The following is a 288,358-nucleotide window of genomic DNA, read 5'->3' on the forward strand; positions in this document are numbered from 1 at the left end:
TCCACAGCTTGTCGCTCTCTCACTCCACAATGCCAGGATCTCCCAGCCTCAGGAGGCAGGAACTGATCCTGTTCCCCTCAGCCCTTGGTTGGCTGAGGCTGCTCCAGGCAGGAGCTGCTCAGTCCCAAATATTTTGTCCCAGTGGGAATTCCTTCCCCTCCACCCCCTGCATTTACACAAACACAACCCGAGCACAGAACAGAGGGGGACTTAAAATCAGTGTAAGTTTACAGAGTCCAAACTGTTTAAAGTTAAAGTTTATTTGTATTCTTTGTAGGAATATCAATAAAAGTCCTCAAATGTATCTATATCTGTACATATTACAAGAACCTTCAAAAATTATTCACAGAACAAAAATAAATCTTCTTTAGAACAAACCCAGGCAATGAAATGCAGAAATGGATCTCAGAGACCAAACAGTCCAGTGCTACAAGCATAAAAATACGGCTTGAAAAACAAGTTTATTCCTTTTTAAAGGTGTACTTTGTTGAAATAAAAAATAAATTATTTAGAGCTATCACTGTAGAACAGTTCTGTGTAGTAACACTCTTATTAAGGCCCTTGAGACAGAAAAATCTATTTTTGCAGGTAGGATTCCTGGCAGGCATGATCTGTAAGGACATGCTCACTCTCCTGGGGGTTAACTTACTGTGGAGAAGGAAACATTTAAAAACATCACCCTAAATTTAACTCTTTTTCCTCTGGCAGACCATGCCCACCACTGATGGAAATGCACATCATGGTTCAACTGGGACAGGAATTGTTCTCCAGGAACAACAGAGACATTTTTGCAGAACACAAGCAGAATTCATCCACACAAGTAAGTATTGCTGACACATTCCATGGACATGGCTGTAAAATTCATGGACTTCCAAGTTAAAAGCTGGTGGGTTTATGCAAGCATCAGAACATGAAATGAATATATCATGGGGGAAAAACTCACAGCCAAACCAAAGCAATTACATTATTGCAAAATCAACTCCATTTCTTTGATGATTTATTAGATGGATAAATAATTTATTAGTGATTACACCTCATATTCTCTAACTAGAAAATACACACATCCCTTTCCACACTGCTGTAGATTCCCTGCCTGAGTTATGCCACTGGAGAGGAATGTGGCAAAATGTGTAGCTGTATGGATCTGTGCTTTTGTAAAAAGCTGCCCATTTTGGATAGACCAGGGAAGTAACAGGTGGTAATTCCTAGATATGAAACCTATTTCCCCTAAAAAAAAGGCCTGAATTCCTACAGTTGCAAAGAACAGGGATTTACAGGATGCTGCCTAGGCCGTGCTCCCTCTATCCTCTCAGAGCCAGTCCCTGCTCACCTCACACCCTGCAGACACCACACACAACCTGCCAAGGGGCCACACACAAGAGGCTGCTCCATCTCCCTGCCCTGCTGTGCTGGCTTCAGGCTTTTCCTGAGCACTCAGGAAGCCCAGGTGGCTTTGGGGTTTGGAGAGAACCCTCCTAGAACGTGGCCAGCACAGACTGAGACACCAAGATGGGGTGACTCTCCTGTTCAGTCTGAGGAACATGAGTATTCCTCCTCAAGGCTATCCAATTTTTCCTGCACTACTTCATCTGTTCCCCAGTGAGAGCAGCAGCTCCTTGCACAGCATTAGACACAGCCATCAGCCTTTGCTCAGAGTGTGAACACAAAGCCAGCTCCCCATCACACCTTGCACCATTTACTCCCTCAGAGCCCACTGGCCACGAGTCTAAACCCAAACGTGATCAGGCCCAGGCAGGGCTCCTGCTCCTGAACAGAGCATGGATTTTATCAGTCTGGATAAAATGGAAACTGGCATTTTCACATATTGTCAGCTTAAGGCGGCTGAAAGTTTTCTGGAAGGCTGCTTGGTAACAAACTAGGAGAGACAGCTGCCTGCAGGACTCAGGAGCAGTGTTTTGTGCTGCAGCAGATCATTTCCAGTCTAGCAGCACTGACTCTGCAACCTTCACCCCTTGGTGGCAGAGCTGGAAGAGCACGCCTGGCACCTGAGGGGAGAAACTGGAAAAGCAGAGAAACAACCAACCTAGCAATAAGCTCTGAGACCACAGAGAGGGGTCAGGCTCTGAGAGAGCCACTGCTTCTTCCTACAAGCATCCTACGAGCTTGAGAAACACACAGGAGAAGATACAGTGTTGGAATGATGCACTACCCAAGATCTCACCAATACTGGGGCAGGGATTAATTCCCCTCTAAAAATCCAGGTTGAAATGCTGCCTCTACTGCAGAAACCAAAGTGTACACCTCAGCATCAAACCACACAGGTCAGCCAGTGACCTCTGACATTACCAGAGCACTGGGGAGCTCTGGGGAAAGGTGTTTCCCAAAATAATGCTGGAATAACTCTCCTAGAACAACACATCTGCTTCTGCCTCGTTCTGTCAGTGCAGCCCCACGGGCGCTCACCCACACCTCGCTCACAGCACACCCACATCACCTGCACTGTGCCACAAGGGAGCAGTTCACATGCCCATCCCAAAAGGGATGGGAGCACGTTCCCCCATGCTACAGCTGTGCAATTACAGTACATGGCTACAGGGACATGCAGATCCCACAGAAAGAGACCACAAAAAGGGTTTGTGTAAAAGAGGCCCTCACGTGACAGCTCAACACAAACTGGAGAAGTTGCTACGGCTGCGATGCCTGAAGGGAGAAAGGAGAAACTCAAAGGCACAGTTTGAGGAATAAAATATCAGAGGTCAGCAAGGATCTGAGCTGGAAGACGGTTTGGAAAGTATGGAAAAGTAACCACTGCTGAGCCAATGCAGAGCACAACCCCAGGTGTTTCAGTGCCACCTACACCAAGTTGTGGCCGAGCAGCCAGAGCAGCTGTGATCCCAAAGAGCTGAGCATTAACCCCAAATCCCAGCTCACTGCTGTGCTCCAGAAGGCCTGGCTAGGATGGATGCACACACATCCTGCAGCACAGGAGTCTCTGCACTGATGCACAGAACACACAGGGGTGGTGATGGTGGCTTGAGCATCGTGACACCAGAGCACACACGCTGCTCTGCCACCTCCTGCATCAGCCACGGGGCTGGGGTGAATTCATTTCCAAAAACCAGGCAAACTTAGCAACAGACACCAGGTTTGGGTCTTGGTATTGCCAATAACTCATGTGCAGGGAACTGGCTTAGACAATCCTGGATTTTTCATGAGACAATCCCACACTGAGGCACCTCTCAAGGTTTTGTCTCAAATTGAAGTAAACTTTTCCAATTTCCACAGCACATGAGAATGGTTAATCACACTCGCTGTTATCAGTGTGTTTCTGTAATTAACAATTTCAATCAGTGCTGCAATACTTTCATTTACTGTGAGGGTTTGAGGGCTAGAAATGCACAGCAAAAGCTGAAAGTAAAAACTCACACTTGACTTCAGAATCTGAGATTAAAAAAAAACCAAACAACTCTCTCTCAGATTAAATATTGTGGCACTTGATGAAATCATGAGAATTGACAATACCAAGCCATTTAGTGTTCATCTGTTACAGATTGTGAGTGTCACTGTCTCCCAGGAGAAGGTCACTTTGGAGCAATATCCCATTCACACACAGTCTGGAATCATGCTTCTATGAAACACAGCTGAAAGAAACTGGAGACAAAAACTTAGTCAAAACTCCTGAAAAGAACTGCAGTGTACAGAACTCAAAAAAATCCCTTTAAATTATCCAGAGAAAGGAAAATTTCAGCAGGAATGGAAGATCTTTCAACAAAGGTGCAGAAAGCACCTTTCATTGGAACTACACTGGCTAAGCAAGTGGCTGAAATAGTGAAAATTAGCAAGCATTAAAATACAGAAATCCTCTAGAAAAAGGGACTTTTGCATATGGAATTTCCTGTGCTGGGCATGGGCACCCTTTGGTTAGCCCTTTCCCGAGAGGATTAACCTGTCTGTTCCTGATGGAGAGCAGAGAGGGAATTCAGGGTGCCTCTGCAGGGGGCGTACAGTAGGGATTGGCTAGAAATCGTTAAAAAAGTATTTACAGGTCTGTAAATCCTCCAAACAGAAGAAAATATAAAACTGCATCAGAACTGGGCTACAAAAGAAAGAATCCTACCACAAAAACCTGCAGATTCCCTCTGTCTGACAGGAAGCCTGACTGTGCAAATTCCAGGAATCCAGCTTGCTGCTGCCACTTTGTACCTTCTCCAGAAAGGCTGTTTTATGACAGAGCCCTATCGGAAGTAGGTACAGGACACAGCAAGAGCCAGTTCTCTTGCTAAAACATTTGCTATCAAGTTTGCATTCAGCTAAAGACCAGCTGGGGAAGAGGGGAATAAACCCAGCTGGTGAGTTTTCCTATGGAATTCATTTCACTCCATTCATGTCCTTTGATCAGCCAGTTGCTGCCTCGGGTCACCCACAACACACACGCACACACACCCCCCCTCTTCCTCCTCCCAGGACTGCAGTGCTTTCAACAAGAGAAAAACAACAACATCAACAATAACAACAACAACAACATAATTATAATAATAATAAAAAAAATAGCAATAATTAAAAAATCTACAGTATTCACTTCCTTTTGGTATATTACATTGGCATTTTCTGTACACAACCCATGAGTTCCCTCTATTTACACAGTGATCCACAAGGACTTATTCTGGGGAGCCTGGTTCTCCTGGCCCTGAGTGGGGAATTAAAGCCCACCCTTCAGAGTTGCTTTTCAATTTTATTGAATGTACAATACTATCTTAAAACAATTTAAAATACAATTTTAAAATACAACTCTAAAACAATTTTAGAACAGTCTTCAAACAATACAATCTTCAAACAATACAATTTTCCTTTTACAGAAGAACTATGTGCAACAATCAGTGACGGTGAGGGGTCTTGGCTCTGCTCCGTCTTGCTCTTCCACGGAGGTGGTTGGCAGCACCTGCAGAATTAGAAACTGCTGTTCTTAAATTCACCATTCTCCGTGATGGAAAGCTTGGGAGGGTTGCCATTCCGGACGTGCATGGTGTAGCGCTCCTTTACCTGCGTCAGGGCACTCATCAGGCGCGTGTTGGCCGAGTCCAGGAACACGATCCGCTTCTCCTGCAAAGACACCCCACAGCGTCAGCGCTGCCGCCCGCCCTGGCTGGGAGCAGCCTGGGCTCTGGCAGAGGCAGCTGGGCCAGCGCTCCCTGCCCACATGGGCTGTCTGCCTCTTTCTGTTTTCGGGGTGCCACGGGCTCCTCTGCGGCCGCTCCGGCCCTCCGGGGCTTTTTGTGCGACGAATCCGAGTTACAGCGGGGAATTGATCCAAGCTCCACCCAGCCAGGCAGGGTTTTGCCACAGGGGAGTGGGAGGGGGTCGGTGTTAATAACAATGGTAGCCAATTTCCATATTACATTTTAGAAGTATATTAGAAAAACAGAAACAGGCAGCAGAAAATAAAAGTGGTGTGGGGGGGGTTTCATCTGGCAGAGAAAAGTGCAGGTGGTATCTGCCGACCGTTGTCTCTTTGGATGGAGTGTGCTCAGAGTAAACTCATGGGATGCTTGAAATAAATAAATAAACAATAATAATAAAAAAAAAAGCAGATAATGGCAGCCTGCGGTGACGGTGCAACAGCAACACAGAGAAGCAGCAGCCAAAGCTAACGCTGAGGGTTACTGGAGGTGAGGGGGAGAGGGCACTGTGGGTGGAGGGGAGATGCCATTGACAGAACACAAAGAACAAACATGGAACACGCTGCTCCTAAACCCATTCCAGCTCGGGGGGCTCCTGGGCTCCTCGAATGCACGTGCCTGGTTGATTGTCCTTGCACAGAACGTGCCAGCCTCCACTCGGAGCAGACAGCTCAGGGATGTGTGCTGCTAAATTGACATAACCCATCACCAGACCCAGCCTGCTAACAGTGGGATACAGCACTGGAGGGGCAAGCCAAGGCATAATCAGAGATGACAATTTCCATCTTTCCCCCAAAAATAATAATAATGCAGCTGCAGAAAGCAGTGCTAGAGATAGCAGGAAGGTTACTGTGCTCTCCATGCCACCAGCCAATTGGCTTTTGTTCTTTGAGAAGGGAAAATGTCTAATTTGCTCAACCAAAACAAGTTGCATGTGGGAACTCTTCCCAGTCCAGCCCATTGAGAAACAAAATGGAGGGGAAAATGATGCACAGAAGGCATAAACATTAAGGAACAGTTCAGACACACTGCTCAGGAGACTCACGTGCCACCACAGCCCCTGGGGATTTGGATCCCAGCACATCAGTGCATGCTACAGCACTAATCAGCAATGTCTGCTTTTCTCAGTGGGCTCCCCCACAGGGCTGAGTGCTTGGGTGCAAAAACAAAACAGAATTTAAGTCCTGCTTCTGTTACAGCCCTGAACATGCTGAGCTCTGTGCAAAGCCAACAGAGGAGGAAGAGGCAAAAGGCACAAGGCCTGCTTTAGCCCTCATCCCAGTCCAGCTGATGGGAGCAGGGAGAACACAGAGCCAAGGAGTTACAGGCCTCTCCTCCCAGGCTGAAATGAGCCCTGCAGAACACAAGTGCCTCAGAAGGAATGTGCTCTTCAGCCAGGCAAAGCTCCTACTCCTCCAACTGTATTTCACCTGGAACATACAATTTTAAATGAAAATTTTCCTTCTGAAACTTTTCCAGAAAAATTTCTAAAAGATCTTTTCAAAGACTTGAGAATGAAGGGCTGGGTGTTTTTAGACACTGCTGAGCACTCACTGAGCCAGTCTGCAAAACAGCTGGAAATCCACACTTGGAAAATCAATCTGAAAAGCACAAGGTTGGTGAGTAGAGGCATCTTCTCACTGAAAGGAAAATTGGATCTACCAGGCACGTCTCTGTAACATGCTCAGGGCACAGGGAGCAGGAGGAGCTGGAATGGGTAGGAGGTCAGTGTGCTGGGCCAGGACTGGGTACTGCTCAGCTAGAGAACTGATTGGGTTTACTTGCCTGTTGGAATTATCTCATCCCCATTTATGACCTGTAATTTAACACAGCGGAGATGTCACTTGCAATAGCAACCGGGCCAGTTCTCTTTGCAGCTGCGCCGCTCCGAGGAGAGACTCTGGCCAGACCTATCCCTGCTCAGGCTCCAGAGCCAGAACAGCTCGTGTCTGTGTGCATGGGGGCAGTGCTGGGAGCTGCCCTGCACCCCTCACACCATCCCAGGCTGGTGTCCCTAAGCACAGGGTCCCAGGGCACTGCTGCTCCTGGCAGCCTTTAACTCTTCAGCCGGGTATGACGAGCCAGGTTCCAGCCCCACTCAGTGAAATCTCACACAAAAAAACCACCTTGCTTTTCTAGCCACTGAGAATCAGACTAAATAAAATCTTCCAAGCACGATTTCAAGGGATTGCTACAGAACCCAGCAGACACCTGGGCTCTCCTGGTGAGTCTGCTCTGAATCTTTCAGCAGTTTCCTCCTCTGCTCAGGTACTCAAGGAAGGACAGTGACAACTGCACTTCCCCCATGCACTGCCTGACAGTGAAGCAGTTGAGGTTTGCCAGTGACCTTGCTTGATCAAGAAAAAGAGAAATCATTAATGCTGCTGTTTTGCTCCTGTTTTTTCACTGGTTTCCACCACAGGTGATAAATGCTGCATCACTTGATGAAGTGTGACCGAGGACTATACTCTTCCAGCCCTGAGGGTCTGAAGGTCTCACAGGTCAGCAGTGGTGCCCTCTGCCAGCTGGTGACACTGGGATCACAATGGTCCATGCTCCACCTTGCTAGCCCATCACCAACACCAAGGCTGAGAGCCTCCTGGCACACACAGGTAACAGGCAAGTTTCTTACTCAGTCCCAATCTCTCCCCTCCAAAAATCACTTTGCATGTTTGCCCAGTTTCTTCTTGAGGCAGATGAAAAAGATATCCACCCATTTCAGAATCCAGGCTGCTGCCTGGATGAACTGCCATTCCATGTCTGTAACAGCAAGATGCCCTGACTGTGCCTAGCTCCAAAAAACACAGCTCTTTGCTGCTTTATATTTTCCCTACAGTTCCACAGGAGTTCAAGTACTTCTAATACCCCAGTGCCATGTTTAACCATGTTCAGCTGAGACTCCCACCACCATTCTTTGTGTAGGGAATAACTTAGGTTATTCCTGAAAAAATGATTAAAGAAGTTTCCATATGGAACTACTGAAAAGCCCAGAAGCAGGAAAGAGACCCTCCAAATGCAAATACCACAAATGTAAACATGGCAGGCAGATACAAACCAGTCCCAGGTTCTGTTGTGGGATCAGCACACACACAGAGGAAAAGCTGGAATGACCCCCAGGATACACCCACATGCACTTCCCACTGGGTTCCCCTCCCCACAGCTGCCCAGGGTGACCGAGGTGGGAGCTGCAGGTTTGTGGGAAATGGGCATTTCCCAGGACTGCTGGGGATGGCCAGTGGGTGAAATGCCACAAGTGACATTCCCAGGACAATGCTCCATTGCAGCATTCTCTTTCCTGGACTCCACTGTCCAAAGCCATGCTGTTGCTGGCACAGCTGAGATGCATGCACATGGCAGCTAAACTATGCTGGGGTGAGGCACAGCTTCCCACAGGTCCCAGGCCCACACTTGGAACAACATCTACACAATGCACTGCTAATCCTTTACTCCCTTGGGATCTCACAAAGCAGCAAAGGTTTTGGAGACGTGATCAGTCCTGGGATTTGTTGCCAGGCTGCCTCAAAGCCCAGGTCAGACAGAATTAAATAAAGCCCAAAGTTGTCTTCCAGAGGCAATAAGTGACCTGTGTCACACTGAGGGCTGATATGGCTTGGAAGTAGAGAACAGTGCTGGGGCAGGAGAGAGGGGCCAAGAACAGGTTCTACACACAGGTTCTGGGAGATCCCAAGCTCTTTACCTACCTGTGCATCAATGATTTTCTGCTTTGCATCAATGACTGCTTGCATCTCAGCATGATCCTTTTTCAGCTCCTCTTCAACAGCCATGAGTCTGATGAGCAAAGAGAGCGACAGATTAGGACAGTCTAATATTATTCCCAAGTGTTTCAGATACTCTGGCCTGTTCGTTTGACTTCTCTGCTTCTCCTGGCTCTCCAAGAGAAGAATTCTGCTGCTCTCAGGAAAGCTTATCTCTCCATATGACACTTCCAGTTGCCCAAACTTATTATTTTCAGAATGGACATTACCAAAAATGCCACTGCTCTGAAAAACTGTTCTCATGTACAGATTCCAAACAACAACAAAAATAAAGACCTAGACTCAGAGACCTAAGGTAAAAATTCCTAAGTATTTTCTTTTACCTTCCTGACAATCTCAGGCAAGTTTCCACGCTGCATCCCCATTTCTTCAGCTCTGAGGATGGAGTTGCACAGGGGAGCCGCTTGTCTCCTTTGGAAAACCCAGTCCTGAGCTTCCCAAAGCCTCACCTGCTGATGATACTTTTCATCTGGCTGTCCTTCTCCTCCTGCTGCCTGCGCAGCCTGTCCTCGCTGTCTTCCAGCCGGGATTTGTAGTCTGTGAGCAGCTTCTGCATCTGCTGCTCCTGCACCAGGAGCCGCCGCTCGTACTCCTCCAGCCGGCGGCTGGACACGCGCAGGCGCTCCTTCAGCTTGGCGATCTCCTGCTCGTACTGGCAGCCAGGGAGGCACCAGGGAATCAGGAGAAAAAAGAAGAGATCAGATCCTTATAATGCTCTGCTGGCTCTTTCAGGAGTGTTGTTGTTTGGGTTTTTTTTTTCAGGGAAAAATAAGCTGATGGAAGTAAAGGAAGTGAGAAGCAAACATAGGGGCGACCATAGAGAAGGAGCATCCAGCTGCTCCCACGCTGTGGGGTATCACTCTGCAGCACAATTCCAGCAGTCAGAGGGCTCTGACATGGCTCCTCAGCCCTGACTGATCACATCCTGCCTTACTTCAGACTCTAGCAGTTCTCAGGCAGATGTTGCTAACATCTGGAAATGGATATGCAACTGTAGAAATGGCCCAGGCTGCCCAAACTTACAAATCCAGAGCTGTGTAGGACCCAAATAACTCACTCTTCAGGACCTAATCAATCAGGGCAGGTCAGAGCAAACCAGTCACTGCAAACCAGAGCCTTACTTGGCTGAGCTTTTGTTCTTCTTGTCTCTCCGGGCAATCATTTCTGCAATAGTGCCATGAATCTCAATATATTGCTTTGTTTTGGGTTCATTCCCCTTTCCTAATAATCCTATGCTTCTGCTTCTTTGTCCACTAAACATTCTTCTCACTCCCTGCCTTCTCAAAATACCAGACCTCTTACACAACAACTCCATCCCCACAGCAACACATGACTGTGACTGTATTTGGAAAAATGGGATCTACTTCTGAAAAAACACACACTTTCAAAAACAGACCATGCAGATTTCTGTGCAGCTCAGAAACCTTGCAGTACCTGGGTGACAGGCATTTGCCTCAGGAGAAGCCCAAGATAAATCTGACTGCTGCTACTGATGAAAGCTGAGCTGCAGCCCTGCACAGTCCCTGTGCATGTCCTAAGCCATGCTCAGTGGGGTTAACAATCCTGATTTACTTCATTTACTGAGTTAGTGATCACTGATATAACCTGAGTGAGAATGTGTGATGCTGTGACAGCAGGCCCTGAAAATCCCTCTGAACTCGCTGTGGGGTGCACAGCACTCAGAATCAAATCTACCTTCTCAGCATGCTTGACTTCATCCAGGCTCTGAGTCGTGTCCTTCTTGGTGTCCTCGTACTGGCCGTTGTTGAACACCCACGCCGCCGTCCTCTCCACCGGGGACAGCGTGGCCGAGTCCACCGGTGACTGCACCTGGGGCAGAGACACCTGGGCGTTGGCATCCACCAGACAAAGTGCACACTAACCAGCTCTGACATCCAGCTCAGCTGGAGGAGAAAGGTACCCATGGATCTGGCAGCCTCAAAGGATCCCTGGAAGGTCTCCTGCAGGGATACTCCATCCTGCGTTGACTTTGGACCTCCAGCACCTACCTGAATCCTCTAAAACCAAACCCGCTTTGGAAATTTTTCTTCCTCTCCAAAGTGAGTTACTCTCTGAAAAAGTTCTTGTTTCCCAATCCTGTTCACATCCACTGCTTCCCTTTGCCACGCTGTCAGCAAGGCTTTCTCACCCTGCCACCTCTTGCACAGAGAACACACAGTGACAGAGCTCTGCTCGCAGCGTGCTCAGGTGAGACAGGTTGGGTTCCCTGAGTGCAGAGAAGCTCCAGGAGCAGCTTCCTCAGCCGGGCTGGGACAGACTGCAGTGGAGCCTGGGACTGTACAGTTGATGTGGCAGGGAGGTGTGGCATGATCCCAGCAGTGCCTGCCAGGTTTGGATGGTCCATTGCAGCGTAGCTGCCCTGCCAGGGCCAGCTGTGCTGATGGGGGGAAATGTCCAACCTCTCTGGAGGCTCTCTCTCCCCTCTTCAAGGGAATCCAAACAGGGAGCCAAGAAAAGAGACAAGAAACTCTCTGCCTGGCTGGGGAAAACATGGCTTGCTACAAATTCCAAGCAATTTTCACAGACAAAGACAAGTTTATAAGCGCAGGAATTAGCATAATGACTCCTGAAAGAGCAAATTGTCTTATGTTTTTGAGAAATGCAAAAGATCAACTTCTCCCCAGCTGCAGCTTCTTTTTGTGCCCAGGCAGCTCTTCAGCTCCCTGCCTGGCCCAGTGGTGCACCCAAGTGCACTGTGCTCCCTGGCTGGAGCTTGTCAAATCCCAGTCTCAGCCAGGAGCTCTCCATGGGGGAGGAAGAGCTTCTTTAGGAGCCAGGGATCATGTCACCCTCCTGCTGTGTTTCTCCTGCTCAGAAAGAAGCCTCAGCAGAAGTGTAAAGCCAAAGAAAAGGCATAGGAATTAAGCAAAAATCCCTGGATTTAGGCAAAGGCCTTTTGTGTAGAAGGAAGTCTTCACAACAAGAAAGTTAACAGCCCCTTAGGTATGGTGTGGTAGCCTGGCAAAGCTCATTAATTCAGATTTTTTTGATGGCATTTGCTGTCAGGCAGCCAGAACAAGGGAGACCATGGCCCATGCGTGGCTGTGAATGGCTGGAGAATGAGGAGCAGGATGGATGAACACTGTCACCAGCCACTGGAGCTGCAGGGGACTCAGACAGCAGAAAGGTGACTATAAACTACATCCCCAGCCCTGCACCAGACTGCTGAGCAGCAGCAAACCTGGCCAAAAAAGCTTCCAAGTGTAGGACAGAATATTTCCAGCAGCAAAATTGTGGAAGCTGTCAAGATCAAGTGGATGGCAAGTCACACATGCTAATGGGTCACAAGTTATTCTCCAATAAAGGGCAAAAAAAAAAGAATTAGCCTGCTAGGAGCATGTATTAATTCCCCTCTTTGCCTCTCTTCCAGAGGAACACACTGACATTTCTGTTCCCACCTACCTCCTAAATGGAAATGGAAGGCAACAAGTGACCTCTCCCAGCAAACAAAGGGCCCAGCTCTATATTCAGAAACAAATGGGACTTGTAGAGAACAGAGTCTAACAATTATAACGCCCACAAAACATGCCTAGAAAGAACATGCCCAGAAAGAACATGCCCAACTTCTCTTTTCTCTTTCTCTTTTTTAAACAAGAACAGAATTCCACAACAAGATTTGCAATTAAAAGGATGCAATGGAATTTGCCTTGAAAAAAATGTTGGCCACTCCATTTGGCACCATTCAAGACGTTGTTCATGGGTGTGGGGAAGGGGAGAACAAATTGATTTCTCTGAATAAAGCAGGAGCAAGCACTCTAATGAATCCAGTGGAAACAATTAGTACAGAAAGTACAGTGGGAAAACAAGTGGATGCACATCTCCTGCACATTTATCCTTTTTACTGGCCTAAAATGTGCTACCAGAACCACACAAGGTCTGGTTGTATTCCACAAAAAACCCCTCACCTAGCCATGCCCTATACCACACTGTAAAACACACACTGCAGGGAGTACAAACACACACACACTTCAAATAACAAACAATTACTTCTTTGGGTATCACTAACTTGGCATACTAAGCTTAGGCTTGTGATTCAGTGTTTCTGCTCTCATACTTCAATGCACTTGAGGTATTAAAGTAGTTTTGAAGCCCTGATTGTTCCTGGGTTCCCAGACATCACCCAGCTTTTCCTGTAACATTCAGGAGTTTGCCAAAAAAGCTCTGCTGTCAGGGAACACCAAGAAAACCTTGGGCACAGCAGAGGTTGTTCTGCCACCTTCACCTCACAGCCCAAAGCCTTCCCCCTGCAAGAGCTCTGACCTGCAGATCATGTTTTCCACCTTCACTGTAGCATTGAAATACTCACTTCTTCTGTAAAATTAAACTAATGTAGGAAAATATTTTCATACACAGCAAATCACAACAGGATTGTTATTATTTTTTTTTAAAGATCAAGGAATGATGGCTTTTTGACAGGAAAACCTTGATTTATAGTTGCCTATGAGCAACTGATAATGTGCATTAGGAGTTGGTAGATATAAGCATTCCTTTCCACAAAAAAATTTGCATTATTCATAGTTTGGGATGATTAATGAAAAAGCAGCAGTTTTCTGAGGAACAGCAAGAGATTGCTTCATCACGGTGAAATATGGATTTCTCCACACTTTAGACAACTGTGCTTATTTGTTATTTTGGCAGCAGTTATCCTGTGATGTTTTATCTTTGTTCATTTCCCTGTTTCGAGGCAGCTCTGCTTTTAAATTAGCACCACAGGGCAAACACAGTCTCACGTGGCGATCTGAACTACCACTACAAAGCTGCTCCTGGTTTTTTTTTCCTTTGTATTCAGGGAAATTTTCCAGCTCTGTTTCTTACAGCAGGTTTGCTGCCACCTTAGTAAATGGAAAACAGTTGTTTTTTTCTTCAGATTTAGTACAAAAGCATCCCAGTGGCACAGATAAGGTGGCTTGCCGAGCTTGTGAGAGCGACAAGCACGATTATTCCTTACACTTGCTGCTATTGGCCACCGGTGTAAGTGCTGCTATTATTGATTCAGCTTAGAGGTCCAGAAAGCTTTGGAGGCCAAGGGCTGAGCACCAAAGCAGAGGCCTGGAGGCAGGGCTGCCTTACCTGCTGTGTTTGCTGCCGCTGGATGGCGCGCACCTTGGGCACGGGGCTTTCCCTGGAGGACGAGGACTGGTGCCGGGAGCGGCTCCCGTTCTGCGCGGGCTCCGCGCCCGGGGCCCCCGAGGCCCCCGAGACGCTGCCGGTGCTGCGCAGGGAGGGGCTGTGCGTCAGCGTGTGCAGCGTCTTGGCCCTGGTGCCCAGCACGGCCTGCTCCATCTTGCGGATCTGCGCCTGGCTGCTGCTGTTCTGCCGCGGCAGCACCACGGGCACGTGCCGCTCGGGGCGCCGCGCCGAGTCCTCGCTCTGCGAGCTGCGCTTGGCCGACTCCTCCAGGCTGCTGTTGCTGCGCCCGCTGGGCTTGAAGTCCTCGCTGTTGCTGCGGCTGCGGGAGCTGGCCGTGCTCAGGTTCTCCGGGCTGGAGTCCACGGAGGCCTTGGCCGTGGGGGGGCTCGGGTTGTTCAGCTGGTACACCGGGTTTTGGAAGGAGAGGGGCCGCAGGCTGCCCTGCTGGTTCCAGGCCGGGTGCAGCGGCCTCCGCACCTGGGGAGCGCTCTGGGGCGTGCTCTGGGTGTCCCACAGCTGCTTGATGGTGGCCACCTGGGTGACGGAGAGCTGGCTGCCCGCCAGGCGCAAAGGCACGTCGTGCATCATGGAGGCGCTGTCGCTGTGAGCGGCGTGGGGGTCCTGCAGGTCCATCAGGGAGATGCTGCGGCCGTTGGGCAAGACACTTACCTTCTCGTCCTTCTCTGAGCAAGTCATGCTCTGCGTGGATGCCTGCTGAACCAGGAGTAAGGTCTTGCCCCTAAAATGTCCATCTACATTTTCCTGGGTTGGAGACTTCAACTTGTTTATGTCACTGTGGAGTGGAAAGGAATTTGGTTAATTTTTGAGCAGCCAAGACCCCGAGAGATCTGTCCCAGAGAAGTCTTTCTACCTCACTTAACCTCCCCCCACTGAAAGCTTCAAGGAGCCAGACTTCCTTTTATGAGCTCTTTGTGTGCAAGTCAGAACACACTCTTCCTTAATTACCGCTTATCTTGGAGAATGGTGTTTGATTCAAGAAGTCCTTCATCTTTATTTTTTTTTTTACAGGTGAAATCTAAACCATTCCCACTAAATCCTCCCCCCTTTAGTCACTTCTGTGTCTAGCAACACTTCAGATGCCATTTAACCCTTTGCCATTATGTAGCAAGAGATGGGACAAAAGGAAATCATCTCAAATTGTGCCAGGGATGGTTTAAATTGGATACCAGGAAACATTTCTTCACCCAAAGGATTATCAACACTGGCTCAGGCTGCCCAGACAGTGCTGGAGTCACCATCCTTGGAAGGTGTTAGGATGTGGCACACGAGGACATGGTTTAGTGGTGGCCTTGGCAGTGCAGGGCTAACGGTTGGACTCTATACTCTTAGAGGCTTTTCCAGCCTTAATGATTCTATGACTCTGTGTATTATGGAGGTCTTAAAATTCAGCAGGAGCTGTGTGAAAGCTCCTTCAGAGCTGGATGTAAGCTCAGGGGGCATGTGACAACCTGGCCCTTGTGCCTGACAGCACAGGTACTGCAGCAGCTGAGCCCTTTGGCAGCTCTGCCATGTCACAGCTCCAGATTAACAGCTGTTACAGTGTGAGAAATGCTGCACGGAGCACAGGAGGGACTAATTCTGACTACAGCTCAGTTTTTCCATTAGCAGCCTGATGGCCAGAAGGAAACACCATGGCTGACCGTGTACTCAGGCTGGCAGTAAATCACAGAACTGATTTTTTTATCAGCTCAAGTCATTGACTCCCAGAGATGTGGTTGAGTCCTGGCTAAGTCCAAAGCTCCTGGTGCCCAGTGGCACCTTGTGCACCTCTTACTGGGATGGTCCATTCCCCATAAGAGAGGCCCCATTCCCTAGCTCAGGTGATGAAGCCCCCAACCCTTGGAACCGCAGAATAGTTTTGCTGGAAGGAGACCTCGAGGATCATCTCACTCCCACTCCTCACAGCTTTACAACCCCCCAGCTGGGACGTACCCATCGCTGGGGTCCTCAGTTATCTTCTGAAGTCCCGAGGAGAGACTCCCAGCGACGTTGGGGCTGGAGCTGTGCTCCGTGAAACGCTTCAGCTGCTGCTGCGTGGGTGTGGGGCTGCTCATGGATTTTGTGATATCCGCAAGAATACGGGGGAGAGGTCCCAGTTTTGCCACGGTTGCCTGTAGGAAGGAATTTTCACCCTAATTGGATACAAGCACCACGACATCCGGCGGGTTTGTGATTTTTTGGTACCGATGCACAGAGGGATGGAGTGGAAGGAAGGAGGGTGGGTGGTTGTGTGCGGGTGTGCCAGGATCGGAATGCAGTGTTATGGAGCAGCGCAACGACGGCGACCAGATGGATGGAGGAGACGAAACGGGGTGCAGCAGACATTGAGGAAAGAAAAGGAAATAGAAAAGAAATTAGGATTGACCCCCAAAAAATAAAAATCATGCTCAATAAAACAAAACTACTGCCATTCCAATGCAAAACTATCATGCAAAGCACACTGGGTCCCGGGTGGGTGAGGTCAAAGTGAAAACTACGGCATCTGCTCATTGAAGGGCATTCAAAGGCTACAGATTCAGCTGGTGGGGGGGACTTTCCAGGCAAAGGGGGTCATGTGGTAAAGGAAATGCATGCCAACAGATGAGGGGGATCATGAGAGGATTGAGGGTGATGAGGAAAGGGAAGGTTTTCATTTCATAAGCCTTTCAGTTTTGGTATGCTGCATGGATGCCATCTCCTTCTGCACTGTTATCAACAATTAATTAAGCCATTCTTCCCTACCCAAACTTGAAAAATAACTGCATGAGAGCATCAGTGATCCTCATCCCATATCAGCATGGGGTGAAATGTGTGGCTCCAATTACAGGTTAGCTCAGTGCTGGCCAGGCTGAGGGTAAGAGCAGCTGGCCTTCAGCAAGGAAGGCTGCTCCTCCAGGCCCTGGCTGCTCACCCCTTTGGGCCACTGCTGGGAGATCAGCTACAGGGCATCTCCAGGCTCCTGGACTGCAGGAAGAAGGTGAAGGAGCTGCAGATTTATTAAAAAAATTAAAATTCTGCTACAAAACCAATGTTCTTCTCAAAGATACCCCTGTTTTCCCCATAAGCAGGTATTCAGCCAGTCTGGCTCCAGAGAAAGGTCTCTTTACAGACACTTTCATACAGCACTGTGGCTATTAAAATCTTCAAGGTGGCTCCTCTCCTTATTTCCCAGCCATTCCCTACAGTAAAGCCATAATGCATGTAACTTTACCCCTTAATTCTCTTTTTAGGAAACCACTGTACCAGCTCCCAAGGGCCTGCTAGGATAGATCTATACATCCAACCTACAGAAAGGGCCACGCAGATCCTTACATTTGGAATCTACACTGGATGAGGTAAATTGAAAACCAACATCATAACTTATTATCAAACTAAGATTAATATACAGACAGTGTTTTTGAGTCAAGGGCATTTCAATTTACTCTGACACAACAAACTCAGATTTTTGTTTTTTTCTTTTAAGTAATGTACAGTGAAAAAATAGATATACAACCAGTAACTACTTTGGCAAACCCTAATGCAATAAAAATTGAGTGCATTGTTATTCACCTTACTTCTCCAGTTTCAAAAGAAAGAATAACATACATGGAAAATGGACAAAATAATGCACCTCTAAAAATTGAAGTATGGAACAGTTCCAAGCACTTAAAAAAATAAAAATACTCAGTTCAGCTTTTCTGGGCCTTATCAACTACATTTGCTACCAAGATTTTAATGATCTTGGTTCCTGCAAACCCACATAGCCAAGGAAGATCAAAGCTCCTCCTTTCCTGCTTCTACAGCTAAAAGGAAGCAGTGCTCATTGCTGGTGGTGTCTGCTGGGATCAGAAAAACAGAATCTGGACCCTGCACAGGAGCCAGCACAGGGCACAGCAGAAAGCATCTTGCTCTGCTGCAGGATGGCACTGGGAGCAGATCCAGCCTCTGACATGGCATTCCTTGTGTGCCAAAATCAAAGGAAATGAGAGCATCTCAGCAGGCTTTGGATGGGGCTCTTGATGAGCACAGCTCCACAGGGCCAACTCATTCCTCCATCAGAACAGGGGAGGGCCTGCTGGGCAGCAAAGCACCTCCCTCAGCACCACCAGGCACAGCAACCTGGCCTTTTCCTGTCCAAAAGCCTCACTTATGAGACAGGATGGGCTGCCCAGGGATTTCAGGTCCACTTCCAAGCAATGCCCTCAGCACCTGACCTTCCCAAAGGCTCTGCAAAGTGCCTGCAGTGCTGCTGAAGCCCAACCACCTCACACACCCTGCTGCAGGGCCTGATCTGAAACCACAGATGGAGCAGCTGTGAAACAGCACCATCACACATTCCCCTCCTGCCTTCCCCTGGAACTCTCCAGTGTTTGCTGCTGCCATGGAACCATCCCTGTACTCTCCTTCCAGGGACTCCAAACAGCTTTACCTTATCAAGCTGGGACACAACCTCCCAGAGGAGGGAATGCAGCACCGAGAGCTCCTTGCCCAGGTCGATGTAGCCGTCGTATCCAGGCATGTTGGAGATGGTATCTGGGTTAGAGAGCTCCCTCAGAAAACGCTGCATTCCTCCCCACTCATGTTCCAAAAACTCGTTCATGAAGGCCATGTACTCTTCCTTAATACCAAACCTGCAGGAAAGGGAGGTGGGGGGAAACCCAGTCAATAACCTCCACACAATATACAGAGTACAAGTGCTTACAGACAATTACTTAAACACTTTACTTTAGACCTGCCTTTCTGAAGATTTGGAGTATCTTCCAAAAAATAAAAATTCAAAACCTGAAGATTTTGCAGTCTTGGAGGGAAAAAACAACAGGACAATTTAAGAGATTCACTGCTTTGTTGTACTTACTTAAATACTACTACCTCACTGTTTATATTACAAATCACACCTCTCCCTGCTCCCTCCCACACATACTCTTTCTCTTCTCCCATGTAGGAGATGTGCCATGCCCTTTGTATCATTCAACTGAGAACTCTGGAGGGAGAAAATCATGATTCTTGAAACAGCAAGGATCTTCTTTCCCTTTGAAACAGCATAGAAAATATGGTAGTGCATGACTCCTCTTGGTTTTATGGTGTGTCCCCTCCACAGAATCCAACACACTCCAGTCTGCACATAAGAAGAATTTATCTGAGGTGTCTCAAGCGCTCACATCCAAGTGAGAAGATTCCCCCTGTGCTAAACCTGGCTTCAGTCTGACATAGAACCAGCTGCCTGTGAGCACAGCCAGGAGTGGGGCACGCTGCAGGTTTTGGTTGCCCTGGCAGCACCTACTTGGCAAAGTTGGCGAGGTTCTGGATGACTTTGGCGATGAGGGTGAGCGTGCGGGAGGTTTGGTCATCGGGGTACTCCTGCATCAGGTTGAAGAGGCTGGGGGACATGATGGCAGGGCACAGGAAGCGCAGGAACAGCGAGGCGCTGATCAGGCGCTCGCTGATGTCCTGCTTGCCCCTGTTCAGGCACTGCTGCTTCCAGGATGCAAACACCTCCTTCAGCTCACGAGGGAACACACTGGAAAGCAAAAGAAAACCAAAAAAAAGAGAAATTAAATTGCGCTGGCAACGAGATGCAAGAAGTTGAGCTGGTGATCAGTCACTCGAAAACATCAGCTCTTTTTTACCTCCCCTTTTTTTCTCTTTCTCTCTAGGCTAGGTAATGTCATTAAGCCTCTATTCATAGATCCCCATTTAATCTGGTGGCACTTAAGTAGTCTTTAAAGCACCCCTTGTTCATCTGTGTTAAGTGAAGCCATTTCCAGACAGGCTGATTTGCAAGCTAGAACTACTTATCCATTGTTACCCTGGAGCAAACAGGGTATTAGAATACTGAAAACAAACGAGCCAAACGGAGCTCATCTCCATATCTGACAGTTTTACCTTGCTTGTTAGGCTCTCAATATTATGCCTTTGCTTCGTGCCAAAGCAAAGGCCCCTCTTCCTCCATTGCTACTCAGAAACAGAGATTAATAGAAATCTCCCTGACAGTGCTTCCTCTCTGTGAGTTCCTGTTCAATTCCACACATCTGAAGGGTCTAAAAGTCTTCTGTACACATCAGCTTTTTATGCCAAGTCCAAGCTAAGCTATTATCTCCTGACTTTATTCCCTCCTTATCCAGTCACTCTCAGCATGTGTTCCCTTGGCAGGGATTTGGGGAGGTGTGGTTTGTGGGTTGGACCCCTCAGTCTGGGCACAGGTTCACCTGCAGTCTGGAGTTACAGGCAGGAAGGCAGTGAGGAGAGGGCACAAAGGCAGCCTGGGAGGATGGAAGGGGCTGTGCTCCTTCCCTGTCCCACTGCTGCTCCCTCACCCTCAGAGGAGGAACAGGCCCCCCTGAGCAAACAGGGACAAAGGGAGGGAAGGAAGGGGCCTTACCAGTAAGAATTGATAATCTTGCAGAAGACCAGCTCACAACACATTTTCAGGTTGCACTGATGATCAGCTAATTCACTCTGTGAGCACCTGCTGGGATCTGCTTCACAGTTTTCATCTGACTCATACACAGCCTTGATAAACTCCCCTGGAAGAAGGGAAGAGAAGGAACCAGGGTAGTTACAAGAAAAGCCTACTTGACACACCTTTAAATCCTGCTTATGTCTTTCCCTGGCAACTGCCTGTCCTGCTCTGGGTGTCTGCAGCTCAGCCTCCAGACACCAGCTGTTGGGGACACAACTCCTCCCCGCCCTTCCCCAGCAGAGCACAGCCTGGGCTCTGATGCTGCAGCCTCCTGTGCCCGTGTGTCCCCAAGCACAGTGCAAAAACAGGATGGCTCTGCTTAGCAACCCTGCAGGCACTTCCCTTATGGCCTAGAGAGGAGGATTTGACTTGGTATTCAGTGTTACCAACTATGAAATTATCCACAGTCCTAGCAATGAAGCTGTGTGTTGTATGTCTTCATAATTTCCCCAGAAAATGCTCTGGCAATGATATTTATTTATATTATTGCTAAATCTGCCCTTTTTTTTAATTTTAAAAAGTGTCACCTTGCTCTTGAATAAGAGTAATAGCCAAGCCCTAGCTAGATGCTGCTAATTTGTCAACCTCTTAGATCAACACCTTACAGTGTTTTTATGGCCTGCATCTTTCGAGCTCCTTGGCATTTCTGTCACCCTTCCCTTTCAGCATCACAACAGAAACTGCTCACATATAAACCACATGAAGCTGCCTTTGTCTGACAGACTGGAACGAGCTACTCAGTGCTTTCCCTCCTCTGTATGCAGGCATTCCAAGTGATTTTTAAGCTGTTGGGTGTTCACTAGGAAAAACCCTTTATTCACTGGTTTAATGATTCAATGTCTTTCAAGTTCATCTCCTCAGATGATCTCACTGGCTCTGAGCTAACACAAGGCTTATTTGTGGAAAAGGGGTTTGTTTTTAGCCTTTGCTTTCCTAAAACCCCTTGAACACCTCTCAGCCCCTTCCCAAATCTCAGCTTGGTGTTGTTGCAAGCCAAGCAGGCACCACATTTTCTTAATTTTTGCTGAGGGCATCTAAATCTCTTACTTGCAAAACTGCTGGCATCACTTTAATTGAGCCAATTCTGTTTTAACTCTTGTTTACTGATAATATTATTTTATCCTTAAATATATTTGAAACTTATTCTTTGTGGCCCAAAAGACCCTGCTATAATCAGATATAAGATTCCCTTCCAGACATGTTACATTGCTAACACCAACCACAGTGCCATTAATCCTTTCAAAGAACAGGGCAGCTGAGTAAAATGACATTTAAAACCTGACAAAGAATTAGATGGGGATATTGTCATGAGCAAAGTTGCCCTGAGCTGCAGACAAGCTGGACAGCCTTGGGGGCATTTTCCATCTCTCCCGCCTGTGATTTACCATCTTATCACTCAGTGCTAAATGATGTATTAGCAGTCATTAATGTTAGAATATTTTATGCAATTACTGCACATTAAGGAGCTTGCAGTCAGCTGTAATGGAGTGGTTCCCCAGCTGATGTTCAGCCTGCTGGGAAGCACAGCACAAAGCAGCAGGCTGCTCGTTTCTCTGTACCAGGTGAGAGCCCACAACTGTGACTTACACTCAGTGGTCGCACCCAGGAGAATAAGACTACCAGAACAGGCTCATTACACTCCAGAAATGGCCAAACTGGATGCAATCCCAGTGACTGCAGTGACCCTTGGAGCACTAATTTAGCCAGCTATCTCCTTGATGCCCTGCCAGAGTCTGGGATTGCTGAGGACAAGCGAGACTGCTGGGAAAGCAAGCAACTTGGCTTTTTTTCCCCTTTTTGAGAAAGGATGTGGTTTGGGACTTGGCTTTGGCCTGATCTTGTTTCTCTTGTATCAATTTCCAAAGCTTTCTTCATCCCAGAAACAACAGGGGGTGGGTGGCTCATTGTGCAACTGTGGAGAAGGAAGATTTGTGTGGAGCTGCTGAAATCTGACTGTGGTGAGGCTGTGTGAGGCAGCCAGCTGGGTTTGGTGCCCTTTGCTGCTGACTTTGGGTGGCCAGGAATTCCCCAGGCACTGGGTTATGACTAGAGCAGAACCTCTTGGTGGAGGGGGGACAATAACAAAATTATCAGAGTCCACCCTGGCATGTAACAGTGGGCATGAGGACCCTGTGGGGAGGATGGAGCGGGAGATCCCAGGATGGCCAAGGAGTTTTAATGAGTCAGTGAATAAAGAGCAGGGATAAACACAGGCAAGAGGCTTCCCAGACAGGATGCATCCTGATCTCCTGTCCTGGGATGCTCAGCAGCCTTGCAGCCTCACTCCCTGGCCTTGTTTCTCCAAGGACTATGTGTCAAAACCCCTCTTTCAAGCCTATATCAGACAGAACAAGCACCATTGCTCACAAAGAAATTGCAGTGTTATACCTATTTAGCACACCAGAGACACAAAACAAAGTTACCCAGAAAAACAGAAGATGGCAACACAAACTTGAAAAGGGACTCAGCTACATCAAATCTTGCCTTGCATGGGTGCTTCTCCTGCAGGCACCAAAGAGCACCTTCTCCACGTGGAGGAAGGGCATGGAGAGCAGGACAGTGTGCTGTCTGTGTATGGGACACTCAGGCTGAGGCTGCTCCTTCCCATCCCACATTCCCAGCTGCAGCCACAGCTCAGGGTCAGCCCTTGCTGTGCAAACAGGGGGTTTCTTACCCAGTGCATCCTGGAGGTACTTCTGTCCTACCAGCTTGAGGTATTCCTCAATAGCTTTGGTAGCAAGTGTGTTCTCCCTGAAGATCAAGACATCGTGTTCTGCACAACGATCTACCTCAGCCATCACCAAGTCTGTCAAGAAGTCCTGAGGGAAAAAGGTCAAAGGGCAAAGGTGATTTGAACCAGCTCAGTTGTGCCAGGCTAACTGCAGAAGCCAAGAAGGAAGGATATTTCAGGATAATAAATGATTTCTCAGCCTGAGACAAGGGGTGCAGCTGCCACATGAAGTAAGGACTGAGGAAATAGCCAGGTCTCCTCTTGGGTTTATTATATTTGTAGAATGATATAGATCACAAATTATAAAGGATGAAGCAAAAGTCTCTAAAAAAAACCTGTGCAGCCAAGCCTGTGTTTCAGTTCAGCTCCAGAACAGAACCTCTCAGCGGCTTGTTTATCAGAGGCTTTGTCTGCTGACAGAAACTGTGCTATTATATTAATCCTTATCTTTATAAGCAACATTCCATAGAAACATGGATTTAAAAATCCAAATTAGAAGTGACACACAAGTTATTACAGCTTGATGATATTTGAATAAGAAGAATGGCTTAACAAATTAAATTCGCAAACCAAGACTGCTTTAGGATTTGGAAAAATAAAAGTTAACATTCAAATTGCTGGTTATCTACATGGCTTAACTTGAACTGTTTTAGATTGTCCAGGCAGGAACTGTCAGCAAGCCTTGATACAGAGAATAATCTCTTGATATAGGGTCTAATTCTACAGTAATACTTATTTCCTCAAGTGGTAACTTTATGGGAGTAAACAGCATTTAGCACTCTTGGATTTCAGTCCATTATAGTTGTTTCTTTTCAACAAAACCCACAAAAATTCTTTTCACCTGGCACAAACTGGGAACATCCAGCTGCATCCCCATCAGCAGAAGTATGAGCTGGAAACACCCTCTAAGGAGCTTTATGGCAGCCTGAGCCACCTGTGCCTCCCATAAATAGAGGTTCAGAACTTCACACAACAGGAATGCAAAGTTTTAACACTAATTTATCAACTTGTTGCAGCAGGCACTGCAGCAGTCCAGAGCCTGTTTTCCAGCAGGGTTTCAACACAATCTTAGCTACCAGCTTCTCTCATCAGATCACTTAAGGAACATGTTCCTGTCACACACAGTGTCACAGAACACCAGTTTTCAAGGGCTAAGCAGAAAAGCACCTTTTCTAGTTAGGAATAGTTAGGTGAGGCTGTCCCTTGGGTGTTGTCTGCAGCCATCCTTCTCCATCTCTATCCCTCTGATTTGTGCTTTGTTTGCTCTAGCTGGATGCACTGGCAGAAGGTGCCTCCAGTGTGGCCCTACTCACACAGCAGCAGCAGCCAGAGAGATCAATGCAGGCTAATGCTTCCAGAACTTCCCATGACCTGCAGGACACTTTCCCACAACCCATCTGAAGGAACCAGTGGGCACCCAGAGGTCCTAAGAGCATCCTTGGAACAGGTGGGACCACCATTAAGTCAGCACAAATCCCCCAAATGGCTGCTCAAACACTGACCAAATCAATGCTGCATTGATCTGCTGACTCAGCACCAGCACCCACTGCTCATTGTAGCCCAGGCTTATTTATAGAAGCACTTCTCCAGTTTACCAACCCCCTGTTCACTCCTCTCTTAACCTACATCCTGATTTTAGAAATGCAAGGGAACACTCAAAGGTAGGTGCTGATTTTCAGAATAACACCAAGTTACAGAGCCTTCCTGCTTACACTTCATACACAACACCCATTGTAAATCAAAGGTGACTTTGATGAAGGGGAGAGAATGATGAGGAGGACTCCATGGATATCAGAAGGCTAATTAATTACTTTATTATACTATACTATACACATTCCATCTAAACTGAATCTGCCAAGCACTCACTCTGCACACACTGCACAGAATCTCGTGACTGTCACCCAACTGTCCCAACACACACACACACACTTGCCCCTGACACGCCAAGGAAACAAAACATCCTCACTTTGGATAAACAATCTCCATATTGCATTCTACTTTGGCACAACACAGGCACAGCAAGTGATTTGAATTGTGTTTTCCCTTTCTCTGAGGTTCAGGAGCCACCTGTGCTTACCTTGGCTCTCCCAGTGCTCTGAAGGATGTGCACCAAGGCAGAAGCCATCTCCTCCTTGTTCTTGACGCTGATGACGGGTTCCAGCACGGAGCACAGCAGGGCGTAGTTGCTGGTGACATACTCCCCAAACTCCTTGTACTGCTCCATGGGCAGGATGGTGATGGTCTGGTAGCGGGATTTGATGCGGATGGAGGGCCCCCCTGCCTTGCCCTTGCTGGCTGTGGGGGTGCTCACTGGGTACCATTTCTCCACAAACTGCCGGCCGCTCACGCTGGCCGTGGGGATGTTGACCAGCCCCACGTAATTGTTCTTGTCCTTTTTCTTCTTCTTCTCCACGTCCTTGTAGATGTGAACAGTGATGCTCTGAATGTGTGGGAGGCTGTAGAACTCAAAGTGCTCCCCCCAGAAAATGTTGTCTGCTTTTGCTTTGCTGGTGGTGCGGGCAAAGAGGGTGTCATCAAGGCACAGCTCACAGAAGTATTTCTTCTTAGGGGTCAGATCCTTGGCCTCTATGATCCAGAGGCGAAGCACGTTTTCAGCTCGACGGCAATTGTCCTGTGCAGGAGAGAGAGATCAGTTCTGATTCCAAACCCCTAAAAGTTGAATATTTCATCTTCTGAAGCAGCAGCAAAGGTGCTGCCTTTTCTGTCTGAGGCAAGGACAGAGTCAGAACTCAGAATCAGACAGGCTGATCCAGAGAGAATTGGAATCTCTAGAAAAATGGACATTTTCTAAAACACAGGCAAAGGGCTGTCTTTTGTATGTCAAGAATGTTGGAATATTTTTCTTCTTCAAAAGCTGTATTTGAAATGCTTTAGAAAACAAACACTCCCAGAGCACTGTTAGTCTGTCCCTGGGAGTTAGGACTGCAGCTATGGAGTGACTTATCAGACATTTCCAGCTGATCTATAACTTGGTTCCCTGTCTCACTCCAGCTCCAATTGGTTTAATGTTGGGTTTTTTGGGTTCCTAGATTAAAACATGACCCTTATGAAGGCATGCCCCATCTTTCCCAGGTGCACGGCCTCAGGAATCCAGCCTGCATCCCAGGCTGGCACTGGGCAGGGATCAGGAACAGGCTGGTGTGTGTTTACTCATTAAAGGTCTGCCCTGCTGCACTCCTGGAATAGCACAGGGCAGCTTTAGACACATGGATGAGCAGACAGCTCCCCAGACTAAATTAATTGAGGATGCATCTGTGGGAAGCCCTGGTACACTGGACTAAAATCCAATCATCCCACCTCCATTCCCCCACTAATCTCATTTCTGCAGCTCCCATTACCTTCATCGGCTGCGATAGTCTGCGTATGTTTTCCATCCACCAGTCCCTCTCTGCTGCAGAGGAACAACTGAAGCATTTACTGCCCTTGGAGTAGGTTACCTGCAATGAATAAATGACAGACTGAGCTCAGGCAAGCCTAGGAGACATGGAAGAGGCTGCAAAAAGCAAGGAGGAAGATAAACAACGTTTGAGTAACAAAGTAAATATGAAAAAGGGAGGCAAAAATACAGCGGCCTAGGAGGCAGAGAGGATAAAAGGCCCACAAAATGCAGAGAGTAAAAGAAGTTTGAGGTTCTATAAAACTAGAGAAAGTAAAGAATTTATATAAAATTAAGAGCACCAGAGGCTCCTCTTAAAGACTTTTAAACAAAGCTTTAATCAGCCAGTTAATCTTTCTATTTTAAAAGAGTTGTTAATTGATCTGTGGCTATTAAAGCTTGCTGATTTCCCTGTGAAGGCCCAGGGGCACAGGATCTGGTTACCAACAGTGTAAAGACAGAACTGACAATGCATTAGCATAAGGCAAAACCCACTGGCCATAATGACTTCAGTAAATACAAAATATTTCCAGGGGTCCATATAGGCAGCAGCAGCCTAAACAAACTGAGGGAGCTGTGCTCTGCTCCAGCCCTGACAGCTCTGCTTTCCCACACCAGGGAACCGCCTCGTTCCTTCCCCTCTTACGTGGCCTGACAAGCCTCATTTACTCTTTCCATTCATTTGTGCTCACAATTACAAAGCAGTTTGAGGCAACAGCCTCAGAGCTAAGCTGCTGCCAGTGTTTTCCACCCAACTCCCCAAGCCCAAGCAAACTGCAAAGTGTTTCCAGCCAGAAGAACGAGGCTGAAGCAAACAGGAACAGTTCCTGGATGCATCATGAGGGACCAGAGCCTGACACGCTGATTTACTGCCAGAATTTTCCAGGTTGTAAACAGATCTTTGTTCCAGAAGTTCAGACACATCTGACTAATCCTGCTGAAGGCAGAGTGACCTGCCCCTGCCACGACAGGTGATGTGGCCTCAGCTGCATGCAGACACACAGGGCTGCACTGCTGGAGCTGTGATGGCAGGACTGAGCTCACACAGCCTGCAGCCTCTGCTGAAACAGCCAAGGGAGCTCTGGAGGCTGCTTCACAGAGCCATGGACACGTCCACAGCCACTGAGGCTTCTCCTCTGGCAACTTGAAGGCACTGAGCTAATGGAATGGGGCTCTGACTGGAAAACTCCTTTCTTGGGTACAGTCAATTTTCTAAATTCAATTTTAGGTGAATTTGGAGGGGTGAACACACAGCTAATGTACACACTATTGCATATCCATTGTTCTGTATGTATCAACCATACATTTGCATGCACACTACAAATACTTATCAAACTCAAGAGATTTTTCAATTAGAAAAAGACTTCTCTCTGTTTCAGTGACTGATGCCATTAGCCTCAAGGACTTCAAAAGTCATATGGAGGCTCAACAGCTCCCACCCAAACCTCAGCCTGGCAGTGGCTGCTGCTCTGTTTCCCAGTCCCCAGTCCTGGAGCAGCATTCCCCAAGGGTTCAGGGGGATGGCAGCTGCCTGTGTTGGAGCCTGTCCCTACCTCAAAGCAGAAGTCTCGTCCAAGGATGCTGTTGTGAAGTGGTTTGACAAAGACTGCTTCTTCTGCTGCAAAGTCCAGAGTCTCTATGGTGCTGGCTTGGTTCAGTAAAGACTCATGGGAACGGGACTCCTTCAGCTTGGGCAGCTCACGTGGTCTGGAGGACAAGGAGGAAAGGAAATGTCTTGGTTTTTCTCACAATTACCAAAAAGAGCTGGCAAGATGCCAGACAAAGCTGCAGCTTGTCTCGGTGCTTATTCAGAGCAACTTCCACAATTAGTCTGCAAACCTTATGAAAATAACATTAGGCCAGCAACCCCAGACTCCCAAGGCAATATCCAGCCTAGGAAGTTCATTCCCACTGACCTAGAAATTATAGCTGCCAAGCTGTCAGTGAAAGAACAGCAGCAAAAAATTCAGAAATTAACTGCTGAAATTTTTAAAAAGCCCCTATAGGTAGCTTAGGATGTAATAATGAAAATACTTGTTACTAGCTAGATTAGTAGACAGATGTTGTGTATTAGCAGCAAAGAGCACATGGATCCCTAAATCTGTAACCAATGCAGAATGAGGATTATTCATTAGAGCAGATGACCCTTCACAATATACTTGATTTTTCACATTCAAAGCCTTTACACTTAATATACAAATACACAAAACACACAAATTCCATCCCACTTCACGATTGCTCAAATCAGTCATTTTGCATTTTCCTTTTCAGCTGCTTCTTCCAGCTTGAATTTCCAATTTTTTTGATACTTTCTTTCTCTTTAACTTCTCACTAACACATACTGCTTCTCCTTCCCAGCTGATTGTCCTGTAAATCCCTGAGCTCCACCACAGCTGAAATCTCCCACATTCACAGCACTTTTTTATCAAGGCAGTTTTCTCTTTATCCCCACTTGAACACTTCTCAAAGGCATTTCCCTCCCTCCACTATGCCACAGCTTTTGACAATCAACAGTGACATTATCAAATGTGCTTTAACCCTTTCTGTGCTCTCCCAACATGATTTAATGCAATTTGTGCATAGTGGGGAGCTCTGCTGTCAAAACGTGCCCAGTTCAGAGGTGATGTGGCTTCTCCTTCTGCCTCCAACCTGCCCTAGAGGCTTCTGCAAGAGTCACAGAACACCTGAGGCACAGCTTGCAGCTCAAGGTAAACATCACATCCAGACACATCTTATTTTTCCTGTGACAGGAATTCAGTCAAGTCCTTCACAGCTGAGCAGCAAGGAGGAGGGCACAGAGTCCCAGCTTAGCAGAGAAGGAGCTGCTGGCCTGGCAGGTCTAGCTTTTGATAAGATACTGAAGTCTCTGTGCTCAGTGATCCCTGAAGGCGACTCCAGAAATGGGGCTGCCCATCCAGCAAGTGTGACTGGGCACAAGGAACAGATGTGGAAGCAGAGAGTATCAGCTCTCTACACATCACTCAGAGAAACAGAGCTCCTGTGTTCATCCTCACAGTGTTTCGTCTTTGATTCAGTCCCCAGTATCAAATGGAAATTGTTAAAAAATGTTATTTATAGAGGAAAGAAAAGCACAGCTACCTCCAACAGCTTCCCTAATTTTGAAAAGTAATTAGTTTCTCTACACTTCTCTCACATATACAAAAATAAAGTTCCTCACATTCTTTATCCTTAGCAAAATCAAACTCCTCCCACCTGTGAGCAATTCTATAGGGGAACTCAGAGGCAAAAAACCCCAAACATTTGGAAAAGGCATCCTAACAAAACCTTGGGTACCACAAAGGATCCAGGCAATGCAACAAGCAGAGCTCACCCAGCTGCTCTTTTGTATGGAATGAAATGCTGCAGGTATTGGAGCAGATTCACACACAATAAGATTTATTAAACAGTGAGGGAGAACTTTGTTCCCATTTCATACTCTGAATGACCTAAGTGCAGGCAGCAAAACCCTTTGATGGGAGGAATATTCCAAAGCCAGATTTCAGATGCAAACAGCAGCCCTGGCTGTGCTGTGCTTTGTTCTAACAGGTTCCAGCAGCAGCTGAACCAAGGCAAACCCAAACCTCAGCCATGTATAATTGAGCACTTGCTGCAGTTAAGGTTGGGCAAGTCTAAAATAAACACACCACAATACACCACTCTAATGTCATCTCTGCAAAATCCTCTCTAATTTTTCCTCTCAAGAAAGCACTGCTGAGGTCACTTGGCTTCTGTCCCTGCCTCAAACTGAGCAATTCCTGTCCTTACAAAGTCCTGGGAGCCTGCAGCCAGCGCCTGGTCAGTGAAGGAAAGCATGGAGTGAGCACAAAGAGGGGGAAGAGGAGGGAAAGAGAAATAATTACCAAAGAAAGGAGGGGGAAAAAATGAAAAAAAAGATATGTAGCAATTTCCAGTTAAGCAGAGGCTGCACTTGGAGCAAGACAAGGCAAGCAGACCTACACAAAACAACTGTAGAGCCACTTAGCAGAGCATCTCCAGATCATAGCGGTGCCTCATGCCACAGCCCTTCCTTCCCTCCAAACCTCCTGCTCCTGCCACATCTCACACAACAAATCCTGCCCAGAGAGGAAGAAAGGCACAAACAAATCCAACAGGAGCTCTTCCTCAAGCCTCAGGTTACAGATTTCAGAGGAACACCGTGCCAGGCAGATAGGCTGGGAGCAGGAGAGCAGCCAGAGGTACAGTGAGGAAAGCTCCCTCCTTGTCAGCTCTGCTCCCTCCCCACAGTGCCAGGAGAGGCCCCTGCCTGCTCCTGGGTTGCCAAGGCACAGCATCCCCTAAGGAGATTAGGGGGGGCTGGCAGCCAGCAGAGGCAGCTCTGCAGGCGTGGCTAAGGTGACCTTCCCAGACACAGAAGTTCCTCCTTGTCCTTTCCTGCAGCTTTGATGAGATCCAGACATTAAAGGACACGTGAGAGAGCAAGGAATCTTCCAGGAAAGCCTCCAAACAGCCTCTGGGAACAGGGCAGGGGCAAGGCAGGTACACACAGCAGATGCACTCCAAGCCTGCACATCCCATCTTGCAAAGTCACCTTTCAGGAGCATCTCTGCTGCTCCACTGCTCTTCTGACCAGTGGGCTGTGAGCACTGGGGACTGTTGCAGAGCAGCTGGAGCACTGCTGGTTCTGTTGACTCAGGGTCCTGTGGCAGACAAATGTCAGTCTGTTCCAGCAATCCTTTGAAGTTACCATATTTAAAACAGCTCAATAAAGCGATGAAGTGGCTTAGAACTGGCACTTTATCTTCCACAAACATCAGAACATCCTAAAGCTGTTGGTTAGATGCGACCACATGCATTTACAAACACAAGTGCATGCATTTGTGAGCACCATAGTATAGATTTCATCTATTGATAGATCTGCAAAGCAAATCTTTGACTTGTGCCTATATCAGCAACATCCCAATCAATACAGGCAATAATTATACAGAAATAATACTTCTCTGCTGCTTTAAAGCCTCATCTGATATGCTGAATCTGTAAAAAGGAAAGAAAATTGCTTGCTGGCTTCCTTTTGCCATAGATGCCACTAATTCATGTCCCAGTGTCCAGCAAAGGGGCTGGATTAACAGGGTCCTTCCTGTATTAGGTAGGAAGCTACTGGGAAAATGAGCATTGCTCAGACTCTGTCAGCAGAGAGGTAATCCCAGGGAAGCAGATTACTGTAAACAGGAAGATCACACATGCAAAAAGTGGGGGAAGGGTTGTTTGTACAAATCTGTTTCTGTTAAACAGCTCCATTAACAACACAAATCCTGTTTTAAATTACAACTAACCTCCCATGATCAACTTTTCATCCTGTTGCTTTTTCTATCTATGTCTGTAAACAACAGAGATTGCAAAGGAACTATATGGGAGTTCAAACAGTTATCAAGGCACCAAATAATTCTTATAAATTCTCCATAAATTCTTTCCCATAGGAAAAACAGACAGAGGAGGAGCATGTCAGGGAGCATTTTAAACTTCTCACCTCTTTTCACATGTTTTGGAGCACTGGTCTTCAGAGCTGCATCACTTCCTTGTAAATCAGAGCCCAGACAATGCCCTAAACCACTGACCTGGCAGCAGCATGCAACTGCCACTGAGAAAGAGCTCTCCAACCACCCCATCTTGCTGGCCCAGCCCCAAGCTGACCCTTTCTCCTTGCACACCATAATTCAGTAATTTTCCATGACAGGAAAATCTTGGTTGTAAGCCGGGAACTGGAAACCTCTGGCTTTCAGTGGCTGCCCATGGCACACAGCAGCCTATTAGCAAAGCCCTATTATATTCTACTGTCTGTAAGGCATGTAGAATAAAGGGTTAAAATCCTAATTGCTCTGGTTATGAAGCTCTCCTGCTGATTTTGACCTATTTAAAAGCCAACCTACAAGGCACAAAAGACTTCCAATTACCAAGCTTACCAGGGAGAGCTCTATGTTACTTGTAAAACAAGTCTGTGGACATCAATAATCCAAAAGATTTGGAAGAAAAAAAAGTTTAAAAATGAACTTTCCTTTACCAAACTGGTGTGAAAGGAAAGAGCTCAGCCCAAGCACCCAGCTACAGCCAAGTCTCCAAATTGCCTTACACCAAGCTGCTCGTCTGCATGCTTCAAATAATTCCAGCAATCCCCACGTGCTGGGAGGCACTCCCCAAGAGCAGAAAGTCGAATTCAGTACTCAGCCACTCTGCAAAGTCACAGGGGAGAGCCTGGACTGTAATGCAGAGAATTTTCTGCTGTTCTCCCAGCTCCCAGCCCCGTGGAACGGGACCCTACCGTCTCCAGCATCCCCTGCAATTCACCGGCTCTGCCCGTGCTGCAGCACCAGGATTTTCCCTGTCCAAATGCTCATTTTGTAGGCACCACACCCCTCTTCATTTTCCAACTGCCAATTATCTGAACATCCTATTACCTGGTCAACAATTCTACAAGTCTAACCAGTTTTATTATTAATTTCTGGTTTTTTTTGAAAAATCAGAAACTTAGGGTAACTTATTTATCTGCAAGTTACACTCAGGTGTGATTAAATGCTGGGTTTTTCTGAGTATATTATTCTAGTCTTCCACTGAGATTCTGGTCCTTTCTGGCAAGGTCCTACCCAAAGCCTCATTGTTTGAATCCTGGATTTGCAAAGCCCTTCCCTGCCTGCCTGCTCTCCCTGCAGATCACAGCTTGTCTAACAGACACCTCTCAGGGCTCAGCCAAGCAGGCTGCTGAATTTCACAGCAGGAGAGTTCTCCTCTCTCCTCTGGTCTCTGCTATTAACGTTTCCAATTGGTTTGTTTTGATGGACCAGAAATGCTTAATTGATGCAGTTTCATTTCCCTGCTAAACTCAAGGTGAATGCTCCATGGAGGAGCCTTTGCAGAGAAGCATCAGCCATTAGAAAATATCTATTTATAAAGGGGTCAAGTGAGCTTGCAGGTGGGAGAGAGTAGCCCAGCATTAAGAGGAAGGTCTGTGACAAATGCTGGGATCTTGTTAAGTTTTCAGTGAAAAACCAAACAATTGCTGAAAGAAATAAGTTCACCAAAGCAGGAGTGAGGCGTCCCTCCAGAAACAAACCACTCCTCCCTCTCCTCTCCCCACACTCCAGAGTGCTGATAGCTACAGATATGCTGAATGAATGCAAGCTGGGAGTGAGTCAAGCCTTAATAAGGCATTGTGTAACACAGATTTCCATCCTGACAGCTAAATCAGGGAGAAAATCCTCCACCCTTTTTTTCAAAAACCGGCGTTAAATTAGAGCGAACCTGAAAAACACGGTGGGTTTTGCTTCTATCATTTAGAGGAGCCCTGCTATTTTCTCACTGCAAAGAGGCAAGGAGGGAGGAACAGGAACTCACCCAAAGTAGAAGAAGCTGTGGCTGGAGGAGTGGTACCTTTTGACCATGAAGCCCAGAGCCATGGCTACCTGCTTCCCTGTGCCCCGCCGGAGCCCATTCCCAGCCCCGCTGCCTCTGGCTCATAATGCCAGAAATGACTTTTAGCAAAGCAGGAGGATTCCCACGTGGCAGTAAATCCCAACAGGGCAAAGCCCTCCCAGCTGTCTGCAGAGCTTTGCTGCAGTCACTGAGACCATATGCAGCCAGTCACAATCATCTTTGCTCCCTCTCTGTAAACAGAACTGCTGGTCCTCTTGGAGATACCCTCAAATTCCTGCCCACAAACTGGAAATATTCATTTGGTCTCTCCTTTCAAACAAGATTTTCCTTAAGTTTTTTCTCATGCCTTTTTTACATGTTTTATATATTATGGACACTGAGAAAGCATTACAGATGAATGTGTGAGTTGAAAAGCCCAAAGGAAGCAGGAGGAAACAGGCTGGAAAAGCTGTGAAAGATGCCACAGTGACACGGTGCCAGGTCCCCTCATGGTGAGAGCTGCTGGCAACCTGGTGAGATGCTGCACTGGCCACACATTAAAGAGCCTCATTCCCACCTGCTCTGGCTCACAAAGGAGCACAGCCTAGTCCTGCCACAGCAGTGGCTTGTAAAGACAACATATTCAAGTACAAAAATCCACCAGCAAACAACCTGAGCCTGAGAAACAGGAGGGATGTGAATTACAGACTGAGAGGTTATGGATTTATTCCTACAGGACACCTGGATGCTGATCCATGTTTCTAGAGGGGCACCAGAACTCTCTCCTCTCTCTACCCACTAACCCAGACACACTGAAATAAAGTTAAAAACCAGAAAAGGTACATTGGCCAATTGCTTTCTGCTGAAACAGAAAATCTGATTACAAAAAAATCTGCAACTCATCTCCATCCCTGCTCCCTACAGCATTCCTGACTCCCTTCTGTTTTAAATCAGCTCTGAACAGACAGCATCCATCCTCTGTCATCATCCAGCATGGCATGCAATGTTACAGTATCCCACATCTTGATGTGCACCAGGATAACCAATCTTCCTTAGTCCAGAATTTTAGAGGTATTTATCTGTAAAATCTCCACTTTCTTGACAGGTCCCAAACACCCCAAAAGCATGAAAAGGCAGTGTGACAGCAGCCTCTATTTCCTTCTAATCCATGCAGGGTTTTCATTTATAAAGCTGTATAATACTTTCTTTGAAGGCAGGGCTCTTGTGTTTGTCAGAGCAAGAAAAGGGAGATGCTATCACTCATCCTGGCCCTGAAAACCTGTGCAACACCATGACATCACCCAGAATCACCTGCCTGAAATGGGAAAGGGCTGACTCACCAGGGCAGGACAGCAAAGTTCTCACTGCTACAGACTGAGAGGCTCCAACAGAATGGGGGGGAACAGAAGGTGAGAGAGAGGCAATTCCTCCTCATGAATTCAGAGTCAGCTCTATGTTCAATAATGGCACCATGTGATCAAGTACCTGGATTTTATGCTTTTGTGCTTTCATGAATTTCCTGAATTTTTTTTGAATTTTCATCAAAGAAAATTCACATTTCATTTCAGTCTAGTTGAAATTTTGTGGAGGGAGGAAGTGGAAGGGAGTGGAGGGGGGTCTGCTTTTTAAGGGAAGGCAGCTTTGCTGTGTGTTACATCATATCTTAAACCAAAGATGTAGGAATTAATTATAGCTATTATTTATTAGCTTTCCCAGAGCAACAGTGCTTCCCTGACACTACAAAAGCAAGTATCCAGGAAAGACAACCAGATTATTTATGGCAAAGAAATCTTCACATTACAAAAATTCAAGCAAAGCTGCTTTCAAACAACGGTAAAAATAACAGGTACGTGATTGCCTGGTGGCATTATTCAAGAAGCTTATGCTCACTGAGTTGCTATTACAGCCACACTGCAACACTCTGAAAGTAGAGATTTATGGGAAAACTTGCATCAAAGCAGCCTGGCTGGACTACAGGAGCAAGGCCATCTAGATGGTTAGTCACATCTGGTAAGCAGCAGGCTTTTCTGTAACTCCTGATGTTAACAGACCTCCAACATCCACAGCCTTGCTATCTCTGTGATTTTATGGTCTGCCTTTCAGATGGAGAAGGCAGCACCATTGATTGAAGCAGCACAGCATGACAGGTACAACTAATGAATGCAGCCCAGCTAAAGGGGAAGGGAAAATGCACTGAACAATGTCAGATCACAGAAGCCTGCCGTGGCCTCGAGTACAGGCCAACTGATTTTTCACTCTATCTACTTCTCCTGCTGGGCTACTGTGGAATGTAACACAGAATATGTTTAATAAAAACAATCAAGGGACTTTGCAAACAGTTAGGAAATACTGTGTGTAAGAGCCTTTGCTTGCCTCATGTACAATCCAATCCCAGCCTGGTTCTCCAGGCAAAAGCAAAGATAAACCAAATGGAGCACTAAGATGGTCAGAAATTACTGAGTTTTCCAGTTTTCTGAAAAACTGATCATCTGTTCCTTGTGGTAACACTGCAATAACCAAAACACCAACACTGCAAGGGTCCTCAGGGTCTGAATTGCACTGCACATCTCTGGGCTGTGCCAGCACTGGTGGACCCGCCCTGCTCACACCAACAGAACTCCTCCTCTCACGGGCCTGCAGGCAAGCCCTGCATGCTGCAAGGCAAATTTCTCTCCAGCTGATCAATCCCATGGTTTTGTATCATAAGATTGGAAGTCTGCAGCTTATTTGAAACAGATGCAGGACAAGGTAGTGGAGTCCATCTGCTTAGCCTGAGCTTTTTGACAGCTGTGAGGAGCAGCAGTATCAGCAGTACACTGCACACTAAGCTTAAAAGTACAGAGGCAGCCCCACAAACCCCCCTCATGCCAGCTGGACAATAAATCCCCTTCCTTCCCTCCTCCCCTGGGTGCACCCACTGCTGGGTGCCAGCTCTGCCCCTTACCTGTCCTCAGAGTTGTTGGGGGAGGGCAGACGGAAGCTGATGTTCCTGTCCAGCTTGGACTGGCTCTTTGTCCTCTTGATGGACCCTTTCAGGCGCTTGCTGAAGAAGCCCTGCAGTGAGAAGGAGCAGAAGTGAAACAGGGAAACTGATGCCAGCCATGAACCACCCAGTGCTCTGTCACTGAGCCCAAACACAGAGGTTTGATGCCAGCCACAGGACAGGCTGGACTGGGATTGCTGGGAGCAGGAAGAAAGGCAGGGCTGGGTTGGCAGTGACAGTTCCAGGAGGGGAGAGCCTCAATTGCAATAATTAGCACTGCTCACATTACTGGGGCACTTCAGTGGATTCCAGCTATTATACAAGAGATCCTAACCCCACAATCATCATTTAAAAAGGAGAAATCTTCAATATCAGTATTTGTTCCTACTTCCCCTCTCTGTGCCATGTTTTTAATTCTTGGTGAGCTTCAAAGTACAGAGGTTCTTATATTATGAGCTTCTATTGAGCCCACAGTTGCAGCCAGGTTTGCCTTTTAAATTGAGATATAGCACATTAAATCTTTAGATAATTCATAATTTCAATAATCTGGCTAGCCAGAACAGAAAATTTCAAAGCATTTCCCACACCACTGGCTTCAGATATCAGTTATAGTATTAGTAAGAAGCAAAGCTCAATTCAAAAATCTGCTTAGGATCTAAAAATAAAGTAAATCTTCAAAGAATCTCTCTTCAAATTACAATTTTTCCCCCAACAATCACAGCCCAAAGGCATGCTAGTTGGAGAGAGCCTCAGGGATCATCTCCTGCTCAATGGGAATGTGCTGCCAACACTAGGTCAGCCTAATTCTGAGTTGGTCTAGCCAAGTACTGAAAACCTCTGGAGACAGAGGGAACAAAGGAAGGGGAATCTGCTTTCTGCATCTGAAGGCAGTGCTACATTTAAGACTGCCCTTCAGTTTTAGTTTCTGAGCCAGAGGCTCCTCAGGGGTGAAAGCTGCTACATTCTCCTGATAAAGTGGAAAAGAAAAAGCTTGATATTGAAATACAAAAAACAAAACAAAACAAAACAAAACCCCAAAAAACAAACCAACAAAAAACCTCAACCAGAAAGAAAAAACAAAAAAACCCCACAAAACAAAAACCACCCAAAAAACCCTCCAAACAATAAAACCAAACCCCACAAATATCCAATGTGCTGGGGGAAAGGTCCTGTCAAAAGGGCAGAGTGTTTTCAGCTGTGTGTGCTGCTCACTCTGCCCATGATGCTGCACTTCTCTTGGTCCTGGTATTGAAGAAGTGCCTTTGAAAAATCCCTGTAATCAATAGATGCTCCTGGGCTTCTCTTGGGGCAGTTGCTGGAATTCAAGTAGAGGATGTACAGCCCTTTCAAAGGCACTTTTGTATATTCTGACCTCTCAGCATAAAAGGTAACAAACCCAACCACAGGGATTCAGATCTGCTGGACCCTGGCTTCAGTCCAGTTCCTCCCAGTCTACTCCAGCTGCAAACATGAAATAACAAGGCTTTTTCACCTTAAGGGCAAATAAGACAAAGCTGACCCAATTCAGCAGGGGTCCAGAAGTATTTGTATTGAATAATTCCAAATCACACTCAGAGAAAGATGGTGAGCATTCATTTTTGTGTGCATGTACAGTTTTAAATTGGTACTGCTTTAACATGGAACATGCTCTTGGTTTAATTGAACATAATCTATACCCCAATGAAACAAATGTTCTATCTGGGGTTGAATAAGGCTAGCCAGAGTTGACTATACAAAAAAACCAAAATAAAATCAAAAAGGGTAAGAACATATTTAAAGACAACAACTTATTCAAACAAAGGGTGTGCTTATTGGTCATCCTCAAGAGTTGAAAACATTTTCGTATTTGTTCTGTGCTGGCAGTTCATGCAGGGCCAGTGCTTACAGATGGACAAACTGGGAGCAGCATGAAAAATTCACACGTGCCAGAACTGAGCAGAGTTTTTTGACTTCCATTTGCCAAAGGAAATGCTTTTAAATACCAAGTGCAGATAGAAAAAAAAATGTAGTGATGAAAAATAAACTTCTATTTGCAACAACACCACCTAACTAAAAGTTTTATTTCCTTTTACTCCTATAGACAAGAAATCCCTGCCAATGTTTACAAAGCAGCCTGCACCATTAAAAAGACAAAAACTGCTTTTCTTATGTCTAGCCATTTCTCCTAAATACTTATTTCAACACAAAACTGACTCTTGTTTGGCTCTTATATCTAAATGGAATGGAGTGTCTGAGCTTTAAGAATCATCATGGAGCTTCTTTAAAAACAGTGAGAATTTCACTGCTTAAACAAACACCCTCAGACAAAAAGATGTAAATTATTACCCAAACTGCCCAAATTGATGAGACTATGTTCTTAATAAAAAAAAAAAAAGTACAAAATATTTGGTAGGATAACTGGCCAGGATAAGAGTTGACAAGAGACAGATTTGAGGTTCACATTTAATGAGACGGTACAAGCTGCCTTCAGAGTCACAGGTTTAGGGGAACAAGGATGGAAAGAGAGATGGGGAGAGAGCAATGGTGCACAACCACACACACACAATCAGGAACAGGTCAGGGCTGGTTTGTCACCTCATCCAAAAGCATCAAACACTGGCCTAAGAAAACCCAATGATAACAACCTCTAAAAATAATTCAATCCCACTGAGAATTCTGTTCATCTCATTTGGAAGTGAAGCCACTCGACTCTCCCCCTCTGCCAAGAAACAATCTCCACAGGAGAAGGGATAATTCAGCAGGCTCTTGGAAACTTCCCCTCAAACTGCACAGGGAAAGCACAGAAACTCTCACCCCCAAGTATTTCCAACCCAGGGGTGGTGGCTGTTGAGGGCAGTTTAGGCTTTAGGAAAAGATGACTTTGTCCAAAGATGCCAACTGGCTCTTTGTCCTTAACCTGAGCAGGGCAGCACAGAACTGTCTGACAAATTCAAAGGCAGCCCAAGTATGAGCTACTCAACTCCTGGACTGCTGCTCCCTATGGACATGATGATTCTCCACTCCAGGGAGAGCAGCCCATGCATAATAAATAATGATTGTCCTGGCTGTTCTAAAGGGAAAGGTGAATTCAGCCATGAACAAATGAAATTGTGTATAACCAGAACACAGATCGGCCATCTATAAAAGGCAATGGTATCAGTGCAAGTTTCAAAGCACTAAAAGTGGGGTAAAATGGGCAACAAAAAAATTCCATCTTACACACAGTGCTGTTCCCTCCATTAGTTCTTTCTGGGGACAAACACACTGCATCTGAGCCTTGCAATGCTTCTTGAACATCTGTAATTCTTGATGAGGAGCACCAATGCATTATTAATAACACCAGGTGGGTAACTTCATTTACAGAGCCATGAGACTCATCTTCTCTGAGGGGAAGGGCTGGATGGGTACAAAGAGAACCCTCAAGTGGCAGTGGATGACAGCAGAACTGCCTCCCCACAAACGTGCCTGGTGAGGACATGAAGCGTTTTATTCCTTAAGCTGTTCACAAGCAGCTATCAAGGAAAAAAACAATGTCATAGCCAAGTGAAAACACTGTCCTGTGCCAGTAATGCTGTACAGCTATGGGAAGGCAAAGAAGCAGGGGAATATGGCCAGGTGGTAAAATGGAAAGATAAAACTAGAAGGATATTCCAGGAATGAGCAGCAAAATGCTGAAGTTTGCTATTCCTTGCAGAACAACAGCAGAAGGCAAATTTAACTATCAAGGAAGTGAAGTTTGCTTAAGAGCCCAGTAACACTCAGCATTAAAATATCAGCAGTGACTCCCTTTGCAAAGCCTCAGAACCACTCACACAGTAGAAAAGCAGCTGAAAACAAGCCTGGATACACTTTGGAGGTGATATCCAGAACAAGACAGGGACTTAAAACAGCCACGTTCCACCATCCAAAACCCTGGCACTATGTCACTGAAGAGGAGGTTTGTGCACAGGCACAGAACAATAAAAAGCATGTTTGAATGTCCAAACAGAGGATAAAGCCCAATAAAAGCAGAGTGGTGTTATGTAAATCTGCTGTAGCTTTCACTCTAATGCATCACTCTTCTGATTTTCTCATCTCAGCAAGAAAGCTGGAACAAAACAGAACTCCAGAAGTATAAACTGATTAAAGGCAACAAGAGGGGGATTTACAAATGATATATTTTAAAGACCAACTATTTATTTTAGGAACAAAGGCAAGACAGGATTATAGATGTATAAAACAAATAGAATGGAAATTATCTAAGCTCCTCATGCACCCTGTTACATAAGAAAACCAAAGGGCAATTTAACATGAGAGGCAGCACGTTTCAGATTGTCAGGAGACTTTTCCTAATGCTATCTATAAATGAGCCCATCCAATTCACCACCACAAGATATTATACAGACAAATTTTTTTTTTTCAGCAAGATTAAAAAAGGATTATGTGTTTATATAAGGAAGAATAACATATGTAGCTGCATTAGTCAGGTTTAAAAATAACAAGAGTGAGCAATAATCATGCTTCAGGACACAAGCTGATCAACAGCAAGGATCAGGAAAGATATTTTTCCCCTGATGGGACAGCACTGCAGATTTGGCCAGATAACAATTTCAACTTCCCAATGAAAGATGGTCTGCAGCCACAGGAGGGATGCAGAATAGGAGGAACAAGTTTAGGAACAGTAATAAGAAACCCAAGGAAATGCAGAGGATACTGTAACAAGGGTGCATGGATAATACACCTGTTAATAAAATGCATCCTAGGATTGCGTGCACTCTGCATGATGTGCAGCCAAAAGTCCTGCAGGAATCCAATTTCCAAGTCCCTGGGAATTACACTGAAAAATGCATGAGGAAGCAAGAGCTACCTGATAGCCAAGAGGGCCACAGCAGCTTTTCAGATCCCAGTTCAGCAAAGTGTTTAGCATGGACACAACTGGGAGCAGCACCTGGCTGCCCACAGCAGGGACAGCAGATGGAAGGAGCACCCTAAAAAGCCCCTCTCCAGGAATTAAGGAATAAAGGTAAAAAGTCTGTCTGGAGAACAACTAAACAACAGTGATAAAAAGTAACATGATAAGAAACAGGTCACCTGAGCCTGTCAGGAAGGGCAGGCAATGATTTCCTGACCCTGGCTCTTTCCCTGGCATGCAGCCCAACACTTCAGAACACCTTTTGATAACGCAGCACACATGCTAATTACAAAAAAAGTTATTAAAAATGAGCTTTGCTAAAGCTCGTAACATGAACCTGAGGAATGGCTGCAGGAATATCTAACAAGAGTAATTACAAAAAGTGATAAGGTATCAAGGCAGAAGGAAGGGTCCAATGGGATGTGGTGGGGATAGTGGCCTGACTGCTTCTGCTTAACATCCTTGTTAATCATCTGCAAGCAAAGTTAAACAGCACATTAATTACACTGAGCTATATTAAATTAGGAGGTGAAGCGAGGGCCAGGGAGGACAGAGAAATAACACAAAGGGTTAGGAGCAATTAGGAACTGGTAACACACATTCCTGTGAACTTCAGTACCAGAACTTGGAGAATCAATTGAAGGGAATTAAAAACACAAGAGCAAGAAAAGTGATAAAAGGGCCAGAAGGATTCATTTGCAGAGGATGCATTAATTAAACTTTGCATAACTTGACTAAGTCATGATTTGGAGGTGAAGAATAAAATGAGTTGGTGCATATTTAAATACTACTAAGCCAAGGACAACTGGAATGTGAGCAGTGTTTAAAGCTATGTACATTCATAGCTCCCCTACAGTAACTAAGGAATAAAAGGAATTGGATAAGGTCAGGTTTACACCAAACCAGAGAATAATGCTCATGCTGTTGAGGTCCACCAGACCTCAAGTGTCAGAGCCTGGAAATCCCCATTATTGATGCAACACTGAAGTTTGATATAATGAACAAATCTGCTGTGGCAGCAAGACACTGTGAAGGTTACAGAGCTTATAAGCAGCACTACTCCAGAATAAATACAGGGATGAAAGTGTGGTGAGCACCCTGGAGATAGTCAGTCACCTATTTATGCTTTCTGACACAGAATTCATGGAATAGCCAACATATCTAAGGCATCACAGCACAGACAATTGATAAAAACTGGAGAAGATTCAAACCTGTCACAGGAAGTAAAGAGTAGAAAGTGGAAGGAAAAATGTAAATTTCAATTGAGGGGACAGATTTGAGCACAGTGTTTTTCATGGGGGATGCTGTGGTGCCTCACACTGATGCAAATCAACAACTCCATCTCTGCATTGGTGCTGATGCAGAATTAAAAATGTGTATTTGTATGCCACAGGGTCACACAGGCAGCACAGCTCAGCCCTGTCCTACCCTGGCAGCACAGCAGGAGCAGAGCAGTGCTCTGGAGAAGCAACAATCTTGCTGACTGCATAAAAGATGAGGCTGGGCAGCCACGAGATCTCATCAAGCTTTGACCTTCACTGGGGCTGGCTGCATTGTCTTCTGTTCCATTTAGCAGTACTCTTAAAGAGCAAAGAGGCAGAAAGCACTTCTATAGATCCAATTATGCCCTCAGCCAGAAACAAACCAAGGAAGGCAATCTGCAAGTATCCTACATCAGGGTTCCTATAAAAATCATTGTATTTACTTCAAGGATTGTGCTCTGGCTTTCCTGTCTCATTCACACTTGTTCCTTTGCCTCTTTCTCATCTTTCTCTCCCCATTAGCCAGCAGACAGGGATGAATCATATTATTTGTAATAACAACTCTGAGCCAAAACTGGAGAGCGCAGCGCGAGTCTGAAGGGTGAGTTTAGAGATTCCTCTTCCTCTTGCAGGAGGATGAGGATGTGGACAGCCTCACATTTACCCAATTCCAACTGCAGAGCAGTAAGGGAATGTGCCAGGCTGCAGCAGTGCTGCTGGGGCTGCACAGTGGCCCAGCAGGGAAGGGGATGCAGGGAGAAGGAGGCACTGCCAGGACATGGTGTGTGTGGGAAGGGAAAGCTGCTCTCTCGCCCACCCATGCGTCACAGATCCCACTGGGAGCCAGCTCCCTCTGCCTCCCTGCTTGTTCAGTCAAATAAGATCCAGTATTAAAAATATTACTTCTCCTATATATGTATTTATAACAGCACACATCTGTCTGTATGTGAGTAGAGACATTTCTTCATCTCTGTTTTGCCACCTTTTGTGCCCTTCCCTTCTCTCGTGACATGCCTGGAAATTGTCAAACATCAATGTCCACAGCTGAACTTAGATGGAGACTAATGTTTCAAGTGCAGATAAGAAAATTTGAGGCAGTGGGGAAGAAAAAGAAAGGACAAGCACCAAGAGCTCTTCTCTCTGTCTGTGTTGTGCAGTGTCAGCATTTGCAGAATACCCTTTACTCCCCTTGGTGGGAGATAACCAGAACACATCATGGAATCAGAGAATGGTTTGGCTTGGGAGGGACCTTAAAGATCATCTCATTCCAACCCCCTGCCATGGGGGGTTTTCCACTAGCCCAGGTTGCTCAGAGCCCCATCCAGCCTGGCCTTGAACACTGCCAGGAATGGAGCACCCACAGGTTTTACTGGGCAGCCTGTGCCAGGGCCTCACCACCCTCACAACACATAGCACATGCTGGTCCATGTAGTGGTTCATCCTGAAATTCTGCTTTTCACACTCTAGTACATTTAAATATACATCTTTTCCTCCAGTGCCCATGCAGGAGGTAAAAAGGCAAATTTCCCAACCTTTACACATCAGCCCTTAAAAATAAATCCCTCATTGACCACCACCACTGAAGAGATGACTTAAAAAATGCATTGTCAAGGAAATGTTTGCTTAAAGGCAATTATGCTGTGATGAATCAAAATTCCAGATGCTAAAGCAATGCCAATTAGCAGCATTAAAAAAACAGATGCCTTGTTCTGAGTGAGTACCACTGCCTGTGCTTGAAAGGAAAAAACCTGCACAGAACATGCTGGAAGCCACTGTCCTATTGAGAAGACAGCTTTTAAATAGCTGCTCTGAGAGACAAACTTAAAAAGCTGTAAAAGCAACTTATTATGAAAGTCTCAGCATAATTTTCCATCAGGATGGAAGAAGGTTAAGCTGTCCCCTGCCTTAAGCTGCTTTCTGTTAGAAATCCAAGCAGTGAGTAGACAAGGTATGGCACAGAGTCAGGGCCAGGGGAAGAATCACTGAGACAGCACTATGCTGCAGCTGCCTGGAGCCCTCCAGCCTGCACTCTAGGTGACAAAGCCTGGAAAAACAAAAAAGCAAGTTCTTTTACTGTTAATCTCCTTTATATGCAGAATAAATCCCTGTCAACTAGGGACAACCTCATAGACACAAATTTGAAGCCATCTTTTGCATCCTTCACTTCTTTTGCATCCTTCACTTGCAGCTCTTCTCAGATCACTGATCCAAGACTGAGACTTTCAAGAGGTGCCCAAGTCACCTTTCCACCTTCTGAGAGCTGGGAAATTCTTACTATCAGTCAAAGGCAGGAACATGATTCCTCCCCATCTTCTCAGCCACCTATTAGGTGTGTGCCAATCTACCAAGTTAACAGTGGGTTTGATTTCAGCAGTTTTGGCTTGAGCTCATCTGTATTGTTAAGAAAGCTGACTTCTAATTGCAGCTTGTTCTTTTAAACAGCTCACAAGGTGCCATGCTTTAAAGCAGGGTGATCTCAGCCCCCATTTAGGAGTAACAGGGTATAAATGGGTTACTCAGAACAAAACCTCCAAAGCCAGAAGCCTTGTCCCCACCAGGAGGACAGGAGGGTGCATTATGCTCCTGGGTGTACAGGTGGTCAGGCAGACAAAGCAGCAGAATCCAGCTCCACGTGGCACAAATAGCTTCTAGCTCTCTGCTGGTTTGTGCCCAAGGAAAGCAGCCAGGTACTGCTTCCTGAGCCTATTTGCCAGAGTCCTAAAAGCACAACACACCACCAGGGGAAATGAGAAACATTCTGCAGGGTTCTTGTTTTGAGAGGGAACAGGAGCTAAGAAATATCAGAGAACTATTAGAGAAGAATTAGAGAGCCATTAAAACATTACTTAAGAGACAGGATCATCATTAAAAGGAATGGTACAAAAATGAGGAAAAAAAGGAGGCATATAAAATAAACAATACAGATAGTCATCAAACACTTCTGACACTTGTTAGACAAAGGCTACTACAAAACACATATACATCTAAAGGCTTGAGCTATTACTTATAGATGAAGGCAAAGAAAACAGAATTTCTTAAAAATGAAGGCATGGATAAGACTTTTGAAGGCTCTCAGAGTTCAGAAATCTTCCTGGAACTCTCTGAATCATAGACTCGGTATCCAAATCTCAGAACTTGACATAACAGAATATTCTTGTGTCAACTTCACATACAACTAGATCAAGGCCCCTTTTTCCCCAAGTACCATCCAGAAAACAGCTCTCTGAAGTGACAGAGGATTCTTCACAGAACACAGAATTGCTCAGGTGGGAAAGCACCTCTAGAGATTGTCTAGTCCCTTCCAATCTGCACTATTCTGTGACTCTGAAAAGAGCCCAAGTAAGGATACCCACTGCATTCACTGCTTCCTTGGTCTCTTTCTGCGTTCCAATATATCATGAATTCACAGGTTGCTTCAAACACCATGTATTCTATACACTCTGACCAACCTTAATACTTGAATAATTTAAATAAGTCTCATTAAATCTTTTGGCTGTTTTTTAATTTTATTTTTAAAATGACATGATGGAGGATTTATTCTGAAGTACAAAGATTGCTTGCCAAAAGTAAAGGAGAGCATGAAAACATTCACAATATTCAAGTTAGATATTTTAAAACATGAACAAATATTGTTGAAAATTACTGGGCACCTCATTTTAACTTGAAGCATTTGTCTTCAGTCTAATAATAGAAATGCCTTTTTGCTCCTGGACACACTGACCAAAGACTGCCCAAGCAAAACCCAGGCTGTAACTGAACCGCTCTCATGCAGACTCACAGCCAACCAAACTCAGGACAAACCCCAAAGAGCTAAAGAGGAATTAAAGCACCTGCAGAAATTTCATCAGCTTCTGAATAAACTATAAAATCATTTCCATTTTCTATGTACTTCACTGGCAAGAGGGAAAAATAACCAACCTAAAGGAACTTGTTTCCTTGTCAGGATTGAATATGGAATGCAATCCCTGGAGGCGACTTCAAAAGTATTTATATAGGTCGCTGCCTACATTAACACTGATGCTTCTCTATCTGCAAATTCACATCAAGGCAATGAAAAGGAGCAAGTTAGGGATACATCAGGAATCTTACTGATAATATATGATAGCAAAACCTCTTGGTCTACTGGCAATATTAACCAAATATCCCTCTGCCCCCAGGCTCCCCCAGCCTGGCTGTACACTGATATTTGAATGTCCTCCTCCCATGCAATGAGACAATGCCCCAGTGCAGGGCAGGCACACTTACTGGTACTCTGAAAGGAGAAGTGTTCGGGACATCCATGGAGTTGGTTTTCTCAGAGGTGCTGGTCCCCGAGATGCTCCGTCTGCGAGGAGATCTCTCTGCTGGGACCTCTGAGGGAGAGAAGAACAAGGTGGTGAAAGGGTGCCCGGGGGTGTGGAATAGTCAGGCTTTGTGCTCTCTAGGACAGGAGCCTCAGGAAAGTTTTGAGTGCATTACTAAGCTGCTGAATGAACCCACCTCTATTTACCTGTATCTTATTCCCTTGTTAACCTACAATGGCATTTTCACTGGCAGATTCAAGGTTCTGAATCTGATTTGACTGTGGAAGATTAAAATAAAAAGTGCTGGTAAAGATCAATACCTGGCCATACTTAATATTCTGTTACTGTTTGAGAGACAGTATTCAGAGAACTTAAATCTATTTTGTTTTAGAATTATTTTTTTAATGTAAGCAGTGCAGTAATTAAGAGAAAACTCTAACCAAGACCCAGGGAAGCTCAGTTTTAGTCCCAGCTGAATGCAATTCAGCAAAGGTCAAAGTTCGGTCCTGTATGATCCCACTACTTGCTCAAAGCATGCAACCAGCAGAAGACTTATAAGTGCCTGGTAATATGACATATATATCTCTGCAGATAAAAAAAAAATAGGTCAATTTCTCCTTGTTCTGGCTGTATGACCTTACTAAGACATGACTTTGGCATCTTAAATCCATGCAGACCGATCTGATGAGCACGAATATTCATAAAAGCTGCACTAGTCTTTGACTGTACAAATACTGGAATAACAGCATAACAAAGTACACACAGCATTAAAATCCTCTCCACAAACACACATCTATGCATTTTTATATAGAGCTAGATATGCATATGTATGCATAGAGATACCTTTATCACAAGTGCTGCCCATCTCCAGCTCAATTGCCAGACTTTAAAGAATCCAGCTTCACAAAACACCCCCCGACACGGGGAGGGAAAAAACCACTTCCTAGCAGAAAGTCCATTGTTATCTTCTGAACCTTAAAGAGCAGGAGCAAGCCGTGACTCCGGGCAGGGACATTCTGACTCCTGCCGTTGTCCTTTCAAGAGCCAGACGCTGCCTCAAGTTCCATTGGCGGCCCCGGAGGGATCGCGGCGCTCGGAGCGCCCTGGCTGCCTCCCTCCCTGGCGGGGAGCAGCGAGCGGAGCGGCAGCAGCAGCGCCCGGCACTGACTGCAGCTCCTCAATCAATCGCTCCGGCTGCACATCCTCATTAGTTACTTTCAGGCTATTAACAGCCGCCCAACTGCCGCCTTCCCTCCGCTGCCGAAATTTTCCCTGAGCATCCTGATCCACGGCAGCGAAAAGCAAGGTTTATGGGGAGAGACAGCCAGCTGGTGCCACGAGAGCGGCGTTCTCCTCCAAAGAGCCGGGGAAAAAAAAAGGAGAGAAGCTTTCTTCAGGGATAGCATTACTTGTGATGCCTTTGCACGCCGGATTTTGATTTCAGCAGAGTTATGATACGTCTCTCCCATGGATGCTTGGAGACTGACAAAATGGAGCACAGAGGAGGAGAGGCGAAGGAATCCGGACCCTGCAGTATTAGTGTCTCACTCGGCAGATATTTATCTTTTAACAAAAGCAAACTGCTGACATGGAGCCCCTCGCTGTTGGGGAAAGGAGTGCTAAGCGGGGGAGCAGCCTGGGGACCGGGCAGAGCCCAGCACACACAGGTGTGGTGTGGCACCGAGGCACAGCCGGCTGTGGGGCGCTGCCCCAGCCCTGCCCGCACCCACCGAGCCCATCCCGGCCCGCCAGAGCCAGCGGGAGCAGCAAGGAGAGAGAGATGCCCTGTGGGGAGAGCCCTCCTCCTCCTCCTCCTCCGGAGCAGCACCGGCTCTGCTACAGCATCACCTGCTCCAGAGCTGCGGGGTGAGTCCCCACCAGGGCACCCTTGGAGAACAAAGCACTTGGAGCAGGGCCAGTCCAGCCCAAGGTTTTCGAGTCCGTCAGTCCCAGCAGCTCAGGAGCCTTTGCAGTGCTGCCAGTTTTACCTGACTGTGCACTTTCCTATCACCAGCTGCCTCCCTGGCCTAGATGAAGGGAAACTTTATTTTCTGCAGCACCTGTAAGTACTGCTCTGCCCAGGATTTAAAGAATTGTCTCTGCCATTCCCATGTCCATGTAACAAAGGCAAACGGGATTGATGTATTATTCCATTGGAACGGGGCTAGAGTGAGCACCTTTGATCTCACTCTGACTAGGAAGCAGTAACGTAAGAGGTTTGGCTTCCTCCGCTCCTCACGAGCAGGAAATCACATCAAAGCTGCCCCGGTAATTTAAAACACTCTGTTAACTTTGCTGAGTCATAAATGGAAACACCAGCACTAATTCCTCACTATTTTCCACAACACGTTCTGCAGGAGGGGCACTTTGGGGAACAGCTTAACTTTAAACTGAATGGAGTTGAAAAGCTGCCACAAGGAATGTGCCTGGCTCCCCCACCTTCCCTCTCCTCCCCAACATCCCCCCAGCAGCAATCCAACTTTTCTGCAAATAAAATGTTGGCATTTCATCAGTAAAATGAGTTTCTTCTTTTCTCACACCATCACAGAAGTGTACCAAATGGGGAAGGGAAAATGAAATATTCACTAGGTGCCTGCAGTGAACTAAAAATAAAAACTACCTTTCCCTCTCTTCTCCTTCTAAAAAACAAGAGCAAATAGACACACTTAGTCCCTAGGAAAAGGAAGACCCAGATACAGCAAAATTGTCGGGATATATTAACTGTAAATCAAAAGCTGAAGCAACTTGCTATGACGCCTGTAGAACAGCATTTTTGCTGAGTCTTGAGAAAGAAATCTATACTGTCACCACCAGGCAAAAAATTAAGACGGTTCCCTCCCCTGCTCCACTAGTAATGCTTGAGGCTACTCTTGCATAATCTTCACCTGCTGCAAAAATCAATGCACCTCTCATCAGCTTAGTATTAAATTACAAGTGCTTTCTGCATTGCTCACTCTCAGCGAGCAAGCCTACAGACAGATCACATTGTTTATCCATCAAAACAACCTGAAAGCATTATCAGCCCATCTGTTTCTGGGAAGAAAAGGAAAAAAAAAAAAGGCAAAAGGGAAGAAAACCCACCTGACAGCTCCTCCCCATTTCAATCTTTAACAAAAAAATTGTAGAATCTTACAATGGTTTGGGATTGAACGGGCCTTAAAGATCATCCAGGCAGGGACACTTTCCACCATACCATCAAACAAATGAGTTGTAAACATCCCAATGGGTCACTTTTATCACCTGATATCTTGGTGATACCAGTAATACTTAGGGAAATAAGTATTTCTCCAAATAACTATTTACACATTACATAGCAACAGTCATTTCCTAATTAGCTGAGCCAATTACTGTGCAGTGGCAGATGCCTCTGAGGAGGGAACTGCCCAAGGATATAATGCAGGTAGGTCTCTTCTCCCATCCTGTTGAGCCACTCTCCACCCACAGCAACACCAAAGCTTGTTCTGTAGGCCAGGAGGAAGGTTTGTGTAAGCCAGGTGCCACTTACTACATGGAGCAGTGGTGAGGGTGCCCTCCTCTGAAGGGAACCTCTCTGCCACAGTGGGGTAGCCTCAGTGCCCTCTGGTCGCCACAGGGCTCTGGGGGCTCCCCTAAATTTCCTGTTGCTGGGCCCTGTGGCCACTTGGAACATTTGCTGTGGTGGAAATTTGTGTTTTCACTGTGAAGAGCTTTTTCTCCAGGTGGGAGAAGCAGACACTAAACAAACCCAGCTTTCTGGTTCAGCCACACCAGCTAGGAATTATTTGCAGATATAGAAGGAAGAACAAGAAGAGGAAGAAGTGTTTCAACAGCATTTTTCTGATGGGGATTACCTAGTGAAATAGGAAGCTTCATATAAAAGTAAATAAAAATGTTAATGTTTTATCTTGCAATAAGCATTCTCTCTCATTTTGCTCACTTGGGGAGAATTCAGACTTGGGCCCAATCCACAGATTATCATAAAAATTTCATTAAATGCCTGTACAAAACACCTAAGGTAAAAGAACACTCAAACCCCCTAATCTGTTTTAAGTCCTGAAGTCCAAGTTTGTATTCTGACTAAAATACATTATGCAAATCCTGCAAGGTATAACTTAAAGGAAAAAATGGAAATTTGCAGAGATAGCTTTTCCACATTTATCAAGGCAACCAGACAGGGAAAATAATCACAAGAAGATACATCAGAGTGAATGCAACCAAGTTTCAGGACACTGAAGTGCACAAAAGCTGCCAGGCCTGGAAAGGGAAATACAAAGGGAACCCTGCAAAGCTCACTGGCTGTAGAACTCCAGCATCAAACAACTGCTAGATACAAACTATGATCAAAAACTCTCCCAGTCCATTAGCAGGGGTTTGAAAAGAACTTACTGTGCTTCACTAGGGATTGAGTCGATCAGATAAGTCTTGGAAGATGACCCAGGTAACTATAAAAGATTTTTAATTTACAGACAGGCAATTCTGTTGGTGTTAGACACCTGCATTGTGCTGGCATATAAAAAAAGGTATAATTGAATCAGCACCCAGTATGGAAGGTGCATAAAAAGCAACCTAAATGACACAAAAAGTCACTTAAAAGATTCTTAAGTCATTGATTCCTAAATAACTTTACAGTCTGAAAGACAAGACCTAACATGTGAAGCAGGGGAACACTAGAGGAGACTGGAAGAAAAGGCACAGATATCACAGGAAAGAATAATTTGGGGGCTTCAAGTAAAAACTTCCACAATTTATTTTCCCTGAAAGTTTGGAGGAAACTGTAATGGCATTAAGTGCAACATTAGCTGTGCTTACACTGATGCATTCACTTTGAAGCAGAAGAACAAATCCTCCAGCTCTGCAAACCAAGTCAGAAATGAAGCAGATGCACATCCCTAAACTGCTCAACACATCCTCTGCCTGGCTGTACAAAATTTGGGATAGTTGCTCCTTTCTGACCTCCCCATGGAGCAGCCTCTGAAACCTCCCTTAATGGTTGACCTCACGCACAGCCAAACAAATTGCCAGCACAACAGCGCCAACACAAAAGCAGAGACAAGGAGCTGCTGCCCATGACCTGGAGATGCTGATGTCCTCGTTAGTTCCTAATGATCTTGGACTGCCCCTGCTAATTCAAATTACCTTGTGTTTGCTGCAGAGATTGCACACAGACAATTAACACGGATCAGCTGAGGCATGGTAACTTGTTCCTGCAGCCTAATTTGTTTAGAGGCTTATGACTTAAACACACATTAGTATGATATCAATATTTATTGTCCTCGTTATTAAACAACAGCCCTGAGCCACAGCTTTCCAAACCAATCTTTTCACTGTCTGTAAAAGGGCTGTGAATAGAGGCATTCTATTGCTATCCCAAAGCAATCCTTTGGGACAGCCCCGCTGGCTCTTGAACACACCAAAGCTCAACAGCTCCTGCCTGCTCCTCTCCATGGCCCAGAAAGATGCTCCCAGCCTCAGCACTTCTTGCTCTGTGGCAGGATTTTGTCCCTGAGCAGCAGGAATTATTGTTATGGACAGAGGAAAAGACACAATGCACTGCAGATATCCAAGAGGTGCCAGTGAACCCTAAACCCGGTCCCACAGTTATGACACCACTTGGGAATTTTTATTCTAAATGCATCTGCACATTTCTCTTAAGAAGAAAAACTTTGAGCAGTCTCCCCTGATTTATCTTGCTGCCATCACACAGTTCAGAAGTCAGGCAAGCTGACAGAAATGAGAGGAAGTGGACTGAGCCCAGTGATCAGCTTGTCAAAAGGCACAGAGAAGAAAACCAGAGCAGTAAATAATAATGTTTATCCAGTTCAGTTCATTGGCTGCAGGGCACATGCCCATTTACAAGGTAACCCTTGTGTGTTTGTAACTATTTCAAACATGCTGCAACCAAGTTTAATTAAAACTTGACACCACTTAAAAGCTCCTAAAAAGAAATAAGGTCAGGTAACAGAAACACCAAAGAAATTAAGCACCAAAGTGGTAAAGTTTCCCAGTCAAGTGTTAAAACCCCAAAAATGCAGTTTGTACCCTACCGTACCAAGGAACGAGAGAAGGCTTTTCTCATCTTCAGTGCTGCTATCCAGCCATTCAGCCACATGCCCAGGAGAAAGCAGACTTATTCTCCAGCCAGAAAACTTTTCCATACAGAACACAGTAAGTGATCGAAGCAGGGTAGGAAGGATGGGGAGGAGCTGATGGTCTTGGGGTTCCAGTACTCCAGTTACAGCCTACACTGGCAAACATGGGAGCCTGATCTGCCCTGCTCTCCCAACCCTACCTCTGCCACGGCAGGCATGGGTGGGAGCAGCTACTGGGATTTGTACCTGTCCCTTTGTGGCAGGTTTCAGTCCAAGCAGGAACAGAGAGAAGGCAAAAAAGGGAAGCAGGGGACACTGAGGTCTCCAAATCCAGAAGAGGCAGCAGGTTATGACAGAATCAACTTAAGTAAAAAGTAGAAACACATCAGTGCTGAAGAAGCTCAAATAAGTCAGCACAATAGCTCATCAGCTAAGTGCAATGTAGCCCTACCACTCCTCACAGTGTTGGCTTTGTTTGAAGGCTCAGGTATTGTGCTTTATGCTAGGGAAAAAAAAAAAAACAACCCAGCAAGCTCAGAGGCAATTTAAATCCCCTCCCCACTTGTAACGAGCCTGCATTCCCCTGTTTACAAGCCCCTTCCTGCTCCAGCTATTATCCCAGCATCCCAGCCTTCCTTGCAATGAATTTGCTCATGCAATGGCAGGTTGATCAATGTGTGAATAGGAAGCTCCCACCCCTCCCTCTCCCCTCCTCCTGCATGGCGGCGCATTGATCGGCAATAATGGAATCTGCTGCTGGCTGCCAACAGCAGCACCGACAGGGAACTGCTCCTCTTCCTCAGCACCACGACAGGGGGAATCCCTCCTCTTCCTCAGCCCCGAGCACAGCCACAGCCCTGCTGGACTCAGCCCCCGCTGCCACAGAGACAGGTAAGGACACAGCAGCAATCCTGGGGGCTCAAAGAAGCCAGCAGCACTGATGGGTGGTAATTTATCTAAAAAAAAATAAAAACCAAGCCATCAGCACTGATGGGTGTTATTTATCTAAAAAAAAAAAAAAAAAAAAAAAAAAAAAAAAAAAAAAACCAAAAAGAAGGTAAATGGGAAATAACTCTGCCCTGCCTGGACAGCGAGCTGGCTCTGCAGTGAAGCCTCGTTGCTGTGACTTTATGAGGGGTCACATTTAATGTGCAGGATTTACAGTGTAAGATTTATTCCACACAAAAGAGCGTTTTGCAGGTTTACACATGCACGAGCAGTGACGAATCCTGGTAAGTGAGGGACTCCTGGGCCCCACAAATCAAAATTGCCTTTGTCCTCAGGGGATGGGGCTGATGCTCTGATCAAACTGCACTCTTTAAAGAGACAGCTGCCTTTTGCTCACCAGTTTCTGAACCTGTCTTTATTTTAAATAATTCATACACTTGCCAGTCCCTATTACAAACAGGGGTATTTGCTGACCACTGACTAAAACCCAAGCTACACCAAAAAGCCATTAGATCAGCAAAGCAAAAAATTAGATACCAACTAACAAATGAATTGGGAAAAAAAAAAAAAAGAGCTATCAAGTCCCAGCAGGGAGGAAAATTCCAATTACTAAGACAAACTGTAGCAAGTATTGTTTGTGCAGGACAGATATTTTCATGAAACACCTGCCAAGCAGGGCAGATGCTCTACAGAATTCCCAGTTAATGAGGGAACATGGGACAGGCAGTCAGGAGCCAGGTACCCCCGCAGCATGCCAGACTGAGCAGAGCTGTCCTCCTGTTCCCACTGAACAAGTGCAGCTGTATCCCATGGCTGGGATGGAAACCCAGAAACATTTCCTACATCACATAAAATCCTGTGATAGACAGATTTCCCACCTGTGCAAAAAGAGCTGATTTATTTTTTTAATGAACTGTTCCAACAGATTTCCCTCTGTGTGTGGGAGGATCACATTTTGTCCAACTTCCACAAGTAGAACCTTTTCTTTAAGACTGTGCAAACTGATGATGTAAATCTACTTGCAATAAGAATGGAATTAAATAACTTTTCCAGAAAGGATTAGATAGTTATTTTGGTCTATCTGGTTGGTCAATATGAAATTAAAATTTCAACTCCTTTCTTATAGTTCCCTAATCAAATCCTATACTCACAATCACCTGGGTGTCTTTCCATTAAAAACTTGCAATATTAACTATCTTCTCTATAAATAAAAGGTTCTAGAGAAAACAGAGTTATGAGTATTGATTTCCTATGAACACTTACCAATTTTGTATCCTTTCTAGGAGTACAAATCACATACAGATCCTGTTTTCCTCCCTGGCTGCCTCATCTGGTGTAATAGTTTAGCTTTATTAATCCCTTCCAATATTTTAAAATGTTCATGATAGCAGGGGAAGTATATTGCATATCAAATAAGAAACTGGCTTATTGGAGTATTTTAAAACATGGGAAGATTAAAAAAAGCTTTGTTAAAAATAGAACTAGAACTGGCAAAGACTTCAGGCAGGAGGATGCAACTAGGAACTGAAAGGACAGTGAAGTTTTTCATAAGCACATTTTCCTGGGAGTTAACATTCCTGGGGAAACCCTGCATAAATGCATCCCTATTATTTATCTTCATTTTGTGAGGTTTAACAGGTCACACTAACATGCAGTGCAATACAACAGTCACCTGCCTGCAAGGGACTGTCAGGAGGTGGAGACTGACATCAGAACTAAAGCAAGAATTAAAAAGTCCTTGTAAGAGAGTAAGTCATGAACACAGTCCCCACAGAAATGCTGGGAATTTGAAGTGATAGAAAAGATGTATGAGAGACACCAGATCCATCTAACCTGACTTGAAACACCTTTAGAACATCCCCCAGTGACTTCATCCATTCCCTGAATTATCTCTGAACAAAGACCTGGTTCCAGAAAAAAGGATCCCCAGTTGTCAGCACCCTCACAAAGCCACAAAGAGCCTGTCTGATCCCCTGTAAGCTGTTCCAATGGTTAACTCCACTCTGCTTAGCAAATTGCTCCTTAGTTCCAAGACTGAATTTATCAGCCTCATCTCCCAACACTGGGCTCTGGCTGAGGTTTGTGTGCTTTGACAGACCATTATCAAACACTGGGATCAGAAGTGTCCTCTCTGCCTACATCCTTTGAACACTTAGTTTCAAACAATTCCTTCAAACATATCTTCAGACTCCTCTGGAGCATTGATTTTGATTTAAAAACCTTTGCTGTGCAAGAAAGCCAGAGCCAGCTCCACAGCTGCAGGAGGTGCTGCTCACAGCAGAACTTTTATTGTGAATACCTTCTTAAATCTGTCTTAAAGGAGGTCTTGTGCTCTAAAGCTTTCCAAAAACCATAAAAAAAGTCTTGTCCAAATTTTCCAGGACAGACAGATTGTAAGATAAAATGCAAATCAGCATGAGAAGACTATTCAAAATATGACTAACTTATTTTCATGCTGTGGGACCTACCTACACTGGGAGTTTGTTGAACCAATGCAAATCCAGATGCAAATGGCTCTATTGACCAGAGCAGAAGTATGGAAAATATTAAAATATAGAGAGACAGGAAGGGTCAGCAAAGCAGTATTAAAAAAACCAAACAAACAAACAAACAAAAAAAACCCCAATCAAAAAGCAGGGACAAGAAGCAGTTAATATCCATCTTGAGAGACTGCTTTCCAAAATTAGCACCAGTAGCTGCACAGAATAGCAGGTGAGAACATGAGAAAACCTGTTCAAAGTGTTTGGGTTTATCTCCCTCACCCCTGAGTTCTAAAAGCAGATGGGTTCTCAAGTCTGGAAATTAAAGCAAGACTTTTTGCTTTGGAGCATCTTACAAAAACCAATCATTTAAAACTTGTCTACATCCCTCCCTGGTAATTCCTGCATTACAGCCCCTGACTGAACTCTGCAGTTGTCACAAATGTCACTCTCCTGAAGTTATGAGTCTGGAACCTGTGAAGCTAAGCAGCTTTGCCATCCTGTGAATTTAAAAATTAGCAAATCAGCTGTCTTGATCAGTGAAACTACCCAGAAGCATAAGTCTCAGAGTTTTCCACGGGAATTTTTAGTAAGTGAGAATTCATAATATATGCAAATAATAGAGCAAAGATGCCTTGTGATGCAGATGCTTTGTAAGCACATAGTCAGTGTAGGATTATAAATCATAATGTATTAATGTTCTCTGCATGAGGCATTTTCAAGGGGAGGAAAAATGGGTCTTACATGTACTAGGGACAGGTGCTGACAGACTGACTGATGGATATTGCTTTAGGCAGGAGATGATGTCCTTACAGCAATATATGTTAGATATTGTACACCCAAGTCATTCTTAATAAAATGTCTTACAGATAATTTAGGAGGGAATAGAAACAATGAGTGTTTGTTTCTCCAACCTCTGGAACAATGTCATGTGTCAGGCAAAACTACTCACCTTCATTCCTGCCCATCAGGAAATAACAGGAGTTATCTGAGCACTTTGCCCCAGAAAAATGCAAAGCAGTACTAACTTTCCAGTCCTATTCTCAATCCCACAGCATGGAACAAGCAGCAGGCTTGAAAATAAGTTTCCCAGACACCTAAAAATGTCAGTTCTATATGCACAAGGCTCCATTTCCTTCATTAAATCATTTTAAGTGCCTATCTATAATGAAAGTAATTTTGCTTTGAGGAGCAGCATTACAATCTAACAGCCTCCTAACCAAGCTGTGATCTAGTTCAACAGGATCCCAGTGGACAAGGCTGAGTAACTCAGTCTGTATTAGGAAATCATGATGGGAGTATTCACAGTTATTTTGGAACATGGGTAACTTTTTTGGCTTAAGCTACCTGAGCAAAAGCAGTGTGTAGTGCTGTGACAGGATCCTGTGAACAAGCTACCAGCAGAATAACTCTGTTGCAGTGTAAATCAATAGCAGATTTATGTCAGACATGAGAAGATGTGGACAGCCCCACTGGAGCATGGCAAAGCACACAGAAAGCCCTTTTTAATCAGGAAAAAAATAAATGGATGGACACTCAAGTCTCTCTTCAAGCCAGTTCATTTATGGCGGAAAGTGAAACCCTGCTGATGAAGTGCCAGCCCACACATACACATTATAGCCCAGTGTTTTATCCTTTCAGATTGCTTAATGAAGTGATTTTAGCACAGTCACTGATCTCTACACTTACTCTCAACAGCTCTTAGCCAGCTGCAGATGACAACCTCTGCACACTGGTGTAATATTGTCACTTAGCTGGGTAATTGTCCTCCTCCCTTCCAGAGTGAGCACCACCAGCCTTCCCAGCCCAGCTGAGATCAGAGACTTTTACCAGTGCTTACTCAGGATGGGGGGCAGGAAAAAATAATTTCCTAAATAACAATTTCAGGAACACAGAGGAATCCAGGGGCAGTGAAAGCTGTGCCTGCTGACAGCCTGGAAATATAAATAGGGACAGAAAGGCTCAAAAGGAAGGTGAGATAAACAACAAACCTTGAACTTCTGTAGTATATAACAATACAGGTAATTCAGCTGGGCACAACTGTTGGATTTCCAGAACTTCACTGATGAACAACCATAAGGTATTTTTTCCCACTTCCACACCAACTTAATTACATTTTTGTACTCAAGCCAACTTCCCTGGTATCCTCAGAATAGCCAAGGGATTCAGCTAAGTTACACTTCTAGCAGGACTGCAAGTTTCTAAGTACCTATTAATGACCACTCCAAAAATATTAAGCTAATTTAATTCCAAATTAGGGCCAAGATGTTATTTACAGAGCCATCCACTCTGGAGTGCCTTTCCAGACTGTGAACCATATGCCTCATGTCAACAGAAATCTTGCATTAAAGTATGAATACACCCAGCTATATATATATAAATAGCAGAATGTAAAGGGTGCTTCATTTCTGATGCTGGCATTCACAAAATAACATTTTTCCCAGGAGCTTTTCTTCCTCACCTTGCAGGCCACAGAGTTTGCACAATTCATGTGTTCACAAGTGCTGTATTTTGTGAAAATAATTGATTAAGGCAGTTTTGTTGGCATGCTTCCACCATTCATGTTGGTCTCTACTATTATTTCCTGACTTTCTGTTTTTCCTTGGGCATAGAGGCTCAACCAGAGCTGGGAAACACCGAGGATAGATTTTTCTTATTTACACTCATTTGGATGACATCTCCAACAAGCAAACAAATGAAAGAACAAGTTAGTGAGGGCTGGGGTTTGGGTGTTGGCTGGTTTGGAGTCCTTCTATGACTTCATAGAATAACAGAACTAGAGTTTTGAGAAAAACACTTCACATGGCAGAGAACTAAATATGAGAGAGAAATAAGTATCTTATCATTCAGTCTGCACCATTCTGGTTCCATCAGAATGCCTGACACCCACACAGATGGCTTCCACTCACCATGACCAATGTGATGATCTACTGACCCTGACACTTAAGCTTCTGGCCAGATCACACAGGAACTGCCCAATCAACTAAAGCATTATTTACCCTCTTCCTCCAAGGTTTGGCTCCAGGTAACAGCCTCTCATAGCACTCCCACAACGAGTCCAACTTGTTGCTTTCAGCACAACCCAAATACCAGCGATTCCTGCAGAGCAGGGCTGAGGGTGCCGTGCCAGCAGGGAGCTTTACTCCACCCTCAGGTCACTGCTTGCTCCCTTTATGCATCAAGAAACCACAGCTTTGCCAACACCATCAGGTGGGAGCTGAACTCTCCATGACTGGCACAGACTAAAAAAGAAGTTACCTGCATTTTAAACACCACTTAAGGAGACAGAAAACCACCACCAAAAAGCTCTCAGTGTGCAGTGGCCCCAAAGCACCTGGCTGGCACTTCCCAGGCAGCAGAAAAGCAGGAGCATTCCAGAGAATGAGTGACTGTGACCAGCAGCATGATTCCCTACCCTTGCCCATGAATCATGGGCTCCCTCCCTCTCACCACTCAGTTCCACCTGTGTTTATAGGAAGACTATGCTAATCTCTGCCTAAGCACCAAAATACAGCAACTGCCAAAGCCCAAGGCCCTGCCAAACACTGGGGATTGGTGCAAGAAAGGCAACATATGGAGGGGATTTTTAATCTGTTCCCAAATTAGGGACCAGATTTGGTGGTGAAGGAAGGAAGCACAGCAAGGGAAGAGACTGCAGAGTTGAAGGAATTTTTACAAGGACATACCAAGTCCTCCATCTTGTGGACATGACCTTAATTTCTGACTGATGCAATATCTTAGAGCTTCCTCCTGGACACTCAGTATGGAGAAAATGCAGCTGACATTTTGGAGTGACCTTGGGACGTACTGGGCCAGGCTTTAAGGGCATGAATGCTGTGAAAGCTGGCATTAGAATTGTGCTTTCTTTTGTATAGTTGGCATTTTTCTGTAGCCATTACCCCTGGAACCAAACAGATGTGGAGCCAATTACAACATCTATTCTAGAGAATGGACCTGTCTGTAACAGTTTCAGTGAGACTGAGCGTGGAAATCTAACTGAAGCCTACTCAAAACGAATCAAAACAATTAGGAAAATGGATAAATAAATAGAAAGAAATGGTTTCAATCCTCTCTTTTAAAGCCAGATGTTGATTTTTCAATGCTTGTGGGTTGGTGGCACTTTTGAAGGTTGCCCAGAGACTCGATTCTAAGGAAACATTTTGGCAGAGCTGCTCCACTTCTCTGGCAGGTGTTCACATCACAACACTGCCCTCCTAAAGTCCCTGCTCATCACACTGCAGGTGCAGGAGAAGAAAAATGCAATATCACATGTTACCACAGCACAGACCCACAGCCCAAGGATCAGCACCGTTCTGCTAAGCAAGAATGCATCAGGAGCAATTTCTTCACTGAAACAGTGGTGAAGAACTGGAACAGGCTGCCCAGGGAAGTGGTGGAGTCACCTGGAAGTGTTAAAAAATGTGTGCATGTGGCCTTTAGGGACACTGTTTAGTGGTGGCCTTGGAGGTGCCAGGGTAACGGTTGGAGCTGATGATCCTGGAGATCATTTCCAGCCTTAATGGTTCTATGGTTCCACACAAACTCACCACAGCCATTTGTAGCTGCCACCACCTGCTCAGAGGAGCAGCCATTCCTCTGTAACCCAATTTTTACAGTCGTGTGTACCACAACAGTTTCACCATCATTTCCCTTTAAATCCATTTCCCATTAAATCTACACTCCTAGCCTGTAGACAATTTCACATGTGGATGTGCTGAAACCATGAGTTCTGCCTGTAGTTGCATTATTTACTTGCTGACTTCCTGTGCAGATTTCCCTCTCCCTTACCAGAAGCAGTCACCCATAGCTAAAGAAAATTAAATGGAAGGGAATCATTAGGTCTCCCTTCTGCCACTGGCCCAGTTTCAAATCCCACCATTATTCGCCCTCCTAAAAAACATTTGTGCTGTCTGATGCCAATTAGCCAAGAAATCTAGATAAAAGGAAGCTCTCCCTTTGTGGAGAATTGGACAAGCTACATACCTCTAGAGGCTGGAGAATGAATCTGTCTCTTGATGCCAACGAGCCATTTACAAATGCCATCCACACCCTGTAATTTGCTGCAGCCCCAAATTCTTTGACTTCCAATATTACACGTTACACTGACTCCCAGATATCAGAAAATGGCAATACAAGGCTCAGTGCAGCAGAATGTCCCTTCCTCCTGCTCATGCACAAATGAAGCTGATTTGTTCCCATGAGCTTTAAAGAGCCATGACAGATCTTTCTGACACAAGTCACCTCAAGTATTCATTGCAATTACACTTTTTTTCCCTCCCTGGAGATTTTAAAGAGAGAAAGAGTACCCACAGAGTATCAGATAAAGCTGGGCAACAACATGAAGAATCTGCAGGAATGTAAGTTGCTGCTCACATCTGCCTTCCACAGCTCCCCTGTATTGTACTCTTAATTCTCTACCCTATTAACATGTTAATCATATGAAAGAGCCCCAAAAAAGAGACAAGAAATTCTAAAGGCAACCTTGTGGTAACTACCCCAAAAATCACTTAAATGAAATTTGGAAGGAATAGGCATTGTGGTGCCTTGAACTTTTCTGAGCAGTTTGCCAAAAGTTTGCTTTCTCAAAGAATTGCAAGTTTGTCTGAAAAAAAGCTGAGGCAGAAGGTTTTCATTTTCTGATCATGTAATTCAAAAGCAGCTGCAGAACAAGCCCATTGGTTCAGGCTAACAAAAACAGTCTCTCCAAGTTAGTAAATTAGTATTCACCCTGTCTATGGATGAGGAGGAAAATGACTAAGGAGGAGGTCGTAATCAGCACCTATTAAAGGAGGTTTCCAAGGTAGAAAACATTTGACTCAGGAGATTCCATTCCCCGGTTCCTTAGACAGCATTTATTGGTTTTGTACCTACTGGAAATTGCTCAACCATATCAAAAGGCAGGAAACTTAAATGCTTTCTAGCTTGCTATCACTTAATATATTTTAGGACAAAAGCTGCTGGAAAAGCAAGCGGCATTGCTAAGGCAGTGTCCTTTACATTGAAAGGAAACCAAATCTTGTTTTTTATGTGCAACCTGTAGGATTCCCTGAACTGCTTTGATTTACCATCACTTTCTGGGGGACAGGAAGCAAGGTTGGCAACATCCTTCCTATGCTGGAAACATCTCATAATGCCTGCCACAAGGAAACTCTGACAAATATTCCTACAGGGTGCCCTTAAATGATGGCCTTATCTAGAAATCCAATGACATTTAAAAATGTACTACCTTAGGTAAAGTAAGGGCTTAGGTAAGGGCTTTCAGCGAGAGGGAGAAAAAGAAACCTTGTGATTTTAGTGGCAACAAAATAGATTTTAAGCAGTTTACAAAAACCTGTTCTTCATCTTTGCATCTACACGTTGTTCTAATACTAACACTTAATTTCTGTACCAGTGAACAGAAAAGTACCAACATAAACATCTCTTTAAAGGAATGTATCTCTTTAAAGACCTTTGCAGCAAGCTGAAACAACGAATAAAAGGAAAATGCATAAATGAATAGAAAATGCACAGACATCTAACAGGGACAAAACCCCGGCAAGTTTCTAGTCGCTTTGAGCCAAGTAATTTAAATCTCCAGCAGAACACCTCTGTGCCTCCCAGCCAACCCCGCCCTGCTGGGATCAGGGCAGGAATCACGGCAGGAATCGCGGCAGGGATATCGAGGCAGGGATATTGGGGCAGGGATATCGTGGCGGGAATCACGCAGGAATGTCTCAGCAGGGATAACGCAGCAGGAATATCGGGGCAGGAATATCGCGGCAGAAATCCGGCCGTGTCCGGAGGGATGTGTCTCACCTGTGCCCTGCATTCTCTGGGGATCCCCTCAGCTCCACCATGGTCCTGCCAGGATGCCGGGCGGGCGCAGCGGAGGCTCCGGCTCTGTTCCCCGCGCAGCCGGGGCCCAGCCCAGGCTCCCTACGGAGCTGCCCGGCCCGGGCTGGCCGAGGGCCGCCCCCCGAGAGCCGCCTGCCCTGCCAGCCCCGCGGGCGCTCCCCAAAAGCGGCGGCAGGAGCCAGCCCGGACGGGCACACGATCCATTCTCCCGTCCCAGGGAGCCGGGAGGCAGCGCAGGAACGCGGGGTGGGGTGGGAGGGGTGTGGGCAGCCGGAGACGCTCCTGGGAAAAGCCGCCTGAGAAAACTCAGGGATTGCGAGCAGCTGGCTCCCAGGCTAAAATCGGCGGCAGGGAAACTTAAGAGGGTATAGCTCACTGCAGACGATGCCCAGAGCGCAAGAAGCCGGTTTACATGAAAACATCTCAAGAGCTGGACCAGGAAATGTATCGGAATCTGCTTGGAAACTGCACTTCCTTTGAAGATGTTTCCCCACTTCAAATGCTTCTACAGCTTAGGAAATACACAGCACAAAAAAAGCCCCAAGAGCCACTTAAGCAAACAATAAACTTCCCTGCCTCCTCTTTGTTTTCTGCATTGCCTTTTATTTTTGTCCTTAAATTCAAAGATGTGTGACTTTGGGAGTGAAACGGCGAAGTCTGATACCAATTGCCTTTTCCTGAGCTCTGTTCTTTTTTATTTTATTTCACAAGTGCCGAGAGCTGAACTTCCAGGCATAGCATTTTTATTTATTTGTAGCTCTTTAAGGCACAGAAGCCAAACCCTACAGAGTTTGGTTGCTGCTGCCACCGCGTTGTGACACCCCAACAATAGAGAGTGTCATGTTTAAAAGCCCATTTTTAAAGTGCCCTCCAGCAGGTCCCACCTGCCAGCCAGGGGCACCAGAGCACACACACACAGAGGAAGAATGTGAAGTTGTTCAGCCTGTTGCTAAACAAAAATTACTCATCAAGAACTGAGGGGCTGCCTTTTGCTGTTGTCAAGAGCAAGTGTTCTGTTTATTTTTAATTTTCTTCATTTTTTATCTAATTTTCCCTTTTGATTGCAAGACCTCTGATTCACCCCTTTTTTTCCACTACCTTTTTTCTAGCAGGGTTACTTAGAACAGCTTCTGCACATTGTCTCAGGTAACAATTTCCCACACCCTCAGTGTCTCCCTTGGAAAAAACAGCTTTGGTCACCCTGCCTCCTGCCAAGGCTCAGGTGGAAAATCTGTGAAAAAAAACAAGCATAACCCTTGGGAAAAAAACTTACTGAATGTGTGATTAAACAATACTGACTCCAAAATAAATAATAAAAAATTGTTACTGCTCCATTGCCCTTTAAAACCATTCACTAAATTACACCCAGGGATCCTGCATCAAGAGTAGCACTGGAAGAGAAGAGAAGCTCCAAAAAAAAGGCATTGTCTCCCAAAAATAGCAGAGTAACATAATATACAGTCCTTCCAAAGCACAAATTAGTTTGACCTGCTGCTTGGAAATGCCAAATTACTGGAAGCAGCAGGGAAAGCTTGGGACCAGGTGGAGCTAGATTTTGTAGAAGGGCAGCAACAGCTCCTAAGGGCCCATGATCTCCTTTCTCCCAGGCACAGAGTCAGGAATGCTCAGTAATTACACAGCATCTCCACTCCAGAGCTGGGCACCAGCACCACAGAAAAGCATCACTCCAGAGGGTGGAGCAACAGCACACAATGCGTGTGCACCACAGGGCATGAGGGAAAAGATGGAAAAATTAAGGACTGGGACATGAAAGTTAGCTTGTGCATCTCTACAAAAGGTTCTTGTGCTTTTTTGGGCAAATAATGGATTTTTGTTATTATTATTATTATTATTATCATCATCATCATATTAATTATCATGATCATTACCACCATTATTATCACCATTATTATCATTATTATTATTATAATATTTATTTTTAATTGCTTAGTATTTTCATTTATTTATTCATCATTTGGATTTGTTCCCATGTTTCCCTTTTTTCTTTTTCCATCATTTAGGAATCCTCTGTTTTAAAATCAGGTTCTAACAGAAGGGTTAAAACTTCAGATTCATCTCTGAAATACAGCCATAATCTGCCTATTTCTCCCAAAGAAGTCATTTTTAGTGATGCAAGAAGGTTCCATCCTGGTAGCTATTTCTGTCAATCCTACAACTTGCTGTATGGGCCTCAAAAAAAGATTTCTGAAATGCTGAAGAATCTGTCTGACTCAAGCAAAGACATCTGCTGAAGACTTAGGTAGAAAGAGTGAATGGGGCAATTAACAAATAAATAAATTAGGGGTGGGAAAGACAGATTATTACAAGTACTTGGAATTAATCTAGAAATCTACCCAGATTCAGAAATTCAAAATGCAATTTGCAAAGTCTAGGGATAAAAGTTGTTTCCAAAAGACTGTGACATTGACTAAAAATTTTTAGAAACCCCTGATAATATTATATGACTTATGTTCAAATATCAGGACTTCTATGCTGCTGCTTTAGCTTGTCCATGCCACAGAACAGTGGAAAAGACCATTGGTGAGGAGGAAAAAGTGAAATGACTAAAGTTTTCAGTGGTCAGATCCTCACCTAAACTGCATCCAGCTCACTGAAAGGTCAAGGAAATATCTGCAGTTTCAACTGAGACAAAAAAATAAAGCAGAAAAATCCTTCACTGGGTGACGCACAACATCAAGCAGCCTCAAAAATAAAGAATTATTAGTCTGTAGCCAAAAGCACTTTACTGGACACTAATTGTACCTTAATGGGCACTAATCACTGCTCCAGCTCCAAGGCTGCTTTTGGGACTCCAGGATGAGCTTGCAGCACAGAGGTGCCTGCTGGAAGAGTTCCTGATGAACTCCAGTGGAGTTCAACAGCCCAATTTCCTCTTGGAGCAGTTCAATTTTCCTCTGTGCCTTTATTATTTCTCCTTTAAGTAAATTATCTCTCTCTACTGAGCTGCTCAAACGCTTTTTGCCCATTTTGCAGATAAAAATCACAGTTCTAATCCTTCCCTCCCCTTGTGCCTTTAAAGAGGGATCACTGACAAAGGGTGGCAGGTTAATAAAACCCCCAGTACACGCTTGGGTTGTGGCTCCACTCCTACTGTGAGAGCACTGGCTCCATCAAAGCCAGCACAGAGAGCAGCTCTGTTTTACACCCAAGCTCCTGGAACTCCAGGCTGCTGCTGGGGGTGATTTGGAACATCTCCCAGGTCAGACTCAGAGCCAGCCCATCACCACAACAAGGATGTGAGCAGGATTTCTCTGCATGGAGCCGAATCCATTCCCCCAGCAAGCAACAGCAGCAGCACCAAGGAGGGTGGGAGAGCAGGGAGAGAGGAACGTCACACCCTGCACAGCACAGACAGCTTTGTACACTGAATTTCAAACTAAATGCACCTAATCCAAGCTCATCAATACCTGCATTTTTGAGCATCAATTTATACTAAAGCAATAAAATGATCAACAGCTAATTCTGTAAACTAAAACCCAACTCTGAACCAGATCAGTATGTTTAAGCTTAGCTCAACAGTCCAAACTAACTCTAGACAAGACAAGGTAATTCAGGCAGTAGGAAGGAAGGCTAATTGTCCATTAAGTGTTAAGCCAGTTGTTACTGATGGAAAAAAGGTAAGTATACATGGTTGAGTGAAGTGTAATTACTTTTTGTCACAAGATAAACAACTAGAAAAGAGAAGCTACAAAATTGAACAATCCATGGTGAGTTCTTGTATGATTTAAGGTAGATTTCTCTAAAGAACTTCAAAAATATTTTTTATTGCTGTTCCTGAGGAAACAAAGGAAAATCACAGGGTCCTTCATTACAAACCAAGGTTTGGTTAGAACACAGGCAACAAATCTGCCCCAGATGGCCCAAGAGCCACCAGTTCTCAGAAATTACTACATTGCACAACATGCTCTCCTCACAGGGTGTTCTTTATACTCTCAACATAAAATTAAAAAATCACTAAAGTGATTTTTTTGTCTATGCTCTGGAAGCAGTGGGCAAGGATGTAATATACATTTCCAAGGGGAAAAAAAGCCCTAATGGATTATGTGTCAATATTAGAAAGCTGAGATTATGTGTTCTTACCCTTTATCTCTGCCCTAAAAAGGTTTAAGATCTAAACAGATAAAATTTGCTTCATGATGAAACTCAGCTTTCAGCACAGATGATCTATGTGCAGGGGAATAAAGTTTCAGCAGCATTCAGAACAAACCAAAATCCTTTGGCTTCACTTGTGTTATAGAAGAAGAAAGATAGCAGCTTGGCAATTTTCTGTATACAAATAACTCCAATTGCCCAGGGGAATGTCATTGAGATCCAGGCATCCTGTTTGTTACATCCAGCCTCCCTGGAGTCAGCTTTAATTTCAAGCAGAGTTGCCTAAACTCTCCATCCTTCCAAGGCAGGCAAATTGCACTGTACATTGTCCAAATTTCAGATCACTTCAGGGCTTTTCCCAAAGTTTCCTAACCTCTTTTGTGGATGCAAAAGATAGCAGGGCACTTTTCACACAGTAGATGTTTCCCTCTGTAGCCTGTAAAGATGTCCAAGATGTCCTGGATTTCACAGGAGGTTTTTTAAAAGGCAACTCATGGTTTGCATGCATTTGCATTTTGGGATAGACCATGATGGGTAAACAATACTATCTAAAGACTTAAAAGTTTTAGAATTTCAATTGATCTTGGCATAATTACGCTCCCTACTCCTCATACCCAAGTCCCAGCACTAAGAGATCATGACCCAAGGCAGCAGACAGTGGAGCAGGCAAAGGTTGTGGTTGTCAGCAAAGCCTTGTTTGTGTAATTACATCAGCCAAAGGCTTCAGATCCCAGCTTGCTAAAGGCTCCCACACACGGGTTCTGCAAACTCTGGGCTGAAGGGAAGCAGAGAATGGAAGCAGAAAATGCATGGGAGCACCTGCAGCCTGTGGAAACACAGAGTGGTGTCACATCCCCTGCTCCCTGTCCCACCTCACTCCAGCATCACTTGGCAGCTGCTGGGAGCACTGAAATTGAGCTTTGTGGTACAAAGCACAGGTCAAAAAGAAAAAGAAGATCCCCAACCACCCACTGAGGCCTGCTAAATGACATGATAAAGGGAACTGGCAGCAAGGCAGAAAGGAGGATGGGAGTCTCTCACAGGTACACACAAACAGGCTCGTGCAAGCCCAGCTTGGGCAAACCCAGAGAGCTGCAAACATGTCAAGTCAGCACATCTGAATCCATCTTCCTGCCAGAGATCCTGCCAAACACACCCCTCAGTGTGAGGGCTAAACCCAAGCCCTGTTTTGTATCCCTGCCATGCACAACAGTTGGCAGTAGATGGGGATTTTGCACATGGCAGCAGAATGAAAAAGCAGACAGGGCTACTGGGAAAATGACTGCACCAAGACACATCATAAATCCCTACAGATGAGATACAGGGAGCTGTGAAGTGCATTTTTTCATCCCTACGTCCCGACAGATATTCTTTGTAGGCCAAGCTGAGTGGTGGAGGGTGAAGGACACCCCTCTTGTTGGCACACAGTTTTCTCAGAAGTTACAGGGCTTCCATCATATCAAATTCCTGAATATCACCTAAATAAATTTTTGCTGAACTTAAAAACCTTTACTGAGTGTAAAAAGTGGTGCATTGCAGATTCTTCCATTGAGCAGGTCACAAACAATCCTTTTTGTTCCAAAACAAACTGTCTCCCTCTCCCCACCTCCAAAACTAGTAACCCTTTCCAGGTATTTATCTTAGCTGTTACTGCACAAGGATCTTAATTATGTGGTAAGCACAGAGTAAATCTATTTTTTCTTTCATCACAAATACTCATTCCAGCTGGAATATACAGAAAGCAAAGCTCAGCTTTGATAGTTTTAGTTGTAAACAGTTTTGTCTTAGAAAAAGAAGTTATTAAAATCACCCCAGGAATCTTTTTGGCTCTTTCCTGCTCTCTCCTGCCAGGTTTTTACCTGAAGGAAGAGCATGGGCTGGGTATTGGAGCAATCCTCCCCAGGCAGGAGGGCTCAGCAGAGACTTGCAGGAGCTGTTCTGAGGCACACAGCATGCAGCAGTGAAACCAGATGCTGCTTAACTCATCTTCTGATGCTCACTCCAATTCCAAAGCCTCTGGATTTTTAGAAGAGTAGAGAGGCAGGATTTCTGTCTGAGCCCAGCTAACTGCTCACCTGGTAGCAATGCAGTTTAGGCCTGGCATCAAAACACATCTGAGCTTCATTCTCAATGCTAGTGACTCAGGGTGAGGACAAAACCAAAATTTGCAAGGGGCATCTTCTCTTCTGACCTCCTTTCAGCAACCTTTTTTCAAGAGATGCATATTCAGACTGAGAATAAGCAGGGTTGTTTCAACAAGTGAAACAGCTTTTTTTTTTTTTTTTCTTCTTGGATGATTTCACCTCCAAATATAAAAATATTTATTTACATCACTACTAGCCTTTCCAAAAACTCTCACTGACTATGCTCTTTCCTGATACTTTAAAATTAAAAAAAAACCAGCAGCAACAAAACCAGACCTCAAAGCTTTTCCTCATTTTCAATTAATCCTGATATTTGCACATATGCAGGCAAAAAAGATCTCTTATTAATGCCACAAAGCTGCCAGAATCCAAACTTTTGCTGCGTAGCCTCCTCAACAACTCTCATTTAGAGTGAGCAGGTGGCAAGAAGGAAGCAGAGCAAGAGAGAAGACAATTATTTTGGGAAAGGAAGTGGTAACTGCTACTAGCCTGTCAAACAGCATGAATGGTGGAAATCTGAATCATGCTTTTACTGTATGAATGGGCTAATTCCAACACACTGCTATAAACAACGATCCTCTAAAAGGATGTAATCTCCCTAACAGGAAAAAATACACCTGTTAGAAAAAGAGCAGGATCTGAAGCAGAAATCAGGCAAAACAGAGATGGCCCAGCTTGAGTTCCTCTTCCTGTGACATTTAGGTGCTGGTCTCCAGGGTCTGCATCACACTTTGTGACAGAATTACCCCACTGCAAATAACACTTGAAAGAAGGTTAGGGGCTGTCAAGCTGGAGTTAGGAAGAAATTACAGCTCCATTTTTAGCTTTCTTGAATGGAGACTCCTCTGAGTAAGTGGTGCCAAGATGAAATCCTAGCAAGCAAATGACATACTTAGAGTGTGCCTGTTCACTCACAGAGGTATTACTACAATGATAGGGATTATGCACCAAGGAAATTTCAGGGCATATATTTAATGGACGGCTTGCTGACACAACTCAGTGTACAGTGTATCTTCCAGACAGGAATTAAAAATCTCAGCATTAGCAACAACCTCTCCCCTGCCTGCAAGCAGAGGGCAAGCTTCTAAGCTAGCTGCAGATGCTGAGTGCCTCTGGAGTTAGAGTTTTTAAATGATCTTATTAGTTTTCAGTGTTTAAACAAGTCACTTTCTATCTTGCGCTTCTCTCCCTGTGCTGCCCCTCTGGCCCTCGTTTGAGGGTGACCACAGTGGTTTGTGCTGCTCAGAAGGGATGGCTCAGCTGCTCCTCTGGCAGCTGCTGAACCATCACAAATTACAGCTTGCTGTACAAAGTATGTGGAAATTGGTGTCTATCTTAGTACAAGGGACTGTAACCACAGTGGTGCAGCAGCTGCCTCCCAAACAGCTGAGCCAACCCTGCAGCAAGGGGGAAAATGAAAGACACTGAGAGAATGACTTCAGCAGCCCTTGGGTGAAGCACACTTGACTGAGTGCTGAACTTTGGGGAGCTACACATTTCTTGCTTCCATTTCTCAGATGTAATGTGGGTAGTTTGTCTCCCACACACTTCCTAGGAATGGTGCCACACGGATGTGTGCATAATTCTGTAAAGAATGCCACAGAAATCTGCAGAATGGGTGCTACAGCTGATGATGCAAAGCCTTTGAATAACACACACAGTTCCACTTGCTCCATTAACAAAAAGATTCTCATAGAAGTATAACTTTCTCATATAACTTTATTGCTACCAATGAAAAAGAACCCCATCACCTTACAGCCCCTTTTACATTTTTAATAAATAAATCTATTAATTAGCAAATCACAAGAGAGCAAATGCCTTCACCTCTGCACTAGAGCCAATCCTAAGGACCTCTTCTGCAAGGAGTAATTTCAGATATCACTGTCAGATGCATGGCCTGCAGTTACCATGTTATCCACATGCTTCCCTGGGACAAGCTTGATATTCTTATCAGCTCTGCATAGCAATTTCTCTACCAGATACTGTAGCTGCCTCTGCTGTGCCTTTCAGCTTTTGGTGTCCATTCCAAAGCTATTTTAGTGCAGTTGTTATCTGTACTGCTTGTCATAGGTCCTGGCTGCCACCATCTGCTTCTTCCTCTGTATAAGGATGTGCAATGGTTCCCTCCACTAATGTGTCCTCTGGCTCAGCATCTTGACATAAAGCTATTCCCACTGCTTGCTACCAACCCACTTTTTTCATTAGCAGGAATTCTGTAATCATGACAAGAGACATTTTTAACCTGGATGTGAGAACAAGAGAAGTACCTAGGGCACTGCAATCTGAGATTATATATGACCTTCCTCCCACTCTCATCTACACTCACAGAAAGGACATTGCTCAATTTTTCCCATCCCATTGCATGCCCAGCTCCTTTACCCACACACTCTGTGACATCTGTATTCACTACAGCTGTAGCTCTCACATGTATCTTGTACTTTTAATATATTCTTGTCAGGCATATATCAAATAACACACTACAAGATGCCACTTGCATCTAAAAGTGAAGCCAGATACACAGCAAGGCAGATACCAAATAGCAGAGTCATCCATTCTCTATGGCCTTGAAGGAAAATAAAGAATGTTACAAGGTTTCATAGAAAAACACAACACAGGGGTTTCCAGCTATTGAGATGCTCAGAGAAGTCTAGAAAATCCACTCATTTTTGCACATGGTATAGATGAAGAAGGAATTTAAATCTTATATTTTTAAAGGTTTTTCTAGCTTATGAAGCTATAAAAAATATTCACTGCCTAGTGCAGACTGGCTGCAATTCTTTATTCCCCTCACTAGCCATATACCTAGAGTAAGTATTTTGCCTACAACACCATGTAAAGATGATTAATACCAGGTTTAGTTCCAAACAAGAATGAACATTCATTCATCTGGCAAAACAAAATGATCATTTAGAGGTGCATTTGAAACTCCACAAACAAATGCAATCAGGGCTCTTTTCATGTCACTCATCTCAAAGTATTTTGCAGTTTTTCCTCCTAAATCCCCAACATTGTCCTGTTTATTTTCAGACTTCCAATCTATAATTTAAGAAATAAAAAAAAAAAGAACCTTATCTGCCTTCCTCAAATAAGAAAGAGTTAAACAGTGCTATTGACAAGTACAAATAAATAAGCAATACAGTTCAATGTGTTAATTTACTATCTACATGGGTGGGATTTTCCTTTCTTGTATGCAATATACTTGCAAAATAAAATACTTAGTAAAAAAAAAAACCAACAGCTGAGGATGTGAAATGAAAAATACCTTATCTGCTCTTCAGCTTGGATAGCAGCTATCAAGGCTGCTTTACTATTTACAGATCCATGTTTATTCCTCATGCCTCACTCTCCCAGGAGTGACATTTTTCACAGCTGAACCAGGGAAGAACTGCTCCTGAGTCTCACCAGCCTGTGTGAAGGCAAGCTTCTTGCACAGGCTGGGAAAAGAAAGAAAGCTCATTTCAAGTGTGTGGTTGCTGCCTCTTCCTTCTTTTCTGGGAAGAGCTGGAATGGTGCTCTTTATGCAGCCACAGGTGGGGTGGAAAACAGGGGGAACTGGGCCAAACCTGGACTTGGGGAACCACTGCAACTTTGCCTGTCATTTTTAATATTTTTCTTATGCTTTGCCTAAACTTCAACATGTATAATTATAGCCAACAGCAGGCAGATGGCTGCTTCTTTTAGGAATGGCACCCTCAACAGGTAAGCTAGAGAAAAACCTGTTATTGGGTGCTTGTTGTGAAAACATGAAGCCAAGGAAATTCCAAAGGTGAGGCAAAACACAACCAGCTACCAGCTCTAAACCAGCAGGAACCACTTAGAGCCATCCACAAGAGCTGCATTCCTACTGACCTGCATCCAGCAGCTCTCACCTCTAAATCCGAGGGCTGCCTAGTGAGTTTAAAAACACAGCTACAAAGCTCCCTTTGGGCCAGCATCCCATAACCATCTATCTGATATCTGGATAAATCCTGGTGCTTGGCAGTCGCTTTGCTAGAGACATTTACACACAACGCCTGGGCTGTGCGACCTCCCCATCCTGCAGTGGTACCCGCCCGGCCAGGCTGCTGCGGCAGGAGCTGCCCTCTGAGAGCTCGCAGCTCCCCGATATATTTATTTTATTTCTCTCTCGTGGCTCTCTTACCTAGCTGGGCGGCCCCCTCTGCCGGGTACTCGGGGAACTGGCCCTCCGAGGGCACGCTGACCGTGCGGCGCAGGCAGCGCCCGCGGGAGGCATCCTGCGGCTCCGGGATCCCTTCTGCAGGCACCTGCGGGAAAACCGACAGCTGTTAGCTGGGCACCGGGACACCCCGTTCGTGTGCCATCTTGATAGGGGACTGTCACTGTCATATTTCCTGAAAAATCCTCTTCGCCCAGGATTTCTTCTCCTGGGAAGCTGAGAAGCCTCAGAGAAGAATAAGAGCAATAATTATTTGATTGCTTCTCCTGTGTTTTGCTGCTTTGGAAGGTGGTCTGGAGATTGTCTATCCAACAGGTGGTGGATTGGTTTCATGTGAATTGTTTTAACTTAATGACCAATCACTGTCCAGCTGTGTCAGGACTCTGGAAGCAGTCACGAGTTTTCATTATCATTCTTTTATAACCTTCTGTCTGTATCCTTTCTCTATTCTTTAGTATAGTTTTAGTACAGTATATAGAATCAAATTCTGAATTCCTCCTTCATCCTGGGAACCCCGAAAATACCACAGGGGACTTCATTTTCTCCTCATCTGCTAATGGCTCTCAGGCATAGTGTGCATTTGTGGCCTTAACACAAAATTCCAGAGGCTCCCCAGGAGAGTGCAGCAGCAGTGAAGGGCACGCTCAGCCCAGCATCCTCTGACCCCCAACTACTAAAGCACTCCTGCCTTTCTAAATTGCTTCCCCAGTGCCAGACCATGGCTGCTTCCAGAGGCTGCTGCTCAGATTGCTCCAGGCAAAACTTGGAGAAAACTTGTGCCAGCTACCTGGTGCACACAGGGGCTGCACAGGCACTCCCAGGGTTCAGAGAGCCTCACCACGAGCAGAACGCTCATGGCTACGGCCCAGCAGCTCCTGTCATGCTCAGGTGGTAACTGAGCTCAGGATTGGAGAACCACTGGTTCACCAGTTGGTGAATTTGTACTTCACCACCATTGGTGAATTTGTGGTTGCTCCAGGCCAGAGAGATCTGTAGCCACCTTCAGGCAACGGCACCGCTCGGTGCTGGCCACCACACCCTCTCTTGGTGGCCACCACACCTCCTGGTGCTTGTTTCCATGCCTGGAACTTGTGGCTGGGCAGGACTCTCCCCCCTGAACCTTCCACAGCTGGAAGGAACCTCAGGGATGAGGGAGATTCAGCACCCAGGGGCTGGAGCGAGGCACAAAACATCTCAGTGTACTTTTGAGTACAACTGCAGTACGTGTAGCATGGCAGCTTCTTTTCATGTGGCCACATAACACACAGCTGGCACCCAAAGAAATAGAAGCCCCTGTCCTATTTCCTGTGCTGCTTCTCCTTTCATATCTTCCATCAACTCTGAGAAATGAGTATTAATAGCAAACAAAAAGCTATCATTCATTTGCACTGAAGGTTGTAAAAGATCTCAGAGATACTGCATTTTTTTAGAAACAGGCTGGACACTACAATGGCTCTTAAAACTAGTTCTGGCATTTCCTGATTTTTTAAGCACTTAACATTCTCTTAAGGTCATTTTAAATGCTATTTATGACTATCCTGATTTATTTGTCTCCTTCAAACAGTGCCCATTTTTCAAAACAAGTTTCCCAAACCCCTGATGCTTATTCTGATATTATTGTGTTCTCTGGTGATTTTTACGGCTGTATAAACTCTTGTGCAAAAGCAGATTGGTAAGTTAAACAGAGACTAATTTTGTTAGTTTATGCCACATTTGTTCAATCAAATTCACATATTAAATTTTTGGTTCTCATCTGGAGGCTCCATTTAGTCTTATTCCCTTCTAAACACTCTCCTGATCCTCTGCCTCTCCTGATTTTCCTGGTTTTCTTTTGGGAGATGCTGCGAGCCAGATTTTCCTGAGGATCTTTTGGTGGGATGCTGAGAGCCAGATTTCCAGATCAGCTATTACCAGTTACACCCCACACCTGCTTCAGCAGCCCTTAAAGCCCTTCCACACTCCTGTCACAGTGAACTCCCTGCACTACACCCACCTGCTTCCTCTAGACCAATACAGCTACTGCAGCATTGATTTCCCCACTAAAGTAACTCAAAAAGATCCCCTTAAGTCAGACTTGAAAATGCTTTATTTAGTAAAACTTCTCCAAAACCATTGTCTCCATTTGTATTGACAAAAAGAACTAACTCCAAGACTGCAGGACCAGTATTTATTGCTTAGCATGAGACCAGCCTGCTCTAAAAAAAATATAGATTTGTGAACATGTAAAATGATCTTGCTCAGCAGCTCTGCATCCCTTGGGACTGGACACATTTTAAACAGTTCTATAAAATGTTCTGTGCTCAAACAATGGATTAATGGATGGAGAGACACCAAAACACAAGGAAGTGCACAAATAAATACCATGTGAAAACCAAGGCAGACATCTGCAACCTTCCCAACACTCCTGTAGCCCCCCCAGTCCAGCACGCAGTTGAGCAAAGGATTGAGGGAATGGCACAGCCTTGCAGAGTCAGGACTCTAATGGTGATTCAGTCTTTCAGCTCTTTATTTTTTCCCCATCCAGCTTTATCCTCTTCTTCCCCTGCTGAGACTTCACCACCCTGGGAATTATCTGACCCTGAGCTGACATGCTGAGGCTGCTGGTTCAGGACTGGGGTCTGAGCAGTGTTGAGTCTGTGATAAAAAGGTACACAGGGACAGTCCAGATGCTGATCATTTTAGCAATCCTTATTTTCATCACAGGTCACGTTTCCATGACAAATTTCACAATTTAATGAGGATGGGTTCAGAGCTCAGACTCTAAATCCATGAACAGCATCCCAGCTCACCTGCCACTGAACACACTTTTTAAGTATAAAAAGTCTGTATTGGGGATTTCCAGCAGTTTGTTGATGAGGGGACTTCAGAAGAAATAGGAGCAAGAGCTTTCCAACCATTTAATGTCTCTTAATGGCAAATTAAGATAGTCACTTTTAAAAAAAGCAGATGAAAAAAATAGATAAGATTTGTCCAGATTGGAATGAGTGGTTCAAGACAAACTTGAGAATTTGCAGACTCTTCTGATCTAACAGTCAGGAAGTTAGGAATCATGTCAAAACTAGTTAAATAATGCATTTTAACTTTTACCTTCCTTCAGAAAGTTAGAAGCTAGCTAAAATTTTGACATGGAAATCCACTTTAAAAATGACAGCAAACATTTCTCTGGGCTTTTGGAAATTAAATAATTAAATTTGCTTGGGAATTAAGGCAAATCTTACCTTATGGCTGGGTTCAGCCTTGACAAACTCTTATGTACAGGTGAAACATGTTTGCTCTAAGACCCTCAATGTGATAAGTCCTTTGAGGAAGGCAGTGAGATGTGGGAAGAGCTTCCCCATGGGCCCCATGCAGCAGTGTTTGCTCCCCTGGGATCACCACTGTCACACCACTACTGGTGTCAGTCACAGGAGATGGAAAGAAGGAAAACAACTCCCAGGTGTGCTGCTGCTGCTGGCCTCTGTCACCAGCACCAGTGAGCAGCAGATCTTGTCACAGTGCATGTAGGGCTTTGCTATCCTTTGCCCTTGGTTAAAATCACCTCTAAATCTGAGAAGAAAGATGAAATTTGGGTGCAGGGAGGGGAAAAAGAAGAGTCTAACACAGTGAAAAGTGTTGTTCATCTTCATTTCCAAGTGAACACAAAACAAGCATTCTGCAGGACTGCAGCCAAGCTGCTGACAAAGCCCAGCTGAAAAGCAGCCCAGAGCCAGGTGCAGCCATTTGTCACATGCCTCCAAGTGGAAGTGCTGTGCACAGGGTTGTATGTCTGAACCACTCTTCATGAACACTCATTCCCTTTCCCTGTTTCAAATGGCTCTGATTTTAGAGACATGCCTACTTGTCAGAGCCCAGGAAATTCCTCTGGCTGCCCTGGGGGACTCGAGCTCCTGCCCAGGGGGCTCAGCAACCCTGGCACAGAGCACAAGGCCCCTGTGCCTGTGATTTAGCCCTTGGAAAAAACAATTACCAACCTTATATGAAGAATTACAAGCCACAAAAGTTTAAGTAGAATGATAGTGAATTTATCACAGGGTGAAAAATAGATTTTTTGGGGTTTTTAGCATGGGTGTTCAGGGGGCAAGATGAAGGGATGTGGGCATGTTCTTTCTCCTTCTTCCTCTTGGCCTCCATCTTTTGCTGTGATGTTGGCAGTTACAGATTGGTTTAGAGTAGGAGCTCACTGTCTAACATAGCTGATAGGTATTGGAAAGTAATTGTAAATATTGTACACTTAGTTTTGAGTATAAAAAGATAACACAGCCCAGGGGCAGCCAGAGTGCCTCTGTCTGACCTGCTGAGCGCACCTTGGCTGGACAGGAGAAAAAATTTTATAGATAAGGAGCAATAAACAACCTTGAGACTGAGAGATGAAGAGCCCTGACTCCTTCTTCAACTGCTGGGCTGGAAAAAGAGACTTTTTAATGCATCTTGGGGTCGCCCTGAGAGCAGAGAACACAAGACCTACTGTGCCCTCCCAGACCCTCCCACCTGATGGAACAGGTTTCCCAGAGCAGAAAACATCTACACCTTTCTGACAGGGAAAACTCTTCCTTGTAGAAGAAATGCCTGATTTGTATGGGCATCAATCTAGGCCTGTTTTCCTTGTCTTGGAAAATGCTGCTAAATATTATCACACTGTGTAATAATTGCACACCTCCTGTCACTCAGGATTCCTTATTTGCTAACTCATCTCCCACATTCCTATAGGGATTCATTTTCTTTCTACGTACTTTTTAGGCATTGAACTCTTCCTTTCATTAATAATTTTCATTCTTCAGTCTCACCTATTCTCATTTTATAAAGTTGACAAGGTGTCAAGTAATTAATGTTTTTCTACACTACACAAGGTGATACTTCCAGATCATTTTTGTCTAAGTAATTACAGATATTTTTGGATCAAGTTGCACTTCAAAAGGCTTCTGATTTTCAACCTACTCTTGCACAGCACAGAATTTCTCTTGCATATATTTCATTCAAACTGCCTTGACAATAAATCCATAGTAGTGGGACACTATGAGAAATGAGTTTTCTCTATTACAATGTTTATTTCTGTAGCGTTCCCTTGGTCTTAAAAATCTGCTGTATTTTTAGCAGGACTAACTGAAAAAACCCCAAATTTAGCATTATAACTGAAACAGTGGAGAATTCTTCCATCTAGCTGTTTACATTTTGTATATATTTTTCACTTTCTGACTTGGACACACATACCTGCAGAAGGATTTTACAAAGCAGTATAAACACACATTTCTGTTCCCTTCCAGACTCACACAAGCCAAGCTTCTTGGATTTCATTCCATGAAGTAACAAAGCAGATGCACAGAGAATAAAATGAGAGGTTTCAGACTTACATCTTTCAAGTTATGCCAGCCTTGTGAGGTTGCAAGTGCTCCTGATGCCTAAAGTTTCAGCTTTCATATTTTCCAGATTCTGTTCTGCATTAATATAGAACTCTGAACTTCATATAAAAAGTCTTAGCAAGTTCTCTTCACAGTTTAGTTTGACAAAAAAATCCTTTTCCAGCCTCAGAACCAAGGACACCATTGCAGCTTCAGGCCCAAAAAGTTTAAAGAACAGAGAATTGAGGAGAGCAGACTGGGAGGATGGGACTGCATCACCTGGAGCTGGAATTGGACAGTTAACCCCAACGTGGAAATGGACCAAAACTTATAAAAGTGTGAAAACTCATGACCCATCTTGGGTGTAGCCTCAGCCAGGCTCTTGTGCTGCCCAAGGTGTATCCTGTGAAGGCCTTTTAATAAATCCCTACTTTATTCCATAACACAGCCTCTGTTCCAGGCAGCCTCTCAAGGCATCCATCACTCCCTACGGGCTGCAAGGGCGCTCTGATCTGGCCATCTCTTCCTTCTTCCCCCACTTGTGGGTGTCCCTCTGTCCTGAACATGGATTCTAGGATCCTCCTCAGCACTCCTAAGGAATTCTGACCTACTCACTCTATCAGTAATGACTGTGTTCAGAGCAGGAATCTCTCCTGCTCCTGTTTCCTATTGCCTGGTTTGAGTCAAAAAACAATTCCTCCAGCATTACCTTTCCAGTAATTTTACTCTGAACATAATCTTTTTTTTTTTTCTTAAAGTAACCTCCCTCTTCTTTGTTCACCTGGTCTTTGCTTAGGCTCCCTGCACCAGTGGTCCCACCCAGGATCCTTTCATGATTCCCCATACAGAGACTTTTCCATCATCATGCTCTTAACAAGCATCTCACCCCACTGCTGCCTTAGGCCTTTGTGCACTCCTGTTTCTAGATCATATTTCATGGAGCCTCTTTCAACTCTCAATGACTTGCCAAGAAAAATTTAACTGCATTGCCTGCCCTCCCCTTTCTCAGGAAGGCTGCAAAGGGATACTCCTAGTTCAGAAAAAATTAGAAGAAAATGTAAATCCAGAATATCAGCCCTGTGTCTCTCTCTCCTGACTGGCAGCTCTACATGTTGTGTGTTTCTGAAAGGGACTCAGAAGCCAGACTAAACCAACCTCTGATTTTCCTACTGAACATTCATAGCTCTGCAAGGAGTTCCCTTTTTCCTTTCATTTCACAGTAGCCACAAATTACTTGAAAATCAGAATGGCAAATCTGACTCCAGCTACAGGCTTCTGAAACAAATCCCATTATCAGCATGTGGAGTCACACCTGCACCAAAGGCATGTCTGCTTGGCCCATCTGCATGCAGCATTTCCCAAAATAAGCTATTTCTCATTGTGGTAGTGCAGGAAGATCCCTTTGAAAGAGCACTGCAAGAAGTTACACTTCTCCTTGCTTTTTTGGGGGTTATTGCTACACTTAAACCTCAGGCCCTCTATAGCCTATACTGAATTTCCTCAGCTTCTGACAAAAAACAAGGTATTTAACCACAGAATTTAATGTGACACATTGGACTTCCCACATTTACTCCTCAGGATCTAGTCAAAAGACTCATCTTACTCCCAGCAAAATGCTTTCAGCTGTCTGTGGTAGGGAAAATAAGAGCCCCTAAGTGCATGATTACCACCTTCAGGTAACTATCTGTGATATGAGCCAGTGTTGTTCCAATTACATTTCTTAATGAGATGCATCCTTTTGGTCCAGCCATGCTGGAACAGCACTGTTTTAGAAATGATTCTCACATCTCCTTAAGTTTCTTCAGTGAACACTTCAATTCCTCAGGTGTCAGTCCTGTCAGACTAGAAAAGGAATTACATAGTAAACAAATACCATTAAATGGGCCTTCCATTTTGCCTGCTTTTGATCACCTCTCCCACACATCAGCATTAATGCTGTTCCCTTCTAATAACTCAAGTCCTTCTCTAAACCACTTCCTCCCACTCTCCCTATGCAAGGCAATATTTCATTGCAAATAAACCTGAGCACAGCTGACTGATATTTTATTCCACACCAGAAACAGGTCTCACTGTCAGGCTGTAACAGCCATATACAGAAGCTTCAAAAGAATCAAGAAAAACCACAGAAACTGGGGTCATCACCAAATACAGGAAATTATGGCATTAGACTAAAACTCATGGATAAAAAGCCTTCATTTTTCCCTACCTTTATGCCTGCACTGCCATAGAGAGGCAGGTTTACAGAGCTGTGGTGGCTTTGACCACCATTAAAAGACAGTGGCAGACAAACACAGGCTGCAGAGCTCCAGGAGGGAGTTTCACTTTGGCTGCTGTCACCTCTTCTGTGCCACCAGCACCTGGGCCAGCTGGATTATAACTGTGTGCACCACTCCATTCATACACAGGAGAGCTTAGCTCCCCTTTCCATAGAATGGGAAGGGGCTGGAAGAGACCTTAAAGATCACCTGTCCCAACCCCTGCCATGGGCAGGGACACCTCCCACTAAACCAGGTTGCTCAAGGCCTTATCCAACTTGGCCTGGAACGCCTACAAGGATGAGGCATCCACAACCTCCCTGGGCAGCCTGTTCCAGTGTCTCACCACTCTGGCAGTAAAGAATTTCTTTTTAAATTCCCTTTTCCCCTTCACACATGTTTCAAAGGATTTGAGTGAAGTAAAGGAGAGATGAAGAAAGCTGCCTTCTCCTTTGACCAATAAAGGCTGATGCCTTCTGAAGGCTGACCTAGAACAGAGACTAGACAGAGCTAAAGAATAAAGTAGGGATTTATTAAGAGGCCTCAGTGGATCCACCTTGGGCAGCACAACCCAAACTGGCCACAAAATGCACAACCGGTCATGGGTCGTCCATTTAAACTTATAAAACTTTTATAAGTCCTGGTCCATTTGCATATTGGAGCTAATTGTCTATTTACAGCTTTAGCTCATGAAGTCTCATCCCTCTTGTTTTTCTCTCTTCAGCCCATGTTGTTTGTGCTCTTGGGCCTGAGATTTGGATCATTTGTCCTTGGTCCCCAGCTAGAGCAGGAATTGTTTTGTCTCCCTGCTCTGTGCACGGAGCTCACCATCCCCTCATAAGAAGCCCAGACCCACACACTAAAGCAGCACAGAATCTAAAAAATACAAAATCTAAACCCAGAGGCATCGTTTCTTCCCTATTCCCAAAGGGCAGATACATTCCCCCCCCATTCCCAAAGGGCACCAGTGTGATCTTGTCTCACCTCCTTCTCCCTGTTGAGCAGCACCAGCTGGCTGTCTGTCAGGATGCAGTATTTCCTCTCCCATGTTGTCATCTCGGTGTAGGGGGACTGGCCACAGGACAGTCGGTGGGTGGGTGGTCCTTTCACATCTGGGAACAGAAAACCACCCCTTGTTAGCACGTGGCATTAACACCTTCTTTGCTTTCACAGCTCTGCAGTGAGATCTGAACCAAACCTGCACTTTGTGCTGAGTGGGGCCTGTTTCAGCATTTTAAAAGGTGAAATGGGAATCCTGGGAGGCACCCACGTGCTACTAATATTTATTTACTTATAGTATGACTTACAAAAATAGCAATACCAGGGATGAATATGAATGTCTTTGTCAAAGGCTGAAATATATTGAAAAGACCAAGAGCTCTTATGAAAACTTAATCTTCCTTCCACTCCCCTCTCAAAACCATGGTTCAAAGGAGTACAGCTCCAAATGTACTCTAAATCTTAATAAAGTGGATTATTTGAGACTAAGGATAGAGAGATATAGGAAGGAAGACAGGGATCAAGGAAGGCAGGCTTGAACAAGGGAAGGAAAAATTCAAAGGGATGAACATTTAATTGAGAAGGGCTTACTGGCACCTTTTGGTGGGGAACCTACTTGATGAAATTGTGCATTTTCATTTAGCCACAGACACTAAATTCATACTTGAAAAGAACCCCAAACAACACCTCCAAACACGACAAATCAAACCATAATCCAAATAATTTGGTTCCCAGTCCTAATCTATTAAAATTTATTTTAAAATCTATTTCCTATAAATTGCTCTTGATTAAGCTACATATGATATTGTGCCTGTCACTACTAACAAAGTCCCTTCCAACCCAAACCCTTCTAGGATTCTGTGATTCATCTCTTTACAAAGTTTTGATATTACATTCTGATTGCTTGATAAGATTAAGTTTCATTTTCATCTCACACTCCAGTTCTACACAATTTACTTGCAATGATCTAAAAATCATCCATTCCCAAAGGATGTAGATCCCTCAAATCCCAAGGGTCTGAAACAGACACTACAAAAATCAAGGGAATTCCTGCACAGGAGTCCAGGACCTGCTTTAGCTGTTTCAGGAGCAAAGTGAGTGTTCAAACCCGAAATGTTTTGCAGCACTACCTGCCTTTTAGCACACCCAGCAGCACGCACAGAGATAATCAAGCTGCTTCTCGTAGCTTCTCCCCAGCGTCACCACTAGAGGCCAGCGAATCCTCAATCACCCAGCACCTTCCAGGGCCAGCCAGCCCAAAGGCCAGCGATAAACCTGCCCCCAACTCCTGCTTCTCTCCTTGCAGACCCTGCTCGTGCCCCCTCTTTATCAAAAACACTGCAGCATCTTCATGCTCTCTTCCTGCAGCTCTGCCTCTGCACTGCAAGGGATGTGTCAGGCTTGGGAGATGCCTTTTAGTGCCTTGTCCAACCTCACATTGCATCAGGATTTTCTGATCATTCAGCAAAGTGCTTGGAACAGGCAACCTCTGAGAAGGCTGCATGGCTCTTGCTGCTCTGAATAACAAAGAAGGGCAGCTTTGTGCCCTTAATGTCAGGTAAAATCATTCAGGGAAGAAGTTTGTGAGAGTGACAACAAATGCTGTGCGGCTCAAAATTGTCCAAAACTCTATTTAAGCATAAAGATAATGAAGAGAAACCACCATAAGCTCTGTGAAGCAAAAGTACATTTATGCAAACTCCTGGAGCACAACAGACTCTCCCACAAGTTCTGTATTAGTCCATTTTACAGACATGAACCCTCCAGGTAGACTTCTGGCATAACTGCAACTCACATTGATCATGGTGTCCAACCAAAAACCAAACCAGATGAAAAATAAAACCACTGCTCCTGCATTGACCTTGGCTTCCCAAGCAGCACATGAGCCCTATTCCTGCCTAAGCATGGCAAATCTGACAGAGAGTAGAGGAGAAGGATGAAGCCATGAGCTTGTGGTATAAGAGTGCAACAGAAATGGGAAGATGAGAGCTCTGGGGATCTGATCTCCTGGGTAAGAAAAGCATGAGATAAATCAGCAGGGGGAGAAAAGGATGAAGGAGTGTGTGCCCTGTCCTGCTGATGTGGGTGGGCTGCCAGTGAGAGTGCCTCCAGCTGCTGCACTGAGCCCTAACCAAGGAACTGCATTTGGAACTGCTGGTAAACTTTGTGATGGCAAAAGAAAACCCTCCTGGGCCATCAGCTCCAACGCAGAATCTACAGTCACGACTTGCCCAGCCCCAAAAGATCTTTGTGTTATAATTTCTTCTAACTACAGGCCTTGGCAGGATACCATCCAACAGATCCATGGGCTGCACAAAAGGAATTAAAGAACAGAACGACTTCTTCTACTGCAATAACAACTCCAGGACTTAACTGAGTCATCAGGCACTGTGAGCCAGCCATGGCTGTGTTGCCAAGTGGGTTGGCTACGTCAGAGCAGCTTTCCACAGGCTGCTGGCAGGCTGACATGCCATGCTGTGTCTGGAGCTGTCACTCACCCCTAGAGAACACCACAGTGGTGCCATTTTGTGTATGCACTGGGGTCCTTTTGAACACAAGTTGGGCACAGCCCAGCAGCCCTGCAAGCCTCTCTTCAGCAAGCTGGTTTTCCAGAGCATGGGACCCCATAACTCCAGTGTGATGCTGTGAGCACATTGCAAACTCCACAGGTGTGGAAGGATTTCTGCAGAGACAAGAAAGAGCCACAGGAAGGGAGCAGTGATGAGATAGTGCCCACAACAAGCTCCAGATGAACAACTGAAAACCAAGCAGGCTGTCTTTCCCTGCAGCCTGAACTACACCATGCAGGCTGTCTCTTTTAGAAGCTCTCACCTTTGGCTTTATTTCCAGAAAGCAGGTATTTTCATTGTCACTGATGTCACCCTATAAACTTCATTTCCCAGAAAACTCACAGCAACAAGGACCCCAGTGTAGCTTTGGTGCCTCAGTCCCACCTATTTAAATTATTTCTCAGCTCTCCCTCCTGCATGGCTGATATCTTTGGAGCCTCTCACAACAGCTGTGACTTCAACATTTATTCTGAAGTATGTTACCAGTTTAGACAGAAGACTCTTTGGGACTTTGCACAGTATCACATACACGCTTGGTCGCTCACAAACCCCGTTCTGCTTTCCGGTGCTCTTCATCTTCGGTTTTCATTTTACATTCTTGGCTCCAGCTTTTCACGTGCATGTAATAAAAACCCACCAACCTCTTCCACTAAAGCCCCATAAAACTAATTAAGCACCATGCTTTGAATCACTACAGAAGTGAATTGCAAAAAGTCCATGTGTAACGAGGAACACTGAAACTTTTGGGAAAGACTGCAGGTCAGGATTGTCCTTTTTACTCTCTGTCAGCTCACACAGCAAGGCTTGAGCTTTGGAGATGAATGATCACTCACTGATGAGTGCAATGATTACTCCTTCAGACAGGAGCTAGAGGAGAGATCAGGGAGGTGCATCTGAAAGCTCTGAGTTTGCAGATGTTACATGTGGGATGGGCTCATGCAGCCACACACCTAAATAGGCAAGTTCTGGTGACAGAAGATTTCTCTGGGTCTGATGCAATCCCTTCATTCTGCAGCACTACAATGAGGCATTCAAGTAAGCAGATCAGCAAGTCTACACATAGGATTAAAGGTCAGGCCTTATGTGCCTTCAAATGCTAATATCAGTTAAGTAACAGCTTGGAAAAAATCCCTTTCTTGGTACATCCCTGCCGCTGCCTCCCCTCCTGCCACATCCGACATCGCTCAAGACTGGAAACTGTGTTGTTTTTCCTCAGGGCTCTGAAATGCCACTAGCCATGATATAAATATCCACAAAGCTCCCTTTCTTTCAGTCAGATGACAACTTGTACCTTATTATTCTTGAAGTACAGGGCTTATTTTTAAAGAAGGGGAAAAATAGAGGGGCAGTGATTCCATAATCACATATCAACAACAGAAGTGTTGAGTGGTGCAGGGTGAGGAAAGGTGGAAAGCAGCAGCAGCCAGTGCCAAGCTAATCCCCACAGACAGGGAAAGACATCCCAGGAAAATGATGGCAGTTTAGTAGTATTCATGGAGCAGAGCCGTCCTATCAGATGGAAACATTTCTGAAAGCTTCCATTGCAAACACGCAACAATTATTTTCCTTAAAATTCCAAATGTGTTCACGAGTGGAGAATATTTTCCAAAAAGCAGGCAATGGGCAGAATCAGAAAATTATTTCCAAGAGATAATGGGTGCTTCAGTGTCATTTAGTCCCCAACAGCTCTCTTACAACCAGAAAAGCAGCATCTTCTCTCCTCAGAGCTAGTGAAAAGGACAGAATTACCAGAAACCAAGCCAACAGAACTACATTAAAGGCAAATTCATGCCTTCAGACTCTGCCAAAAAGCACTCTACTTACCATCAATAAAAACACAGAAATAACCCTCCAGCCCAGTGATGACAAGAGCACCCCTGGCAGGCCTCAGAGCTCCTTTTTCTGAACTGCACTATTCCTATGGTGAAATCAAGGGCTAACTGAAGTAGTTGCCAAATTTTCCTCCACTTTATTAGGGTCCATATTCTGTTCCCAGTATTTCCAGCAAGGAGCTGCCAAGCAGCTGAGTAACTAATGTAGTGGCCAAGTTTGTATGCTGGGAGGAATTTTTTTCCCCTGAAGAGAGATTAGTAGGAGCCCTAACACCTTTTGACAACAGGTCTGCTTGCCCAATGTCAATGTTTCCACAGTGTTTTATGTACTTACCATAGAGACAGGATGAGAGAAAAGCATTTTAGGTAAGTGCTGTCATCTGAGAGCTTGTCAGAACCCCAACCTACCCAGCTGTGCATGACCACACAGTCCAGTTTGAATAACCATCAGTTCCAACCCTGATAAAGCAGGTTGAAACAAGCCTTTTACTACTGACAGGAAACTTCAAAGATAAGTAAGAACTACAAGTCCTTCCACTGAACTTCCACCATCTCAAAGCTCATGAAGGGATTCAAGAGCAAGATGTGGCAGAAAAGGAAATACAGTGTCTCAACATGCTCCATTCCCTCAAACCTTGGAACAAGGCAGGATTTCTGCAAAAGGAGTCACTAATGGGAGTGAAAATGAGCAGCAACAGTGGCTCTGTGACACACAGCTGGGTGGGTATGTGCACCCAGTTCAGACAGCTGCTGAAGGTGAAGATCTGCACAGGCATTGGAGCAATCCTGGCCCAGCTGCCAGAGGGGCAACATCCCAACATCTGCACAGGGCAGAGGAGGAGAGAGGTCAGCCACTGAGAGGCTGCAAGGGAAAGCACAACCAAGGCAACTCCTATTCTCTCTCATGCTGCTATACAGAGCTCTTGTTTGCATTTCTTATTTCTCAAGCCAACTCCCAGACATGTGCAATGGTTTCTGATCCAACCCAGACCAGAACAGTGTAGACAGACACTATCAAAAACTGCTCAAAGAGAAGCTTATCACAATGCCCAAATTCACCTGGAAGAGGAAGGGACACTCCTCCTCCAAGTTTGTACAACCACCACACTGCCCCAACACAGAAAAGACAATACTTATGGTATAATATTAAGAAAATTCAGCACATACTGTGTGTGGAAATGCAGAGACTGCCATGCTACAGAGAAAACACGATGCTCTCAGGGTTGATTAATTTTCTCTGAATCACAACACACTTAGAAATATAACTAGCACACACTAGAAACAACACCACTGATTTTGCCATTTTGTTTCAAAGCACAATGTGGGCTCCCTTTCTAGGAAACCTGTCATAGCTACTCTGAGATCCAGCAGTGCTCACTTGCCCCTCTAAATCACTCTGTGGCACAGCTCCATTTCAGCTAAGAGGTGCCTACATTTTCGTGGTCAGCAACAGATCCCTGGTGCAGCAGGTGGCATTTTAAGTGTAGAAAGTGTGAGCAGATCCTTTGGGATGAGAGGCATGCCATTCATGTAGGATGTTATTACAGAGGTAAGTATCTGGTGTGAATTCTTCCCGTTACATATCATGGCCACACTCAACAAAGTTCAGTCCACATGTAATGAGCAGCTCTCAATTCAGCTGAATCCAGTTGCTCTCCTCCAGCAGCTGCAGGCAATGATAACCAAATTCTTAGATGGAAATTCAATATCCTGGGTAGGAGGTAGAGAAGGCTTAGTCAAACCATCAGGTTTCAGAGATCTCAGAAGCTCTCATGCCGACTGCTTACAGCCAAAACACTACCTGGAAAATCCATTCTGCACAGAATAAAGTCATAAAAGGTTTAAGTAGGTGAAAACAGTATTTTAGAAGTTGGCAGAAGCCATGACCAGTGCCACGGCTTTCTCAGATTCCAATGTATTTGGCACTGTAACACACACTCTTCACAAGATCTTTAATTTTTCTAGTATAGGCCAATCTTGCCAATCTAACCTATTAACTTTCCACTGCTCTTTTATTGAGTGGCAGTGATCAGACACAGCCTCAAGACTGGTTTTCCACTCTCCCAGTGAAGAATCTCATGAGCCACAGAGAGATTAAAGTAAAAACTGTTCAGTCAGGTGCAATTTTCATGTCCTATATCCTCAAAGAAATGTGACTCTGGCAATTTTCGTGCTTGTTGTGTGTGCTTCCATTTCCCTACCATCAGCATGTCAGCTCTGGGAGAAGGAATCTCTCAAAATTTAGAGATGGGAAGTCTGAAGGTGTCTGTTGTTCACTGCTTACAGGTGAGGTTTGAAGGATTTTCCCTTCCTCTGAATGAGGACAGTGTGTCTCTTCTGGCCTCAGCTAAAGGCATAGCTTTTCCCCAGCAGCTGCTGGGAAGCTTTGCTGAGATCTGTGATGGGCTGGGACAAGGGTCACCTTGCTGCTCAGAATTTCTCACATGCAGCAGTCTCACCTTGACACCAAGAGGACAGATTAACCTTTAAAACTCCAAGAGTGAGAATCAACATTTTGTCCACTACCAGAGCTGCCAGCCAGATTCTTGAATTTCTGCACTAAGAAAACATGTCAGGAGCAATTTTTAAGAGGGAAGGAATAAACCATCAGATGAGGGAATGCCTTAGCAGCCAAGGGCTGTCTCCTCTGCAACCAGCAGGAGACAAAATACAGAATGCTACTGTTCAACAAGCCTGGCATCTCCCAGCAGGATGGGATCTCTGGCTGACATCACTCCCACCCCTTCAATTCCTTCCCTAGGAGAGATCTGACTTGTTTGTGCAAGAGTCGGCCGGCGGCGAGCAAGGTACAGCAGCCTCCCTGCTGCAGCTGAGCTCCCAGACAGCTCTGCCAACTTCCCCTGGGCCCAAGTCCATACATCTGCCCTGTTCTTGCAACGTCACCACTGTGCCTATCTCCAGCTCAGGAGATTTCACACCAGGGCTGAGACTACGGCAGAGATCAGCCAAGATTTCCCTTCTCGCCTCCCTGTAACACACGCAATCCCAACCCCAAACCTTTCCCAAGGCCTGTGCTCACACATTTGCCACCCTGACATCTCCTCAAAGGCCTCAGTGTTCCCTGGTACCCAAGGGCTCTGCAGAAGCTCGAGAGCACAAATTCAGTTAGGCCACAACCGTGCGAGCAGTTGCACTGAGATTTTATTTTCAAAAGGAAAAATTATGGAGCTGTTCCAAAAAAGAAACCGCAAGTCTTAAAATCTTACGACTAGTTTAGTGAGCAGATGCTGAGTGTGCCAACAGTCTCAAGGTTTCTTGCAAAGTCCTAAAAAATGAGAGTTAAAGAGCTAATGGCAGAGACAAAAATTAGGCATAAAGCTCAGAGGGTAATTCTGACTAGAAAGCAGAAAGTTGCACCAGCTTGCTGTCATCGAGCAGCTTCTTTGAGCAAAAGGTGTGGGAGCTCTTAATAGCAGTTTAAAGCTACCAATTAGCTTGAGCACTACTGAGCTCCTCTAAGCTTCTTACTGGCTGCATAGCCGATTGCTAAATGTTAAACTTACAGAGGGTAACTGATCCTTGCCTTTCTCTCTGTCCCCGTCCTCCCGGGCTGAGCCCAGCCTGGTTCAAGGGACACAGTGTGCAAGATGTGCCTGTCAGGAGACATCAGCACCTTCTCAGATGGATCAGTGCCAGCAGCTTCCAATCAGGCAATCAGTGTGCAGTTGGTGGCTCAACAAGTGGAACCAGAAATCACAGCCCAGCCAAGGTGGGGACTGTACAAACCACGCAGGTGCGCCCCGCGCTCGGCCCGGCCTCCCCGCGCGCCCGCGAACAAGGGGCTCTTTGTGCAGCCTCGTAACTCTCATGACATCACCACAACAGAAGCTGCTGTCCCTGTAAAAAACCAATTTGGTTCCCAGGATAACTAAGATTTCAAGTAACCCGCAGTTGCTTGAAGTCATGGCTGTGACCCTTCCTTTCCTTCTTATTCAGGTCTCGTTCCCTGCCCAGGACCACTCATCTTTGCTCCTGAATATTAAGTACATTTTTCTCTCACAGTTAAATTCCCACTTGGCCTACAAAACACTTTGGAATCTCAAAACAGAAATGGTTATTACAAACCTGTAGAGAGGATTATAAAAGATTACATGCCCCTATTACATAGCTGCCAAGTTCTGAGAAGGTTCTCAAGTGACACTTCTCCCCAAAGCAAGGAGAGGCTTTCGTGAGAGGTTTAGAAAGCAGAAAATGGAGAATAGCAGAAAAGTTAATTATTCGTGGGAGGAAAAAAAGTCTGCAGTTTTTCCTCCTAATTTATGCATGGTCCTTTTCTTATCCAGCTCTATGCCCTTCACCTTGCTCTGTCCTCTGCAGTGCTTGCTCTCACCAACCCCTAATCTCCATCTCACAGCCTCTTCAGCACCAGGCATCCAGAGAGGGCTGTTCCCTCTTCATTCTTTATTTTTTGCAGCAGTGCAGGAAGAGGACAAAAGAAAAAATGTCCTGAACTTTAAAAGGACCTTGGTCCAAGGCAGCTGTGCAAAAAAAAAACCTCAACAAAACAATTTAAAAGCAAAAGCTGCTCAGTTCCTGCATAGATTTTTGGTGCACAGACACAAAAATGTACCAGTGTATTAGGGGTCAAAATTAAATGTGTGGCACAAGCAGTGCACAGAGCTTGGCAAAAGCACCAACAGCAAAGTTCACAGACCGCTTTACCCCCACCCTTGCCAAGAAGGCATAAGCCAGATGGCATTCATCTGTCACAGACCACTTTCAAAAGAGCACGACCCTTCTGCTTTCTCCTGTCAAGGAGGGAGGTATGGGAAGGGCAAAGGTGGGGAAGCATTTCTGCAGAGACAAGAAAGAGCCACAGGAAGGGAGCAGTGATGAGATAGTGCCCACAACAAGCTCCAGATGAACAGCTGAAAACCAAGCAGGCTGTCTTTCCTTGCAGCCTGAACTACACCATGCAGGCTGTCTCTTTTAGAAGCTTTCACCTTTGGCTTTATTTCCAGAAAGCAAGTATTTTCATTGTTGCTGATGTCACCCTATAAACTTTACTTCTCAGAGCAATGGCAGGATGGCTGAACTCCCCAGCTCTGAAAGAGAAAGACACCCTATACATTATCTCAAACCAACCCTCCCTGTGTGTGGTGGTGTTCATGACAAGAAAGAATAAGGGAGAAATAAAGAATGACATATTACAAAAAAAGCCTTGAAAATCTCACATGATGCTTTAAACACTTGCTCACCCTGCCACCACTGCACAGCCAGTTGCTGATGTACAATTTTAGCTATTTTCAGCCTGAATGTTTCTTGACTGTTTCTGGGTAGACACACAAGCTATTAGGTGCCTCTTTTGGGTTTGGGTTTTTTCTTGCCTCAACAGACTATGGGGAAAAGAGGACTTGTGAGCACTGCTGCTGTCTCATAGAGGGAAGTTTATTTCCCTTGTCAAAGGGAGACTTCACAGGACACTAAAATCTGCTGCAATAATGTGCATGGTTTTGCATATTTTGCAGGTCATTCAGGCATATAGGCTAAAGTTAGCTTTTGTATTTTAACCACTTGAAACAAATGACTAAGGGACCTCCTCAAGGGATTCAAATATCATGTACAAGAAGCCCTGCAGTACTCCCTTGCTATTTAGACAGACCAACTCTGCTTCCTTCTGGCATCTTCAAAATGTTTTCAGAAGAACCTGGAACCACCAGGTTATTACACATAAATTTGTTGATTTGACCTACTTAAAAGCAAAAGCACCAGAACACTCCTCATTAACATCTGAAAAGCCTTCCTGTATCTCAGTAAATCAGCACTAATATTCAAAAGATGGGACTTTTTTCATCATTTAATGATAATAACACAAAACTTTATAGAGGAAGGACACTGGATCTTATAAAAGTGCAATGGGGATCCTGAGCCATATTTACATTTATGCAAAGAGATGTCTTGTGGCAAATAACCTGAATCCCACATTTAATGCAGTATGGCAATGATCTGTAGTACCTCTTTCATCAGCTCTACCCTTTAACCTTCAGTTAGAGGTTATGTGAGGTTGGTTTCCCTGTGTAATTTAACCCAGCTACTGCACCTGGTTTAGGGAGGGAAACTGGCTTGGGGAGAAAAATCCCCTTTGGTTCAGCATAAGGAGGTCACCACCAAGATGGTCAAAGCAGGACACTGAGCTGCATCAGGGCTCAGGCTGGCATCAGGGCTCAGGAGCCTCCTGACTCAGAGTGCTTTGCTCTCCTCATTACCACACAGCATCAGGATTGGCAAACCAAGCTTCATTTTGTTCCAAAATTTCAGAATACAGAGGGTGATTTCTTTCTTCTTGCTTACTCTGCATGATATTGCCTGGAGAAGCTGTGTGGAAGTTTCAAAAACCAGGGACAGGGCTTGGAGCAATCCAGTCTAGAGGAAGATGTCCTTGCCCACAGCAGAAGGTTGGGACTGAAGGATCTTTAAGATCCCATCCACCCCCAACCACTGTGGGATTCTGTGCTGTGGGAAGCCAGCTGTGAAAGAAAGAGGCAACAAGGAAGAAGTGACAGTGCCAGGCAGAGAACTGCCAGTGCTGAGCTAACCCTGTGCCAGGGGAAGGACATTTCCTGCAGGCCAGCCTGTTTGGACATTTGTGCCATGCTGAGCTCCAGGTTCCTGAGGTACCACCTGAGCAGGTGGAGCAGGCTCCCCACGCTTTGGCAAACCCCAAGCAGAATGATTAATGCATCCTTTGAGCATGGGCTGGCTAATTAAAAGGATCTGGAGGCAGGGTGCAGCATTGCAGGTATTCTTCAGCTGGGTTTTCCCTCTACTCAATGTTTCCTTCTCCTTCCAGTAGCTCAGGCTGTGATGAACAAAGGCCACATCCTCGGCCAAACACTCACTGCCCTTGAGCCCTCACCTTCTCACTTTCTTCCTCCTTACTCCTGCTCTGTTCCTCAAAACTTGTAAAATATAAAGCTCATGAAGGCCAAACCTTTTGTTCTTCATTACACTGCTTTTTAGCTGATTTGTATTTTCAAGATGGATTTTTATACCTAAAAATTTATATTTTAAATTATATTTTAAATTTATATTAACATCTAATGCCTAAGCACCAACATGCACTTGTCCCCAAATGTCCTCCCTTCTGAATGCTTTGCAAACTGACAGCACAGAGCTCCCAGGGCAAACACAAACTCCCTTCTATCTGAAAGGTACTCCTCTCCAAAATCCTAGAAGGAGAACACATAAACTCAGCAGGGATAAATAATAACCAGTGGAGAGGAAATGTCTGTCCTACAGCAATGCTAAAGAGAAATTTATAGGTCACAACCTTGCAGAAACAGGCCTGGTAACATCTAATTAGCAGTCCTGCTGAGCAATTGCATCTCATAACAGTAAACCCAACCAGACTGAGGGAAAAGGAGAGGGGAATTTTTATAGAAACACAATAATTACAATATTTTGAAGAGATTTGCTTTATGTTGCTGTTTTGTGGGGATCCCCTTTCCAGTAGGAATAATCAACCCACACAAGTGATTTAATGAGTTATTACTGAATTGCATTTCACTCCTATTGGGAAACAATTTAGAAGGACAGCACGGATTTTTATTAATTATTTTATTTTTAAATTGAAATGCTAAGAATTCTGTTTGCTGCCAGAAGATGGGTGGAGGAGCAAGGAAAGTTCACATACCCAGGAGACTATTAACTAGAACCAACTTGGACAATGCATTTGAGAAGCATTTCCTTCCAGCTACTGTAGAGAGCTGTCCTTAACATGCCTTTACTTAAGCAGCCAACTTTCCACCACTGAGTACAATGAGATTTCAAAACACACAAGAAATCAGAGTATAAACAGACACAAACATCCCACTTAGTGACACAACAAAAGAAAATCCGGGGCAAAAAAGCTTCAGCTTCTCTATTTTGTGTCCTTCATAAAACAGCTTTTTAAACAAACTGCTCCTCTTTTTTTTTAATTCCCTTTTTCGCCTTTTTTTTTTTAGTGAAAGTATTAGCACAAAATACCTGGTTTAGCTGCCTAAGTAATGGTGCTCCTGAACAAAAAATTATTTCTGGGGGCTGAGGGATAAATCTCACCCAATATGGAATTGGAGGGATGGAGTTCCAGAGGAAACAAGCAGCCAACAAAGCAGGAGTGAGGCAGCAGAGCCAGCAGGAAGGAGTGGTGAACTGGGCAGAGCTGGTCCCTGCCAGCAGCACAAAGCAAGAACGTTGAAAATACGTATGAAGATCATGTCACAGAGAGCAGGAATGGCAAACAGATGAGGGGCAGCCCCAAAGAGTGAAAGACTAAGGAGCAACTCCCTTTCTTCAAGAGTTTTAGTTTGCCAGAGACAGATGGTGCTGCTTCCACATGGTTAGAGCTGGATGGTACCCTACCCCCCAACCCCTGATGGATGTCAAGCTTATTTTTGTAAATCTCTGGTGATAAAAACCATCCATGGCATCTTGCTCATTTCCCCCTCATTACTTTGCCAAAAACTTCCAGCTCTGCTTTCCTTGCCACATCTACAGACCAGTAGTATTTGTTCTGCTCTCAGTGACTAATGATGATTGTGCACATCCCTTGTCTTTGCAAAAGCCTTTTTTAACAATAGCACAAGAACTGAAAATGGTATACCTCAGTACCTGGGACCACTTTTGTTAGCCCTGAAGCAATCAGACACAATGATGAAAAGAAAAAAAAAAATCTATTTTTTTCCCCCAAACTCTCATGCGATTAAAATCCATTAAAATGCAAACAGACATGAATTTTATTTTACCCATCAGTGACCACACTTCACTATCCCTGGGCTATGGCTGTCTCTTTGTGAATTCCCTGCACGTAAGAGCAGCCAAGCTCTAGGTTTAGGAGCAATCAATCTAGCAAAGCTCACTAAATATATATGTGTGTGTATGTTTTATAATGATTTCCATTTTTCACGTTGATTTACATTGATCATTGGAAAGTACATTCAGCTTCATGTTTGCTTAGCTCTGAATAAACAAAGCGAAGGCTGTTGGGTATCCAAAGACAAATGAGACATTACAGATGTAGACAAAACCTATCATCACCCTGAAAGCATTTCTCTTTGAAATTATATAGCCATGCAGAAGTTATTCAGAGTGGAGATTGCTGTATGTGTTTTTAATTCAGGCTGGGCCTGTTGGGGGCAGGGAGGGAGAGTCTGATGAGTCTCTCTGCTGTCACTTTTCCTCTCCTGCATACCTGATCATTCAGAAATGTCTGATTCTAAGGATGTTTTTTCTTTCCCTTGTGTTCCCTAGTTTCCACTTCTCAGCATAGGTCTCCTTAGGTCCATATGTCTCAGTGCATTTACAACACACCCACCTGGATTTTCACCATTAAAATTACAATGAGCACATCAGCATCCATTTGAACATGCAATTCCACATCAAGCACAACCATGCAAATCCAGCACAGTTAGTGCCCAGCTGGCTTCACACTGCACAGGAGTATTTCTTTCTCATCTGCAGACCTTGTCCCCTCTTGCAGATAAACCCCCCCTGTTTCAGGGCTGTGCTGGAAATGATAGTTTCCACAGTAACAGTAGGAAGGTGTCACAAGTCTGGGTACATATGCTGCACAGCACAGCCAGGCTCCTGCATTTGGTGGCTGCTGGCTCTACAAGATGCTACATATGCACCCAATAAATTGCTTTGGTTCTGTGCAAACAGAAATTTTTCAATTAGTACGTTTGAGCCATTCATGTCTTTTGTCAAAGTAACTCAAAACTCCTGCTCAACACATATCAATCCCCCCAGAAAAAATAACAGTGCATTTTACAATTATATTTAAGGGCCTTCACTTCTCTTTATAGGCATGAAGCATTCACAGAAAGCTCAAAAGAAACTCCACAATGAAGAAGGGAAAATAGATTTCCTGGGAAGAATCCTTCCCCTTTTAGAGTATATCTAAGCAGGAACTAAGGAACTGCCATTATAATGAGCTCCTCAGGCAAGTTTGGTGGAGCCTCCTCCCTGCTGCTGTGGGTCCAGCAGCTGAAAATACCTTGTTAGCACAGCTAAGCAGTGAACACAGCAGCCACAGCAGTGTCTGTGTGATGAGGGGGACAACAGCATCAGCAGACATCATACCCCACAGCAGCCCCAGCTCCCCAGCCCTGGCCTGTGCTCAGCAGCACTTGGGTGTAGAAGGGCATCAGCCAGATTTTGGACGTTTCAGGATTTGTCTCTGCACTGCCAAGATGCAGAAAACTTTGTACCACTTTTTTCTGACATGTGTTGGTTTGCTCTTTCTTTAGTATTAATCACAGACTGATTGTGCTAAAGTACCACGGTGACTGCCCCAGACATTTTCTTGAGATTATGTAGTAACAATAAAAGATACAAAAAAGTTATACATAGAAAAGTTATACAAACCTCTTGATGCCCAACCCCACAAAGGCACAAGGTCTCACCTGCCAGGGTACTCAACACTCTCCTAGATGCCCTGTGCTGTCAACCAGCTCTTCTGGACTGAAAGGCTTTTACCAACACAGGTCAGCCCTAACACTGTTTTACCATAAAGAGCCAAATTATCACGACAGCTGCATATGCAAGTGGGGGTAGGAGTCACAGTTGGAAATAATGAAAACCAAAATCAAGACAATTGGTCTCTGCCACAACAGATTGAAAACTTATCCCTTCTTTCCCCACTCCTTTTCAAAACTTCATCCAAATTTCTGTAAGAGTCAGTCTCAGTATCATTTAAGTACTATGCCAATAAAGGAACAGGCTATCATACAAGACATCAGTGGCTTGAACCACACATTTTATCAGCTACAGGAGGGCTGACAGGAAACCTACAAATAAACCACAGGCAGCCAGAATCCTCCCCTTGCTGAGCACCACGCGCTCAGCCAGCCCAGCCTGCACAAGCAGCACCAGAGTACATCAGGCATGCAAGGATCCACTGCTTCACAAAGCTGGCAGAGGAAGTGGTGACTGAGAGAGGCTATTTATACAGGACACAGCCAAAATAGCCCATCAGTAATGTTAAAAAAAGCATGAGTGGGAGATAACTGATGGCAACTGGGAGCTGTTTGGATCTGTGTGTTCACCTTCTTCCCTTCACAGGCAGTTCTCAGGGCCACTGCCCGGATCTGTGCTGCCAACAAAGCCTCTTGTGTTACAAGTGCAGCCAGAACTAATAGGAGAGAAAAGGTAGATGGAGACACACTGCAAGAGTTTGGAGGTTTTTTTGTAGTACTGTGTCAAAACCTGCCAAACCTGCCTGCCAAAGCATCTGTGTCACTAAATGACTGCTAGAGGAAAACTGCTTTTAAGAGTATCTACATCAAAAGGGCTACTGGTTTTTCTATGAAAATGGGTTGTAAATTCATAGGTGTAAGTAGGAGAAAATCTACAGCAACTCATCTTAGGATGAGTGAGGTTGCAGCTAAAACTCTGACCATATTATCATCACAGAAATATCTGATAGTCTCAGAAGATTTTACTTGGGATCAGTCAGAATATGGGATGCAGGAAAGCTCCCAGGAAAGACAGTTTTATAGTTTTTAAAGTTTTATTTATATATGTAAAACATGCAAAAGCAGCTGAAGTCAGACATAAAAGGTCTGCTTACAACTTGCCATTGGACTTGCCAGAGTACTTTCTTGCACCTTTTAGAAAGAGGGATTTGCCTGTGGTAAGGAAGGGCTAAAAGAATAAGAGATCTTTTCACAATTAACAAATCTCAGGAACTAGAATTCAAACCTCAAACAACCACGTAATTCTGCTCCCCTAAGTCTCAAACCTACAGACGGCATCAATAGCAACGTGTGGTGACAGCTGACACAAATAAATGCATTTGACTGCAGCAGTGGCTTTGCTCACTCCTGTTCTCACACATCACTGTCACTCATCTGGCTCCTCTCTGCAGCAGTTTCCAGACAAGTGGTTTTTCATAGAACCATAGAACCCCAGAATGGTTTGGATTGAAAGGGACCTTAAAGATAATTTTGTTCCACCCCTGCCATGGACAGTGACACGTTTGACTGGACCAGGTTGCTCCAAGCCCTGATCTGGCCATGGAGGCTCCCAGGGATGGGGCACCCACAGCTTCTCTGGCCACCCTGTGCCAGAGCCTCACCACCCTCACAGGGAAGAGTCTCTTCTGAATATGGAAACCAAACCCACCCTCTTTCAGTTTAAAGCCTTAACCTCATATCCTATCACTACACATCCTTACTAAATTCCCATGTTTTGAGAAAGATCTTCTATACCAAATGCACAGATTAAAATGACCAGCTTATTCCCCACAAGACACAAAGACAGGGAAGGTCTACTCTCCAAAACATGAGCTTCTTTAAGAAGCTATTTTGGTAATTTTTTTCTATCACCTTCTCTGTAGGAAATATTTCTTAACTTCATATGAACAAGCGGTCCCGTAAGTTGTAAAAAGCTCCCTCGCCCACAGAAGAGCAGATGTTGAGCTTCAGCTCTTCTCAGAGAAAGAGGAAAGGAGAGACAGTTGGTTTCGATGCTAACATGTCAAGAGTTTCATGCATTAGCCTATTGTTTACATAAACAGCTTCCTTTAAACAAGTGATGTTTTACAGGATTATGAAGTATTTATTTCAGAAGAGTCTAAAGAGTCTCTTGAGTAACTGCACAGAGAAAGTATCACCACAGAAAGCATAAGGCTAAATGGTAACACAAGTTAATTAGTTAAAGCAGGCAATCAAGTAACTCTATAGCAAAGTAATGGGATAAATAAGTGCACAGAGATAATCTTGCACATGTTTACATCTAAAATGCCATTGCTTTGAGTCCTAAATCACATATTGTTAGCACTGCAAATCTGCACCATTCGTTATTTGGAAGAAAACCAAAGGCCTACAACCCAAATACTTTGCTCTGGGTTTGTTATTTTAAGGAAAAAAGAGTCAATGTGCCTCGGAAGCGCTCGCTGTGTGAGCACGCAGGCAATTCTCCTCTCGCGCCAAGCTCCATCACGGGCAGCGTCTGTGCAAATGCAAACCAGGGAGCTCTGCCTGGAGAAGTTCCCCTCTCACTGCAGGCCCCAAATGTGTGTGTGTCAGGAAGAGTTAAGGCTCCCATTTCCAGTGTCAAATAAGCTTAGCTGGAACTGAACCACTGGGTACACTTCCCTTTTCTGTAGCCTCTGGCAGCTGCGATTTAGGGCTGTCTTGAAGAAGAACACAGAATTTTGAGACGAGTCTAACACAGTTTCTTTCACACTTCCCAAGCCTGGGCTTGCTGACCCCTCAAGGGGATTGGCAAGGACCAGTCTGGGCCCCTCCTGGGCTGTGGGGAAGGTGCTGACATCCCTCAGACAGCCCTGGGCTGTGAGCATCTCCTGCTGCCCTCCAGGACATCCTTCCCTGTTGGGTCTCCCAGCCCAAGCTTCTCTTTCTGGAGACTCCACAGCTGGAACACAGAGCAGACTCCAAACCCGCCTGCTCCAGACACAGCTTCTCCTTTGGAAAGCAAAGACTGTTTTTCCTCCTCCAGCCACCTCTTTTCGACCCTGTCTGGCCTGTTATCAAAGGAAAAGCTTCTCCCACCAAAACCCCAGAGCTTTACTTCACTGGGAGTCCTTTCTCCTAATCTCCACACTTCCACTCTTTGGCTGCCTCTGAGAAAGCTGCATCTCTTCAAAGGCCTCTCTCCTTGCTGAGAAAACACAGGAGACAAGAAGTCTCCAGGACACGATTACCCTCTCCTCAGATAATTCCCATGCAATAATTTCTCATGATCAAGGTAATCACAGATAATATTCCTGCATGCTCCAGCTGTCAGACTGCTCTGCACAAGCAGCACAAAGTACAACATCCCAACAGTCCCACAGACAGAGAACACAAAGATGGCAAAAAGGAACATAACACCCTGCCAGTCACTTGCCATGATTTCATGAGTCAGAAAAGAGCTCCTACAAATATAAATATCCTCATTCATCCCACTGCATGTGAATTTTTGGATTCTGACAAAGTGGTGTGGGGATTAAATACATGAAAATCACAGGTCAATGCTGAAATGAGTGCAACTACTTGCATGGAGACACTGTCCGTTAAGTGGAATTAAAATCAGATCAGCATAATTTTATTGGCTTCAGATATTACAGTAATTATCTTGTGTTGGTTCATAAATATTCAGCTGTGCAGCATTAGCCTATAGCCCACATTAAATGTTACAATGCCTGGGATGAACCAGGCAGAAGGAAGTCGTGGGGAGGGATGTTTAAGCGATACTTTAAGCTGTCAAATGCCAGAAATGTTCCCTGTGCATCCCCAGATCCTTGTAATTTCAAATATACCATGTTAACACAACATTTACTACCCTGAGACCACACTACAGTTTAAAAAAGAGAGATCAGGCAGCAATGTGTTATTTTTGTATTTATAACTACACAATTATTTTCATATTTATAACTACAAAAAACGGCAGTTTAATATAACAAGGGATTTTGTACAAGCAGCTATCTTGAATCTACTCTGATAATTAAAAGTGCAGGAGTTTGAACATTAAGACTACACCTTTCCACAACAACATCAGGTTTCACAGCACAAGGCATTTGCACAGCACTTAAAGGAACACTTGAATAAGCTCAATTGTGTAAAACTTCCCTAATAAAAACCCCACCAAAAATAAACTACTTAAGAGCAAGAGAGATTTGGGAGTGGAGGAACATGAGTCAGTAGAAGGGCTTCTAAAATGAGAAAGTGGTTTTAAAAACATGAATACAAAAAAGCTGCTCCAATGAGTAATAAATACTAAATTCCTACTCAGGAAGAAACAGCTTTGTATTTTGGGAATTGCTGAAAGAAACTAAACAGGGAACTGCCTTGGTTTTGAGTTATAAATGGGAAAATACAAATCTCTAGGTAAGTTTATATGGAAATATGTATGAAATGTAATTTAATAAACCTACAGTGTAAAGATCTTAAAGAGGGCATAGAGTTCAAATTACTTTAGTGATTTATAAAAAAAAACCAAGCACTTCTGGAAAAGCAAGGATATGAAATATTCTCTTACTCAAGGCACAAAAAATCCTCTATAAAATGAATGAAAGCTTGAAATCAAAATTAAAAGACCAAAGAAACATATCTTTATCCAGGTGACAAAAGAGAAGGAAGGAATTCTGAAGAACTGTCTTTATAAAAACATTAACAAGAGAGTGATTGTGAAAACCAAACACACACTAAGTAAAAGAACCCAGTGTTTACCCTCACCCCCTCAAACCAAACCAGAGATACCCAGGGAAGATATAGGTAAGGCATTCTGCTGGAGGATTATTTTGTCATCAGTCTACAATTAAACACACACCACCCTGAGATCCCGATAAGCAACAGTGAAATAAATGTTATCTGAGAACTCTCTCACAAACCCATTCTCAAGAGTGTGAAAGGGTCACTGGTATTACTCAGAAATAATAAGAACAGGTGCAGCTGCTCACCCACAACCCTGCACCCAAGGCTTTGTCTGCATAGCTCCTTCCTTATCTTCTTCTTTCTACCCATATCATGGTATGTCCTCAATCAACAAGTTTATCAGAATGCCACTTCTCCTTCCTCAAGCTAACATATTTACTAGAAATTAATATGATATTAGATTTCTGAAGTAGTAAATTGCTGGATTAAGACTTTTCCTGACCCAGAGATAGGGAGGGATTTTAAAAAATTTTATTCTATTTTCAGTCTCATGAGAAGGGTGAGATGTTATAATTCATGCTATTACCATCAGAAGCCAGTTATTTCCTAATTACAATACACTAAAAGTGTTAAATAATAATAGTAAATAAATGTATTTATTTAGTAGTAATTAATAAATAATAATAATATACTTTTTATATATACACTTATAGATTACTGTATAGATATACTTATAGTTATATTATATATAAATATATATACTTATAGTAATATTACTATAATTAGTAATAATAAAAGTGAGTGTAAGGCCTTTTACCTTCAGGCTTTGCACACGCCAGGGGAAATGCTGATTCCAAATGCCTGGCTCAAGGATGGTTAGGAATCAGCAGATATGCACCAAAATCACTTCATTCCCACCCAAAGCCGGCCCAGGCTGCTCCTGGGAGGGCCCACACAGCACAGCAGGAGAGAGCTCTGCCATTCCTGCTGAATGCCCACTCCATCTGTGCCCTCCTCCCCACAGCCACCCTGCAGGGGGGTGCAGGATGTCTGCCATGCACTCTGGGGAGGCTCTGCATCCAGCCAAGGCTCGGGGCAGAGCCAAAGGACGCAGCTCTCCCGGGGTTCAGCATCCTTTCATCGCCTAAGAGGATGAGTGAGTCCATCCAGGAGGGATTTGCACAGCCAAGAACTGATGAAACAGTGTCTGAACATGCTTCCCAGACTGTGAGACCAACTGGAAAATATTTACCCAGATCTTGATTTTCTTTTCTTTTTAAATCCCACTTCCCTCTTCAAGCTGCCATAAAAACAACTGGTCCTCTTTTGGGAGTTAAGCATTTCCTGAAGAAGGGAACCATTCTGCCATTCTGGCACAGAGATGAAGCAAAACACAAGGAGCCAGGCAAGCATTAGAAAGAAGACAAACTTTTAAAAAAGTTGATAATCTCCAAGTATTTCAGAAGGAAGTGGAAATACTTTTAATTGAGTGAGGCTGTGGAAGTAGAGGACTTGGCTTTGTGGACAGAAGAGGGACAGAACGTGCACCCCTGGCTTCTCCTGGTCCAAGTCCAAAGTGTGCCTCTCCCACTGTGTATTTCACAACACAGAAAAGGTCTCTTGGCTTTCATTCATTGTGACAAGAATTTCTGTCCAAGCAGACATTTCCTGGGGCACTTTTGATCAAGCTTTTCAGTGTAAAGCTGTTTGCATACTTTGGAGAAACCCCATGTCTCTCCCCATCCTGTGGTTGGGTTGAGTGCCTGAGCACTTTACCACAGATCTCAGCTGCATGAGGATTACCAAGTTCTGCTTCTTGAGGAGAGGAAAACATCCCTTTTCTTGGATTTTTCCTTGAACAGTAAACAGGACTATAGGCATGGAAGGACAGCCTCTGCCCACCCAAGCACCAAAAGAGTCAGTGGACAACTCAGTGACCCCCACTGAATTAAACTGATGTGGTTTTTGGAAGAACACAAGATTTGATCCCTTCTGAGCATCTCGATTGTGTGTGAAGAATATGACATTTCTCTCACCCCTTTTATCTTCAAGCCACCTCCCACAGACCTCAGCTGTAAACCCAGGAGCTCACAAGTTTTACCACTGTTTTAGCAGATCTCAGCCTGCAGCCTTGCACAGGGCAGGAGCCTCTGCCCAGCAGCTCCAGCTAATTATGGCACAGACAGCACTTCTTCAAGGAAAATAAAACCAGGAGAGCAATTAGTTGTCCTCTGACTGTACAGCCCACACAGCTGCACCTCTTAGAGGGTGAACTAGTTCTGTTAAACACAAGCTGTCATCCACCTGAGGGATCAGAGATAGACTGTTTGTGATGGCAAAGGGTGAAAATAAACCCTATGGAGGTGTTTGTCCATCCCACCTAAAGCTCTGTTTTCCTGTGACGTGGCCTAAGCAGGACCTGGCTGTTGCAAGTGATTTTATGGGTGACTTCATCAAACTTATTTCCCCAAACACCTTCTCAGCTACAATTTCCTCCCTCGAGAGAGTTTGACTTTTAATCTAGAGACCCATTGTTTTTCTCTCAGTTCCTGAATTGTGACTCCCTTTGCAAAACCAGTTTTGGCAGGCTCAGACAGAGGTTTGGCCCATCCAAAAAGAGCCAAAAGGCCCTGTCACTGTCCCATAACTGACATGTAATATTTACCAAGTGGTGCCTTCTCACAAATAATCCTTTTCCTTTGTTTACTTTACACACTACTAAAAAACAAAGCATCCCAATAACACAGAGACTGGAAATAATTGTGAATTATGAGAGAACCATTTGGTATCAAAGAGCACCAGAACTGAGGAAAGAAGGATGCTCAGCCCTTCATACACTGTGGCATTTTGATCCAAATGCTCATATCACATTGAATACCTTCCCAGAAGGTCTCACCAACAGTGAGATCCTGCAGTAGAAACCTTTGCTCCTGATCTGAATAAATACAGAGGAAAAAAACCAACTAACTCCTTAATTAGAAGACTTCAACAGAAAAGAAAAAGAAGAAAAGTAGTTCTGTTACTTTCTTTTAATCCCCCCATGTGTTCCACACAATTCATTAAGCATCATCAAGCCAAATTTCTATGGAAAAAGGTCTTGGAGAAATGAACCAGTGACTGTAAATAAATAGGCTTGAACAGATATAGTCCTTCTTAGTTATTTCTTGGTTTGGGTCATTTGTTTTTGTTTTAAAGCAAGGTGGCAGCTTCCAATGGCAAACACAAGCCTGCCAGGGACATTTCACTGGGACTGAAAGACTGAACACTCCTGCAGACACAGTATATGCTTCTTTCACTACTACTACTGAATTTTTTGGAATACTGATGACTTGTCCAGCAGCCTCAACCATATCCAGATATTATCAGGTTTTTAATATGATAATCTGGAGGACTCTGGAAAGTGCTGAGGTTTTGGGAAGAAGGAAAGTTTAAATTTGTAATAAAACCCAAAATAAAGTTTGTGGATTTTTTTCCAGGCATCATCAGTAACTGGGTTCAAGCTGGATAGCCCACTAGAAAGTTTCAGAAAAGCCTGAGCAAAAAGGCAAGCTTATCCTCTTTTTCCCCCACCCTGCCTTAAGAGTGTTATCAGCAGGGCAGATTTAAATGAAATCTCAGACTGGCATCTTGCTGACCTCAATCCCAGCTGGCTAAACCCTTGCAACACGCCTGTCCTTGGCATCTACCAGAAAGTAGACACCAATCCAGCTGCTTGATTACGAAATGGAGAATCTGGTATGAGGAACTAGATCCACTCCAGTGTCTGGAGCTCTGTTTAAAAGACAGCTTAATTTCTCTCTCTCCCTGGTACTTCATTGATAGGAGCAGGCTTGATATCTCAATCAGGGCAGCACAACACCACAGAGGATACTGTGCCTGCAGGACTGCTTATACCACACACTTGAGAAGGAAATGCTTCTGCTACCAGCAGGTGATGCTTGTTTTAAAGAGACCTCAGTTTTAAAGCACACACTGAAACATCTCATACCACTTCCTTACCAGGAAAGGACCTTTTTTCAGTTGCTTTTTAAAAGTCAAGATAGAACATCAGAGCATCACTGTCATGTTAATAAAGACAAGTTATAAAACAGTTTAAACAACTATCGTGTGTCTCACTACAGTCAGCTGTTACACAAACAGAGCCAAACAAAAGTGAGCTCATTACCTGGACTCAAAACAATTGGATTGTTCTCTGTCTTCCCTTCAGTTATGGGCTCCCCTCTGCGACTCATGATCTTTGCCAAGCCACTGGAGAGGGAGGAGAAGATGCCCTGGATGAAGTAGCCCTGGGGCTCGGCCCCGCTGCCGTGGGGCTCGGACAGCGAGCGGCTGAAGGGAACCCGCACTGGCCTGCTCCTTCTTGGGAAGGGTGTCTCAGGTGGGTCCTCCTGGAGATTGGCAGCACTGGTAGCATCCATGCTTGCAGAACTTTTACCAAGACTTGGGTCACTGCATTCCCCTTTTAACCTGGAGGAGTCTGCTCTTCTGCTCGCCCTCCAGGGAGGCCAAGGGTGTGTTTGCCACCTGTATGCTCCAAGAGGTTTCTCTGAGTCAAAACTCATCTGTTTATTCAACTTCTTGCTTCTCATTCGGTGGTACCAGTGATAGTCCTTCAAGGCAGCTGTGCCAGCATCTTCTTCTGACAAAGATCTTCTGAAGGTCCTGGGAGAAAGACTATGATGCTTTTTGAAAGCGCTCATTTTCCACCCTTTGGATTCGACGCTTCACTTACATTCCTCGTTGCTTAGCAGTCACGTAGCTGTAGTTCCTCACTCACCATTTTACATCCCCAGTTACTTTGCTCATGGCTGGGAACTGCAGAACAGCAGAGGCTCTTTCTGAAGACCTTGAGCACCAATCCCAGAACCAGGTATTCCTACATCTCCACAAGGAGGACGTGCCCTCACCTGTAGCACACTGACTTTTAACAGCACACGAAGCTTTGCTGAGCTTGCTATCGCTTCCTGGGCTGTCACATTTCTGCACCAAGCTCTCAGGAAATGACTAAAAGAGCCCAGAAATGAAAACCCACAGCGCTGTTCTGTACCAATCACACTTCACTTTTTTCAGTCTACATTAAAGATTTGGTTAAAAAAAAAAAAGGAATGCAAAAGTACTTTGCTCTAGAGACCCGGCAACGTCTCAGAAAAGCACTGAAAATTTGCAGTACTCGACTAAGAGTCATGCATGTGTTCTTTGGTTAAGTAGCAAAGTATATTAATATATATAGTTAAGTATAAAGTTTCTCTTTACCACAGGTATGTTCTATCACTTAAGAGTACCTCAGAGCTGCCTTTTGGAGAAAGGTAATACAGACAGATTTATCAGAATCGAGACAGATTTATCAGAATTGTGCTGGAAGCACGAGACAGGAAAGCAAAGAGGAGGAATGGAGGAAGGAGAACAAACCCTGCAACTCAATGCAGTGAGAGTGTAAATACACTGAAGGGAAATAAGTAAAGAGGAGGAGAGAAGGGTGGGTGGGACTTCACCAAACACAGACCAAAGGGAAGGGTTTGAGGCATGGCAAACAGAACAGGGCAGCAGGAAGATAGTCCTTTTTCTCCTCCCCCTTTCTTCCCTTTTTAAACAGCAGAATAGGGGATTATTTTTTATAAATCTAAGTTGCAATAAATGAGATGGAAAAAATAGTCCTATCTGCCTAACCAAGAGGAAAAAACCCTCTTGCCTTCACTGCAATTTAAGAAACAGCTGAGCGTTCTAAAATCTCATAAAGAAAATATCCGCTGGTGAACGAAGAACACCCTTGCCAAGTTTTAGACCAGAACACTTAAATCTGAAGTCTACACAAATCCCTGAAAATAGGGGGTTTATAATGGAAATGCTGACACACCCTTGGCAATCAAGTAACAATGAAAACTACTCCTCTGGTTAAATAAAACAATAATCTGGTCTGGCAGACCAATAAAGCTTAACTGACCCACTATGGGATCTCTCCTTTAAGCTAGGCTGCATTCATCAGCCAAAGCACATTCCTGACAGCTGCAGATGCAAAATCTTCCTTACTTATGTGTGTATGTGGTACCACTGCTCCCTAGAACAGAGAGGTAGTTACCCTAAAACCTCCTTCAAATAAAAAAAATAATTACTCAGTAGTAAATTAGACTTTTCAATTATAAACGACCGAATCAACTATCTCAAAATGACCATGTTTAAGAAGTCACAACAAATAATCCCAGAATCAGAAACAGCTTGGACACTACAATGCAATTTCTGCATCAAATAATGATGCTGCCTCTTGTGCTTTGTCAACACCATGCTGCTCAGAATGTAAGTCTGGAATGACAAAATGTACCTGTACCACACCTCTGCTACAATCTCCATCCAGAGCAATAAAGTTACAAAGAAGCACAAGCAGTGAACACAGAGATACTCCTGTGAAAATGAGACACAGACTTCGCCAAAAAAAAGTTAGCTGACTTTTGTCTTCTGCTTCTTGATCCCAGGGGTTGCTGATCACCTTTGGTGGCAGCCCATCTGGCCCCATGGACCCACACAGGTTCTTCAAAGTAACTCCTGACTTGACCTTCATGCATTGCTGGTAGCTGTTCTCCTCCTTGATGCCTTTCACCAAGCACAGTGGCCACAGGTGTCCATGTTTCACAGAATGAGGCAAAACCAGAAGCACTGAGAACCCTAAAGGTTTTTGGGTCTGCTCTTACTGGGTCCCTCACCCCTTCCAGCAATGGGTTCTCCTTCTCCTTGCTGAGCCTTTTGCTGCTCATGTAGCAGCAGTGCTTTGGCCAAATGCTTTGAATGAGGCAGGCTGGTAAAGCAGGCTCTGTGGAACGTCAGGAGCACGAATAAATCCGACAGATGATGATGTGGTTGGCTCCAGTGGCACCAGCCATAATCAGCAGGGAAAGCTGAGAATGTGAGGCAGGTTTCTGGTCAGCTCTGCAGGCTGTGTTTGCACAAGTTTCCACGAACACACTGACATCTCCTTTGGGGCTGGGAGCACAGAAGGGCAGGAGAGGACAGAAAACACAGACAGGAGCTGAAGTTCTCCTGGAGTTGCTTGCTGTGGATTTCTAGTGTGCTTTGTAACCCCTGCTGAACTCTGCCAGGCTGGGCACCCACACAGACTCTTGAAACAGCCCTTGGAGAGCCCTTACCTGCCCTGTTGGAACACTTGGTACCCCTGAGGAATGACTCAGCTCAGATAAAATGACCCCAGCAGCACCAAAGCAGGGATTTAGCACAAGAGCACTCTGGACAGGACAGAACTTCAGGCAAGACACCAGTCTCTGCATGAGGACAGAGATCATCTCCAGGATTCTCCCCTCCTTTTCCACCACCATCCTGCGGACACCTGACTGTACAGAAAGATCCCTCCATCCCCTTCCCAATACAGCTGGCATTGCATTGACCACTGACTCACACAGACCACCCATTTCAGCAAGGGAACTCACAGAAAGATTACACACATCTCCAGTTCCAGCACAAAGCAATGTGCAAAACCAGTTACGGGTTAACTGCTACTCAAAGCTATTTTTATTGGTGTGGCCAGGGGTTGGACCACAGCTCTGCAGACCTAACAATACAGAGAAAGGCTTCAATAAGCACTCTACATGAAGCCCAAGAACATCAAAGTCACAATTTAGTTTAAGTTCAAATAATATTGAGAAGGCTTTTTATTTTTTTACTTCTGGTTTCACTTTTTATTTCATGTTACCACTGCTCAGAAGAACACATTGTGTGATCAAAGGAACGTTATCCTTGGCCTAGCTGAGGTTTCACAGTGTACTCTAGAGAGGGTAAAAGGGTCTTTCTGAAAGTGCTTCCAAAAAGGCAGACAAGATTTACATGTTTATTAACATAAAAACACTGATAGACAAGTTTGCTTAGTCTACCAATAAGACAATTCTTTAAAACAGCTAACTCAAAAATTTTAGCCTGGGCTTCGAGTCAAACTGATCTCTCCCTTCCTCACACACATCAGCAGCAGCAATGATGATGTTCAAAAAACCCCTTTGTCTACACTAAGTTAAAATTTGTCTCCAGTGGCTCCAGCATTTCTGGTGTCCACAGAACATGCAGTGAGTAATCCATAAGGCAGAACTTTCTCCTTGATCCCCAGCCCAGTCCTTCCAGAGCAGCAGCTTATCCTGGGAAGCATTTCCCAGTCTCAGTATCACAAAGAAATCAGCTTACAGCAGTGACTGCCACTGTATCAGTGATGTGAGATCCCAGCCATACTGAGCCTCCCACGCAGCTGTCAGCAGGTAAAATAATGTCAGGGGAAGAAATGGGTTTGTCAATTAAGTTGAGAAAATTTGAAATATTTTTACTCTTGTTTTTAATACCAACTGCCTACAAACGTGATCCTCCACCAGCATATTTTTCTCAGTTTTCTCTTTTTTTTGGTAGTGTTTGCAGTTCATTGTGCCAAATCATTCATTTAGCTTTTCAGAAAATTACTATTTTCTTCCTAACAATCCAGTCACTTAATCATCACATTTGACATGTTTAACAGCATTATATTTCACTACTCCTAGATATTGAAGTAATTTATGCACAAAATGCAGATTTGCTATGTTGGAATGTAACCGTATTTCAGCTTTAAGATTGTATTGGGAAAACAATCTTTCTTAACTTTATAACATTTCACAGAAAATATACACAAGCAGCCTTCCATTTGCACCGAGCATATGAAGATAAATCTTTGCCAAGGGCCTCCTGTGTGGGAATTCTACTCTCCATCATTCAGCTCTCCAGAAAAAACTACCCCGATCTAGTGCAAGGAGCTTCAGCAATTTCTCAGAGTATGTTGTTTAATAAATACTACCAGCCAATTAAAAAAGTAAAAAAGCAATGCCACAGAAAACCCAAGTGCACCATTGCCAAGCAGCTGGAAGGAGGAGAACCTGGCTCTGATGTTACAAATTAATATTTAATGCTTGCTTGCTCTCTGGAAGCTGTCTAGTGCTTGAGTAAAGGCACTACAAAGTGTAAAATTTGAGTTCATAGCTTATATTGTAAAAAAAAGGATGAACTGCAATCTCCCATGACTGAAATGCTCCATTCTGAATTAGTTTTGGACCAAACAAACTTACCAGCTTCTCGTTTTTTACCAAGACATGGAGGGGGAAACGGGAAAGAAGAGAGTTAAAAGAGAAAAAACAATAAAACCAAAATGCCACACAACCACCAACATCCATGATAAACCCTGAACATTTATTCACCACACTTGGGTTTCAACCAAGTCCTCTCTTTTAATTGAGAAAAATCAGCAGGCTAAGCAAATACCACTTCTGAAAAGATCCCAGCTTAAGTCCACACCAAGCAGCCATCACATGTACAAAAGTAAACCAAGTTGCACCCTGTATCCTCTCCAGAGGAACCAAAAGTAATACAGAGGGTCAGGGATCCTGGATCTAGCAGTCTAGCTCCCCTTAGCTCTTCTCCCATTTAAAACTAGCCCAGTGCATTGGAAACAGTTCATGGAGCAGTAATCAATATATAAAGCAGGAATGAACACTGAAGTTTCCTAATTGACCCAACTTGACATGTGGTTAAATAGCACAGAAGATGAAAGATTTTTCCTTCCCTTTAAATTAGAGACTTTTCAAAATATTAAGTTTTGTTTATGCAAGGCTAAGTAATTAATGACCTAACATCCCCTTCCCATCTCCTATCACCAAGATGCATCTGTTTCCCCCTGCAACATTTCCTGCAGGTGGATATGACTTTTCCTCAGCTCAGGGCAGGCCAGTGCACCTGACTTACTCCACCTCTTAATATTTAGTGCTAATTACTGTTTAGAAGTTACACAGAGGACAAATGAAACAGCACCTTAGAAATTGTGGCATTTGGGGTTAGAGTGACTGGAATTGGCATTGCTGGAAGTCAGAGATCCCTTCCTGAGCCCAGAGCAAAGCTGCCCCACGTGCCTCTCACAAGCCTGGAGCTGGCCAAGCCTTCAGTGACCAACTGCAAGCTCACCTGTCCCACATAAATCAAGATGTGCCGTTTCCACTATCACTGTGCTGAGCCTGAAGTGCCTCTGGGCAAGCTACATGGTGACACAAGAGCATTTAAATGCCACCTAAATGTTGGTGTCAAGGCAGGCTGTAACTGCTGTCCCTGCCCCATGACTCCAAGCCCAACCTGTCCCTACAGCTGCAGCAAGCCAGCCTGACCCAGCTCTGCTTTTGCCATGGTTTAGTTCCTGAAGGCAGGTACTGAAAACTCCTCAAGACACATGGGAAGTTCCACCTGAATATGAGGAAGAACTTCTTCGCTGTGCAGTGACCATGCACTGGAAGAGATTGTCCAGAGAGGTTGTGCAGTGTCCCTCACTGGAGATATCCCAGACCTGTCTGGATGCAATCCTCTGCTCTGGGATGACCATGCCTGAGCAGGAAGGCAGGATCAGATGACCCCCTGTGCCCCCTTCCCACCTGACTCATTCAGTGACTCTGTGATTTCTGCCCTCTGATTCCTTGGCAAAACCCCTACAATTTCTCTGCTGACACAAACTCCTCACGTGAAACTCTCCTGGTTTCATTTTTCCACGCTGTTCCCGTGATCTGCATGAGAAGCTGCTACAGCCCTGTCAACTGAGCAGAGCAGAGAGAGATAATAGAAATTTATGAGATGCTGGGCTTTGGATGGATGCCAGCAAACGTTAGCAAGAAAATCCCATTTCAATACATTGAAATAAACCTGGAGAGCGGCGATGCCAGGTTTTAATTTCACTAGCAATCTTCTGTTGTTGTTGTTGACGACCAAACACAGCTCGTGCCAAGTTTCAAGGGCCATAGAAATGTACACTTAAGAGCCAGCCAGACACAGGCAGTGGCTGAGCCCACACGCTGCTGCGAGCCACCCCAACCAGCCAAGGATTTCAGCAAATAAATAAATAAATGCATGGCCTGGAGGTAAACATGCCAGTAACTACTCCAGTGGAGGCACTCCCCTCTGAAATTTGGGGAGATTTAGGGATTTCTGTAAGGAAGGGGAGCCCTCAGCCCTGGCCTGGGACACACACAGGGAGCTCAGGCTGGTGGGAACCCTCTGGAGGCACAGATCAAGCAGAGCCCCAGGAGAAACACAGCTGCAGTGATCTACCCCACTGTCAACTTGTGCAACTCCACAAATAAATCAGTATGTTTATATAAATATATAAACATCAACTGCATAAAGAAAAAGCTCTTATGCCCAGCCTGACATCCATTTCTGTGTGATTACAGGTTGGGCTTTGTACCATCAGAAATATCATCCACAAGCTGCTCATTTCAGTTTGTAATAGCCTTGGTTTCCAGCAGGCTAAATTAACTTCCCATCACCCCTCTTCATTCCCAGCTGAAGTGTTTGGGATTTTTGTGGAGAGAGTGGGGGAAAAAATCATTACTGCTGCAATCTTGGAGCAAGGGTTTTACCAGCCAAACACAGTTTTACTGCTAGATGTGATCCCTGTGTTCATCAAGCCAATCACAGCCTAAGCTACTAGGGGAGGAAACACAGTTATAGTACATAGGCAACTTAATGGATAAACATCCCAAAAATGGTATTGGTAACTATGCCCAAGTAGCAGGTGCATTTATTTGAACTTTCCAGCCTTTATTTTATGTAACTAGAAAGGAACATATCCTCACTGCAGACTGCTGCAAAAATAAGACCTATCAACTCTCCACCAAGGATCTTAGGAGCTGAGTTTATAATTTCATTCTGGATATTTTTAAATCAGTTGCTGTAACTGTTATTTTATTCATAATTTATTTATTATCTTATTTTATCAATTTTTAGATAAACTATCTTTATATCAACAACTCCTTCACACAATACTAGCTTTGTAAATAAATTTTAAAATGTAAATATATTTTAAAAGCTTCTCAAACCCTGGAAATCCCACTGTAAGAGCCAACTGGCAGCAAAAGATAACCACCAGCTAATTGACAACACACTTCAAAATCACTGGAGAGTGTACTCTTACAGTGTATATAAACAAAGAACTTTAGCAACATGCATAATTAAATTCTTGCATTTATCATCCAAACACCATCAGTAATAGAAATACTCTGTCTGCTGTGATGACCTTTCAGACTGAATCCAGCCATGAGCCCAAAACTGTCAAGAGCACCACTAAGCCATGTCCCTAGATAGCAAAGCACAAGGAAGAATTTACAAATCCAGAATTATTTTAGGCTCTGGATTTAGGTAGGGAAATTCCTTGAGCTCGATGAGAAATATCGTTACACCCACCTTGCAGCCCCATCGGAATGTTGTGTTAATATCAGCAAATTAAAGTGCAACAACTGACAACAAATCAGTTATAGCTGGAATTTAGAATAAAACCTTCATCTAAATGGAGAAATAATCTCCAGAGAGGAAAGATTAAACATCCTGGTATCTCAAAATGCCAAAAGTCTGAAATGAAAACACATAGGAGCACTGGGAAAAGGGTCTGTGTAAAATTTCAGGTGCTGTAGCACTGCATTGGGAAAGTAGTAAAAGAAACAACCAAAAAAGAAATAAAAAAAGAGATGAGGGGCAGGGGAAAAAAAAGAGTATTTCTTAAATGTAAACGCCCTTCTGAGCAGCAGAGATTTCCCTCCACAGGTTGTCTGTCAGGAACAGCCTTGACTCAGGGCAGAAGCCACATGTCAGGGACAGTGATGAAGACGTAGCTGCTGCCAGGCCTGGAGGAGATTCCAGCCCTGCCAGCAGAGCCAAGGGATGAAGCAAGGTGACCTGCAGGCACCAAAACAGCACAGAGAGACAGAAAGGAGCACACCCTCTTTGGCTGAAGCTCTGTGCTTGCAATTTAAAGAATGATTAAAGATGCCCAGTGCAGGACATGGCTTGTGACACAGCGTGTGATCTCTGAGATGAACCTGTGTGTCCTGGGAATTTCAGTGCACAAAAAGAGTCTCTCCCAAAAAGGGAGAGATACAGGAGAATTTCAAGCTTTGAAGGGACAGGAAGGAGGGAGGAAGAGAAAGAAGATAGTTTCTCTTTCACAGACTATTCAAGGAACTAATTTGTGACACGTGCACACACTTCCTCACCACAGAACAAAACAAAGAAGTGGACATTGTGGAAAAGGATTTGCATGAAGCACCAGTGATGGCATCCCAGGCAGGGTCCCATGCCACCAGGGCCACCCCCAGCACTGCTGTGGGTGTCACATGGAGCCCCATCCTTCAGCAAGCCATGCACAAGCACTTCATCCCTTTTGTGTCTTCTCATTCATTATTATGGTACCAGAGATCACTTCTGCTTCAAGCTCAAAAATGACTGGTGTTGTTTCATTAGGTGTGAACCCCAGATGACTGGAACTGCCTCTCTCTGAGGTAATCCTTCCCAAATTGAGCAGAGTCCCATTTGTAAGTCTGTACAAGCAGGACTTTCAGTAGGCAGCCACTGTTTAGCAATCTCTTTTTAAAAAATACATTCTCTATTTTCATTGCAAAAAATATGAAATTTTTACCAAAAGGTTTAACAGAATCATGAAAAAGACAAAGGAAACAAACCCCCCAGACTGCATGCTCTTGATTAGAGCAGAATCCTATCCAGCTGACATTTCTGAAGTGCCTTTTTTTTGTTTTCTCACTTCATGGGTAAAAGGGAAAATGAGCTGATATTTGCTATTTTTACCTTAACCACACCAGCACTGTTAGTAACCCATGCTCCATCCTCACCAAGCAGCATGGAACTGCTGTGAACAATAAAGCCTGACTTTGAAATCGTACCTTGACGTCTCAAACCAACCTGCCAACAAGTCCAGAATATTTGCTCTAAATATAAAACACAAAGGCACTCTGGGTTTTATAAAGACACAAGCAAGCACTAGAATTAGACTAAATTGATGAGCATGTGTACTCCAATTCCAACAGACAGGACAGCACCCGTCTGGCTTCACTTAGGAACTTGTTATAATCTCTGCCTTATAAAAAGGTTTTTACACATATGAAACACTCATATACCAGTGAGACATAAAATCAGGATGTAATCAAATCTCCACAGTTTTATGTACAAATCCCTCGGGACTTTAAGCTGCAAAGCCAAACGTGAATAATTGCATCTATTTTCTAATAAAGACCATGTGCTCTGGGGCACAAGTACACAAGTTTTCAAGAGCTCTGCATAATATTTTTGGAGGTATTTCTACTTCAAATAAGCAATCCAGCTAAGCAGAGATAAACATGCACACGCATCCCTGACCTTGTTCAAACAATGCACCAATCGCTGTGATAAATCTGGTTGCCAAATCTAAATATAGACTTTCAGGAAAAAACAATGGAGTTTGGGCAGAAGAGGCCTTCTCCTATTTACTGTTTACCTAATTACCCAAATGAATGTGCAGTTTGGCCTCTGTCCCCTTTTGGAGAGTGGGAGCCAGGGGAGCTCTGGCTGTGACTGGAATCGCAGCGTGCTGCGGCACATTCGACGCTCCCAGTGCACTTGGTGCAATTTCAAAGCTTGTCTCACACTTTGGGTATGTGCACACTCTGCTCCCCCCAGACAGCCCCATGCCTGACACAAGGCAGATAGGCACTGCAGGGCTGACTCACTGCTACAGAAACAAGCTCTGAAAAAAATTTCTTAAGAAAAATCCCATTCAAAACCCACTCTTAAGTTTCCAACTTCGGGTGCCCAAGCAGGAAACGACGGGAGGTGGGAGCACAGGGCAAAAGGAGGAGGAGAAAGTTCTATTCAGGGTTGTATTTTTAGACTATTACTAATTTTGTTTTGTCACTGTGCTACAGAAGCTAAACCTGGGTGAATTAATGCAGCATTATCCTTTCTAATTTTTGCTCAGTCCAGGCTGCAGTCTAAACCTAATCTCCTTACATGGGACCTGGCAGGGCATTGCTCTCCCTGCCCTGCTGTGGCTCATAGCTTTCCACCAGATATTCCTGCCTGCAGCACACATCCAGCCATGTATTCCCTCTCTTCCCCAACGCATGTAAAAAACAAGGAGAATTCCCCCTTTTGTCTTTGGAAACAAAAATCTATGTACTGATGACGCCAAACCTGAAATCCTGATTTGTTGTGAAGTAGACCAAGATAATAGGATTTATAACCACAATGTATGGGAAGGAACACCACTGAAATGCTGTTCCTTCTTGCTAAAAATACATCTTAAAGTGTCTTTGCCCTTCTTGAATTATGGATATTTATAAGCCAAATTTTGTTGGGCAGGCTGAGGCTAGAGGAGAGAAATCTGTGCCCTCTATTCCCTGCTCTATTTTAGTCTGTAACAGTTATGCATCCCATTTATTCTTATTGTTTCAAAGCAAGTTAGTTTTAACTTCTATTTTTTTAACAAGCTGCTGTCCCCAGCTGTCATTATTAGGGTTATTGCCAACCTATTTTTTTATTTCCTTTCTCCACATTTGCACAGCACAGGCCCAACCCATTCGTGACTTCCCTCCCTAGATGCAAGTTGCCACACATAGATCAATTGCACAGAAATACAATGACTTACAGTAAAGAAATCATTGGGGAAAAAACAAACATATGGACCTCAACTTATTTATAAATATCTTCAAAAAGGAGCCTGGAAACATCCCATCCCAGGCTGGCAGTGCACAAGGCAGAAGTGGCAGGGAGTGGCAAGGGAAGAGGCAGACAGACAAGGATTTTATTTTTTGTCTTATTAAAGTTTTGTTTTATTCTTTCCAGAAAAACAAGAAAGGCCAGGAAATCCTCAGAATTTGGCATTCCCAACACCACCTCTTTAGATGAACACAAGGTCCTCACTTCCTGTTCCCTCCTCATTTCACAGCAAGTGAGGACAGAGCAGGACAATGCCAACGTCAGGAGCTGCCATCAAACAACTGCTCTACAAACAGAGAAGCCCTGTAAGCCAACCCTGGGCCAAATTTGGGTTATTTTGTTTATTTCTATTCCTGGATGCTAATGCATCCAGGTTTTTTTAACTATGAAAACATAGGTCTTAAGAGTCACTGAAGCTCCTCCTACACGTCTCATCTTTGGAACAAAGATTAACTGACCCAGCTTCCTACAAAAAAGTGTCTTCTCTGACCATCAGCAGCCAGAAGAATTTGGGGGTAAAGATGGTTAAACAGGAAGGAAAGAGGTACAAACCTGTAAACCAACCCTGTGCCAAACTGGAGTTATTCTATTTATTTCTATTCCAAACTAATGAATCCAGGTTTTTTTAACTATGAAAACACAGGTCAGGTCTCAAAAGTCACTAAAGCTCCTCCAACACTTCTCATCTCTGGAGCAAAGATTAACTGGCCTAGTTTCCTACAAAAAAAGTGTCTTCTCTGACCATCAGTAGTCAGAAGAATTTGGTGGTAGAGCTGGTTAAACAGGAAGGAAAGGAACAGATCCCAAAGCTCAGAATAACCCTCTCCCCACTGCTGCAGGGGAAAGGAGGGGACACAGGAGCCCATTTAATACTTCTCCTGCTCACACCAGGCATGGAAATGTAGAAAAGGTGATGGAACACATAAAAGTCTCTTTTCCAACCTGTGCCATAGGTACAGCTTTGGAGCAGCTGTGCCCTCCTGCATCTCAAGCACAGTGCCAGGTACAAACAGCTCCAGACTAAAAGGTGCTGGTGCTCAGGACTGACACAATTTTGGGACCCATGAGAAGCTGCTGTGGTTTCACCATCATGCAGCTGGCATGATGTCCAGCAACAGGGGCCAAAACTCACCTCCCTGTAAAACACACATTTAGGGACAACTGAAACCAAATCAAAATCAAGTTCTTCCTGTCTGAAAAGCTGTCAAGCATATCAAGTCCTTCTTTTACCTTCTTAACTGTCTAGAAAACTGACATAAGAAAGCTGATTATTACTCTGCAATAAACTGTAGTAGAAGACAAGAAAAATAAAAGGGCAAATCTGAGTTTATCTTCTTAAAATATAAACCCCTCAAGGAATACAATTTGCTGCAATTAAATACAAAAAGCCAATCCTCAAGATAAGCCCTAACAAATCACCTTGAGAATTTAATAAATTGTGGTTTGGTTTGGGGGATTTTTCAGTGCATCTGTTAATGCATTTACCTGGCCTGTCAAACATGTTCTGAAGTTCTCACACCAGATGAACACAGCAACCAGAGTAGAAAGTGAGTGTGGGACCACTGAGAGAATTGTTTCAATAAAGAGGGTTTGAATATTTAATTATTAAACTAGAAAGAAGTCTCAGGTTTCAGCTTGTATCATATAAAATTTCACTGAAGTTATATGCACAGAGAGAGATATTGGGAAGAAATCCTTCCCTGTGAGGGTGGGCAGGCCCGGGCACAGGGTGCCCAGAGAAGCTGGGCCTGCCCCAGGATCCTGGAAGTGTCCAAGGCCAGGCTGGACAGGGCTTGGAGAAACCTGGGATATTTAAGGTGTCCTGCACATAGCAGGGGGTGGAACAAGATAAGCTTCAAGGTCCTTCCAACCCAGCCCTTCTGGGATTCCATGATAAATCCATCCACCAGATGCAGCACCACCACCGTGGGAAGCTGCACATCTGCCATCTAACTTGTGGATTATTTTAACTCTCACAGATGAGCAAGAAATTACTGATACAGTAAATACACAGTTGCTTTTACACTTAAAAATTTTTAGTTGTTGATATGTAAAATAACTCTTATTCAGTCTTTATATCTAAAGAGATATCTTAACAAGCTCTCTTTTGAGTCTGCAATTCAAATCTTTCCTTTCTGGATCCTTAAAGATTAGATGCAGGCCATATTTCTGCTGCACAGAAGGCATGAGCTCCTCTTGCTCTATCTTGTATTTATTTTGTTCCCCATCATCCACAGATGATGTTCCCCAAGCAGCTGAGAAGTGGAATGCTCTGTTCCCAGAGCCAACACCATGAGTCAGTGTGTGCTCACTAGTCAGGGTACAAGATCTCCCAGCACTTTCCCCCAAATCCCAACCATTCTGCAAACTTCTATTGTGCCTAAATTAAACAGCTTTTGTTATCAAGTGAATAAAAATTCACATTTCCTGCCAAGCCACTAAGCCACATTTAAATGGCAGAATGTACACCCAATTTAGCATTTCTTAGTGGTTTAGGTGGAAATTCAGGTATGCAGGCAATGACTTTGCAAAGCTGCAATGGTCATCTCGACAGAAGGAGGACAACAAAGCCTGTGAAGTCCAGAGAGAATCAACACCTCAACATTTCCTGGATCTCAGAATGCAGGCAAAGGCCAGCAAATCCAAACCTCTCTGCTGCCACTGGGCTCCTGTACCCTGCAGGAGCTCTGGCTGTGGGCTGGCCTTGCAGGAGCACTTGGTTGTTCTGAGCTGTTTAAAACCTTTCACTTTGGTGCTTGTGGTTTTACAATTCCACAGTTTCAAGCAGCTCATCAAAGGAACCTGTAAGCAAAGGTGAGAGGACACAAACACTCTTAAACTGGCTTTGTTAACTAATCAGTCTGCAGTGGAATCTGAAGTCTGCAAGAAGATTTCCAGAAATAGTGCATGATTTATGCAGAGATGATTGCACATCAATTTCTTATTCAGAATCTTTGTCACATTCCCTGGGAAAAAAGTTGGGTTTATTTCTGTCCTCCATTCTTCTCCCCTACTGGGTTCTTTCAGTTACTTTTCCCACTTACTCTCCTCTGCTCTTCCCAGGCAACAAACTATCAAACACAGCCAATAAATGGATTAAATCCCACAAGCTTTCCTGCTGTAGTCATTGCACTTTTCACAGCTGAATAGTTCATATCCATTCAATTTCCATTTACAGGGTCTGATCACTGAATTGAACAGGAAAGTTCATCCACCTGCACCTCTCTGCTTTCAGCCTATTTTTGAAAGTCCTTCTTATAATCACAGCTCTAGACTATCAAATGAATCACAGTTCAACATATTCAATACTGCAAAAAATTTCTATTCCAACACCAACTTACATTTTCCCTTTTTAAAGCTGGCAATGAAAGAATATTAAAATAGAAGCTGCAGCTCTTCTATCATTAAGGCATCTAAATTTTGTACTACATAGATTTCGAGGGAACTTCTGAATGAACCAGAAGGTGGCAATTTCTGGGTAATCCCACCAAAGCCAGGAAAAGGCAGGGGGAAGGGGAATCACTGCTCTCACTCTCTTTTCCTATTATTAAATGCAATACAATTAAATGCAAGGGTTCCCTGTAAAATAACTGAAGCCAATCACCACAAACTACACTAGAGGGAAAATTAGGCAGAATTTATGCAGCAATACAGAAGAAAACAGTGACACAGAACACAATGTCTCACCAAAGGATGAATAAATGTGCATTTAAAGCTCAGAAACTTAGAGCCAGAAATAAGAAGCAAAACAAGGCAGAGAGAGGAAGGGCAAAGGAAGAGAAGGAAGAAACATGTGCTCATTATCTCAAGAGCTTAACTCCAGAGGTTCCAGGAGGAGTGAAGAAGCAGCAAAGAGATTCCAGGGCAGCAGCTTCTGACACAAACAGGTCTGATGCTGCCATTAGCTCTCCATACACATCTGAGGATTGATGTGCAGCTCTTGAAATCTGACAGGTAGAAAGCTGCAATTTAGCAGGAATAGTTATTTAAAGCACTTACTCAGGAAAAAGCTGGATTTAGCTCAAAGAAGAGGCCACTGCCTGTGACTGCCCCAAATACCTGGCCATGGCAAAAATTTCATACAGGGACTTTTAAGAGTTAAATCTACAGACACCATCATGAAATCAATGTTTGTATTTTTTCTGACTAGCCTAATTATAACTTTCAGCCCCAGAGTTACTTTCAGTATCCACAAAACTCAGTTTAAATTCACATTCACTCTTCCTACTACCTAAGCTATCATCTAATTTGTTATCTCCTCTCAAACTGGAAACCTCATTTTCAGAACTAATTCTCTTACTGTTACCTGATAACAGCCCTCAGGATTACAAATTTAATCACAATAATAACTGAATACACCGACAGGTGAACTCAAATACTTCCAGTGTTTACACCAGCAGCAATAATTAGTATTTGGCCATGTCAGAAAGTGACTGCAAATTTACCTCCACAAGGAGTGACTGGAACAATACAAGTAGCAGTCCCTTACTGAAGAGAAGATACAAGAAGAGGGAAAAGGTTACTTTTAATACAAGGTACCTACAATTTATTGCCAAAGTGATTTATTACTAATCCAACTTTCTTTTTAGAGGCTAAAACGTTTTCATTATTAAAAGAAAAATATATAGTAAGTTCCCAGCAAACAGAAATAGGAACTTGCTAAGATTTTTTACTTTACATGGCTCAATTTCCTCTCCCTCCTGCAATTATCTGTCTGCAGAGGAAATAGCACACAACATTCTGTGCCTGGCTAGGAGGTTCATAAGGACAAGGAATATACAAGGTAATACCATGTTATTTTTGAACAGATTCTTTTCTTTCTTGTTTTTGTTTTTAAAGAATATTAAAAGCCTTTCTGCAGACAGGATTCTGATGCTCCATGACAGAAGAATGCAGCACTGCTAAATGCAAAACAGATTTGGAATATTTCTGACACCTGTGCTGCACGACTGTCATTAGAGGAGATGCTTTTCTGGGTAAATATGTTCTATAACATGTTCACTTGAAGGGGCAGCATAAATGTCACTGCACTCAGGTGATTGCATCCATACTGAAACTCCCTTAGCCATGGGTCCTGACATCTCAGCTCTGGGGCTGCCACCCTTAAATCCACACTGCCCTACATAAAGGTCCCTGATTTATCATCCTCAGCACTCTCAGACAGAAAACACTCCTGATGCTTAAATAAAACTACCCAAGATCCCTGTTACTGCCATTATTTACCTGCCAACAGACAGAAATGTAAAGATGGTGCAACCATTAAAGCTGTTACTTTTCTGCTATTTGAGAGCTTTGATGTGACAACTTGAAAGTTCATTTACCAGCTCCTTGCATCCAGTGTCACCCTGCAGAGCCTCCAGGTGATGTGGCAGCATCAGCTGTGGGGATGCAGCTGAATCAGGGCTGTCACAGTTGGAAAACAAAGGATCCTGCTTAGCTAAGTCCTTTTCAACAAGTTTTTGCTGCTTTGCTGTTCTTTAATGTGTTGAGTTTTCATTCAGTTTGTATTTTTATATAAGAAAAACAATAATGTTCAAGAACAACCAATTTCAGTTGACTTAAAAGTCTCTTCAGCTAGGGCACAGCTCAAGCTTGTTTCAGTTTACCCCGAATCCAAACAAGGGTTTGCATCTTCTCTGCAGCTGCACACCAGCACACAGGCAAATTAAAGAGTATTTAAAAGTAGCAGGGATCTCAAGAGAGGAGAGATAAATCCAGCAACATTTGTTAGGCTGGCAAATTGCCATTTGCTGATTTTGACCATGACATTTTATAACCTTTTTGCTTTAAATAAAGATCAAAACCTTAGGATGTTCAGTTTCACCACCACTTCACGAAATGGTCTCAAGTTCTCTGCCTTAACCAACCTTAAAGATATTTATACATTAATAGGAGTCATTAAAAATATTTCATTATAATTAAATACTGCATTCTAAAGGGATCACTAAAAAAAAAACCTACTGTCTCAAAGTATGTGGAATATAAATCCTGCTGAAATAGTATCTGACCACATCTGTTCTTATACAAAAGTCCCCACTTAAAAGTCCCTTTTAAAGTCTGATATTTCATGTACTTCATTAATCCTGAAATCTCTGAAAGCTGCTGTAAGTTGTTAGTGGCTAATCAAATGCATAAATTGGGACCACACAAACCCATGATCGCTTTCAGATCTCCTGCAAGTAAATCTCTCCCTAACAACTAAGAATGAAAGAAAATATTATTTTTAATTACATGAGAAGCTCTAAAAAACGAAGAATGGTCATCAAAGACTCTACTTAAAGACAAAATCAACATCTTTTGCATCAGAATTTTTCTGTCAAAATAAAATGTAGCAACAGAATAAGGTGTAGATCTGTGTTTTTGCTGCTCCCCACACCATAAACACTGAAAAATAAATATTCTAAGTGTCATTTGTGCTTCTTTGTAATGTTTCCTTCCTGTGCCATTTCTTTTTCCATCTGACTGCTAATTGCAGTGGTCCTTTCATCCATGGGCTGGTATGGAGAGCTGGGCAGCAGGCTGGGATTACAAACCAGAACTGAGGTCCCAGCACTCAACCCCCTGCAAATGCAGAAACCAGGCTGGCTTCAAGCAGCAGCCTTCCCTGGGGCAGAATGAGTGCCTGGATTTGCACACCCTCTCCAAGTGCTTTTCAAGGGGTACACTTGCTCCAGGATCACATTTCCCTCACCTCAACCTCCCAGCATCCTCACCTTCCTAACATCCTGCAGGCATTTAAAAAACCCATTTAACACACCTCCCCACAGTGTAAACAGTGAGATTTAAGGGAAAAAGAACAGAACCAAAACAACACAGCTCTCCAGGGGTTCTGAAATCATGCTGAAAGTTATCAAAGCCAAGGCTATTTACATGTTGCCCTCTTGGCTGTGTTTCCCTCAACAAAGAATTGTGCTTTCAAACACTGATGGACTAAAACTTCTCTGAAGAAATGTACACAAGGTATGTACATAAAGTACACTTTACACAAAGTAAATGTAGTCTAGTCACTTAATACCTGCTAGACTTGCCTATAAAAAACCCCTCTATGTTAATTCTCAGACTGACCTTAAGTGAAATTTCAAGTAGAATAATTCCATTCTCCTTATCCCTGAAGCAAGTAAAAGGGGCCTAGAAGAAACCTGGAGAGGGACTTTTGACAAGGGCATGTAATGACAGGACAAGGGGGAATGGCTTCACATTGACAGAGGGCAGGGTCAGATATCGGGAAGAAATTCTGCCCTGTGAGGGTGCTGAGGCCCTGGCACAGGGTGCCCAGAGAAGCTGTGGCTGCTCCATCCCCAGAAGTGTTCAAGGACAGCTTGGAGGGGACTTGGAGCAGCCTGGGCTAGTGGAAGGTGTCCCTGCCCATGGCAGGGAGGTTGGAATGAGATAATCTTTAAGGTCCCTTCCAACCAAACTATTCCATGGTTCTATGACATTTATTTTCACTTGGCTTCTTTCTGTAAAGACTGGTTAATTTACCCAAAGCCCCAAGCTATTTATAGAGAGATCAAGGAGACCTCCTCTACAGTTTCCTGTATTTGTCACACAGCATCTGTCACAATGCATTCAAGGAGATTACTCTGATTCAAGTCATATTTCAAGGCAGAAAGCCATGGATTCTGAGAAGTCCTGAGTGAGTAGGGAGAGATCAGTAATTTTGGGCTAGAAGGGAATTGCATTTGTCAACAAGATCTCCTTCCCAGCAAAAGGCAACACAATACTTGGCACATCCAGTCGGTAACTTCTGCACAAGAGAAGTGCTTGTGCCTACACTGCCCCCTCCACACTCTCAGCTGCAGCCCTGGGAGAGATTGGCAGCAGCCAATAACTCATACTAAAGTACTGATTTCAAAGAGCAATTTTTCATTAAAATTCACACCCTGATAAAGTTGGCACTTGGATAAACTTTATCACATGTGGCTCAGGTGTGTCCTCCTATCCTTATCCCAGCCTGGGGCAAAGAAGTTGTCCTGCTTCATGAGGGCTGTTTCAGTCTTTGATAATTCACCTAATCAGTCCTAATTGTTCAGAGTCATTGATGAGCCTTCTGCCCTACTAAAGAGTCATTCTCTCAGCTATGGCACTGCAGAAATTGTTTCCTGCTGAGGCACTTTGGAATGTCTACTTTGCAGAACAGCAGCTGAAGAAAGGTGCTTGCACCAGAAAGCCACAAGGCTAATAAAATCAATTCTTGACATTTGAGACAGCCTCTTAAAAACAGTCACTGGGTATGCATATAATCACACTCCATAATTACACTAATTTGCACAATTAAGAGCTTGATAAACACCATAAATTTAAATGAAAAACCCCAGGCACAGGCTGGTGCTGCTACTGGAATATTTTAAAATCCAAAATATCCAACACCGCTGATGACAATTTCTGTCACAAGAGCACCTTACTGAAATCTAGAGAGCTACTTGCCACCAAATCAAAAGAATAGGGACAAAGCAATAAAATTGCTTCTTCTACAGCTCATCAGTGTTGTTTTCTTCTGAACCTCATCTTGTGGTGCAGTCACAACTGACACAACAATTTAAAAGCTCCTGAGATGCCTGTCTCCTGCAAGCTCCCCACTCCCTCCAAAACTTCCAAATTAGACAGAGTGCTGCTGTTAGAGAGCCAAGCTAAGGCAGAGATCCCAGGGCAGGGAACAGACTTTAAACAGAAACAGCCTTTAAACACACATTCACCTGGATAACCATCTTCTCCACGGACAATGCTGTGGCATTTTGTTGCCACCTCACACTGGAGGTGAGAGATGAAACAACAGCAATACCCAACAGCTCCTGCCACATTTCTCCTCCCAGGCACCCAAATCCCTTGAGCAGTTATCTTCCCCATCAGACAAGATGCTTCCCGCACTCACCGCTCCATGTCTTTGCCTGCATCAGCATCTTCCTCATCAGGCTTGCCATGCTGGAATTTTTACCCGTGCTGCCTAAACCTGCTCAGGCCCAAACCAGGTGGAAGAGGTAAGAAAAGGCACCTGCATCTTGAGCGTGCCGGCAGCGTGGCTTTCCCTGCAGAGCTGGCCAGCCCTGGAGCAGCAGGGCTGAGCACACGCGCGTGCACGCACACGCACAGGAAGCCTGGGACTGAATCAGGGCTCAGCTCGCTGATTTCCTTCTCCATGCTGCAGGGGCTGGGCTGTAAACAAGCACCGCACACGAGCCCAGCGAAGCCGAACAGTCCAGCAGTGAAGGACAAAAGAAGGGAGTGGCTCCAGCAAGGAATAACTATTTTAAATACACAAACATCTTCCCATCAGATTAAAAGTAGCTTTTAAATGAGGCAGATTCTGAAGCCATTGTTGTGACAGGGTAACACAAGACAAACAGGAGACGCTGCTTCCTCCTCTGGAGAGGTCTCCTGGATTGCTAGGACGGAGCGTCCCACAAGCGTTCCAAGCGCCTGGTCAGAAAGTGTCCGTGAAAAGAGTTCAGTCACTCCAGGGATAGAAGGCAAAGAAGGGGGAGGCAGATGTAGGAACAGGCTCCCAGAAGGGGTACCACCAGCTACAGCTGCTGCACCTTGAGCAGGAGCAATGGAGGAGCAGAGGAGGATGCTGAGCTTGTGTACAGGTCAGAGCATGTGGCTTTGGCCTCCAGCCTGCCCCACAAGCCAGCCCCCACCCCTGCTCCCCAGGAACAAGGTCAGCCTGGCAGAAATGAGAGTGTGTGCAGGGACTAGGCAGGAGTCAAACACATCCTCCCCAGCAGCATTTCAAGCACAGCCTGCTTGTGTTCTGGGAGATCCCCACCTCACCACACAGAGCCTTAGGCTCCTTCAGCTCCCAATGGCTCTTCCTCACCACTTTGTGCCATTTCCCTCACAGCATCTCCACATCTGAGCAAGCACAACACACACCAGCATACATCAAACCCTTTTGCACAGGTCCAGAGGGCTCTAACATTTGCTCCACTGCTGGCAAAAAAGCTCTGTTGATGGAGAAGAAAGCAGACAGGTCAAATTCTACTGACCCAAGATGCTCCAAAGGAAGATGTTGATTTCTTTGACAATTCCACTGGCTCCCCAGCAGGTCTGTGCACTTGGCAGGCATGATGAGCAAGGGCAGGCTGTGCCCATGAGAGAGACAGCAGCAGCCAGTTGTGTTCAGTGCTGCACTCACAGACTGTGACAAGCTGGGTGGCTCTGGACAGTGCCCTCCCTGGTGTGTGAAGGAACAGAGACACACACAAACTCTGCCCATTGGATCTCCAAAGCTGCATGTCTGCTGCCATCAGGGAAACCTGCCACATCCAGGCATCCTTGGAAGGAGAGAGGGAGGATGGACAGCAGAGCCTTGGTCCATCCCCGAGGGTCAGCCAGACAGAGACCATTCTCACCTTGGCTGGGACACAGACACAGCACCCTTCTGCTCACAGTAATGCAGTGCTGGGAAATGCCAGTGCAAAGTGGACCTCCCCCAGCCACCTGGGGTGGGAAAGGCTTTGCAGCACTGGAGACCCTTCCTGTCTCTGAAATCACACCAGAGTTACAGCAGGTCTTGCTCTGGAGCCTTCAGCAGGCAGTGTCCCCACTGAAAACACCACTGAAAAGGTGCCTGACCTCCATGAGGATTGTGGAGCCAAGGCACACTGTGGCTGGTGCAAAAGGCTGAGTGAGGAGAGCCAGGAGCTGGGCAAGCCTCAGCCTCAAGATGAGGAGAAGTGCCTGTCTGAAGGAGCTGCCTCCCTATGTGTTTTCAGATGTGCTTTTTATTTGTCCTTCTCTCAAAGACCACTTATCTCATAAAAGGCCTTTTTAACATCTAAACTAAAGCATTGAGAGATCTGCAACTATTCAAAGACCCTTTTTATTACCATCTTGCAAAGCTGGCTACTGAAGATCCCATCTTTTCTTACTCTCTTAATGAGGCAGCAGCATATTCTTCTCCCCTCCTCCTTTCACCTTCTTTCAAGAAATTAAATTCTTATAAAAGTACAATTAAATTGCTGATATTCTTAATGGTAACTGCGAGATCAAGGGGTTGGAGTAAAGAGTAACAGTGCTGCTCTCAAAACCAGAGAATTCAAATGAATCTTTCCAGGTACAGTGGAGAAGTGTCACAACAACCCTCCACACAAGAGAAGCACAGCTGCAGAGAGGCAAGGGAGCACAGGGCAAGCAGAGTGGAAGGAGAGGGAAAGCCCAGTGGCCTTTGGCTGAAGGGCTCCTCTCCCCATGCCACCATCCAAGTCTGAAAAGCAGCACTTCATTATGGAAGAACTGCACACAGTTTCAAACCTTCCTTTCCATTTCAGCAGGTAAAACTTGCTAGCACATGAGAGTTGGGCTGAGCAAGCATCCCTCCACCTTTGTTCCCTTCACTTGACTGGGTTTGGGTTGGAAGGGACCTTAAAGATCATCTCATTCCAAGGGACAGGGACACCTTCCACTAGGTCAGCTAGCTCCCATCTGGCACTGAACATTTCCAGGGATGGGGCAGCCACTTCTTCTCTGGGCACCCTGTGCCAGGGCCTCACCACCCTCACAGGGAAGAATTCCTTCCCAATATCCCATCTAACCCTGCCCTCTATCAGCCATTCCCCCTTGTCCTCCCTTTGTAAAATTCCCTCACAGCTCTCTTGAAGCCCTTTTAGGTACCAGAAGGTGCTGTAAGATCATCCTGGAACCCTTTCTACTCCAGGCTGTACAACCCCAACTCTGCCAGCCTTTCTCCACAGGAGAAGTGCTCCAGCCTTTTCTTCTCCAGATTATTTCCATGGCCCTTCTCTGGACTTGCACCAACAGGTCCTCATCCTTCTTATGAGAGAGAGGTTGGTGTAGTCCAACATGCCAGATAACTGCCTCAATACTTATTTTTATGTACACATCTACCAAAAGACATTCAGAATTTAATTCTTCAAGTGCAATGAAATCACTGCTACAGTACAAAACATAAATAATTTCTTTAATCAGCCAAAGTGGGCTTCACATTAACACCCTTATCTCTGCCAAGAACCAAAACAATTGCCACATAAAGATTAACAGGGTTCCTTGGCAGGGGGATGTGACTATCACAGGGAATCTCAGGAGATACTGCAGGACACTTCAGATCTGCACCAATGTACAGATCAGCTCCTTCAGGCAGCAGAGGCTCCTCAGCCTGGTTGTGGAGGGGTTCTGTGTAGTAAAAATAAAAAGCCCTGGGATGAGACCACTTGGGAGTAAAGGAGAGAAAACACTCTGAGGAATCAAAGCCCTTCATGCTTCAGAAAGGAAAATGTGGTAGCAGCTCTGCAGCTTCTCACACCCCCATAGGGAGAAGAAAAACTGTTTTGAATTTGTGATCCATTTAAGGTCACACATAAAATGAGTTTGGTCAGTTAAGCCCTTGAAGAGCTTTTCTGGGACAGACTAACATAGGAGATGACAACAGAAGAATGGAGAGCAGCACACAGGCTTCAGACCAGCAAGCCCTGCTCAAACTCTTCCACCCACTTCCCCAGTGCTTGGGGCATTCACCTGTTACACACCAACTGAACAGAACGTTCTGCACTTCACTGGTGCAAAGTCAATTACAGCTCCTCACCTGGCTCCAGAAGCACCAGGAATCATGCAATTTCCTGAGCTGAGCCCAGGCCTTCTTGGCAGCCAAGGCTTTCAAACAGGCTTCAAAGATTTAAACTTTAGACTAAAGCTTCACAAGCTGCAGTTCAAACCTGTGCATCTCCCCTTTGCTTCCCATGTGATTACAGAAAGTTGTAGTAAAAGCTTGTTCCAAACAGAACTATAAGACCAAATACATTTTTAATATTGCATATAAAAACATCAATTAGAATTTTTGCTTCAGTTACAAATATACTCAAAACCAGAAAAAATTATCACCTAGGGTAGAATCACAAGGTATATTTTAAGGTTGGAATCTCATATTTATGATACATGATCCTAGACCACAACAAAGAGGGTGCTGCAAATTCAGATCACATTTGTACTAAGGATGCACCAGCTCCTCTAATTTTACAGGCTTTACCAAAAAGGAAGGACATCCTCTCCCCACCCTTAGATACTGCTCCTTCTACAGACTCTACAAAAAAGAAGAAAAAAAAAACCCACCCAACAAGTTGACACCCAGCACAGTGAGCTGATGTTTGGCAGGCATTTGCCCTCTGATAAGCACAGAAATGCCTTCTGCTGGGCGTTTTCCCTGTTAACCTTCCCGAGCAAAAACATTAGTGCTGCAAGAAAACGGAACCCAATGCAGTAGGTAATGATACTAAATATAAGCATGAGTCAAATCACTTTGTTTCTCAGGCATCCAGCTCCACAAGTTGCTTCAGAACAGCAAAAATACAGTCCCTGTGCAGATCCTAGAAGAGCTGATCATTCCTCATTTTTATGGGATTTTTGGGGTTAAGCAGAATGTATTCCTAGAAATAGAGTTCCACAGAACTCTGTGAAACAGATGCCCTTCAGCAATTTTTTACAGCAGCTGCTACTATTAAAAACCCTCATCACCAGTGACCATCTAACAAAACATTCTTACAGCTGGCCTAAGAAAAATGAGAGAGAGCAGAAAGCACATGGTACAGGGGAGTGTCCAAGGCACTGCTGAGATTGGTTTCGGATTGCTCCTGCCAACAAAACCACAGAATCATAGCATGAACTGTTCAGGCAGCACAGATTAAACTGCCTTGGTGGCCATGCCATGAGTGAATCTGCTCCCCAACTCCTCCAGCCCCAGCAGAAAGGCAGGATATGTCCGAAGTGTTCAAGCCAAGTCTCAAGGCTGGCACAGTGACAGAAAGGCAGCAGGAGATGCTTCCCACCATGCAAGGGACAGTGGGAGGCTGCTTTTGAAACAGAAAAATACACACTTGTTAAAAAGAAGAGTTTAAATATCTAATGGACAAGTCAATGGAGGAAATCAATGGTGCAGTAATAGCTTCGATCATTCTCAAAGTATTTGCACAGTCTGCATTCAAAGATTCTCTTGGGGGAAAAAACAACCAAACAAAAAAACTCCAAAACATACCACAGATCAAAGTATTATTTCAAAAATTCATAAGTTAGTTATTTAAAGTCTACCTCTACAGATACTCACCAACTCCCTACCTCCCATTCCCACAAATTGCATCCAATCTGAAAAAGCCATTTAAGTGAACAACTCCACATTTTAAGCATCTCCAATACCATGTCTCTCTCTGTACATTAACTGGGAATTAAGTTAGGCAAGGAAAAGAACACAGACTACATGAGAGATCACTATAAATTTGTCTCCAGAGTAAGTCTTTATTTGAGAGCAGAAGTTTATTTATTTACTATGTTTAAACGCCAGTTGCAATTCCATGTCTCTGTTTTGCTTTAGCAAAATTTAAAACAGAGTGAAAATGATCAGGAACTGCAGGCAGCACTAGCACTGCTGTGACTGATAGAACAATCAGGCTTTATGGGCCACGGAGAGCAAGGATAGGGGGTGTGGGGAGAACGACATTCCCTTCCAGAAATAAATAATAAAATGCCATATTGTCTTCTTGAATCCAAGACATCAAAACCAAATGTCTCTAATAACTCTTGATAAGACAAAAAACCACCATAAAGAAATTACAAACATGGAGCCACCCTTTTTTGCAGCAGGAATTCTCTAAAATGCAGCTCACTACTAGATCCAAGTCTCTGCAATAATCAAAGTTTCCCAGGAGCTGCTCTGCAAGTTCTCAATGCAGGGCTGAGGTTCACCCTCCCCTCAACAATAACAAAATCCACCTTGGCTGTGGAGGTCTGAGCACATGCTACAGCCTTCACCAAGGTTGCCAAGAGCTTTTTAGCTCAACTTTGTCCAGCCTCAGTCTCCCTCCCTGACTCAGGTGTCCCCTTCTTCACAAGCATCCTCTGGAAGAAGTCCTGTCTCCCTGCAAGATGTTCTGCAAACATCTTACCCATGTTAGCAGAATTCATAGTGAAAAAGAAAAGAAGGAGAGAGGAGGACACAGAGATAAAGTCAGGTCCTTCCACAGAGGGATATGGGGGTGTCATGTCCTTAGGTGGGAAGGGACCTCAAAGCCCATCTCATTGCACCCCCTGCCACAGGCAGGGACACCTCCCACTGGCCCAGGTTGCTCCAAGCCCCCTCCAGCCTGGCCTTGGACACTTCCAGGGGCAGCCACAGCTTCTCTGGGCACCCTTTGCCAGGGCCTGCCCATCCTCATGGGGAAGAATTTCCTCTTAATGCACAATTTAAACCTACCCTCCTTCAGCCTAAAGCCATTCTCCCTTGTCCTATCAGCAGCTACAGGTGGTGGCAGAGCAAGACAGGCAGTCCATGACTGCCAGCAATTGTCTGTTCTACCTCCACACAAATCCTGCAAGGATAAGGCAAAAAATTCCCCCAAAATACAAGCTATACACATTGACAAGTATCTCTCACCTCTTGCACAATGAACAAATTAAGTTTCTTGGAGTTCATACAGCATTTTAAAGTGCACTCCAAAAAAAAAAAAAAAGTGAAGTTTCAGTTTCTGTCAAAGGGTTTTGATAAGGAAGAATTTGTAGATTGTTCTCTCTTCTCCCACTGCTCTCCCTCCCTTGGGACACAGGCAATTTTCTACATAAATGTGCAGGAAAGACATACTAAAGGCTGCTTTGAGCTGCAATTTGAGCCAGACAGAAAGAAAAAAAAAAAAGAAAAAAGACAAAAAGAAGAAAGAAAAAAAAAGACATGAAGCTAAATTCAGAAGCAGGGAAATCTGAACCAAAAGATGAAAAATAACTGCACAAGTGATGCCATTGCCAGTAAGGGGTAAAGGCTTTGTGGCTGAGCCACAGCAGCCAGTGCCAGCCTGGCAGATCTCAGCCACAAGGAGCTTTCAGCAGCTTAATTGCCTCCCTGAACTGGTGAGTGAATAACTCAGCATCCAGACAAACAGGAAATTCATTGGAAACTGAACAAGAGACAGCCAGTGGCTCATTCTGCAGGTTAATGTGCTTTTAAATGAAATGAAGTATAAAAAGATTACAGCTTCCTAATCAAACCACACTTTTTAAAGATCAAAGGGAAGGAAAAAAGGGGAAGTCAGGGAGGCTGAGGATGGGAAGCTAAAATAAGATGAAGTATCTACAACAGATTAAATGGGGCAAAACCAGAAGAAATATGCACTTGGATTAGTCTTTACCTACTCTCCTGGGTCCTCACACAGGACTTTGCAGTCCATCACCCATGTGAGCGAAGCTGGGAATGCAGATGGCATTTCTCTAGAAAAAAAATCCTGGGCTGCATATCAGAGACAAGTGCACTTCTATAACCCTGTGTTCAGCACAAGGAGGAAATGCTGTTTGCACCTGCAGAACATCCATCTCACTTCTGACCACTGTTACCACAGCACTGCTCCCAGTGTTTGCCACCAGCTCTGCTGGGAGGTGAGATAAATTATTTTCTTGTCAGCAGCAGTGCAAAGAAAAGCACATCAGATCTCAGCCTCTCTTGCACTTCTTGTTTTAGAGGAGGATTTCTAGCCAAACTATGCTAAAAAGACAAAAGAACAAATGTCTCCTCACAGTTTGCTTGCTGGTGCACCACAGAAAGAGTACATCATTCATTAGTATGCTAATAAATTTTCTGTTTCATTGCAGGATGCTGCCAAGTCAAAATAACAAAATACTGCTATTACTCTGTTAGGGAACTATCTTATCTTTGTAAGTAACAGAACATCCAGCTAACTGACCATAATTGCAGCTTGGGCTACTCTGCAAGGTACAAGAGACTCAAAGGGACCCATTTCCCTCATTCTCATTCACCTCCTGGTGCTATAAGATTTATTCATTGCAGCTCTATTGATAACTTGGCAGTCTGAGATTTATCATATTGGCACCTGCAATAAATATGAGAAAGATGCAGATATTCATCTTTAACTAAAGGTTTTCTTTACCAAGAAGGTCAGCCAACCAAAATGACCACTTTAAAAAACAAACAAATAAACAACAAACAAACCAACCCCCCACCTTTCTCTGGGACAGTGTTGGCACTGAGAGGTCACACTGCTTTCAGTGGGAGGTGATACTGCTTTAGGAATATTATGCAACCAATCCAGCACAACACAAACAGAACCAACTGTTCTGTCTGTGGACTTGTGGGAAAGCACAGTGCAGAGCCACCCTCCCACCTGGAGTGATCCTCCCAGCAGGAATTTATAATCTGAGAGGCCAGACTGCTGAGGTCCTGCTCAAAAACAGCAGAAGAAATTTGCTGATCTCTTCTTTTCTCCTCCTGGAATCTCCCTTTTCCCCACCACAGACCAGACATGCTTAATGGCTGTGACTGCACACAAGGTCCTACTTTTGCTGTTGGCAGACAGCTGCCAGAAACCTACTCTTAATCCCTAAACTTGGGCACATCAGTAAGGAAAACAGGAGCTCAGAACCACAGGAGAATCTTGTAATTTGCTCTCTGAAATAACCCAGAAAGCCCACTGCAATCCACGTGCAAAAGAATGTGTTTTCCCTCAAAAAAACCTCAGTCCCATGTCTTCGTGGGAATCACAAGTGCCCTTTTGATAACTCATGGATTTCCACGTTGGCTGGGTGAAAGTCTGAACAGGCAGCCTAGAGAAGCAATGGTTTTTCCTTTAGCAGAACACAAAGTTGCTTTCAATTGTTTTGCACAACTCTTCCTCATGGCCCTTGTATTTTAGTGTTGATGAGAGATAAAAAAAAAGCTACAAGATGTGATTTGCTTTTTTGGGTTACCATATCTTCACAATAGATTCCAGGTGAGTTGCTGAATGGTATTTGTGAATTTTCCCTCCTGTGTGCTGGCATTCCTGGGTTTTTTCAGAACTACAATTAGAGGACACCAAGCAGGAAAAAAATCTGCAGACCTTCATCTCTTTCCTTGCTTTCAAATGTTTGACTGGGGAGGAGGAAAGCATGAAGCAGCATTTATGAGATGCCAGTTTTACTGCAGAAATCAGGAATACCTTTAAGCATAAGCAGCAGCTGCCTTGTTTACTGGGGCAGAGTTGACCCAACCACTCCTTGCTGTCTTGTGAGTGGCACTGAGTCACCAGTCGGCTGCAGAACCTCAGCTGAGGGCTGTGCCAAAGCTGCTCAAGTTTTTCTAAGAGGGGGTAAGTCAGTCAGGCATTTGACAGCCTGCTGGACTGCAACCAGTGCAAGCAATAGGCAGACAAAAATGCAGCTCCCAAGAGAGAAGCTCTCCCCACCAGCACAGAATGGCTCTGGGATACCATTTTTGTGCAAGGCAAAAGGCACTCTGCACCCCAGAGCATGGATTCACATGCAAACTCACCACTGGCACGTCAGTAACTGCCTAGAATAATCTGTGCAAAATTGTTTTATGTAAAAGGACTCTCCCAAATAAAAGTACAAACATGGGATTTGAGAGAAGGGACTGTAGAGACTGTGCCCTTAGCATGCAGAGAAGAGAAGGCTTGGACTCTTTGGGGCAGTTCCTGCAAACCTCTCTAATTCTGCAACAACCTGAAAAAGAAAGCAGATAAAGATGTCCTAAAAAACATCCCTCTCAAAAGGATAAGAATTTTAATCTAAAAATGAGCAAGATGGCACTACTGCTGCACGTGGGGCAGCAGTAAGGAAGGGAAGGACACAAACAAAAGAGACAGGATGAGAAATACCATGAACTAGAGAAGAAGGAAATGAGAGAGGAGGAAGAAGAGAAATAATAAACCAGACTGGTTGTTTTGGGAGTGGAAGAAAAGATGAAATATAGGAAGTGTCATAATTAAAGTGCACATTATTGCTTCTTTCCTATAAAACCACAGGGGACAAGATCACACAGGTATTTTCCATCTCATCCAAGAAGCACACATCCCCCAGCTAGTGAGTGCCAGGTGTATTTTTCCTATGACTTGAGGAAACGCTTGTATTAAAATTAAAAAGAAAAGGGAATGCTCACTTAATCTGCTCTGCAACCTGAATCCCCACTTATAAATGGCAGGGGCTGGAGACAATGAGAAATTGCTAGATTACAGAGGCCTCTGCAATGCAGTGAGCAACAGCTGAGGGGTAAAGTTGGAACACCACCAGCGGGCTTCAGAATGCCAAATTAAGTTTGCTTGCACAGTTGTTGCTAATAAAAACCACAAAGCCTTTCTCCCTGTCTCTGCATCACCTCATTCATCCTGCTCCATAATGCTGAAACACAACTAAAATCAACAGGAGAGCTTCAGCAAAATAATCCTGTCTCTAACACCTTCCAGTATTCCCTGCAGCAAGGGAACAGAGGGGCTGCAAGGACAGGTATGGCTTCACTGAGGATCCAATGTAGCCATGATATTTCCTGAAAAATCCCTTTGCCAGGGTTTTTCTCCTGAGAAGCTGAGATGCCTTAGAGGAAAAGAAAAAGAATAATTATCTGCTGCTGTGGAATGCAACAGGTGCATCTTTGATTGGTCCATGTTGGTTGTTTCTAATGAATGGCGAATCACAGTCAGCTGGCTCAGACTCTGAGAGGCATGAGCTTTTGTTATCATTTCACTTCTTTCCTTGCTAGCCTTCTGATGAAATCCTTTCTTCTTTTCTTATAGTATAGTTTTAATATATAATTTTCTTTTAACATAATATATATCATAAAATAATAAATCAGCCTTCTGAAACATGGAGTCAAGATTCTCATCTCTTCCCTCATCCGGTGACCCCTGTGAACAGCACCACAATCCTTCACCATGGAAGAGAGGATCCCCCACGGTGGTGAAGCTCATGAGTGACACAGGTGGGAGTTGTCACTCCAAAGACAAAGCGTCCCAGCAGGAGAGGAATTTCCAAAAGTGCCATTTCAAGCCAGTGAAGTCACGACACACAATCACACAGACAAATATTTTCATACTATGTCACGGATAAGCAGAACTTGCGGATGTTTATTGAGAGGTCTGCTGGGAGCTACAAAATGATTTCTTCATTTTTTAAAGGCACAAACTCCTTACCAAGCAGGAAGGGCTGTCCTGCAACTCAGAGCAAATGGAAAGCAATAATGTGCACTGAGCTGCTGTGTCAGAGCTCAGTAATTACATGAAGGAGCTGATCTGTTAGCAGCCAGTCTAAATACAGCCCCTCAAGGGGCTCCAGCTCAATCACTGGCACTTTGAAAGGCACAGTGCTGCTCCAAGGGAGCTGCAGCAGCAGAAGGGAACACCAGACGTGTGCTTATCAGCAAAGAGGAATTACCTACTTATGGAATAATAAATTGTGCTATAAAAAAAAAATTAAAAGCCATCATGCTGCAAGGAACTTCATTTCACACAGGCCACATTTAGAAGCACATCAGTTAGCTCTAATTTGCCTTAATATAGCAGATTAGCAATAGAAATTCTCAGCTTGCCTCTAAAGTGAAGGGTTTCCCAGCTGCATTAGCACAGTGAAAATCACAGCACTGTGATTTTCCTAACAGTTTTATTGTTGGGAAAATGGTTTTGACTTTAGAAGGGAGCTTCTCCTGCAGTAAGGAAGATGTCTCAGGGAGTTATTCAGCCCAACAGCTCTTGGACACTCAACCCTACCAGCCTTCAGACAGGGGGAATAACTACAAGAGTACAATGCATTTTGCAGAGCAAACTGATCCTAAGAGCCCCAATAAAATTGTGCTGTAGCCAAGAGTCATCTTTCAAAGAAACACATGCTCCTGACTGCTTTCTTGTGTAAACAACACTGTAAAACAAGTATTTACTTTCACAGGTCAAGCTTACCAAAATTAATCTCATAAAATATGTGCATGTTTTCTACAAATTCTGATTATTTCTATTTTATCACAGTCCTACACTTAAAGACCACAATTCTGTAGAACAGAAAATATTTGGGGAAATACTTAACTTAGTTAAACAACATCAGATTCCTCTTTTTGCAAGTGGCCACTATAGATGTCATCAAATCCATGCATGGCTCTCAGGCCTGTTTAAACCCTCCCTCCATGGCACAATATATTGTTCTTCACAAAGAGGAGCCCTACTTGGATCCCAGACTTGTTAAAGATTGTTCTTTTTTTTTAAAGAAAAAAAGCAAATGCTCCTCCCTCACTCACCTCTCCCCATTACAACAAGGAGAAAGCACAGAGCACAAGCTGCTCTTTTTTTTTTCCTCTTCAATCTGTACTATATGCAACACACAGGAAAAGCCCATTAAAGGATGAAGATTATTTGCATGTAGCAGAGCCCAAAAAGTCAAGGAGAGACATGAGGAAGGCTGCCCAGTCAGATGTGGTGCTGCATTCCTTAGAAATACTATCATTTTATTACATTCCTCTTCAAGGAATTAGGCAAAGCTGCAGAACTTCTGAAGATGAATGAAAGGAAAAAGGGATAAAGAAATGAAGGCGTGGCAAACCCTAGTCAGAAACCAAAATCACAAAGACACTCTTGTAAATAAACATGCTTTGTTGCCTGCCTTTTATTTTGCATCTTTGACATACTTCTCTGCTTATATTCGAGCATATGTTTGTTTTTTCTTTAGGAAAAAAAAGAAAACTGCACACAGCTTGGATTGTGTCTGTGAAAGTGTAATTCTGTCTGAGCAGAGAACAGCCACAGGCCAAGTCAGCAACTTTCAACACAGCTGGCATCAGGGATTCCACAGACTATGGTCCTTTTGTTACCAGAGCTGAAGGATGTCAAATATTTTGCTCATTTGACTAGCACATGTTGCTCTATCCTGCTTGGATTTTAGGCAGTCTAAGCCTTCAGTCTGAAATAGAGAGGAAGTTTTTAAAATTTGTAATTTTATATTTTCAAGTGTGACTGAAGGATCAAACATTAGTCCACCACAATAAGCAAACTGAAATGGCTGCCCTTACAAGATGTTCATGAGGTCTGTAGTAAAGCAGGATACTTTAATTATAACTTTTGATCAGCCATTTTTATGAGGTTTTCTTCAACAGAAAAGTAGAGGAGATGGAAAAGCCATACAAGAATATGTTTGAAAGATCAGATATAAAAGGCATAGCAGCAGATCCTAAAGGGAAAACTTCTAATTGAGCAATGCTAAATGTAAATGAAAACAAAGTTGAAAGAAAAAGGTTGCTACACAGTGTCAAGTGTTACTTCATCAGTAAGAGACCTGCTGAAATGTCACACCTGGGGCTGTGCTCAGACCCCACAGTGCCACATGGCAGCAGGTGCTTGCAAAGGGAGAAACTCCTGCTCCTTTCTGCCTTTGTGTTTTCAGATGGAAAACCCACCCTAAAATCACTTCCTTGGTAATACACAGTGTCAGTTAGGGTTTGGAGTCAATATCTCAAACACAAAGACCACTCCTTGTGCTCCAGAGAACAGCAGTCTCCACAGGCAGTCACTTGGCACAAGGAGTCACCATCATCAATCACACTTTTATTACCCATGCTTTTCCCTTTATCTTCAGTTAGGCTGCACCACCATCCAGGCTTCTTTGGGACACTCACACTGCAAGATCCCAGGGACTCTCTTACAGTCTATTAGGCTTTTCTTCTGCAAAATACAATTCTGAAGCTTCCCACTAGTCATCCTTGGGCAAAATCCAGCTGTCTTGTTCAGTATCCAGCATCTCTCCAGGAGGAACACACACACACACCACACTTACACCAGAGACACTTCAGACCCCATGCATGGGCAAAAGTCACAAAACAGGACACAGGTGTGCATGAACATCCAGTCAGAAACCTTCTGGGACTGCTGCCAGTAAAGAAATCATCATGAGAACAGGTTTATTCAGCAAAAGAAATGATACCAGTTATGCAGGAGGCCTTCTTGTTCCTGCTTCCTAGTTATGCAGTAAATCTGGACTGGGTTTAAGGTACAAGGCTGACTCCTGCATGGCACTGCATTCATAAAATAGATAAGGAAAATTTCAGCTTACAAACTAAAAATGAAATTCAAGGCAGCTATAAGCATGAGTGTAAAACAATGGGGAGGTGGAAGAAAAAAGATAAGGACATTTCTCTGAGGCCAAGTATTGAGGCAGCTGTTGAGGGAGGTTCTCCTTCATGCAATCCCTCCTTGGTGCAGAGAAACACTTCTAAGTAAAGCCACCATTCACTAAAATTCTTCAATTAAATTGGAGCAGATACTTTCAAACAAGCTTCAAATTAGAAAATGGCCCTGAAGGCTCCTTGTAAAATTTATTTATTTAGGTAATCAATAAAATAATAAAGACTGGAGACAAAGGGGCAAGATCAGCACCAATATCCTACTTGAAAAAATAACTCCCACAGAAAAAGACACCCACAGTAAAAATAACTACCAAACCCCTCACTTCAGCCTTCAGAAGTCATCTTTCTGCTGCCCTGAAACAATAGGGCTGTGTGTGCTCTTTGTGAGATATTTTATTTCAGCCACCACACCCAGTTCTGGGAAGGGCAGGACGATAGCTGCTGATTTGTTTGCAAGATGGTGCAAGGTGAAGTCAAAGTTACTGTTCCTGTATCCTGTTCAATTTATTATTTTTTTAAATTTCACACTAGTAAATATGGAGACAAAATTCACTCTTATGCTAAAAGGAAAAGGGAGCACAGCTTCCACCACCTCACCAGCTCAGCCTTAATTGGCACAAGCTTCAAAGTAAGGAAAAATTCTTCCCTCCCTACATTTGAGCCTCAACCTCTGCAAAACCAACACCCTGCACAGAACTTTCTTCAGGAGGGAACAAGTCAAAAATCAGATTTGTTTTGCATATAATGCCCTGAGCTTATTTTCACTTATGACCTAGATAGACAAATTACACAAATCCAGACTAAATCAAAATAAACCAGCACATGCACTGGGGGGAGTGTGTGTCTAATGTTAAAGTTGTACATCACATGGTCCTTTATCCAGACTGGGGACCTGAAGAGGACAAGCAGAAACCTTTTTTAAAAGCCTGTTGTGTTAACCATCACCAAGCTGGCCACTTGGCTAAAACAATAAAAGGATTCCAGCCAAGTGAGCATTACTTCCTCTAGACTGTCTTTTAAAAATTAAACTCTGGAAAGACAACAACAGTCATGCTCAGAGCTAATTATAGCAGAAACGTTGCAGCAGCTAAAAATGCTAAAAAGAAGTGGTGGGAAAGGAAGGAAGGTAGCTTAAAGGGGAAAAAAATGCAGGGAATGGCAAACCTGTCATATGTGTGACACTTGGCCTTTGTGCAGTGCTCACAGAGAAAGGTAAAAGCTCATCAGGTCTGTGCACAACCAAAGTCCCAAACTCTGAGAAATTCAAAGACACAGAAGACCCAAAAATGCTGCAAGAAACCAAGAGATGTATGAGTAATGTGCAAATTAAGTGGAAAAATTAAGAAAGGATTCTCACCCTGGTTTTTATCCCAGCTGAGAGCACAGCTCAAAAAAACTATGCTGCTTCCATGCTCACACCCAACTCCCAAAGCCCAGCCTGGGCAGAGCACAGGTACAAGGCAGTTTTATTTTAGGCTGGTTTATTTCAGTGATTTTAGCAAGAGAACTGTAAGCCTGCAGAAATCCCAGAGCCATGGAGCCTCGTGAGGAGCAGCAGAGTGTGCTGCCAGCCTCCCAGAGCAGCTGATGAAGAATCTTGCTCTCATGTGTAATCTCCACTTGTGTTTTCTTGTCATATTATTTTCTTTCCAACCCTATAATCAAACATTTAGAAGCTACTTCGACAGCACACATACTACTTTGTCCTTCTATTCCTAAACTTTGGCTAGTAATCAGGTGACCCAAACAAGGGCAGACTACTCATTTGTTTGGGAGTGGCAAATCAATGAATGGAGGAAATTCACAACACCCTTTGCCCAGCACTAAACCAGGTTAGTAGAACCTTTCCTTCTGCCTGTGCCTCGGGGAATCACCTCCCCTTGGAATCAGCAAGGATGAGAGCAGTGAAATATCAAGGAGAAAATGAGAAGCCTCTGATTAATGAAGCTTTCCAACACAGCAGAGTATGTGCATAAACTGTGTTCCAACGCTGACCCACCAGAGGATCCAGCACAGGCTGCAGAGGGATCCACCAGCATGAAATGACTGTAGAAATTACTGTAGAAATGACTGATTCCTCCCTGCCCTCCCCCCAAAATCCTCCAATCATTAAGGCTGGAAAAAGAAGGCTATTTCTTTCTGCACATTCAAGTAGCTGTGAATTCATAACTTCTCAAACCCACACACACTAACAACTGTCCTCATTTAAAAGATTTCTCACAGTTGCTACAAGCCAGGAATAAAATAGATATGAAAGTACTGCAAAAGGCACTGGAACAAGAAAAAATGTCAGCAGAAAAGATACTGAAAAGAAAGAGAAAAGTTTTGATGCTTATTCATGCTAGTTATATGGCAGGATGATTTTCCCCAAATATCTGTAAAATCAGCTTGTAAAATTGGAAAATAAAATTTCACCATCTGTGAAATCAGCACAAATACCAGAGATTCTGATCTGAAACAAAGTTCAGCTCCATACTAGGTGGGTTAAAAAACCCAGTAGGTTTGGTTCACCAAGGATGCCTAATCAAATGGGACAGCACTCAAACAAATGTGCCTTAAGCTGCAACACATTATCATTCTTTATTCTGCATGGGGCAAAAATAATCCTTGAGGCTGGTCAGGAAAAGGAGCTGGGACAATGTTTGATCACAAAAATAAAATCCAAAATTTAAACAGAGCTGAAATTAAGAAAAAAAGTAACTTATAATCAGTTTTGACAGAGGGTTCCAGTCTCCTCTGGACCTGTAGGTCTCCCTTCTCTATATCTTGTCTCCACAGCAGGTGCACCAGGTAGGATATTGCTATAAGTCCATGATAAAATGCCATTTGTGCCTGCAAACACAAATATTCATCAATTCTGCCTGCAGATAAAACAATAAATGTTTGCTCCCACAAATGGAGGCGATGTTATTTAAACCATGATCTATTCCAGTAAATCCAAGCCAGATGGGGCAGGATTCAGGGATAACTGAACTTGCTGTGGTTCTGATAAGGGAATTAGAGTGACAGAAAGCCTCGTGCTGAGAAGTGTGGGATCTGGTAGATCTGCATTTGCTTCATGGAGATGAATGTCCCACAAATACACTGTTCAAGGTCAGTGAGCCAGAACAGTTTGGAGGTAATGGGTCCATCCTAAAGAGGGGACCCAAATTCCTGGGTAGCTGTTATACCAAGGAGCATCCACAGAGACTGGCAGGTCACTACAAACAAACCTGATGTAAGTTTTTGACAAATCCTATTTCTCTCTCTGTCTGGAAACACTAAGTAAAAGTTTGGGGGAAAGGGGGAAAGCAGGAGAGAAAACACATCTCTCAGATCATAAGAAATAGAGGGAAAGTATATTCAGTTAAATTTGAATAATATTTTTCTTTAGAAAATTAACAGTGATACAGTGTCTGTGATTTACTGATACCAAGTACACACAAAGTAACTTAAACTTTTCCATCTCATATAATCAAAATTCTGTTGAAACGAAGACAGGATTAAAATATACTGTACCTCCAGCTCCAACTTGGCTACAGCTTACTTAAACTGTTGGGGTTTTTTGAGCCAGCACAGAAAGAGTCAAAGGTGTTAACAGAAAAGTCAGACTAGTACTCTGACCAGGAAAGCCAAATTTATCCCCTCCAGCAAAGGCTGACAGAGCCATTACTCAGGCAAGGCTTCAGATAAGGCACCACTGGAGTGGAGTTCCAACATATGCAGGGGGTCCCTGCTCTTGGTTCATCTACCACAGCTGTTAGTACAGTGGGGGAAAGAGAAACAAAAGAATATAAAAGAAAAGAAGGCAAGCTTGCATGAACTATTTCTGCAAAAAAATAGATGCACACAGGCCACATTAAGATGATGTTAAAAACCTGGCATTTTTCTAATGCCAGTATTTCAAAGATGCTATCTGAAAGAAGGATCAGACTAAAAAGGCTGCAGGGCAAAACTGAAGACATGAAGAAACCAATCACATGTATATGAACTAAGGCAGCTGCCACAACTTACTTAAAATGTTTAATTGGACAGGTAAAACTAGGGTAAAATTTAAGTGCCCAGGTTCACTGAACAGAATCTGTACCATTTCAGGCATGAGAGATTCTGTGCATCTACTTTGTATCCTACTGTCAGTCTGCTTTCTAATTGTGTACCTTCAAACCCCAACTCTGCTGATAGCATCTTGCTGAACTTCTAACAGGGACTTTTATTTTTCCACTTGAGAAAAATCTTTTGAGTACAACAACAAAGCAATTCCTTTACACTCTCTATTTCTCACTTCAGCATCACCCTATGAACTTCAGCCTGCTGATAATATTAATATCAGTGTTACTACTAAAGGCTTAGAGCCTGCAAGAGGAAAGACAGCCCCTTTTTTTGGGCTTTGTTTGGACTAAATGAGGAAGAAGCTGAGATACTATAAGTTGAAACCAAGGACAGAAAAAGCACAGAACGAGTACATGTTGTATAGCTTAAAATAAGCAAAAAATATTACTTCCTCATGGTCAACCTTCAGATCCAAGGAGAAGGAGGAAAAAAAAAAAGTCTCATTCCAACAGGAAATGAAGGTCAAAACCACTGAAATCAACAACTTAACATTTGAGATGGGGAAAAATAAACATATTGTTATTGATGTTCAGAGGGACAGGGTCAACAGGCAGCAGCAGTTTCCTACACCACTTGTTAGAAACATGGCAAGTTTCAAAGGCCACCATATCTGCATGTATTTATGCCTTCACTGATTTTATACAGCAAAATTGCAACTAAACTAAAATGGAAAAACAATGAACAGCTCAAGCTTAGAAAAACAACCTTCTAAACCTGTTTTCATCACATCTCCTGATTTAATGGTTGGCGTGACATGTCAGAAGTAAACGAGCTTCATGTAATTATCATGTCTCCTGCTTGATCTCTGTCTTCCTCAAACACTTCTAAAAGAGCAAAAACATTGCTTAAAATACAAGTGCAAGGAGCATTTCATCTTTACAGCAAAACCTGTTTTTTCTGGTCTTATCATGAGAGGTGCTTTTACTCCTATCTTCCATCTTTACTACTTTTATCCACGCTGATGTTGAAACACTGTAAAAGTGTGCAGCAGGTCACAGGCTTAAGCACTGCTCTTTTCTTCCTCCTTTTTTCCAAAAGTTTCTTAGAAACCATTTCTTCCTGCAGCAATGAATCTGTTCCTCTGCACCAGACTGGAATTCCAAAGCCTCTTTGTTTACTCCCTCATTTGCACACAATTCCCAACCCCCTATTTTTAAAATAGTGCAGTTCTGAGAGTGTTCAATTTCTTAATAAGCTGTCACTGGAAAAGCCTCAAGACAACAATAATGCTGACACTTACCAGCAACCAGGTAGTTTCAAAATAGAAAAAGAATAAAATCAAACAATATCTAGACTTTGCTGTCTATCTCAGTACTAAAGAATGTAATCACTTCAAAAGTGTCATACATTTTATCCATGCTTTATTTCTGTTACAGAGGTTTTGATAGGAGGTTTTGACAATTATTACATTATTCTTATGCTGTTTTCTTAGCTCAGTAAATTTAGCTAGTGCATTTAATGCATCTTTAAAAACAGGTCTCCCACCCCCAAAGCCTAAACAGCAAAAAAGGGAGGTGAGGGGGAATCATATGCAGAAAAGGGATAGGTTAGAAAAAAGATAAGCTTTACACACTAGAATTGTTGATTATGCCACTATTTTGCAGGGAGATTTTATTTTGATTTCAAATGCTCACCTAACCTTCCCATACACAGCTTTCAGATCTAATAACTGGTGTGCTGCAATTCTTCTACTTGCTGACAATGAGCTTGGGAGAGTGAGAGACACAGAAAAAATGCTCATGGCACCAGGACAGATATTCAAAGCTACTGATGGGAAACAAACTAGGGAAGCAGGAGCTTTGGACAACATACAGAGCAGAAGATTGTCATAGAAACTGAGCCAGGACAGGTCTTGGATGCAAATGAGGGATCCCAGAGGATGTATGCTGTGACCATGCCCAGAGCAGTACAACACTTTTTGACATTTCTGCTGCCACCCCTGAGCTGTGAGTGAAGAAAAGCAATATCAGAATGCTGAGATGCAAGACTCACATTTATGTGGTGCAACAGCCTGAAACTCCACCAGCTTCAAGAAGCTGGCAGTAGTCCTGAGCTATAAAAGCATAGAATGGTTTGGGCTGGAAGGGACCTTGATGGTCACTTACAGCCCCTTGCTGTGGGCAGGGACACCTTCAAACACCCCAGGGGGCTCCAAGCCACGTCCAACCTGGCCTTGGAGCAGCCACAGCTTCCCTGGGCACCCTGTGCCAGGGCCTCCCCACCCTCACAGGGAAGAGTTTTTACTTTACATCTAATCTAAACCTACTCTTTCATTTTGAGCCTATTTCTCCTTTATCCTATCATTCCATGTTCTTGTAGTAAATAGTGTCTGTCCATCTGTCTCATGGGCTCCCTTCAGGCACTGAAGGCCACCATGAGGTCACCCCAAAGCCTTCTCTTCTCCAGGCTGAACAATCCCAATTCCCTCAGCCTTTCCTCAGAGCAGAGCTGCCCCATCCCCCTGATCATCCTGGTGCCTCCTCTGGATACTCCAAGCAGGCCCTTGTCCTTCTCCTGCTGGAACCCTACAGCAGAAGGCAGCTCTGCACAGATCCCTAATCCCAACAAACCCCTGCCATTTAACAGTGCTCTACTCCTACTTTCTAGATTCCCTCAGCCTCTCAGGCACAGCATGAGCAGAACACAAGGCTTTGGTTATTATTGTCAGCAAATAACACACATACCAAAGCAAACACTGCAGCACCAGCCTCCTTGTTCAAGGTGCTGGATGTTTGCTACAGCAAATTGTTTTCCAGACAACTAAAAGATTTAAATAGAATATGATGTGACTTCTTTGCATTGACTACTAAATAAAATTAGAAATTCAAAGTTCTCAAAAGTCCCCGAGTGTTTTCTGGGAACACCCCAAATGCACAGAGAGAAGCTGCTGAGGCAGCATAACCTGGAACATGAAATTAAAGTGGAAATACCTATAAGCATTCTTGTAAACAGATCATGCATGGCTGATTGGGATAAAGGCTGATGTGAAAGAGCAGATAACCTACTGAAATATTCAGCTGCTGAGGAGATGAGGGAAGGAAAGGCTATTAAAATGTTTATTATGGTAATCAGAGAAATTAATTTGAAAAAATCAGCTCCCACTATACAAGCCTCATAATGAGCTTATAGCCTAAACACTGATGTTTTGTCAGATTAAGCAGACTTTCTTCCTTTGTATTTTTTGATGTGATATAGCTACATGCTGGGTTTTTTCTTTAAAAGACATCTTCAGTATTCTATTACCAGAGAAATAGGGCTGAAAGACAGAAGTGTCAGCCTTTGAAAGGCAACAGGATTTAAAAATGAACTGAGGGGAAAAAACGTCCTGTTATCTGTTAATATGAGACCTTTTAAATTTTTTTTAAAGCAAGTTAATGTCATTTTACAGTTCAGAACTTGGGTTACAGAGATAACGGGATTTACATGATCATGACAATTTTTAAAATACCCCATCACTGTTACTAAATTTTACTTGTCCTGCAGACAAGTCAAAGCAATTTTCTACTTGTCAGAGATGATAAATCAGTTGTTGGGTGACACTGACAGGTGGATTTGTCAAATCTCCCATGAAGAGCTTTGGTCTCTGCTTTCAGGCTGCCTGTGAACCCCTGAGAGGGCAGTAACACAATTGATTAAGACAGATCAGGAAAAGTTTGGATTTTTAGGGCTGCTGCCCTTTTCCCCAGCTTCCCTGGCATTTTTCTTTCTGCTTTAGCATCCAAGTGGGTGCACAGCATCAAGCTGCTGCTGGGTTTTATTCTAGCACTTCACCCACAGAATTCCAGTTAAAAGTAGAACAGTTTAAAAAAAACCCTCCAAACCACACACTGCATCTGAAAATACATTATTTGGTTTAAAAATAACGATTTCTCTTCAAGACAAAGGCACACCTTCAGAAAGATAAGAATCAAACCCCATTTTTTCTCTTCATTTTGTTTGCTACTACATAAGTTACTCAAAAGAAACAACTGGTATTTGAGTGAGAGCAAAGAAGCTATGGCAAAGATGTGTGAATGGAAATTCATACCGTGTGTGTACCAGCCACAAAAAAAAAAAAAAAAAAAAAATCCACTTACTGAGAGTAAAGGTGGAAATGTTCTAGTGAAATACTTCATGTACTGACATTAAACAAGTTAGACAAGACAACTGAACAACTGAGCCAAGCTGCTCCCTTTTTAGCCCTTTCTTCACAAAATAAATGAGAGTGGTGTTAATATTCTGTCTGGGCTGCAAGTCTAAATTTTGCTTAGGAGCCATGGCAGGTGTAACAGAGAGACTAATTTGGAAAAATAACAAGCTACAGATAGTAGAAATCAGAAAATGCAGAATAAGAAATGTTCTTTCCTAGTACCCTTGGGAGTGACACCCTTGGGCACTGGGGTGATGCTCCAGTGCTCTGCAGAGACTTTCCTGATGCAAAGACCAGACAAATACAAGCAGCAGTTGACACTGGCCCAGCAGATAAGAAAAGATGGGAAGCCTCAAAGTGAAGCCCAGAGGTAGAATCTCAAATGGAAGGCTCCTCCCAGGCAAGGGAGTCTGTCCAGGAGCCATTGAGCCCCACCTCATCTTTCAGACCTTTCATACAGACCTTGGAGTTGGGTTTGACCTCTGGGACTTGCTGTGCTCCATCTCCAGGACACTGCAGTAATGGCTTCCCTGGCATGGCACAGAACTCTGCTGAGTTTGGCATGGAATTGCACTGCTCTGAAGTTCAGACAACCAGGAGATGGGATTTGCATCCTGCCATACAAAATGTGAGCTACTTCCCAACTAAAACAAGGCAACTCCCTACTCATGACCCTGTTCACTGAACACCTGAAAAAAATAAGGTTTTTAATTGCATTTTCTGTCGCCCAAAGAATTTGCAGGTTTCAGATGGAGCATTGGTTTTGCCCTGTCCTAGGATAACATTTGCACTGTCCTCTAGACATCCACATTCAATCCTCAAGATTAAGGACTTTTTTTATATCATTTTGACAGGAAGGTAGTTCCTCCTTATTCCTGAGATGTTGTAAAGCAGGTCTTCCTCCTGCATGTTATGCTCAGCATTACAGTAAGTGGGGAAAAGGCATTTCCAGCCACTGACAGAGGCTGAACAAACTGCCTGGCAGCAGCACTCAGCTCCCTGTATTCCCATTTATCCAGGGCTGAGTCAGAGCTGCCTCCCCCCACTGAAAGGAGGCAGTGTGGAAATGATGACAAACTGTTTCAGAGGCTACAAGATGAACTAAGACCTTTGGCATTAGTGTAATGCAGACACAACTCTAATTCCAATAAAGTCATTTATTGGAGCTGCTAAGTGCAGCTGTTCTGCCCTCACTGTACTACGAGCAGCAGGAGTGAAGCTGAGGGGTGAGGCAAAGAAACCAAGAGGGAAAATGAAATAAATCATTTGGAAAACAGCTGGACAGTAAAAAGGCCAGCCCTTAGGCTGGAGAGCTACTCTAGATTTACATTACCATTAAGATGAAACTAATTGCCATTTGGGTAAGCAAGCTGCATTTTAAAAGACATGTGTCTTTTAAAATTAATTTGCAGTTATTTCTAAAGATAAGCTGTAACTGGAATGATACTTTTGCCAGAGAATCCAGAGCAGAGTTGCTCAGTGTCTTTAGAGGAAAAAAGTTTATTCCTTGGAAGAGCTGTGATTCCCCATGAAAAATTTCTGAGGATTTCTTCCTTGCATGAATAATTTATGTGCTTTGGTAGTCATAGTATTAGAGAGACAATTATGAACAGGAGATAACTCTTCAATTTTAAAAGTTGTTACTAATTCAGGCTTCATTTGTACTACTGTGGAGGAAAGAAAATCATACTAACCACTCTCCTTCTTTCTGCTGTCACAGGAAAATTGCAAAGCACAGAGCCAGCCAATATCCCTTTTAATCCTAAACCAACAGCATTCAGACTGCAATATGAGTTTCAAGGAAAAAAAAGTGGAAAAAGCCACAGAGGAATAATACCCATGGTGGCTCATCAGAATATTAAGGAGATTGCAGATTGTCAAAGCTCTGGAATCAGATGCTGATAATTCAGAGCTCCTGCCCAGCTCAGTTTCCAAGCTACAAATCTATTCTGCATGTGTTGGGGAATAGATTTGCATTCATTGTTTCCTATATGCTGATGAAGGGAAAGATTAAAAAAAAACCCCAGGTATGAAACTCAGTAGCTATCCCTCATGGGCACCGATGTTTCACTTGCTTTGCTGGATATTTCAACCAGAGAAAAAGAACATCCTAAAAAGCCCCAAACCACTAACAGCTTTCACATGCCATGCCTCTGGACCAGCATGGCCTCTTGTACCAAGCTTGCTTCCAACAAAAACAGCACCACCCCGCCTGCACCCAGCCTCCTGCTGGCAGGAAACATGGACACAAGGATGGTGTACCCAGAAATGCACGGGGGCTCTCCAGCTGGCACCCCCACACTTGCTGAATTCTGCATTTTCTCCCCAATCACACGGAGCTCCTTTAACCTCAGAGCCCTGGTAACGCTCAGCACAATGCCAGAGGTTGCCTTTTGAGGCAAATTACTCCATTCAGCTGTATTTTTAGCCCCCAGATTCTTCCAGGACTCCATTTCCAAGCAAAACTCCACCTCCTGTTTACAGCAGCACAGGAGCCCACAGCGGGTTAGACACCAGGCAGCAAGGGAGGCAGGGAGGGCTCTGAATTACAGCAGTGGCTTCCAGAACATCCTTCTCCTCCTGTACTGGTGAACATCTCTTGTGGTTCAAGCTCTCCATTCACCTTCTGGTAAAGGTTTGCCTAAAAGGCTTAAGGGCACCCTGCACCCAACCCCAGATGAGCAAAGACAAGTTCAACTCCAGACCCCAATGGGAGCTCAATGTCACCTTGGTTGAAATTCCTTTGACATTGACACACACAAAAACAATTTCCCTCATGGCTTGAATTGCTGTTCCAAGCAAAAACTGTGTAGTTAAAATTAATAGCATGCTCATTTTATAACAGAGTCACACACACACAAAGCTGGCTAATCTTTGCTGCAAACCAAAAAGCCACCAAGGTTCCAGAAAAAGGACTGGAGTAGATTTTTCTTTTGGGTAACCCAAGTGAAATGGAGCAGGGAGAAAAGCAGCCAGTTTTAGGAGATGATGATTACAAATGCTGCATCAGCTCTGTGAAATTACAGGAGTGAATTATTTTTTTCCAATGAGGTATTAATCCCCCATAAGACTTAGCTAAATGTTACATATCTGCTGAAAACTGCACATCTGCATCACACTAACTGGTTTTGAAGTGTCCTCACAAAGAAGTAAACACACACCTCCTGCCCCAGATAAAAAGCAAAGGCACCACTAATTGAAGAGAGCTAGAACCTCAAACTGATTCACCACCAGTGGGAACTACAGAGAAAACCACAAGGAGCAGCACAGATGAAGAACAGCCCAGAATGAGTAAAAGGAATAAGAACTGGGATGTTGCTTCCTCCAGCTGTGTAAGTGCTTAAGTAACAAGCACATGACATACTGCAGGGCCCTGCAAGGACAAGAGGCCAACACAATGCCCCTAGAAGTCACAGGGCTGGCCTGTCCCATCATGAGTAATGAGAGCTCCAAGGAAACACAGGCATTTCCTTCCCTCATTCTCCGAACACCCAGCCCCAAGGTCTCAAAGTGGTCAGCAGCAACTCGGTAAGGAAAGCACCCAAAAGTCAATTACATCATCTGCCCTGGCTGTAAGCAGAAGGCCACTCAGGCTGGTCCAGTTTTCATAAACTGCCTAGTGAGCTTCCAGCATTTCTCATGGAAGGCACTTCCTTTTGAAAGGGAATGAAAAAAGCAACCTTCAAGCAGAGAAAGTAGGTCACAAAGAAGCCACATCAATAGAGTCTGGAAACAAAACAGGGAGGGATACTGTGTCAGCTACAGAATTGGGTGGTTCTTCTACAGGGAAATCAGAAGTACAGCTAGAACATCTCAACTGGTAACCTGATGAAAGAGATTAACTACACTCCAAGTGATACATTACAGCTTTTCTTCTAAGTCTCCTGCCAAGCCACTCTTAAGTTTTTAACTTAATTGCATGCTTTTTAGCCTGAACTCGTGATAACCCTTCTGAACTCCACCAGCAACAACAGCAGTCTTGACAGCAAAGATTTATGTTGCTGGGTATCAACCTCCCACCACCCCTCTGTCACCACAGCTTTCATGTGAGACTCATCCCAAAGCTTTTTAGAGCCATCCAGGTAGAGACTGAACTGCAAACAGATGTGGTGGTTATGTTTTACAGTTTTACATATGTCAACCAAGAGATCTCATGGCCTGGCCAGCAGATGCCAGTGGTAATCCTGCAAAGATGGCTGTAAAATCAGCCTGAACACACAGAAAACCAGGGCCCAGCAGTCCACTCTCACCTTTTTTTCTCCCAGAATTAAGTGAAACATTAAAGCTAATGCAACCTGTAATCAGAGCCAGTATTTCCTCAGCATGGAAGCAGCAGGCTGATTTAATTCCTGGCACCTTTTTACAGGAACACCTATGTGCTCAAAGGGAAGCCACCTTAACTCCTACCAGAGCACTTGCTGTGTCCCAGGCTGTCTGGCTTCCAACCCATTCTGAGAAGAGATCTGGACCACTGCAAAGAAAACAGTTACTGTCTTTTGATACTAACAGCTATTGCTCTTCAAATTATCCACAAAGAAAGGGATTATAATCTGCTTTTATAAAAACATGTAACTCTAAATATAAGACTAGTGAAAAAGCCTCCTTCTAGTTATGTACAATTCACCGTTGCTTACTGGCTCCCAAATGTAATAATTAGATATGACCAATATCAAATCACCATTTTATATATAAGCAGTAGGTTAAAGGTGCCAAGAGAGCCAGTAAACCCAAATTACCAAAAAGGCACAATTTGTACAAACAGGCCAAACACCCTGCTGAATTCAGGAGCCAGATAAATTTGAGACATGATGATTCAGGTGAATGCTGCTCTCACAGCAAACATATATTTATCATTGACAGCCATGCTGCATTTTCAGACAGTTTTGTATTTTCACCCTTTTCTGGTTTAACACAGAAAAAAGCAATGTATTCTGATAAAATAAAATAGCAGAAAGCAAGTTGTGCCAGAATTGCAAAGATTAATACCATTTCATACCACTTAGGTTTTCAACAATTACTACAGCATTCCTCTCAATTTTTTTTCCAGCAAAGTTTCAGACATATTTTGACTTTTAGAACATGCAAATTCTAGCATTGGTCTGGAATAAAAAAAATATTTACTTCCTTCTTATCATCCTTCCTTTTATCCTGTACATTCATCATTTCTGCAAACAGAGGCCATTTACTTCACATTCCTGACTTCCCTATTAGCAAGCCCCCCCAAAAAAAGAAAAAAAAAGAAATTAGAGCAGAAAATGCTTAACTTCTGTCTGTAAAGCTTGTCTAGGCTGATAAAAAATAAAAGAGGCTTTCCTCCTAATTTGATTTAATGGTTGTAATGATTTAATGACTATAAATTGAGAAATTAGCAACCACTGGCATCAAAATGAGGAGAGCTGAATTAGAAATGTCCAGTTCTGTAAGTACTGTCAGAGCAGTGTGAACTGAGGCCATGAACAACCACAGGAGCTTCTTTAAGCAGAGGAGTCACCAGCCAAGGGTATGTGGAAGCAAGCTGACATAAATATTTATGGCAAGACCATAAAACTTTTTTTGCTACTTCACTATATGGGATATAAAACTCATTATCCCTAGGGAGTTGAGGCTCTTTGAAAACTTCAGTGAGCAAGGCCTGAGCTAATGGAAGGAGTTAAGGAAGGACCCCATGAAATCTGTTCAACAGGGTAATTAATCACTCCACACCTCACTGACATCCTATGCAAGTGCTGCCAGAGAGTGAGAGAGAAAGGGACCCCATAAACCAGTGCCATTTAGAAGATAAATGTTCCCAAACCTGGTTTAGGAGGATGTTGGTTTCTTTCCTGACTTCTTATTTTCCAGGATACCTATCAACTACTCACCATTCTGGACAAAAAAAGATGGAAAATAATTACAGAAACACAGCTCAAAATAGGAAATACTTGGTATTATTTGACAAGGAAGTCTAATGATTTCCTAGCAAGTGTGAGCACATTGTGTTTTGCTGCGTGATGTACGTGTTCCAGTACATTTAAACAAGTAGGAAATGCAGCAGAGGCAGCAGCTTGTCTGTACAGCTTGAGGTATAACCTCATAATGTAAATAAACATCTTCTCAGGAAGCATTTTGTCTCCTCTTCTTTCCTAGAGCCTGCACTGCACTCCTCAGATAAAACACCTAACTAATATTGAAAACTACTATGGATCAGTGAAGGGCTGGCAAAGCCAACCAAACTTGTGTTATGCACTGGCACCTGGTCCCAAATGGCACAGGAAGGATGTTGGAGCTCAAAGGGGTTTAACCATTGTTCTATGATTTTCCAGCTTTGATCTGGGATGTGTTTGCTTCCCCCAGTCAGCAGTGAGGAGTTACCTACCTGAAATTAATGATTCAGGCACCAGCCAGCCCTGCTTACAAATTAGGGAAAGATAATGAGTGCTGGCTGTCCAACACCTTCATACCAGTGGTCCAGCCTGCTATCACTGTAAGGAGACAAATTTATTCCATTTTGAAGGCCAACAAAGCTTCACCTTTGGCTTCTTGCAGAGTAAGAAAAAAAAAAAAAAGAGGAACAAGTAGATGTAATCACCTGAATGGAAGTCTTCCCCTCTGAGGGCATCTTGCCCTGCTGACCTACAGATCTGACAGCTAACAGGGTGTTTGAGAGGATTATTAATAGTCACAGAGGTTCCAAGTAAAGCAGCAGGCTTAGAGGCACCCCAAACACAAGGCAGTGCAACCCAAGGCACGCAAGCAAAGCTCTGTAGGTGTCTCAGGAGATCTGGCTTTTGTTGCCAAGTTTCTTGGATGTCCTTGGACAAGTTATCTGACCTATTTGTGCCTCATCTCCTCACCTTCTCAGCTCAGAGCAGCCCTCTCAAATAAAACCATTAATGCTTTGGATGCACTCATACAGCAGGGCAATGAATGGTGCAAGTCAGTGAAACTGATCCTCCTTTAACCCTGATGGAATTGTTAATAAAGCAGTCACCATTTGTCAAGACAAAATGGAACAGAAAACTGAAGCAAAGCCATCGTTTAATTTCCAAATGAGATTCAAGGACTGCATTCAGCCCTCCCAGCCTCTGCTGCGTTGCACACATTTTCCTGGAAGCCTCATAGCACACACTGTGCTGAGTAGTGCAGCATCTGTCCCCTATCTCGTCGAGACCAGTATCAGAGCACTAAAGAGTCAGCTAAATGAGGGTGTGAATTACCTCCGCTTATCTCAAGCCAATCCACTGACTCAAGTAATGAGATCCTCAAAAAGCAAGCAGGTTTAAAAACCTCTGTCCTGCAGAAACCCCTCCAGAAGTGCCAAATCCACCTATATTTCCTCCAAGCCCTTCCTAGCAAAGGATGATGTACATCCCAAGAGGAGAAATGTAGTTACACTGTTGTATTCCATGTAGAACTTCAAGTTCCTCTGTGAGGGATGCCCCAAAAAAATGGATGTGTCATAAATTTCCAGGCTTCCCAGCTTACTCAGCCTAACCTGAAGACTGCTATTCCAGAGCTGGGGAACATCAGAGCTCTCTCAGGAGAGCATGGAGCTGTTGTTGGTGCAGTTTGGTTCACTGCCATCCAGTGCCTGTCCCACAGACCCCACCGCTTTAAGTGTCCTGCCTTTCCCCACACAAAACATCTCCTCCTGAAGCCCTAGGAAAAAAAAAACAAAAACCATCTCCTCCTGAAGCCCTAGAAGGTGGTAGTGGACATCCAGCATTTCTTACACATTATGTGGATACAATGGACACAAAATGCTTATTCCTAGGAAGTTTTGTCTCCTTGTTGGAAATTTCAAGTCAAAACCCAAGTAATGTTTCTCTTTTTCAATGCCCTGCCTCCCAGTACCTTGCTTCAAACCCCTGCTACCAGAGTTGGGAGTTTTCTCAGACTGACATTTCCCACACTCTTTTCATGCCATCCAGACTGAGAACAGGACCAAGGTGAAGAAGTTCTGCTGAATCTCTTGGACTGTTACTGTGAAAGCCTAAGGCTGGGAGGGATTAAGTCTGAGATCATTTTTAGTCACAGATTCCTCAACACTTCTTTTCCTCTCATCACAGCACCGATTTCCATTCCCACACCGCCTTGGAAGCTGGGACTGAATGCACACAATCCCCTCCCAGCTCCTGATACTGCACCGTGTAATCCTCCATCCACTTTCAAACACATTTGCCATTTTTCATGTTTGCTGTATCCTTTATTCTCTGGTCCTGGCTACAAATTCCGACAGACAAGCAAAGCAGCCTCTGTCTATACGGCACCAAGCACATCTACAGTGCAGCACTGTGTAAATAAAATGAATTATCTTAAGACAGAAAAAACCGGGGTATTTTCAATTAAACCATTAACAGCCAAGAATGCAGACGCAGCAATAGAAGAAGAGAAAAGGTGCCTGCAAGTTTTAATCAAGGCAGAAACTCACAGAGAAGCATATGCATTCTTATGCAAATCTGCACCAGACGCATCGCACATCTGCTGAAATGGGTGTCGTTTTCCCACAGTTTGCAGAATTAATGTGTTTAACTAAGTGCCTGCCAGTGCTTGCAGTGTAAGAGCTAATTTCTAATGGGGTATTCCCGGTTGGAAAAAAAAAATCCCTTTAGATAATAAAGGATCTAAATCCAGGACTTGGTTTTACATTTACTTAAGTGCAAAGACCCCTTCACCTCCAAGAGCTCCTTGCTTGCACTGCTCCAGCTTGCTTTACAATTAAAAATAATCCCGACTCTTGGAGAAGAGCCTTTCTACATTTCTGTGACCTTTGGAAACCCTATTAAAGAGAATTGACAAATGCTATTCCCTCTTGATCAATTTTATAAAGGTTTTCTGAGATAGGAGGGTGTCAAAACACACAAAGGGCTTTGAGAGAATTTTACAAACCAAAACATAGCAATATTTATTTTCACTTGGTTATTTTCCTTGCAGATACAATTTGTATTTCCATGATTACTATGTGTCTTCACAGAGGATTTTGAAAGAATTCAGATGAGATCTTAACTTCTGACCCTGAGGCTAAAAAGGCATATATGTCAGAAAATACCAAAGTCTCAGCTATTTTTTATGAAAATCTATAAATATTAGTTAAAAGGAATCCATGATCTCATAATAAGTCAACAGGTCACAGTTATGCTCTTCTTATCTTCCCTTTTTTTTCCCCTATTGTTTAAAAATAGGAAACAGCACCACATGAAAATGTTCAGCCAGAGATAAATCGTGTGACTGAAACACAGGAGTCAGGAAACCAGTGTTTTAAAATAATGTCATCCTCATTTTCCCCAGCATACTCTGGTATTGTTGATGCTTCCAAATATTTAAGTGACTTAATAAATTAGTAACCTAGGCAACCTTGCAACAACACAGCCAGCTGAAGGAGTCCAGCTAAAAACTCCCCCCCCAAAAAAAATTTAAAACTTCATTTATGTATAAATTCCTGTTAGTGTTCCTTAAAAAGAGGAAAGGCAAGCAGATTTAATGCCAAAGGGCTGATTATGCAATAAGATTTTGGAGTAAAGCAACCGAGGAGCAAACAGGCTGTGTCCAGCCCCCAGCTCCACTCCAAGTCACCTCTGTCACTGCACAGGAGAATGAGCAGAGAGGATCTGTAATTCACCCCCTGCACGCCTGTAAGAATTCCCTGGAGTCAAACAGGGCTGTTGGAGGAGCTGTCACAGAGCAGGCACGAGCAGATCACCTGGAAGAGCACTTCACTCATCTGATATTCCCTGCTGCTGGCCAGCAAGGGAAGGCAGCTTCTCTGCCCTGTTTTTCATCTGTAGCAAACGCAGTCACTTAAAACCTTGGTTTTGATTAAACTCTGCCTTTTACAATGGGGCTCCAACTAAAATTCATTGTTGCTTATCAACACAAGTAACAAAAGCTTTGTGCTGTCGGCATTCAACGTCTGTCCCTCACTGGGTACCTGAGGGCTGTGATAAGGTCAAACACCACCACAGCAGGCATTGTCCAAACACTCAGGAAATGACATTTCCCGCCCAACGAGGTTTATCTCCCAAGCCTGCTTTTGCACCAACTTTCTGGGGGAGTTAAAAATAAGCCTATTGATCAGAAGGGGAAAGAAACGCTGGTGAACACTGACCTCCTCTCCTTTCCAACACAAGAGTGGCTGCACAGATCCTGTGCAGCTCTCCAGCTCCTTTTCAGCTTTCCAGGGCTCTCTGCATCTTCACCTTATCTTCACCTTATTTCCTAAAAGCAAATGTTCTCCTGCAAGGAACTGGAGATCCATACCCACTCAAAGGCAGTGGGATACAAACCCCAGCCCAGCTCACATCTCAAGGAGGGAAAACCTTAGTGCCAGCCATCTCACCTAGCAGATTGCCTGGCTACGAGGGTTTTATTTGCTTTTTACATTAATTACACCGTTCCCACCTTCCCCTTGTCAGGCGGCCTCTGGAGTAGTTTGTAACTGAGCTGGCGGAGATGAGCGATGAGGTTTGGGAGAGGAGCGGACCGGATCCCCCCGCGTGCTCCGGGCACCCTCGCAGGTCCTGCAGCAGCGCAATGAAGATGCCGCCACCTGGTGGGACCTGCTCGGGCTCGGCCGGAGGCCGGGGGGCAGGCGGGACCCCGGGCAGGGAGGGTGGCAGCTCACACTCCCCATCCCCGCACGCACACCTCGGCAAAAGGCCGGCCAGCAGCATGAGCAGGGCTGGAGGGAAAGGATCTGCTGACAACAAGATGCTACTCGTTACCAAAGCCTGTTGGTACTCATCCAAAGAAGGATGCTTCAGAAATGGATAATCTTTGTGTTTTCAACTACAGCTACAAACAGTGGAATAAAACAAGAACATAAAAAGTAAAGGTAGATAGAAAAAGCTACTTTGACAGTCATAGCAAGGCAGGCTGTAAAGAACCAGAAACCCCCTCAGAACAGAGCTGAAATCATTGATACAAAAGAGCTGAGCAAGGCAGATGACAAACTGCTGGAGTAGATAGCTCACAGAAATTGGGCTATTGAACTGAATTTCACATGATCAGGAGATGCTTCTGCTCAGTGCCCAAGCCACAGCTATTTTTTCATCTCTGCATGACACCACGCACATTAGCATGGCTTCAGTCCTGAGCATGAGTCTGGTATTTTCTGAGAGCCAATACTTAAAAGCCTGGAACTCAGCTCTGAGGCAGCCAAGAGATGTTTCTGTCTGCTTGCACAGGGACTGGGGCTTTTTCTGGAGTTAGAAGCTCTGTCTGCAGATTGATATCCATGAAAAGGCATGGAGCCCTTCTAGCCTGTGCTTAGAGAGCCTTCTCCTCCTGCCAGCAGAAAGGGGGGCGAGGAGGGTCATTCCAGCAGTGAGGAATGTCTCCAGGCTGCCCACAGGATTAGAGGACAAGGTGATGAAAGAGTCCACATCCTATCTGCACTCGAGTTTGTACAACCACCATCAGCTTTTAGCACTGCTGCAAAAAGAGAAAGATATTTCCTAGTCCAGATAAGGCCCCAGAGCAACAATGTCTGTTTGCAGGATGAGCACTCAAGAACAGACTCTTCCCTGTGCTATTTTTTACATATTTCAGCAACTCTTCTTTTGCAGTTTTAGCACAGGAGCTTTTGCAGCGAGCTTAGAGCAGGCACATCATCAATGAATCAGACAACCCCATCACAGAAGTTTGCAACCTGTTTAGACACAAATTGTACATCAGGCAAAACCCAATCCTACCCCCATCACATGCAACATTTAACACCAATGCTGTGATGCTGGCTTTAAAATTCATTCCTGCAAAATCCATGGATGTTCAGTCAGCCACACCAGGCAATGTAATTGCTCTGTTTCCACAGTTAGCACTGAAAATGCTGTCTATTCAGTTATTGCCCTGCCTCCTCCTCACAAAACCTGTTTCAAAGAGCAGAGAAAAAGACCTTGAAACATGGGTGGATGCTTTCAAAAGTCAGTTATCACTTTTAGAGAGGGGAAAAAAGTAAAAAAATCAAAGCATTAATCCAGGCAAGACACCTCCCCCCTCCTAGCCGTTGCACACATGCCACGAGTCTGAATGGAAGCCGTCACCCAGAACACATGTCGATACATATTTTACAGAAACATTAGTTGTGTGTCAAAACCAGTTCTTGGAAACATCATCTAACAGCACTCACATGATTTGTGTTTCACGAGCAATTAAACCTATCACTCTGACAAGCAACTCTGCTGCTCCTGTCCACCGTTCAAACATCAGCTTAGAGGAAACTAATTATATTTCAAACTCCGTCCATGGGTAAGGAAACTGTATTTCCATGATAATGTCCTGGCTAATTCACTTAAGCAGAAGCTGCTGAACCTCCAGAGCACAGAATGAAACAGCCACCCTTGGAACTAGTGCAGCTAAGGCAGGAAATGCAAAAATAGCCAGACTGTGATTTAGATCTCGTAGTGAAGTCAGACAAGACCTCAGTGTCACACTGAAATCACATCCCAGACATTGTAAAGTCCTACTGTATTCACATCACTGTCATACTGCTGGCAAGCCACAGAACCCAGCAACGATGGGACTTCACTGCTAAACTCTTTTCTCTGTGCTAGCAGATGAAGTTTCACAGGCTCTGCAACCAGACCAGCTCTCCTCATGGTAGTAATTGCTTCTCTGGACAGAGACAAAGTGGATGGCACACAACTGCCAAGTAGAGATGCACAGAAATAAACAGCTGTCTGTCTTGAAGTGGCTGCTGAGCTCTTTTTCTTTAAAATACATGCTTCCACTACTAGGGACACTGTTCAGATAGTCACCTTTCATTTGGAGCAACAGCCCTACAAGGCAGTTCACATTCACAGAGACACGTGGAAATGAAATGCAGTGACATCAAAAGCTGCATTTCTCACCGAGCCAGAAAACGCTTCTCCACTTTTCATGTGCTCGATATTCCTTCCCTCCCCCAGCCATTCACGGTGAAATAATTAGTGTTAGTGTTCTCATTGTTTATCAGACAATACAGACAATAAGGCTAAGCTTTCTGCTCCTGTTTTCTTTCGCTATGCTGCTGTGGTTCCTCAAACAACTGTGCAAGGCTTTACTTTTAATCCTATGAATAACACTTGTCACTCATAGGTTTGTAACCCATATTTAGCTGTGCACAAACACACTGCACATGGCACAGTTTCAGCTTGATTCATTGTCTGCAAACTTCTCCAGATGTGCTCATGCAAGGAAAAAAAAAGGCTAATAAACAGGAGGAAACAAACAAATACCAGCTAATCCGATTGCAATTTCTTAGGGAAGGAGAGAAGACACTAGCACATCAGATTCTTTATGAGGGAGAGGGATAATGACTTGTTTTTAAACACAGACTAGGAATAATTAGTTATTGTCCTTGGGCTACAAGATGTGTTTTCATGTGCTTGAAGTGCATGGTGATTTTTATAGCCTGTGAGCTAGCTGGGCCCTGTCACAGTGGATTTTCCCCATTTATCTCCACGTTAACGTCAAACTACAAGCACATCACAACATATGACTTTATCAGCAAGCAATGTTCCTCACTGTGGCTAATTTTGAAACCACATTCCTGCTTCCACTCATGGAAGATACAACCTTGGGTAACAATCAGATAGGCTGGTGCCAGACATCCTCTCCTTAAGTACATTCTCATTTTACCTTTAGAAAGTGTTCTCAACAAACAAACAATCTGAAGACAAACGGCTTTCTTTGGAACTCCTCTCAACAACAGCAGCGAGATACTTTTGCATAAGGCTGCATTTTATAGTCCCAGCTCCAGGCTGGGATTAACAAAAGCAAGGTAAGCAAGAAGCAGCAGGCTAAACAGTGCAAACTACTAAAAATCCCAAACTTCTATTACAATTAATTCTGCTAAGTATAACTTCACTCATTGATGCACCAGACAGAAAGCAGACAGACAACCTCATCCCACTGCACCAGCTTTTCAAGCTTCCAAAATAAACACAAAGGTCTTTGAACAGACCATGCTCTCCAGAAAACCTGCAGCCTGATCTTCCTCATTTGATATGTGTGAAGGCTCAGGCTGGTGGTACTCACAATAATTACCTGCCATCAGCCAAGAAATGCAGCAGAGTTGTTGCAGATAACTTATTCATGTCATCGTTGTGTTTCAGGAATAACACAACCAGTAACAGATCGGTGACACGGGTAACAGAGAGCATTTGCTTCTAGTTTTACAGGTCAGGGAAAACCTGGAGAACCTCGTTGGGAACCAGGGCAGGGGAGGAAGAAGAAAGGGACAATCATCAGAGTAAAACATGTTAAAAAGTCCCAATAAAAAAGTGTTTTTACAGGTTCTCCATCATCATAGAAACCTGGAATGGTTTGGGTTGGGACCTTAAAGATGGTTTTGTTCCAACCTCCCTGCCATGGGCAGGAACATTTTCCATTAGACCAGGTTGGTCCCATCCAACCTGGCCTTGAACACTTTCAGGGAAGAGGCAACAATAATAATATCAGACAAAGGTAACATGTGCACACACCACAACCTTTTCGAGGCTGGACCATCAAATTTGTTACAGGAGGGAAAACAAAATAATGCCTGCAGTACTCTTCACTCTGAAACGTGGGAGTAATTATCCTCAGATTACCAAGACAAACAAGAGGGAGAGACAAGGAAAAGATAAAACAGAATTTCCACTATTTAGGTGCCGATCGAGAGATAAAATCCGACTGCACTTCAGCTGGGAGCCTAAACAAACCAGAGGCCCGACCACATAAATCAAGCTAATTTAAAAAGGTTACATACCAGGGAGAGTTTGACAAAGAAGGGGAAACAACCCCGCGTCCCGCGCTGCTGAGGACCCTAACATCCTTTTTATAAATTACAAAGGTGCCAATGTAACACAGACCAGTAAGTCTGAGGCGACGGGACCCACGGTCTCAGCACCTCGCGGGCCTTTTGCAGCTCATTAATACTAATTAGATCCGGGAGTGCTCAGCCCCGCCGGCACCGCATCCCGGGCACACATCCTGCGGCTCCGGGCACACAAAGCTCGGGACGCGGATCCCAGCACCGGAGCATCCCGCACCTCGGCGGCGGGGAAGGCGTGGCCGGGGCGAGCCCGGGGCTCCGGGAGCCCGGCGGGGAGGGGGAGGCAAGGAGCCGCGGGGAATTGGGAGCTTCGGCCGCGGGGAGAAGAAGAAAGGGAGAAAGAAGTTGGGGCCGGGAAGTTTTCCGCCGCTCCCCGCCCCGGCGCCCCTTACCGTAGACGCGGACCCAGCCCTGCTGCTGGCAGACCGACTCCCGCAGGACGCGGTCCAGCGCGCTGCCCGCCTCCAGCTCCTCCGAGCCCGGCTCCGGCTCCGCGAAGGGCTCTGCCGCCCATGCCGCCGGCTCCACCGCCGCTCCCGCGGCCGCCTCCATGCTGCCGTGGGGACGAGGAGGCGCCGCCACCGCCCGCGCTGCGCCCCGGCCCCGCTTCGCCTTAGTGCGGCTCCATCCCTCCCTCCTTTCCTCCCTCCCCCGGGCCGCCCCTGCCCGCCCTCCGCGTCAGCGCGGGCGGAGCCCCGCCGCCCCGCCCCGGGCCGGAGGGGAGGCGGGCGGTGGCGGGAGGCTCTGCCCCCGCTGACCCCGGAGCCGCCGGCAGCCCTTTCCCCGGCCCCCGCCTGCCCCTGAGGCCGCCTCGCTGCGCGGGGCTTCGTGTGGCAGCCCGGAGGAGACTCAAGATGGTTCCTCCTCTCAGCTCCACGGCGGCTCGGGAGAGGCGTCCCGTAGGAATACGAGTCGGGATGGTCCGGCCGGGGCCCATGCCCCTCACAGCGGCCCATGGCACAGCGGCCCGTCCCCATCACAGCGACCCATGCCCATCACAGCGGCCCGTGCCCCTCACAGCGGCCCATGGCTCTCACAGCGGCCCGTGCCCATCACAGCGGCTCATGGCTCTCACAGCAGCCCATGGCACAGCGGCCCATGCCCTCACAGTGGCCCTTGCCCTCACAGCAGCCCGTGCCCCGCACAGCGGTCCGTGCCCCTCACAGCGGCCCTTGCCCCTCCGTGCCCCTCACAGCGCCTCATGCCCCTCACAGCGCCTCATGCCCCTCACTGCAGCCTGGCCTGTTCTCCCAGTCACGCCAGGGTGATGGGTCAGTCTCAAACAGCCCCGGCTGTCGTGGGGATCCCCAGGCTCAGACCTGCACTCGCACGCCTGACCGAGACTGATAAATCTTTCATGCTCTCACACCGGCTGTTTCTCTCAGGTACATGAGGAGATGTGCAAGGAGGGCAGCTGGCTTGATGAAGTGCATTTCATTTAGGGGATTTGCGGGCTGGTTTGTCCTGAATGTGTATTTACTGACCTCCCCCAGTACATCGTGTTTCAGTTTTCTATTTCCCGTTTGTATTTTGGTGAATTTCGCAGTGCTTGAGGTACATGCTCTTTAGAAGTCTAGAGTAGAACAGCTGTGAATAAAGCATGCAGCCTGCAGTGTCTTTTAAATCATGGCATTATGACTTGAATTTTCAGGGAAGGTGGGCAGAGGGGTTCAGCTTGCTTTGGGTTCCATCCCTGTAATCTCTTGGACTGAGTCTGGCCTGTCCATGATCAATATGGACTGTGTGGGCTCACTCCAGCACCCAGATCCAGTGATCATCTCCACTAGCACAGGCTGTTTCCAAGGGCTCACCTCTGTACACAACTTAGAGGCACAAACAGTTTTTTTCAGCTCTTTATTGAAAGAGCAGTTGATTTAGTGTGGACCTGTAGCAGTTATGCTGCCATAAAGCTGCTTTAAAGTAGATAACAGTTCCCACACCTTCTAAACACACTTCTGTCATCTTGTTTTGTTTTGCAGCAGAGCAGAGCAAGCAGGTTTACATTGCAAGTTGTGGCTGAAGAACAGCAGCTTCACTTAGAAAGGAAGGACTGCAACTCTGTGAGCTCTGAAGCTTGACAGGTCCCAGTCCATTGCCTGAACATGAAGGTTTGTCTTAGGAGTTGCCAAAAGCTCCTCTTGGGAGTGAACAGTGCCCTCCTGAAACATGTGAGTTGCAGTACCCTCACACCACATAGTTGTGTCTGTCATGGAAGCTGCATTAAGTGTTTCAATGTAGGAAGAAAGTCCTGCCAGCCCCATGACTAATTGATGAAACCTCATTTCTGTGAGTTTCTGTCTCATGCTTGACTGAGAGCTTGACCTGAATCTTGCCCTACAATTGGGTTATTCTCTACCCAGCTGGAAGGGAGCAGGATGGGTGGGCATATGCACCCTGCTGCAATTTCCAGGCTGAGTTGGAAAATGAAGAAAGCTCCTTCTTCCAAATGTTAGGTTGTTTCCTGATTGGCAGAAATGGTGTACTCCAGTTTCCTACAGATTCATACCTGGCAGAGGGTGGATACCCTCAGTGAAGAGGCTTGTAGGATCTCACTGAGCCAAGATTAGCTCTTCTTGCACCTTTATCCCACTGTTTGTTTTGTTTAAAACAAACCAGTGAGTTCAGCACTTCCTGAGGTTGTAGGAGGTAAGAGACAGGACCAGGGGAAAGAAAGATCCAGTGAGTTTAATGGTGTCAGCCTCAATTCTCTGGGGGAAAAAAAGGGTCTTTAAAACTACCATTTTAACCAGGAAGAGTTAAACCAGGATGAAATCTGGTGAGGATTTGACTCTCCACCACTGTGACAGGTGTGATTCTGCACAGAAGCAGCACAACTGGGACATCCAGTAACATTTCCTTGCTCCTTCCCACCCTAAAACATGTTCTGCAGCGTGGTTTCCAAAGTTCTGGGAGTTGAGGGTGTGCAGGATACTCCTTCCAGAGCAGACATCTGCATAAATTGTCATAATAATACTGTAAAGCAGTAGGAAAAGCAGTTTTCCCTCCTACGTGCTCTCTACCCCTGCTCATTCCCAATGCTCCTGATAATATAAAATGCACATATTCTCCCTGCTTATAATTTAGTGGCCACAATCCAATAAACTCCTCAAAGTTTTCCCCTCCTGCTGTCCCCACAGCCCCCTTCTTGCCTCCAGCCTCCCAGAGACATCCCCATCCCTGGGCTCTTTCCCTGCTGCAGGAAACTCACACAAGCAGACACGGGGGGAAAGGGGGATGAAGCTGCTTTGAGAAGGAGAGGAGCTGGCCTGTAGTGAGGGAAGGATGTGGCTGCTAAGCTTCTGCCAAAAGTGGAGATTGAAAAAGCTGCCACACAATCCTGGGACAGCATTTACACAGGAGCAGTGCAAGGCAGCAGCAACTGGTTCCCATCAAGTGAGGACTGGTTGGATCTGCAAGTAAGATCAAGCCATCCCAACAGCAAGGTCTGGAAGGACTGGCTAGTGTGGTTTCTGAAATTCACATGGCACCAGAAGACAAAATCCATTCTGCAGCCTTTATTCGTGGGGTTCAGGGCAACATAAACAATAATAAAGAGCAGGATGACTAAAATAGGAAGGCTGGTTTTGCGGGCATGACAGGAGCAAAAATAGACATATTTTATAAATAAAGATGTCCTGGAAATCAGAGACTCCCAAGTTTCATGCTCACCAGTTCAGCTGTTCTGGCTGGGGGTCTTCTCCACCAGTAGTGCTCAGGGGATTTGTGAAGGCATAAATGAGCAGTAATATAAGCACATGCATGAAATTCCCTTCATGTAAACCAGCCCCATTAGTCGATGGCCTTGTGGATGTCATTTTAACCAACAGACTCCAGTTAAATTAGGGCTGGGGGGTTGCTCAGAATAGGTTAAATCCAAGTATTTGAAGAGAGCTGCACACGAATTTTCATTAATACTGCTGTATGTGTTGTTAAAGAACTCAAAGTACACCAGTGTGGCTTGAGAAAAGAAAGCTTTTGAGCTGACCTTCTTCCAGGAGAATGAATTAATGTCTTCAGAAGTGAACAAGTCTCACTTCAGTGATCTTATCTCAAAAAAAAAAAAAAAGGCAATAAGAAAATGAGAAGAGACACGGAGGAGGGAGGTAAGGACAGTGGAAGTGATGGGATAGATACCATATGAGGAGGTAAGACTAGAAAAACAAGGAGGCTCCAGTTTGGAAGAACAAAACCTTGGGGCAAATAAAGACAGAGAAGTCTGATGAGGTCAAGAGAGGTCTGGTATGGACCTGAAATTCTTTTTCCCTTTTCTTCACAACACAAGATCATGGAGAGAAATGTTCAGGAGCCAGGTCTCAAGCAGACAAAAGGAAGTACTTTTTCACACAACACATAATTACACTGTGGAACTTATTGCCACAGGATGTCATGGAGGCCAAAAGTATAAATGAATGAGGGAAAAAAAAAACAAAAGGGATTACACAAATTCATGCAACCTCCGGCTTAGGAAGTCCCTCAACTGCTGATTACCAGGAGCCAGGAGGAAATGCCGGAGGAAGGATCACTTTATACTCTCCCTCTTCCCATATCCCTTCCCAAGCATCTGCAGCTGGCCACAGCCAGGCCCTGCTTGTTGCCCAAGTGGACATTTATTCTGAGACAGCCTGACAATGTTTAGATCCTCCTGGGAACTCCCTTAGGGATGGAGCCTTAGGAACCAGAGGTGTCTCCTGCAGAGACACAGGACTGACCCCTCATTTTGTTACCTGCAGCCCAATGTGGTCCCAGTGAGGTCTGTGGTGGCCACTCTTTTCTGGTTTAGGCTGCTGTAATTGAGGCCAGATTGAGCCCTGGAACCTTCAGAGAGACTCTTCCGCTTTCCCTGCCCCTGGGATTAAGCACTGAAATCTCTCTGCTAAAACCCTCTTTGAACGGGGATGGCAGATAATGCACAAACTGATTAAAAAAAACCCCAGCACTGGGGAAAGTTAAATATTAAAGAGCCAAGGCCCAGTTTTAACTGCTGCTGCCGTCCCTCCTTCATCTCGTGCCAACTGCCTCCAGGATACATGTGCTGACACTGGCTTTCTACCTCACAAAAGCGGCCACAGCACGGGCTTTAAAACTCAGCCCATTAATACTGGGATAGGAAGCAGAAAAATAGAACAAAGGCAGTGAGGGACTCCCCTGGTTCCCACTGTGACCGTGCCCAATCCATCCCTGCAGCATCACAGGGCATGGTATCCCTACCCCAGTGAGGCATTCTGCCCCTCTGACTTCCCAACATTAGCTGATTGAAAATATTTTGCTGCCTGCTTTGCCCTGCTGTAACTAAACTATAATTTTCACTAGCAGAGAGGAGGGATTTGGGAGAAACATCTGGTCTCATTTCATCAGGATAACAGCTCTGTCTCTATTTATACCCACACTGGGATCGCTGTGCCTCTCAGCTGTTCTGCTCCTGACAGTCCCTTTCAAGCTGCCGTGTCCTGCTCTGTTGGGGCAGGCACCGGGTCGAGGCCAACCCTGCTGCCACGTGAAACAGGAACCAGGCCCAAAAATGTGAGCTTGTGAGAGCTTGTCCCCTCCACACCTGGGGCTTGCTGTCTGCCACGCTGGTGACAATGTGGCCTTGATGGATGGTCGCTCCTGTCCTTGTATCCTGCTGGGGAGAAAACAGGGAAAACCCATCTGACTAGACAGTTTGTTGAACTGGATGATCTTTAAGGTCCCTTCTGACCCAAACCATCCCTTAACTGGAAAATAATTTTCTTAGTAATCCCAGAGACTTTGTTGGTCAGGGATCAGGCCTGCAGTGATCAGCCTTATTGGTTTGAATACATCAACCTCAGTAGTCTGAAGTTTTCTCCGAAATCACAGTGAGGAAAGATCAGCCAGCTCTGGCTTTTCTGTAAGGTGTTAGCAAATGAACTGTGACCCTACAGAGGCACGGGAAGGTCGGGGACTCTGCTGGGGAAGGCAGCACGTCCTACTTAATTCACCACAGTGGGAAAAATCCACTCTGCTGCCTCCCCTCCAGTGCTCACAAGACATCACATCTCATCCAGCATGTTTAAAAAAACCCTCAAGTCAAATGGCCAAGTACCTGGAAAATTACCACGTAGCACGTTCAGCAGTGCAAGTCAGGGTCTGAAAGGAGCTCGTACCCTGAATGATGATGGGGTGTGGGTCAGCATTCATCATCTCAAGCAAGTCTATCCCACTGCCCTGCTTTTCCCTCAAACAGGCTGTGCCTCTGCTCCCATCCCAATCCCCTTACAGCCCCACGTGCCCCCAGCACACAGCTATTTTGGCATCACTCCCCCTCCTGTTTTCAGCAGCTCTGGAGTGTTCATTAATTATTTTCTTACACTCAGCTGCTAAAGGAGGAGCCGCTCGGAGACACAGGGGTTTTGTAACCCAAATGAGACCAGCGTTTTCAGATGCTCCTATTGATTGTACTAAGGTTGCAAAGTCCCTGGAGCAGGGTTGAATTTCACCCTGCATTTCTACCCTCTGATGTGATCCTGCCCCTTCAATATACTCCTTCAGAACGCTCTTCTCAGCTGTGACCTGAGGTTCAGTAGATCAATATTTGTTTACTCAGCTTGGGTCTAATTTTCATATGTGCTGGGTAATCCAAGTCCACCTGAAAGCAGCAGATAGGGCCACTCCTGCCTGTTGTGTGAATCAGGCTGAAATGTGGACCCTGCCTGAAACACCAGCCTTTTGGAGCAACTTGAGGCAGGAAATATGACTCAGTCTTGGGAGAACATCATCCAAATATAAACCCTGGTGATGCTGTGGACAGTTGGGCTGAGGGGTCACCAGCTGAACCCTTGTGAGCTCTTCACTTCCATGACTTTTCTGGCTGAGGAACATTTTTCTTCCTCATTTGAGTCACTCCTTTTGTGGCGCATTAAATATTTTTGCAAAATGTGTCAGAAGTGCACCAAACCAGCCATCTCTATGTAATTGCTGAGAAATGTTCTCTCAACCTAAGTAAAACTGTTCAGAGGAGGCTGAGGGAGCAACCTGAGATAACAGCACCTTATCCTTCCAACAGCATATTCTTAGGGTGAAATGTGCCTTCATCTCTACCCCTTTATAAAAAGCAAATGTGAAGGCATATGCAGCACTAAATGTAATTTTTTTTTCCCTCCTCATGGGATTCGGGGAGGAGGGAAATGAAGAAAGGCTGGTGCTGGCATAGAAAGGTCTGATTTTGGAACTTTGGAAACCAAGCTCAAGGAATGGATGGATGTGGCCATGCCAGGGTACCTGAAGTCTGATTAAAGGCTCTCACAAGTCAGCACAGAGCCCTTGTTAAAGAAGGTAGAGGTTCTTCTCTGTCTGCTGGAGCTGCTCAAATCCTATTCCATGACAACACATCCCTTCACCTTGCAGGTCAGGAATATCCAGACATAAAAAATCCTTCAGCCTGTCAAAAGCAGTCAGCTGGCTTTAAAGCCCAAATGACTTTTTCTTTTTTAAATTTCTCCTTTTAATAGTGGCTGCCTGTCTGCTGCTGCCCTGACTTTAAAACAAAATAACCAGCCTCCAGCAACCTTCAGAACAGATCTGTAAAACTCTCCAACTGACTGTAACAAGCAAAGGCAAGACTGTGACAAACCTGCCAGCTTTCTCTTCATGGGCTGGATCATCTTCAGGGAGCCCAGGACTGGCATTTAAAAATGCAGCCTTTGAACAGGTCCCTTTTTGGGGATAAAGCTGGTCCCCAGGACACTGGGGAGGTGATGGTAGCAAATGCTGTGATGAGTCAGTGCAGAAAAGGTCATGGGATGAACATGGGGTCAGTGAAAGGCTGCAGTTACTGGACTGTAACTCAGCCAGAGAGGTTTGGGGCTTGTCTTTGAACAAGAAATGAGGGTAGTAAGGAAGGAATCATGTGTTTGTCTCTGTTTGTCTTGTCAGGCTCCTGGTTTGGTGACTTGGCTTGAACTTTGAGCAAAGAGTAGTCACTGGATTTATCTCCATCTCTCGAATCGTGGGCTTCTTTTTCTGGGATTCCTGTATTACAAATGTAACCAACTTCCCTCTGCTGTATTTTTGTTCTCCCTTGCCCAGATAGATGGGTTCTCTTCCTTCACTATTGTGAGCAGAGGCAGATGCAAATAAACAGGCACTTGTGCTCTGCTGTGTGGTTACCTAGAGAGGCTGTTGTTTGCAAACAAAGGCTGTACCAGCACACAAATAACCTCACTTGGTGTAGCCTGGAGATGGCTCTTCATTACAAACACAGCCCTGGGGTTCTCCATGCTGCACTGCCACATTTACCACAGCATCATTCACCAAGCAGGAGTGATCAGGAGCACTGTGAGAAGCTGAGACTTCAGAAAAAAAGGAGGAGCAAACTCCTCCTCTCCCCTCCCAGAACGTATTGTTCGCTGAGATGTTTGAATAAATAAAGGAAAAACACTGCTCTGGAGCTTGTAACAGCTCACACACACACAAATACAACATCCAGCCTTCTCCTCTGTCTTGTGAGCAGACCCTGAGAGAGCTGATGCACATTCCCTTGCACCACAAACAGGAGCTTCTTCTGATTTTACAGGGCATGGATGGATGTCAGTTAGGGGGATTTCCTCCTGGACCACACAAAAGTGCTTGACTGGAGCTGCCAGCTCTCAAAGGAATTCCTGTGTCCCACTAGGAGGGCACCTGCAAAGATGCTGGGTTGGAGATGCATCCCTGCCACTCACCTGTAAACCTCCTGAGAGCAAAGCTTATCCCACAGGCCATGGTGGGTCTTGGTCCAGGAGCAGGCATCACTGTGACATGGATGAGATACTCAGTCCCTATTAAACACACAGAGATCATTAAAGCTTTCTGCTGATGCTTGTGGTTGTCAGGCCACCTTTAAAATAAGATGTAGGCACGCCAGAAGTGGGCTGCACAAACCAAAGCTGAGTCTCAGTGCAGGAATGGTGGAAAATGGCTGTGTGGTGCTGGTCACAGCAGCCCTGCAGCCCTAAGAGTGCAGTCAAGGTGTAGGGTTGTGAGGAGGAGATTTGGGACAGTGGTAGAGAGGCAGGCTGAAAATCACAGAAACATCTTGGCCACTTGAGAAGAAGCACCTGAACAGCTACACTTCCACTGAGCACCAAGATTTAAGCCCATGACAACAGCCACAATGAGAGCTGTGAGGTAGCTTTGTGTTTCTCAGTGTCCTGAGGAGAAGGTCTGGGCTCCCTTAGTTACCATGTGAACCTCAGGTCTCACTCCTCAGGCCTTCATTTTTCCTGCCAGGGTCTCTGCAAGGATTTTGATGCTCTGTCCCACTGGGTGAGAGAGTACCAACCGACCTGGGTATTTATTTTACCTCCAGGAGATACCTGCTGCTCATGCTGTGCCTACAGGGTGTTTGGGGCATCAGATATTCTACCCAAGTCATTTAAAATGCCCCAGGGAAAAAATACATCCATGCTTTTCCAGGAATAGAGCAGGCAGTTTGGAGCACAGGTGCCAGCAGTGCTATCCATACAGGAGGGGAGAGAGTCCTGAAGGTGTTGAGCAGCTTGGAGCAACACTCAGCTGCTGCAGCACAGGAGAAGGCCAGCAGCATAGGATGGTGCTCTGTTTACAGTCCCTATTCTTCCCTTAATTACAAGCTTCAGCAATGGCTAATAAAGATGATCCAAAACAAATAAATTGAGATGCTGCTGTAATTAAGTGGCTTTTGCTGCGTGCAGTGAGCCAGACCCATCTGTGTCGTAGTTCAGCAGAAGCCAGGAGGGTTCCACAAGGGATTCATTGCAATTGCATCTGAGCTGCTTCTAAGGTGGAGCTGACCATCCTGTTTGCTAAGAAACACCATTCTGTCCCCCAGACAGTGATCCTGGGCAGGGACACATCATTCACAGACATTCAAGCTGGTTGCATCTGCCTTCATGGCAGGTACATCCAGGTGAGACCTTCCTTGCATGTGGGAGGGAAGCTGGAAGCTGGTGGGAAGCAGCATTTGTTCCTCTGGGCAGAAAATCCCACAGGGATGACACTTGGTGCTCTGCCCCTGGTTTTTAATCAGGGCTGTACAGCAGAGACAAGGAGCAATTACTGCTGGCTCTGTGCTTATTTGATGGATGAAATGAGCTGACAGACTCCCTGTGGCAAAGAGCAGCAAAAGGCTTTTCAGGTTGTCCACTTGAGCTCCAGGTGAGGGCTGATGCCTGGCAAGGGCAGATGTGAAGGGCAGTGTACACAGAGCCCTGACTGCCCTGCAGATTGAATTGCAGGAGCCTGAGCTCCCAAAGCACAGCTAATGCTCCCACAAGCCTCCCCTGTCCAGATGTGCAGTGTCCACTCCTCTCTGCAGGTACAGTCCAAAATGTTTAGGGCTTCCTGTGCATGGGTGCAGATTTTAGCCTGAGAAATGCTGAGCATCTGGGAGCTGCATTGGGTATTTTTCCTCCCACTTCTGTATTTTCTATAGGAGTGTGGTCTCAGCACTTCTATAATCACAGCTGATATTTTAAAATTCACTTGTCCCAGAGAAGAGCCAGTTCATGGACCTTTTGCAGGATTTTAACCCAAGTTGTGCATGAGGTCTAGTAACAACCTGGTATGTCTAAAAATGGTCCCAGCACTCAGCCTGAGCCTGCTCCCCTTCTCTTTCACATCACCACAAGGCACCAGGGCTACTGGTCATGACCCCAGTAAGAGAGGCACTCTCTCCCTAAGCTACCAAAATCCCACCTACTGGAGCTAATCCTTGAAGGGAAAAGGGGATACACAGAAAATCTCACAGCCATTGTGTTACTGTGCATCCCACACTGTGGCACTAAGCACAGGGCACAGATCCTGCCTCTCCCTCCCATTTGCCCTTTAGAGCTCTTGCAGGATTTTATGAGAGGAGTTCACCTCTCTTCCTGATCCTGAGTGCCAGATAAAAGGGTGCTCACATGCAAACCTGCTGCTTCACTCCAGATAAAGAAGCACAGGTGGTGTGATCACTGCTGCCAGGCGGGAGCTGCCTCCAGAACAATCAGCCAGCCAGGTTTTCCCCACACCAGAACAATCAGCCAGCCAGGTTTGCCCCACACCTGGCAGGACACAGGCAGGGACAGCCACGCTGGCACTGCCACACCCAAACACCCAACCCCAGCCCTGGCTCTCTGTCAGGCAGCTGCTGTGTGGAGCACTAATGCTGGGTGGGCTCTGCTCTTCCTCTTAGGTCACAGCTGTAACAAACAGCCACACTGATTTCTCCACCCCCAAACTTTTTGTTTCATCCTCCCTCCCCCACATGCATTCCCATCTGCCTTCTGGACAGAGAGTTTTTATAGGATGTTTCAGCCCAAGAAGCAGATTGTTTTCTCTGAAAATAGATTTCTCCAAAAATCACGCGCAAGAGGCAGCGCAGCTTTGGGAGTGTGGGATCCCCCAGGGGAAGGGACAAAGCTGTGGTTAAACCTTGGGGTGGAGAGTCAGCAGATCAGGGTTCTCACCCCCTGGCTCTCTGAGCTCTGACTCAACCCATGGCCCCTGAATGTTTGGTTTCCCCTTTGGGAAAACCGGTGTGATGACACACTGTGATGGCAGCACACAGCCCTCTTTTACTGCTGGGAACCACAACAGGCTTCTGCAAAGGCACATTCTCTCAAAAAATATTTTAAAAATTAAAAATAAGCTTTTGGACACCAAAATGCTCCTCTGCAAAGTTTTCATCTGGTGTGGTTTACTGAAGCTACAAAGATCTGCTTAGATACTCTAAATATTTACCTGGCATTTTTATATTTGCCCAATACTGAAAGCAGCAGTCAGTGCTCAGTCCCCTGGGATGCACAGCTGTGCCCTGGGTGCTGTGCTGGGAGCAGGACTGTGAGGAGCTGCAGTGACCCTGTTGCTTCTCAAGTCCCCCCAGGCTGGGACAGGGCATCCTCTCTTTTTTCCCATTCTCTTTTCCCCATCGTTCATCTCTCCCCTTCAGCACCCTCTGGCTCCCCCAGCTGTGCCTGCACTCAGCCCCACTGCAGGGCTTCCTTTGCTTTCCCCCAAGCCCAGCACTGAAGATCTCTGCTCCCATACCAACATTTGGAGCACCCCAAAGATGCTCCTTGGCTTCATTTGTAAGAGCTTTATGAAACACTGCCCTGCCAAGAGCATGGTGGAGCCTTCCCTCTTGCAGGCTCTGGGACAGCCCTCCTGAACAGGAGATGCTCAAGGCTACCAAACTGGCAGAGCTTCTGGTCATGTGGAGTGTCTCATGCCCTGCTCTGCAGCCCCACAAAGTACAGGGATCACTCCAAGTCTTGTGTGGCACTTATGGGTCACTGAGGATAATCTAACACCCTTACACTGGGGAAGTAAATCAAGTCATGTTTCTCAAGGGGGCTTCTACCTGCCCTGCCTGTCTTTGCTGTTCCTCTGCTCCCCTCTTTCAGCCCCAGTCATCTCCCCCTCCACCACCCCCTTCCCTTTGGATCTCTCCTTGTCCCCTCTACAAACACTGACAGGGTAGTGGCCACCAGCTTCACACCCTGGGGAAAGCCCTGCTCTGGGAAATTGATTGTGCCTCCAGCCTCCAGCCCCCCTCTTCAAACCCTCTGCCCTGTCCCTTTGCCGTGAAAACCTCCTTAACATGAGAACCTGCTTATTTTTTATAGTATTTGGGCAACACCTTACAACAGCATAAGCCCTGTTTTCAAATCAGCCCCTTTAAATGCTGCATTAGTAAGCAAAATTCCCTCTCTTCCCTGAGACATCTCCAGGCTCTTTACCAAGAGGAAAAGAGTCTTTGGCTCGCTTTAAGAAGTGTGGACACTGAATTTACACAGGTGACTTGGCCAAGATCTTCCAGAGGAGGAGCAGCAGCACAGCTGAAAGTTATTTTAAGTCCCATCCCAGTGAACCTTGCTAAGAACAGGAATAAACAAAGTTACGTGAATGTTGCAAAAAGTGTACAAGATGGAGGAGAAGAGGAAGGTTAATCCAGGATGCAAGGCAGTGATGTTCAGAGCTCCCTCCTCTCCCACATGTCACTTCCAGTGTCTGCCAGCACATCCCAGACTACACCCCACCACAGTGGAGTGTTCAGGATCTACTTGCCTCATTTTTTGAAAAGCAACCTCATTTTTCCTAAATATTTCCACTAGGGAAAGGGCATGTCAAGCTTAAAATCCTCAAAGCCCCATGTACCTGCACCCAGGAGCTAAAATCCTCACAAGCCTCCTGCAATGATCAAAGACTAAAAGAAAAAACCATCCAAAACTGTCCTAGCACTGCTGCTCCTCAATGCTTGCTGCCCAATTCCCACCACCTCCCACGGGACAGCATCACCTGGATCAGGAAGATGATGCAGGAAATCTACCTGCACTAAGGATCTAAAATCCATGGAATTCTCCTGTAATGATCTACCCAGGAAGGTGGATCGTTCATTCAAAGGAAGAACGTGCCTTTCAGTGCCTGGGTAATGCTTGCATGGTCCTTCTCACACCAAGCTCTTCCTGCTGGGCCACCTCCTTTGGTTTTCCAGTCCAAGTGTCTCCTGTGTCTTGGTCACAATCCAAAGGGGTGAAAATGTCTCCCCTCCTCTGCAAAAGCACCCCGGTGTTCCCGAAGAGAGGAAATCCCTCTCCAGTGAAGCAGAGCTGTTGCTGGGCTGTTGCTGCCATCTTCTGTCCATCTGGCGTTTTGCTGCTCACAACTTCCCCAGCCTTTGGCCCGTGTCAAGGCAAAGGAGGTAAGGGAAATGCAGGGATACAAGGCTTTAGGAACGGGCTGGCGTTCCCTCATGGGTCAGAGAGGGTGGAGATCCAGCGGTGTGCCATGGGGGTGCCCCCTTCCAGCCTTGGCACCTTGAGGGTGCCGAGCTCTGCTGATGGAGATGGCACAGGCTCTGCCTGAGGAGCCACATGCAGGAGATGAAGGGGCTAAATACCCTCACTTAATGCAGTTGCTAAGTGGACTGTTACTAGACACAGCATGAGCTGTTCACGGTTCTTCCTGAAAACACAGGGAAATCAAATGTTTAATTCAGAGAGAACAGCAGGACTATGTGATTTGTCTCCTGACACCCATCCAATGAGGGATTTTTGGCAGGGAAGCAGAGAGAGTGGTGTGACTGCCACTAAAGCTGTGGCACCAGAGCGTGTCGTTGATCACAAGGTGAGGATACAGAGCCATTGTTTTCCAAAGACTTTTGTCCATTTGTTCAGGGCTTTAGTTCTGCCTGAACTGCTGCCTTGCAACCCTCAGATTACTTTTTTCCCCTTATCCCGTCATTTTTGGCAGAGAGTGATGCTTGGGGGAAGTTATCCTAACAGTGGGCTGTTAAAATATGTAATAAAACTACTTAATACCAAGTATTTTTAACAGGCTTAAGTACCAAGCCCCACCATGGGTTCAGCTCAACAGATCTCTGACCCCATAACATTTGGGATTACTTGTCACAGGGATTAATGTCACAGGTCTTTAGGCAGGTGCTGTAGCAGCTCCCTGGAGGTGTAGTATGAGGACATGGTGCAATTCCCAACCACTTGTGGCACAATTTCACTGGTTCTTGGCCACTGGACATGGACTTAATCAGTGTAAACAGCAGCAGCTGCTCAGGGGGCAGCACATGAAGCACAACCCTACACCTGGGTATTTCAGCTGTCAAAAATTTGCCCAAAAAGCTGGCATCTTGTCTCTTTGGCACCTATCTGTGTAAGCTGAGGTGATCATTTCAGGTTTGCACTTTGATTTAACCTCCCTCTAAGCAGGGGAAAGCATGCAGGCCCCAGGAGGTGAGGATTGCACAGGGTCCAGCTGGGATGCAGCCAGTGAGAGATTCAGTCAGATTCATTTCAACAGTCTGAAGGTGTCAGGGGCTGCAGGAAAGGCAACTCTTACAAACCAAACCTACACAGACACAGTGCAAACTTCAGAACTGTTCAGCACAAACTTTCTTACCCAGAATGTGACACTCCTGGTGAACCTGTTCAGTGCTGAAACACCACAGGCCATGTGCAGTGGTGAGTTAATTCCCCCTTCCCCTCAGTGGGAGCATCCTGAGCTGGCCCTGTCACAAAGCTGTCTCACCACAGAGCAGCTCAGGGTCCCCTGATGGGCTCCAGGGCAGCAGCTCTGGCTGTGAGCAGCAGTGTCTGTGCCCTCAGCCTCACCAGGGAGCTGCTGTGGGGGGGTCCAGCTCCTGCAGTATTCAGCAGCAGCTGCCAGCTGAAATGCCAACTTCTCCACTCCTCTGAAAGGTGGGAACATCCCGAGACAAAGCCATTGAAAGGACACAGTGTCCTGAGGTTCATACAGACAGACAGCAGCAGAGGAGGGGACAGGCTGCAGGAATCATTTCTATACCTTGATCCATGCCACCCTGTGGTATTTTTGGGGTCCCCTGCGGCAGGAAGGAAATGATGAATCTGACTCCATGTTCTTGGAAGGCTAATTTATTATTCTATTCTATTCTATTCTATTCTATTCTATTCTATTCTATTCTATTCTATTCATTATGCTACACTAAAATTATACTAAAGAATAGAGAAAGGATACTTACAGAAGGCTTAACAAGATACTAATTAAAACTTGTGACTGCTTCCGGAATCCTAACACAGCTGGACAGTGACTGGTCATTAAGTCAAAACAGTTCACATGAAACCAATCAACCACCTGTTGAATAAACAATCTCCAACCACATTCCAAAGCAGCAAAACACAGGAGAAGCAATCAGACAATTATTGTTTTCATTTTTTCTGAGACTTCTCAGCTTCCCAGGAGAAGAAATCCTGTTGAAGGGATTTTTCAGAAAATATGACAGTGACAGAGGCCATCAGTGGGGACAGAATCACAGAAAGGGTTGGGTTGAGAGGCACCTAAAAGCTCATCTCATTCCACTCTTTTTTTTTTCTTTTTCTTTCTTTTTTTTTTTTTTTTTTTTGTTTTGTTTTGTAGAAACAGAGTTTTGTGAGCATTTAGGCTCCTGGCAAAGGAACTCTGGAGTCCTGGTTCTCTAAGAAACAAAAATATTAAATCAAGAAATCCCATTTTCCCCTCATCCTTTTAAATCTTCTTTCACTGGGTTGGAGCCAGGGTGTCATTAACTCCTGGTTGGGTACTGCAAGGCCAGAATTGTGATGTGCTTAGTGGCAATGCCATAAAACCCCACTCATTCCTGTAACCAAAGGGCTTGTGTTCCTAAAGAATAATGTGTTGGGATAATGCCTTAGAAGTGGATTAGTGGATCCTGATGCTCCTTCATTTGCATTTTCCCCCTGGAGCATGTTTGAAGGTGTTCAAATAATTTTTTAAACTTATTCAATGGCATTTTAATCCTTAGGTAATGGCTGAGCTCCACAGAAATATTTACATAGCCACCATCCAGCACACTCAAGGATGTAGAGCAGAGGGATAGCCAGGAGCTGCTCTGGTCCTGCATTATTTCAACCTCAGGAGTGGAAAGCCCAGACTCAACTGCAGACTTCTTCACACACCCCATTCTGCCCCTTCCTTCCCTGCAAAGCCTGATGGCCATCTCCACAAACACCTCTGACTGAATTTGCAGCTAAATGAAGCCTTCAACCACCTGCTCCAGCACAGGGCCACAGCAAAGGCCACAGGTGTAAGCTGGCTCCTCACACTGCTTATCCAGCCCCATCACAAGGCTGGGGGCCACTTTTCCCCCCTGACAGCAGCCCAATTCTGTGCCTGGGCTGCAGTCAGAGCCTATGGCAGCAGAGCATCACAGCTCACTTCCAGCTGCTCCTTCCAGTTTCTGCTGTCAAAAAGCAGCTGAGGCTAATCAGAGTCCCACTGTTGCCCATTTGGGAGCCACTGCCATAGGGGGTGAGGCACAGGGTGCCCAGAGAAGCTGTGGCTGCCCCTGGATCCCTGGAAGTGTCCAAGGCCAGGTTGGATGGGGCTTGGAGCAGGCTGGGACAGTGGAAGGTGTCCCTGCCATGGCAGGGGGTGGGACAAGGTGAGCCTTAAGATCCCTTCTGAGCCCAACCACTCTGTGGTTGTGTGTCAGAGCAGTGTCCCATCAGCAGCTGCACAGAAAGGTCTGGGCTGAAATGAGGCCCAAAATCTGAAAGATGGCAGGGCACAGGTTTGTGTGCTTTGAGCAGGGAATGGAATCCATCCAGCCACCAGCAGTGAGCAGCAAGGAAGGGACGCTGCTCTCCTGCCCTCCCTGCACACAGCCTGCCACATTCCCAGGCATTTTTGCCTGGGGAGAGTGACTGTGCTCCTGACCCTGCATCAGCCCAGCCTGGTCCCAGGGGGGGCCATTACAGACTCTGTTACCTCTGAAAGAGCCACTGCTAACAAAGGGACCCTGAGATGCCGCTAACGAGCTGGCTGCTACTCTCTGAAGCTTAACGAGAGAAGCCTGAGCTACAAGGGGCTGTGGAGTCACAACAGTCAGAGCATTTCATCTGTCAATGCTTCAATTTGTCCGTGCTGTGCCCTGCTGTTCCTGCATCAGAGCAGCTCTGGCTCCATGAGCTGCTCCAGCACTGCCCGTGCTGCAATACCCCTCCCAGCTTCCTTCTGCAGCTCCAGTCCTGCTTGGCAGTGCCTTAGACCCTGGAGGAAGTTTTGCTAACTCCCATCCATCCTTTAAAAGCTTTGCAAATTCATCACATCATGCACAGCTTCTCATTGTGGAAGAAAAGAAGTGGGTGTTTAGCTTATTTCACTGGTAATAGCAGAAAATGGTCTATTGCAGCAAAGAATTTGTCCAAATAAGCTGTGAGCCATAGCCTTCCTGCAGATAAAATCCAGCTCATTTGAGTGCCCTGGAAGCACTCTACAGGTATCCACTATTGAAGCATCATTGTACTTTAGATAAATGTGCTGCTTAAAGATAGCTGTCAGCACAGGCTGCTGAATAATGCCTTCATTTTATACACTCAAATTGTTCCCCAAGTTACTGGCAACACCTAAAGTTGGTAGTCTGACAGCAGAAAAATAGCCAGCATGATGGTGGAAGAGCAGGACCCTGACCCTGTGGCACCCACTGAGCTTCCAGCAGTGTTAAAGGGCTTTAATAGGTTACACCCAAGTTACTGCATTTATTATTGTCAGCCATCACCCTTCCATCACTCTGCTGTGCTGGAGTCGTGTCTCTGCTGTGCTCAGGTCACACCCCTGGAGGTTCCACACTTCAGTTACACGCTGTACATACAGAAATCCTAAATAGGCAGATTTTAAGCCTACTTAATAGCATATATTCTTACATAGTATTAGAGTTACAACAAGTATTTATCACAGAGGGAAGAAATGCTGCTTCCTTCTGCCATTTTTTCTTTTGCTCTTCCTTTATTCACCTAAAAGAATCTTTAAGCCTTGAGAGAATACTACATGTTATAGCCTTACCTTTTCAAGGATAGAGAAGCATTTCTAAGGCTCCTATTCCTCTTTCACACATATTTATTTAAATTAAAGTTATAAGCACCTTTATTGGCTCATAACTCTCAATTATTTTTTTCAGGTTTTAGCCCCTACTTCTTCATCTGATGTATAACTTCAATAATCATTTCAGTTCAGCTCTTTCTTCAACAGCACAGCAGCCTTTAGCTGCTCTACCTCTCCTTAAGTGCCTCTGGTGCATCCCCACCCTTTGGCTGGGGCTCTAAATAAGCTCAGCCTGGGGGCTTTGCTGCTCTCTAAGCCTTGAGCAGTGCCACTAATCTCTAGCTCAGCAGTGAGCCTGGCCTCAGACCCTGCTGCTCTGGGCCTGGCCAAGCCTGTTTGTTTCCCCCAGCCTGGGGACAGACTGACCACCTGGAGCTGAGACCTGTTTGGTCCCTGCAGAGGTGCCTGATTCTCAGGGGGTGCTCAGCACTGTCTCCCCAGGCTCCAAGAGGAGGTAAAACCTTGGCTTCCTATTTTATATTCCAATGCCAGCAATTTATCACAATTTGTTGCTCTTGCTGAATATTTTCCACCATCCAGGTGGCTCCTGGGTGGCATCTTTCCTGCAGCAGAGCTGTTTGTCCCGCTGAGGGCAGCAGGGGCGGGGGTAGAGCTGGGTGGCTTTTGGGGGCACTCTCGGGGATCTGATGCTCCTGTTCCCCCACATCTGGATAGCAGGAGGCACCCTTGGGTCTGTTTCCCATTCGAGCTCCTGCAGCCGAGCCCTGGCACCCCAGTGGAGGCTCCTGAGTGCTGTGGGAAGGCTGTGCCCCCAGCCAGGCTTCCCTCAGCACATCAGGGGTGCAGCCAGCTCTGGGGGGCTGTTCCTGCCCGCTGAGCACTTTGTTACTGCTCCTCCTCCGCAGCTGCTCCTCAGCCTCACGCTGGGGTCGCTGAGCAATTTGGGAGAGGAGGGGGCATGGTTGGCCCGTGTGTTTCACACCCCTGCTAGGCAGAGTTAGCTGAGGGGGGAACATTGTGACTACCCACAGGGTGTTGGCTTTTTCAGCAACTGTGAAGGATTTCTTTAGTTCCTCAAAATGTCTGGAGTTTTAGTACTTACAATCAGCAAAAATTGGCATGGAATATCAACGGAGCACAGCTTTCAGAAACTCATTTTCTTTTTCCTTTCAAACTGACAATGGGATTTTAAGAAAAACTTTGAATAATGGATATACTTTTGAATAATGGATGTTTCACAGCCAAAGTCCCTTGACTTTTCTTTCTGTGCCTGAATGAGAAGCCTTTTAATTGCACAACACGTGGGGAGGAGGTACAAAACGCTTTGTGTCTTGTGCTGCTGATTAACTGATGCATACACTCCCATTAAACATTCAGAGAGGGCTAAGTGTATCCCAGCCTGAAGCTGTGTGCTATGCACGTTGGGTTTTTATCAGCTGAGACTCTGGCATGAGATGTTTTGTGATTTTCCTTGTCTCTGTCATGGCTGCTCATTATTTCCCCTCTTTTGTGTGTGTGTGTACTTTGGATCTTTTCTCTTTCTGGGGAGGCATTTTCTACCTGGAGAGCTTGTAGCTTGTGTTCTGAGCTTGTGCAATGGCTGTGAGGTCACCTTGTGAAGTGAAGAAGACTGCTGAGCTGAGAGTGTGGAATAAACCCTGTTTTCCAAAATAGCAGTGTGGGGGTTTTTTTCTTTTTATTTTGTTGGTTTGACTTTTTGGGCTTTTTCTTGCAAGAATTTTCCTGAGAAATGGTGAAAGAGGTTCCTGGTGCCTTTGCCAGGCTGGATGTTCTGTCATGGTGAGATGGAGAAGCTGCAGTGCATGGAGCAATTTGAGCCCCCTGGAAATTGCTAATGTGGGATGCAGGCAGGGGAATTAGCAGGAGCAGCAGTGGTCTGGGTCTTTGTTGCTCTCATTCCATCATGTTGCTGTCTGTCCCTGGAGCTGGCTCTTCTCCGAGTTAATTCAGCTTTCATGAAAGTTTAACTCTGCTGCAGAAGGGAAAGGACAAGTCACTGTGGCCCTGAAAAATGTAAAGGGTGGTTTGGGGTCAAGTTTTCTTGTCCTCAGTTTCCCCAGGTCTTGGTGCAGTGCCCAGCTCTTTGAGTGAGCCCACACAGGCTCAGCAGAGTGAAACCCTGCTGTGTTAGTACTTATCTAACTTCTGTTTGCACAAGAAAACCCCAACAAACCCCAAAACTTTAAACAATGACCCCATCAGCTTCCCAGTTTTCTTTCCAAGCCAAATTCAGGCTGAGGACCAAGCCTCAATGGATAGATGCTGCTGGAGCCTGGCTCTGTCCTGCTCCCAGCCCTCTGTGGCCTGGCTGGGAGGGACTTCAGCTCAGTTTATAGAGTGAAATCCTGACTTTGGACTGTTTAAACTCTTGGGATTACCCCACAGAAGGCCTACAGAGGCATCCTGGGGTGGCCCAGGGGGTCCTGTGGGCTCCCTGCTATCAGGATTTTCTCTTTCACTGAGGGGTTTTTGTGGTCCTTGCCTCTTCAAGCCATGGGAGGCTGCCAGCAGGGTTTCTGGCTTTAAACAGAGCTTATTCTCTCTCAATTTTGCAGCTTCTTGCTTCGAGTACAACTGCAATTTAGCTTTATTTCACAAAATCTGACATGACTTGAGACTGTGATTTACTGGCCTTGGAGGATATGGTGTATGTAACTGTGCAGGGCATAAGTGGCTTTTCATGGCAGAGGAGTCATAAATTGAGATGAGAAAAAACGAGGGAAATGGGTTAGTGTCCAACTTTACAAGGCAGCAGTAGGAACAGGACACAGGCAGGTGATCTGTAACTGTCACGGGGCTTTATTGGCCCTGATTGCCTGCAATAAAGCTCCTCGAGCAGGGTTCAGGTGTCTGGAGAGACACAAGATGGCAATGTTCTCAAAAGGACACCCTGCAGCTTCCCGGGGCTGAGGCTGTCCAGCTGATCAGCTTTCCCTGCTCTGGCACTTGTTGGGGACCTGGGGAAGGGTCTGTGGCTGGTCACCCCTCCATGGCCACCAGGAAAGGAGCTTGGGGGTGAGGGGGGGGATGTGAAAGTCTCTGGGGACACCAGCTCGATGAAGGCTGGTGTTGCCCTGGCCTCAATCCAGAGCTTGGCATCCCTGCCCTGCTTCTCCATGGCACACACACCAGGAGGTGTTGTGGCAGCAGTTGAGGCCACTGGGGTTTCTTCTTTTAACATCTGCATCCCCTCTTTGCCTTCTGTGCCCTCCACACCTTCCAACAGACCCAGATCCAGAAGGACATTTTGGACACAGAATAACAACCTTCTCTTGGCTTTTTTTTTTTTTTTTTTGGCTTGGTTTTACTTAATGCCACAAGAATATCTGCAGGATTTGTCCCACTTAAAAATTAATTTTCCCTGGTTGAGCAGGGGGTGGTGTGGGGTAGGTGGAAGAATTGCCACTGCTTTGTTGTTTGTTTTTTTTTTTTTTTTTTTTTTTTTTTTGCATTTGCCTGACAAATATTTCTGGGTCTCTTGGCATTATATGTTAATTTTCAGCTTAAAGGTTGTAAGGCATTGCAATGTGGCACGGGAAGGGGTGGTGTGACAGTCTCCAGGCTGCCTGTGCTCGTTTTATCCGCAAATGGCTGCATTTGCAATGTGTAATGATCTCTGTAAGGCAGTTAGAAGTGAGATAAACATCAATTTTATGGCTGGGAAAACATAAGGGGTGTTGCACAGGAAAACGAGAGGACCTGAATACTGAAAACTCTCCGGCCTCCTCACTCTCTGCTGTTGGGTTTGGCTCTTGTCTCTCCATGGATCCCTGTGCATCCCAATCCCTCCTGTGCTGGGTCCAGGCTGGTGAGGTGCTGCAAGCCAGGGATGCAGGAGCTGCACAGCCTCTCCTTTAAGGGTGGGGGATGCAGATAGCCAGGATTTGGTATTCCCAGCCAGGTGTTCTGGAGGGTTAGCTGAAGTGGGAATGAAGACCAAGATTAGGAAGTTTTTTAGGATTTGTTTTGTAACAGGAGCTCCCACACAAGGCTGAGGTCACGCTTCTGGGGCATCCAGACTGGGGACGTGTTTTGAGTTTCACAAATAACAAATAACAGCTTTTTGCAGCTCCATTTCTTCACCAGATACGATGCAGGGTACAAAATGCTTTTTCTAATATGCTGAATGCCTCTGGAACGCAATTAATATTCTTGCCTAAGTCTCCAAAAATTAACAGGCGTGTCTGGAAGCTGCTGAACGTGGCTCTGTGTGTGCAGGGGGGTGCTGGGGAGGGACAGCTCAGTCCATCCAAGCTGGAAACCACCTCACATGGGGAAGGAAGGTGCAAAACCATGGGTGGGAACTGGAGCTCCCAGAGTGGCTGCAGGAGAACAGGGAGAGTCCCCCCATGGGCAGATCACAGCCACAGGATGGTGCTGAGGCTTGTAGGTGGGAGCAGCTCCTTCCCTTTGAGCCTGACAGGGGTGATCAAGCTAATTATTAATTAGCTGCTGTTGAGACTGATTGGGGATGAGGGCTCTCCCCATGTGGTGCAGGTGCTCAGCCTGCCTGGGAACCTGAACCTGGGTGCTTTTTGTTTTCTTGCTCTGTGTGACATGGAATAGGCTGCCAAAAGCTGGCAGCATATTCAGGGCTGGTGTTTTTTGCTGTGTAGAATATTTAAAATGAGTTTTCACATCTTATGTAGCTCATCTGCTACTTGCATTTCTGCCCTGCATGATGCTCAAGACATCTCCAAACAAAAAAAACCGTTTGTTTACAAATATATTTTTCACATTTATAAGGGGCTGAAGCTCAGAGATTAACAAAGCTTCCTATCAATTCTGCTTTAAAAAAAAAAATAAACCTCATCTCAGAACCAAGTAGAAACAACATAAATCACCTCAAAATAGCTTCAGGTGCTGAAGCCACCTGAATTTCTTCTCTTGGGTTACAAAGGTTTCAGATGAGGTTGGGTTTTCTGTGGGGGACTGACCTGAGAGCCTGGGGCTGGCTGTGATCAGGGCCCCAAGGAGTTGCACACACCGAGGGCATGAAGAAAAATGTTTTCCACCTAATCTTGTTACTGTAACAACAGCAGTGAAATCTTTTAAAGCAGAAAAATGTGATGTTTTAACATGATAGCGGTGTCCCTTCAGCTCTGTGACAAATGCTATCTGCTGTCTGCATTGCAAGAGTCCTGTAAGCTTGATGGCAGTCCTAGGGCTCAGGCCTTCCATTTGCAAGGAAGCTATGACTCCTTTAAAATAGTCATTTTTTGGCTAGATGTGATGACATTGAAAGGTTATCCTTTTCTTCCCCTCTTTCTAGCTCATCTGAGCCTTTTTTCTCTGTTTTTTCTTCTGTCACTTTTCATTCCTCAGGTCCTTTCCTTGGCTCTATTTCCAGCACACTTTCCTGCTTTTGCCTTAAAGCTGGTGTTCTCCATCCATTTTAAACCACTTCTGCTCAAAGCTTTGTGTTGGTGGTAGAGTTTCTCACCTCTTCTTCCCCTAGCAAGAACAGGAATTGTTTCCACACATCTCAAACACAAGCATCACTAGCTGCAGCTGCTTTTATGCAAGACAAGCTCCCAAATCTTCCTTGTAATCCAAACCTCCCAGGTTAGGCTGGCAACAGCAGCCTGAGGATCACAGAGATGCAGTGGTTTGGGTTGGAAAGGATTTTTAAAGGTCATCCAGTCCAACTCCCCTTGCAGTGAGCAGGGACATCTTGAAGCAGATCAGCTTTCTCAGAGCCCCATGCAACCTGACATTCAACACTTCAGGGATCCAGGGGCAGCCACAGCTTCTGTGGGCAGCCTGTGCCAGGGGCTCACCACCCTCACTGTAAAAACTCCTTCCTTATATCTCATTTAAATTGACTCCCCTCTCCAGCATCTTTATGTGATGCTGATTGAGCCCTGCAGGCTCTCAGTATAGATTTGTGTTGTTGCTAGAAAAGAGATTGGAAACATCCAGCAATCACCTCTTGGCTAAAAAACCCCCTAAAATTATTAGCCAGAAACCAAGTGAAATTATGTTATTTATATTTATGAAATATCCTATCAATTTGTGTATTTTTAAAGTGTGACTCTCATAGTTCCTAGGGATTCTTTCTTGCTTCCCTTGAGCCCTGATCTGTCCATGACAGACCTTTTACTTCAAAACCTCCTGAAGTTTTGAAGGGCAGCTGTGAAAAGAAGAGGAGATGCTTAATTTCATTCTACTGCAGCAGCTCAGCAGCACAAAGACAGCTCTGCCCTGGTTTGTGTTTCTCCCAGTCGGGTTTCTGTATGGCTGAGTGCTAAGGATATTTTTTTACTTGAAATCTTGAATTCTGCAGAGACTGAGTGCTTATTTCTCAGGATCACCAGGGAAAATTTCTTACTCTCCCAGCAGGGTGGAAATTTCAAGGTCTGAAGCTGTAATATATGTAGTCTTTCAACATCATTAAAGGAGGGGTTTTCTGACAGTGCCACCATGATGCTAAGCAAACTCTCCTGCCTGTGAATCCCAAATCAGTCAGTGCTGTGATGGTCCAGTGGAGGCAATTTGGAGGCTTCAGGAATGGGGCAGAAGGTGAGGCATCACTAAACTGCTGGTAGATGATGGACCTTATATCTTGCTTTTAATGTGGTTTTCTATGACATAATTTGCCTTAATTTGCTCATTTTCTCAGTTTTTAAGGAGCCATGGGGAGTTCAGGATGGGGTGTCCAGGCAGGAATCTCTGGTCACTTAGAGAACAAGGCCATTATAGTGTTATAATGACTGAGATGAGGCAGTGCTGGGGTGGAGCCCAGCTCCATCCTGCCCAAATTCTGCCCTGGGCAGGACATGCTGGGATGGATTTTATTTGCTTGACTTGTGGCTGGGTCTGAATGAAACCAATCAGGTTTTTATTTATTTATTTATTTATTTATTTATTTATTCATTTATTGTTATTGTTATTATTTAGGAGATGAGAGGATGTATCAAGGAAGACACTTCATAGTATCCTGAAATGGTTGGGGTTGGAAGGGACCTTAAAGTCGATCTCATTCCACCCCCTGCCATGGGCAGGGACACCTTCCACTGTCCCAGGCTGCTCCAAGCCCCCTCCAAGCTGTCCTTGGACACTTCCAGGGATCCAGCTTCTCTGGGCACATTGTGCCAGGGCCTCTCCACCCTCACAGGGAAAAATTCCCTCCACACATCTAATCTAAATCTCTGCTCCTGCAGCTTAAAGCTGTTCACCTTTGTCCTTTCCCTATCAGCCCCTACTTACTTCACAGCATTAAAAAACTCCCCAGGAGAAACTTCTGGGTTTTTCTGGGCTCAGAGGGCTGCATGCTCCTTACCTGGGGTGGGAGGAGACCCAAGTGGTGGGAGAGGTGACCCTCAGGATGCAAGGAGCAGCAGGAATCCCCCGGGGAGCCGAGCGTGCGGCCGGCGCAGGGCGGAGGAGCAGGGGCTGCCCTTTGCCCCCTGGCCCATGTGGAAGTGGACTTTGGAAGTGGCAACAGGGAGCAGAGGAAGGGCCCTGACAGCCTCTGAGCAGGTGTGTGTGGCTGCTGAGGGGGGAGCACGGTGGTGGGAACCCCTGGCCAAAAACTGGGGTGGGCCCTCGGTGGGACTGGAATAGTGGGTGCCTGGATGTTTGTGGCTGGGGGCTGTTTAGGGCCAGGGTTTACCTGGATGTCACCTAGAGACCCACAAACTGAGCCACCTCTGTTCAGACCTGTGTGTTTTCCAGTTCTGAAATGACCCCAAAATGCCCTAAACTTTGAGGGGGAGGAGTGAGGAGGGGTTCAGACAGCATCTGGCCATCTCCCTGTGTTGGGGAGGCCTGGAGTGGTGGGGGCACTTGGGGAACTGATGCTGCAAGAGGAGACGTGGGGGGCTTGAGGGTGACATCCCCCTGGCAGCTGGGGCTTCACCCGTGTGCCACCCTGGGCTCTCCTCAGGATTTCCTCTTCTGCATGGCACTGCTGTAACCAAATCTGGTGCCCACTTGGAATTCTGAAAGGCAGGAGGAAATCCCTGTTCCCACCCCATCCCATCGCTCACAAGACCAAAGCTCCTTTTCTCCCTGCTTGCTCTTTTCTTTGAGCTAAACTCCTTGTCCTGCCCAAAGCTTTGCCCCCTTAGTGCATATCAGATGGGGTTTCACTGCCTGTCACAGAGGGGAGGGGGATTTCTCACCCTCACAGCTTGAGGGGGCTGTGAGTGCTGGTGCTTTGCAGCTGGGAGTGCAGGAGGATCCCACCTGGGTATAAGAGGGCTTTTTGAGGTAAGGACAAATTTTATAGCAGGGCCTGTAGCACTAAGGCAAGGGGTGATGGTTTTAAACTGAAAGAGGAGAGATTCAGGTCAGGTATTGGGAAGAAATTCTTTCCTGTGAGAGTGGTGAGGCCCTGGCACAGGTTGCCCAGAGAAACTCCTCATCTCTGGAAGTGCTCCACAACAGGTTGGATGGGGCTTTGGGCAATCTGGTCTAATGGAAGGTGTCCCTGCCCATGGCAGGGATTTGGAACTAGATGATTTTTAAGGTCACTTTCAACCCAAACCATCTTGAGACTCTTTTTCTGGGAAGAAATAGATTCATCATTTCATCCTGGTGTTTTAAGGGGAGCTTCAAGTTAAGGAAGATGTAGAGATGACTTTTCCTTGCCTCTGGGTGTTTTGGAAAGGATCCTGGGTTTCCAGGATGCTCCCCAAAAGCAGAGAGTAGCTGGCAATGGGTTTCAAAGGGGGCTTTGAGTGGGTTGAAAAGCTGCTGATCAAACACTCTGTGACATTTGCAGGCCACTAAAGCCATTTGGGGCTGAGGCCCCCCAGACCCAGAGAGGATTTGGCTGGCAAGCAGTGATGGAGCCCTGGGCCCCTGGCCACTCACCCCAGCCCCGGGAGAGGCCGGCAGCGCGGGGCTCGTGGGCAGAGGGGCTGCCCGGGCCCCCGGCCCCGCTGCGGCGGCACCTCCTGCAGGCAGGGCCGGCTCCCAGGCCCGGCTCCTGGCACGGGAGGCACGGCCCTGCTCTGCCCTGGGATGAGGGACAGCACCCCCACGGTGACAGCACCTACCGGCCGGCGTCCCGCGCTGACAGCACCTACCCCAGCCGGCCCCACGCCAGGTGAGAGCCCGTGGTCCCTCTCATGGAACCCTTCTCAAAATCAGAGCTGCCCATTGCACTGCTCACAGCTCCTGCCCTTGTGACTACAGAGGGGTCAGGAGGTGATGTCCAGCTATTCAAGCAGGCCCATGACTTCTATATTTAAGGCTGTATAGCATTTGCAGCTCTGATTTCTTCTTAAAACTGTGGCTTCTGTGGTTGGTGTTTGACAAGCTCAGCCTCAGCCCTGAGGTGCATTTTTGTTACAGATTTGATTAAATGCTGTTCCTTTTTCCTAAGTGCAAGGTGAACAATAAAAATACAAGTGGTAATATAGGAGCAAGAGGCAGCCTGCAAGCTCAGCTGCTGAAACAGTGAAGAGTGGACGGATAAAATGTGGGCTGGAGGATGTTCTCAGTGCTGAGAAAGAGCTTCCAGCAAATCTGGCTTGATTTGCCTGAGTTATTGCCCTCAGTGAGTTATGGAGTCGGTACGTGGGGGTTTGTGCTGAGGTCGTGTGATGCAGATGGGATATTAGGAAGTAAATTTTCTCTCTGAGGGTGGGGAGGCTCTGGCACAGGTTGCCCAGAGAAGCTGTGGCTGCTCTATCCCTGGAAGTGTTCAGGGCCAGGTTGGACAGGGCTTGGAGCAGCCTGGTCTAGTGGAAGGTGTCCCTGCCCGTAGCAGGGGTTGAAATGAGATGACCTTAAAGGTCCCTTGGAACCCAAACCATTCTTGGATTCTGTAAAACTGGGCATCACCTGAAACTGCAGGTTTCTTATAGCTGGTGGCAGCAAAGCATCCAAACCTCACCCTTCTCCTTCCAGATGTGATGCTGGACCAGTTCCTGGCCCTGCCAGAGCAGGGGACCTGGCTTTATTTCCACCCCCTTTGCTGCCTCAAAAGGTCCCAAGCAGGAGGGACCCTAGATGTGACCCTGGAACCCTTTCTCCCCCAGATCAGTGTGCTGTGTTGTTTTCCAGGCAGAGCTATGAAGATCCCCACTGGCAGTATCCTGCAGCTGGCAACAGGGATGGCTACTCCTACCAAAGCCACCAGTGGCAGCCAGTGGCATGGCAGGATGACAGAGGTATGGGCTCATCCTTTGGGCATGCAGGCAGCTTCAGAAGTGATGCTTTCCCCAGGATGGGTTCTTCTCCCAGGGCTTGCACACATCCAGGGCTCTCTCCTGCCCACTCTCCTGGGTGCTGGTGGATGCTCTGTGCAGCACTGGCTCCCTGTCTGCATTTAGGAAATGTGAGCAGGAGCTAGGTGCACCCAAGGGATGTTTGATCTTCATGACCATGGCTAAAAACCTGTATCATTCCTGGTTTGATAGTGCTGTGTGATCAGGATGGCCAGGGCCTCTTCTTTGCTGTTTCTGGACTAAACAGAAGAGGAGGGAGGAGAGAGGAAAGGACATCAGTGCTGTGCTGACAAATGTGCACAAGGCCTTGTTATCATATCTCCAATGTGTTGGGATCATTTGGAAGCAAACTGAGTGGGCATGGCAAATTGCCTTTCTCATGGATTGTCTTCTGCAACTTCACTGTTGCTCTGGAGGGGTGATGCTGACTCTTGATTCTCTCTAGACCTGAGGCAGGGAGAGTCTCATGGCAAGAGTTACCGGGACCAGCACTACTACAGGGGCTACCACCCCAACCTGGCCACGGGCCCCCCAGGGCACGACAGGTAAAGCTGGGGAGTCTGTGCAGCCCTGTGAAACCACCTGCTGCAAAATGAGTGGGTTTGTGGGTGCTTCAAGAATCTCAGGCCTTCAGTGTGTCCTCCCTTTGCTCCCACCTGCAGGACCTACAACTTCTATGAGCAGAGCTACACCTCGACAGCCAGGAGGGAAGGAGCCCTCAGCAGTGATTCAGGGGAGGCTGGTGGCTGGTCCAAAGAGGTAAACTCAAGATGGGCAGGGGTGGAGGACAAGAATGTCTCAGAGATTTGGGAACAATCCATGTGTCCCCCTCCAGCTGAGAAGAGGGCCCCTTTGCAATGTTGCACTCTGCCTGACAGTCCCTGGGGATTGTTGCAGCGGGTTTTTAGTGTTTGTGTTCTTTCCATCTGCTGGGCTGTCCCTCCCCCAGGGGCAGGGCTGTATGCTCAGCCCAGGAGCAGCACAGAAATCCAGGCTTAGTGGGATGTTCTGCAGTGGAGCTGGGCAAGGGTCTGGAGCACAAGGAGAGGCAGAGAGGACTGTGGGGGCTCAGCCTGGAGGAAAGGAGGCTCAGGGTGACCTTGTCACTCTCTACAACTCCCTGAAAGGAGGCTGTAGCAGGTGGGGATCAGGCTCCTCTCCCACAGAACAAGTGACAGAACACAAGGAAACAGCCTTAACTGGTGCCAGGGAAGGTTTAGGTTGGATACTAGGAAAAAATTTCTTCAACAAAAGGGTTGTCAAACCCTGGCATAGGCTGCCCAGGGATGTAGTAGAGGCACCATTCCTGGGAGAATTTTAAAGACATGTAGATGTGGCAGTTGGGGACATGGTTTAGTGGTGAACATGGCATTGCTAGATTAATGGTAGGACTCAGAGAGCTTTTCCAACCTTAATGATTCCATGATTTCACAGTTCTAGCCCTCTGAGGTAGCTGACAGCTGTGTGTCATTGTCAGCTCTGTCCACCAAGTCATGCTCCATTCACACTTTGTCCTGACTGCTGGGTTTTGCCAAGAGAAAATGAAAAGATCAAATCAAAGCTCCTCTGGTGATTTTGCTCCTGGGTGATGTGTTTTTGGGTTTCCAAGCCCCATCTCCTTGGCTGTGGTGGGGAGCTCATGTTAGGGCTAGGAAAGCTGTCAGACTACAGCTGTGGCTGATGTAAATTCCTTTTGTAAGCTGTGGGGTGAACCCAAGGTGGTGTAGGGTGTGAGCTGCTGGGGTGGGAATTGGCTGTGCTGTCCCTGCTGGGCACTTCCCTGCAGCAGCAGAGCCCCCCTCACTGCCTGGGGGCAGGAAATCAGCAGTGTCCCTAGTTTTTGAGCCAGGTTTGTGTGCTCTCCCACCCTTGCAGCCCAGCCTGCTCCTGCAGTACCAAGAGTCAGGACTCAGCTCCAGCAGCCATGAGCTCAGCCAGTACATCCGGGATGGTGCTGATGACTACAGCCCTGGAATGGGGTCCTGGAATATGGGACCAACAGGTGAGGTGGAATGGGGGGCTCTGACAAGGGGGAAGCAAGGGAATAAATGGCTGGTGTAGGATATTGGCTGTCTCTCAGCTGGGTCCTCTCCTGGAGGAGGTTGTGCAGGCACAAGGCATGGCTGGGGGGCTGCAGGGTGGGTGAATGGTCCAGGGGCTCTGCTTGGGTAGGTTTAGGAGCTGCTGTGCACATCTGCTGCTTTGGGGGACAATTCTTGCACAGAGGGGTCAGTGGAGGGCCACTCAGTTGGGGGACAAGTTTGGGACTGGTGAAGTTTGGGACTGGTGAAGCCCTCCACAGTGGATGTGGTGTGTGATCAGTGTGAGTGGCTCACAGTGGCCTGTGTGTCATTGCAGGGGAGCCCTCGGTGTCCACCCCACCCCCAGCAGTCCCCCTCAAGTTCCCACAGCTGCACACAGCTCTGTGCTTTGGAGCTGGGGGCCACCTGGTGCTGGTGTGTCCCCACCACCCTGCTGAGAGACAGCTGCCCCGTGTCGAGCTGCACAGCCTGGAGGTAGGACACAGCTGGCCCTCCAGGTCCCCTGTCCCCTCCTTGGAGTGGCTCCTGTCACCCTGAGGGATGCAGACATGGTTCAGAACCCCAGCAACCTCCTCAGCAGCCTTCCCATTCCTTGCTCCCATCTTCTGTCCATCCCACATGGACTTTTGAGTCTCCATCGTGCCAGCCTGTGTCTGGGTGGTGTTTTCAGCCTTCTGAAACCCTGGGTACCTGTGACCTGCTCACAGGGACCCCTTCTCATGGGGACAGATGTGGTTTGTTCCTCTCCAAAGGACAACTCCATTCATCTTCCCAAGGTGCTCCAATACAGGGGCCTTGTCCATGCCCTGAGTCTCCCACAGCATTCCTGTCTCCTGTTTTACCTCCAGAAGGAGGCAGATGCCATCTCAGCAGACATTTCTTTACTGGACCTTAGCACTGGAGTCCATGTGATAGCTCAGGCTCTGTGCTCTGTGGTTACCTGATGACAGCACAGGGTTCACTGGCACTGTTGGATCCTTTGCCAAGGCCCTGGCTTCCCAACAGCCCAGCTGGGGCTGGTCTGATTGCTGGAGGCCAGCTGCTGAATTTACTTTTGTTTTCCAGGCAATCCTTCATGGCACAGAAGAGCTGGAGGAGCTGCAAGCCTTCCCTGGGCCCCTGGCCAGGTATAGCAGCACAGGTCCAGGAGCTGTGTCCTCCTGGCTGTCTCCTTCATGAGGAGACGTGAGCTCCAGGCAGACTCAAAGGGTTCCTGTGGCTTTGAGTTATTCACAAAGGCCATGTCTAAGTTCAGGCTGGGAGCCCAGCCCCTTTGAAGCAGTCTGGCCTGGTTTGGGTTGTGGGATATGGTATTTTGAATATTCATAGGATGTGGGTTTAGTGTGGTTTGTACATCTGACCTTATTTTGTACTCATTTTGTCTCAGAAAAATGATTTTTTTTGGCTTCTTTGGACATCTGAAGCCCTGGGTCAACCTGTGGCTTAGCTTTTCCTAAAGTTTTTGTCCCATGAGATGGCTGAGCCACAGCAGGGTCAGACCCAGTATGTTCCTATATCCAGTATGAGCTGGGGTTGAATCAGGGGTGCTGCATCAGGTTGTCTCTATTTCTGGCCACTCCCAACCAAGGCAGGGAGAGAAAAGGAAAAAGTATTTACCAAGCAAAAGGGATGTGCATACACAGAAGCTGCAGGGAATATCTGGAGCTTCCCTTGTGAGCCCTCTTGAGACCCACCTGGAGTGCTGCAAACAGATCTGGGGCCACCAGCACAGGAAGGACATGGAACAAGTCCAGAGCAGGATAAAGGGACTGGAGAAACCTCCCTATGCAGACAGGCTGAGGAAGTTGAGGCTGGAGAAGAGAAGGTTGTGTGGAGACATGACAGCCCCTTCCAGTACCTGAAATGGCTACAAGGAAGCCAGAGAGGGTCTCATTGTCAGCAACTGTAGAGACAGGACAAAGGGCAGCAAGTGCAAATTGAAAAAGGGGAACTTTAGTTGGATATATGGAAAAAAAATCTTCCCTGTGAGGGTAGTAAGGCCTCAGGTTGCCCAGAGATGTGGTGGATGCTCTATCCCTGGAAGTGTTCAAGGCTAAATTGGACAGGGCTTGGTCTAGTGGAAGGTCCCATGGCAGGGGGGTTGGACTAGATGAGCTTTAAGCTCCCTTTCAACCCCCAGACCATTCTATGATTCTGGGTTACCATTTGTTCCAAAGGGTACATCAGGAATCTCCATATAATATGTTGGAATGATGAGTCAGGATCAACATCTCCACCTGCAGTTTCTCTCTCCTGTTTGATACACTCTTTCTTTCTAACTGCATGGTTATTTTATTGTATGGCAGCACTTCTGCCTGGCTTGCACATAGCTGAAGGGTTTCTGTGGTCACACAAGTGACCCTCCACTCTGCCTCCACAACAGATTGTGCCTGCTTCTGCAGCCTTGAACATCCATGGATGTAATGGCAGCACAGCAAATCCAAACTGTTTCTTTGCAGATGGATTGAGGAAAATATTATCAGGAGAGCAAAGAGTGGGTTTGAAGTGTACTTTGCATCCCTGAAATGCAGAGATCTGCTAGGAGTCACAATACATTTGAGTGTGTTTGAATTTAAAAGTAGTCATTGGTACTGGGGATCTTCTTTCCTCCAGCTCTTGCTTGGAATCTTTGGCATCTCCATCAGTGTACCTGGGGACTGAGCCTGAATGATGCCCTAGGTTGCTTTGCCTTGGGTTTCTTTGATGCTTCTTTCTGCTGCTGTAGGGAAGATCTGCACAAGGTGGATGTGATGACCTTTTGCCAGAAGAAGATAAACACAGGCTGTGACCTCTCAACACAGAGGGGCAGAGATTCCTCTCTCCTCTGGAAACTCCTGGTCCTCCTCTGCCGGCAGAATGGGGTAGGTATTCCATGGAAGAGAATGACTCTTTTGATCTTGGACATGAGACAAGTAGTATGTCCCTTAGGTGCCTCTTGATCCAGTTGCAGTTTTTGGGGGGAAGGGGTGTACCTTGGGAGGATGTGATTTTCATTCCTCAGTTTGATGCTGCCTGGATATTTGTAGCAAATCCTTCTCCGTGATTGCTTTTTGTCCTTGGGAACTGCCAACACCTCAGTGAAGGGGACTGGTGCCACCTTCATGGGGGAGCCAGCACTTACACTTAAAAGGGGGCTGTTCCCTTAATCCACTGAAATCCACCCAATCCAGTCTGCAGCTGCTTGTTGGAAGCAGGTCAGAGGGAGTGTTGTGAAGGTCTTGCTAATTGTGCTGAGTTCTTTTCCTTCCAACTCCCTGTGCTGGTGGCCAAAGTTGGTCTTGTTTGGGGCACGTGCTGGGGCAAGGATGCAGGTGTAAGAAGGGGGCAGACTGGAAGTGTCATCAGCCTTTGCTTATGGGGTTTCAGGTTTCTGTGGTTGAGATGACTCCTGAGGTGTTAGAAAGTCTTTTTTCTTAGCTCCATGACCAAAGAAGAAGTTGAGATTTGTCAGTTTTGCTTTTCAAGGTTGTTTATTTTCTCTTATTTGTTCCATTTTTTCTCTGACCTGCTGAGGTCTGTCCAGCAGGTCAGGTTGTGGCACAGCGACTGCCCTTGGGGTGGTGTTATCTTTTTATACTGCAAACTACGTGTACTTTATTTATAATAATTTTCCAACACCTATCACCTATGTTAGACAGTCTGTCTCTACTCTAAACCAATCCAAAAGTCACCATCCCAGCAGAAGATGGAGGACAAGAAGAAGAAGGATAGGACATGCTCAGATTCCCCCATCTTGCTTCTTGAACTCCCATTGTAAAATCCCAAAAATTCTACTTTTTCACCCTGTGACAAATTAACTATCATCCTGCTCAAACTCTTCTGGCTTCTAAATCTTCACACAAAGTTGGTAATTGTTTCCATGGGCTAAAATCGAAGGCACAGGTGTTTTTGACTCCATGCCAAGGTCTCTGAGCCCCTTGCCAGGGTCTGGAATCACCCAGGGCAGCCAGAGGAATGTCCTGGGTCCCGAGCCTGGGGCAGCCTCCAGGCGGCTCCTTCCTTCCCTTTGGCAGTCCATGGTGGGCTCGGACGCGGCGGAGCTGCTGATGCAGGACGGCAGGCGCCAGGACAGGTACAGGAGGCAGGAGCCTGCAGCCAACCTGCTGGGCATGGCCGACGACGAGTGGGCGCAGCGGCAGCCGCTGGACCTCATCACCGGGGAGCTCCCGCCCGTCGTGGAGACACAGGCACAGATCGTGGAGAAGTTCACCAAGCTCCTCTACTATGGCAGGAAGAAAGTAAGTGGTGAGTGGGATCCAGGATGTGAGGCTGGAGGTTTTGTTCTTCTTGGACCTGTTGGCCTTTTCTGGCAGGTTTTAAAGGGAAGGGTGGTCATGAAGTGGCTTGTGGCTGTGGGGTCAACCCTCCGAGCTGTTTTTGTACAATGGGGCTTATGGCAGTGATGTCCCACCACTGGGAACTGGGAGGGGAGACCCAAGTGAAGATGAGATGAAGAGGCTTTTACCAGCACTTCTACCACATTTAGTTTCATAGATCCCTAGAATGGTTTGCTTTGGAAGGGACCTTAAAGGTTGTCTTGTTCCAAACCCATTTGCAGCTATGTGATCTCACAGGATAGATACCTAAGGCACAAGGAGAAGAGAGAGGAGGGCTGCAGCTTGGATGCCCAGACTGGCATCCCACAGCTTTGAGAGCTAACGGGCAGCACACATCTTCAATTGCTTTGAAGGTCCAAGTTCTTGTAAATTTTTAGGGTAGAAAGACAAGGGGACACAGAAGATGCTAATTTGGAGGATGCTAATTGAAACCAGAACAGTACTGGTGCTCTTCTCTGAGCTGGGGGAGCAGAAGAGGGAGGAAGCAGAGTTGGTGCAAACCCTCTTTCTTCTCCCCCTCACCTGCAGGAGGCTCTGGTCTGGGCCATGAGAAACCAGCTGTGGGGCCATGCCCTGTTCCTCTCCAGCAAGATGGACCCTCGGACGTACAGCTGGGTCCTCACTGGGTAAGCTGCAGAAGCTCAAGCAGGGTTTGATGTTCCATGGCTGGCTTTCCAAGGCTGCTATCCCTTCAGTGCCCCCTGAATTGGAAAAGAGCATTGATTCCAGCTGGAGCCTTTCCAGAGGGGGCCAAGGGGACAGAGGACATCCATTCAAACAGGCCTGAGTCCTTCAGGCTTCCCAATGTACAGGAGAAACCAGGTGGGGGGCTGGAAAGCAGGAGGAAAGCCATTCTCTGGAGATGGAGGGTGCATTTATTCTGAGTCTCTGGCTTTGCCCATGCTCCCCTAGCAAAGACAGCCATGGGGTAGGGGGAGCTGAGCAATTTTCACTGTGATCCAGTCTAGTCCCAGCTGTTCATCCCACTTGTATGAGCATTTTCTGGTGGAATTTAATGTACTTAGTCTGGATTGGGTTGATCCCTTCAGGGAGAGTTAAGCAGAAATTTTCTGTCTTGTGGAACCCAAATCCTTTTAAGGAGGTTTTATGCAGCGTTGTCCTGGAGACCTGCCTTCTCTGAAGGTAATACAGATCATCACCCTCAGAGGCTGGTGATCCTCTCTGCCTCCTATTTACAAGGGCATGGAGTGAAAGGATAGGGAGGAACAGCTTCAGCTGAAGGAGGGTAGATTTAGATTAGATGTTAGAAAGAAATCCTTCCCTGTGAGGGTGGGCACAGGGTGTCCAGAGAAGCTGTGGCTGCCTCTGGATCCCTGGAAGTGTCCAAGGCCAGGTTGGACTGGGCTTGAAGCATCCTGGGATGGTGGAAGGTGTCCCTGCCTATGGAAAGAGGGTTGGACAAGAAGGTGCCTTCCAACTCAATCCCTTCTTGGATTCTCTGGGAAACCCCGCAGGACATCAGTTTCCTGGGGCATTTGGGCTGTGCTCTGGGAGGTGAGTGAAGGTCTGGGGTCCTGGGGTGCAGCCCTTCTCTGCTGTCTCCTCACAGGTTCACCAGCACACTGGCCACCAACGACCCACTGCAGACCCTCTTCCAGCTGATGTCAGGGAGGATCCCTCAGGCAGCTCTGGTCCGTGAGCAAGAGGCTGGCCCTGGCATGTGCTCCCCTGTGCTGTCACCTGCCTGTGACACCCACCTTTGGTGACCATCTCTGCTCACCTCTGCTGTCCTCCTGTCCCTCCAGTGCTGCGGGGATGCCACGTGGGGGGACTGGAGGCCCCACCTGGCTGTGATGCTGTCCAACAAGGCTGCAGACACGGAGCTGAACCACCGAGCCATTGTCACCATGGGGGACACTCTGGGTGAGCTGGGATCAGTGGGGGCAGCCACAACAGGAGTGGGTGGGCACTGCAGAGTCACCGTGCATGTCCACACTGAGATGGTTGTGCCTGCAACCCTGGAGCTGCAGTGCCTGTGAGGTGGAAGGGGTGAGGTGCCAATGGATCCTCAGGTGAATTGGGCCCAGGCACATCATTAGATGCTCTTGTGGAGACAGCTGGAGCAGTTGGCCCAGAGAAGTGTAGGTAACTGCAGGGACTGAGCCTTGCTCCCTGTGATGGGATTTTATGCACCCTGCAAGAGTTGGAGCTGGCCTTGCTCAGGCTCACCCAGCTCTACCATTGAACAGAAACCCCCTGAAACAAAAAGCAGCAACTGGAGAAAACAGACAAGCAACAGGGACAAGGGAGGGATCAGGGTCTGCATGGCCAGGAAAGTGAGGCAGTTTGGTTTGCATTTTATGGGTGAGCTTGAGGGCCTCCAAAGCAAAGCTGACCATGTGGTGATGTCTCAGACTAATTGTTTGTCTTTTTCCATGCAGCCAGCAAGGGAGCAGTGGAAGCAGCTCATTTCTGCTACCTGATGGCAGATGTTCCCTTTGGTTACTTTGGAGCAAAGGCAGATCGCATGGCCCTGCTGGGCAGCAGCCACCGGTGAGCAAGCACTGCAGGCTGGCATTCTTGCCAGAGTCACCTGCCCCACGTTTTCCCCATCCCTGGGCTCTCACTCTGATGCAGAAGCAATCCCTGGTCGGGGCTTTTCCCGCTGCTGATGTGCGCTCTGTGTGGGGCTGTTTGGGAGGAGCCCTGCTCCTGCCCGCTGAGCCCGCCCCCCTCCCCGCAGCCAGGCGTTCTCCCAGTTCGCCCGGACGGAGGCCATCCAGAGGATGGAAATCTTCGAGTACTGCCAGCAGCTGCGACAGCCCGAGTCCTTCCTGCTCCCCTTCCAGGTAGTGCATGTGCTCAACTGCATCTCGTGCAGAGCTCAGATTGCCCCAAAACATCTCCCTGAAGCCTGGAATTCAAGCTGTTCCTGAGGCTAGTCCCCTTACTGGGCTTTGGGAATGATGGGGAGGTTGCCTTGGCCAAGGGACTCATTCAGGGCAAGTTTTGGGGTGCACAGTGTGTCTGGTCAGTGCTTGCTCAGCTCTCATTGCCTTCCTGCTCTCTGGATAATAGCTGAGAATTTCCTATTGCAAAGCAGCACCCAGCTCTTGCTGCCTTGGGGTGGACACATCCCTGGAAGTGTCCAAGGCCAGGCTGGATGGAGCTTGGAGCAACCTGGTCCAGTGGGAGGTGTCCCTGGCCATGTCAGGGGGCTGGAACTAGATGAGCTCCGATGTCCCTTCCAACCCAAACCATTCTAGGATTCTATGAAGTTCAAGGAGAGGGGGGCTGGATGCCTCCATGGGGAGGGGTGGAAGTTGCCCAAAGTTGCAGGTGACCTCTGGGTGCAGGATCCAGGGCAGAGGATTCTATGAAGCTCCCTGGTTCAAGGAGAGGGGGCTGGACGCCTCCATGGGGATGGGTGGAAGCGACCTCTGGGTGCAGGATCCACGATTCTATGAAGTTCCCTGGCTCAAGGAGAGGGAGCTGGATGCTCCATGGGGATGGGTGGAAGTGACCTCTGGGTGCAGGATCCACGATTCTATGAAGTTCCCTGGCTCAAGGAGAGGGAGCTGGAGGCCTCCTTGGGGATGGATGGAAGTTGCAGGTGACCTCTGGGTGCGCGATCCAGGGCGCTCTGTGCCACGCTGGGGCGATGTGCCTGGCGCAGGGCACCCACAGCCCTGTCCATCTCCCTGCTCCCACCCCTGGCTGCTCTGCCTCCCTCCCCCAAGGTGTACAAGCTGCTCTACGCCTCCCGCCTGGCTGACCACGGGCTGCCAGCCCAGGCCCTGCAGTACTGCGAGCTCGTGGCCACCGCGCTCCTGCGCCGCGACCCCGCCGCGCACCCCGTCCTGGCACGGCAGGTGGTGAGGGTGAGTCTGCACCTCCTGCATCCCAACCTGGCTGTGATCCCTGCTCAGGAACTGCTGGGCTGGGAGGGGTTGGCAGCTCTGAGCAGCCTTCTGGGGTTTGCTGCCGAGTACAGCAAAGCCAGGGCTTCCACAGGGTTTCTAATCCCTGTGGATTTTGGGTAGAAAACAAAGGTGTCATGTTGACTGCCAAGTAGGAGCAGAGTTATTTGGAAACAAAGGAGGTTTTTAAGTCTGGTGGGGTTTTCTGAACTTCTAAATGTCACAGGCTTAAGAAGTGAAGTCTAAGTGCACATTTCCTCTCCAGCATATCTTCTACAACTCTCTTTACCTCCTGAGGATGTGTTCTGGGGTGACACTGAGAGGGAGCAAGGCCCAACGTGTAGCACCAAGTGCAGCCCCTCTACTTCCTGAGCAGGGGGGTGGGGTAGAGAGGGGCAAGTGTTCCAGGTCCCCTTGGGGCTTTCACAAGACCAGGGCAATGCTGAGGCTGCTTGTCACCTTCCTCCAGCCTTTAGGACCAGGTTGGATGGGGCTTTGAGCAACCTGGTCTAGTGGAAGGTGTCCCTGCAAATGGCAAGGGTATTGGAACAAGATGAGCTTTAAGGTCCCTTCCAACCCCAAACCATTCTGTGACTCTATGAAAGGCACTAAAGCTGTGGTGCTGTGAGGTGAGGGGCAGCAAGATGCCTGTCTGAAGTGGGTGCTGCTGAGTTCACCCAGAATTTGGCTGGCACTGCTTCCTCACCCCATCATTGAAGCCTATTTGCTGTCTAACAGCCTTTTAGCTCTGCCATTCTGCTGGGGATAATGCTTCTCCTGGGAGAAAACACTTTCATCTGGAAAACTGGTGCATTCGTAGATGCTCTTGTCTTTGATGTTCTAGACTGTGTTACAAATTATGATACACATTAGTGTTTGATTAAGACTTCCCCTCTTTTGAAGCTGAGGATGATACACAACCAGGTGCTGGTTCATTAATACTGGATCAAAGTGCACATAAGCTTTTGGATTAAACATTCTCCCCGTTTAGGAGTAATCATGTTTATAATTTCTTTTTTCCTGTGATTGATTCAGGATGAGCATAGGTGTGTTTGTAGAGAGATGGGACAGTGGGTAGAGCAGGTTCCTGGTTGGCTGCAGGTTACTTTGCTCTCCTGGCCAGTCCCAGTCCCAAGCTGGGGTCTGGTTGTGCAGGTCCTGCCTTGCTGTAAACTCCCAGACCTGGGAAGGGTGCTTTGTGCTGGTTTAGAGTTTGTGTTTTAAAAGCTCAGGAATAGAAAGAAATGGCTGCTAGCACTGGTGCAGGAAGGAACAGCTGAGTCCTGTGTGGCTGTGGAGGGTGGCTGAGCTGCACAGTCACCTCTGGGTGGCTTTTGGTGGCCCTCAAGGTGGCAGCCTTGTAGCAAAGCATTGAAGATAAGGCAGCATGAAGTAGCCAGAGGAAACTTGAGAAATCCCCAGGAATCCTAGAATGGTTTGGCTTGGAAGGGACCTCAGAGATCACCTAGTTCCAACTCCCCTGCCATGGGCGACACCTTCCACTAGATCAGGGGCTGATATCAGTGAGAGAAAATTCAGTAAAGATGTGGATGAAGAGCAGTACTTTGAGTGCCATCTCCCCTCACCCAGCTGTCTTAAAACTGGATCCTTGTCTAAACAACTCCTTCAGGCAGGGAATTAGCTCTGCAGGGAGCCCTGCATCCCACCTTGGACTCCTGGGTTGCCTTGGAAGAGCCTTTTGCTCTATTGATGGGAGCTGGAGCCCCAAGTCACCGAGATGGCTGCAGCCAGGGCAGCACAGACCCCTCTTCTGCAGGAGAAATTAAACACACAGCAGCAATACTGCAGAGAGGGACCTGGGGGAGATAGTGGAGCATGGAAAAAATACTGAGCAGCAGCATAACAGGATGCTGTTACAAAAGAAAAAAAACCCTCACCATGTTATAGTGTTATTCTGGGTTGTGAGAGTACAACTGTCATATCTGAGACAAGGAGGTGATAATCCCCCCGTGCTGGGGTCTCAGGGGTCTTGGCTGGGGCCTGTTTGGGCTGCTGCATGTGGAGACAGGGCTAAATTGGAGTGAGTGTGGGAGTGGAGAGCTGGGGTGATAAGAGATTGAGGGGAAAATGACCTCTGAAGAAGGCCTGAGGGTTATTTCTTCTAGGCAAGATATGGTGGGGGAGAAAGGGGTACGAGGGATGTGATAACAGCCCTCCAGCACACAGGAGGCTGCTCATGGGGGATGCTGGCTGGCTCCTCTCACAGCTTCCATGGGAGCAGGGATAGAGAGGCTTAATTTGCAGTAGGGAAGATTTCACTTAGATATTAAGAAAATACTCTTTAGCTGTAAGGACATCAAGCATCTGGACAAGCCTGGGAGGCTGTGGAATCTTCTCAGAGATTTGTAAATGCAGATCAGAAAAACACCAGCTCCCATCCATCCTCATGGGCTAGGTGAGGAGCTTCTGGGAGCTGGGCTCTTTCCAGGGCTTCTGGTGGGGTGTCCTGCAAACCTGCCAGTGCCCCAGGATGGCTGTTGGGGGGTGATTAAAGCCACTCATTTTCCTCAGGGGGGAAAGGGGATGGTGATATCTGCCTGTCTCTTTGATGCAAGGAGCACCTTTGACAGAGTATTTTGGCATCTCTGTGCCAGTGCTGAGCCAGCCCTGCTGAGACTGTGGGACATGGGATGGGCCAGCACCTCTGTGTGGGTGTGGGAGAGGGAATAAATCCTGCACGAGAGGCTGGTGTTATTTTAGCCCCATATTATGAGGTGATGCTGTTTTCCTGAGCCCCTGTGTGACAGATCCCTGTGGATCTGACCCCTGTGCTAATCCCTGCAGCTGGCTGAGAGGCTGAAGCTCTGTGACCCTCTGCTCCTGGAGATGCCAGAGCAGGAGCAGGCACTGGAGCCTGACTGGCTGGAGCAGCTCCGAGCCTGCTGCCAGGAGTGGGAGGTAAGGAGGGGCAGTGGGACAGCTGCTCTGTGCTGTGCTCTGTCTGCAGGAGCATCTCCTCCTCTTCCCTGAGCCCCAGGGGATGGAGGGTCAGAAGCTGCTGCTCTTCTCTGCCTGTGAGCTCTGAGATGTGGTCTCTGCTCTGGGACCTGCAGATTCAGAGGGAGCAAGGGGCTTGCAGTGCCTGAGGGCTGCAGAGCTTCCCACAGGGCAAAACTCTCTTTGATTTGGCTCAAGGAGGGCAGGCAGGGGCTGGTGGGGGAGTGATGGTCTCCCTTTGCAGGGAGGACATTGCAGAGCTCACTGGTGGGGTGTCAGCTTGTGGGTGTACTCTGGGGTCTTTTACCTATGGTCTGGTGCTTGGATTAATGCTCTTCCATTCAGATTTCACACCTGCTTTTTGGTTTTGTGGCCTTTTCCATCTTGTTTCCCCTCCTGCCTGCTCTCAGGGGTGCTGCAGCCCCTCTGAGCTGGTGTGGGTCTCTCCTGCAGCCTGGGGTGGGCTATGAGCCCCAGATCCACGAGCACTGTGCTTTCCTTTGCATTAGCTTTGTGATTGCCTTAGTTTTTGTCCTGTTCCACCCTTTTCCCTGTCCATTTTACCATGTTTCACCTCTGCAGGTGGAAGATGATCTTCCTCCAGAGGTGGCACCTGCTCAGCTGGAGCTGCCCTGTGCTGTTCTACCAACAGCAGGTAAATAAAAAAGCAGCAGGCTGTGGTCACCTCAGTGGGCTCTCCCTGCGTGGAACTGTGCTGCCATGGGCTGGGAAGCAGCTTCCCAGTCCCTGGAGTTTTTACCAGCAGCAACTCCTTGCCCCTTGCATTCCCCCAGAGCTCAAAGGCTGCTCCTGCCTGGATGCATCCCTCAGGCATGGGCTGCAAAGTGAGGGTTCTGTACAAAGTCTGAGTAATTGGGCCTAATTACCACAGCTTCGGGGTCCCTCTGGGTGCCGTGGGAGGAGAAGAGCAGCTGGGGGTGGGTGCTGGATGAGCCTCCCAGCTGAGCCTCAGGGGAGACAGCCCCATTCCCAGGCAGTCCTCTGAGGGTGCAAACTGGAGCTGAACTAAAGGGATTTCACACTTAGACAGCAAAGGATTCAGGAAGGAGCTCATCCTCCTCTGTGCCAGGCTGCAGGATGCCTGCTGCTGCAGAATCAGCGTTTCTCCTTCCCTGCTGCCTCTCTGATCCCTTTGCTTCACCCTTTGGTGACCCCAAGAGTCCAGAGACATCAAGAGGAGGGGCACAGCCATCCCCTGGTGCCAAGGGAAGAGCAGGGGGGCTTTTCTTTCCCAGCTGGACAGGCATCCATTGGGATGTCCCACTGAGGAGAAGTCAGGGGGAGGTGTTGCTTCACATCCAGCTCCACCAGCAGGATGCCCCTGCTCCTTGGATGTGCCTTTGACTGGGAGTGCTGGCACTGAAGTGTGGAGAGCAGAGGCTGGTGCAGACAGGATGAAACACAACTAATTCCTTCAAGCCGTTGCTTCCTATCAGCTTTCCCTGCTGCTGCCAAATTCCTTTTCAAAGAGCTCTCCCAGGCAGTAAAAAGGATCATCAATCCTGATTGCCTTCTGCTGCTATCAGGGCTCAGACTATGATCTTCCTTCCCTGGAAGGAAACTGCAAGTGTGATGATCCCATTGGCTTGGCTTCTCTGAGCAGCCAGGTCTGCTCCATGTGGTCTCCACAGCTCACCTTCCCTGTGCTTGGCCCTTTCCTTCATGGTGAAGGCCATCCAGAGCCACCACCTGAGGGACCTGCATGCAGAGAAGGCTGGCTTGGTGCTGAATCCATCCATCTTGGAAAGACAAAGCCCAAATCAGGTGCCAGGCTGGGATCCACGTGGTCCTCCCCGACTTGTTCCAGCTGAGCCTGCCAGGCAGCCTGAGTTTGAGCATCCATCCTCCTCCTTGTGGATCTTGAGCATCTCCAGGCCATGTGGGAGCAGCTCATGGGTGTGAAGCCAATCCTCAGTGGGCTGGAGGTGATGCTGGCAGCAAAGCAAAGGGTTTGATAGCATCAAGAGGTGCCCTAATCCTTCCCTGTGGGATCTGGGTCCTGCCTCCCAGCAATGGGAGAGGAGTTTCCCAGTGCCCAGTGTTTCTGGCAGGAGGCTGCTGAGCTGGAATGGGCAGGACACACACCTGGGGCCAATGTGTGTGTGAAATAAAACCAATCCTGCTCGCTCAACTTGCCTTTCAAACAAAAAAATCCCAACCCTGAATAAATCTGCCTAGAGCAAGGAACTCATCCGTGGGTGCTGCTGTGGAACGGGAATGAAAGCTACCTGCTGTATATTTCCTGCTCAGGGTGTGCAGCAGGAGTGGGGGAAAAGGCTGGAGACCTCAGCCTTCTTTGAGCTGCTGGTGTGTGCTGCCTGTGGGCCCTTTGCTTCCATAGCATTCCCCTTCTGAGTTCATTTGTAGCCTCAGGTACATTCCCAGCATTAAAAAATAATTCCCCCAGTCTTTCCAACCCCACCTTCCTTGAAACCTCTGGAAGGTTCCTTTTGCTGTGCTGTGTCCTAACTCCTCCCTTGCCTGGTCCCTGAAGCCTTTCCTCACTCCCCCAGCTCCTGCTGATGTTTAATGGAGAAGGGGAGAAATCTGTGCAACAGCCCGATAGAATTATAAACATTACAAAAATTGTAAACTCCTGAGGTGTGGGGTTTTTTTTGGCAGATGAAGAGCCTGGCAATGAGCTTCCCCAGAGTGAAAGCTACCAGTACGACCAGTGGTTTGAGCCTGTGCCATCCCAGGGACTGAGGCCCCAGGAGGACGTGTCCCCGAGGTCTCCAGCACCTGCTCAGGTGGTGGCATCTCCGCTGCCCAGCCTTGGGAGAGACCTGCAGCCCCCTGTGCTCAGCCAGGAGACACCTGCCCCTCTGGCAGGGGGTGGTGCTGAGCCCCCTCCACAGCCAGTGCTGCCAGCAGGTGAGTGCTGCAGCCTTGTTTCCCTGCAGAAACCACAGGATCCCAGGATGGTTTGTGTTGGGAAAGGATGGCAAAGGTCATCTGGTTCCAACCCGTGTGTTTGCAGGGGTCTTAGGGTGAGGGAAGAGATGAGAATGTTGACTCCATGTTTCAGAAGGCTGATTTATTATTTTATGATATATATTACATTAAAACTATACTAAAAGAATAGAAGAAAGGATTTCATCAGAAGGCTAGCTAAGAATAGAAAAAGAAAGAATGATAACAAAGGCTTGTGGCTGACTGAGACAGTCTGGACAGCTGGGCTGTGATTAGCCATGAATTAGAAACAGCCACGAGACCAATCACAGATGCACCTGTTGCATTCCCCAGCAGCAGATAACCATTGTTTACATTTTGTTTCTGAGGCCTCTCAGCTTCTCAGGAGAAAAAATCCTAAGGAAAGGATTTTTCAAAAAATATGGCTACAGGACACCTTCCACCCAGGGACACCTTCCACTAGACCAGGTCCCATTCCAGAGGTGGTGCAGCCACAGCTGCTCTGGGCAGCCTGTGCCAGGGCTTTCCCACCCTCACAGCAAGGAATTTCTTCCTTAAAAGTTGCCTTTGAGATGCACCAGTTCAGCCTCACCACTTACTCCCTGATGCTGGCAGGGACAGGGGCCAGAATGGCCTTTTGCATCTCTTGGGGGGACATCTTGGCCACCACATGGGTGGCTCTGCTCTGGAGAGGGCCATGGTAGAAGCTCTGGAAATAGCTCTGATGGATAAATCCATAGCTCCACAGATCAAACCTTGACTGTGTCCTTCCCTTTCCTCCACAGGAGAAGCTGAGGAGCCCTGGGGTGCCAGGCTGTCCCCTGTAGAGCAGGTGAGTCAGAGGAGCCAGAGAGACCATCCCACTGAGGGTCCTGGCTGGAGCTGGGGTGTGTTAGCCCATCCTTCCATGCACTGAATTCACATGGAATCTCCCCATCATGGTGCCAGCTGTTCCCTTGGGTGAAAGCTGTGCCCTGCTGTGTTAAGGGGTCCTTGGGGATGCTCCCCACTAATCTGGGTGAGCAGCAGTCCCAGGGGGGCTCTGACCATGCTCAGTGCAGCTCCTGTGGGAACAGCACGTGGCAGCTTCCATGTCTGATGGCAGGAGGAGTTACCAGCCAGGACTCGGACTCTCTCAGACACCTCCACTGTCTCGCTGGGGGACAGCCAGCCCTCCTTGGACAGCGCAGCTGAGGACACTGCTGAGGAGCAGGCAGAGGCCATGAAGCCAGAGGAGGACAAGGTGAGCATGCCAGAGCCACCATGAGCCTCATGCACCCAGCCCTGTCCCTGGAAAAATGGTGCCCACTCCCAGCAGGCACCTGGCATCCACTTATCCCTTTCCACTCTTTTCCTTCATTCCCCAGAGCTCTGGATTCAGGTGGTTTGGCTGGTTTCGGTCGAAACCCACCAAGGAAACTTCTCCCAAAGCTGAGTCCGACACAGGCTCAGACTCTCCCACATCAGGACCACAGGTAGGGGACAAAAAGCCATCCTGTCTCTGGTGACATGCAGGGTGCAGCTGTGAGAATGGGTGACACATCTCCCCATTTCTCCCTGTCCTCATGCAGGGGCCATGGCCATTCCATGTGGGGGGACATGGGGACTGGGAGCCCTTTTAGCCTGGAAGTGAATCCTTGAATAACAATAACTGTAAATTCATATAGCCTCTTTCATATATATGATATAAATTTATATAGCCTCCTTCAGCCATGAGGTCATCCATCCAAACTCTGCAGGGATCCCTCACCCTCCGCTGGAGCGGAACACAGCAGCTGTGAGCAGCAGTGCTCTGGCAGGGTTTGGGAGGTGCAGGGAAGGGAAAACCTCTTTAATTGGAAGTGCAGCAGCGAGGGGGAAGCAGCCATGCGTGGTCACCCCAGACCTAGCCAGCTCCTAAGGGCATCACATCCCTGATGGCTTGGAGCTTGGAGCGAGAACCTCCCCTGGAAATGTCTTCCTGGTAGAGAAGGATCTACAGTCCCAGAGCAAAAACACTTTGGGATATTCTTCTCAAACTAGCAGCAGATGAAGAACAGAAGGGGAGCCATGCACCTTGGCCCCTCACGCTGTACCCAGGCTTGGTGTCCAGCTCCTGCCTGATTTTAAACCCTCAGGCTGGTTTAGCTTTGTGCCCGAGTTGCTTGCCTGACCCTGTAGCCCCTCCTTATCTGGGTTTCCTGCAGCTCCTGGGGTACCTCTGCAGCAGGAGGGATGCAGGATGGGCACCCCAAAAGCCTGGTGTGATATCTGGTGCAGAGGTCTTCTCCCAGCTCAAGGAGCTTCTGCTCTAAATGGGTGGATGTGATTTCAGGAGCGAGCATCACCATCCCCACCCATTCCCCCTCTGGCAGCTGGAACAAACCCTTTGGCTCAGCCTCTCTCCAGAAATCCTGGTAAATACCTCACAGTTCCCCTCACCTCTCTCTCCCATCGCCCTTTAACAAGTTTCTCCTCCTTATTTTAAATTGGCTTTTGTTTTTGGTTGCTGGCCCTAGGAGGAATGGAGGGTGAAAGCACCTTTGCTGTTAGTTCAGTGTCTGCAGAGGTGAAAGGCTCATGGGATGGAAGGCAGTCATCAGGACAGCAGGTGAGGAGGGGAGGGAAGTGTACCTGTGTGTGATAGTGGCCAGGACGCCTCTCTGCTTGGGGTGTCTGATAAGTTTCTCTCTCTTTGGTCCCTCCAGGCTGTCTACCATGGACCTCTCCCACCAGTGGCTTCAGTTCCTCTCTTCAACCCTGCCCAGGTCGCTCAGGTGAGAGCATTTTTATGAGGGTGGTGCTGCATGACACCTGGGGTGGCTCCTGATTTTGGGGTGGGGCCAGATTTCAGGTGATCTGCTGTGGGCAAGGGGGTTTAGGTGATACCAGTTGTGGGAATAAGGGTTTTTTATAAGTAAATCAATGGTGGGAGGACAGCAATGGAAGGTTGTGATGAATGAGTGAAATGTAGGGAGGATGGTTGTGGTTGCATCCTGACGATGGCAAAGCAACATTTTGGGGTACAGCCCATTGCTCACGCCACCTCTCTTTCTGTTTCCCAGCTTCCTGCCCGACCCACCCAACCCAGGCTGCTTTCCCGGCATCGCTACCCCAACCCACTGTGAGGTGGTGGGTGGGGACAGCAGAGACCAATTACACAAAGTTTTTTTAACCAAAATGGTGTTTGTGGTTATTTTGGATGGAGTAGGAATGGTTGGGCTTGCTTGGTGGAGGGTGTTGTAAAATAAAGGGGAGGTTTCTGAGTTTAAAAGTCAGTAACTGGGGGGTGTGAGGCTGGTGAATAATCTGGTGATTCAGGGAGAACACGGGCCTCTACTTTTACAAAATTTAGGTGTGGTTTGAATACTTCATTGTTATCATCCCTTATGTGTGGTTCCTGAAGTCCACTCCAGTATTTCCTTTTACCTTTCTTTGCTAACATTTAGGTATTTACACATTGACATTTAAATGAAATCCCCTCTCCACTCACTCACCCCTTCCTCATAAGCGACATGCGCCTTAATCTTTGTTGCCCTCTGCTGGGCTCCAGGTTTGAGGGGTTGAAGTCAGGAATAAGTAGAGGGTAATAGAAGTCAGTAATAAGTAGGGTGGAACACTGAGCTGTGTGGGGAAGGAAAGGAGGGTGGGAGAGGGGAAAGGTAATGAGTGGTGGAAGGATGGCGAAAAAGTGAAAGTGAAAAAGGGTGTCCGGGGGAGAGTAGTCTGAATTGGGTTATGGGGCGCTGCCCCACCTCACCCATTGGACTCAGCGCGCCGGCCGTGAGTCTGTCTCAAAGCACCGCGGGGCCATGAGCATCCGCCGGGGCTCCCCGTGGAGGAACCGCCGCGGCTTCTCCTGCCCGGGCCGGCCCGCGCGGCGCCCCCCCTTGCTGGTGGCTCACCCGCCCGTCGCGGGCGGGGCCCTGCTGGGGCCGCGGGCGGCCCTTCCCTCAGACCTTCCCCGAGGCGGGGCGCGGGTGACGCGCACCCCGTGGGTGGCCTCGGCAGTGAGCTTCCCCCGGACGCTGATTCCCGCGCTTCCGCCACTATATAAAGGCTCACCGAACTGGCTGCTTCTAACTTAGGGTGAGACGCTGCTTTTACCGGCGTGCATTGCGGTTATATGCTGATCAAGAATCGCCCATTGGTCGGAAGGGGGCTGAGGGCGTGTCGCGGTGTGAGGGTTAAAGCGCAGGCTCATGGTGGGGGGGGTGAGGTGTCGCCTAAGGGGCTGCGCTGGGAGCCGCGGGCACGGGGACTGTGGGGCTGAAACCTGCACTTGAGGGGCTGTGTGGGGAGCTGCGGGGCTGAAACCTGCCCTTGACGGGCTCTGTGGGGAGCTGCGGGGCTGAAACCTGCCCTTGACGGGCTCTGTGGGGAGCTGCGGGGCTGAAACCTGCCCTTGACGGGCTCTGTGGGGAGCTGCGGGGCTGAAACCTGCACTTGAGGGGCTGTGTGGGGAGCTGCGGGCACGAACCTTTGGGGTGGGCTGTGGGGCTGAAACCTGTCCCTGACGGGCTGTGTGGGGAGCTGTGGCCACGAACCCGTGGGATGGACGTGGTTATGCCAGACCTAGCCAGCTCCTAAGGGCAGCTCTTTGGGGGGTCTGTACGTTGCTTTTGGGCCTAGCAGAGGCTTTTTACTGCCCTGCAGTCCTTTGAGTTGATTTTAAGGGGTGTAAGTCTGCAAATCTCCCACCTCAGGGCTTAGACATCCTGCTCTGGTCTGAACGTGGTCTATCCTGGTGCTCAGGCAATCGCTTTTTCAGAGGAAAATTATAAATACAAGGGACTTCTTGCTTGTGGAAGTTGCAGATGTGGCAAACAATTTTAGAAATAAATTCTGTGATTTTAGATTTGTTCCTCAGATTTTTGGTTTCTGCCTCTTCTACCCCATACACCTTGACCCTGGACTCTCACTGCAGGAACTGCATAAGGATTCAGAGCAAGACCTGGGGCTATCTCTGCCATTCAAGCACATATATAATAAATATTATTATTATCTTCTGCACTTCATCCCCCTGAAGTTGTAAGGAGTCAAAACTTTTCTGAAGTAGAGAATGCTGCAAAACCCTTAGACTCAGTGCACAGCCATGCACGTGGGGTACAGGAGGTTCTTTGCTTGCCTGTTGCTCTCTTGATACCATGTTTGGACATTTGGAGATCTAGGCTCACAGAAGAGTTTAGAGGCTGAATCAGCCTTACCAGGTGCACCTGAGTTGTGTATCAAAAGAGTCTCTGACATCTTCCACCCAAGGTTGTCTCATTTTTAGTGAGGGGTGATTTTCCATTAGCTACTTTCTTTATGTGGAAACATGGAGGTAGGGCAGCTGTCTGCTTGGATAAGAGGGCTGAAGGAGTTGGGGTTTTTTTCCTATGGGCCTTTTTCAGAGGTTGGGAATATCCCAAGGAACCTGGGTATGTGGAAAATTTGCCTGTGAGTTGGTTTCTTGTGGCCTCCCAGTGAACTTGAGGTAAACTGGGACTAAGACCTCCTTTTCCTTCTCCATCCTCCCCCGAGAGCAGTGGAAATGCATTAACATGATGCTAATTGTTAATGTGATGGATGGCAGCAATTAGGGTCTGTAATCCAGTCTCTGCACGTGGAGTGCTGTAGTACAGCCTGGGGAAGCTCTCTGCTAAACACCCTGAGCTGGGATGCAGCATTCCAGGAAGCCCTGGGGTGCTCCTAAATGCTCCTGCCCTTGGAGGGAGTTGTGTGTGTTCCCTGCAGTGGGATAACTATGCCTGAAACAGCAATTTAATTCAGATTTATGGCCCTGTTTTCGTGGGTTTTGCTTCTTCCACCAGCATCCCCCTGGTCAGGGTTTGCTGAGAGGAGGCACATTGCAGTTTGGGCATCTTTGTCCCTGATGCTTCCAGTCTCACGTGGGTCCCGCTGGGCATGGCAAGGCCATGCTCATTTAGAGCTGTTATTTATTAAAAGAAGTGCTGGGTGATGACCCTGTCTCTGTCCCTTCAGCTCCTGGTGACATCAGTGATGCAGCTGGTCCTACAAGGTCACTCTTGCCCTTTGTTTAATGATCTGCTGGTGCAAACGAGCTTCCAGTGCTCCCTGGAGTGTCACTGGGACATGAATATTGATGAAAGCTCGGTGGTCCTGGTGCTGTCACAGTGTGGAGGGCTCATTTGGAGCTGCCAGGCAGCGTGGGGAACTCTGTGATGGAGCGATAATAAAGTGGTGCTGAACTCTGCTCCGAGGTGCTGCTCAACACTTGGAACTTGCAGGCTCCTGGCACAGCAGGGAGAGGCTGGGCTGGTGTTTTCCAAAGCAGGGACACAGCACTGTGAGCATTAACAGGGGAGGGGTTTATCCCTGAAACATCCATGGGGGTGCCAAAGGTACAGGAGAGTTTGTTGGCTGCAGCTTCAGGTGGCAAATCATCCGGTTAATGGACCTAATATTTTCCTAACATAAATATTTTCCAAGATGGAACTAGCATAGGGGCAGATGCAATGTAACATCTCTTGAAATGGTCATTTTGGGCTATTGGTATGGAAATCACTATAAGAAATGGGATGTGGCTGTTATAGATATGCAAAGGAAGAGCATGATTTTAAATTTGCAGACTGCATTAGTCCAGGGAAGTCCCTTCCAGATTCTGCTATCCTGTGAAGAAAAGTCAAGGTGACAACTGAGTTATGGTAAACAAAACAGTTTTTTCTTTGAAAAAATGAGGTATTTTACATGCTGATTTCGAATAGATCATGCAATATGCTGTGCCTTTAAGAAGAGTGTATTTAATATATGTGCTTGAATGGCAGAGACAATCCCAGGTCTTGCTCTGAACCCTGATGTAGCTCCTGCAGTGAGAGTCCAGGGTCAAGGTGTATGGGGCAGAAGGTTGGTAACCTTTATTTTCCTAACTGTGGAGAAGGATCTGCTTCACTCTTGGTGTAATGCAGATCTGACCTGCTTTTGCTTAAAGCAGTATCTTCCCTTCCTGCCTCAGATCTGTTCTCTGTCTAGAGAGGTTGCAGGAGAGCCCTTCTGCAGGGATTTCTGCTGGGTTGAGGCCATAGGATGCTGGCAGTGTCTAGGTTTAGTAATGGACACTAAAAGATGCACATTCTCCCTCAAAACCTCCATGTAACAGTGCCTGTAGGAGCTGCCTCTTGATCAGGTTTTTGCACTGTGTTCTTTTGCTGTGCAGCCCCTTGCTACACTGAGGGACTGTCCCAAAAGCCTCTGATCAAACAGAGCATTGCCTTTCTTGCAGGTCCTGACAGATGTGGCAAAACTGAGCTCTTTTAGGTTTTTTTTTAAAGAAAAATGGATATTAGCTTGTGTGATCTCTAAGCCAATGGTGAGTGGCAGCTGTTGTGTCTTAGCAATGTGGAAAACCTGCTGTAGTAGAGAGACTACTGGCCTGCCTTTGGAAAGAGTGCACATGGCAACAGATACAGTTGGACTGGATTGTCTTAGAGGTCTTTTCCAACCTTTTCCAACCTTCCAACCTTAATGATTCATATTTCCTCATCTTTGCTAGGGCACATTGGACATCCTCAGCCCTCTAAGGATTTTAGGAAAGACTGTCCCATTAAATCCTTTCAGAGCTTGTGCCCGTGCACTGGTGTTTTGGAGCATAATCTGTGTGAGTAATAAGTAGGAGGGGCTGTGAACCCTGAGGGATCTGTGCCACTGCTCTTGGAGATATAGGGGTCTGAATAGTACCTTGAGGATGTGGATTATATTCATGCTGGGGGGACGGAAGCAAAAAAAAAAGAAAAAAAGAATTATTATGCTTTTGACAGCGTAGGGTAGGAGCATCACCTTTCCTGACATGTTTGTCTTGAGAGGAGATGGTATCCAGACGTAGGATGAAGAGAAGTTGCATGCTGTCTGGTGTTAATTACAAAGGGAAAACCACAGGAAAATCAAACGAAATTGAATCCCACTGCATTTGATATTCCCAGAGTTGAAGGCCTCAGTACGTCTCATTAGTTTAAAACCCCTGATGGAGAGAGCTCAGCTTCGAACGGGAAAATTGATATGACATTGAGACCTGGGAGAGGATTAGCTGCCTGCCTCAGAACTTGTCCAGAGGAGTCAAACATGCAAATGTTCCCAGAGAGCAGCTCCCTGCGAGAGGGATCCTGGATAATTAAGGCCCCTGGGACCACACAGTTGCAGTGAGGGAGGGATGAGGTCTGTGTGTCTGAAAAGTCCTTCCACTGCATTCTCTCTGTGGGGGAAATAATGCCTGGGCAGTACAGACAAGCCCAAAGCTTTGTGTGTGCTGACTGCTGGTCACAGAGATGCTCTGTTCCACCCCTCAGTGGGATTTGCAGGTGCTGGATTAGGATTGAACTATGTAGGGTACAGCATTGTTGGACTGATGAATTGCCTTATCTGGCAAAGATGTCTGTGGAAGGTGTGTGTCTGAGACATAAACCTGGGTTTGGCCCACTACGTGACTTGAGCTTTTGTGGCAAAGGGTTTGGTTCCATTTTGTGACCCTGCAGCAGTGCTGAAGGCCCAAACACACCACTGTCTTTAGTGGTATGAGAATCACAACACGGAGGCAATGTGTGTAGAAAGGTGTAACTGCTTTTCCAGGGCTCGAGCTGGTAGGAGGTGTTTGCTGGGAATGCAAGCCATGGGGTGTACTGTGCCTGTCAGTTTGTACCTGTGAGTCTCTGCTTTGGGCCCTGCTGGGTTCCCTGTTGTGATGAAGTGTTCTCTAACAGCTGTATGTGGAGAGAGGATATTTCCCATTTTCTCCTGCAAACCCCAGCCGTGCTGTGTGTACTCTTAGGCAAGGTGCTAATGATGAAGAATCCATGACTTGGTAGCACACCAGGGTTTTCAGCTTCTGAAAACAAAATGTGTTGGTGCACTGGCTGTGATCTCTGTGGCAGGTGGAGCTTGCACACCATACCAGCATCACTGTGCTCCTTGTGTACTCAGAGGGTTGTTTGTGGCTGGGACATTGCAGTCCTCAGGCAGGATTACTGGAGAAAGGCTGGCAGGACCCCCTTCTTCCAGCAGGCTGATGGAGGCTGTGGAAGCCTGCAGGAATCTGGCCATCAGCATGATGCCTCTTTGGGCAGAAACTCCTGTCCAAGTAGCCAGGAGGTGACAATCTGTGCATCCCTCTGGCACAGGCTTTCTCAGAGGGAAATCTTGTCTCTTGTTGAAGCAGTGACCTGAGGCAGGGATCCTCCTCACCCATCTTCTGCCTGTGCCTCTCTCTAGCCTGCTTAAAATAAACAGACCTTCAGATTCTCCACTGGAAGAGCAGCTCCAGGGAGGAGCCCCAGAGGAGAACACTTGTCCCAGCACAGGGCATCGCTCACGCTTGATGTTGCTGCTGGAGAAGATGTTGGCAAGAGCAAGGAGCTGTGCTTTATGTAACTTGGTGTCATAGATTCCAGCTGAGGGTAGCCTAGGTCAGGACTCACCAGCTTGGGAAAAGCAGCAACAAGGAGGCCTTGAGACGTGGATAAAATCACGCAAGAAGATGATTAGAAGGTAATTGTCTCCTGCAGGGTAAGAAAATAATGGACTTCAGGTTTAAATCAAACAGCTTTACATGCTGTCTGTGTGTGGGGAACTAATTCAGCCTTGGAAATGTGTTGTCCTGGGATGTTGTGGTGGCCAAAAAATATCACGAACCTTTAAAAGGGAACTTGGCAATTTCATGGCAGATAACTCTTGATGATGGGCCTAAACACAGCCCTGAAGCAATTTACAGCTTGGGAGTTTGTAAGTGCTGGGCTGCTAGGAGCTGGAGAATCATCCTGGGAAAACACCTCCACCTTCTCTTTGGTTCTTGCCATTAGCATCAAGCCCAGTTCCTGTGGGAGACAAGGCTGAGTTAGAGGGACCTGCAATCTCTTGGCTGATGGCTTTCATGAGCGGACAAAGGTGGGTGAGTGACCCTATCACACATCTTCTGAAGTGAGAGCCTCCTTTTTTGGGATCAAAGGGCCATTTTGGGTCTAGCACTGGTGCCACGTGTTCCTCAGCACAGGCAGATGCTCGAGTGGCTCCTGCGGTGCCCACGCCTGCCTGTGCAGGAGTGGAAGTTGTGTTTAGGGAGTTGCTTGGTGACAGTTCCTCTGAGAAGGTTTGGAGAACCAAACAGTTAAGTAGTTTTAATAAAAATGTATCAAAATTTGTAAACATATGTATCACATCTCTTTGATAATGAAGGAGCAGTTAATAAGTATTTGCAATCAATGTTCCTACCTGGAAGCTTTCTCTGAAAGCATTTCTGAGGCTGCTCAAACAACCCATTTATTTCTATCATTTTAACAACCTGTTTTCTCAAGGCAATTGAAATTACTTGCTCAAAGAGCTGTCTCCCCTCCTCTCCACCTACGACACGCTCTACTTTACAAAAGCCTTGGCTCAGGCTCTGCCTTCTGCCTGTTTCAGCTGGGGAAGATCCTGGAACTGGTGCTGGCTGGGATCCTGCTCTGCTGGAGGTGTTGGCAGGGCAGGTGGGCAGCTTTGGGTGACAGTGATAAGCTGGGCTGTAATCACTCACGTGGAGATCCCTACCTAAAAATCAGCTTATGGGGGAAGTCAGGAGCTGCCTTGATGCACAGCTTGGGTGTATGTGTGCTCTAGAAATACTTGCACTGGCTGGAGGAGCCTTGGTTTGGCAATGTGGGGAGCAGGGCACTTCTTCAGCTGTTCTTTAGAATAAAATGATGTGACATCCCACTGATGTGTTCTGAGGACTTGTAGTACATTTCTTAGTCCTCTGACCTCTGTGCCTGGTGCTTTCAGCATCTTGATGAGCTGTTTTTGTGATATATGAAAACCATATATCCTGGTTTTCCTCTGTCCAGGGCCCTACCTGCTGCTTCCAGCATGTGTGGGCATCATGTAGGTTTGAATGACTTCTTTGGGCTGTTGGATCAGTGTTTCTTCCTCTTCATAGCAGTGTGTGTGAGTGGGTGGCTGGCTCTCAAGCACTGATGGGCCTTCTTGAAAACTACAGGATTAGTTGGGCTTGGTGCAGGAGTAGTTTAGGTCTCCCAGCCTGGGCACAATAGGTCAGTGTTGAAAATGCCTGTTACAGAAGCAGCTTACTTTTGTCTAAGAAAAGGTGGCAGGTGATAAGTGAGAGCTTCAGCTTCCAGGGTTCTTCCCCACATACTTCTCGCAAGGATTTAATTTCTCAGGCTGTACTGGTGCTTTGCCTTTCCCTGGGAAATTGGGAACCATGTGGTTCTGACATTCTCTCGTTCCCTGGGCTTATTCCCTGCCCTGCTCTCTGGGGCTGTGTGAGGGCTCTGCTTTGTGAGATAACTGATAGGGCTGTCAGCCCCCATGTCCCCAGAACCTGAGAAGACAAATAGTCCAACATGTGTAGCCACCTTTGCAGGTCCTGGGGCCCCGGCAGGAGCCAGCAGGGTGACGGATGGGCTGACACAACTGGGTCAGCACCAATGTCAAAGGGGTGGAAGCTGTGCCTCCTTCTCCCCTCTGCTTGGCACCCCAGCGCCTCTGGGCCAGACAGTGGCCACTTATCACCCCTTCCTGCAGTGCCTGCTGTAAGCTGGCAGCACCAGAGCCTTGTCTGGAGGAAAGACGCGAGTCATGGTCCTAATGCTCTGCTGTGGAGCTGCCATCTGTCCTCTCCTTGGATGCCGCTGCCAGGGTAGCCTGGGAACATAACCCAGTGCTGAGGCTCTGTCAGGCAAACATCTGGTTAGACTGTGCTCTGTGCCTCTGCCTTCCCAGCACACCGTGGAGCTGTGTTCCCTCAAATTGGTGAGCTTCATGTACCTGCACATACAGATGTGGGTATGTATTCTTTTTTTTAGAATTCCAGCTCTGTGCTTTGCATCTTAATGCTGCTTTCTTTGCCCAGCCTCCTACAGCCTCTCCTCTGTCATCTGGAGCCAGCTTCTGTGCTGTGGGAAGGGTTGCTTGTTTGGAGAGGACCGTGCAGATAATCTCATGAGTTTCTCCCTTTATGGATGGGTGAGGAAAATTTGGCAAAGTGGCTGCAAGTGAATCTTGTGAGCGTTCTGGGGGGATGAGCTGAGAGCCCTGAGCCAGTCTCAGTGTGCAAAATCCATTAGCCACGAGCAGAGCTGCTTCTGGACTCGGCATTCAGTACCTGTTACGGCCTGAATTAGTCCCTAATTTCTGTCCCTTACAGTTAGAATTACTCAGACATTTCTTTTTGAGACGGGATATTGCTTCTGACTAAATACCCTAAAGCCATGGCTCTACTGACTATTAAATTGTTCTCAGGAATGCACTGATCCTCTTGTCTCCGGGTCAGTGTAGGCTGGTGCTGTCATCTGCATGCTGCTGTGGGGTTGGAAGAGGTGCTTTGCTTTGCTGTAGGCAAGCAAATGCTATGACACGTTGGAGGACTCGATGGCTGCAGGTTTAATAAGATCAATACTACCTCTGGAAAAGATTATATGGTATACTAGGCAGCAAATAGAGCACTTCTGCTGGATTTGGAACCGTTTATTGAGTCTAATAGGGGTGGTGAGGTAGAGGGGATACAGCTGGAGTGAATTGCACAGTCGCAGTAGCTGAGACTCCCACATTAAGGGTTTTGCAGTCTATTAAATAATGGAATTAAAATCAAAGTAAATGAGGAAGTTTTGTCCAAGAAGTCCTACCTGCAGCCATATCATCAGCCAAAGAACAGAGGAGAAACATGCTGCCCAGAAGACAAGTGCTTGCTCCTGTATCCATTGGCCTGCACCACCTCCCTGACGCCTTGAAAGATGTCAGGAAGAGGGGAGGGATGTCTGTCAGGCTCCTGTCAGGGTGGAAGCTTGGAGATCCTCCTCCTCCCACCCAGCAGGCTGTTGGCTCTTCCACCCACAGCTGGCAGGTCCAAAGTTGTTTTGTGCTGTGGAACATCACTTGTGCCACACTGTGTGCTCTACAGCCAGGGTTTATGCTGCTGCCTAACACAGCCCACCGTGGGCTGGCATGAGTTAAGGAGCAGCTTTGGGGAACTCTGTTGGGCTTGTCTGAGCTGCCCTTGTGCTGCCATCACCTCCTGCAGTGTGCCCTGCAATAATTAGCTGTAATCAGACATGAGCAATAGCCTGCCTGGTCACCCTCCCTGCTCCTGGGGAGCATGCCAGGGCACCCGACTCCTGTCATTTCTCTGGTGCTCTGTCCAGTCTCATTTGAAATGCCTTGCAGGATGAATTACAGTGCTCCAAGGGAATCTGCAAAGCAGGATCACAGGCCAATTGAATCCATCTGCAAAATGCGGGAGGATGATGGATCGCCCTATGGATGGATTCTGCTCACCCCTTAATATATTTTTTTAAATTTTATTTTAAAACTCTTGGTGAGAGTAAGAACAACAAATGCTTGAGGAACAAGGAGCTGGATCAGGCCATGCTGACTGAAGGTGGGTGATGCAGAAGGGAAGTAGGGAAGCAAGGAGAGATTCACGCTGTCTGCTGGCCAGTCTGGTCCCCCTGAAAGCAGGCTGATCTATGGGAGTGTTTCATGGCGTAAAATGTGCTGGGACAGGCTGGAATTACCACCCATGGGGAGGCTTTAGGGACAAATAACAACCTGCCCAAGCCAATCAAAGCAGTTTCTAGCAGGAGCTGGGCAGGTGCTGTGACCCATGTGGATGTTGCAGGTACCCCAGGGCACAAGGGCAGCTGAATGCAGCTCTCAGGATCTGATTTACAAATTCCTGGCTGGCTGGCCTGGGAATGTGGCCAAGGTCACCCATGTTGGCCCTGGTGTGGTTGGACTGCCAAGGAAGAAGCTAACCCCCCTGCCCTTTGGGTGGATTGAGGTTGGGCTGGTGTTACTGAGCTTCCTCCTCCTCCGGCTGGGATGCTCCAGCCATGGCCTGAGGGGGAAGGGAAATGAATTAAACCCATCTTCAGACACGTTTGTATTGATTCTGTCACTTTCTTGCTGCTTGCTGACAGGTGATGGATGGCTCATAATGCGACTGGCACAGTACATTACGTTTCCCATCCAGGGACTCCTAAATCATTTCAAATTTTCAAATTCCCTAATCAATATTTTATCAGTAGCAGAAGAAAGCGGAACAGACCCATTTCTCAAGAGGTAGAAGAATGAGTGTGTGTGGATGCGTGCCTGCACATACATAGGCATGGGAGTTTGGGTATTTATAATCACAACTAAGGCATCCTTAGTATAACAATTATATCTGCAACCTGAAAAATAAATACAGAAGTAGGACCAGGAGTGATGCTTACATTTAAGTGACTTCAGGATGAAGTAAATTAGAGATTTGGATTTCTGATAGGAACATGGAGGATTAATGCCATGTGGGCTTTGCACTCATTGCTCAGCTGGTCGCTCCATCCTTATGCAGGGTGCAGGGGGGTTGAGGCAGGTGCAAACATGCCTCGTTTTTTGGGGAAGGAAATTGGATTTTCAAGCACCTCTAATGCAGCAGGACTCAGATCTCTCACATGGCACTGAAGCAGAAATGGGGAAATATCCCTAGCAAGCCTGTCTGGAGCTGGCTTACGTGGCCTGGATGGTTGTTTGTCTGGCACTTTTACCCACCGTGGTGCTGCTTGCTTGGGACTGGGCTGGGCAGAGAAGCATCCTGTTGCTGCCATGGTGTGTTGGCTCCTGGGGCACTGGAAGAGTAGATGGGAATATGCCTGCAATGATATGTGCTTGAAATGGTCCTGAGCAAACAGGGTGTGCCTTTCTCTGCCAGTGCTGGCACTTCCTGCTGCACTAGGACGTGATTCAGGTGGGGCTGAGTGAGGACAGAGAAGGAGGAACTGGGGCATTTCAGAGGAGATGCAGGTGGACTCCATGATGTTAGAATACTGTGTGGAGTGGCTGGCTCCAAACTGAGTCCCAGATTCAGTGGCTTTCCATGTCTTCCACACTGGGCTTCCTTCACCAGTAGCTTCCCTCTCTTCGGAGGGAAGAGCCCAGGGAAGAAAGGAGCTGGTTCCCCCTGTTGCAGGAGTGTGGTCTGTGCAAAGTGGGGTTAGCACAGGGCTTTGCTCTTTCCCCTCCAAAAGATGATCCTGGTGAGACAGCTGGAGCATGACTGCTTTCCCCAAACCATTCCTGTGCTGGTGGTCCTTCCTTTGTGCTCCTTGCATGCCCTGACCTCACTGCTCAACAATCTTTCTCCATCCAATTACTCATTCTCTTAGACTCTTGTTTTTTATTCCCAGGCTGGATGTTTTCCAAGTAAAAGATTTATTCTTAAGCTATTTTTTCCTTCCCTGTGAAGAGAGCTTCCAAACAGCACAGATGTGAAGCTAAACATAACCTTCCTTGTTACTGTCACCTCTCCTCAGCGTTTGCCTGGCTGATCTGGTGTTGCTTTGCTTCCAAGTGTTGTTTCACAGCTCAGTTGTAGCTTGCTGCTGGAATACACAAGGCAGGCTTGCAGGGGGGAGCAGGGCTGCTGCTCTTGGGGGCACAAGGTGGAGCTCAAGGGTGGCACTCAGACCCACTCCTGGCCCTTTCCCAGGCTGGGTGGTGGTGTGGGCTGAATAACAGGAGAGCCAGGCTCTCCTTCTAGAGGTAGTTTAAAAAACTGGTTTTTACTCACAGAAGAAACTTCTGTGCCTTTCCATCCTGACCTCTCTGTGGTCTAGGGAAGACACACAATGCTCTTTCCCCAAGGCAAGAGTGGCCTCACCACCAGCAGGGAGGTCTCATGCTGCAGCACTTCTATGCCAGCGTTTTTTCTCTATGTTCAGGGTTTTCTGTGGGCTTGGTTTCAGAGGCTTGATGCCTGCTGTGCCCATGTGGAGGTGAAGTTTGCAGCTGTACCCTTGTCTCTCTGTTATCACATGCTCAGGGTTTGTCAGGGATGGGGGAGGCCTCTGCTTTGTGCTGTCCACACGGCTTCCTCTCCCGGAGGCACTGTGTGTAACAGGAACCTGGTTGAGCAGTGCAAAAAAATGTGTGGAAATAACTGATTTTCTTCTTCTGAAAGCCTGCACCTGATCTACAGGAGCAGGAATCCTTTTGAAGAGCTCCTGCATACTTCATGTGTACCTGAGGCAGATTGCAAGGCTGTTTTCCTTTTTCTTGGTTAAAGATAAGATTTAATTGAACCAGGGAGAAGTCAGTGTTTGCAGTGTCATTTACTGATCTGATGGCTGTTTGCAGTTGGGTCTGAAAGTGTCTGGAGGCAGAATTCCTTCAACAATGCTGCTCTGGGCAATGTGTCCATGATTCCTGGAGCACAGCAAGAGAGAGGAAAGAAGCTGAGGTGCCTCCCAGAGAGACAAAGTATTTGTCATGTAGCTGTCCCCAACCACTCTTCAAACAAACTTGGTCACCCACACTGCCTGCTGCTTTCCCTCTTTTAAGTACAACAGCAGGAATTGCCTTTTCCCTCCTGCTTTGGTGGCAACCTCCTCTTGTTCTGGTGCTTTTTGAGGACACAGCATGTGTTTCACTGTGAGCAGGACAAGAGACAGACCCAGACCTTTGCAACACACGTGTGAGTCCCTGTCAATGACTGCATTGGGCTGATAAACTCAGTCCTTCTGCACGAGGGGTGAAGCCCATTGTTTGTTTCCCTGGATGAGAGATGGTCTGAAAAACTCTACCTGAGAGAGAAATGGGCCCTTACCACCTGAAGAAGTTTGCTGTGTGTTGCAGTTCTCTTCTTTGTGGTTGCTGTGCCTGGGAAAGAGCAGAGAAACTGGGAAACTCTGCAAGCAGTATGAGGATTAGCTCAAACAGGAGGGGATGGGGTGAACTGGCTCCCCAAAGGCAGTGCTTTAACCCCCATTTGTCCTTAGGACCAGGAATGTGTTCAACCCTAAAGCTCCAGGATGCAGCTCCACCCTACATCTTAAGAGGTCTTTTCCAACCTAAATGATTCCATGATTCTGTATCTTACATGTTTTAAAATACACTTGGGTGTCCTGAAAGGATCTCAGGCTAGGAGCTGGGATTTATGTCCCTCAGGACAAAGAGCCTGTGGCAAGCAGATCTCAGCTTGGCTTGTCACCTCTCTCAGCTGGCAGTGCCAGGGTTTCCTGCCCTTTTCCTGCCTTTTTGACAGAGCTGGACATGGTGGCACAGCTGCTGTAAGAAGGAGCAGTTGCTTGGGCAAGGAGGAGGTGAGCTGAAGATACCTTGAGACTTCAGAGCTGTCACTTGCCAGCCTGACCAGAATACCATGCAGGAAAGTGAAATTTGGGTAACTTAGCAAAACAACACAAAGGCTCTGCGTGCTTTTCAAATGAGCTGTGGTGGCATGAAGGGGAAATGCCCAGCTGGTTTTAATATCCAGCTTAAGGGAAGTCCTTTTGTTCATTTAGTCTTGATTTAAAGTGGTCTGAGGAGGTGTAATCCTCTTGCCTCATCTGGGTCTAATCTAAGCTGGGTGCTGATAAGCGAAGAGCTGTTTTTCCCTGACAGCCACTTCTGCCAAGCCAGAAATAGCCTGCCCAAGTAAGCTCACCATAGCAGCATTTCTCATTCAAAAGTTAATAAGCTTTGAAATTGGATTTTAATCAACTAATCTTTGATCCTAGGCACTAGAGCTTGATTAGGAGTGTCCAGTAAACCAAGTTACATCTCTCTTCCCTGATGTTCCCCCCCCGCCCCCTCCCAGTCTAGCAAAGAAAAGGTTGAGAAATGTTTCAGCATTTGTGGACCTCTGCATTTTAGGGTTTGTGTTGTCCCTGTTCTTTTGATCTGATCCATTCCGTGAGTGAATAGAAAAACTGATTTCTGGTGGATATTTGCTCTTCCAAGGCTGTAAAAGTCTTTTATCAACTCCTTTTGGGAAAAGACCTCTTTTTTTTAACAAAGGTTTGGATTCAATCAGATGAGGTGGGATGAGGAATAGAAAATCTGCTGGGGCCCTAACCATATCCCTCTTATTTCCAGCATCAAAATAGAGTCCCATAAACTCTGCACACCACAGAATCATGAAATAGCTGAGGTTGAAGGGACCTCTGGCATTTTTTCAGGCTGCAGGGGAAATCATAGCTGGACTTCAGGGTTACACTTCTGCTCAAGGGATGGATTCAGTTCAGACCTCTCCAACCCACTCCCCCTCCCCATAAATCTGAGCAAACACTCCTGTCTCAATTTACCATCCAAACACTTTTCTCTTGGTCAGATAGAGGCTGTTTTTATTTTTTTTTAAAGCTATATTTAGATTTGGAGCAAGCTTCTGTTTCCTACAGAAACACTGGCTTAGTGAGCTCCCCAAGGAACACACAGTTCATCCCTGTGCTTGTGGAATGACCAAATCAAATGGGGGAGAGGATTTGTTTGGGCAGCAGAGTGAGCACACAGAGCTCACATGCTGTAGTCTTGTTATCTTGAGTCACCCCTGACACTGCCATGGTGCCAGGGTTGGGGTGGGCTGTCACTATAGGACACAGAACAACACGACACAAACTCACTGCTCTTTCTAAGGTAGAAAAGGGACTTTATTTTTCTGGCTCTAACATTTATAGATTTCTAAATGTGACAGTGGATTGGAGGGTGGAAGTGCCACCTCCCCAGTGACACTGGACAGACTAACAGTCTATCAAATTTCTCCTCCTCTACAAAAGGATGTAAAACACGAAGTTATTTACATAAAGTGTGTGAGAAAGTTCGTTACAAGAATGTAAACATCAGAGGGCTTAGAAAATCTCAAAAAATCAAGGTGGGCTCTCTGGGGGGGCACCTCTTTCCCTAACACCACACGCTTGGGGTGCTGGGAGAGTGGCACACAGGCCCTGGAGTGGGCTTGCCATGAGTGGTTTGGGTTTGATGGGACACTGGGGAGCTGGTCACGCTGGCTTCAAGCAGAGTCTCTGCTATCTGGTATTTCTCACTCTTCCAGAGGATGTTGTATTTCCCTTGCCCTGGGCTATGAGCATCTCCTGGACATTTATCTTCTTTCCTCTGAGGAAAGGCAGCCGAGGGAGTGTAATGATCCTTCCGAACACACTTTACAACCTAGAATATCTATTCCATATAAAACGACCCTAATGGCCAGCTTTTACTGTTTCCAGTGCTTTACAGGGATTTAAGCTCTGTGATGGTACTTGCCAGGAATATGGACTGTGGTGTGTCAGCTTTTGGGGGCTGTCCAGCCTGTGCTGGGCTGACAGGTAGCTTGAAGGGAAGCTGGTCTAGTGGGCAGGATTGGCTGAAACTGTTCAGAAAACAGTGTGCTTAGGGTGAGTCAGCTTCCTCTGGAGGTGATGCTTCCAGCCAGCCACAGCCACATGATGAATGAAAAGTGACATTAATCTACTAACCCTCAGGCCAATACAGTTAGCAGAGCTGACTGTACCAAGGGAGGGATGAAGTTAGCCTGGTTAGGATCCTCTGAGGCCTCTGGATTTTAGAGACCTTGGAGGGTGCTGATCCCCAGACATCCCCAAGCTGTGAGTGCAATTCAGAAACCCTCAGTGGGCTGATCCTTAGAAGGAGTCCAGAGCAGGTCTGATGCACCACAGAATGGCAGGTGGTGTCCCAGAAGCTTTTTCCAGGCCACACTGAAAATAGAGGAGGTCTTGCCTTGTGTAGCCCCAGCTGTGAAGAGATGATGGCCTTGTACAGGGAAATCTGCAGAGTATTTCAAGTTTTTCCTCATGTTTTCCATTCCTACTTGATATTTCTAGCTAGGGCTAGTTTTCTTCCTTTTAAGTTCAGATAAAGACCTGACCCCCAATAAACCTCAGTCCTTTCTTGGGCAACCAAAGACCAAACTGTTCTCACTCTGGTGGTATTTGGTGGTCAATTATTTTGTGAAACTTTTTGGAGTGAAGCTGCCCAATCCCATAACAGAGCAGCAAGTCTGGTGTAGCCAAACAGCATTGCAGGCCTCAACTTGTCCTCCAGGCTCCATGAAAAGTGAGAGCAAGCTGCCAGCAGCCATGGTGGATGTGAAGACCACATCCTCCTTGCTTTGGGATGTGTGAATGTTTTGACCTTCTTAGGGCTTCCCATTGCAATGTTTTAGGGCCTGATTTCTGGCAGGGCTCTGCATCTCCCAGCTTGTGTCCGGCTCTCTTGCCCAGCTGACCCCAAATCTGAGTATGAGATCAGGTCTGGGCACTTCTCCATGTGCTGTGGTGTATGTTTGTGTGGCTGAAGAGAACAGGCATAGCCCAAAACATCTAGGAGAGAGTAACTCATCCTATTCCTTCCTCCTGACCATCTTTTCAAGGTGATGCCTCCTTGTTGCTTCCAGCAAGCCACTGGAAGGGCTAAAATCTCTGGAGATGTCCCTTCTGGAGAGCCACCCAAGTTAGAGCCAGGTGGTGAGCTAAACATTTACATTTCAGATATTTTTTGATGGTGCCTAAATGGAAAGGCCGCATGTCCAGTGAGTTGTGCTTGTTTGGTTTTGTTTGGGTTTGGTTTTTCTTTTGGAAAAATGAAGGCTAAATGGATTATGTTGTGCAGGTAGAGGTAAGTAGCTCGTGGTCATGGAAGTTCAAGGTCTTGGAGACCTGCATGAGTTGAGAATTCAGGACAACCATTTTTGAGTCCATGTCCAGCTTGATTCAGAGCAATGTTGAGCTTTTTCCTTCTCTTAGGCTTGTGGCCTAAGAAACCTCTCATTTGATCTGTGCTTAAACTCACCTAACTTTATGGATCCATCTCCTTGATAAAGGTTGGAAATATTGAAATAGCACTTGTAACTGTCCTTTTCATGGCTGTGTTGTGTTGGGGCAGGTTTGGTTATGACTGAGGGAGCTAGTAGGAGGGTGCTATGGAAATTCAAGCCTGGGCAAGGAGAAGGAAGAGGAATGGAAATTTATTGGAAAGCCATTGCTGCAATGGGAGGGGAGGGTGTTTGCCTAGGAATGTTTTGAAGGACTGGTGCTCAGTGGGCTGACTGTGATGAACCACTTGGAAGATTTGATGGTGCTTAGAAGTTTAGATAGGGTGATAATGTCACCCACCAGTGACATTATTCTTTCCTTTTAATGAGGGCAGAGTTTGTATCCTTAAGGGGGAGGACCTGGACTTGTGTAGGGATGGTAGTGCCCAGCTCTCTCCCGGGCTGGCCTGGATGAACTACAGAATTTACTTGTCTGCCCTTCTCCCTATCCCAGCACACAGTGACCTCCAGCTCAGCCCAGGATCTGTGGCTCATCCCTTGAGAAGGACACAGTGAAATCTTGCCCAGGTGACAATCTCCAGGGAGTGCTTTGCAAAGACTTGCCAGAGCCGTGGCAACCACAGACTCACTTAAATTCCAACAGTGAGCTAGCTGGTGCCAGATCCCATTTGTATCACTGAGAAAAATGGTAAAATCATTGTTAGGTGTTCGCTAAAATACTCTAAATTTTACAGAACACGAGGCATGAGTCAGGCATTGAAGCCAGCTTCCAAAGGAGGGAGGGAGTGGCAAGAGGTAGCAGGAGTGCTTATGAAATATTTTGTTTCACTGGCAAGACGACAAGAAATAATTGGGCCTTAAATCAAGGAAATGGGAGAATAGGAACAGCAAATCAAGGGAAATGGTGGAAAATTAGGTCTTAGAGTAGAGAAATGTGTACACATGATCACCTGGTGGTTCTGGCAGAGATGTGTGCCCATAAATCTTCCCTTTTAACCTCTTCCCTGTTGCTTTATGGGGAATAGTGTCAGGCTTGCTGGCCCCATCCATCTTTTCTAGAGACTACTGGTTTTGGTTTCAGCTTGCTTGGTGGCCTGAATGTGCTTTAGAGCTGGAGAGGGAGCTCCCAGCCTGTCCGGGCTCCTTGGGGCAGCCTGGAGGCTGTGACCCCCAAGAGAAGATCCATCTTACATGTGGGATGGGGTTGGATGGTTGGGATGAGCCATGGAGGACTCTCTCCCGGAGCTGTGGTGTGTGGGTGCACAGTCAAAGATCTTAAAACACAGAACTCACAGATGTTAAAACCTAGAAGAGCAAGGTAACCTCACTGGAGACCCAGGCACCTCCCTCCTATTTAAACACAGGACATCTCAGCAGGTTCTTACAGCTGAAAATTCTGCTATTTAAAAAAAAAAAAAAAAAAAAAAGATAAAAAATTAAAAATCCCCTTTACACCTCCCTTAAGGTCCCAGGCTTATTTTTCTTATGAAAATAATGAAATGTAAAACTGAAGCTTCCCCTGTTTGCTTTGCGCCAGCCATCCCTCCCTTTGCACAGCGCTCATTAACTCCCCTAACGCTCGAGTCAGACGCGGCCTCTGGTTAAAAACAGCAACCGCCCTCGTGCCGCGCCTGCTTCCCAGGAGCTGACAGCCAGACAATAACACCAATGGGATCAGCCTCGTCAGGAGATGTCAGCCCCTCTGTGAAATTTACATAACTTGGGCTTGGAGTCGGTGGTGGCGGGGGGAGAGGAGGGAAGCGGATTGAAAAATAAATAATGTTGGAAAAAGAAGTGGAAAGAGGGAAGCTGCTGTTCGGGAGAGGCTGCTGGGGAAGCTGCCTCTTTGCATGTCCCTGCTGAGGGATCTTTTGGGCAGGTGGGAATTTCTGCTCCAGGATCACAGGTGGTGTGAGTTATGTGGCTGCATCAGTGGTTGGGCTTGATCTTGGAAGTGTTTTCCAGCCTTAATGATTCTCTGGTTTTCTCCAGCACAGCTTTTCTGATCCAGTCTGGTACCTGGGGTGAGAGTACTCAGCAAGAGCAGGGTGTTAAATTATTCTGTCAGAAACAAAAGTCTCTGCTGAACGTTGTTCTGAAATAGCCAGCCTGGGCCACATGGTTTGAGGAGCTCTATTAGTCAGATAAAAACATTGTCTTCTGCTATTTAGGCAGAACGGGGGTGTCCAGAAATGTCTCAACACAAAAGCTGCTCCTGCAAAGCCTTTAATCTGATTTTGTTTGGCTGCTGGAACATCCTGGTGGCACTCTGCTGTTGGCCCACCTTTGGCTGCTCTAGGGCAGCTGCCCAAGGAAGGCAAGGCCAAGCCCAGGGTGTAGGGACTGTTAGGGTGACACTGCTGATCCAATTCCTGCTTGAAATGGCTGCACACCCACGGACAGCCTTCCCCAGGGGGAAGGGGAGAAAGCCGTCACTCACTGGACATCCAATTTGGGCATCTGGGATGAGGCTCCTGAGCTACCTGGAGGAAGCTCCTTCACCTGAGGCTGTCAACATTGCCCAGTCTGGTGTTACATGGTCTTGGGGTTCAGTGCTTAATGCTGTTGTGGATCCCCTTTCAAGGCCTGGACGTTGGGGTTTTTGTTTTGTTTTTTTAGTTATCATCACTCCAAAGCGATGCAGAGGGAGTGAACATTTGTGCCAGCAGCAGCTGAGGGTATCAGCAGCTGTCTGGGGCCATTATGCAGAAGTTCAAGTCCTGGCCAGCGTGCTGAGTCCTAACAATCCCTGACTGCAGGCACATCTGAGACATGTCAGGCAAAATCTTATTCTTTATTAGTGTATGCTTTTTTGAATGTGGGAGATGCTGCTTGAAATGAGTGTCTGGGCACAACAGCATTGCTGTTCCTGCCTGCTTTTCCATCACCTCACTCTCTGTGCCTGTTTGTTTGCTATTGTGGCTGTACTATTTTATTCTGTCCCCCCTTGTTTCATCTGTGGCATAAGAAGTTTTTCAGCCCCCGAGTGCGCGGGAGCCTATTGTGCACGGAGAGCTGCAGCACAAAGGATTCCTGAGACAATCTTGTTCCCTCTCGGCAGCACAAGCTGCCCAGCCAGATTCACAAACACATCTGCAAGTCTTAAAAGGAGTTGTGCTCTGTTTGACTGCAGCTTAAAGCACGGGGAATAGGGGAGGGAGAGGCCTTTCAGGAGCCTGGTGGGTTTTATCAGCCCACTCATGGTCCTGTGGCACAGCTGCAGCCCAGCCCGTGCAGATGTTAGTGAATGCCCATGTTTGAGATGGAGATTTACTTTGCAGCTGGTCTGAAGATAAGCAGTGGACAAACTCTCCCCTTGGGAACCTCTGGTTTGTGGGGTATGGAGATACCCCCCCCAGGCAGGCTGCAATTTTAGCACCAGAATGGCTGCCTTGGTGCTGTGGGAATGCTCATTAGTCCTGATGTTCAGCAGGGCTCAAATGTGGGTGCAGACCTCCTCAGCTGCTCTCCTGCAGTGGCAGCTGTGAATGGCACTGTGCTGTAGGCATGGATCTACTTCCTCAGCAGCAGCTTTGTGTTTTCCAGGGCTCCCAGAGAATGTCTGTGCAGGGACACCAGAGCCCTATGTGTTGCCAGCCCTGGCACATGGTGGCTGTCAAGGGCAGTGAAGCACAAGAGATGAGTTCAGGAGACCTGGGTTCCTGCATTTCCCAGAGCTGTTCCAGGTAAGCCTGCTTGGTCTTGCCACTTGGCATAACCCCAGCTCCCATAGCAGCAATGGGAGAAGCTCTAAGCTTGGGTTCTGCAGGTCAGTTTAGTCACTGGTCTGTTTGACTACAGCTCTGGTCCAGCTGGGGCAAAATGTGGTTTTTCTGACTACAGAATAACAGGATGGTTGGGATTGGAAGGGGCCTTACAGATCTTCCCATTCCATGGGAATTCCAGTGAGTAATTGCCATTGCAAGGACACCTCCCACTAGACCAAATTGCTCTGAGTCCCATCCTGCCTTGCCTGGAACACTTCCAGGGATAGGGTAGCCACAGCTTTTCTGGGCAACCTGTGCCAGGACCTCACCACCCTCACAGGGAAGAATGTTTTGCAAATATCTAATCTAACCTCCTCTCTTTCAGTTTAGAGCCATTCTTCCTCTTCCTGTTGCTCCAGAACCTTGTCCAAAGTCCTTTTCCAGCTCTCTTGTAGCCTCTCTCAGCATGGGAAGGGGCTCTAAGGTTTCCCTGGAGCCTTTTCTTCTTCAGGCTGGACAGCTCCAACTCTCCCAACCTACCTCCATTGGAGAGGTGTTCATCCCTCTGAGCACCTTGGTGGCCTTCCTCTGGACTGGCTTCAAGAGGGTCACATAAACCTGTGGAAAACCAGGGAAACCCCTCATCTCTAGACCTGCACAGATGGGAGGGTTGGTTAAACCCATGCCACTAATCTTTCCTTGCTCCAGTCTTGTGAGACAAAAGTATTCCCAAGCCCATGGCTCAACCCTCAAGCTGAGACGTGCTCTGTGAAATGTCAGGATTCGGGTGACCTCTTTCATTTCACCTTGGATGCTGCTGCAGTTCAGTGCTGCACCGAAACAGGAGAAGAGGAGGTGTCCAAGCAAGTGGCAGGGACAAACAGCTTTAAAAAAGCCCTGCCTTTGCAGAGTGCTGTTTCTTTTAACCTTTAAAGACTCTGCCTTGCTTCTTTTCAAATCCTCCTGCTTTGATTTCCCGCTCACAGTGGTCTTTCTGGCAGCCCGTGGTAGAAAGGAGACACGGATGAGGGTTAAAGAACAGCTGCAGGAACATAATTAATGCTTTGCAACATTTCTGAAGGCCTTTAGCACCTTGCCGTGACCCAGCCTGTAACATCTGTGCGTTGGCAGCAGCCAGGCTGTAAAACTCCCCTCCTCCAAGTACTGCACAGAGCAACTGTGGCCCGCCCGAGGCATGCAATCAGGGCAAAAACGTAACAAATCAGTACAAAAGGCAGGCTGCCACACAGATGGCAGCTCCTTGGCTGCTGGGCTTGGCAGTGCTGAGGGGCCTCCAGCTGTTGATCCTTGTTAGGTGTCCAAGGGGGGAGGTGGAAGGATGCTGCTGTTGCAGAGATTTGATAGGAGAAATAGGACACGGCCAAGTGTGAGCATCCCTGCTCTGTCCTGTGTTGTCCCCACAGAATGGCTGTGGGCCAGAGGCAGAGCCCCAGCCCTGTCAGGGACATTGCCTGTGCAGCTGGCACCTACCCCAGGGATGCTGAGTGTGTCCCCATTTGGATGGTGTTTTATCAAGGTCTGTCTTTTGCAGCACTTTTCCCTTTATGTGGCTAAAGGGCACCTTCAGGGCTTGCCACCCTCATTTTTATGTGAGCTGTAACTCAGTACAAAGAAGACACACAAGTGACTTCTAACCCAATTCCCTAGGGTTCCAGCTGGCGTCCTCCTTTCTGTCCCAGACCCAAGGCACAGCTGGAGCTAACTTGGTGACCAAAGAGAAGATGAACAAAACCATTTTGGTTTTGAAGATTAACTTTTTTTTCTTCTTCCATATCTCCCTTTTCCTCCCTGTTTTGCTGCAGCCAGCCCTGCTGAGTTTCCAACCTTCAAAGCCCCTCGTATCCAGCTGGACAGGAGCGAGCTTGCCAAGGGGAACTGTTCATCCTTTGCTCTTTTTGGTTCTCTGAGAGGCCTGGGACTCTAGTGGATGACAAGCAGCCCTGACCTTCACCTGACTGGAGTTCCCAGCTGCTGCAGTGTTATTACAGCGTCTCTGCCTGACAAAAATTCAGCTTTGTTCCTTGTACCTGGAAATTTTATATGACAAATGTGTCTAATTTCTAATTCTAGCCTCCTTTAGGTGGACCAGAATGTCTGCTGCCTGGGAGAGGTTTGTTGATCCGAAAGGCTGGAAGGAAGCACTACATTTCTCTCCTTTGCCTCCTGTTAGAAATGTGCCAGAGACACTAATCCAGCATTTGAATTTCAGCCAGGTAGCTGGAAGGGATTGCATCTCCTCAGCACCTTCCTCTGATGGACTGCCCAGCTCTGCTTCTCGTCACGCTTCCCTGTGCTTCTCTTCCTTGGGGCAGGAGGGAGGTGTTGCTGCAGAGACCGACTTTCCTTAAAGAAATCTCTTGCTTCACAAGTCAGATGGGGATGTTTTGCTGCATCTCTGATGAATTTTTCTCCCTTTTGGAAGGAAAAGTGGCTGGGTTTGCAGCAGGCTCCCTCCTGGTAATAAAAATGATGGGATTACTTCAGGGACTTCAGTTGGGGCATTAGGCCTGAGTAACAGCATATCCTAACATCTCAGACATCTTTGTTTATGCAGCTTAAACAATGCCCGAGCCAGGACATCCCTGTGGGCCTGGTGAGCCCCATCAGCTCTGTGGGCACCAGGGCACCTTGGAGGCAGATCTCTGCTTTTGCAGCAGCTGTGGGTTTAACTCTGTGTCTGTAGCTACATGCCTATGCACTACTTTCCTTGGTGGGGAGGAATACAAATTACTGCCTCGCTGAGATGGCTTGGCTATGTTTAGATTTCTAGTGCTGGATTATTTTTCCTTTGGCTGGCATTCATAAGGAGGTACTGTGTGTTTTTTTCTTCCTGGTGTTAGTGCCCTAGGGTCCTAGTTCTTGACCATCTCCTTTTGCTGGATGCTGTGCAATCACCTCCTCACCCTGCAATCAGGGTGTTCTTTAAGGGAGCTGGAAGAAGCCATAGAGTATTATTTTCATTTGGGAATTGCAGCTGAAATAGAAACTGCCTTGCTCTGGTGGTCAGTCCAGGATCAGATGTGTCCAGCTGTGCTGGCTGGAAAATGGTAAGCAAGTTGCTGCATGAAGGAGAAAAAGGAGAGAGAATAATCATGGGGGAGCAAAAGCTGAAATGCTCTGAAGATCTGGTACCAACAGTCAGGAGTATGAGGGAACACTTTGGGCTCTGCAGCCACATCAGAGGCAAAAAGGAAATAAATGGCATGCCAGAGAGGAAAGGGCAGTGGATTAATAAGTTACACAAATAGGATTGCCATCACTCCTGCTCTTGGTTTTATTCCTCTCAGCTCCAAGACAGTGATTAAAAAAAAAAAAAATTAATGCCAAGACTGTGTGTGAAACATACATTAAATCCCAAGCATTTGGTTAGGAAGCTTCTTGTTTCTCTCAAGAATATTCTTTCTCTCTGTGCAAATGTATATGCTCTGGGCAAATCCCCTTAAAGTTACTCTGTGGTGAAGGCCCTTGAATACTGGTAGTTGAATGAGAGCATATTTCACTTTTGCACTGGAATTTCTAATTGTATGGGGAAAAACCTATGTTTCTACCAAATTCTCCTGAAGCAGGGAAGCGTTACGTTCTTCTGTTCTGCCTCTTATTAACAGAGCTTCTAGAGGTGCTGAGCTCCTGCAGTACCCAGTGACGTGAGCAGGGCAAAGCAACCTCGGAAACAAGATGTGAGAGCTCTCCAGAGAGAGCTTTCCTTGCAATCCCAGTGCATCCTGCAAGATCCCAGATGTGGGATGTGGTGCGTTTGCCTTAGGATTCTCACCTGCTTTATAGCCCTGTGTGCTGGGATACTCAAACCAGGGAATGATGGGACCTGATCTGAGCACTATTACTTTTGGGTGGTGGTTGTTTCCCTTTGATTGCTGGGCATAAATCTCCTGGGGGTTTGTCATAAACATGTCAGTGAGACCCTGGCTGTAGAGTCAGTGTCTGAGGCACTGCCTGTGTGTTTGTCCCCAGTCCTGTTGATGTGGCAGGGTGCAAAGGACCAGTTAATCAAAGTGCAGAAATTAGGTGCCACCTGGCCATTTCTCAGTTGTCACCTGGTGATCAGACAGAGCAGCTGCTCCAACAGCCCCAAGCACTCAGCCTGTGGTGTTTGACAGCGAATTAAACAGCAGGACCAAACTTTCTGCTCCTTTGCTCTTACAAATGGGGACTGAGTCCTCAAAGCAACCGTTCACCTGTGGAGGGGAGGAGGAAGAACGGGGATTGTAAAATAAAACAGACCGGTCAAGTAATTTAATTCTTAAATCTAGTCTCCCTTGGGCTAATCTACTCCAAGCCATTCTTTGCTCAGGTCAACTGCTTTTAATTAGCAAGCTTCATTGATCAGGGCAGGAGTGGGAGCTGGTGGGTTGCTGTCCAGGTCTTTTTAATTAGAAGCTTTTCTTGCTTGCTGGAGGAATGGTATTACCCAGAGAGGAACCTGGCAAGAAGGCCTGCAATTGTTTGAAGAAGGCTGACCTAGACTGCCTCCACGGCATCTCTCCTGGCAGTGTCAGGGGTTAGCAAGTTTTCAAGTGGAGAAAGAGGGAGGAAAAAGAACCAAGCCTGAAAGAAAGTTGTGGTAGCACTGGGACTTACTGCAGAGATATAGTTGCAGGCAGGAGTGTGGGAGTGTGTTTTTTGTCCTTCCTAGGGAAAAGCAGAAAAAACCAAAGGTCATTGCAGACACCTCGAGTTTCTCCAGCATCTTCAGTCTGCTTTCTGAAATGTTGCTGCCCAGCAACAGGAGCAGTGGAGCACCTTTGTGGGAAGGAGAGTGAAGAATTCTTGCTCCCTGCCTTGGGGAGGAATGCCCTGCAGTCCAACAAGGTAGAGGTTGCTAGCACAGTTTTCCCTCTCACAGTGGTTCTTTGGGGCACTAATAGTAGTGGGGTGGGGTTTTTTGCCCTTTTACAGTGGTTCTCTGGGGCATTAATAGTAGGGATGGGGCTCGCCATGTAACTGCAGCTTTGGGCAGGGGTGGTGATGCTGACTGGCTTCTCTAGCTCTTGTACCCTTCTTAAGGTACAAGACTGAAAGTGAACCCCTAAAATCTTCCATCTTCCTGAAGGATGACACTTTACTCCTCTTCCCTGTAAATGGAAAACAACTGATATTACCTGATTTTAATCCTTCTTTACTCCATTACCAGAAGTGGTAATTTCTATTAAGTGTAGATGCTCACACTTCAAGCATGTGAATGCACATTACCTCTGTGGTATGTGTCCTGAATTTTGGATTGATTCTGGCACAGGTGGTTGGCTGTGTGGTGACTGCAGGTGCAAATCTATGGGCTGTCATGATCTGGTTCCTGGGTGATAATGCTCTCAGCCTCTGGGCCTCTGCAATTCATGGTTAAGGAAAATACATCTAATATTAATTAATTAGCACAAATTTGCTATTTTATGTATTTGATCAACTCAGCCATTAAAATTCTGAAATGCAGTTAAATCAAACAGAAAGGAAGTGGCTTTGTATCAGACGACTGAATTAATATAATTATCTTATTGATTAAATCATCAAATCAACCTGCAGCTCCTTTATCTGCTTTCCTTGGCCATTTGGGAAAGCATCAGCTCTCAGTCCCTGAAGCCCCATTCTCAGTGCCAATGCCTGCCTTTGTATTCCAGTCAGAGAGCTGATCTGCAGGTGATCTCCAGCTGAATCTCCCCTGGAGAGCAAGGCTCTGATGTCCATTACAGCTGTCAACCAAAATTATATATATTTGGGCAAGAGGTGATCACTTGTATACCCTCTCTTGTGAATCACAGAATGGTTTGTGTTTCAAAGGACCTTAAATATCATCTAGTTTGTTGTTCCAGGGGTGGAAAGGCTGGTGAGCCATGACTTTTTTAGGGTTCTTTGTGCCATGGGAACACAGGTACTTGTCTTGCAGGCCAAGGGCTACTTCAGGGGCTGCTTTTGGAGCTGGGGAGGTGCCCTTGAAATGTCTTATCTGATACTTTGTGTGACTCTTTCTTGGAATGGGCTTCCTGTTCTTGCATCTTGAGGGACAAGTGCATGAGTGCAAAGGTATTGGTGTTATTATTAATAAATACTAACGTGGGCTAGCTTAGGGAGACCTCCCCACAGGACTGATGTTCTGCTGCAAGTAATTTTAGCCAGTGGGTATAGTTGCTCAGCTATTTAATGTATCACACTGGTTTCCTGGCTGGAGGTTGCTGTCTTAGTCCTGTCAACTACGAGACCTTGCTAATAGCCCTGATTCTTGGTGCCTCACCAGAAGTGTGAGAGGAAACAGCAATGTCATGAAGAAGTTATGTCAGGGAGAGCCTGGCAGCTGCAACTTGGAGCTGTAAAATGTGGGCTGAAATTTAAATGAGGGTCAGCTTCCCATTGGAGCAATCCAAGTTTTAACCAGGCAGCCAGCCAAGAGCTGGCAGTGATTAGTCAGAGCCATTATGATCTGTGAGCCCACTTCTGTTGACCCTGCAGGACTCCCAACTTGAAAACATTAAAAACTTGACACAATTTGGTCCTAAAATTATCATTGAGCCCCTCAAAGTTTTATCTTCCATAGACATGTGCAAGAGCCAGTCGCTGCCTCTGCAAGCAGATAAGTTTAAGTTGGTTTTAGGCTTTGAAGCAATGCTGGGCTTTGTGTAGGAGTTGGACAAAAGGTTAGGTCTTTTGAGAAAGTCCCTGCTTTGGGCTCCGTTTCCTAGTCCCAATCTGTGGCTGTCTCAGTGGTCCTGCAGCCACCTCACTGCTGATAAGCGATGCCATTTCATCCTGAATCATTCCAGCTGACAGCAGCGAGGATGACTCACGCACAGCGCTGTTGTTGGAGTGTGAGTTTAGCCTCCAGTTGTGCTCTGAGGAGAGAACAAGCAGGAAGGGCTCCCAAAGAGGCGCTGTTGTTCCTGCCAGCTCAGGGCTGCTGGCAGGGGGCTCAGGCACTGACAATATTGCTGGGCTCTCTGAAATTTCACTCCTGACACGCCTCAGTAGGGGGTGAAAGGGTAAAACAAAAAAAAAGGGGACACGATCCAGGTTTGGCTTTGTGCTGTGCTCAAACTTCTCCATGGTTCCTCCTTCTCCAGGAAACAGTCGCTCTGCAGGTGAGGCGTGAAATACATCCACTGAAGAAATTGAAAGAGACTGCCTCAGCAGGGGAGGGATTCGAATTCTGTCAGATTTGGGGGGGAGGTTTCCAGCCTTCCTTGGATGCAGATTTCCCAGGGGTGATGCTTTTTGTCCTGCATGTGATTTTTGCTTTTGGCAAGCTGCCCTTTGGCGCTGTGTGTTGCTTGAGATGAAAGGCTGGAGCGAAGCATGTTCTTAACACTTAGGAAACCAGCTGCGTTGTCAGATTCACCTTGAAATACTGATGAACAGCTTTGCAGGGGCCAGCCCTTGTGTTACCCTGCCTTGTCCAGGCTGCTGCCTTGGCTGGAATCCTTAGATCTGAGGAAGACCATGGCCTCCCTTTCTGGTGGAGACAGCAGCAGGAGAGATGAGTTGATTCAGGACACAAAGAAGGAATGGTTTGGTTCTAGCCTCTGATTCTGGAAGTCTGGTTCAGCCTTTGAGCTTGCACCCTGTGCTGATGTCCCCTCTGTGATAAGCCAGTCCTACCTGGGCTGTCCCTGAGCGACACCATTTGTCCTGTTCCCTCCTGGAGAGCTGTCACATTCACCCATCAGTGTCAACTGATGGGACCTTCCTCTTGTTGTCAGGATTTGCTTTCTTCTGATAATGTTGAGACATGGGAGCTTCACCTTGGAGAGGTACTTTCAAGTGGATGGGATTAATAATTTCTAGGTGGATGAAAATAGCTGAAGAAGCATCACTTGGAAGTGTGTGCAGGTCAGGCACTGAGAGCATCCTTGGCCTGACATTGAAGTCAACATTTCTGGCTGTGTACAGCAAAGTGATGATGGGTTGTTATTACAAGTATCTGCAGTGCAAGGGAGACCCCTCTGCTGGAGAAGGTCACTCTGTAGCAGGTGTGTGTGATTCTGATGGTGCCTGGTGTGATCCATACAGTCACTCTGGTGTCAGTGCTCTGATTTATAACCCTTACAGTGCCATGGTGCCTGCACTGCAGTGTCAGAAACCTCACCTCCCCTTCTCCAATGCCTGCTTGCTTTGTGCTGATAAATTTTAGGAGCAGCTCCTGTAGATTTGTGTAAGATCAGATGCCTTCTCTTCTTCCTCCTTCCTTCCAGTATGCCTGAACAGTGTGCATCTGACAGGTTGATGTGCCCCAGGAAGATCTGTCTGTTCCCGGTTGGACATCACAACCCTTTTCTCTCTTTGCTTCTCTCAACCAGTCAAGGTTTCTGACAGGGGAACGCTCTGACTGCTGGACCGTGCTGGTGTTTGAGCACCACTGGGCTATGCATGAGTTGCAGGTGGGAGGGTGCCCCAGGTGCTTGATGCCTTTGTTTTCCTTGCTTATCCAAGGAGGTGCCATGGGGGTTTGCTCCCCTTCCCCCTCTGTATTCCCTCACCTGAGAGTAGATGCTCCAGCACAGGATTGGTGTCAGTGCTGGCACAGCTCACGACACTGCACATGGTAGCAATTCCAAACTGTTCCAGCCCTGCAGCATCTCCCTCCTCTCCTCTTTCCCTTCCTTGCCCTCCTTGGACTGCCCACATGTCTGCATAGGGCCATGGCCATTCACCCTGTGGACAACTCTGAGTCTGGACTACTCCTTTTTGGCAGAACAACAATCTGTGCTTAGGTCAGCTGTAAATGTAATCGAGCGGCACTAAGGATTTAGAGCACCTTGTGGATAAAAATTGCCTTGGGCTGGACAGAAGAAACGCACATGGCATTCCCTTTCTCTCTTCCTGTGGCTGCTAAGGCTGTGGTTGTTTTTTTTCCTTTTGTCTCCCACTCCATGACATACAACGCAGATGTTGTTTGCATCTTGGTGTGTCTCAAAACACTATGAGGCTTCTTACTAGCAATGATGAATTCAGTGTACGCAGCATAGAGCTGTGATTTCCCTCAGGGTCCTTTGTAGTAATAATTTCTGTAAATAAAGGCTGGAATTGGGATCTCTGTTGTAATAGGATTTTATTTGTGCAAGGGCTGGTAGCCATGTCCCCCTGATGCTGCCCTGTATTAGGATTATGACAGCTTTGTGTGTGGGATGGGAAGGGTGGGCAGGCACAGAATACTCTTGAAGGGAGGGGGAGGAGTAGGATTCATCTGTGGGAAGTGCTGGGAAGTTTGTGGGCCAGAAACACAGTGCTTGAATTGCTGGATCTTACCAGACTGGCTTTTTGTAAAGACCCCATGGCCAGGGTAAAGTCTCCATCCTGCGTAAGGTGCCAAAGCCTGGGAGTCTTGGAGGAGAAGGAAGAACCAGAGAGGGTAAGGTCTGACAGGCTCCAGCAGCTCTTGCTGCTGCTGCTGTGGCTGCACTGATGTGTGGAGCAGAGCTGCAGCCTCTCAGTTTGTCTCTGGGCTCGCAGAACTGGCGGTTCCGTGAGCCGGTGGCGGCGGTGACCCGCATCCCGAGGCAGCTGCCTTTCCGAGAAGCTCACCTCCATAAAACACTCACCAGTGCTGAGAGGGCAGTTTGTCATCCCCCTGGAATGGAGAGTGCAAGGAAAGGGTGCCTTTAATTATGGCTGCTTGGGAGGGAGGCGAGCGAGGAGCGCGTGCGATCGCAAGCCTTGGGGGCTGCTAGATTTTCTTCTCACCTGTTCTGTCAGCAAGAGGCGCATGGGGGAAGCACATGCCTGTTCACACGTTCACTCTGCTACCCCTGCTGGGTGCAGTAACTCTTCCTGTGCTGCTGAAAGGATGCTGATGGAAACTTCTCTTCAGTGGGAGGACTGGTGGCTGTGCTGGAAGTGATGGGGGCTTTTGTGCCTGGGCTGCTGCAGCACTGCAGAGCATCGTTGCTGCAGGATCCTGAGCAGCTGTGGGCAAATGCAACATGCTTTGAACATACCTCAGACATGTTGGTTAATTAAGATTTCTATTCTTGTGCTGGCTGTATCTCCTCCTGAATTGGTCCTGTACCCAGGTTAGGTGGGCTCAGTACACCCAGTGATGTGAAGCTGAGCTGTAGCTCTACTGCACTATGGAGGTGAGAGGCTTTTCCTCAGGTAATGATGGCAAAGGATGCGTGCCAGGTTCTGTGTCAGCAGCACAGAGTTGTGCTGTTCTCAAAAATAACCAGGTGCCAGAATTGTTTGTCACGTGCAAAGGTGTGCTGGCGCTTCATCCCTCCCTGGCATCACCCAGAAGGCTCAAGTGAGTTCTGACAAAGCCTGCACACCATTCACAGTGTAATTAGCACCACAAGTCTTGCTAATTGCTGAGGGTTATTTCTTTTCCCCCTCCCTTTTTCCAGCGCAAAATTTTTCTTGTTATCTGGGGTTATCATCATGGTAGACAGTGTGCTAAGCCTGGATGCTCCTTCTGAGGGCTGGTGTCAGGAATAATTACTGCCATAGTAAGCTGATCAGCCCTTCCTTATTAGCTGCTGTTGTTGTTACTCGACATTGATTAGTAATTTGTAGCTGCCAGTGCTTCCCTCTGCCCTCAAAGCCCAGGGTTTGCTGGTGCTGTTCTGCCAAGGAAAAATGAATGTTTTCCCCCCTTGCCACCCCGGAGCCTGCCTGTCTAGTGTGTGGTTTTTAAATCTCCAGCTCATGGCTGGGAGAGCAGCAGCAGCCCTGTCTGAATGCTGACTTTGCAGGTGAAAATTGCTGAAGGTCCCAGCTGGCTGCACTGGTGAGTGACTCAGTGGTGGGACACTGTAGTTTTAGGCTGAGAGCTTTGCAGAGATGCCCTCAAGTCCTGCATCATCCTGCTGGTTGGAGAGGTCAGTGGAGGTGCCACCTGAAATATCAAATGGCTCCAGAGAGATCTGTGATGTTTGTAGGTGGCTGCTCACACGTGTTCATGTCTGAGCTGGTGAGCAGTGGTGAGGGCAGGTTTTGGAGGGGAATGAGGAGAAAACACACCTGCAGCCTCTATCCTGTTGTGAGCTGTTCAGTTTGTTCTGAAGTGAGGCCACTTAGCAACTTGAAAGTGCAAATGCTGGGAGAAGGGGAGCCTCCCAAGCAAGGCCTGGGGTCAGGGGTCCTTGCTCACAGTGCTGACTCTCTCTGTGGCTGGCTCTGTCTCTCATGTCTTTCAGCTGTTCCGTGCTAGCTCCGAGAGCCACGTGCCATCCCTTGTTTGTGTGACCTGCTGCTCTGTGGGCCAGCTGTGCCTGTCAAAGCAGGGTCAGGGAGCAGGAGGCAGGCCTGCAAGCCTTTGCTGGGATGGAGAGGGAACTTTGGGGAAAGGAATAAGGGAATGCAGGTGCCTTTTGTGTAATCTGTGTCTCTTGTGTCAGCATGTAGCCATCTCACATATTGTCTCAGGACCTCAGCAGCGAATCTTGTGAGCATTTTGGCTTGTCACCCTTGCAGAGTGACATCCCAGGAGATGCTCTCCCATGCAAACAGTAATCTACCCCGGGCAAGCCCTCTGTGGGGGGACGTGGAGGAAGGCTGGTGCTGGCCTGGAGCAGAGCAGTGCCCCATCCATCTCTGCCAGCCGTGCCGCCAGCGCCGGGAGGCAGCGTGTGCCATCGCTGTCCGTCTGTCGCTGTCCGTCGGACGCAGCAGGTATAAATCACGCACGGGCAGCACAGGCGGCGGGGAACGCGCCTCCTCTCACCGCTCCTCTGCCCAGCATCCCCGCGATGCCGCGGGGTGGCAGGGGGCAAAGCCTGATGTCACATCTTGGCACCGTGCGAGACGGTATTCAGAGAGACGCTGACCTCTCCTGGCACGCCGAGCGCCGCCGGGGACCTCGGGCCCCGCGTCTGCGGCAAATCAAATGATGTGCTGCGGGAGGGCAGGGCCGGCGCTCGCACATCCATCACCGGCCTCCCGACCGGGGAGGGGAGGGAGAGAGCTGCCACAGGCCTCCCCTCCATCACTCCTCGCGGCTTAAATCCCGGGCTGTCCTCTTACTCAGCCATTAGTGGGCACTGACCACAGCTCCCGGTGCAAGCGCCTTAATGGCTGCCTCATCTGGACAAGCTTTCTAATTAAGACTGAGGAGTGGTTTCTTTTCAAAACCCGTGCTCAAATGTGTTTTGCTAGTTTCTCACCTTGGCAGATGAGATTTCCAGGGCTCAGGCTAGGTGATTTTTCTTTTCTTTAGTAGTTCCAGTGATTCACCAGTTTAAGAACGTGAGAGGACTGCAGGACACCCGATCAGGCTTCCCTTCTGATCACACATTCAGGGGATTTTATTATCTTTTCTTTTCCTCCCCAGAGAGCTCAAGCTCCGAGGTAGCTCAGGTAGAAACCTGCAAACCACAGAAATTAATCTTTGCTGACAAAAGCTTTCTGACTAAGCAGTGGTCTGGATTTGAGGATGTGCTGGATGCTCCCAGGTGAGCTTGCAAAGGTGGAGGGAGCAGTGGCATGTGGCAGTGGATCACAACAGGCTGTGCACTGACCATGGGGCAGAATCAGGGGGTCCAGGCCACTCTCTGTATGTGACAGTGACTGTGCAGTGCTGTTGCTGGGGATCTTGGAGGCTGAGACCAGTGAAGTGCTAGAGATCTGCATCTTGCTTGCAGGCTGCTCTGTAGGGCTGAGAGCTTTCTTCAGCTTGGAGGCTGCATGCTCCAGCTCCTGTTCTTCTAGACTGGTGCAACCCAGTCTACATCAGTGACTTCAATGGGCCAGCCTCAGTTTACCTAGCACGAGGATGTTACCTTTGAGCTCAGCTGCATCCCCTGGCTGATCCTCTCCCTTTTGATCTACCCAGCTTCTTGTGCAGCTTGTCCCTGCTGTGGAGGCCACCATGTCAGCCACAGGAGCAATGCTGGGCCTTGGCTGCTGGTTCATGTACCACTGGAAAGGGTTGGGGCTGCTGTGCTCTCCCCCTTCCTTGGGCTTTGGGGTAGGTGTGGTTTCAGAGCACTGAGCACACCAGTGGGGGACACTGCAGAGAGCCCTGTGAGTGTCCCATGTGTTCACGGCCTGAACCGTGGCTCTCTGTGGAGCACCTGCCTCCCTCTGCTGATGAGGAGGTGCTGGTGATGTGACACTCTGCTCCTGTGTGATAGAGGCAGCAGCATGTGAGAGGCTGTTGACTTGGAGAGCAGCATGGACAAAACAATGCGGTAGAGAATGTCTGTGGTTTGAAGTGGTGTCTGCTGGGATCTGAGCTGAGACATCCCAGTGGTGTCTGCCTGGGGATCTGAGCTTTACAGAGCACTTTGGGTGGCTGGCACTTTATTGTGTGCAGAAAGAGTCTGAGATGCTCAGCTGAGCCAGCTGCTTTCACACCCATTTCCATTTCTCAGGCACTGCAGCGGTGCTGCCTTGGTGTCTCCCCACAGCACAGTTCAGCCCCTCAGCATGGTCTGCCCAAGGGTGCAGAGACCCTTCTCCAGCTCACATCTCTCCAAGTGGCATACTGAGGGCAAGACAAGCTTTCAAACACCCCAAAGCAGAAGGAACAATTGTTACCCAAGCCCTGGCCAAGCTCTCCTAAGGAGAAAAGAAAGACCCAAGTGTAGCAGCATCCCTTAAAGCTCTCTGAGCAATGACGGCTGCGATCTCCCGGAGCCTGGCCCCCGCTGTGCTCCCAAACGTCAGGCTCCTGTCCCTTCTGACAGCTCTCTGCCACACAGGTGCCTGGGGAGTGTGGGAACTCCTGCCCGGTTTCCCCAAGCCCGTTCACAGGCCAGGCAGGGGCTCTAGATGGCAGTGTTTCTGTTCAGGAGCCCAGCAGCGGCTCCCAGGCCAGCTCCATGGATCCCTTTCGTGCCAGGCTTTGGAGAAGCTCCGGGATTAACGCTGGGCTCAAGTGGGCAGCTTAGCACCCCGCTGCCTCTTATCGCTCCCTCAGTGAGAGTGGCTGGAATTCTGTGCCCTTAGGGGACCAGTGGCTTTAGCAGCCTGGACAGCACGTCCTGGCTGTCCTTCCCCACCAGCTGATGAAATTGGCTCAGGGTTGATTGCTTGGACAACTGCCTGTTGGTCAGGGAGGTAGCAGGGATGGTGGTGGTGGTGAGTGTCCTTTGCTGTGACAAAGCCCAGGTAGTTTTCTGTGTGTGCTTGAGGATGCAGGCAGGGGGATGTGCTCTTCCCAGTGCCTGTGTGGGACTAGGGCCTTGTCTTTGGCTGGAGGAGAGCTGGGAGCTTAGGGAAGGAACATGTTGCTGGAGAGAGGACTGCAATTGCTCCTGCACACTTGGAGCTGTCACTTGCTGTCACCTCCCCCCTGCACTTGTCTCTGCTCGCTGCCTGAGTGATGGGGATGCTGGGCTCAGTACCCTCCTCCTTTCCTTTCCCTGTGATGCTGAATGGAGACCACACCTCAGAGGCTGTGCCTGTGTTTATCTTCTCTCCTGGATGCCAGGGTGACAGGTACTTTCTCTGTCCATTTAAGTGTCAAGGGAGAAAGATGGAGGGAGCCTGGAGGCTGCTGTCCCTCACTGGCTGCACTTGATAGCTTTGCTTCAAGCTTGGGGCTGATCTTACTTGGCTTCTGACCATGTTTTATCATGGATTCTACCCATTTAGGGTCAAGAAAAGGAGAGGAAGACTCAGAAGACCAGGGATGTGTTTCTGCCCCTAGGCACAGTGAAATGCAGAAGATGTAGATGGGGGTCCTGTAACTCTTCCCAATTGCAGCCCTCCTGCAGCTGGCAGCAAAACCCAGCCCTTGCCAGGGCCCCCAGAGAGCTGAGCAGAGGGGAAGGCAAGCACCATGTTCAGCAAAGGCCTGGGTCATTTTACTCATGGTGCTCCTTGAGGTTTTGTGTAAGTGTACCCTCATTGTGGGACAACCGGGTTTACTCTGTGGACCAGAAATAGAGGCTAGACCCAGATCTGCTTGAACCTGGCTGCTGTGGTGACAACAGCTGACCTGGCATCTAGGGCAGTCTCCACTTCAGCTAATTCCTGCCATTTTCACTAAGGGAAGCATTGAGATGGGTGGGACAGTGTTTCTTTCCTGTATGGCAAGGATGGAGGAGCAAGCCCTGCTCCTGAAGCTCTCCTCTTGTACTCCATCCCCTCCTTCTCCCCTCTGCCTGCCTGGCCTGGCTGCTCATGCTCCCCTGCAGCACTGTGGAGAGCCTGGAGCTGCTCCTGAGCAGCAGAACAGTGCTGGTGCTGCAAAGTGTGGAAGGGATACTGGATTTCAGGGGCTGCAGGAGATGCCAATCGTTTCCCAGCTCTGCTACAGCAGAGGAGAAATCATTCCTATCTCCCTGTGCATCATCTCCCTCTGCATAAAGCAGTCAGTGATCCTTTTCTTGCCTCCTTGAGTCGATGCCAAAGGAGGGAGATTGGTTCCTCCTTGTTTTTCCCCAGCACAGATGATAGTCTCTTTGGGGTTGGTGTGGTCATGCCTGGGCTTTCCAGTCCCCCAGGAGACCTTTGCAGGCATATGGCAGGAGAGATGAGCTGCCTGGCTGTCCCTCAGCCTCTCAAGGCCACGAGACAGCTCCTCCCAGCCCTTGCAGGAGCTTTCTCTGCCAGTCCTGCACCTGCAGCCTGGGAAAATGGCTCCAGTCATGCTGCAGCAGGCATGGACAATTGATTATAAGTGGTCATAGATTACCTGGAGCAATGCTATTAAATTTAATACACTTCTCCACCGGCTCTTGGGGCTCAGCCTTGGGTTGTGTAACTGACATCTTGTTGCAAAGCATTTTGGGCACATTGCAAGGGGCGGGAGGCAAAGAGATTCGACTGTAAAAAGAGTGAGAAGAAGATGAGTTTCTGTTGAGATTTATTTCCTGCCCTATAATTGCCCAGAAAAGCTGTGTAAACCTTCTCTGTTTGTGGAACAAATACTGCAAGAGTTACTGCTCTGACCTTTTTTTTTCTTTTCCACTGGACAATTGTCTGTGCCCTTGCTATTCTGAAGCCTTGATATGCTGCTGGCAGATTTATGCCATGTTGAAGCCCACTTCTTATTGCCTCAGAGTTGATTGGAAGAAAGGAAACTTGCTTGCTGGAAAAATAAACCCGCTGCCATGTGCCCTGCATGCCAAGCTGGGGTTGGAGTTTAGAAGCCCTTTTTTCCTTGTCAGCTCCTTGTGTCCTGCCACTGTGTCATCTCTGAAAGGTGAGGGACCATCTCCAAAGAGGATCACCACTGGATTTAGGCAAGAGTGAGGTACCTAATGAGCAACCCACACTGTGATGCAGCGAGGCCACTGCTTCCTCTTGAGGGAAGGGTTGTTCAGTGTGCAAGTCCTGCCCTGGCTTAACAAAAGCTTGTGGCAAATCCCCATGTGAACTCTCACATTGATTTGGCAGCTGCTAAATTTGGGAATAAATCCACCTTCCATGGCAGCAGTAGTAAATCAGATGAGCCATGTCCGGAGAGGGTTTGGAGTCCACTGCAAAAATGCACTGCTCTTGGTTCGTGTGTGGTTCAGAGCTTGCCTGTGCTGAAGAGGACTTGGTGCTAAAGCTCTCTAGAACAAACCCTGGAATTTTAATCCTGTCCTGGGTGAGATCCCAGGTGAGATCTCAGTTAGTGATTGTTGGAGTCTTCATCACTCTTCAAGCCTCTCATAATGATACTTTAGAGCCCCTTTTCCCTCTGTATCAGCACAGAACTGACAAGCCAACAGGGCTGTACAGTAGCCAGACAGCCTAGAGAGGCTGCACAGCAAAGGCCACTTGGAGTCATCAATCCTCCCCTGGAATGCCACACAAGAGCAGATGCCACTTGCCAGCCTCAGCTCCTCATAAGTGCTGGGTGGGTTTGAGGTCTTTTGCTGCTGGCTCTGTCTGTAAGTTTTATTCTGGCCAATACAGGCTCTGGTGGGAGCTGGCACATGTCAGCCCTCATTAGGGATGTGTATCTTCTCGGGGGTGTGTTTCTCCTTGTGTTGGAGGCTACTGGTGTTTCACTGAGTGTCTGAGGGGAGAATCAGGCCTGAATGTGTGTGTGTCTGAATGTCCCTGTGCAATTCCTCCTGCAGGTGACAGGAGAGCAGAGGGTGTGGGGTTTAATCCACGTGTCTGTGTGGGCAGCTCTGTTTGTCAGCTGGGATCCCAGCTCAGGGCTCTGCAGCATCAGCCCTGGCTTTCTTTTTGCCTTCTGTCACATTTGGAAGGAGGGAAGATGTAGCTGAGTCTTGCAATAGTAGGTCAAAACATACTGCAGCACTAAAGATCAGAGCAAAAGCTTCCTTGTACAAACACATGGTTTTATTCATCCTGTTATTTTCTTTATCAAATGCTTACTTGCCTTTATGGAGCAGCTTTCAGCCCCAGGGGAAAAAAGTGTCTCTGGGAGGGAAGCGGGGCTAGTGACTGGAGTGGGTGACAGTTATGGAAAATGGGCAATCTGGACTTTTATTCCTGATTCCTGTCCTCCAGAGCTGCAAAAATGAAGTGCAGGGGCTGTCACTGCAAGTGTACGTGGCACAGAGCGTGGTGGCACCCCCAGAGCACCCTGGGCACAGCAAGAAATGCCTGTCATGCTTGCAGCTGTTTCTGGCTGGGGAGCAGCCTGGTTAGGGTACAGCCTGGTTAGGGTGCTGGAACGAGCTCTTTTATCCAGGCAGAGCTTTGCCTGGGATTCTTCCACGTCCAGACATGCAGACAGCTTCTTTTTAAGGTCTCATTTGAAAGATGTCAGCTCCCCCTCCCTACTCTTCCCCAGGCAGCGAGAGCAGAAAACTAAATTTATCTGCATTGGGACAGAGAGAGCTGGAGTAAACCAGCCAGGCGCTGCTCCAGATCTGCTGGGTGGAACAGCTGGCACAGAGCTGTCTGTCTGTCCGAGCCAGAGGGGCTGGGGTGCAGCTGATGCTGGGCTGGCTGTGACACCTGCACAGCGTTTTCCATTCCTGTCCCCGGGGTTCAGAGTTTGCAGCAAAGTTTGCCTTGTGTAGGTGATGCTTTATCAGTCTCTGGGTTAAAATATTTCTTCTGTAGATGAGGCACAGCAGTCTCTCTGCTTGTTGGGAGACAGATGAGGAGCATCACTCCTTGCCTTGCTTCCCAAGACCTTGTGAGAACCCCAGGGTGGAAACAGTGCTGGACAAGAGGTGAAGCCCTTGCTGCTCAGGAACTTTTGACTATCCTGTAGGTAGTGCATAGGGATGGGAGCTCTGAAGGACTCAAGTATTTTCAAATTGAGGGTAGCTGCTCACAGAGCCTTTTTGGGGTCATTCTTGATTGGTGGAAGGGAACACAGGGCAGATGTTTGGATGGGTGTGTGCTGCACACTGCTGTGTGCCTGAGGTGAAGAAGAGACTCTTTACTGTGTTCCTTCCTGAGCCTGTCTGGGGCACGGGCAGGTGGGGAATCAGCAGGATCTGTTTTTGCTTTTCCCCTTCCTAAAACTGGAGCATCCTTCTCTGTCAGGCTGCTGCTAATGAGTTAGTTAAACAGCATCTCCTTACTGGAAACTCTTTTCAGTCCAATTAAGATCTTGCAATATGTCAGTTGTGACAATAAAAGTGAATTAAGGCTCATTTCTTCTTTTTTTTACTGTGTTTATTAGGAGATGGGAATGCTCATTTAGAGGAGCTAATCGTGGTTATTTATTTGTCAGTGGCACCAAGAAGGCCCTGCTCAGGCTAGAGACCCAGTGCCAGATGCTGTGTGTGGAAGGAGTGGGAGCCAGCCTTGGAGAAACATGCAGGAGGAGCCCAGGGGAGGTGGGGAGGCTCCTGTTGGCATTTAGCCCCAGCTGCAGGACCTGCTGCTGCCTGGGGATGCTGTGAGAGCCACTGGGGTCACAGAAGGCAAGAGGAGAATGTGTAATTCATCTGCCCTCTCGAGCTCCTTTGAATTCAGTGGCTTGGCCAAGACTTAAAGCAAGCAAGTTGGGCTGCTGGTGAAGATGTTTTCCTAACATCCTAACAGGGAAAAGGAGTTGTTTTATTGCTGTGAGGAAGCCAGGCAGGTGGATGAAATAGAAAAGGCCTGTAGGAAAGTTCAGTGCTTCACCTTGTTTTCAAGGGGAGCTTGGTTTGTGCTTCTCAAACTCTTACCCAATAAAATTAGAAGATCCAGTAATTAGGAGCAGAAATCCAAGGACATGGAGGCACAGAGACTGAGAAGTTGGCCAGGAAGGAAAAAGCCAAACTGATGATCCTCCCCTGCTGCCTGTCCTGCAGAGAACCAAGAAGAGTCAGCCCTCAGTGCCTCTCCCTGAGGGTGACCCTGTGCTGGAGGCAGGGGTAAGGGTCTGGCCCCCTTTTCCTGAGGCTGCCATGTGGAGAGGGGCAGAATTTACTGAAGGCAGAGGCATTGAGCACACTGTACCCACAAATTGTCCTGTGGGCACTGCAGTCCCATGCTGGCAGCAATAGTCCCTGAGCTGTGGCTGCTGAGCTCTGTCCCTAGCCTGTGTTTTGGGCTTCCAGATTCTGTCTTTCAGTCTGTGCTCCTGCCTGGCTTGTGGGCTCCTTCCTCAGGACGTTTTGCTGTGTGCTGTTATGCTTATGAGTTCCATCCACACCCTGGGTCCAGCCCTGATGCCAGCCAGCCTCACAGAAACATGGGCTGGGCTCTGAGGGCTGCTGTGTGGAGGACAGAAACTGAGGGCTTTGCAGATCATGCTGGACATGAGAATGGAGAAAGCTGAGGCAGATGAGGCTGCAGGATGTGCTGACTTGCTCCCAACCTCCTCATCGGGGTTTCCAGGCCGGGGTGAGCCACAGCAGCTTGTGGGGAACTGAGATGGCCATATGAGTGCAATACACTGGGGCTCTTCCCCGTCCATGAACCCAGCCTGATGTGTTGTAGCAGGCTGAATCTCTGTCTTTAATGCTGTAAAAACGTCACGCTTCTTTCAGTCCTGCAGCTGTTGGTGTTTTGAAGTTACAAAAGCATTTAAATGATGAAAAAAAAAACCAAACCAAACAACCCAGCCTTGGTTTATCAAGGGAACTTCTAATGAGGAGAAGGGGAGGGGGAACAGACCCAGGAAGGGCAGCAGAGACTAGCAGCCTGGCAGAGCACTTGTCATCCTGACAGCACAGCGAGTTTCAAACGGGGCTGGCTGCCGACGTTTGCCTGGAGGCACATTTACCTGGTGCGGGAGCAGCGCTGTGCCCCTCCGAGCCCAGGGGGCCTCCAGGGGCTGAGCCGGCTCTGGGCAGGGGGGAGACGGACTCCGAGTGGAAGTCGTGCCCCTTGCCTGCCTCTGTGTGTGTGTGCAGCCAGGCTGCGAGGCCGGAGACAGAGGATGCCAATGAGGCGTGAACCGGCTGCGCTCCGAGCTTGCTGCCACCAGCCCTCCTCTTCCTCTCGCTGCTGCTCTGTCTGCACCTCGGGTTTGACGGAAATGCGCGCTTCTCTTTGAAGCAGGAGGGATGACAGGCAAACAGGATGGGAGCTCAAACTCTGCTTTCGCAGGGCTAGGCTGAATTGTCAGACGGTACACAGAGCTTCTAGGAGGGATTTGCATTGCGGCCTTTGGGACTGATGGGAGACTCTGGGTTTTGCAGGTTCAGTGAGGTGCAAAGAAGGGTCTTTCAGTGGCTCTGTACTGTGGCCAGAAATCTTTTACTGTAGTTTTTTGTCTTTTTTTTTCAGGCCCTGACTTAGAGTGCTCTGTGCTCCAGGGCTGCTGCTCCTCTGTGTGGAGCTCCAAACCCCCAACCCTTTTACTCCAAAACTTTCAAAGTGCACTTCCCACCTCCCTCAAACACCTTTCAGCTCTCCCTGCTGCAGCAGGACCCGCTCCATCTCTCCTGTCCAGGTATTCCTGCCCTCTTCCCCACTGCCCCTGGCTCTTACCTCCCCTTCTTGCCCCCAGTTTTCCCTGTTTTACTCAATTTTCAGTCCCCAGAAGCTGTGCTATGGGATTTCAGAAACAGACACATGAACTGTGCCTCCAGAAATCCCAATATGGTGCTTACAGACCATAGGTTTGTGTTGAATCTGCATTACCAGCCCATGGGAGTGAAAAGTATCATCTCTCCTCAAACATGCCTGCAACCAAAATAATTGAATTTCTAAGGTTGGAAAAGACTTCTAAGATCATTGAGTCTGACTGGTAACCCAGCACTGCTGTGCTCACCTCTAAGCCATGTCCCCAGAATAATCCAGCCAGCCACAGGAGAGCAGGAGGCTTAATGTCTGCTCCTGTGTTGTGAGGAGGTTCTGTGGCACAGCTCAAGGCTCATGCATTGACATTGGATGCTGCTGAAAAGAAATGTGATTGGTTTTTTCATAGTGAATGACTTTTTGGCATTTCTGAGAAGCAAACTCCCAACTAGGAGGCAGAACAAGCTGGGCATGTGAGATGGGAGTTGTGCCACGAGCCAGAGCATCTGCTGTATTGGAGGGTCTGAAGTGTCCTGTTGCTTTCATCACATCCCCAGGCATCCCATGGCACCTCCCTGCATGCAGAGAAACATCTGGAAGGGTGCAAATGCCAGTCTGTGTTTGTACTGGCCCTCTGTAACAAAGCCAGACACCTCCCAGCATCAGGAAGAGATGGAAACTCAGTGTTAGACACTGGAGTGGGGGCCCTGCCTGGAGCCTTGCCTGGGAATGGGCTAAAATCAGGGATGTTAGTCCATGCTCTCTCTTGCAGCTGTATGGTTTTATCTTCCTTTCTAGATTGGCTTTAAGATATAGGAAAGCATTGAGATTCTTCCCACAGGAGGGATTTGCTGAGGTCCTTAGCTGGTACAAATCAATCAGGCTCTAACTCACAAAGCACCCTATGGGGACACAACTTCGATAGGAACCTTCCCTCTGAAGTTTGATGTGATTTCCTTTTCTTCCAGCCTCACATTTTCCTCTTTTCACTGCAAAAATAGAAGCTGTGACAAAGCCTGGCACAGCCCCAGAGCTGGTCCCCACCTCCCCTGTCCCAGCCTTCGTGCCCTCCATCAGAAAACTCTGAGTCAACACCTCTTGGCTCCTCCAGCTTTGTAATGGTTTTTTTTTCCTCCTCCCTGTTCCCCCATCCCAGCTGGGGTGAAGAAGCAAGAAAGCAAATAGGAATAAATACCTCCAGCCATAAAAGTGAAATAAATCAATACCTCTTCTCTGAAGCCAGAGATGCTTAATAGGCAAGGATCACTGCCAGATTGTAAAAAATGTGTTTAGTGTGCGGCTGGGGCAAGTTTAACCCTTGGACATAAACAGTGAGCAGCTTCTCTCACCTCTGAATTAAATAACTTTAACTGCTGAGGGCTGTGATTAATGGGGGCTCCTCTGCTTGGGATGCTGCAGGTATTTGGTGCCTATGGATTGTCTGGGAGTTTGGCATGGAGGAGTTGTGCCAGGTCCCTTCTGCAGACTCAGTGATGGTTTTTTTCATGAAGGTATGGCTCTATTCATGGGTGAGGGAGCTCCTGGGCACTGGGCTGAGTTGGTGAGACTTCAACTGCCTTTCCCAGGAATTAAGGACCTTTCCAGCTCTCTGTGGTAGGAAAGCAGAGGGGCAAAGCTTGGCTGAGACAGTAGTAGGACCTGAAGGAATGGCATGAATCTGTGTCAGGGGAGGTTTAGGCTGGATTTTAGGAAAATGTTCCTCATCCAGAGGGTGGTTGGGCAGTGGAACAGGCTTCCCAAGGAAGTGGTCACAGCCCCATGGCTGCCAGAATTCAAGGAGCATTTGGACATGCTCCCTGAAATCTGGCAGCCGTGGTGGGGTTGCTGGAGATGTCCTGTGCAGGACCAGGAGCTGAACTGGATGATCCTGGAGGGTCCCTACTAACTCAGAATATTCTGATTCACTAAGATGACAAGACACAGCCAAGGCTGGAGTAACAGGGATTGTTGGAAGCCCCAGTGAGATGCTGCTGGGGAAAATATTAGCTAGACTGGTGAGACCACACCATGAATAATGGGGATACTGTGGCCAGACTTTCTGAAGACCAATGAGGTGAAATGGGAGCAGGTAAATTCAGAATCACACAAGTCCTATCACACCCTGAGTTTGGCTTCACAAAATCAAGGCTAAGAGGTGATGCACTCTGGGGGAAGAACTGTTTAGAGTACACAGACGTTGGCACAGGGACAGGTATTTATGGGCTGCCCATGAGCTTGGGAGACTGGCAACAAGCAGAAAGACAGTGATCCCTTCCAGCAGCCATGGAGCAGGGAAGCACTGGGACTGGTTTAAAGTGAAGCTGAGCAGGAGTGATTATTTGACATAACTCCAGCACTGCTCAGAGGCTGGATGTAGGGATGTGGGATTTCTTACAGCTCTTATTTATGATGGTGTGTGTGCCTTTTGCTGGGGCTAGGAGCTCAAAGATAGCCACGGCATTTCAGGAGAGGATTAGGGTCAGTTTCCCACAAAGCCTTCGTGCACCTGGATAAACTCGTTGTTCCCCTGGCACACAGTCTCACACTCAGTTAAGTGCTGCCTGACACTCATATGTTTTCCTGGACTGCTGAGGAGAGCCACATGATGGAAGTTAACTTAGTGTTGAGGAGCTGGCAGCATCTGACACAACTCAAAGCCAGCTGGTTTCTGTGCAAAAGGAAGACAGGTTCTGCTGAGGTGATCCTAGAAATACACTTGTATTGTTTTGCTGTTTATTTTCATGGGTAGAGGAAATTGCATATCTTGTTAACATAAGCTTACCACAGGTGTGGGAGTTATTAAAGTGGCAGTGGAACAGGCTATTCCAAATATGCCCTGATTTTGCTCTTCTCCCATGGAGAGTGTTGCTGTTAGTTGGGGCAGAACAAAGAGGTTGAGGTCATGGTTGGCATAAAATGAGCAGGATTTGTCCCATCACTTGTGCCAGACTTTCCTTATGGGAAGCAGCAGAGAAACCTGGGTCATACACAGAAAAAAAGGGCTTTGCTGACTTTTGATGCATTGCCTCTTCCTTGCTCTGCATTCTGTCAGGCAGCTTCTACTCCTCCCTGCCAGATTCCAGGTGTTTGGACCTGAAAGTCTTTGTAGTTAGACCAGGTGCTGTCACAGGTAGCTCTTTATACCTAAATCCACTTAATTAAGGTTAGAAAAGATTCCAAGGTCATCAAGTCCAACTATTAACCTAGCACTGGCTTTTTTCACTCTCTTGATCCCTTCTTATATGAAGAGATAACAGCATTGCCTGTAGGAGTCTACTGCCTCCAGAACCCCAGTGTTTTGGATGAGGTGGTGTCCTGTGGGCATCCAACATCCCTGAGGCTTTGTGTGTGCCATTCCTTGCCTGCTCGTCCAAACGTGCGAGAAAATCCTCTTGGTGGTGCCTGCAGAGTTGTCTGTGAAAGGCCAGCCATGGAGGAGCTGGTGAGTTGTTTTTCTGCCCAAAGCAAAGGAAGTGCTCCTGGTGGGATAATCAATCTTCACAAGAGCTCCCCCAGCCGAATGCGAACGCCCTGACTTTATGGAGTGTGGAGCAGCTCCCCTGCAATGCCAGGAGTGCCCCTCCCAGGCAGGAGCTCACCTGTGGGATGGGGAGAGAGTGAGTGTGTGTGTTTTAAGGTCATAAAAGGCTCCGTGGAGCAAGGCTCTGGCTGTTACACGTGCTGACAGCAGAGCTCCCGGCACTTCAGCTTCCTTGGCGTAAAATCACAGCGGCGGATAAATCCTGGAGAAATAAAACCAACCCAATCGAATTAGCCCAGAACCGTGTGCAGGAGGTGGGAAATGTTTTCACAGGGTTTCATCCTCTCTTGCGGGTACTGAATCACTGAGGGTAATTTCTCAGCTCGGTGCAGTTCAAACCAGCCAGGGCTCCTTGCTGGTTAATCCTGACGAGGGAGAGAGGCCCCTCCGTTGGTCTGACAGTACCACACTGCTCTTGTGCTGCCCAAAATGGTAAGGAAAGGCACTGGCAGTGGGCTTTGGGGTGCCCTTTTCCTTCCTCCTTGGACTTGCTGATGCTGTGCTTTGGGTTGGAGGGAAGGATGCTCCCTAACGTCAGCCAGCACTGGTACCCCAACCATACCATTAGGGTCTGGTCTGCCTTGCTGGCTGCCCCAGGGTGGGAGCCATCACCCAGGCTGGGATTCCTCCAGAGGCTGGGAAGAAGCTGCCAGGCTGGATCTGGGATGGGGGAAGGGAAAGACTTGGTTTCTTTCAGTTTCTGAGGGTGGATTAAGTGGAGCGTTCCTTGTTAGCTAATTGAAACAGTCAAAATGTCAAATGAGGCATTTCAATAATAGTGATGTTAGGAGCTTTACGTTTTTATTTCCTTCCCTCTCTCCTTTGTATCATGCCTTCAAGACATGAGGACCTAAGTCTGCTTTTACAGAAACCCTCTTAAAGAGGGGCTTCAGGGGGATGGGGCAAGGACTGAAGCTGTTTTAATCCCCTCCAATTCCAACATTATTGTGTTTCAGCAAATATTTTGCAAAAGGATTTTCAGGCTGAACTTCAAACAGGCAAATTCCTCACTCCAGTGACTCGGGTAGCTTTGCAAATTTAGAAAAGAAAATGAAGATTGTTTTAGCTGACATTTAAACCTCTTCTCTTTTCCCAGCCTGTCAGGAAGCTTCATACACTTTGGGTCAGACGCTCTTTCCCTGAAGAAGAAAAGGATATTTATAGCTGGGTAGGACCTTAAAGGGGAAATCTCTGGGCTGCAGTACCTGTCAGATGGAGTTACACATAGCCCCAGTAGGAACAGTCAACCTGGAACCCACTAGATGGAAGCAAAAAGGTGATGGTCCAACCCTGGGCCACACAGGAGGCTCTAGCCCAGGTAATTTGGCCAAATTTGGCTGGAGTGTGGTATTTTTTGGGTTTTCTTTATGGCTCATTGTGTTTTGTTGCCCTTCTGAATCTTGGAGGGTGTTGACACACAGAGATATTGAAATGTGGTTTGGATCATTCCTGCTCCTTGGGGAGGTAGGAAAGGGATTGGTGAGAGAGGCAAACCCAACGAAAGCCAGCTTGTCACACACAGAGGCTGTGCCTGGCCTGCCCTGGTTGGTGAGGAGCTCCTGAGGGGCTGATGGAGCACCTGGCTGTAGGTCTTGGTTGCTCCTTCAGGCAGGGCAGGATCCAGGCTGGCAGTGCCAGGCACTGAGCAGCTGTCTGGGCTGTGCATGGAGCAGTTTACTCCCAGGGATTAGAGTGATTGGGGTTTCTTAAGGTAAAGACAGCTTGCAAAGAAAAGCAGCATGTCTGGGGACAGCAGAGCTCTGCCACAGCCTGCTCTTACCCACAGCTTGTTCTGCACAAGGAGTTTCTGTGGGCAGAAGTGATCTGGAAGGAGGGGAGCTCACCCTTTGGGGCTGGGGAGTGCGGTTGGTGTTGTCTTCTGCAGCTGATGGGGCTGCACAGGAGGTTTTTTGGCATCAGCTTTTCTGCAGCCTGAGCCCTGGGGCTTGCTCTGAGGCCCCAGGTACGACACCAAGGGCATTTTGGTGTAGCCCAAGGTAGCTGGAATCTGGATGAAGGTTGGTGTCAGGCCAATGTGGCTCTGGGGCTGTTATTTCTGTGTGGTATTGGCTTATTGGGCTACAGTGTGGAAATCTCTGGTGAGCTTCAACTAGACCGGGGAGCATCTCCCATAGTGTAGGTCCAAGTGTTCTCCTTTTGGCCAGCATGGGCTGGGTGTTCTGTGCACTCTGGGATATTTTCCCATATCTCTTCAGATTTTAAGGGGAAGAAATCCAGATGCCATGTCTGGAGAGGGAACCGTGATGTGTTCTGGCCAAGAATGCTGATTTAGCCATAAGTGTGTGGTGGCCCATTCTCTGTGCAATGGGCATGTAGGTACCACCCAGAGCTGTGTGGGGTGCTGCAGGCAGGATTTCCTTGTAGGAAAACCACCTGGGCTGAAGGAATAACAAAACCCCTCTGACAGACCACATCTCATGGAGATGAGACCCAGAGGGATCTTCTCTGGTGGCTCTCAGCTGGTGCTGCCCCTGTGGGCTCTGCAGGAATGAGAGAGCCCAGGGCACTGTGCAGGATGTTCTGGGGGGTGTCAGGTTTGCTCTGGCCACACTTGGTTCTGCTTCCATGCTCCTTCAGTTACCAGCCCCACCAGTGCAGTCCTGGAGCTGAGCTGCCCATGCTTTCATGATCCCATAAAGAAAAGGAACAAATCTCTTACACACGGAGCTCTCCAACGGGGTTTTCCCACCTTCTGCCCACCCTGGTGGATGTTAACAAGCTAGTAGATCTAGACCTGCTGTGCCTTGATAGAAAGATTTATTTTTAGGGCCTTGATATTTAAAATGATCTGTTATAATTTCATGCTTAAATAACACTAAATAATGTTCCCTGTTTGCACAGTGTAATTGGAAGAGGCGAATAAACCAAACAAACCAGCTATGACTGAGCTTCCTTAGTATTTTCAGACTGAAACAAACAGCAAAAAACAAGGGCTTAGCCAATTTAACACTTTGGGGGTATTTTCTAGTTGGCATTTCACTTTTTCATTTTCACAGGCCAGGAAATATGAGAGTTCTAAAGAGCCAGTGGCTTCTTGCCAAAGAAAACTCAGTTGATCTTAGATTGCAAAAAAAAGGAAAAAAATCAGAAGTGAACTTATTGTTTGTTTTTTAGGAACTGGCAGGGCTAATGACTCTGCAAGTGCCATGGGATTTTATGCAAGTGCAGAAAAGACTTAGAAAATATTCAGCAAGTTCATTTAGGCTCCTTTCATGCTTCTCAAATCCTGAGGCTTCTTTATTGCTTCTTTATGTCAATTTGGCACTGCTTGATTTCACTGCCGCCCTCAATGTTATATTGCAATGGCATTGCTGTGCTCCGTGTGGAGCAGGTCCTGCTCTGATCACATCCCATGTAACCTGCCTGGGCTTTTAGGGGATTGAATTAAAACTCCAGCCTTTGGTTGACTCCTTTTGGGGACAGGGAGTTCAGGCCAAGCTGCCATTCCCTGTGTGCAAAGCCCTCGGTGTCATTATTTAGGCAAAGAGATTTTGTGATTAGTCATGAATAGGTTGTGTTCCCTTCTGGAAAACTGCCATTGGAGAGGGAATATAGCCTGGGCTGATGAAGCTGCTGCATATCAGCTCATTGCTGTGTCTTTATCTGGCAGGATCCCTCTCTCCAGTGTTCAAGAAGTGTTAGGACAACATTCTTAGGGCAGGGCCAGGATCTGGACACGATGCTCCTTGTGGGTCACTATGATTTTATGATTCTCCTGTTAGATGGATGTGAGTAAGTCTTCCCTCTGTGTCCCTGTGCTGAGATGCCCCATGGAGCAATCTCCTGCAGGCTCAGGCTGTGGCAGTGGTGATGCTGACCCTCCTGATGAGCACTGCATCCTCCTCTTGGTCCTTCCCTTTCCTTGCAGTGCCCTGTCCTCCCTCTGCCCCGCCTGTCCTGGGGTGAGCAGGCTTCCCCCAGTGCCTCCCCTCCTTCCTGGCTGGTGAAATCCTTCTCCCTCCTCCCCTCCCCGTGCTCCACACGAGCCTCAGCTCTGTTTGTGCCCACATTAGCATTTCTGCTGACTGCAAGGATCGGTTTAATTTCATGGGTGTCATTTCCTTCAAGAAATCTCTCTCTGAGCAGCAGCCCGACGAATGCCTGATAAAACATATTTTCCTACGGTAATGATTTTATGGACCCATAAGTCATGAATTTATTATGATCTCAGCCCCTGCTGCTGATTGCTGTAAAATGCAAAGTAATTAACAGCGAGCGGTAGCAGCTATTCCCACCTGGTAGCGTGTTCTTGGGCACGCTGATGGCTTTGATTAAAGTAATGGCTAAAGTGTACAGCCTGGCTGTAAAATATTAGCATGATTAATGCACTATCCTAAATAAGAAACAAAACTAATGGGCATGGTTTAAGGAATTAAATATATATATGTATATATACATATATATATACACATTCCTCTCCCACCCTCTAGCTATTGTTCTGGCTCATTTGTGCTTTCTTTTCTGTTAAATAATGTATGGGCTGGAGGACCGGGGGCCAGGCTACAGATGCATATTGCAGTTTCATAACATCTTAAGTGCTTGTGTTAATTTTTCACTCCTTCCTCCTCTTTCCCCTCAACTTGCCATCTCCCATCGCGTAGGGGGAGAAAGATAATCGAGTTTCCTGAACTTGGCCTGAAGTCAGATGTGATTTGATTTGGATTGCAGACAGCCTGGAGAAGTGGCTCTGAGGCTACTTGGAGAGTTGGACGTGGTTTGTGGCCTCTCAGAAGAGAAACTCTGGTGCTGTGTTCACATTCCCGTGGCTGGGGGTGATCTCTGAGCCATCTCAACAGCCGGCAGCCCAGAAGTTTCTCACACATGAAGAATAACCACATCTGTCCAAAAAGCTGCAGTGCTTCTGCAGGGAAAAGAATGCTTCTGATTTTCTTTTTCTGAACAGCCTAAAAAAGTCAATGACTGGATTTTAGTGGAAAATAAGACCCAAGTCAGATTTCTCCCTGCCACCCTTCCCAAAACCGTGATGAATTTGGTTTCTGGCATTTTCCAATGGGAAATTTTCCAATCAGAAATTACTTTGGCTTGGGTGTGAGACAAGGAAATACGCTTTTTTTAAAGACCAGCACTTGGAAATTTTTATTTGGAAATGGAGAAGAGATCTGATTGGGGAAAAAAAAGAAGAAGACAAAAAAGGCTTTCTGACCCATGCATTTTGATCAGATCTTCTCTTCCTGTTTCTAAAGATGTGTACACCAATGTCATCTAATTCCCTCTGATCAGCCTCTACCTTTTCAGGTCTATTGATCTGCTCTAGTTTATGAAGCTCCCAACTATTGGAAAGAAGAGCTTATAAATAACTACAGAGAAATGGGATTCTGTATCACAGGAGTTCCAGCTGTGCTGCTTTTGTTTATCACACAACACACATTTTTTGGAACTTTTCTTAACCAGGAGGTTGCAAAAGGAAGCTCAGCATGCCAATGTCCCCGAGAACCATTGTGTTGTATTGTACTGTGCAAATGGTGTTTTCTCCCTCTTGGGATGGAAAGGTTTCTGGGTTTGTTTTTGTAGATAAGATATAAACTCAGTAGTGGTTCTGCTAGTAAATACAAGTAGCCTCAAGCTCTGGTATGTGTCTTGTTGGTCCCTCCAGTAATTTGACAAAGTACCCTTCCAACAATCTCCTGAAAAGTACAATATGAACAATTTTGTTCAGTATCCTCAGTATGTGGAATACTAGGAAGGGACACTTTGCCCGCATTGGTGTGGGGTTTGGATGTCTCACCCACGTTCAGTGCTGGCCCATCCCAGGAATCAGATGTGTTACCAGGAGGGTGAGGAAAGTTCTCTCTCTAAAACTGCCACTTCTGGAATTTTGGCTACCTTTTGTGGGGAAAGGGGTAGGAAACCTCAAAGAGGTAGAGTCTGTAATTTACAGTACAGGGGAGCTTCCACACAAGGAGAGATTGATCAAACTGAGATGTGTTGTTTGACTAGAGAGGCAGCTGGGAGAGGGGGATGATCAAGCCAAGCACAGTCCAGAGAGGAGTAGGATGGTTTGCTGTATCTTGTGATGTGGGTTACCCAGTGAACTCATTAAGCAAAAAGTTTAAAGAAAATGAAGGTAAGTCCATTCTCCTGACATGCATAATTACATATATATTCCATCATCACCTGCTGCTGTGGAGTCCAAAAGAGGAGGATGAATAGATGTGAGGCAGCACTAGATCATCACGGAAGGCAGATCCCTGAGGATGCTGAATGTAATCAAAGGGTTTGCAGCAAGAAGAGAATCACAGATATCCTCATTTGCTTTCCCCCTTTTCCTCTTGGGAAGGCTGTGGCCATTTCTTATGCCTGCTTTGGCTTCTTGTCTGGTCTCAGAGGCTGAGTGCTGGAGGGTGTGGTGTGACTGACAGCACTTCCCTTCCTCAGGAATGGACATCCCCAGTGTTCTCCCACCATGTGAGACCCTGTGTGCTGGATGAGGAAGCACAGGGCAGGTGGTGAGGGAAGGGCAGTGATGCTGGAGCACATCGTGATTCCCACCAGGACCATCTGGCCTGGGGGGTGTGGAGGACACCACAAGCCCGTGGGGCTGAGGCAGTGGCCTGGAGAGGTAAGAGCCAGGTGTGTGGATATCATGGCAGCCCTGGGCTGTGACAGTGCCACAGCAAACCCTGTGAGGGTGCTGTGTGGTGCCTGGGCCAGGGGAGGCTGAGCCTTTTCGTCCCTCGTTCGGGCGCTGTTTGAGCCGGCTGCTGCAGCCAGGCTGCAGGGTCATATTTGGAAGGCTTTCTCAGCAGTGCACACATGTTAATGATGTTTGAGGAGTAGTTTCTGTGGGAGACCTGGGAGCCAGGCAGCTCTGCAAATCAGCCCATTAGTATTTTTAAAAGAAAACCTCCATCCTATAGGAACTGCTTTGGCCTCTGGAGACGTGCCAGAACTGTATCCCAGACTGCACCGCATCCGCTTCTATTAGATCTTTCCCTCTCTCCTTTTATCCACCCCTTTTCCTTCCCTCCTGCCTAGAGCTTTCTCTTGCTTTTCTCTCCAAAACACACTTGAGCTGTTCCTTTGGAAGTTTGCACAAGGATAGGTTGGCGTTTATTTTTCCCCCTGCCGTCTCCTTTCTCCTTTTGGAGCTAATCACCCCGGCGAAATTGAGCTGTAATTCAGTTGGCAGTGGTCAGATTGAGCTGAACATGTGTGCTCCAGCACATCCCCAGATTCTCGCATCAACAAAAATGAGCACAGACAGGCACAAAGCAAAGGAGAGGTGGCGTGGCCTTGTTTAAAACACACTCGTGCAGCAGCGTCAGCCACCTGAACAAAAGCTGCCTGTCTGCTTTTTGGAGGTGGGTGAAAGCAGAGGTTATTTGGCTTGATGTGCACAGCAAGGAGGGGAGATGGTGCTTCCCCCTCCTCCCGCTGCCATCTGCAGCCTGGTGGCAGGTAGAGGAGGCTGCTTTGGTGGGGAGGATTTGTCGCTGCCGTGAGTCAGTCAGTGTGTCGGGGTAAATCAAGCCTGACGTTTTTAACATCTTCCCCACACAAAGAGGGGGGCAGGGGGGAACGGAGGAAACAATTGTAATTTTATGTCTATATCCTGCTCGACTAATCAAGGTGAGCAAGAGACTTGCCAGCCAGAGGTTTTCCTCTTGTTAGCTTGTTCATTTCTCTGCTTTGCCTTTCTCCTTCCTTTCCTGGACTACTGTAGCAATGTCCTTTGTAGGGAGAGAAGGATCCAGGTCTAGATCAATGCTAGAGGCTTGGAGACAAATGGCTCTTGCTCTTCCAGACTGTCTCTTGTAGTAGGTCTTTAATTAGGTAAGTGAAAGCTCATGGAAAAACACATTTTGGCAGAGGTTTGACTACTTTCACCCTGTGTCCTGTCTCCTCACTCCTGTTCAGACCCTAAACTTACTGTTAGCCCTGATGGCAGTGCTGTGGTGCACCACGTCCTCTCCTGCCCCTCTTGGGAGCACCTTGTTCGGGTTGGACAGGCCTACAGGTGAGCTATGGAAAGAAAGAATATCTGCATCATGAGGGGAAGGTAATTCCAGGAGATTTCCATCAGCAGCCTGGCTTTAGAGCTGTGCTTGGTACGCCTCTTGTCTTGCCTCAGGCACGTGCTGCTGCAAAGCCTCCCTGTGCCTTTTTCCTTGCTGCCAGCACAGGCTGCCTGCTCCAGTCCCAGGTGGACTAATTCCCTCTGGAGAGCAAGGAGAGGAGGGAGGCAGAGTAAATTCATAGATAGGTGTCACTCTTCCCTTGCCACAGCCCAGAGTATGGGTGTAACACATGAGGTGCATCATGGTGTGAATACTGGGATTAACAGGATGCTCCTCCTTGTGCTGGGAGCCCTGATCCATGGGATACCTGGTGGCAGTGAGAAGGCTTGTGCTCCAGGGGAACAGCCTGGCAGCTTCAGGGCTGTCTTCCAGCCCATGGCATGGGCTGTTCTGAAGGTGAGTGAGGTGGATCCTCATGGCCTGCACTGGAGCTGTTGAGCAGCATTAACTCTGGCCTCTCTCTGCTGTTCTACCCAAGCAATCAACAACAGATTTTGACTTTTGAGCCAAAGCTGACAATCTCAAGTCTGACTTGCCCAGTTCCCTTTTGTGCTGCCCAACTTAATGCAGATGGAATGTATTAAATTGGTAAAAAAGCCCAAAAGCTGCACGCTGGGTCCGTGTGCTGGCAGGGCAGGGCAGCATCGTTAAAATTCCTGGTGTGCACAGAAGTGGACTAAGTCATCAGCACAGGGCAGGGAGCCTCCGAGTCCTGAGTGCTCGTGCTGATTTACACCAGCTGGGGAACTGGGCCAAATCTGTCTCGTTCAATGAATGATCATTCAATTTTTCTCTCTGCTATCAAGCCCTTAAACAAAAGCCAATTGAAATCAATGGGAGACTTTCATCATTTTCAGGGTTATAGGCCTAAAAAATTGGATGCTTGGGGAAAAAGCAGGCAGGGGAAGAGAAAGGGAAGAAGGAATAAATGCTGCTGTAACATTATGGCTTACAACAGAAACAGATGGAAGTGAGAAATGCTTTAGTTACGATTCTCTGGCAGCAACAATTCAGCAAAGCTGTACATGGAGATGTGTACATTGAAGAGCATCCTTCCTTATGCAGACTGCTCTGTGGGTGCAAAGGGAGCCTGTCCCTCTGTGAATCCCATCTCTGCGTGTCCTATTTCTATATGTGATTAAGTTCTCCACTCTTCCATTGCAGTTAAAGTTATTATTAGTGGTAAGCACATGCTCCACAGCTGGCTGTTCCACACAGAAATGCAGGAAGAAGTGCTGCCTTCTGCTCCCAGAAACCAGCAGGATTTTTTTTCCTTTTTTTTTCCTTTTTTTTTTTTTTTTTTGCAGTAGCTGGAAGAGGGAGAGGTTAATATCTCATCCAGCCTCTGGCTGTATTTTGATAAAATCCTTTGTCCAATGACTGCAAAGCATTTTGCACATACAGCAGGATAAATCCCCTTCAGACAGGTATTATCTGGCCTATTTTTACAGCTGAGAATTTGCAGCCTTCGGAGCCATCCGAAGGCGCTGCCTGCACCTTGTGATCTCCCTGGCTGAGTGAATGTGTCAGGATGGGTGCTTCAAACCCAGCCCCAGTTCCAACACAGCCCTCCAGAGTGCCTGGGTACCTTAGATCCTTCCTCCTCAGCCTCCCCATCCCTATCACAGGTATGACAATCATCCCTTCCCCCGGGTAAACATTTCATTATGCGCTGCTGCCGAAGCACCTCGGAGGGGAGAAGACCTACAGATAAGTCTGCATTCTCATTTTGGCTGTATTTGTGTGCCTGTTTTCTGCTTTAACTGCTCTTCCCTTTCTTTGCCTGCTCATTAGTTCTGCCTGAGTGCAGGACCTCTCCAAAAAATGCAGTGTTGGCAGTGGGCATGAATTCTTAACGACTCCTGTCTCTAATGACAGAATCCAGGGCCAGGCAGGCAGTCTGCTTGCTGGGAGAAGGAGAGGCAGATGAGACTGTGGCTCTTCCCCTTGTCACGGGGGTGAGTTTGCAAATTCACGGGAGGATCTGCAAAATATGCTCAGGTCTTGGACTGCTTCTCATGCTGCAAGGAGAATTGCTGGAGATGGCAGATGGAAAGAGATGCCTCTCGGGCTGTGGAAGGTGTTGGGTTTGTTTTTAAAGCTCACTCTGGCCTCTCTCTGCTGTTCTACCCAAGCAATCAACAACAAGATTTTGACTTTTGAGCCAAAGCTGAAAATCTCCAGTCTGACTTGCCCAGTGCCCTTTTGTGCTGCCCACAACTTGATGCAGATGGAATGTATTAAATTGGTAAAAAAGCCCAAACAAAACAATACAACAATCAATTCACAGGAAAAAAACAACTGCCAAGGGTTCAATTTTACTGAACAGGAGAAGGACTTTTAATAATGGAGAGATTAAAACTTATTTTTAGTAGTGTTTTTGTTGTCTTCCATTGTTATTCTGTCCTTGATGCGAAGTTTCCTTCGCTTTTTTTGCAGATGCAGCTTTTAATGTGAGTTTGCTTTTCTTTCACAGGCCATTTTATTTTGTTTAAAGAAGAAGGAACTCTTCACAAGTTAGAAGAGGTGATAAGAGAAAGACAGGTGAATCCTGCATGGGTGCCATTCTTTCTGTTTCATTTAATGCCAGGGATAAGAAGGAAAAAACCCATTAAAAACTTTTGATTTTTAAAAGCCAAACCAAGGAAAATTACAATTTTCATACTGGTGATGAAATCCTAGATTTTTAGTTTGGTGGATTTGTGCTGAAACGTCATTTGGTGGAATTGCTCTGTTTCTGATGAAATCTCAGTAGGCACTGAGAAAATTTCAAGTTGATTGTGGGATGACCAATCCCTCTTGAGGTTCTGGTTATTTCTTTTGATTTGTCCTGGTCTCTCCTTCCCACTTCCATCCTTGCTGATGCATTTTTCCACTCCTATTCCTGTTGCACTGAAATTGCCAGCTCCAAGACCATTAAAATGTCCATGAGGCATTTCCATCCTGGATGGACTAGTTGGGTTAAGATCTTTGTGAATCCCAGAGATGTCGTTTATACCGAGGTGCCTTCATTTCACACACTGTTGATGGAAAACTTTTCATTTTTATGCTCAGAGTGCTTCACTTCTCCTATAAGGAAAGGCAGATTCTGGCACTGGGATATTCCACGTGGCCTGTGGAGGTTGGCCAGGTAGGCTGCATCTCTACCTGTGTTGAATGCAGAGTTAATTCTGGCTTTGCAAAAACTGAAGTTCGGCTTTTTTGCTGGTTTGTTGTTCCTCAGTACCTCAGATCTGTTAAATAAATAAGTAAATAACAAATAAGTAAATAAATAAAAATTCATTTGGGGAATCTTCAGAACCATAGGTAAGCCTTTGATTTGGAGGAAAGAGAAAGTTGGGAAGTATCTTGTCCAGGGATTCTCCTTCCTCCCTCAGTCCCATCTGTGTCCATGGGCCCAGGAAATGAACTGGGGTTCACCCAGTTCTGCCAGATGAGTGCACGCTGAAACACCAGTGTCTTGCACCTCTGGCAGTGCTCTTGGCAGAGTAATCTGAAAACCAAAGGATCTCTGGAGCTCTCCTCCGAGCTCTGTGAAAGCTTCTTCTGCATGAAGCCTCTGCCATGGCTCTGGAGATGAGGCCTGGCCATCTCAAGAGCAGAGTGTTCTGCAGAAATGTGGAGCCACCACCCTTTGTGGCACCCTGACGTTCTCTCCATGAAATATCCAAAATTCATTTGTGATGAGGTCTTTGGGACTCTCTTCTCCATGTGTTGCTGGCAGGAAGTTCCACCTTCTGTGTGTGCCTCCATCCCCTCAAGCAGGCGTGTTGATTCCACATTGCTCTTGCTCTCGAGGGCAGGTTTTGAAATCCTGTCGTAATTATTCACAAGCTTTGATTGGAGCCCACGCTCAGAAACACTATTTGCATCCAGGGAGGATCTGATTATAATTGCTGCAGAGAAGTTTGTTTGAGGCTGATTCTGTGTCAGCTTGAGATTTCTTGATGATGCCCTTTGGGCATGAGAACTGTGCAGGCTCAAGGTCCAGAGAAGGGCAGTGGAAGGGACTTGGGGTGTCAGGCTTGGGGATGCAAATTGGTTTTTCTTCATAGAAGATGGCTATGGAAGGAATGCTGAGCTGGAGAAAGAGCAGAGCAGCAAGAACTGGAATTACCTGACTGATCTTTGGGGCACCACTGTCTTCTCCACCCTAAAGACTTGAGGAGGAAGCCTGTTTTCTTCAGGGTGGTTGATTTGAATTACCCATTTTAATCATGATTTAAATCAACAAGCAGGAAATCTTGATTTTAAAACCACGTTTTAATCTTGTATTTTAAAGTTCATTTCCTAATGAAACATGGTTTTTCATTGGTTGGCATAATTTGGAACTATTTTTGGCGAAGCAAAAGGGGATGCGACATCCATACATATTTATTGGTGTGACTGTATAGCTCAATAAATATCTGTTCTAACTTTTACATCTTTTTATTACATTGAAGGAATGGAAAGCATGTAATTTCTGATATAATAGCCGTGGCTTTGTTTTTTACACTTGTCTCAAGCTATATGAGGACAAAAATTAAAGTGCAATTAAAAATGCATGAAGAAAGCAGTTAAAAAGTTTGTTGTTGGTATCGCAGAGGGCTGGAACAAACCTCTGCAGATAATCTACTCCATGTGTTGCCACCAAGGCAAGATCAATTACACCTTTCCCCTCCACACAGGTGTTTGTTTAACCTTTCCATAGAAGTCTCCAGTGAAAAATTCTGCAACTTCCCTGTGTCTGTTCTAGGTAGAAAGTTTTAAATCTTTTTTGTTTTTAGATGTCTAAACTTAAGCTTTCCTTGCTCCAAGTTAAATTATTTCTTCTTCTGTCACTGAACACAGAGAACAATCGACTGCTGTCTTAATAACCTGCAAGCTACTGGAAGATTGTTATGCCTCTGTGCCTTAGTCTTCTCCTTTTTTTTTTTTCTAGGTTGAATGAACCTAGTTCGTTTAACCTTTCCTTGCCAGCTCTTCCTAAAGCTGTGACGGTTTAATTTCTTCTCCTCCAGACTGCCTCCTGCTTTTTCATCTCTTTCTGCATCTGCAGTGAAATTACTTTGGGGGTGCTTCAAGAGGAGAAATTGCTTGCCATGCCATGTAGGTAAACTGTGGAACTCATTGCTGTGGGATACTGTGGAGGCTAAAGATTAAATAGGTTTGGAAAGGGTTTAAACAAAGTAATGAAAGCTGTTCCTGAGCTGTGCATTGCTGGAAGGCCTTGGGAGATTGGGATAAACAAAGGGTGAAATGCTCTGTCTTCAGGTTTCATTGCTGGCTTTGGGAAGCTACCAACCCTGCCAGGGGTCATATTGCCATGCACTGCCCTGCATCCATGCCCTTGTGATGCACTGAGAGCTTGTCCCACTGCTGTCTTTCAGGGAAGTTCTGCAATGTGTCCACGTCTTCCCCCAGAGCTTGTCTGTCCAGCCTTTCCAGCAGCTGCCTTCCAACTGACTGGAAAAACAGAGTCCAGCTCTGACTCGAGCGCATTGGGAATCAGAGCCTCAGAGAGCCTGGATGGCAGCAGGGGGGTGTGAGTTTCCTGGGATTTGAATGTTAACCAGATGCTGTTTGGGTGATGCTCTGCTCCTCTGGCAAGCAGGATTGTGGGGTGGTGCTGGTGACTTTGTGGGGCACCAGGGTGGTTAATGACCCCCAGCCAGGCTGCACCAGTCTGGAAACAGCCGCCAGGAAGCAGAAATCTCTCTCTTCTCCAGAACTGCTGCATTCGACAGCTCCCCTTTCATCTGCTCAGAAAGTGCTGAAGTGTTTCTAGCTCCTCTTCAAAAGCAATCCTGCACTGCCCAGAGGGGGCTGTAATTCACATGGGGAGCCAGGAAAAAATGGTACTCCCATCTCAGCAGATGAGCAAAAACCATGTAAATTCTGACTTCAGCTCCTCAGTGAGATTTAAATGTGAGGGTGGGAATGTGGTGACAAGGACTCTGAGGGTCACCAGCAGGATAAAGGTACACCAGGAAGCCATTATTTCTGGAAAGGCAGGGTTTGAGGGCAGCAATGCTTAGCCCTGGAGCATCTTCAGGGGTGTTTAGAAAGGTAATGGGAGTCTGACTTTCCTGTTTGCCAAGCCTCATGCTGCTCTGTGGTTTTTGTAAGAATACCCTGTTATTGAAGGTCTTTATAGAGCAGTCCCTCTTTGTTCCCATCTGCTCTTGGGCTTCCAAATCCCTTTTTGCTTTTCAGTTCCCCTTATGGAGGGGAGCACTTTCTCAAAAGACCCTGCCTGATTTTAACTCTGCTGAAGCACAGCAAGGATTGGGTAGATTCACCATTCCTTGGGGGGAGAAAGAGGCCAATTCAACATTTAAAGGGAAAGCGGGGATGTGGCTTTTGGTGGGCTGGGGATCACAGAATCCTAGGATATTTTGGGTTGCGAGGCACTTAGAGATCATGTGAGGCTGTGTGGAGGTGGAATTAGGCAGCAGTGAAACAGTGCTGATCGTGTTTCCCTCACCGTGGTGGGGAGGCAGAGGGGACACTGGGATGGGCAAAGTGAAAAGCTGCTCATCATCTCCCAGGTGATGGTCCCAGAAGGAGTGTGGATGTGTCTGAAAGGGACTCATGGCAGTTATTGTGTCTCTTGCACCTCCTGAAAAACATTTGCACCAAGAGATGTCTTTGTTTTAAGAAATAATAAAGCTGGGCAGCTTGCAAGCCACGTGCTTGCCTTCCCCCTGGTGTTCCCGTGCTTGGCAGTGCCTTTGCTTTTGCAGAAGAAGTGTGGATTTGTTTTTTAACTCCTGCTGCTCTGGGAAAGAGAGCAGCCAGAGAATGAACAGTTTGGGATTTTGCAGGTAGGCAGGGGGTGGGCACCAGTCCTCTTTAATCTTGGGTGCTGAAGGTGATCAGAGCTTTTTATATAGACCTTTATCTGTTGGCAACTTAATTAACTAATGGTCCCAGAAAGCTCTTACAGAACAATTGATTGCATTCACTTCAATATCGTTATCTCTGTCCTATTGGCACCCAGGCCGTTGTGCAGACTTTTTTGGGTGCTGAAAGCTGGTCATGGCTTCCTTTCCCAACCCTGTTTTTTGTGTTTTTTTTTTTTTTTTTTTTTTTTTTTTTTTTTATCCATAGGTTTTTGGATTAGAGATTCAGCTTCAGAGAGAATCAAATCCTCTGTGTCTGTGGCTGTGTGGGGAGCACGTGGCTGCAGCTGTAACAGCCTCAGAGTGTGAATGGCACAGGGCAGAGGAAACATGATCAGCATTGTTTCACCGCTGCCTTGCCTCGCTGTCTGTGCTCCCCCCCTGACCCCAGGACACACGTGAGAGCAATGCAAGATATCCAGCCCCTCAGCACGTTGTGTCTTGTCTCTGCCTCTGGCCTCAACCCAGGCCTTCTGGTTACCAGCTCTTGCAATTGTGCTGGTAGCCCTCCTGGTGATACATGTCACGTTGAACTCCCGTGTCGTGGGTGCATGTGACAGAGAGAATCACAGCCCTTATTTTAATAAAGCTTAATTCCTCTGCCTCCATAAGAAATATCTATGTAAGAAGACACAGCTGAGCCCTCGGGTCTGGATATGAGAAGGTAAAGGGAAGATCTCCCCTCAGGCTCTGTGAGTGTGTATTTAAAGTGCTTTCCCAGTGCAGGGGTGTGGACTCCTGGGCTTGTTGGGTTCCCTGAATTCTGTGACAGGGATTGCTGGGGTGAACTGGGATTTGATGAGAATTGAAGATGGCTGTGAAAAAAAAATTACCTGGGTCCTTCTCCAGCTTCATCCTGGGTTGGATTTTGCATCATCTTTGCCAAGGTCAGAAGAAATTCATAATGGCAGCTAGGGCCAGAACAAACAGCTTTAAGACTTAAGGGAAGTCTTCCCCTTTTCCCATCCCTCTAGCTTCCTTGTCCCCATTCTGTCCCTCTGTCCCCATGCCCATCCTAAGGCATCCTGACCCTACTGGCATTGTGGCAGGCTCCTTTCTGGAGCTGAGGGTGATTGTGTCAGCCCTTCCTGGGTGTGGTGCTCTGCAATAGAGGGAGCTACTTCTCTTTTTATTAAAACATAATCAAATAGGCCGGCACATATCTCCATACAGATAAGATTGTGATCCTTCAGACCTGGAAGTGAGAACCATCCAGATCCTGGGACAACCAAATTTTACTTTCTTATATATTTTAGTCCCTTAGTGGGGTCTTCTGGGCTGCTGGTGGCTGGGGAGATGATGTAGCTTTGTTTGAAACCCACAAAAGGTAACTTAATCAGTTTGGCTTCCTGTATGGCTGGGTGAGAGCACCCCAGAAATGTAATGGGCTGCTTCCACGGGCAGCAGCTCATGCTTGATATTTATAGAGAAATGGTGCTTTGAAAAGACCCCGTTTTTCAGCCTCTCCTGCTGTTCTCTAGCTAGGGCTGAGCCTTGCTGTTAATAAGGGAAATGCAGACATTTCTTCACAGTAAAGACAAAAAACCCTCCCCTTTGCTTTCCTTCCCATCTTGTCAGGAGCACCCTGCTGTGCCCCTCTGCTTTCTTCCCATATCACAGAGGGAATGGATTCTCTCTCTCAGTTGTACTCCTCACCAGAGCCCTGGCTGCTGAGTGTGTGTCCATGCAGCCATATCCCTTCAGCTGGCTTTTATTAGCAAGCAGAAAGCAAAGTGCAATGGTTTGGGGAGGGGGGAGAGGAGGGGTTTGGGAGACCTGAGGTTAAGTCTCAGTTGCGTTTTGGATTTACCGTACAGCTTTGGAAAAGTCATTTGTGTGCATCAGCTCTCTACCTGTAAGCATCCGTGTGGTCTGACTGACTTCTGCAGCATTAAATGGTAGTTATGTGTTGCTTTTAACCATATTCCAGCCACAGAAGAAAAGAAGTGGGTGTTGAAGCAAGGGTCACTTTGAAGCTGAGCCTCAGCCGTTTGTGTTTCTCGGGTACTTTCAGTAATGTGACCCATGCTTTATGTTACAGGCTGCAAATGCTGCAAAAGGCTATTTTGAGCCCTGGTAGATTTAATTGAGATCCAGGCTCCTAGCAGTCCTTGCAAAATGAGCGTGACACTCTGTTGTTCTAGTGAAAAAATGGGTTTCTTAAGCTTTTTGGCTGTGCTTTGGATAGACATTTGTGGTCTGAGGTGTCACCGAGAGAACTGGGGCTCAGGCTCTGCAGGACTCTTCAGATGTGTCAGAATTCTGATTTCATTTTCTCTCTGGAAAATCACTGGCCATACAAGAAATTCAGATGAGAAAAAATGCTTGGTTAAAAACTCAAGGGACACTCCATGGCAAACCCATGGGAGGATCCATTTCCCAAGTTTCCTCCTGTCTGCAGGGGCTATTAGGAGATTCATTTATTCTGCTTGAAGCCTGTAGATTTATAAAGATAGGCTTTTCTCTTCAGCTGAGCTGATAAGAACAACATTTGAATTCTTTTGGGCCAGGAGCTGTCTGTTTCTACCATTCAGTTTAGGAGTGTAGCAGAGGGAAGTGGGGAAAGCCAGGGGAGCACCAAAGGGTCTTGGTTTGTGCTGGACTAGGAAAACCTGCATCATGGTGAGGATGGGTAAAAAATGTCCCAATTAAACTTGTGCTGCTGCAGCATAGAAGGATTAGAGCTCCTAGTGCAGCATTCCTGGTGTAGGTGTGTGGATGAGGATGGGCCTGAGGACATGACTGGGCTTTTAGGCTTAGCTAAACTAATTGGCTTTTGGAAGGTGGGGCAATGGGCAGCTTTCCCTGGGCTGTGGCAACACTCAAAAGGACATGGTGGCATTTCTGGGGTTGGAATGTCACTGGCACATTGCAGATGGCTTTGGGCTCATGGCTGAGAGATGCTGTCACAGGGAAACCCACCGTGTCTGAGAGCTTGCAGAGCTGAGGCTGGAGAAAACATGTGGGATGGCTTCTCTGTCTGTTTGCATTTTCCTGTGCCACACTCAGGAAGACTCAAATATCCAGAGACCTGCTCAGTTCTGAGGCCTCAGCCAGTCTGTAGCTGCTGGGGTCACTTTCACCCTGTGGGTGGATTGGAGGGCTCTCACTCCTTCCTGCACACGGATCGAAGGGTTCTGCTCCTTGCCTTGTGAGACAGAATGACTGCAGCTGCTGTGAGAGAGCAGGAAATCATCTCTGTAAAGCTGTCCAGAAAGCCTTGAATTCAGGTACAAGCCTCATGTTTATAGGAACATAAAAGGAACCATGGAAACTAAATATGGGTCAGGGCACCCGCAAATAGAAAAAACAGAGGGATTGCAGAGTTACACTAATTTCTCTGCCTTTTGATTTGCTGTGGTGGTTTCAAACCTGCCAGGGGTCCTAGGCTCTGGAGGAGGCTTTGGGATCCATAGGAATAAGGAATATTTTTGGGAAGGCAGAGGGCAGAAGACTTCATTGAAGTGTCTTCTTTAAGTCCATTTAAGGCTTCATTTAAGGGTCATGCTGCTCAGTGGTATGTAAGATGTGCTGGCTGTGACATTCCCATTGAGCCCCAAGGGAGATCAGGTACCTGGGGAGCAATGAAGGACTTCTCATGCATTGTTGACATGGAACTTAAAGTTTGCTTCCCTCTGTTCCCTTGTTTAGAGGATTACCCTGTGGAGCTCTGCATGCCCTCCTGGGCCTGTCGCAATGATTCAGCTGCTCTGCAGTCCTCAGCTTCATCACGGGGAAACTTCCTCACCTAGCTGCTGCCAGCATGATTTTGGCGACCCTGGGTGTCCTGTCAGCTGTTACAGGCCATTAAAGGATTTGTTTCTCGGTGTATGAAAAGGCTTAATTCAATTCTCATTCTCTCCTGGCATTCCTCGGAGGTGAGTGCGTCCCCTCAGCATGAATCCTCCAATGCCGCTAATTGACTTGAAAGTAGCTCGTGTCTCCTTGGAAATGTCACCCAGCCCTTTTCAAGTGCAATTCCAGGCAATCAGGATCAATATGTTTCTTTAGCTAAGGGTATTAGCACATGAGTGACAGCCCTGCGGCATTAGCTTATTCATATGGACTTTCAGATGCTCATTTTTCTTCCCTGTCTCAGCTCCAGTCCCAGTTAGGAGAGCTTGGAGCAGAGCCATGCTTTGAGCTGCAGCTGTTCCCAGAGAAATGGGGGGTACTGGGCTGGCTCTGCCATCCCTGCCCCAAATCCATGGATTGCTCTCATTCCCTGTCTCTCAGGTGAGTCAAACTGCATTACTCCACCCCCTTGCTCATCCCGTCGTGGCCTCGAGGTGTCCCAGAAAGGATGGGGCTGGATTTCTCTGCCCCTGTTAATCAGCCTGGTGCTCCTTTGATGGAAGAAAAGGTGTCAGCATGTTTGGCAGCAGCTTTGCCCAGAGAATGCTGTCAGTGTAGCTGTCCCTCCTCAGGTCCCTGCCCCTTTGTGCTCCCAGGGAGGCTGCAGCAGCAGCAGAGGACTTCCCTTGCTTTCCTCATCTTGTGGCAATTGTGGGGTGGTCCTGGTGCCCAAAACATTTGGGGTTTTCGTTATGTCTTCCATCAACTGGACATTCTTCTGCTTCCTTGCCTCAAAAATGTTCATGAATTCATCTTCCCAGCACCCTGTGAGGAAGGGGCATGCTGCTCTCTCTGCTCAGGGACAGGGGTGAAAGCACTGGGAAGTGAATTTAGAGGAGCTTACAAAAGCACTTGAGACAGTGAATTTAATCTGAGCCCAGGTGCCCTCTGCCTTCCTTGCCTCTCCTTTAATAAGGCTGCCACAGCTGATGCATCCCCTCTGCTCCCCTGGAGAGACCTCCCATCCCTTCTGCACCCCAGCTCTGCCTCTGTCCTTGGGAAGCAGAGGGGAACTCACCCCCTACTTTGGGAAACACTCAGAAGTCTTACAAGCAACAACTCAGGAACAGATCATAGAATATTCAATGTTTTCAAAGGCAGAAGCTGAGTTGCTGAGAGACCAAGAGCCATGTCCTAGGTGAGATGACATTTCTCAGGCTTGGTTCTTCTGGGTCCCTGCTAACAGGCAGTGCTCCCAGCTCTCCAAGAGCTCCTCCCTGGCATGCTGGAGCTGCAGGGAAAATGAAGCTAGCTCCCAAGCAGCAAGCATTAATATACAGAAGGGTGAGATGTGCTGCACTGGAGTATTAGGAAAACTTTGAGGACTTCTCTGCCATGCTGTGACTTTGAGTGCAGGGCACATCATCTGCCCCCACCTGGAATCTGTAGCTGCTGCCAAGGCAGAGGTGGGGAATCTGTCAGGGAGCTGCAGAGAGCACGATCCCCAAAGGCACACCAAGAGAGAAGCAAGAAATCCTGGAAGTTTTAATCTCTCTGGATACCTGCAGGTGTGTTAGCTTTCCATGCCCTCTGGAATTAGGCAGCAAGGAGTTAAGGTGTGTGCCCTGTGAGACAGCCAGAGAGCTCATCCCAAACTCCAGCAATCAGAGCAAAGCAACAATTATTAACGCCTCGGCGTTTAATAATTAATTTAATTGTGGCAGGTCGCTTACGCCCCCGGTTATATTGTGAGCTCAATTCCAGAGCCCTCAGAATTGTCAGTCAGCAGGTCCATAGATCATGGCAACCTTAGCATCATGTCAAGGGGCCTCACTCCATCAGGGATAATGAGCATCTCCCACCGGTTCCTTCCCATCATTCATCTGACATCCAGAAGTTCATCATGCAAATGACAAACAGTGTTAATTTTCTGCAAATAATTCCTCCAGATGTCCGCAGAATTCCAGCACTCCTTGCCCAGAACAGTAAAATATGTTTGTCTTCCTCCCTTATAATTCATCACCAGGCCCACAAATCTCCCCAAAGTCTCTATAAACAAAGCAGGATGCAGAGTGCAGAGGGTAATAGTTCACTGCAATCATGTCTCTGGGTGCCTCTGTGCTCCACACAAGAAGAGGAGTGGTGGAAGAGGTCCAGAAGTTTCTTCTCATGTGAGCTGTGTTTGACTGCATTTAGTCTTGCAAATACTGTGAGTGGGATGGTCTGAGCCAAGCCTCACACAAACGAAGTCATTGCAGGAGGAGAAACTCAGGAGGAATTTTTATGGGTTTGAAATTCAGGTCTGTCATTCTGGAATGGTTCAGTCTGGAGTGAAACCTCCTGCAAAACATCTGCATCACTAGGGGCCTCTCCAGGAGATCCATGCTTTATCATGGATCTGCATCATGCTGTGTTTCCTGATGAGTACTAAAGCAATTAGCCAGAGTTTGGTTTCTCCAAGCCTCTCTCAGCTTACTGGATTCCACATCCAACCAAAAATACATGAAGAGCTGAATTTCAGGGAGATTTGGGCCACAGAGCGCAAGAAGTTTTGGATGGATTTGAAGCTTGGATGAATTTGAAGATATGATGCAGGAATTGGCTCCAGCCAGTGTATCTGACTGGGAATAGGGCAGACCCATGATGAGGCAGACAGAAAAATGACTGTATTTTTGACTCACACAACAGGTCATCAGGCAGCTAGGACTCAAATCCAAGGAGGGTGGTGCAAATCCTGGACTCCTTCCCATGTTCCAAGTAAAGTTCAGAAGAATTTGAGGGTAACCAGCTTGGCCACAGGCTTGAAAAGCTTCTGTACTTGAGATCTATTTGATCGGATATGTACAAATGTATTGTTTTATTTAGTTGGACATGGACAAGAACAAGGACAGCCCAAAACTCTTCCTCCTCTGGCTGCTGAGGACACCCAACCATGTGCTCCTGCCTTACCTTGGCACCCATCAAGTGCTAGAGCCAGCCTGGGGGCTCAGTCCTGAGCTCCAGCATGGAAATGGCCTGACCTGGAGACACAATAGGGATGGAGCCACCAGCTCAGTGAGGCTTGTGTGTGCAGGAGGAGAGAGCATTCCAAGCCTCTGGAAGGTCCTGTGAGGGTCCTGTGTCCCTCTTGCCAATGGCACAGTGGGGCAGTGTGAGGTGGGTGTGTCACCTCACAGAGAGCAGGTAGGCACTGTTCTCTGCTCTTCTCTTCTGTTTCCCACCACACTTAACAGGCCCAGCTTTGCTGTGGATTTTTCCTCTCCATTCACCAGCTGCTGCCAGCCCTGGAAGCTGCTGCACCCTCTCCCTCCCTCCCTGGCCTTTTCACACTGGAAGGGTTTTTAAAGGTCCTTCTAAGCAGCAGCTGCTGTGTGGCTTTTTGTTTTTTTCTGGTGTTTTTTATGATGGGTTGGAAATTAATTTCTTTTTCACTGGCGTTGGACTATCCATTCCCCACGTCACAGTGCAGAATGAGCTCGTAACTCTCCTGACTGCCTCGTGGCTGAGTTATGGGGTCTTCTGCAGGGTAACCCAAAGGGTTTAATTTAACAGTGGATGTTGGAGGAAAGCAATGGAGTTCTGACAACTGTCTAGTGCTTTTGCTGTCAGTGCACTTGGAAAATTTTCCTTAATATCTGACTGAAAGGTTCCTTGTTTTAAATCAAGCTCAGGACTTGTCCTTTTCATAGATGGGGAAAGGTGGATGTTGTTTTTTTTTCCCCTCCCTTCTCTTTTTGTTTGTCTGAAGAGTGTAACCATGTCTCCATCCTCTCTAGACTGAGCATCACCAGTGCTTTCCACCCCTCCTTGCCAACTGTCTCCTATAGATTTCCAGTCACTGCTGTCTGTTTCCCTTGGACTGTCTCCAGTTGCTCACACCGTCTGGAAGATCAGCATCCCAAACTGGACAACAAATTCCAGCTGGGCCTGGAACAGCACAGAGACACACGAGGGTGACTTGGACCACTTGCGCCTGACATCTTTCTGTGCTCTGATCCTGGCTGCCCTTGGCATGATCTTGAACCTATTTTGGGGCAAGTGGGGTGAAGTGCTTTGGTTGCTGTCTGGGCCACCTGTGGTGGTCTCCTTGTCACCACACAGGGACACTAATAAGGCCATCTGCTGTAGGAGCCTGTGTCTCGGATCAGGGATGCTCGGGTGAGCTAATGGGAAAGGACAAAAGATGCCTGCTGCTTGCAGGAGCTGGAGATTGTTAACCCCTCTACTTTCCTTCATGAGACTGTTCACAGCCTGGTTTAATGTGCCTGTTAATGGTGAAATTGGTGGGGTTGTGTCCACTGGAGCGCTCTTCTCCTCACAGAACTGTGGAACAGCCATGGGGAAAGAAACAAAGCCCTTGGTTTTTCTCCATCCCTAGTTCTGCTTTTCTGTAATTTATCCTTACAACCATCAGCAGACTTCATGTTTTTCTAAGGCCCAGCTCATTTTTGGTCCCCTTACTGAGTAATAACATCTTAAGGGCACTGTGCCATGGCTTTGTCTCTCTCAAGGCAGCACCTAATCCTGCAGCATTTGCTCGGCAGAATGGTCACTGCTTTTCCTGGGCTTGCATGGAGGACATGGTGTGGATCCAAGTGCAGTTCAGCAGCTGGGCTCTTGCATGAGGGTGACTATAAACTAATAGAACTCATTATGTTGGGAAAGACCTCTTAGATCATCAAGTCGAGCTGTTAACCCAGCAGTAAAAAGCTCCCAAGTGTCTTGTGGACTAAACTATGTCCCCAGGTGCCACATCCACAGGTTTTTTGAACATATCTAAGGATGGTGATTCCACCATTTTCCTGGTTTGCCTGTTCCAGTGCTTGAACACCCTTTCAGTGAAGAAATTTCTCCAAATATCCAATCTTCACCTCCCTTGGCACAGCTTGAGGCCACTTCCTCTTGTCCCATCCTTATTCCCTGGGGGCAGAGCTTGACCCCTACCTGGCTAATTGGGGAATTGTGGAGAGTGAGCAGGTTCCCCCAGGGGCTCTTTTTCTCCTGGTTAAAGAGCCCCAGCTCCCTCAGCTGCTCCTCATTGGTCTTGCTCCTCCTTCTTGACTTTGGGGTGTGGAGGGCAAAGCTGAGGCATTGCTTGTGAAGCAGGATGGCAAATGAGAGTCATGAACAAGAGAGAATTTGTTATGGTTGCTTGTAGGCCAGCCTGGCTGGAGGGGGAAGGAAGGGGGGTCCAGCCAACAGCTGGAAAAGCAGCCCTGAACCTCCTGAGGGAAGGAAGGACTGAGATCCTTGAGTTGCTCTCCTCCTGTTCAGGACTGGGCATGGATCTGACACACCCTAGAGACCTTACAGCATTCTAGCAGTAGGCATGGAAATGCAGATGTATTCTGAGGGTCTGGAGTTACAACTCCTCAGGTGATGCTTGTGTAACACCTGTCTCAGAGAACCTGAGAAATCCCTCTTGTTTCTGAGGAGCTCACCCCCAGCTGGGTAAGGAAATCAGGATAACTGGCTTGTCTTGCTTTCAGCAGTGTATTTGAGGCAATAATCTATTTCTGGCACCACTTGGGCACCACAAGTTCTGTGGGACAGCCCCTGTCTGTATGTCAAACTCATCTCCTGGAGCCAGGCGATTAGATGAGGCTCTTTTTCATCTAAGTGCTTTTTGTTTTGCTTTCTAATCTGTGGAGGAAAGCTGGAAGATGTCATCTTTAAAGGTGAGGAAAATGGAGCCAACATTTTGTATTCCAGAAATCTCATTATTTTCCAACTAATATACTGATTTTGGATGCTTGGGGTTTGGCAGAGGTGCAAGGGTCATTGCTGAACAAAGCAGAAGCAGGCCCATCCTGGAGAAAGCCTGCCTGGGTAAAATAAGCATTTTCTAAGAGTGGAAAACATGAATTCTCTGGGTCATGTCAAGGAATGAGGCCTTGTGGGTAATTTCCCTTTGGCTCTGACTTGATGAAAGCTTTTATAAAAGGAAAAAGTGTGTTTTAAGAAGTTACTTGATACTTATCTGTCCGGAGTGCTTTTCCCAGGCTGGATTTGGGGAGGGATTATCTCAGATTTTCATTTAGTTCTGAAATCCTGGGTATTGGTTTTATAAACTAAAACCCCTTCGCAGCAGGTTGCTTGTTCTGTCTTGTTGTTTTAGCTTGATGCCTGGGAAGGAATTTAAATTTCCTGAACGGATGGAGCCTGCGCCTCGCTGGGGTAAATCAGCATCGTTCAAATATTTAAAGGCAGATGCATCAATACTGGCAGCTGAGGATCTGGCTTACTTTGATTAAAATCTGATCAAGATTACTCAGCCTTGCCAAGGGACTTGGATTACCAGTCTATAAAAAGAAGAGGAGGAGAGGAGAGGACATTAAATATAAAAATAATCCAATGAAGGACGTTAAGCTAAACTCACTGCAAATTGAACAATAATGAAAACATCCTCCTTAAGCAGGTGGAGGGCAGCAGGGCTTGCAGGCAAGCAGGAGGCTTGGAGGTGGGGTTGAGGCAGAAATATTGCCCTGGGGTTTCTCACGGGCATGGCCTCATCTTTTAAAGGCAGATTTTTTTTCAAAAGAGGGCCTTGCTCATTAAAAAAATCCCAAGGAAGCGCTGTGGGAGGAGATGTGGGTGACAAATCCTTCGGAAAATCCTTGCCTCTGCTTCCTCAGGAGACCTGGGCTAGTGCCAAATCTCACTAGCAAAGAGGTGATTGAAGCTGAGGAACAGAAAATCAACTCTCTTACAGATTGCAGAATGTGAAATGTGCTTTTGTCTTTAGGGCTTCTTACAGGGGTTGAATTTCAACTCTTCCCTTCCATCACAGCCTTTTTTCCACCCTGGTTCTTCATTACTTTTTAAATGTAAAGCATACCCAAGGAATGTTATTATGCCATGGGATTAGGCTTGATAGCCAGTGACTGATGGGGACATTGCACCAAGCTCATTGCTTGCTGAGCCATTTCAGGAGCCTGTCCAGCCATTTGGCACGTGTCTAGATTTCCCAAAATTTCTTTTTCTTATGGTCTCTAAACCCTGGTCTAATAGAAACTATCCCTGCCCACAGCTTGGGCTTGAAACTAGATGATCTTTAAGGTCCCTTCCAACCCAAACCATGATTCCCTGTGCTCCTGTGAAGTGCTGTAGCTGTTAGCAGGTCAGGCACACTTGGGGCCTAAACTTGTTGGGTTTTGAAGCCCCCAAATCCCACTGAGATCAGGAGATTTTCCCCTCCTCTTTATGGATGTCCTGAACCAGGACAATGGAGCATGCTGGCTAGCGGGAATGGGAAGGAAGCACATCCCTAGGTGATCTCTGTGGAAGGCATGTGGGTGGAAGGAGATCTGTGGGGGTGCAGGACTTGAGTGTCCTTCTGACAGGCCATGTAGGGGGATAGAATATAAGAAAATAAAGTAGTGTAGAAAGTAATCTTACCCCTAAGGAGTTGCTGCTGGGCCAGTTATCAAAGATTAGGAACAGGCCTGACTTTAACAGGCCACAGCTGTAAGCAATGAGAAGAAGATGCTATGAAAGAGTGGGGTGGCTGGGTGAGAGGGGGACTGGAGTCAGTTGGCTGCTTTGTGAAGAAGAGTCAGTGCTCTGAGGAGCTGTCCACAAGAAACACCAAGGTATGAAACTCTTGTGGTAAGGAGACAACAGTATGGAACCCCTGCAATAAGATGACAAGAGGGCACGGTGAGCTGGCTGGTCAGGACTGGGAGATGCTCTGACTGTGTCAGAGGACTCTGGGAGCCTGGAGAGTTAAAACAACCATAGAATCCTCAAATGGTTTGGGTTGGAAGGGACCCCAAAGATCATCTTGTTCCACCCTCCCTGCCATGGCTGGGGCAGGTGACTTAAAGTGACACATCCCAGGCTGCTGGAGGGAAGGTGACAAGGTGGCTGTGGGAGCTCCTGGGCAATTATCTACAGGATGGTCAGTGACATTGCCTGGGTGCCCCAGCAGTGATGGCAGCCTGTCCCTTTTTCTTTAACCAGAATGAGGGTTGGATGAGGATAAGATTGTGTTTTAATAAATATTTGTTAGCAAGTGCCTTCCTCTCCCCTCTAATATTGCTCATTCTCCTTGCAGGAACACGTGCATTGTTCAGCTTCTGTTGCTCCATGTGTCATGCTCCATTACTCCATCTCACAGAGCAGGAGGAACACTGCCAAGGCTTTTTCTGGGAATTTGCTCTGGTCCTGCTACTTCCCTGGTGGTGCTCAGCTGATGTGGTTTGTTTGCAGGGGGAATAAAAGGCTCAGCTGTCAGAGACCAGGGCAAGGACCAGCCCCTCCCTCAGCTCTGTGTTACACAGCCATGGTAAGTTTTGGGCCATGACTTTTGGAAGAGAAAAGTTGCTAAGCAATAAATGTGACCTTCTTACTGTGTTTTAAAAGATGTGAGACTTTGCTTAAGGCATCCTTAGGATAAAGGTTCTTCCCCCCCAACCTTTCCCCGGTGCAAAAACAGGGTCTGTTGCAAAAAACAGAGTGGCTGTGATACCCTGTGAAGAGGCAGCCCTGTCTGAGGTGTGATTGTACTCTCATGGAGTGTGAAACGGTGTTTAAAAACGTGGATAATTGAAATGCACTGGTGAGCATGTTTTTCAAACCCTTGCTTTCTGGCTGGAAACAAGATTATCCTTACCCAGACCCGAGTGGCTGCAGGGAAGGTGGAGCTGCAGCAGTGCCTGGACTGTGCCTTGGTTTAACTTGAGGCTGAATTTCTGATGGCTCAGAAGGGATCCCAGCAGCCCCTCAGCTGTTTGCAGGTCTGAGGATCAGTGGTACTGTGCTTGTGAACACAGGGCTGGCCCCAGAAGCCACCTCAGTCTCAAACTGCCTATGAAATGAAGCAGCCGAGGGCTCCCAAGTGTCAGGTTTGCACTCACAGGCAAGTTCCAGAGAAATAATAAGGTAGATGCTTATTATTTAATAAGAAGGTTCTCGCTGCTTGCTTCAGTTTCTTTCAGGCCATGGGAGGGAGCAGGGGAAATTTGAACCATCAGATGTACATTAGTAATGAGATATTAATGTTGTGCATGGACCAGGGGCTTTATTACTGCAGGAGCTGGTGGGACTGAGTGTCTTATACTTTCTGATTTATAATTCCTTCCTGATCTGGAGCCTTTGGTCAAACATCTTTGCACACAAAGCCTGAGGAATGGGATGGGAAAGCCCCTTTTTTCATGTGACATGCCTGCAAACCTCTGCTGCCAGGTCACAGCAGCTTCAGAGCATTTGGTAAGCAGTGGTCAGTGGTTTGTGTAGCTCCACAACCCAGACCTGTGCCTGCAGCGTTCCTGGCCTGCAGAGCCTCTGTGCTTGCTCAAGAGGTGTTTCCCCTCAGCCCTGGCTCTTCAGGTTGTTCTCTGAGCTGTGCTTAAACCCTCTGTCCCACCTGGATTTCTTCTCTCCAAGAGCTGGACAGGGCAGCTGCCCACACTCGGTTATTGCACCCTTCCTTCTTGCCTCTTTTCCCTGAGAAAAGAGGGTTAATGTGGTTTTGGCTCCTTTTTGCCCACCCCTAATCACTTTCCACCCTGATGGCTGATTGCAGCTCTGTATGTCAGAGACCTTCAAGATAACGAGCTCCTACCAGCTTGATATAAATAGATGGCCAGGGAGAAGACTTTATCTTTGCCCCTCTGTGCCAAAGGACTTCAATCCTTATCAGTGCAAGAGCATCTGTGTGTGAGAGAATGAGGAACAGAGATGTCACGAATGCCTCTGGGGAAAACTGTTCTTGGAGACAGTCCCCTACTGCATCCTGCAGAATCCCACTGGGATGTGTAACTCCATGGGAAATGGAAGTATTGCTGGCCCTGCTAGGGGCTGAGCACTGTGTGAGGCTTTCTGTTGTTTGTTTTCCCTGCATCCTTTAATCAGAGGCTAGAAAAAGTGATGTGTGTGGTGTTGCCAGCCTGACTGTGAGCAGGAAGCACAGGGACAGGAGCCTGGTACTGGAGCAGAGGATTGCAGCCTGATTCCCAGGGGGATGAGGCTGTTTTAGCCTCTGGCTGGTTGATGGGGCATCTTTCTCCTCCAGCAGCACTTGTTTTCCCTGGGGAATAGCCCCTGTTTCTAGGATGGTCCTCCAGCTCATCACCCAGCTCCCTTCCTGCCCTCTTTGCCTTTTGCAGAAAGCTGTTTAATCAAGGGTGTATCAAAATCCATCTGTCTACGCTGGTGTCAACAACTTGGCTTCAGGGACATTTTAAATCATTTTCTAACTGAATTCTGTAATGGATTTTATTGCTGAGAGAATGGAAAGCAGGGCAGCAAAGGTGTTTTAATTACATCTGATTGTGGCATCTTGCAGGCTTGCCCTGTCAGTCCTTCTGGCACGGCACCATTCGGAGCCTGCTTCTGCCAGCATGGGCACATTAGCTGGAGGGGGGTTACTGATCACAGAGGAAATCATTGATATTTCACTACTGACATGATCTTGGAGCTGTGTCTTCTTGTTCTACCTTGCTTTTGTGGCATCAGCTTCTCCTGCTTTAGAGGATTCCAGTCCTGTTTCATGTCATTTGGGGGCAGGGAAAACCAGCCACCTGCCCTGATATTGTGTGGGCATCACACTGGGGTGGAGCAGAAGTGCTTTGCTTGCTCTGGAGAGAAGCTGTGTTCTGCAAGGGAGATGTCTCTCTGAACCCTTTCCCCAGCTCACAGCTTGGTTTCACAGCCTGCTAACATGCAAACAGCTCCCCTTTTTCTGGGTCAAGCAGGGGAAGATTGAAATGCTGTCTCCAGCAAGACTGTTTGGGGAAAGAAGGAGGGAATGTGACAGGGAAAGGCTGAGGGTCTCACTAGGCTGAAACACCCTTGTCAGACCCATGGGATGGGCTCAGCAGGTGGAGCAAGTCCTGGACAGGCAGGGGTGGAGTAAATGCAATAAAGCACATTTTTGGAAGTGCCTGCTCACCACACAAGAGGAGCTCCAGCTGGGTACGTGTGGGAATGCTAAGAACTATTGTATCTGTACACATTTAAGGTGTATTTTCACTGACACTCAGGGCTCATGGTCTCTGCAGTGATGCCTGTGTGTTTTCTGGAGCATTCAGCAGGTAGCAGCTCCCAGTGCCCATACTTTAAGTTGCCATTTCAAACTGCCTAACAGGTTTGAATCTAACCTGGGGTCTGGAGGAATGAGAGTCCCAGGAGGAGGAGGGCAGAGCTAATATAATTTTTCTTCATGACTGCTAATACTGCCTCCATTCTTTCCAAAGCTTTTGGCTATGATTTAACAGGTAGCCCAATCCTCAATATCCACAATTTTTCAATGTTGGAATGTGTCTGTGTTCCTGACAACACTCATCTGTGTCATTTCCTCCTCTTAATGGTTGTAAGCTCAGCTGCAGATGACAAGTGCTTTGTTTGTGACTCCTGGGTGCTCTGCACTTGATGCATCTCCCAACAGATGCAGGGCAAGCTCTGCTCCTCCTGTCTGGCCTGGCTTGCAGTGATGGATTAAGTGGGTAAGTAATAGAGTGGTAATGAGATAACCACTGACATCAAGCATTAACGTGGGAATAAATGAAGTTATCAGCCAGAACTAATGGCCTGAACTATCACTGGGTTGTAATTAATGAGTGTGGTGGCTGAGATTTACAAGGATATTTTAGGATGCTCCTTGCATGCAGCTTTGGGTTTTATGGCTTGCTTGGAGAGAAATTGGTTAATGCCAAGAACTTAATGAATGGGCAGAAGCTGTTCTTTGTCAGCTGGAAGTGGCCTTCTTGTGGAAGAGGCCAGAATGGCACATGTGGAAGATCTGCCTTTTCATTGTCTCAGGGACTGCAGGAGGGTAGGATGCTGTGGCCTCTCAATCTTGAAACCTCTCAGTGCAAAGTATCTTGCAGCTCTTGTTTCTTCTGTTTTATTAGGTCAGAGTAGGAGGAGTCCAGGTGGAAGCAGTGCCTCTGAAGTGAACCTATGGACAAGTTCACTTGTATGTAGAAGAGATTGCCATTGATGTGAATTCTCTACCCCGGACCCCTGAACTGAGCAATGACAAGCTGCCCTCTTCTGCCCCATGAAGGTGGGACTTCTAGATTCTTTTTCAGCTCTTCTCCTTCTTGCTGCTCTGATGTCCATCCAAGTGCCTGTCCCTCATGCAGGAGTTTCCTGGAGCAGGAAATGAGGTGTCCATGCCCAGAGGGCTTTGCCTGCAGACCCAGCCCTCCCTGCTCCTGCAGCTTTCTGGGTGTGTGACCCTGCTTAAGGCTTCTCTGACATGTAAGAAACACTTCAGGGGTGGTTGCTAGGCTGTTGCAGGAAACACAGCAGAGCAGTCAAAATTCTTCATAATTGGTGGGAATACTCCAGCCACCTCACTGCTGCCTTCCTCATCTTTCCATGGCAACCCTCCCTCTACAGCAGCCCAGGTGCTTGTGCTTGGATGGAGTAGGAGTTTCTGAGTCCTCTGTCTTCCAAATCACCCCTTGGAGCATGGAGGGAACATCTGTACTTTTAAAGTATGGGCATCACGTGACACAACAAATAACTTCACTTGCTCTAGCCATATTCTTTTTTTATGCTGGCAGAGACAGAAAATTTTGGAAAGATGCCTGAATCAGACCCTAGCATTTTTTTGGTGGAGAGATCTGTTAGCTTGTTTTTTCATGGGGAGAGAAAGGTGCAGAAAGACCTGAGTGTTTCTTTTCCTTCCTTAACCTTCTTTTCCATGGTCAGAGCCACCACACCTCTCTGTGCTGGAGAGAGGAGTGAGACCACACTCAGCATCTGGTGAGCAGAGGGAAGGACAATCTTTCTTTCTCTGTCAGAGACAGCCTGGATGGAGTTGTGATGTCT

General features: G+C 46.6%; 2 protein-coding genes across 9 annotated transcripts; one reads left to right on the forward strand and one right to left on the reverse strand.

Moving 5' to 3' along the window:
* Positions 1-244: 244 nt before the first annotated feature.
* RASAL2 (RAS protein activator like 2) lies at positions 245-164,198 on the reverse strand. Of its 8 annotated transcripts, XM_058029863.1 has the most exons (20): positions 164,034-164,198; positions 82,732-82,859; positions 74,121-74,244; positions 47,355-47,461; positions 36,939-37,048; positions 28,186-28,339; positions 26,595-26,693; positions 25,313-25,867; positions 23,179-23,323; positions 20,424-20,568; positions 19,326-19,562; positions 18,474-18,675; positions 16,019-16,218; positions 14,006-14,858; positions 10,610-10,744; positions 9,364-9,566; positions 8,840-8,927; positions 6,924-6,954; positions 5,002-5,061; positions 245-4,900 (listed from the first exon to the last, which is right to left on the reverse strand). In XM_058029863.1, exons 1-20 carry the CDS (start codon positions 164,191-164,193, stop codon positions 4,836-4,838), a joined length of 3,801 nt encoding a protein of 1,266 aa, XP_057885846.1. In that variant the 5' UTR covers positions 164,194-164,198; the 3' UTR covers positions 245-4,835. The 8 variants fall into 8 exon arrangements, with proteins under 8 accessions (XP_057885846.1, XP_057885848.1, XP_057885849.1 ...); XM_058029865.1 differs by having other exon boundaries at positions 245-5,061; positions 16,019-16,197; XM_058029866.1 differs by lacking the exon at positions 6,924-6,954.
* Positions 164,199-190,745: 26,547 nt separating this feature from the next.
* Positions 190,746-211,393, forward strand: SEC16B (SEC16 homolog B, endoplasmic reticulum export factor). Its single transcript, XM_058030454.1, has 25 exons — positions 190,746-191,008; positions 191,971-192,077; positions 192,580-192,679; positions 192,797-192,893; positions 193,980-194,136; positions 194,493-194,650; positions 195,242-195,303; positions 196,902-197,037; positions 198,190-198,414; positions 199,042-199,139; positions 200,084-200,165; positions 200,280-200,397; positions 200,916-201,027; positions 201,218-201,323; positions 202,215-202,355; positions 205,200-205,313; positions 205,935-206,007; positions 207,996-208,247; positions 209,072-209,118; positions 209,392-209,529; positions 209,654-209,761; positions 210,601-210,682; positions 210,785-210,903; positions 210,974-211,042; positions 211,331-211,393. Exons 1-25 carry the CDS (start codon positions 190,746-190,748, stop codon positions 211,391-211,393), a joined length of 3,027 nt encoding a protein of 1,008 aa, XP_057886437.1.
* Positions 211,394-288,358: the final 76,965 nt, after the last annotated feature.

Source organism: Melospiza georgiana, chromosome 9 (assembly GCF_028018845.1).
Source record: "Melospiza georgiana isolate bMelGeo1 chromosome 9, bMelGeo1.pri, whole genome shotgun sequence".
In the NCBI taxonomy this organism is placed as follows: domain Eukaryota; kingdom Metazoa; phylum Chordata; class Aves; order Passeriformes; family Passerellidae; genus Melospiza; species Melospiza georgiana.

Coding starts and splice junctions, on each gene's coding strand:
- RASAL2 (XM_058029862.1), bottom strand. CDS start 164,193: ATGGAGGCGGCCGCGGGAGCGGCGGTGGAGCCGGCGGCATGGGCGGCA. Junction 25,868..26,594: donor GACTATCGCAGCCGATGAAG/GTAATGGGAGCT, acceptor TCTCCTGCACAG/GACAATTGCCGTCGAGCTGA. Junction 19,563..20,423: donor AAGATTATCAATTCTTACTG/GTAAGGCCCCTT, acceptor TTTGCTTTCCAG/TGTGTTCCCTCGTGAGCTGA.
- SEC16B (XM_058030454.1), top strand. CDS start 190,746: ATGGAGCCCTGGGCCCCTGGCCACTCACCCCAGCCCCGGGAGAGGCCG. Junction 199,140..200,083: donor TACAGCTGGGTCCTCACTGG/GTAAGCTGCAGA, acceptor GTCTCCTCACAG/GTTCACCAGCACACTGGCCA. Junction 202,356..205,199: donor TGGCACGGCAGGTGGTGAGG/GTGAGTCTGCAC, acceptor TAATCCCTGCAG/CTGGCTGAGAGGCTGAAGCT.